The 207,286-nt window shown below is 43.8% G+C and overlaps 2 protein-coding genes and 1 pseudogene across 3 annotated transcripts in view; all 3 read right to left on the bottom strand.

The window, feature by feature from the left end:
- Positions 1-2,200, bottom strand: part of dmpk (DM1 protein kinase) — a gene marked incomplete at both ends in the record, with an annotated part of 52,843 nt that extends 50,643 nt beyond the window's left edge. Inside the window, one exon of the mRNA XM_084170218.1 lies at positions 2,032-2,200. Coding sequence (XP_084026344.1) covers positions 2,032-2,200 — 169 coding nt within the window. The remainder of the gene's footprint in view (positions 1-2,031) is intronic.
- Positions 2,201-34,373: 32,173 nt separating this feature from the next.
- LOC311136058 (dapper homolog 3-like) lies at positions 34,374-61,870 on the bottom strand (the record flags this gene model as incomplete). The annotated part of the gene is made up of 4 exons (XM_084170121.1): positions 34,374-36,127; positions 41,254-41,382; positions 46,400-46,529; positions 61,622-61,870. 4 exons carry the CDS (start codon positions 61,868-61,870, stop codon positions 34,374-34,376), a joined length of 2,262 nt encoding a protein of 753 aa, XP_084026247.1.
- Positions 61,871-81,491: 19,621 nt separating this feature from the next.
- LOC311136186 (protein Aster-B-like) lies at positions 81,492-205,566 on the bottom strand (annotated as a pseudogene). The gene is made up of 23 exons (XR_014615441.1): positions 205,084-205,566; positions 189,821-189,895; positions 184,390-184,416; positions 122,770-123,010; positions 121,848-121,868; positions 114,789-114,812; positions 113,751-113,771; positions 99,626-99,710; positions 97,648-97,751; positions 97,092-97,187; positions 93,739-93,819; positions 93,142-93,257; positions 92,859-93,018; positions 92,425-92,614; positions 92,058-92,204; positions 91,562-91,686; positions 86,380-86,522; positions 85,841-85,944; positions 85,065-85,274; positions 84,566-84,659; positions 83,185-83,292; positions 82,513-82,633; positions 81,492-82,161 (listed from the first exon to the last, which is right to left on the bottom strand). The product of XR_014615441.1 is annotated as a protein Aster-B-like (transcript).
- Positions 205,567-207,286: the final 1,720 nt, after the last annotated feature.

Raw genomic sequence — 207,286 nt, 5'->3', positions numbered from 1 at the left:
CAGTACCTCACCTTGCAAGGATAACGGCACTGAGCCTTTTTCCTAAAATGTTTTATGAGATTGGAGAACACATTGGGAGGGATCTTAGACCTTCCTCCATACAGAATCTTTCCAGATCCTTGATATCCTTTGTCTGCACTTGGACTGCACTCTTCAATTCAAACCACAGGTTTTCAATGGGGTTCAAGTCAGGAGACTGAGATGGCCATCGCAAAATGTTGATTTTGTGGTCAATTAATCATTTCTTTGTGGATTTTGATGTGTGCTTGAGGTTATTGTCTTGCTGAAAGATTCACTTGGAGCCAAGTTTCAGCCTCCTGGCAGAGGCAACCAGGTTTTTGGTTAAAATGTCCTGGTACTGGTATTTCTTCCATAGTATCTTTTGCTCAATATTATCAAGCGTGGCAATAATTTAGGACCTGACTGTATATACAGATACATGTATGACTTTGTTATTGTCTTGGGTGACAAAAGCCAGTAAGATAGAGAGAGAAGACAGAGACAGAATTGGAGGATTAAGGTTGAAGGGTTGAAAAGAGAAGTGTGAAGATGTGAGGAGTTCTTTTCACATAGTCTATGTCCAACAGTGAGGCCAATGTTCTCAATAAAACAGTTCTCAGTTTTAGTAGTCTAGGGGAGCAATGTGATTTCCTACTGTAAAGTGTGTGTGTTAGTGTGTGTGTGTGTGTGTGTGCGTGCGAGTGTGTGACTGCTGGTGGGCTTAACAGGCTGACACCAGCTGAGATATCATGGGGGGCTCACGAGGGCTGGCAGAGGGTTAACAGAGGGGTGTTGGCTTACATGACCTTGTGTCTGCACTGCAGTCTTATACTGTAAGGACACTTTATTCTCCCTCCCTTACTAGAACACAACATGACTCAGTATGCTACTCTGGGGAACACATCACATGCACTCACCACAACCAGGGGTTGACTGCCCTCTATAAACATAGAACTAGTCGTAATGGTGTCCATTTAAGGGACATTAAACTTTCTCATCAAAGTTTGTCCAATGTTTTCAGACCTCTAAAGTAGTCTAATGTCAAGATGAAACCACATCCCACAAAAAGTTACAGATACACAAATATCATGCCCCCAAAACATCCTAACCTCCCACCATTACCAACAACAGGGGAGGTTAGCATTTTTTGGGGGGTATAATCTTTGTGCCTCTGTACCTTCTCACTCATCATTATTCACGATTCATTCATGATTATCCGTAATCATGGTAGCATTATCCGTAATCATGGTAGACATGTTCAGAAACATGTTATATTCTGATTTACAATAAAAGTGACTCCAAAATGACACAATACATTATTTACCATTCATTTCTATTGGGCACAACATAGTATAAAACACAACCTAAACAAACTGCAAGTGCATTCAACAAGTTTGTAGAGTCACAAGCTTGATGTAGTCATTGCGTGCTAGGAATATGGGACCAAACACGAAACTTTTGACTTAATTTAATACAATATAAGTGAATTTGTCCATGTACTTATAACACCTTCTAATGGGGGGACTAGATACATAAAGTGCTTTCCATTTTAACCGGTAAAATATATATGTATGTTACCCTCAAATAAAGGTGACATTCTGTACTGCCACCTCATATAAAACATTTGATCTCAAATCCAAAATGCTGGAGTCAAATTTAAAAGTTTTAGCTTCACTGTACAAATTAATACGTAGGGTTGTGTAATTGTTTTCTTTCAAATACTTTGTGCTTAATTTAGTTTACCCGGAGAAATAATCCCAAAAGTGCAAACTCAGCCCACTCGGCATGCCATGTAAGCAAATTCAAACACAGGCAGGTTTTAAACCAGTAAGTAGCCATGCAAGGTTACATTTGCACAAACACATACAATTGCACACACGCACAATTGCACACACACACACACACACACACACACACACACACACACACACACACACACACACACACACACACACACACACACACACACACACACACACACACACACACACACACACACACACAGTAAGGCTTTGTAAGTAAGGGACTGACCCCATTGCAGGAAGCCCGCAACGTACTTCTCCCTGGCAAGGGGTGAGAAACGGAACTCTTGGTACACCCCCACTAGCAGGTCCAACAGTGTCTGCAGTCCCACCGGCCCTGGGGCCTGGAGTTCCAACAGCAGTAGGTCTGAGTCACGAGGCCCAGGGCCCGCCGACATGCTGTCCAGCAGAGCAGGGCCTGACTCCCTGAAGTCAATGGAGACTGGAGGCTGGTGGCTGGTTCTGGACTGGAGCTCTTCTAGTCCCTTGTTTGTTTGACACTGGGGCTTCCTGTAGTTTACAGTGCCCCGTCTTTTTCTCTCTTCCTCCCTGTCTGTCACTCTCTTTCTCCCTCCCTCCCTCTTTCTCTCTCTCTTTATCCCTCTCTCTTTGCTCTGTTCCACTCGCTACTCCACTCTCATTTGTTCGTTCTTCATGCTGTACAGTGTGTGTGTGTGTGTGTGTGTGTGTGTCTCTCTCTCTTACCCTTTGGCCCCCTCTCTTGGTTTCTGTTTTTGTCTCACTTCTACCACTTCTTTACTTTTCTCTTTCAGTCTATCTGTCTTTCTCTTTCTCTGTTTCTGTCTCTTTCTCTGTCTCTCTCTCTCCCCCCCACCTTACTTTTCTCTCCCTGTGGCTCTACGGCGTCCGTTAAGCATGCAGTTACTCCAACTCTGACTCCAGCCCTTTTTTGGTGTGTCTCTCAACCTCTCTCTCTCTCCCTCTCTCTCTCTCTCTCTCTCTCTCTCTCTCCCTCTCTCTCTCTCTCTCTCTCTCTCCTCTCTCTCTCTCTCTCTCTCTCTCTCTCTCTCTCTCTCTCTCTCTCTCTCTCTCTCTCTCTCTCTCTCTCTCTCTCTCTCGCTCTCCTTTCCTTCCGTCCAAACTCAGTGTGTGCAATATTATAGTAGATGGAAGACTGTATTACTGTGTGAAAAAAGTGTCTCTGCTTTTTTATTCCAAGTGACTTGTAATCTCTTCTGTCTCTCATCCACCTCATTCGCCTCCTAAAACTTCAAAGTTCAAAATCGTTCACCCCTTTCACAGAATTGTTGCTCCATGTTGGTCGAACCAAAACATACACTACTCTGTACTGCAGGTACATGCTTTATGGTCTCCACAATTCTCACGACAGTTACAAAACCGTCCACTGTCAATTAGCAATTTTGGTCCCTCAACCTTTTGCAGATCCCTCCATCTCACCTCTATCTCCCCTTCTGTGTCCACAGCCCTCCTCCCTCCATTTTTCTCTCCCTCCTTCACTCACTCTTTTCAGGGGCACAGTGGTTGTCCACTTTTCTTGTCCAACTCACTGGCTCTGAAAATCCTCCACTCTCTCTGTCCATACGTTTATTCTCTTTGTCTGTCTGTCCTTCTCTTCTTCCCCGGTGTCTGTCGCTCATTGTGTGTATGTAAGCTTTGCTCCCTCTATCCTCTTAATCTCTCTCTTTCTCTCTCCTCACTTCTTTACTGTTTTGACTTCTCCAGTGAACTGCCCCCTTCCTCTCTTCTTCTGTTTATACACCAGCCTCCCTTGCTTCAAATCAGCCTCTCGCTTTCTTTTCTTTTTTCTCAATTTTATTTCAATATTTCATTGTTTTCATAGCAAATTCTACTGAATGCATGATTTATATTGATGTGTGCCTCATTTTAACACCATATTGATATGTGTGTTTGAATTGTGTTTGTGCTTGTGTGGGTGCAAGCCGGCATGTTGTGCACATATGACAGTGTGTTTCTTGTCTATGTGTGTTTGTCCTGATGCACATCCGCATTTGAGCTCATGCGATTAGGTGTGTGTGCATGTAGAGCATACGTGTGCCTGCGTACGTTCCTATGTGCACGTACATTTGTGTATTTTGTTGGTGCACATCTAGCATATCAGTATGTGCACATCATGTGTTTGCATTATGTGTGTGTGCATAGCACTTAGCGAATGTGACTTAGACTTAGCGAATGTGTGTGTGGTGTGTGTCTGTGTTCGTGAATGGGAGCCCACAGCATAACAGCAAAGCAGTGTGGTGCAGACAGTGTCATTGGAATGTTTTCCTAAGGAAGTGGCGCTCTGGGAAACGCCAGGGCACAGCACACTGGGCAGCTAGCTCCACCCTGGTCTAAGGTCAGTTTTTGCATTTTCCTCTCCAATGGTTGTGCTTACTATTTGGGAGGGGGTAAGCTGATCTGCTTCTAGGATTAGCTCTGGCCAGAACCATCGCATGCTGGGAGAGTGGGGTGTGCACCACGGATGGGCTTAATTTCCATTTCAATTCAGTGATCTCATAAAGTAAACTAATATTCAAATTCCAATCCCAATGTTTTCAGTTGACAAAATGTCACTTTAATGTCACTTTACCTCCTGGAATAGTTGAATTAAAATGGAATTGACCGCAACCCTGGTTGGCGCTCACACAGACACCATAGAGTTAAGTGAAGTTGCCTCTAGATGCTGACCTATGATCTGTTTTTGCAGTTATGGTTAGGATTAGGGGAGGGTAATCTGACGACTTCTACCTAGGAAAAAAGGTACACCCAAACGTGCTTCAGCCAAGATTAAACGAAAAAGCGGGAATCAGGTGCTTGACTTCAAAATAAACTAAAAGCATTCCTTACCCCAGGATATCCGGGAGAATAAAAAAAAAAATCTGATATATAATAAGCTTATGTTTCGTCATGAATCGCCTTCATCAGAGCCTTCTATCTAGGCACAGAGTGGGTGCTCATGCACAGATACAGCCAGAATCCCCTTTTGAAAAGAGGAGATAGTGCCCTGTGAGAGGTTTGAGTGACACGTCTTAACACGTGAGCCACAATGTCACAGTACAGTATGTGACTGGGACAGTAGAGCCGATGAGTCATTGGATGTGTCCCAAATGGCACTCTATTCCCTACAAAGTTCACTACTTTTAACCAGGGCCCATAGTGCACTATACATGACTATATAAAGGGAATAGGGTGCCATTTCGGATGCATCCATTATCAAGCACACACTATGAGACACTGTGTCTGGGTCTAATGTATAACAGGAGAGAGCAGTGCTGTTCAGTCACTACAGAGCACCCCCACACACAGAATAGAAGAGAATAGAAGAAAATATAACATATATTTAGAACAGATAGAATAGAATAGAATAGAATATAATATATCTTTATGTCCATTACAACAGAAATGTGACATTCTGCTGACACAGCACCAATCACAAACATACTGTACACACACGGCAGGCTGGGAGCAGCACACAGTTAGCTGCAGTGCAATGACCCTGGGGTGGGTTTGGGGTTCAATGTCTTGCTCAAGGACACAACGGCAGTAATTGGCACCTGAAATATTCTCAGATTTACTCCTGTCAGTCCTGGGATTCAAACCTGCAACCCTCCTAACCTCTCTAACCTCTATAATCGTGTTACATACATTGCAACAAGTTTGACAATTCAGTCACATGTAACAGTGCCCCCATGTGGCCAAAAGTAAGAACGACCCATGAATTGAACTGTATTGGGCAGAGCAACTCTAAATGAAATCAAATCTAAATGAAATCAAAGTTTATTGGTTGCGTACATAGATTTGCAGATGTTATCGCAAGTGAGTGAAATGCTTATGTTTCTAGCTCCAACAGTGCAGTAATAATACCTAGCAATACAAAACAATATGCACATAATAAAAAAAGTAAAAAGAAAGAAATTAAGAAATGTATGTACACACTGAGTATATCAAACATTAGGAACACCTTCCTAGTATTGAGTTTCACCCCCCTTTGCCCTCAAAACAGCCTCAATTTGTCGGGGCATGGACTACAAGGTGTTGAAAGCGTTCCACAGGGATGCTGGCCCATGTTGACTCCAATGCTTCCCACAGTTGTGTCAAGTTGGATGTCCTTTGGGTGGTGGACCATTCTTGATACACACAGGAAACTGTTGAGCATGAAAAACCCAGTAGCATTGCCGTTCTTGACGCACTCAAACCGGTGCACCTGGCATCTACTACCATACCCCGTTCAAAGGCACTTAAATATTTTGTCTTGCCCATTCACTCTTTTGCCTCTGAATGGCACACATACACAATCCATGTCTCAATTGTCTCAAGGCTTAAAAATCTTTATTGAACTTGTCTCCCCCCTTCATCTACACTGATTGAAGTGAATTTAACAGGTGACATCATTAAGAGATCATAGCTTTCATCTGGATTCACCTGGTCAGTCCCCAGTATATCATAGAAAGAGCTGTTTTGTACACTCAGTGGATATTAGTGCACTACTTTGGACTCTGGTCCAAAGTAGAGTACTATAAAGGGAATAGAGTGCCATTTCAAACACAGTTATTTTGGGGAGACCCTCTGGCGATTGTATGATGTAAAATATAAGGAGAGAGTGCTTTATTAGCTGGGTTGTATTCACTAGTACCCAAACAGAAGCAAACAAGCTGAAACGGGGAGGGACTACCTGAACTTGTCCAATAAGAAACACGTTTTATTTTTCAGTTGCAAAAACGTTTTGCTATGTTGTGCACTAATAAATACTACCCTGGACTATCTGTCTGCGGTGGCCATTTGCCCCGTGGTTCCTATGTGTCCAACCCCGTGCAATGATACAGTCACCATGATGTAACCGGCTCTTTTTTAATTGAAGGTGACGTTAAGCCGGTCAGTCGGTAAAGCTGGCTTGGGATTGTGTGTGTGCATGAGGGTGTATGCACATACTGTATGTGTGTGTCAGTGTATGACAGACAGAGACAAGCGAGGGATAAAGGTCCAAAGAGAGACATATAAGTAAAAGAACAGAACAGGAGAAAGGCATAAATAAAAGAGCATCAGACTTGGGTTCAGTATTTGGGTGACATTCTGATTGATTTGGTCTCAGTACAGCAATTGCCAGGACTCTCCATTGGAAATGAGCTGCACTCCTGCCAGCCGGTTACCCCCTCCCCAAAGGTAAGAGCCGAAGTAGGGTGAAGTTGCCCCTAGACGTTGATTTTGGTTCAGTTTAGCATTTTCCCCACTAATGGTTAAGGTTAGGATAAGGTTAGGATTGAGGAGGGGAATTTCTGTACTAACAGCATTTTTATAAATTCATATCATGTTGTCAATAAAACTCATGAATGCAACTGTTTATGTGAAATTGTTTTGTATTCTACTTGTAGCCCTGGTTTTCCTGAAAAGAAAATGGTAAAACACTTAATTGTGATGCTAAATATAAGGGCTGGACATGCAGATATTTGCTGGGGTCCTCGGGCCTGATGAGATTAAATCAATTCATCTAAAATAAAAATGACCCTATTTCTGGTGTCCAGGATTGCCGTCGGTCGATGGTCAGTGTCAAAGAAACACCCCCTATTGAACCCATCCTCAGATTAGCACTGACAATGTAAACAGCATCTGTGCTGTTCGACTTCGTGCCCTTGTTTTCCTCCCCTCCCACCCTTCACTTCATCTATCCCACTGAGGGTTGAGCAGGTACTGGGCGTGGAAGCCCGTTACCTCGTTAAGGTCTTACTGTGGAGGATTAGCTAACGAGGATGAGGAGAGACTTCCTCCCTCTCCTCATTAAAGCTGTGATTTGAAAACAACACGTTTTTTGTATTTTTGTATAGCTGAGTGATGGGGCTGGGAAAAGTAACCAATCTCAAATTCATAGACAGTGCTCTAGATGCAAGGACTGACAGTTATATTCTTCAATAATCAATGGCTATATAACATCAATTTAAAAGTAAAAAAATGAATGTACCAATCCCAGATTGCCCCCCGCAATAGCAGAGCTGAGCTGCCATTGGAGCGTGTCTGTCCACACTACAACTTGACTCTCACCTGTTCGCTCTGACTTCTGGCTATAATCTGGTTTGCCATGGTTAACACGTTGCTTATCAGTGCAGTGGAGTGTCTGTATAAGAATAGACAGAGGTGCTGTGTCTTATTTTATTTTGCCTATGTAGTCTGCTCAATAGAGACAGTGAGCTGTCAGACACAAATGTCAATCCCAGTGACTTTCTGTCTGTAGTCCCTAGGCTATGTGGCCCCGTAGACACTCAATAATGTACAACACATTTGGCATAACGGTTGTGATACAATGGAGAGCCTTTCTGTACAAAAATAATTACAGGGTTGTGGAGACAGCACAAAATTATTGTGTATACGTTTTTGTGCTGACAAACTCTGTTGCATCACAAACATATCAGTTGTGTCAAATGTGTTGTACATCAGTTGTACAGTGTGTACAGTCGTGGTCAAAAGTTTTGAGAATGACACAAATATTAATTTTTACAAAGTCTGCTGCCTCAGTTTTTATGATGTCAATTTGCATATACTCCAGAATGTTATGAAGAGTGATCAGATGAATTGCAATGAATTGCAAAGTCCCTCTTTGCCATGAAAATGAACTTAATCCCAAAAAACATTTCCACTGCATTTCAGCCCTGCCACAAAAGGACCAGCTGACATCATGTCAGTGATTCTCTCGTTAACACAGGTGAGAATGTTGACGAGGACAAGGCTGGAGATCACTCTGTCATGCTGATTGAGTTAGAATAACAGACTGGAAGCTTTAAAAGGAGGGTGGTGCTTGAAATCATTGTTCTTCCTCTGTTAACCATGGTTACCTGCAAGGAAACACGTGCCGTCATCATTGCTTTGCACAACAAGGGCTTCACAGGTAAGGATATTGCTGCTAGTAAGATTGCACCTAAATCAACCATTTAACGGATCATCAAGAACTTCAAGGAGAGAGGTACAATTGTTGTGAAGAAGGCTTCAGGGCGCCCAAGAAAGTCCAGCAAGCGCCAGGACCATCTCCTAAAGTAGATTCAGCTGCGGGATCGGGGCACCACCAGTGCAGAGCTTACTCAGGAATGGCAGCAGGCAGGTGTGAGTGCATCTGCACGCACAGTGAGGCGAAGACTTTTGGAGGATGGCCTGGTGTCAAGAAGGGCAGCGAGGAAGCCACTTCTCTCCAGGAAAAACATCAGGGACAGACTGATATTCTGCTAAAGGTACAGGGATTGGACTGCTGAGGACTGGGGTAAAGTCATTTTCTCTGATGAATCCCCTTTCCGATTGTTTGGGGCATCCGGAAAAAGCTTGTCCGGAGAAGACAAGGTGAGCGCTACCATCAGTCCTGTGTCATGCCAACAGTAAAGCATCCTGAGACCATTCATGTGTGGGGTTGCTTCTCAGCCAAGGGAGTGGGCTCACTCACAATTTTGCCTAAGAACACAGCCATGAATAAAGAATGGTACCAACACATCCTCCGACAGCAACTTCTCCCAACCATCCAAGAACAGTTTGGTGATGAACAATCCATTTTCCAGCATGATGACCTTGCCATAAGGCAAAAGTGATAACTAATTGGCTCGGGGAACATAACATCGACATTTTGGGTCCATGGCCAGGAAACTCCCCGGACCTTAATCCCATTGAGAACTTGTGGTCAATCCTCAAGAGGCGGGTGGACAAACAAAAACCCACAAATTCTGACAAACTACAAGCATTGATTATGCAAGAATGGGCTGCCATCAGTCAGGATGTGGCCCAGAAGTTAATTGACAGCATGCCAGGGCGGATTGCAGAGGTCTTGAAAAAGAAGGGTCAACACTGCAAATATTGACTCTTTGCATAAACTTAATGTAATTGTCAATAAAAGCCTTTGACACTTATGGAATGCTTATAATTATACTTCAGTATACCATAGTAACATCTGACAAAAATATCTAAAAACACTGAAGCAGCAAACTTTGTGAAGACCAATACTTGTGTCATTCTCAAAACTTTTGACCACGACTGTATATACAGTATACTTGTTAGCGTGTTAAATTATATCTGTGCACTATATGGATGTATCTATATGGTCCTCTGTAGCTCAGCTGGTAGAGCACGGCGCTTGTAACGCCAAGGTAGTGGATTCGATCCCAGGGACCACCCATACACAAAAATGACTGTAAGTCGCTTTGGATAAAAGCGTCTGCTAAATGGCATATTATTATTATTATTATTATTATTATTATTATTATTATTATTATTATTATTATTATTATTATTATTATTATCTACTGTGTTTTAACAGTGTGAATGTGGTGACTGCCCCAGAGGATTCAGCAGATCCAAAGCAGAGGAGAGGGAGCAGAGTCTACCAGGTACTCACTCACACGCGCACACACGTAATAATCTGTCAATAGAAGTAAATGAAATATATGACATTGACATCTCTTCTGTAACACTTTCTATGCAATATTTTCTTACTCTGTTACACAAGCATGAACGCGCACATGCACATCCGCACTAGCGCACTCAGGCACGCACACACGCACACGCACATGCACACACACACACACACACACACACACACACACACACAGCTGTGCTGAGGAGTATTTCTGTCTGTAATAAAGCCCTTTTGTGGGGAAAAACTAATTCTGATTGACTTTGCCTGGCTCCCCAGCGGGTGGGCCTATGCCCTCCAAGGCCCACCCATGGCTGCACCCCTGCCTAGTGATGTGAAATCCATAGATTAGGGCCTAATGAATTTATTTCAATTGACTGATTTCCTTCTATGAATAGTAACTCAGTAAAATCTTTGAAATTGTTGCATCTTGCGTTTATATTTTTGTACAGTGTACATAGAACCCTTCTGAATCTGAATAAGCTTTTTTATTGTATTTGTTTCTTTCCTTTAAGTTGTTCTTGAGCATTAATGTTAACCTCAGTGTTTAAACTTTAACCCTCTTAAGGTTTAAAAATATAGGTATGAGAATGTTTTAAACTGTACTTATATGAGAATATTTGTACACAGCAAATTGGCCAGTGTTAACTTGTGTTGATTTTTCTTTTTAACATTTCTAGAGTTGATTCAGGAGTGGTGTAAAGTAATTACATATTTATTTTTGCTAATTACACATCACTTTGCAAGCCAGCATAATGTGACTTGCAGGCCTGATGTGGCTTGTAAACCAGGAGTTTCCTAACACTACTGTGTTAGGGTATAACTAAAAAAAAAGGCCTTATGATCCAGTATATGTAAAAAATAAAAAAATAAAGGCTGCTTGGGCCGTTCATAGAGGGCTCTAGGAAAAACCTTTCAAAGATAAAAGGGTTCTCGATAGAACCTCTTCATACAGGGTTCTAGGAAGAACATTTAGATGATAAAAAGGTTATTGGTAGAACCATTTATAGAAGGTTTTAGGAAGAACCCTTCATAGAGGGTTCTAGATAGAACCATTTACGGGGGTTCTATGAAGAACCCTATGGTTCTTGGTAGAACCCTCTGCAAATGGTTCTTCCTAGCACCAAAAAGGGTTCTCCTATGGGGACAAACCGAAGAACCCTATATGGTTCTATTTAGCACCTGTTTTTCTAAGAGTGTAACCCAAAATGACTTTTTGGAGTATCCTTTAGGGGTTCTTCAAATTGAAACTGTGGGGGAACCCCTATAGGTTCTTCAAAGAACCCACTTTAATGGATCCTCGAAGAACCTTTTGGGGTAAACAAATGTACTACCCCCCCCCCCCCCCCCCCCTCCCCTATTATTATTAATAACAATATGCATAACAATAACTACAATATTTTAGGTGTCAGTGTTTATTATGATTTTAGTGGCAAAGCAGAATACAAAAATCTAAATATGAGGTAAACTACCAGCAGAGCCCCAAGTCCAATGGGTATATCCTCTGGTGTGTTGATGTTAATGTGTTGATGTTCTCCAAATCCATAGCCAGAATGATTTTGCAGTGCATGGTGATCGAACATGTTACCTGTTATATTCATCAGAGGTGTATGGAGGGTGAAGTCTGTGAATCCATTTTCTTTTTATTATACAGATTTTTAACAAATCATGCACACGCCAGTATTCATACCTTGGTTTTTGTGGTAAATGTTAATGAAAAAAACTTCATACTGCTAAAGCAACACTCCAGTGGTTTAAGGGGAAACATTTAAATGTCTTGGAATGGCCTAGTCAAAGCCCAGACCTCAATCCAATTGCGAATCTGTGGTATGACTTAAAGATTGCTGTACACCAGCGGAACCCATCCAACTTGAAGGAGCTGGAGCACTTTTGCCTTGAAGAATGGGCAAAAATCCCAGTGGCTAGATGTGCCAAGGTTATAGAGACATACCCCAAGAGACTTGCAGCTGTAATTGCTGCAAAAGGTGGCTCTACAAAGTATTGACTTTGGGGGGTTGAATAGTTATGCACGCTCAAGATTTCTGTTTTTTTGTCTTATTTCTTGTTTTGCATCTTCAAAGTGGTAGGCATATTGTGTAAATCAAATGATACAAACCCCCAAAAAATATATTTTAATTCCAGGTTGTAAGGCAACAAAATAGGAAAAATGCCAAGGGGGGTGAATACTTTCAGTACAGTGGGGAAAAAAAGTATTTAGTCAGCCACCAATTGTGCAAGTTCTCCCACTTAAAAAGATTAGAGAGGCCTGTCAACTATGACAGACAAAATGAGAAGAAAAAAAATCCAGAAAATCACATTGTAGGATTTTTAATGAATTTATTTGCAAATTAGGGTGGAAAATAAGTATTTGGTCACCTACAAACAAGCAAGATTTCTGGCTCTCACAGACCTGTAACTTCTTCTTTAAGAGGCTCCTCTGTCCTCCACTCGTTACCTGTATTAATGGCACCTGTTTGAACTTGTTATCAGTATAAAATACACCTGTCCACAACCTCAAACAGTCACACTCCAAACTCCACTATGGCCAAGACCAAAGAGCTGTCAAAGGACACCAGAAACTAAATTGTAGACCTGCACCAGGCTGGGAAGACTGAATCTGCAATAGGTAAGCAGCTTGGTTTGAAGAAATCAACAGTGGGAGCAATTATTAGGAAATGGAAGACATACAAGACCACTGATAATCTCCCTCAATCTGGGGCTCCACGCAAGATCTCACCGCGTGGGGTCAAAATGATCACAAGAACGGTGAGCAAAAATCCCAGAACCACACGAGGGGACCTAGTGAATGACCTGTAGAGAGCTGGGACCAAAGTAACAAAGCCTACCATCAGTAACACACTACGCCGCCAGGGACTCAAATCCTGCAGTGCCAGACGTGTCCCCCTGCTTAAGCCAGTACATGTCCAGGCCCGTCTGAAGTTTGCTAGAGTGCATTTGGATGATCCAGAAGAGGATTGGGAGAATGTCATATGGTCAGATGAAACCAAAATAGAACTTTTTGGTAAAAACTCAACTCGTCGTGTTTGGAGGACAAAGAATGCTGAGTTGCATCCAAAGAACACCATACCTACTGTGAAGCATGGGGGTGGAAACATCATGCTTTGGGGCTGTTTTTCTGCAAAGGGACCAGGACGACTGATCCGTGTAAAGCAAAGAATTAATGGGGCCATGTATCGTGAGATTTTGAGTGAAAACCTCCTTCCATCAGCAAGGGCATTGAAGATGAAACGTGGCTGGGTCTTTCAGCATGACAATGATCCCAAACACACCGCCCGGGCAACGAAGGAGTGGCTTCATAAGAAGCATTTCAAGGTCCTGGAGTGGCCTAGCCAGTCTCCAGATCTCAACCCCATAGAAAATCTTTGGAGGGAGTTGAAAGTCCGTGTTGCCCAGCGACAGCCCCAAAACATCACTGCTCTAGAGGAGATCTGCATGGAGGAATGGGCCAAAATACCAGCAACAGTGTGTGAAAACCTTGTGAAGACTTACAGAAAACGTTTGACCTGTGTCATTGCCAACAAAGGGTATATAACAAAGTATTAAGAAACTTTAGTTATTGACCAAATACTTATTTTCCACCATAATTTGCAAATAAATTCATAAAAAATCCTACAATGTGATTTTCTGGAGAAAAAAAATCTCATTTTGTCTGTCATAGTTGACGTGTACCTATAATGAAAATTACAGGCCTCTCTCATCTATTTAAGTGGGAGAACTTGCACAATTGGTGGCTGACTAAATACTTTTTTTCCCCACTCTATATGTTCAAGGGACATTTTTGTGTTGTTCTATATCGCTGCTGTCTACGCCTCTGGACAGGTTGTCCTTGTAAATAAGATTTTGTTTTTTCATTGAATTACTGTACCTATATAAATAAAGGTTTAAAATCAAATACTCTGCTCTTTCTTTCCCCTCCCTTCCTGCCTGCCCTCTCCCTCCCCTTTCCCTCACCCCATCTCTCCCCCCTGCCTCTTCTCCCTGCCACCCCTCTCACCCCCTCTCCACCCCAGATCTTCCCATGCCCCCTTACTCCCATGGCCACAGAGTCAGAGTTGGAGTCTTTTGCAGAGGACCCTATTCACCGCAGGGGGCGACTGCCCTCCATCGTGGTGCAGACTGACGAGGCGAGCGAGATCAGGGAGCTGCGCTGCTCCCAGGGAATAGAGGAGGAGGACCCCTTCAACAAGCAGAGCCTCCCCCAGACTAAGAGCTGCATCAGTGGGGACAACCAAGAGGATATGGTGATGCTGCAGGGGTAAGAACCAGAGCTAAAACTGTGACAAAGGTCCACTGAGGGAAAGGCCCTAGGCATAGGCTAATGTGTAAATCTGAGAGGAGTAGATACTGTAGGTGTAAGTACAATGGCAGGTTGAGCCACCACCATATTGCTTGTACACTCTAAAAAGTAAAGGTTCCTGGAGGATCCTTTAGGGGTTCTTCAAATTGAAACTGTGGGGGAACCCCTATAAGTTCTTAGAATAACTCTTTAAAAGGGTTCTTCAAAGAACCCCTTTTAATGGATCCTCAAAGAACCTTTTGAAGAACCTTTTGGGGTTCATTTTTGAACTACTTCCCCCCTCCCCTATTATTATTATTAGTAGTAGTAGTAATACTCTTAACAAGAACAACAATTTCCTGTTATATTCATCAGAGTTGTAGGGAGGGTGAAGTCTGTGAATCCAAAACATAGGAATTATACAGATGATTAACAAAACATGCACACAACAGTATTCATACCTTGGCTTTTGTGGTAAATGTGGATGAATCAAACTATTTTGATAATGGCTTTCATTCACATACCTTGTCCATACTGTAGAGGCCTATGGGATATTCCTTGAAGAGGTAAGGGTGGAGGATTATACAGTCATGGTCAAAAGTTTTGAGAATGACATCACACAAGTATTGGTCTTCACAAAGTTTGCTGCTTCAGTGTTTTTAGATATTTTTGTCAGATGTTACTATGGTATACTGAAGTATAATTACAAGCATTCCATAAGTGTCAAAGGCTTTTATTGACAATTACATTAAGTTTATGCAAAGAGTCAATATTTGCAGTGTTGACCCTTCTTTTTCAAGACCTCTGCAATCCGCCCTGGCATGCTGTCAATTAATTTCTGGGCCACATCCTGACTGATGGCAGCCCATTCTTGCATAATCAATGCTTGGAGTTTGTCAGAATTTGTGGGTTTTTGTTTGTCCACCCGCCTCTTGAGGATTGACCACAAGTTCTCAATGGGATTAAGGTCCGGGGAGTTTCCTGGCCATGGACCCAAAATGTCGATGCTATGTTCCCCGAGCCACTTAGTTATCACTTTTGCCTTATGGCAAGGTGCTCCATCATGCTGGAAAATTGATTGTTCATCACCAAACTGTTCTTGGATGGTTGGGAGAAGTTGCTGTCGGAGGATGTGTTGGTACCATTCTTTATTCATGGCTGTGTTCTTAGGCAAAATTGTGAGTGAGCCCACTCCCTTGGCTGAGAAGCAACCCCACACATGAATGGTCTCAGGATGCTTTACTGTTGGCATGACACAGGACTGATGGTAGCGCTCACCTTGTCTTCTCCGGACAAGGTGTTTTCCGGATGCCCCAAACAATCGGAAAGGGGATTCATCAGAGAAAATGACTTTACCCCAGTCCTCAGCAGTCCAATCCCTGTACCTTTAGCAGAATATCAGTCTGTCCCTGATGTTTTTCCTGGAGAGAAGTGGCTTCCTCGCTGCCCTTCTTGACACCAGGCCATCCTCCAAAAGTCTTCGCCTCACTGTGCGTGCAGATGCACTCACACCTGCCTGCTGCCATTCCTGAGTAAGCTCTGCACTGGTGGTGCCCCGATCCCGCAGCTGAATCAACTTTAGGAGATGGTCCTGGCGCTTGCTGGACTTTCTTGGGCGCCCTGAAGCCTTCTTCACAACAATTGAACCTCCCTCCTTGAAGTTCTTAATGATCCGATAAATGGTTGATTTAGGTGCAATCTTACTAGCAGCAATATCCTTGCCGTTGAAGCCCTTTTTGTGCAAAGCAATGATGATGGCACGTGTTTCCTTTCAGGTAACCATGGTTAACAGAGGAAGAACAATGATTTCAAGCACCACCCTCCTTTTAAAGCTTCCAGTCTGTTATTCTAACTCAATCAGCTTGACAGAGTGATCTCCAGCCTTGTCCTCGTCAACATTCTCACCTGTGTTAACGAGAGAATCACTGACATGATGTCAGCTGGTCCTTTTGAGGCAGGGCTGAAATGCAGTGGAAAAGTTTTTTGGGATTAAGTTCATTTTCATGGCAAAGAGGGACTTTGCAATTCATTGCAATTCATCTGATCACTCTTCATAACATTCTGGAGTATATGCAAATTGCCATCATAAAAACGGAGGCAGCAGACTTTGTGAAAATTAATATTTGTGTCATTCTCTAAGCTTTTGACCACGACTGTACATGTGATCTGCATAACATACCAATTGACATACCTTTGTATGCCTCCTCGTCTGTAAACCTGCAGACACAGACACAAAAGTGAGCAGTTCAATCATCTGCACCCAATACATCAAGACTTCAACATATTCTTATAGCATACATATTCTTACCTCTTTGTTGATTGATATCCATTGAATTGTGTCCTTTTTCTGTTTTAGAAAGATTTGCACATATTTGAAAAGATAGATGGTATCATCATAAAACAATATCAATTTAGATCATACAAGGGACAAACCTTACCTTAAATTGTGGAGATCTTTACATTTTTCAGTTAAGTGCCTGCACCTGCTGTCCTTTCAAATTCTAATCCAAATGTTTCAGTTGGGCAGTTAGGTTCCTACAACTTATGAGGTTCCTCGATGAACCCCACCTCCTACGGGGTTCTTGGAAGGACCTTTTTTGCCAAGAACCCTAAGGTTCTTCGAAGAACTTTGAGGATCTTAGAAGAACCCTTGTTGAACCCCTAATTTTTTGAGTGTACCTATCCAATTCTTTCAGTTCAGCACAAGTGCTAGTGTGGATGCTTGCCCTCAACTCACCCACCTCACCATCCCTCTCTCGCTCCCTCTCTCTCTCTCTCTCTCTCTCTCTCTCTCTCTCTCTCTCTCTCTCTCTCTCTCTCTCTCGCTCTCTCTCTCTCTTTATCTCTCGCAGAAGAAGAAAGAGTTCTATTACAGCTCAATCCCTCAACGTCGCCCGTTTGACTCCTCCCCCTTCGCCCCTCCGCGAGACTGCCCCACCCAAGCCTGAGGAGAGCCAATAGGAGTGGAGCACAAACAGTGACATATCTACGGAACTCTTTCTGACATCACCATCGGAACTCTCTCTGGACACACAGTCTGTGGATTTTTACCTCTCGGATATGTACCCTAAGATGGCATGTTTCAAGATGGCTGGAATGTTTTTTTTTTATCATTTAATGGGGTTTTAGAATTGTTTACTGTTAAAATAAAGATTTAAAATGCCATATATTATTGAAACGGTAGTTCCTTCCCCTGTTGGGAAACTAGGAAAAATGTGTACATACAACAGAAATACAAAGATATTAGCTACCCGCAGTTTTCAGACTGTATTCAAGACACAGCTCTGTTTCTATGTGACAACATGGAAACAAGCAAGTTACTAGGGCTGCCTCTGTAATGGCATCCTATTCCCTATATAGTGCACTACTTTTGACCAGAGCCCTATGGGTCCTGGTCAAAAGGAATGCACTATATAGGGAATAGGGTGCCATTTGAGACACAACCTACTGTAGCTCTGAGAGATACTAACATATACAGTGCAATGGGCTGTTCAGGGTGAATATTATCCAATCTGACCCACACCTCTCCCCGCGCCAAATAATAGCATTCAATGAAAGACTATCGACATAGATTTACAAACCAGCAGCTTGCAACTCTGGCGTCTACCCAGCAAAGCTGTTGTTATGACTGTTACTGTAGCAGTGGTGTCCTCTATTGCAGTCATGGAACAAGCAGGTCACAGCATTATTCGCTACCTAAAACAAATAGGCCCCATACACACCAAAGTTGTACAAGTGATGTACAAAGTATTTTACACAATGGTTGTGATACAATTTATATTTTTGTGATCCAAAGGAGTTTGTCTGCACACAAATGTTCACACAACCATTGTGCTGTCTCCACAACAGTTGTGTAACACTTTTGTCAAATTGGTTGTACATCAGTTGTGCAAACTATTTTTGTCATAGTTGCCCCTGCATTTCCCTGGTGATAATCAGGTAGACGCAATAGGATTTTATTGAGATGCAACACACTGGACAGTAAAGGTCAAACGTAGAAACCACTTGTTTGGAGCGATTTTGTAGAGAGGCAGAACAATTATTGAATGATTTTACATAGTAATATTTTGACCTACTCTACTCTTTTGATAGCTTTTTTGTTACCATACTATAAGTACATTTTTGTGAGCACATGCCATTGTTTGGGACATTAAAATAAGGATGTTGCACTTCTCTCTGGCACAAAAAGGAAAACACCTGAATAAATTAACATACCTATGAATATTCACCACATCATTTTGATTAATCACAACATTTTTCCTTGTAATTGTGGCACCACAGATATGCTCCTATGTTTTCTCATTGGGTTGAAATTCCTTTAAGAATGTTTTAATATTTTGCAGGCCAGGCACCATCAAATGGTATGAGTGTGAGCAATCCAAAATGACTCTGCATTGATGTGTAATATTTCATCAACAATATGAATAAAGAACACCTCCTAATTTAATACTGGTCTGGCACAGTTTTTTCCTTTGTGAGACAACTCTGAAACTCAAGAAAACACAGCATTTCTATAGCTTTTTCCATTCAGATTGTCACCCTCTCCTGTGTTCGCTGTCATATGGAGAATGACTAAGGAAATAAAGCCATGTTACTTGGAAAAAATTGTAGGTTAGGGTTAGAAAGTCACACACAAAGTCCACTCCAATATCTTCCTTTTGTGATTTAAAAAAATATATATATATTCCCTGCAGCAGCCAGCAGAAGGGGGAAAAGCTTTTTGACGTTATGGTTGAAGCCTTCTTCAGTGTGTGCATGACTGTGACATGTTACCTCAAAGCCATTTTGCCTAATAGAGCTGGTTAGCTGGTACATGTTTATCCAGACCTCCCACCAGGGTTGTTGTCAATTCCCTGTCAATTCAGGGAGTAATCAGATTTTATCATTCCAATTGTCCTCAATTAAACAAAAAAAATCAGAATTTGAGTTTACTTCCTGAATTGACTGAATTGAAATGGAACTGACCCCAACCCTGCATCCCACTGACCTCAGTGAAAGTAAACTAGCTCAAGACTATCTGAGGAGAATGTTATTCCGGACACATGCTTTGCATCTCATTATTTCCATTAATTATTAATATGCAATAAGATGGGAAATAAGAAAATAACAATAGAAAGGGAAATGTAAAAACAGAAGTATAAGAACAATCTAATAACAATAATATGTATCTCTACAATAACTTTATAAGCATCCTCAAATTCCAGGTTATCAGGTGGTTGTCGCGCATGTTTCAAACGATCTGTGTTGATAGAAATCATAAGGAAAAGAGTAGGGCTTAAACCAAGACATAGGCTGGGATTCAGTCAAATACACATTGTCGACAAGCGCACTGCACATTACTTTTGAAGGACATTTATGCTTGAGATGACATCCACACCGTTTACCACGAATGCTTTCTCAGCTAAATTGAAGTCAAGTGCAGTGTGCTTGTCTACAACTAACTCATTGGTGTAAACAACATTATACTGTTATAATTGCCAATTGTCATAGGCTAATTTGCATGATCATTGCATTGGTTAACCCCAGCTTGTTATGGTGATTGATGCCTTGAGTACTGAAACATGGCCCTGGCTATTGGCTTTAGTGAGGCGTGAAATGTGTCAGTCATAAAAGACATGGAGACGGCAGATCAAGTTACAAGGCTGTGAGGGTGCAGTTACACCATCAATCTTCACGGGGGCAGCATAACTGCAGGTCAACTCCACTCCGCACCCCAACCCTTGCCCTATACCTCCAATGCAATCAAGCTACAGTTACACAGTCACTACTTGAGCAGAATGACTTTTAGAACAAAGAACATGGGAAATATGTTGGCCTCAATGGGATAGAGCTGTCTTTGAATGTGTGGTATTAAAATGGCACTGACGTTGCACGGGATAACTGCATCCTAGTCCATTATTTAGAAGGCAGGTGTTGTAGGCAGTGGGTTTACAGTTTAAACAACAAAAGCTACATCACAAAGGTTCAAGCATCTCCTAGATATTATCGAGTATAGACCTCCCAGATGTTTATATCTGAAACAAAACAACTCTGCTGAGGCACAAAAGGAGTAGAATTGCATTACTGACATTTGAAGAGGGCAAGAGTAGCAACGCAACTCTTTACTCTTATGCTTACTTAGAGTGGTCATCGACATGTAAAAAGAGTAGCAACGCAACTCTCATCTTGTATATTAAGCCTAATTAGTGGTTTTCATGTAAAAAACATGACATTTCATATTCATGATGCAAGTAAGTGTCAAATAAATTTGAAACTTGAAGGAACAACTACATGTACGGACAGTTGTCAGACCAATCTGTCAGTTGTCAGACAAAACCCCCTCAGTTGTCAGTTGTTGTCAGAACATGCTGTACTACTGACAGAGATCCAGATATCACATGACCTAGGGTTGTAACTGCTGTAACTCAGCAACATTTGTAGGTTTTGAACTGCATGAACTGCTGCTCGTTTCAAGTCCTGCGACAACATCTCAATTGGGATTAGGTCTGGACTTTGACTAGGCCATTCCAAAACGTAAAATGTGTTGCTTTTTAGCCATTTTCATGTAGACTTGATTGTGTGTTTTGGATCATTGTCTTGCTGCATGACCCAGCTGCGCTTCAGCTTCAAGTCACAGACGGATGGCCTGACGTTCTCCTGTAGAATTCTCTGATAAAGAGCAGAATTCATGGTTCCTTCTATTAAGGCAAGTTGTCTAGGTACTGGGGCAACAAAGCATCCCCAAACCATCACACTACCAACATCATGCTTAAACATTATTAAAGTGACTAGTGTTCCATTTCTTAAAGTGGCCAGTGATTTCAATAGGCAGCAGCAGCCTCTAATGTGCTAGTGATGGCTATTTAACAGTCTGATGGCCTTGAGATAGAAGCTGTTTTTCATTCTCTCGGTCCCAGCTTTGATGCACCTGTACTGACCTCGCCTTCTGGATGATAGCAGGGTGAACAGGCAGTGGCTCGGGTGGTTGATGTCCTTGATTATCTTTTTGGCCTTCCTGTGACATCGTGTGCTGTATGTGTCTTGGAGGGCGGGTAGTTTCCCCCGGTAATGCATTCGGCAGACCGCACCACCCTCTGGAGAGCCCTGCGGTTGTGGACGGTGCAGTTGCCGTACCAGTCGGTGATACAGCCCGACAGGATGCTCTCAATTGTGCATCTGTAAAAGTTTGTGAGGGTTTTAGGTGCTAAGCCAAAATTCTTCAGCCTCTTCAGGCTGTGTTGCGCCTTCTTCACCACACTGTCTGCGTGGGTGGACCATTTTAGTTTATCGGTGAGTTGTACGCCAAGGAACTTGAAGCTTTCTACCTTCTCCACTGCGGTCCCGTCGATGTGGATAGGGGGGTGCACCCTCTGCTGTTTTCTGAAGTCCACGATCATCTCCTTTGTTTTGTTGATGTTGAGTGAGAGGTTATTTTCCTGGCACCACACTCCCAGAGCCCTCACCTCCTCCCTGTAGGCTGTCTTGTCATTGTTGGTAATCAAGCCTACTACTGTTGTGTCGTCTGCAAACTTGATGATTGAGTTGGAGGCGTGCTTGGCCACGAAGTCATGGGTGAACAGGGAGTACAGGAGGGGGCTGAGCACGCGAAGTGGAGATGTTGTTTCCTACCTTCACCACCTGGGGGCGGCCCGTCAGGAAGTCCAGGACCCAGTTGCACAGGGCGGGGTTCAGACCCAGGGCCTCGAGCTTAATGATGAGCTTGGAGGGTACTATGGTGTTGAATGCTGAGCTATAGTCAATGAACAACATTCTTACATAGGTATTCCTCTTGTCCAGATGGGATAGGGCAGTGTGCAGTGTGATGGCAATTGCATCGTCTGTGGATCTATTGGGGCGGTAAGCAAATTGAAGTGGGTCTAGGGTGACAGGTAAGGTAGAGGTGATATGATCCTTGACTAGTCTCTCAAAGCACTTCATGATAACAGAGGTGAGTGCTACAGGGCGATAGTCATTTAGTTCAGTTACCTTTGCTTTCTTGGGTACAGGACAATGGTGGCCATCTTGAAGCATGTGGGAACAGCAGACTGGGAAAGGGAGAGATTGAAAATGTCCATGAACACACCAGCCAGCTGGTCTGCGCATGCTCTGAGGACGCGGGTAGGGATGCCGTCTGGGCCGGCAGCCTTGCGGGGGTTAACATGCTTAAATGTCTTAATCACGTCGGCCATGGAGAAGGAGAGGCCACAGTCCTTGGTAGTGGACCTCATCAGTGGCACTGTGTTATCCTCAAAGCGGGCAAAGAAGTTGTTTAGGAATCGAGACGTCGGTGCCGGCGACGTGGCTGGTTTTCATTTTGTAGTCTGTGATTGTCTGTAGACCCTGCCACATATGTCTCGTGTCTGAGCCGTTGAATTGCGACGCCACTTTGTCTCTATACTGATGTTTTGCCAGTTTAATTGCCTTGCGGAGTGAGTAGCTACACTGTTTGTATTCTGCCATATTCCCAGTCACCTTGCCATGGTTGAATGCGATGGTTCGCGCTTTCAGATTTGCGCGAATGCTGCCGTCTATCCACGGTTTCTGGTTAGGGTAGGTTTTAATAGTCACAGTGGGCACAACATCACCTATACACTTCCTGATAAACTCCGTCACCGTTTCAGTGTATATGTCTAAATTATTTTCGGAAGCTACCCGGAACATATCCCAGTCCACGTGATCAAAACAATCTTGAAGCGTGGATTCCGATTGGTCAGACCAGCGTTGAATAGTCCTTAGCACGGGTACTTCCTGTTTGAGTTTCTGCCTATAGGAAGGGAGAAGCAAAATGGAGTCGTGGTCAGATTTGCTGAAAGGAGGGCGGGGGAGGGCCTTATAACCATCCCGGAAGTTTGAATAGCAATGGTCGAGGATTGTAGCAGCGCGAGTACAACAGTCGATATGTTGATAGAACTTCGGCAGTCTAGTCCTCAAATTTGCTTTGTTAAAATCCCCGGCTACAATAAATGCAGCCTCAGGATATGTGGTTTCCAGTTTGCATAAGGTCCAGTGAAGTTCTTTGAGGGCCGTCATGGTATCGGCTTGAGGGGGGATAAACACGGCCATGACTATAACCAAAGAGAATTATCTTGGGAGATAAAACGGTCGACATTTGATTGTGAGAAATTCTAGGTCGGGTGAACAGAAGGACTCGAGTTCCTCTATGTTACTACAATTACACCATGAGTCGTTAATCATGAAACACACATCTCCGCCCTTCTGCGAGATATTTATTCCTGTCTGCGCGATGAACTGAGAACCCATCTGGCTGGACCGATTTCGACAGAATATCCCAAGAGAGCCATGTTTCCGTGAAACAGAGTATGTTACAGGCCTTGATGTCTCTCTGGAAAGAAATCCTTGCCCGTAGTTCGTCGACTTTGTCAACCAAACATTGAAGATTAGCGAGTAGAATACTTGGAAGCGGTGGGTGGTGTGCGCGCCTCCTAAGTCGGACCAGCAGGCCGCTCTGAGTGCCTCTCCTCCGCCGGTGATGTTTTGGGTCAGCCGCTGGAATCAGTTCAGTTGCCCTGGGGAGAGCAAACAAAGGATCTGCTTCGGGAAAGTCGTATTCCTGGTTGTAATGCTGTTGAGTTACCGCTGCTCTGATATCCAATAGTTTTTCCCGGCTGTATGTATTGATGCAAAACACTTTCTGAGCTAATAATGTAAAAACGTTTCCTAAGAGCTAGTTGCGAGGCCGCCATCTTCGTCAGCGCCAGGTACAATGTTCTTGTCTTTACTAATATGTAAAATTAGTTTTGATTTAGAATGGCCCATTAACAAATGGGCAGGAACAGGGCAGGGGGAAAAATACATGTCATTAGTATGTACTCCAATAGTGAATGGAGGCCAGTTAGTTTTTCACTCATGTCGGGTAGTAGGATACTCCGGTTATTTCACTCTATGCATCAACCACTGTTTGAGGAGCATGCAGCCTCTCCCGACACAACAGGTGATATTCCTCCCAAACTCTGTATGCCATGGGCTCTCCAACCCTTTTCCTGTAGCTACCCAGTGCTTAATTTGGGAAACCAAGAGAAATATGTTAGGGAACATCGATAGTAACTTGTTTTCACAACAAAACATATTTAATTAAACTGCTGACATCCCATCTCTCTGCGCGCTTGAGAAAGGAATGAAGGAGAGAGGGGAGGAGATGGAAACACAGGGTGGTGAGATATTCTGTATAGCTAAAGGTAATGTGTCAGCCTATTAATTATGAAAATATAAAAAATGCCCTATTACTAAGCTATTCAAACTCAAATACAAATTCACTATAATTGTAGGCTAACTTGGAATTTGTTTAATTTAGGCTACCAATTATGTACCAAAAATATTTCTGCCATGCGTAATATGCGTAGGCTAAGTATTGTATAATAGAACATTTATTATAATTCAGGTTTTCTTTCGGGATTGGGCTCCTATGCATAAGCTCTAATATGTATATAGTGTTTTGAATTAATCATCACCTTAGAAAGCGCTGTCCATTTCGTTGTGTTAGGCTTTGACACAACATCCAAAACGACCATGTTTTCCACTCAGTTTTAACCTGCTGTTGAACTTCTTTCTTCAAATTGATCAATCACAGTGAGGTGAGTTTTAAAAGCACATACTGTTTTGATGATAATTGTTTGATGTGATTTTCGATTTTTTATTTGCATTGATGTCAGAGTGGTTAGAGCGACAATAGAGCCCTGAGTACCAGGCCATTAGCGACTTGATGGTCGTTAGCGAGTTGGGTACTACCAACGCATGTCCAGAGTGCATAAGAGGAGATTACCATGACTCAAAGATCATCTAGAATTTGACTGTGGTCATGACTCATGACTGCCAGTGTGGCGGTAATACGGTCACCGCAACAACCCTAAAATGACCTCATACTGAAGTGCATTTCTGTGGCGTTTTCACAACAGTTCACAACGCTGCGTTCACAGTGGGCTCAGTGTGACATTGTGCTAATACTGATTATATTGACCGCACCGATCGACTGCGATGTCACAAGAGTCTAAACAGCGGGTGAGAGCTGCTGTCCGAGGCTGTGGAGAGAGGCACATCGCCTCTGAACGTTACATCCTCAAATCAAATCAAATTGTATTTGTCACATACTTAGTAAACAACAGCAGGTGTTCTTCGCAGACAAGAAAACCACAGGCCACTATACCAGAAACGGGCTAAATATAAAAGTACCCCATGGCAACGGAGATGAAAAATTCTCCTCAGGGAGAAAAAGAAAGAGAGAGTGAGAGAGAGAACAAGAAAGAGATTAAGAGAGAGTGAGAGAGAGAACAAGAGAGAAAAATAAAAGATGACAGAGAAAGAAAGAAAGAAAGAAAGAAAGAAAGAAAGAAAGAAAGAAAGAAAGAAAGAAAGAAAGAAAGAAAGAAAGAAAGAAAGAAAGAAAGAAAGAAAGAAAGAAAGAAAGAAAGAAAGAAAGAAAGAAAGAAAGAAAGAAAGAGAAGAGCAGGAAGAAGTGAAGCTCCATTGAAAACCAAGTGGAGAGATCGACCGTTCCAGACAGTGTATGTTAGAGCCGAAGTTCCTGCACTCTACATGCCAGGAAAAGTCTGTGTGAAATGTTAGATGTACATTGATTTGTGTCGATTCTCCATACATACTGGCACTGTGTTCATAGACACACATGCACACACACACACAAACCCTGTGCTGCACCGCTGGTATGGCGTCACGGCGGCTGTTTCGTGTCAGACGTACGTGCGTCTCTCTGTTTCTGTTTTCTGTGTCCTGTGTCTGCTGCTCTGCTCTCCTTTCTGTTTGTCTGTCCTACCGCCTGGACTGGAGGAAAGAGGGTTTGGGGGCCAGCTATAGGGCTGGACCCTATGGGGAGGCGTCTGTCATGGGAGAGGGGAGGTTTGAGTTATCCAAGTCTGTCCACAACCGATCCACCAAACAAGCCACTTTCACCCCCCTCCCTTCTTCATACCCTCACCTCTCTCTCCCTCTCCCCTTCTATTTGCCCCTGCAACATTGCTGGCTGGGCTACCAGACTGTTGTATGCAGAACTGCGGTCCGACAGCACACATACCTCCCGTGTGTGAGACCTCTCTATGTAGGGTATGATATGGAAAGGGCAGACATGATGTATGGGGTTTGAGTGTGTGTGTTTGAGCATGTGTTTGAATTTGTGGGTAGAGGTAGGTGTGTGTGTGTGTGTCTAAGTATGTGTAGAGGTAGGTGTGTGTGTGTGTGTGTGTGTGTGTCTAAGTATGTGTAGAGGTAGGTGTGTGTGTGTGTGTGTGTCTAAGTATATGTAGAGGTAGGTGTGTGTGTGTGTCTAAGTATGTGTAGAGGTAGGTGTGTGTGTGTGTGTCTAAGTATGTGTAGAGGTAGGTGTGTGTGTGTGTAAGCATGTGTAGAGTTAGGTGTGTGTGTGTGTGTCTAAGTATGTGTAGAGGTAGGTGTGTGTGTGTGTGTCTAAGTATGTATAGAGGTAGGTGTGTGTGTGTGTGTGTGTCTAAGTATGTATAGAGGTAGGTGTGTGCGCGTGCGCGCATGTACAGTATGTACATACCTACACAGTAAAGGGAGTAGGAGTGAGGAATGGGAGAGAGCAGAGATAGGAGAGACAGAGGAAGCACACAGACGGAGTGAAAATTAGAAAATGAGCAAAAGGCTGCTCAGACTGCTGCTTTGTCTCCTGAGAACTAGACCAACTCATTAAAGTCAGAGCGCGAGGAGATAAAGAAAGCAATAATAAAACGAGAGAGAAAGAGGAGAAAATAGGTAAATCATTCTGGAACCAAACAAGTGCCAGAAATAAAGCCCTTTTCCTCCCTCTCGCCTCTCCTCCTTCACTCTTCACATCACCCCTTCTTTCCGCCCCTTTCCTCTCTCTCTCTCTGCCTCTTTCTCTCCCTCGCAAATCAAAGCCAGATGCAGCATCGGCTGGGCCTCCATTCAGTTGAGTTTGACTCTCCTTTCTTTTTTCCCCTCTCTCCCTCCCACCCTCTGTTTCTCGTTCTGGGTTTTGGTTTGTGCTGGCTGACTGCCCCCCTCCTCTCCTGTCTCTCCCTGCTTGCTCTCAGGAAATACCCCAGGTTCGTGGCCCTGAAGGGAGCATGCTTCTCTAACGATATCCAGATGAAGGGATGGAGAGAGGGAGAGGGAGGGTGAGAAAGAGAGGGAGTGGTGGGTGGGGGAATGCCTGAGAGCGAACAAGTGAATGAGTGAAGAGAGAGAGTCTATATAGAGGGAGAACAAGCGACAGAGGCTTCTTTCTTTTGCCTGAGTTCCCTCTCTCTCCATCTCTCTCTCTCTCTCTCCATCTCTCCTCCTCTTTGTTTCCAGCAGGACTGCTTAGGGGCTCAGTAGTTTCAGCCAGTTTCTCTCAATTGCCCATCGTCTTTTCTTCAGTCTTTCATTCCTCTCCTTCCCTCTCTTTTCTCCTACTATTTTCGTCCTGCAGCAGGACAGAGAGGATCAACACAACTACAACAGTGTCATAATGTCAGAACCCAACCATATCCCAGAAATCCCCTTGTCCTCTTCTCTTCCCCCAGCCTCACACACTCCCTGCTGTTTATTCACTCAATAGTGCTCTGTTCTACAGCTGCACCAAGACGTGCGTGTGTGTGTGTGTGTGTGTGTGTGTGTGTGTGTGTGTGTGTGTGTGTGTGTGTGTGTGTGTGTGTGTGCGTGTGTGTATGTGACTTTCTGCATGTGAGGGGACATGAGTGTGTCAGAGCACGTGTGTGTTAGTGTATGTGTGTGTGTGTGTTTGTGCATGTGAGTGGGTGTGTATAATTTAGTGGAGGCACCTCAGAGGAGGAAGGGGAGGACCATCCTCCTCAGTAAATGTCATACAAGTTATCCTTTTTAGATAAAACTATACTAAATATATTCACGTCACCAAATAATTGATTAAAATACACTGTTTTGCAATGAAGGTCTACAGTAGCCTCAACAGCACTCTGTAGGGTAACACCATGGTGTAGCCGGAGGACAGCTAGCTTCTACCCTCCTCTGGGTACATTGACTTCAAAACAAAACCTAGGAGGCTCATGGTTCTCACCCCCTTCCATAGACTTACACAACAATTATGACAACATCCGGAGGATGTCCTCCAACCTAAATCAAATCAAATCAAATCGTATTTGTCACATATATGTGTTTATCAGATGTTATAGCGGATGAAGCGAAATGCTTGTGCTTCTAGCTCCGACAGTGCAGTAATATCTAACAAGTAATATCTAACAATTACACAACATATACCCAATACACACAAAACTAGTAAGGAATGGAATTTAAGAATATGTACATATATGGACAAGCAATGACAGAGCGGCATGGACTAAGATACAGTAGAATATTATAAAATAGAATACAGTATATACATATGAGATGAGTAGTGCAAGATATGTAAACATTATTAAAGTGACTAGTGTTCCATTTCTTAAAGTGGCCAGTGATTTCAATAGGCAGCAGCAGCCTCTAATGTGCGAATGATGGCTATTTAACAGTCTGATGGCCTTGAGATAGAAGCTGTTTTTCATTCTCTCGGTCCCAACTTTGATACACCTGTTCTGACCTCGCCTTCTGGATGATAACGGGGTGAACAAGCAGTGGCTCGAGTGGTTGATGTCCTTGATTATCTTTTTGGCCTTCCTGTGACATCGGGTGCTGTATGTGTCTTGGAGGGCGAGTAGTTTGCCCCCGGTAATGCGTTCGGCAGACCACACCACCCTCTGGAGAGCCCTGCGGTTGCGGGTGGTGCAGTTGCCAAACCAGGCAGTGATACAGCCCGACAGGATGCTCTCAATTGTGCATCTGTAAAAGTTTGTGAGGGTTTTAGGTGCCAAGCCGAATTTCTTCAGCCTCCTGAGGCTGTGTGGGTGGACCATTTCAGTTTGTCGGTGATTTTTACGCCAAGGAACTTGAAGCTATCAGAGCTTTGCAGCATGAATTGACATGTTGTCAAAGGATCAGAGAATGAATCTAGTACTGAAAGCATAAGCTACAGGTAGCTAGCACTGCAGTGCATAACATTTTGAGTAATTGACTCAAAGAGAGGGAAAGACAATAGTTGAACAGTTTATACTAAATTAATTTCTTCCTAAATGAGGGAGAAGCAAGAGAGATAGAGAGAGAGATTTCGTCTGTTTCTTTCTTCTCACTTTCAGTTTCACCTACTTAGCTAGCAAATGCAGCTAGCTAATTTAGCCTACTCAAACACCCTGCTGAAACAGAGGGATGCTATGTTAGCTAGCTGGCTATGACTATCCAACACAACACTGGAACTCTTCCATGTCAAGGTAAGCTTTTGGTTTTACTAATTTATTGCCACCGGGGCCCGCTGGTGTAAGTGCTAAACTGCTTACCGACTGTACACTATAACGTTACTGCATGATTGTAGCGGGTTTACTAACGTGTTAGTTCTATTAGCTACACTACATGACCAAAAGTATGTGGACACTGCTCGTCGAACATCACATTCCAAAATCATGGGCATTAATATGGAGTTTGCTGCTATAACAGCCTCCACTCTTCTGGGAAGGCTATCCACTAGATGTTGGACCATTGCTGTGGGGACTTGCTTCCATTCAGCCACAAGAGCATTAGTGAGGTCGGGCACTGATGTTGGGCGATTAGGCCTGGCTCGCAGTCGCCGTTCCAATTCATCCCAAAGGTGTATGTTGACTATGACGTTACTTTAGCTATTATGGTGACAACGATGTAGGCTATGAGTAGTGGTTATGATATGGGATGGCTTGGAAAGGTTTTTCGCCTGGTCACATAAAGCTGATGTGTTGTGCATTGAAGTCCACAAGCGAAGGGAAAACGTGAGAGGAGGAGAGCGCATAGATGCGAGAAGGAATACAACGTGTTTACGCGTGATCATTTTTGTATTCATTCCGGCGATTCTGTTGAATTTTTTTTTCTTAAACGGCGAAGCAAACGGAATGAAACGGGGATAAACGTACCTGAATTTGTCCAATAGACACTCTCGTTTGCAACTGTTGGACTAATGATTACACCCTAGATCAGCTAGATGCAGGCAAGAGTGTGCAAGGCAGTATTGAATGTGTCAGTCTTTCACCTCAGATTTCTATTTCGACCTGTGTGCACCTACGTTGTAAACTTTCATTCATAGGTTAGGTTGTAGCAACCTCATGATGGGTATAGGGAACATTTCAGTATCATGTAGTAGCCTAAACCTATCGCTGTTACATTGAACTGGGTGAATGGAATATGAATGACAGTCATCGAAGATGCTGTAATAGAAATAAGGCCATGCTCATGAAAAATAAAATTGTCCTCCTTCATCTTAAACGGCACTGACCACCACTGGTGTGTATGTGTGTGTGTGTGCACACCAGAATGTGGCACAGGAAAGAAAGGTCATAGGGCAAGGGCCTTTTGTATGTGTGTAACTGTGTGTGTAAGAATGGGTGTGTGTCAGAAGGTTTTGTGGGAGGAGTTCTCAACATTTTACCTGATGAAGCTTTTGTGTCTTTCTTTCCCACTGTAGATGTTGTGTGTGTGTGTGTGTGTGTGTGTGTGCATGCCTGTATGTGCCTATGGCAGTGCATGTTAGTGAGTGTAACATGTGCATACCTATGTGTGCCTATGGCAGTGCATGTTAGTGAGTGTAACGTGTATGCCAGTGCATGTGTGTGTATGCCAGTGTGTGTAGGAAGTTGCTCCACTACATATGGGGCAAATTATCTTGTTAGTTCTCCGGGGGGAGAAACTGATTAAGTTAATTCCGGTCCAGTGCCTTGCAGCCTGCAGCCACGTCGGTGACACAGCAGACGAGACCTGCATGACAACAACAAAAATAAGATACCATCTCTACCCAGAAACCAGCTCTTCCTCTCTCTGCTGCTCTCCCTCCGCCTTTCCAACTCCATCTACCGCGCTTTCCCTCCTTTCTCCCTCTGTCGCTCCCTTTGCCCATTCTCTTACCTCCTTTATACCCTCCACCTCCCCTTTTCTTTCATTTAACACTTACATCATCCTCTTTTTATTGCTATAAGTGTGTGTTTTTATGTGTGTGTTCCCTAACTGTGTGTGTTCTTCCACCTACGTCAGTGAAAGGTTATTAGTGTGGTTGGCTCCATTGGTACCACCCAGCACAGAAGATACTGTTTCCTTTCCAAATGGCAACCTATTGACGAGATTGACCTTATGCACTACCTTTGACAAGAGTCCATAGGGCTCTGGTCAAATGTAGAACACTATGTAAGGAATAGGGTGCCATTTGAGACTCAGCACCTGTAGTTTTTGTTTTATCTCAATAAGATAGAGAAACTGGACTGGCTACAATGTCAGATATGCCACATGTGGTTTCAATTGTCAGAAGTTAAATGTGTATCATGTATCTCTATTAACATTCATAATGTTATCCGTAGCCATTATGGCAAGGTTGTCTTTCATCCCGTCATAGCTTTATCCTTCCTCTGAAATGGATGTCCATCTTGGTTCTCTTTAATGGATGCTCATCTTGGTTCTCTTTCCTCCCCTCAAATCAGTCAGCTTGGCTCTTCCTCAAAAGTCTTTTGATTCCTTGCATCTGCTCTCCTCACTTCCCTCTCAAAGTGCATTGGAAGAGAAGGTCCAAGGTTCCTCACCTCAGATCTTTTCCTCCAATACATTTTGAGAAGGAGGCGAGGAACGAAGAAATTGAAGAAAGTATTTTTAGAAAGAGCCCATACATCCTTGTTTACACGATTAATCTCCTCCCTCTTCATCTCCTCCTTCAACTAGCTTTGAGAGGGAGGTGAGGAGTTGAGTAAACAAGGAGAGGAAGCAAAGTTTTGACGGCTAGTAACGTTTTCAGACAAAGCCCATGTCTTTTGTGTGGTAGACCTTGGGGCAAATCAGGATGGAACACAAACAACACTAATTATGCACCACAGCTTTAACGAGCTAGAGAGACAAACACACCCACACTGTCTCTCTTTCACGCTTTCTCTTCGCCCAATAAAATCTCTTCTCTGTGCTGGCACAAAACTATGAATAACCCCACAGATAGTAGCATTCAACATTGGTCAACATCATGGTGAAACATGCTTCCCCTTAATGTCAGAACAGTGGTGTCTCTGCCCATCTTCCGAAACATCTAAAACCGTGCCTCTTTAGAGTATCTTAAAGGGCGACTGCAGTTCCTGATTTGGCCTCTTTTTAGATTTGGTTAATCAAGAAATGCTAGCGGCAATGATTGAACTCAAAACGTGAGTTGGTTTAGGGGTGTTGTTTGATGTGGGTGTCTCGTGTGTGTGTTCGCAGGTGGGAAGAGTTAACCAAATTATATCGCCAATTAGCTTCAGGCGTGGCAAAATTGGTTTCACTTTGGATAGCCTGTCTCCGGGGCTAGTTAGGGACCGTCAATAAATTACACAATGTAAATGAGACAATATGTTCATGTTGTACACCTATTCGTTTTCTCATTAAATGCTTTCAATATGTGTATATACATTTCTACAATTTATAGTAGGTTTGAGATTTTTAAGTCATTGAAATTTGGAGCTATTGGAATTTTTACATATTGTCCCATATACATTGTGTAATTTACTAATGGTCCCTAACTATCCCCATAGGGATATCCAAAGTCAAACCACATTTACCACGGGCATTACAATCTGGTTGCATACAGCTTTACTCCGAATTGATGATTACTTGTGTGCTGCCAGCTGTTGGCATGTGGGCAAGATTTAAATAAACCCAACCTTCATTTACGTTGTGACATACTCAGGTACAAAACATACTCAGGAACAAAATTATCCTATTTACACTTTGTAGTCCATTTTTACAGTAGAATAAAAGTTTCTGACGTCAGTTCAACGTCTAGTTTTGATTAACATTTGGTAGAGTTTTCAACTAACGTGAATTCAACAAAACATTTCACCATGTCATTGGATTTAGGTTAAAAGTTGGGTGAAAAAAAAACGAAATGCCCTTAAGTTGATTACTTTTTGCAAATCCAATCAGTTTTCCATGTTGATTCAACGTCATCGCATAGATTTTTTGGGTTGAAATGACATGAAAACAACATTGATTCAACCAGTTTTTGCCCAGTTGGTTAAATTTAAATGTAATAAAACACACATTGACTGCGGATGGTCCCTAAAGGTTCCATGGTCCCAGCTCATTTTATTTAGACTACATTCATAAATACAGGAGTGTGTCCACCACACCACACAAGTGAGCATGTGTAGAGGACGGCCGCTATCCAGGCTACATTACAGACACGTGCCGGATCTCACAACACCTGGATAGGTGTATAACATATCAGCTAACCACATGATATGATTTAGCAATCTGATGCCTGACTGCGTTATGCAGTTGATGACATAACATGTATCCATTGGTTGATGAAATGCAATGTCTGCCATGTAGTCAGCCTGGAATGCAACCTAGGCTACAGACATATTGATGCTGAGTCACAGGTCACATCACAGGGCTCACATCATGCTCACAGTACTCTCTGTTAGTCGGGAGGGAAAGGGGAATGATATGGGGGGTAAGGCCTTTTTTGGAAGGGGTGCAAGGTCTTAATAGAAGGGGGATGGTGGGTGCTTAATCTCTGGGTCCCAGTTTTGTGTCTATTTCAGCCACCCAAAATTACCACTAGCACCAACTCATGCCATAAAGCATATTATCTAGTCTCAGACCTCAACTGGCTGGGCTCAGGCAACAGCAGAATGCTGCACTGATCAGGTATCAGAGTTTAGAGCTCAGGCTCAGCTCTGTGTTCTGGAGAGTTGATGGCAGATCTGAGGCCTGTGAAGGCTGCACTGAAAGCTAAAGTATCTTTGTATGTATGTACAGTTAGGCAGTACACTGAGTTAAGTTTGCTGTCTTATGTATCCGCTGCTCTCCAAAACAGACAGTGCTTCTCCTCAAAGGAAACCATGTATAGCGAGGAAACCATGTATATAATCCCCACTGCTGATTCTCCACACTGGTGCAGGGTAGCGCTCTAAACGGTGGTCATGATTTTGAGGGAGCCCGTGCGGAAGCGCAGGATCTTCTTTTTGAGCGCGTGCGAGGCCTTGATCTTGACGAAGGCTTTGGGCTGTAGGGGGACCCCGGCCGGGGCGGGGGGTAACGGGGGGGAGGAGAGCTGAGGGGGCAGCTGTTGGGGCCACACCAGACCCCCGCTCTCGTCTGAGTCGCTGGACAGTGAGCTGGAAGCTGGCGTGTCGGCTTCACTCAGGCTCGACTCAGACTCACCCTGCCCCGGGTGCGTGTAGCCCTCCTCGGGCCGACACAGGGGCACGCGATCCCTGTCCAGGTACTCCAGATGGGGGTGGTGGGGATGATGATGGGGGTGGGGGTTGACATAGGCGTAAGGCGGGGGCCGGGGTTTGCGGATGCGCCTTGGGCCACGGTCGGCCGGGGGCGGAGGGGGTGGCTGTGGAGGCTGCTCGGCTTCGTCCTGGCTGAGATCCAGGGTGGAGCGCCAGCGGCGGTAGCCTGCGCTGCCCGGCTGGGGCCTCTTCCCCTTGGACTGGCTCCCGCGGCCGCTCCCTGACCCTGACCCGTCTCTCTCCACTGTGTTGTACTTGTGTTCAGGGACCCCCCTCTGCCCATTGAGGCTGTTCTCCGACTGGGACCTGCAGGCCCGTCTTCCTGGCTTCTTGGAGCCTCCCGGCCGCTCCCTCTCTCTCTCCCTCTCCCTCTCTCTCTCCCTGGCCGTCTCCTTCTCTCTCTCCTTCTCTCTCTCCCTCTCCCTTTCCCTCTCCCTTTCCCTCTCCCTTTCCCTCTCCTCGCTGAAGCGACACTTCTTGGCGGCGGCTCTAGACTTGGCCTGCTGCAACTGCTGTGGGGCCGGCTGTTGTTGGGAGCCTCTCTCTGGATAATAGGTGCCCCGGCTGGGTTTGGGCCCCCTGTGGGAGTGGGAGTGTGCGGAGGCCCTGGCGGTGGGGGCCCGGAAGGGTTGGGCAGGGATGTACTGGGCATTGACCAACTGGTCATCGGGCGGGGGAGGCGAGTGTGGCAGGGGCGGGACCGGGTAGCCGTTGTGGAAGTGCTGGGGTGAGTCGGGCTCACTTCTGCTAGGGTCCTGGGATGGAGCTCCACCGCAGGGGTAATCCAGGGAGGCAGAGCAGGTGTTGGCCAGGGGGTGCTGCCTGGGCCTGGGTTGGGGGTAGTGAGGGTGGGGGTGCTGGTGGTGAGGGGAGTCCTCAGGGAGCAGGGCCATGACTGCGTAAGGCTCCTGGTCCAGGCTGCGGCAGGCCCAGGATGGAGGGGGACCCTCGTAACTGCTGGGGGAAACCACAGCAGCGGCGTGGTGATGGTTGGGGTGGGGGTGATGGTCAGGGATGGAGTCAGTGGCTGGCAGAGGCTCGGTCTCCTTGCGGCAGAGGCTGCTCTGGCGGGCCACGGTGATGGCTGTGCGGGCCTCGTGCAGACCCAGGCTGGTGCGGGGTTTGCAGGGCCGGAGGGGCAGGGTGCGGCGCTGGATCAAACCCAGGATGTAGGTCTCCACACGCTGGGCCTGGCGGTAGTCCTCCTCCGTGGGCTCCCCCTCCACCGTATCTCCCCCCAGCTCCAGCTCTCCTCCTGGCCCCTCGCTGGTGTCCCAGGGCCAGGCCTCCCCTTCCCCCTCCCCTTCGCAAGCCCCTTCGGCGATGCCCTCCAGGGAGGGGTAGGGGACCGAGAAGGAGCGGGGGACTGTGGGGCGGGACACGGATTCTAGCTGTCCATCCCGATTGGCCACAAAGAATTCCCCTGGAAAACAGAACCAGTAACATGGTTATAATCAGACACAAAACAAAGGACAACCCAATATTTTTTTATAGTGACACAGCAATAGAGAGACCCCACACACATAGGCTAAGGCTGCGTCTAAAGCAGGATTTTGTCATCTCTGTCAAAAACGCACAAATCAATAGTTGTTGGCGGACTATGGAGAGGAGCGAGAGCATCTGTAAAAAAAAAAAAATCTGCTTTGTCTGTGGTTTTCACCGACATTGTGTCCTGACCCACCTAAACGCTCTAAAATGTTATTGTAACCCTGCAGGTAAACAAATGTTTCTAACCACAACCCTTATCCCTTTGACTCAATTTGTCACCATTTGTAAAACACGGGTGCTGCCTAACCCATTGGACTAATACAATGACTCTAAGGAAGTAATGGTTTGTGCTTGTTTCACCAGCCATCAGTGCGCTGCCTATGTGTATCCAATGTACTGTATGCATGTGTATGTTGTTGCTGTATGTGTCTTGCTGGTGACAAATCCAATTTCCCCACGTGGGATTAATAAAGTTTATTCAATTCAATTCAATTTAAACTCTTAGGGAAAAAAGGTGCTATCTAGAATCTAAAAGGGTCCCCATAGGACAGTCGTCACCAACCGGTCGATCGCAATCTACCTAGAACCAAAAATGGTTCTACTTGGAACCAAAAAGGGTTCTCCTATGGGGACAGCTGAATAACCTTTTTGGAACCCTTTTTTCTTGAAAACGGGGTATGTCATGGGAAGTTGGTAAACAAACCCACTAATGTGAATGAGCAAACATACACCAGGGACCACGGATGTAGCACTAGCTGTGAGTACAATACACACAGCTGCAGAAACACCGGACACTGTTTATTGTGGCCAACGGTTACAGACACAACACAGGCTGTGTTCCAAAAGGTACCCTATAAATGCAGTAAAGAGGTCAATGGAACACAGATGGTGGGGGATAGAAGAAGGACGCCGGATTGGCGCACATTCAACAAATCTGGATATTCGTCAAATCAGTCATGATTGATGTATTGTAACAGGTCCACAATGTGGTTGCTAAAGTCCGATTTGGATATATTTGGCTGTTTTCGCTGCCTAACATTTAGAAGTTGTCCCTTTTCAGGTTTAGAAGAAGTGACTGCTATGCTAACTCCTGTTCATATAAACTGGTAGCATAGCTAGCATACAGAAATTGGTGGTGGTAGTCAAAGTTGTTTTTTAACTGTAATGCAGTTGATTGGTGAAATACACATATAAACAATAGCCTTAATGTAGGTTAATTTTGGTGGGGGGCAATGAGGAGATTCGGGAACTTTCCCCCACACATTTCCATTGTTTTGGTCGAGTTTGATTGAACTCTTTACTTGTAATCCTTATTTATTCAACGGTGGGTCTAATCCTGGATGCTGATTGGTTAAAACCGCGTTCCAGACGGCGTCTATTTCACGACTACCACCGGCTATGACGGTAAATGCCTATTTACTGTTCCATCTCACTGCGGAATCTACTGTCCCATCAGCCCATCCAGGCAACTTTGACCTCCACTGTAAAAAAAGCATCTAGACATTATTTCCCCTTGCTTCTAACCTATATAGATGTGTATAAACCTTGCTGTCTGCCTCTCCGACATCCGGAACATTGTTTCACTTTTGAAATGCTAGCACCACCTTCCCATAGAGAGCTGTCCCAGCCCAGCCAAGCAATTCAAAAACTTGATCTCCACTGTAAAAAAGCATCTAAACGTTATATCCCCTTTCTTTTAGCCTAGCATTTGGTTTTCAACAGCGGAAATGTGTATAAACTTCACTGTCTGCCTCTCTGACCTTTGCAACATTGTTTAAATTTCAAATTGCGATCTTCATCCCATCATAGGAAGTGTCCGGACGAGACAAACAGCAAGTTGGTCTGGTTGTCATAGTAACATACAACAACTAGCTAGCTAGCTCAGCTGCGGGGGATAACAAAGTGAAGGTATTGTTTCATTGATTAAAATCAGTTCAAATAAAAGTTATGTTTTCTCTTTTTTTTGTCTGGTATAGCCATTTAGCTTAGATAGTTATGGCCCATGCTAGCTTGGCATAGAACGCATAGAACTAATGACCAGTCGGCTTGGCTGGCAAAGATGCCAATCGAACAAATGACCAGCCGGCTTGGGTAGCAACCCTAGATTGTGTTGGTGACTATATTTCATGGAAGGAAGAAAATAGTATGAATAAATTCATAAAAATAATGTTTTTAATGAAAATATGTCAATCATTATTTGAATATGTTGGTATACCGTTGTATAAAAGTGATAATGCCCTCGAAGCCGTGGATTGGAGGATATATTGGCACGGTTTGCCGGCCCTCGACTTCATCCCAGGCCTAACAACACCTGTGCCAATATATCCTCCAAACCACGGCTTCTAGGGCATTATCACTTAATGAGTGCACTACTTTTCACCAGAGCCCATAGGGGCGCAGACACAGTGTTCTGTTGAATCCTTACACACACATAGAATAAACAGCTGAGGCAGGCCACCGGGGCTCTACTCAACTGTATGTCAAACTAAAGTATGTCTGTGCCCCAAAAGTAGTGCACTTTAAAGGAAATACAGTACCATTTCGGACACAACCTCTGTCTTTCCTAAGCTAGTCTGTCTGTATCCAACTGGGAAGCATTCCTTTAAGTAACTTCAGCTAGCCACAGCCAAGGCCAGACCAGCTAAGCTTTACTTTAACATATCACTGTCTCCTGTATCCTGCTTTATGTCTGGCCTTGTGTAAGGGTTAGTGTGTGTGTGTGTGTCTCTAACATGGTACAGTGGGTCTTTCTCTCTTTCCGTTTTCTCTCTCCAACTGAGTATGCACAGGGCAGCCTTGTCTAAATCCCATGACTATAATCAAGGCCCCTGCATAATCACGACAGGACAGTCCACTGATGCAATTACACATCAAAACCAGAACAACCAGTCTCTCCTTTCACCCCTCCACCAGCACACCCAGTCCCCTCATTTATCTGTCACTGGGCACAAGAAGTCCCCTTTTTTACAAGTCCCTTATACAACTCACTGTCTGTGTCCAAAATAGTACCTACCTGACAGGTCGCTCCTACCAAGTGGCGTGGCGAGAATCTGTCTCCGCACCACGTGCTCTCACCACTGGTGTCCCCCAGGGCTCAGTTCTAGGCCCTCTCCTATTCTCGCTATACACCAAGTCACTTGGCTCTGTCATATCCTCACATGGCCTCTCCTATCAATGCTATGCAGACGACACACAACTAATCTTCTCCTTTCCCCCTTCTGATAACCAGGTGGCGAATCGCATCTCTGCATGTCTGGCAGACATATCAGTGTGGATGACGGATCACCACCTCAAGCTGAACCTCGGTAAGACGGAGCTGCTCTTCCTCCCGGGGAAAGACTGCCCGTTCCATGATCTCGCCATCACGTTTGACAACTCTGTTGTGTCCTCCGCCCAGATTGCAAAGAGCCTTGGCGTGACCCTGGACAACACCCTGTCGTTCTCCGCTAACATCAAGGCGGTGACCCGATCCTGTAGGTTCATGCTCTACAACATTCGGAGAGTACGACCCTGCCTTACACAGGAAGCGGCACAGGTCCTAATCCAGGCACTTGTCATCTCCCGTCTGGATTACTGCAACTCGCTGTTGGCTGGGCTCCCTGCCTGTGCCATTAAACCCCTACAACTCATCCAGAATGCCGCAGCCCGTCTGGTGTTCAACCTTCCCAAGTTCTCTCACGTCACCCCGCTCCTCCACACACTCCACTGGCTTCCAGTTGAAGCTCGCATCTGCTACAAGACTAGCCTACGGAGCTGTGAGGGGAACGGCACCTCCGTACCTTCAGGCTCTGATCAGTCCCTACACCAAAACAAGGCCATTGCGTTCATCCACCTCTGGCCTGCTGGCCCCCCTACCTCTGCGGAAGCACAGTTCCCGCTCAGCCCAGTCAAAACTGTTCGCTGCTCTGGCACCCCAATGGTGGAACAAGCTCCCTCACGACGCCAGGACAGTGGAGTCACTCACCACCTTCCGGAGACACTTGAAACCCCACCTCTTTAAGGAATACCTGGGATAGGATAAAGTAATCCTTCTACCCCCCCCCCCCCCAAAAAAAAAAAACATATTGTAAAGCGGTTATCCCACTGGCTATAAGGTGAATGGACCAATTTGTAAGTCGCTCTGGATAAGAGCGTCTGCTAAATGACGTAAATGTAAATGTAAATGAAATTTAAATGGACATTGCACTCCAAAACCTAAGTTTGTTCAATGTTTTCAGACCTCAAAAGTAGTCTCATGCCAAGATACAGGTATGTCCACATCCCATGCCTGGTTTCTTGACAAAACATCTGACAAACTTTGTATTGTCCAGAAAATAAAAGTACAATACAATACTATACTATACAAATTAAACATTTGTATCTTTAAGAGCACATCTTCCTAATCTAATAACTAGAAGCCAATTACAGAAGGGAACTCAAGTAGAAGAGAATCCATTCGTATAAGGTCCTTCACTTTAATGCAATTGGAAAGAAATGGGTTTGTGTTTGTTTTGCCGCACGTCTAGAACTCGTTATAGTCTGGGCTATTTGGGAGCACTGATTGAGTCTGATGGCATCTCGCTCTAATGTGCTTCTGCTGGCCGCTGCTCTGTGGGGGACTTAGTGCCAGCTTGGCATCATTGTTGCCATCTTGCACTGTCTATGTGGACTAATATACATTTAGTAAGCATGTAGTCTGACCTGATCAAACAGATACCCAAGAGTTTAAATGGATATTGCTCTATATCTGGGTAAATGCCTTTGCTGAGCAACCATGGCGTTACTGAAATTGAATACAAAAAGCGAATAAAATCACTTGAATGGTTCGCTTAGGTATGTGCGTAGGCTATATTGACTGTACTGTATTTGCATGATGTGTGTGTCACAGGAGGTTGGTGGCACCTTAATTGGGGAGGATGGGCTCGTGGTAATGGATGGAGTGGAATAGTATGTTTGATGTCATTTTTCCATATGTTTGATGTCATTCCATTTGCTCCGTTTCAGCCATTATTCTGAGCCGTCCTCCCTTCAGCAGCATCCACTGGTGTGTGTGTGTATGTGTGTGTGTGTGTAGTCACTTACCGGCTGATTTGGGCCTGTCGTTGGCATAAACCATGCGGATGGCTTGGGCAGTGTTGGGGGAGAGCTCTCCAAACCCAGAGGAATCAGAGAGATCCATAGGAGACAGGCCCTCATTCAGCTCATAGAATCCTGCAAACCCATGTATACCATTTAGCAGATGTTTTTATCTGAAGTGACTTACAGTACAGTGAACGCATACATTTTTCGTATGTGTATGAGGTCCCTGCAGGTAATTAACCAACACAACCTTAACTTTGCTACCTCCATGCTCTTACCAACTGAGCCACACAGGACCAATACCACTCACGTCTCAGCCAAATGACGATTTGGGAGTACTGGTATGCAAGTGCAACAGTCTGTATTTCCTGTGGATGGTTGTTTCTAAAGTCATTGGGTATGCATACAGTGTATTGCTTACTTTTCTTATGAACCGGAACACTAACTGATTTGAAAAGAAAGAAACTGCCGTTCACTTCTGTAACTTTGTCAGCTGTAGGTGGGTGGGTCCCCCTTATATTGGCCTCTCTCTCTAGATTGAATTGTAATCTTTTTAGTGAGCTTTTCCTTTTTTCTTTATTATTGTCTTTCTCTACCTGCAACCAAGAGTAACTTTAGGTCTGTGCATTTTGTTGTTTTTCTGTTACTGTGAGATCATAAAATGTTGTGTTACTGTGAGATCTTAAAAAGTATCTGTAAGTGGTGTAAAAATGCACAAACTATAATTAAAATACTTAATAAAATGCAGGATATAATTCTTGTTTGTTTCATTATTTTGGGTGTAACACTGTAAAACGTGATTTTATTGTTGCCCTCAAATTAAAATGTGGGTCCCGAAAATAACGACAGGAAAGCGTTGAGCTGGTAGTCAGGTCTGGCTCAAAAGAGTAACCCCACTCAAAAGACGTACACAGCATTTACTGTATGTGACTACAGCTGATTAACGTTCAGTTGTGAAGAGAGGACTGCTAGCAGATATACTGTGGCCTTGTATCCCAATGTTGTTTTCCCATGTTGAAAGTGAATGGCATGTTAGTCATTTACTCATTCCTCAAGGCATTTGATGCCTCTCAAGGTTTCCTTTTTTAAACTCTCAAAGGCTTCTCAAAGCATTTTTCAACATGTCATCCTCAATCTCCAAATCGCCATCCGACTGTGCATACTTTGAGGTAATTGACCCAACATTAACCATGGATTTAATACTCCTGGCATCTTCGGGGAGCTGAAAGTACATTTTCGTTGGACGGCTCACAGCTCTTCAAGCCAAGTAATTTTCAACTCTCAGCAAAAACGCTCCCTCAGAAAACTGAATGCATTTATCAATTTAATGTGGGCTTTGGAACTGTTTCCTGCTTTAATTCACAAATAACACAAGCAAAGCAGCCCTAGAAAATCCCTCAATATCAGTGGAGGCTTCTCAGAGGAGGAAGGGGAGGACCACCCTACTCAGTGAATTTCATAAAAATATTGATTAAAACACTGTTTTGTCATGAAGGTCTACAGTAGCCTCAACAGCACTCTGTAGTGTAGCACAATGGTGTAGCCGGAGTACAGCTAGTTTCCGTCCTCCTCTTGGTACATTGACTTCAATACAAAACCATATGAGGCTCATGGTTCTCACCACCTTCCATAGACTTACACAGTAATTATGACAACTTCCGGAGGATGTCCTCCAACCTATCAGAGCTATTGCAGCATGAACTGATATGTTGTCCACCCAATCAAAGGATCAGAGAATTCATCTAGCACTGAAAGCATAAGCTACAGCTAGCTAGCACTGCAGTGCGAAAAATGTGGTAGTAGTTGACTCAAAGAGAGAGAAAGACAATAGTTGAACAGTTTTGAACAAATTAATTTCTTCAAAAATGAAGGCGAATCAAGAGAGAGAGAGCTAGCTATATTTTGTTGTATTTATTTTCCCACTTTCACTTAGCAATCGAATGCAGGTAGCTAGTTTAGCCTACTCAAACACCCTGCTCAAACAGAGAGGGATGCTATGTTAGCCAGCTGGCTATGGCTATCCAACACTGGAACTCTTCCAAGTCAGGGTAAGCTTTTGGTTTTATTAATTTATTGCCACTGGGGCCCACCAGTGTAACTGCTAAAATTGCTAACTGACTGTACTGCATGATTGTAGAGGGTTTACTAACGCGTTAGTTCTAGTAGCTATGCTGACTATGACGTTAGCTTATAATGGTGATAACGATGTAGGTTGTGTGTAGCGGTTAGCGGTTTTGATATGAAGGTTTGGCTTGGAAAGGTTTTTTTGCCTGGTCACAGACAGCTGATGTGTTTTGCACTGATGTCCAGGCCAGGGAAAAGGGAAACGGTAGGGGAAGAGAGTGCATAAATGCAAGAAGGATTATAACTACAACGATCAAAGTGATCATGATGTTTGTATGTGGCCGCTATGAAAGTGAACTGTTTTTAAGTTTGATCAGGGATGTATTCATACCACCGATTCTGTTGAAAAACGTTCTTAAACGGAAGCAAACAAAACGAAACGGGGATAAACATACCTGAATTTGTCCAATAGAAACTATTGTTTGCAACTTTTGGATGAATTATTACACCCTAGATCAGCAAGATGCAGGCAAGAGTGTGCAAGGCGGGATTGAATGTGTCAATCACTGTCTGTCACATTGATTACTCAAATTTCTCTCAACCCGTGCACCTACGTTGCAAACTTTCATTCATAGGCAGGTTGTAGTAACCTCATGATGGGTATAGGGAACATGTGAGTATCATGTAGTAACCTAAACCTATCCATGTTACATTGAGCTGGGTGAATGGAATATGAATGACAGTCATCCAATATGCTGTAATAGAAATAAGGCCATGCTCATTAAAATAATGATCGTCCTCCCTCATCTAAAACGGCACCAACCGCCACTGCTCTATATCACACATGACTTTGGCCCTCTCTCCAAAATGACTACTGTGAAATATACAGTGCTATACAGTAAAAGTGAGGTGAGTTAGGGGAGAGATAGGGGTGAGATAGCTATATGAAGCAGTAATAGGCCTACTGTGGGGTAATTTAAGTTACCATTCTAAAATAGAGCAGACGTGTCTACCTGCTTTTGTTGCTGCCAGGCTACCAAACCACCTCATATAATGATGTCAGCCTCTGAGCCGAGGACAGAAACTAGATGGGCCTTTGTAATCTCTCTCTGCCTCTCAGCATCAGATGGTGACGTGCTCTGATGGAACTAGAGCATGGAGGCATGGAACTAGAGCAGGCTCATGGTTAGGCCTATCCCCGCTATGTGTGAATAGTACATTGATTACGATGACTTCATAAAATACAATTTTCTTAATTTATTCACTACCATGCATATGTAACAGACTGGGTTGGAAGCTGGGTGTCCTGCCCACCACGAGAAGGTGTTAGCCCACTGAGCTAAAGCCTAGGCATTAGCTTATACAGTGAGGGAAAAAAGTATTTGATCCCCTGCTGATTTTGTACGTTTGCCCACTGACAAAGACATGATCAGTCTATAATTTTAATGGTAGGTTTATTTGAACAGTGAGAGACAGAATAACAACAAAAAAATCCATGTCAAAAAAGTTCTAAATTGATTTGCATTTCAATGAGGGAAATAAATATTTGACCCCTCTGCAAAACATGACTTAGTACTTGGAGGCAAAACCCTTTTTGGCAATCACAGAGGTCAGACATTTCTTGTAGTTGGCCACCAGGTTTGCACACATCTCAGGAGGGATTTTATACCACTCCTCTTTGCAGATCTTCTCCAAGTCATTAAGGTTTTGAGCCTGACGTTTGGCAACTCGAACCTTCAGCTCCCTTCACAGATTTTCTATGGGATTAAGGTCTGGAGACTGGCTAGGCCACTCCAGGACCTTAATGTGCTCTTCTTGAGCCACTCCTTTGTTGCCTTGGTCGTGGGTTTTGGGTCATTGTCATGCTGGAATACCCATCCACGACCCATTTTCAATGCCCTGGCTGAGGGAAGGAGGTTCTCACCCAAGATTTGACGGTACATGGCCCCGTCCATCGTCCCTTTGATGCGGTGAAGTTGTCCTGTCCCCTTAGCAGAAAAACACCCCCAAAGCATAATGTTTCCACCTCCATGTTTGATGGTGTGGATGGTGTTCTTGGGGTCATAGGCAGCATTCCTCCTCCTCCAAACACAGCGAGTTGATTTGATGCCAAAGAACTTGATTTTGGTCTCATCTGACCACAACACTTTCACCCAGTTCTCCTCTGAATCATTCAGATGTTCATTGGCAAACTTCAGACGGGCCTGTATATGTGCTTTCTTGAGCAGGGGGACCTTGCGGGCGCTGCAGGATTTCAGTCCTTCACGGCGTAGTGTGTTACCAATTGTTTTCTTGGTGACTATGGTCCCAGCTGCCTTGAGATCATTGACAAGATCCTCCCGTGTAGTTCTGGGCTGATTCCTCACCGTTCTCATGATCATTGCAACTCCACGAGGTGAGATCTTGCATGGAGCCCCAGGCCGAGGGAGATTGACAGTGTTTTGTGTTTCTTCCATTTGCGAATAATCGCACCAACTGTTGTCACCTTCTCACCAAGCTGCTTGGCGATGGTCTTGTAGCCCATTCCAGCCTTGTGTATGTCTACAATCTTGTCCCTGACATCCTTGGAGAGCTCTTTGGTCTTGGCCATGGTGGAGAGTTTGGAATCTGATTGATTGCTTCTGTGGACAGGTGTCTTTTATACAGGTAACAAACTGAGATTAGGAGCGCTCCCTTTAAGAGTGTGTTCCTAATCTCAGCTCGTTACCTGTATAAAAGACACCTGGGAGCCAGAAATCTTTCTGATTGCGAGGGGGTCAAATACTTATTTCCCTCATTAAAATGCAAATCAATTTATAACATTTTTGACATGCGTTTTTCTGGATGTTTTTGTTGTTATTCTGTCTCTCACTGTTCAAATAAACCTACCATAAAAATGATAGACTGATAATTTCTTTGTCAGTGGGCAAACGTACAAAATCAGCAGGGGATCAAATACTTTTTTCCCTCACTGTAGGAGCTAACACAAGTCTTCTGGTCTCGGGTAAGGATACTCATCACGCAACCACCTCTGTTACACATATCTAGAAAACCCGGGAATTTTGCAACCGTAGTCAAGGGTCCAATTTGTGTAGTGTTATGTTACCTGAGCTGGGCCGACTGTCCACCACGTCAGTAGGGGGCTCCACTCTGTTATCCTCTGTATCAACCCTCAGCTTCCCAACCTGCTGCTCCAGAGATGCCATCAGACCCCATGGAGTACACTGTAGACTGCTCTGGAACACAAAGAGAGAAATAGAATCAGGGTTACAGACTGTATTTGGATGTTCTACACACACACATGGTCTCATCTCCCAGGGTCATAGACAAAGCCAGAGACAATGACAGATCACAAACAACCTTTACATTCGCAGACAGCTATTACAACACGCACTTATACGGGCGGCAGGTAGCCTAGCGGTTAGAGCGTTGGGCCAGTAACTGAAAGGTTGCTGGTTTGAATACCCGAGTCGACAAGCTGAAAAGATCTGTCGATGTGCCCTTGAGTTAGGCACCTAACCCTAATTTGCTCCAGGGGCATTGTAATACTATGGCTGACCCTGTAAAACAACATATTTCACTGCACCTATCCGGTGTATGTGACAATATTTTTATTTATTAACAAAACAGTGGAATAGTAACATGCCATTCCCCCCACACGCAGATATACACTGAGATACAAGGATACACACACACGGTTGCGCATGCACACACACACACACACACACACACACACACACACACACACACACACACACACACACACACACACACACACACACACACACACACAAAGCCTCTGCCAAATCTCTCAAACAAATGGTTGGTGAAGGATGGGAACAGCATCGGCTTTGGAGGAGGTTAAAGCTGTCAAAACAACAGGCCTCAGCCTTCGCCCCATGAGCGGAACAGCAGAACCAAATATATTACAGACAGAAGGAGAAAGAGAAAGAGAGAGGGGGAAGAGGGAGAGAGGGGGGAGGAAAATACAAGACAGCCACACTCAAATCTCTTAGTGAAGCATTATAGGGGGCAAACCTTGAGCATCCCTTACTCAATAAATAAATCAACTGCACAATCAATCAACCAATCGAGCGTCCATTTACCAAAATGCCTGTAGCAGGGAAGCGAGAGAGATAGAGAAAGAGAGAGAGATGGGGTAGATAAAAGGGGGACAGAGAGTGAGAGAGGGCAAATGAGGGACACAATGCAACCCTATCTGTGTACAGAGTCAGCTGATTTCTCATGTGATTACCACAAATGCTTACCGTGTTAACCATGATCTGAGACAAGATCTAAAGCTTTCATATACACAGTGAACAGTAAACAGCTGATTTCTAACACTTGACTTTTTCTAATTAGTTAATATATAGCTTTTCAACCATTAGGATTGTTCTGAAAGACAGCTCATACACATCTTGTTGTTTCAGGTGCGGGATAAAAATAGAAATTCCGTTTTGGGAAGTTACTTTTTCTTCGACTGTCGTAGAGAGGGTAGTGGGAGCGAGGTTTTAATCACTGCTGAATCACACATACTCACACACACACACACTGCTGGCTCATAACATCGGCGTGGTTCCACCAGCTGAGAAGTCGGAAAATCCTGCTGGGTAATATGGCAGAGATAATGTTCCATATTTTATACAGAGGAGAAAGAGAGGGGGAATCTGGGAATTATGCTGATGTCGAGTGTGTGTGGACACACAAGCTGACACTGACAACGTACACCTGCACACATTGTCCACGTCAAATGAAAACCCACACTTGCACACACACACACATTCTACAATCCAAATGAACTCGCCAAACATCTGACAAAGGGGGGAAGGCTTCCACAGTGCAGCTGAGAACGAACTGGGCATCCCTCTTTGAATCAGATGTTTCTCACCCAGTAAAAAGTACCATATAAAAGCAGGGGAGCTGTGGGGTGAAAACACAGACATGCTGATCCGTCCAGCAAAACATGGTGAACTTACTGGAAATAAGGGCAAGAGGAAAGGGTGGAGGGAGAAATGGGGGAAGAGGGGAAGAGTTGGGGAGAGAGAGAGAAGAGAGAGATGTACACTACCGGTCAAATGTTTTAGAACACCTACTCATTAAAGGGGTTTTCTTTATTTTTACTATTTTCTACACTGTAGAATAATAGTGAAGACATCAAAACTATGAAATAACACATATGGAATCATGTAGTAACCAAAAAAGTGTTAAACATATTTGAGATTTGAGATTCTTCAAAAAGCCACCCTTTGCCTTGATGACAGCGTTGAACACTCTTGGCATTCTCACAACCAGCTTCACCTGGAATGCTTTTCCAACAATCTTGAAGGAGTTCCCACATATGCAGAGCACTTGTTGGCTGCTTTTCCTTCACTCTGTCGTCCGACTCATCCCAAACCATCTCAATTTGGTTGAGGTCGGGGGATTGTGGAGGCCAGGTCATCTGATGCAGCACTCCATCACTCTCCTTCTTGGTAAAATAGCCCTTAAACAGCCTGGAGGTGTGTTGGGTCATTGTCCTGTTGAAAAACAAATTATATTCCCACTAAGCCCAAACCAGATGGGATGGTGTATCGCTGCAGAATGCTGTGGTAGCAATGCTGGTTAAATGTGCCTTGAATTCTAAATAAATCACCCACACCATAACACCTCATCCTCCTTGCTTTACGGTGGGAACTACACATGCAGAGATCGTCCGTTCACCCACACCGCATCTCACAAAGACACGGCGGTTGGAACCAAGGTCAAATTTCCACCGGTCTAATGTCCATTGCTCGTGTTTCTTGGCCCAAGCAAGTCTCTTCTTATTATTGGTGTCCTTTAGTAGTGTTTTTTTATGCAGCAATTCGACCATGAAGACCTGATTCACACAGTCTCCTCTGAACAGTTGATGTTGTGATGTGTCTGTTACTTGAACTCTGTGAAGCATTTATTTGGGCTGCAATTTCTGAGGCTGGTAACTCTAATGAACTTATCCTCTGCAGCAGAGGTAACTCTGGGTCTTCCATTCCTGTGGTGGTCCTCATGAGAGCCAGTTTCATTATAGCGCTTGATGGTTTTTGCGACTGCACTTGAAGAAACTTTCAAAGTTCTTGAAATGTTCCGTATTGACTGACCTTCATGTCTTAAAGTAATGATGGACTGTCGTTTCGCTTTGCTTATTTGAGCTGTTCTTGCCATAATATGGACTTGGTCTTTTACCAAATAGGGCTACAGTGGGGAAAAAAAGTATTTAGTCAGCCACCAATTGTGCAAGTTCACCCACTTAAAAAGATGAGAGAGACCTGTAATTTTCATCATAGGTACACGTCAACTATGACAGACAAATTGAGAAAAAGACATTCAGAAAATCACATTGTAGGATTTTTAATGAATTTATTTGCAAATTATGGTGGAAAATAAGTATTTGGTCACCTACAAACAAGCAAGAGGTTTCTGGCTCTCACAGACTTCTTCTTTAAGAGGCTCCTCTGTCCTCCACTCGTTACCTGTATTAATGGCACCTGTTTGAACTTGTTATCAGTATAAAAGACACCTGTCCACAACCTCAAACAGTCACACTCCAAACTCCACTATGGCCAAGACCAAAGAGCTGTCAAAGCACACCAGAAACAAAATTGTAGACCTGCACCAGGCTGGGAAGACTGAATCTGCAATAGGTAAGCAGCTTGGTTTGAAGAAATCAACTGTGGGAGCAATTATTAGGAAATGGAAGACATACAAAACCACTGATAATCTCCCTCGATCTGGGGCTCCACGCAAGATCTCACCCTGTGGGGTCAAAATGATCACAAGAACAGTGAGCAAAAATCCCAGAACCACACTGGGGGACCTAGTGAATGACCTGCAGAGAGCTGGGACCAAAGTAACAAAGCCTACCATCAGTAACACACTACGCCGCCAGGGACTCAAATCCTACAGTGCAAAACATGTCCCCCTGCTTAAGCCAGTACATGTCCAGGCCTGTCTGAAGTTTGCTAGAGTGCATTTGGATGATCCAGAAGAGGATTGGGAGAATGTCATATGGTCAGATGAAACCAAAATAGAACTATTTGGTAAAAACTCAACTTGTCATGTTTGGAGGACAAAGAATGCTGAGTTGCATCCAAAGAACACCATACCTACTGTGAAGCATGGGGGTGGAAACATCATGCTTTGGGGCTGTTTTTCTGCAAAGGGACCAGGACGACTGATCCGTGTAAAGGAAAGAATGAATGGGGCCATGTATCATGAGATTTTGAGTGAAAACCTTCTTCCATCAGCAAGGGCATTGAAGATGAAACGTGGCTGGGTCTTTCAGCATGACAATGATCCCAAACACACCGCCCGGGCAACAAGGAGTGGCTTCGTAAGAAGCATTTCAAGGTCCTGGAGTGGCCTAGCCAGTCTCCAGATCTCAACCCCATAGAAAATCTTTGGAGGGAGTTGAAAGTCCGTGTTGCCCAGCGACAGCCCCAAAACATCACTGCTCTAGAGGAGATCTGCATGGAGGAATGGGCCAAAATACCAGCAACAGTGTGTGAAAACCTTGTGAAGACTTACAGAAAACGTTTGACCTGTGTCATTGCCAACAAAGGGTATATAACAAAGTATTGAGAAACTTTTGTTATTGTGTCACGATCGTTTACGAACGAGAAGGACCAAGGCGCAGCGTGATATGCATTCATATTTATTAACGACTAAACACATGACAAAACAACAAACGAAACGTGAAGTCCAAGGTAGCATTCAAACAACATACCTTACACGGAACAAGATCCCACAATTAACAGGTGTCAAAAGGCTGCCTAAGTATGGTCCCCAATCAGAGACAACGAGCCACAGCTGCCTCTGATTGGGAACCACCCCGGCCAACATAGATCTGCACATGCTAGATCCAAAACATAGAAATCAAACATAGCAACACACAACACGGAAAATACACACCCTGACTCAGCAAATACAAGTCCTCAGAGTCAGGGCGTGACATATTGACCAAATACTTATTTTCCACCATAATTTGCAAATACATTCATTAAAAATCCTACAATGTGATTTTTTGGATTTTTTTTCTCCAATTTGTCTGTCATAGTTGATGTGTACCTATGATGAAAATTACAGGCCTCTCTCATCTTTTTAAGTGGGAGAACTTGCACAATTGGTGGCTGACTAAATACTTTTTTTCCCCACTGTATCTTCTGTATACCCCCCCCTACCTTGTCACAACACAACTGATTGGCTCAATCGCATTAAGCAGGAAAGAAATTCCACAAATTAACTGTTAAGAAGGCACACCTGTTAATTGAAATGCTTTCCAGGTGACTACCTCATGAAGCTGGTTGAGATAATGCCAAGAGTGTGCAAAGCTGTCATCAAGGCAAAGGGTGGCTACTTTGAAGAATCTCAAATATAAAATATATTTGTATTTGTTTAGCACTTTTTGGGTTACTACATGATTCCATATGTGTTATTTCATAGTTTTGATGTCTTCACTATTATTCTACAATGTAGAAAATTGTAAAAAATAAAGAAAAACCCTTGAATGAGTAGGTGTTCTAAAACTTTTAACCGGTAGTGTATATAGAGAGAAGGAGAAAGAGAGATAAAATGGAGAGAAGAGGTAAATATATTCTTGTCTTACTCAACCATCCTTGTTTTATGTTTGCTTTGACAATGTAAGTGCTCTAACTTTCCATATCAATAAGGTTTTTTGAATGATATTGAAAGAGAGAGAGCGAGAGAAAGACAGCATGAAAGAGACAAATGCATCTTGTCATCACAAATAAGTATTTTTCCGTATAATCTATGTGTCAATCACCCTGACAAAATGTCAGCTCCAAAACGGTCACCCACTTCCTATAGCCCTAGTGGCCTCTCCCTTCCCCCTTCCTCTCTCCCCTCCAGGGTTCCACAGTGGAGCAACTCATTGGACAGGGAGCAGGCCCCATCACTCAGGTCAGGGGCAGGGGTGGTCCAACAACCTCAGGGAAGAGGGGGGGAACAAGGGATGTAAACATACCACCCTGGGATGTCAGTCTCTCACTACCCCTCCCCCATTTCTCTCTCCAGTAAGACTGAGTCAGGCTTTGTGCTCAGAGGTTAGAGAGGGGGATTGATGAACACAAGAGGTTAGAGAGGGTGATTGATGAACACTAACTCATTTGAGGGTTATCAGGGTAGTACTATGACAGGTAGTGCTGGGCTGGAACAAAAGCCTGCTAGAACACTTCCCTATTCTCCATGTGAACTAAATGGATTGGAATGGAAATGTAGTTGACTGGTGCACTTGGAGTGTTAATCCGATGATATATGTAGGACCAGAGCCTTTGAAGAAGTTTGACCTGTATAGGGTTTACAGAGGTTTGATTTTAGGGATTACAAACAGAGGCTGTGAGGTGTATGTGTGTCTGTCTGTCTGCGCGTGCGTAAAGGAAACAAGTGCCTATTGAACCGGTGTGGTCTCACATGAGTGGCTCCTAAACCCACACACGGGTCTTTTCAACTAGCACATTCATGACATTAACCCAGGTAATTCACACACACACACACACACACACACACACACACACACACACACACACACACACACACACACACACACACACACACACACACACACACACACACACACACACACACACACACACACACACACACACACACACACACACACACACACACACACACACACACACACACACACACACACACACACACACACACACACACACACACACACACACACACACACACACACACACACGGTGGCGGTAGTCTAGCGGTTAAGAACGTTGGTTCAATAACCGAAAAGTTACTGGTTCAAATCCCCAAGCCGACTGTGTGAAAAATCTGTCATTGTGCCCTTGAGCAAAGCACTTAACTCTAATTGCGCCTGTAAGTCGCTTTGGGCCTGGTTTCCCAAAATAATCTTAAGGCTAAATTCATCTTTAGAACTTTTGTAGGAGCAAAAAAAACTGAAACCTCTAAGCTGTTTCCCAAAACTGTCCCGCTCTTCCCTTTCTCTCCCCCTCCCTCCCACACATTTCATCTCCCTAGTCTAAATGATTCAAACCATCTTTAAAAAGTGATTAAACCTAGATACATTCTCCCTGCAAGTTCTGGGAGTCTAGCCTAAATCCAAGTACCTCTCCTGAGGGCCTCGAACCTTCCCATAGTCCTCTAGTCCCCCATCATATGATGTGTTTGGCATCATATGATGCATTTTGCATCATCATGATGATGTGGCAAGTGACACTTTGCTTCTTGAAAGTAAAATATCTTGAAAACTTGACTGATGACAAGGAAAACATTTTGGGACTGTATCAACAGTGTGTGGACTAATGAAAGAAATACCAAAATATAGTTTTGGAGTGAATTTATCCTTTAATAAAGTATTATACTGCTGGGTTACTATGGGCCCTGGTGAAAAGGAGTGGACTATATAGGGAATATGGTGCCATTTGGAGTGGTGCATCCTAATTACATTGTGCTTAACTGTATAGACTTTTTTTGCATTGTGAGTTGTGCAATAGTGTGTGCACACACCCACACTCACACACACTCACTCAATAACACGCACACACGCACGCACATACAAACCACACTGGAGGGCACAAAACCATCCAGTTCAAACAGAAGCCCCTACACTGTGCAGTGTGGAGTAGTGTAGTGTGTGTGTGTAAGCGGGAGCCCACGCTGCCTTTGTGCAGGGTCCTCTGACAGGTCAAATCACAGTGGTGTGTTTGTGTTTGCTGATGACAGGGGCCCCCAGAGGGCCCGCTGGAAGCTCCCAAAATAAAATCAACTCTAACTGTGTATCCCAAATGGCACCATATTCCCTATGGGCCCTGGTCAAAAGTAGTACACTATAAAGGGAATAGGATGCCATTTGGGACGCAGCCTTAAGCTTGTTAGATAAACCCAATGATGTAACCCCCGCTAGTGTCATCACGGCAACAAAGTGAGGTGCCTTCTCCAGAAGGGGGATAGAGAGGGAGAGAAAAAATAGAGAGAGAGAGAGAGAGAGAGAGAGAGAGAGAGAGAGAGAGAGAGAGAGAGAGAGAGAGAGAGAGAGAGAGAGAGAGAGAGAGAGAGAGAGAGAGAGAGAGAGAGAATGAGAGGGAAAGGACGGGGAGAGAAAAAAGGAGACAGAGAGAAAGAAGGAGAGAAAGAGAGAGTTCGGAAGAGCGACTGAGTGGGATTGAAGGCAAGACACACGGCAATCCCCATAGAGCAACACTCAATCAATCGCCACAAGCATCTCCATCTCCCTTAATCAATTATTCAGCCCTCTCATATCCCTTTTCTCCCTTTCACACTCCCAAAACAAACACTCACCCTAACAGACAGACACCAGCACTACAATAGATTACAACTTCCTATCCCTTTCTACCCAGCTACAATACACCCACAAGCATGATCCATTCGAGTCCACACACACTCCTCATCCCCTGCTTCCCACTCATGTCTCTCTTCAAGCAGGATTCCTGTGCAATTAAACCTTTTGTTCCCATCAATTATTAACAGCCCGTGTCGCAGCTAACCGCTAACAACCGCTAAAAGCTTCTCTCAGCACTGTGCACGGCTAATTATGCCCCTGCTGGATCCTCCAACTCCCAGCAGGGGAGAGAAGGCAGCCTGCTGCTCAGCGAAGCCTAGCAGGGAGCCCCGAAGCTGGGTACGGAGGTTGGTAGTCGACCTCCGTGGAGTTGGGGGGTGGTGGTGGTAGTGGAGATCCATAATTGTGCTGCGTGTGGGGGTTATTTTCAGGGGGTTGGAGATGGTGGGGGTACGAGGTCAAGGTTGTCATTAGCCACAGATCTAGGATCAGATTACTCCCCTATACAAACCTTTAGGGGAATGGAAAAATATCTGACCCTACGTCAGTGGTTTGGGGATTCTACCCACTCCCCTCATCCCTGGGACTGTGTGTAGAGTGGGTGAAGTTGTGTCTAAGGGTGAAGTTGCCCCTAGACACTAATGGTTATGTTCAGGATTGGGGTGGGGAATCTGATCCTAGATGTGTACCTAGGGGAAACTTCACCCCAGAGTGTGTCTAGAGACCCCACAACAAGAGAGAAGTGACAATAACCCCCCTTCTCTCTCTCTCTCTCTCTCTCTCTCTCACCTCCCGCTTTGACTCTGTGCACACACTCGCCTGACACTCCACAACGTTTACCCAACACAGCTAGGCATGAAACACACACAAACACACACATAGACACACACACACAGGCTACGCAAACACACCCACCCACCCACCCACCCACCCACATACACACGTGCACACATGCACACATTCACCATTAAAGTAGAGTGTGAGGATGGTGTGTGTCACAATGTGAGAAGCTCCGGTGACACATGGCCACACAGCTGCAAGGGGCTCCATGGGGGGGGGGGGGGCTTACAGTACAGACTGCTAATTGGAGGACACACAGATGCACATTCACGCACACACACAAACATATTATTTGAATAACATTCCCACACATACATTTATATCACATAGCAGCACTGATTAGATATCACAAATACAATACACAAAATCTGTCCTCCAATCCCCTCTCCATACACACACACACATTCATCCGTTTTCTCTTTTAAGCACAGACACACAAACACACACACACTTTTCCTCTGAAATGGGGACAGTATGTGATTTCCCAGCTGTTGTCTGTTGTCAGATGGCTGTCAGCACCACTGCCTCAGGAATAAAGCTGGAGGGTCTGCTCACGCACACACAAACACACACACAAATTCACACGCATGCACACACACAAACTCAAATGCACATGGCACGCACACACACACCTCCAACCTTAACCACATGGCAGCACCTTCCTCACACACACTCAACTTTCTCCTGTGACACATACAGACACATGCCCCCACACACACAGTCACACAAACAAACAAACACACACACATAGAGACACCAGTCCCTTACACCTGGCCCTGGGTATTGCCTTATCTTTATCCCGGACAGCAGGAGAATCAGTTTAGTTAAGAATCAGGCAGATGTGAGGTCTGGTCTTAGAGCAGGCTATCTGCAAAGCGTCAGCTTGGATGTGTCCCAAATAGCACCCTATGCCTTATATACTACTTTTGACCAGATCTCCCGAGTGGTGCAGTGGTTTAAGGCACTGCATCTCAGTGCATGAGGTGTCACTACAGACCCCCTGGTTTGATTCCAGGCTGTATCACAACCGGCCGTGATTGGGAGTCCCATAGGGCGGCGCACAATTGGCCCGTGTCGTCCGGGTTTGGCCGGTGTAGGCCGTCATTGTAAATAATAATTTGTTCTTAACTGACTTGCCTAGTTAAATAAAGATAAAACAAAATAAAAATAAAAGAGCCCCATATGTTCTGGTCATAATTAGTGCACTATATAGCAAATAAGGTGCCATTTGGGATGCAGCCCTTGTGTGGGGAGGAGGTCAGATGGAAAAATATGTATTCCCTATTGATTGGCCTATACGTAACTTAATAAATCCCTCCTCCATTGTCATATTGGGTATTCCACATAATGAACATTTTGAAGGATTTTGAACGTATTGTTCAAAACCCACGAAGACAATCCAAAACAAAAATTTCAAGCATTAATGCCTAACCAAATTGCCCACAAGGTGATCAATGAGTGAGTTCGTGTTGCATTACTCGCTGGGTGGAGATTTCACTTTAGGACAAATGTAATGGTCTACAATGCGCAAACCTCGACCACCCGGGGCACCGAGCGATGCAAAACGAACAACACAAGAGCAATGGCCCAACCGTAGGCCTATCAATATCCCACTTAATCCACGGCTATTTTTCACACAGTGGCCTGAAGCGACTGAGAGAGAGACAGAGAGATTTAACTTCTACGGGATCGGTGTCCCGTATACAGGACGGTTGAGCTAAAGTGCGCTAACGTGATTAGCAAGACTGTTGTAAGTAACAGCAAACTTTCCAGGACATAGACATGTTTTATATGGGCAGAAAGCTTAAATTATTGTTAATCTAACTGCACTGGCCAATTTACAGTATCTATTACAGGGAAAAAATACCATGCTATTGTTTGAGGAGAGTGCACAACAACAAAAACCTTTTCACGGCAACCTCTGAAGGTAAATAATGTACGGACGGATGGTCTGACATTCTCCTGTAGAATTCTCTGCTACAGAGCAGAATTCATGGTTCCTTCTATTAAGGCAAGTCATCCAGGTCCTGAGGCAGCAAAGCATCCCCAAACCATCACACCACCACCACCATGCTTGACCTTTGGTATGATGTTCTTACTGTGGAATGCAGTGTTTGGTTTTCGCCAGGCATAATGGGACCCATCTCGTCCAAAAAGTTGACTCAAGTTTGCCAAAAAGCACCTGGATGATCATCAAGACTCTTAGAATAATGTTCTATGGACAGATGATTCAAAAGTATAACTTTTAGGACGACATGGTTCCAGTAATGCCTGGCGAAAACCAAACTCTGCATTCCACAGTAAGAACATCATACCAAAGGTCAAGCATGGTGGTGGTGGTGTGATGGTTTGGGGATGCTTTGCTGCCTCAGGACCTGGACGACTTGCCTTAATAGAAGGAAACATAAATTCTGCTCTGTATCAGAGAATTCTACAGGAGAATGTCAGACCATCCATCTGTGAGCTGAAGCTGAAGCGCAGCTGGGTCATGCAGCAAGACAATGATCCAAAACACACGATCAAGTCTACATGAAAATTGCTAAAAAGCAACAAATTGGAAGTTTTGGAATGGCCTAGTCAAAGTCCAGACCTAATCCCAATTGAGATGTTGTGGCAGGAACGAGCAGTTCATGCTTGAAAACCCACACGTCACTGAGTTAAAGCAGTTCTGCATGGAAGAGTGGGCCAAATTTCCTCCACAGCGACGTGAGAGACTGATCAACAACTACAGGAAGCATTTGGTTGGAGTCATTGTAGCTAAAGGTGGCACAACCAGTTATTGAGTGTAAGGGGGCAATTACTTTTTTCACACCGGGGAATTGGATGTTGCATAACTTTGTTTATGAAATAAATATGTAAATGTTGTGTTATTTGTTCACTTATGTTCCCTTTATCTAATATTAGGTTTTGGTTGAAGATCTGATAACATTCAGTATCACAAATATGCAAAAGTAGAGAAAATTAGAAAGGGTTCAAATTTTGCTCTGATTTGTCACCCTAAGGGTCCCAGAGATAAAATGTAGCATAGTTTTGTTTGATAAAATCAATTTTTATATTCAAATGTAGGAACTGGGTTCTACAGTTTGAACCATTGCTGTCTCTTGCTCCACACCCGGCCATCTAGATGTGTGAAAGTTAGTGTATAAGCTAATGATCCATCATGTATGACATTCCTGGGAGTGTGTAAACTTACATTTTGTATTACCATATCATTTTTGTATGTTCTATATTCGGCACATTTGGGCAGACTTGATACAAAATAGTCCAGTATTGCAATGCTTCACTGGATCAATCTGAAACTTTGCAAACACAATGCCGCCATCTAGTGGCCAAAATATAAATTGCGCCTAAACTGCAAAATTATATTGTGGCCTTTCTCTTGCATTTCAAAGATGATAAAAAAAAAAAAAAAAAAAAAAGCATGTTTTTTTTTTTGTATTATCTTTTACCAGATCTAATGTGTTATATTCTCCTACATTAATTTCACCTTTCCACAAACTTCAAACTGTTTCCTTTCAAATGGTATCACGAATATGCATATCCTTGTTTCATGTCCTGAGCTACAGGCAGTTAGATTTGGGTATGTCATTTTAGGTGAAAATTGAAAAAAAGGGTCCGATCCTTAATTAAAGTGACCTCTTTATAGGGGTTGTGTGCAAGTCATGCGCGTCGTTTTTCAGTCTATATTAGATGGAAATCTACAAGGCAAGGCTACTGTTTAGATTACATTCACATGCAATTTCTCGCTTGATGCTCGAGGCAAAGATGTAGCAGGATGAATTTTTAAGATACTATTTATAGGCAGTGAGATAGTTCATTGCCGGGGCAAGTAAATGTATTTAACATAAAATATATGGTTCTTATTTTAGCAGCCCGTGGCAAATTTGCAAGGCCATGTCCAGGTTATTCCCATATCACCAATTTAATCCATGGAGAAAACAATACTTGATCCAAAATTGCAACATGTTTTCCTGTCTTGTTTGTTTGCCAATGCTATTGTAATCCATGCTTTATGGAGACCACCCAAGACCATGATGAGGCGATAGCAACACTTGCATCAAGTACAGCACTTGTAGCCTGATGACTCGCACCAAATTCTTCCGGTGCTCTGTCATTTGCTACATACTTTAGTCTGAGACTGAAGTCGTTTGTGATGTAGTGATATGCAGTTCATGAACGGTTAGTTATTTTTTAACTACTCTTTGTACTGACTCGAGAGTCATTATTTGTTTTTCTGAGTGACTCGTTTCATTTAAGTTGTTCATATGACCTGCATGATCGGAAAATAGATCATGCTGCAGGCAGCAGAGAGAAGAAAGAAAAAGACTGATAGTTGATTGCATGGTGCAAGAATGAATGCAATTCATTGATTATTGAATGTTATGATGGACACAGCTTTGTAGAACCAAAACATACACAGCCTCTGCTCAATAAACTGGAACTCGAGAACGAATCACAAACAATATTGTGCTTATCACCCTGATGGCAGTCAAGCAATGCACTCTGCCAAGAGTCGTTCTCAATCTAGTCAGGTTGCGGACACAACTAGACCTCGTTTCAAATGTTTAAAAAAAGTATATTTGTTGTATGCCCAACAATCAAATGTAAATAGTTTAAAGCACACGTTTACAAGTCTCAGTCCCAAATGACAGCTCCAATAAGCCCCCTATGGTGAAGGACGTGCACGAGAGGCTTGTAGAATCATGACTCTTTCAGTTTTCGAGTTTTCAGTTCATCGTTCGCCGGTAGGGGGTCCTGTGAGCTCTGGGCATTACTGACTCAAAATAACTAAATGAGTCGAAAGATTTGTTATTTTGACTGAGAGTCGAAAAGATCAGAGTCAGTAAAAATAGTTGATCTTCCCATCACTATTGTGGTGACAAAGGGCAAGAGGGGCTTGTACAAAGTCATCAGCGATTGGATCGTCTCTAACCAATCAGAGTATCAAAGCCAATTTCGAATTTTCACATGCTCAGTGCTATCTGGGATCCTTGGGACATCCCTACCCCAAACCCTAACCTTAACCCCTACCTTAATCACCCTGACCTTAACCCTTACAATATATACCATTTAGCTGACACTATTAGCCAAAACGACTTACAGACATGCATGTGTACATTTTCCATATTGGTGGCCTCAGTGGGTCGTGAAACCCACGATCCTGGAGTTGCATGTGCCATGCTCTACCAACTGAGCCACAGAGAACCATTTTAAATGTCAACTTCAATGGGGTAGGGATGTCCCAAGGATCCTTGATAGCAAGGATCATTTTCAAACTGCCACTTTACCTACATGTGTTCTGGCTCTGGCTCTGGCCCAACCTATCAGTTTCTGGACCAATCAGATGGCCCTGAATGTGTTCTCCTTTGGTGAAGTGTTGGGGAGGTAGTCAGATCCAGACTTATTGCTGAGAAGAAACTAACATCCATGGGCATGGTATAGTGTTTGGCCAGAGCTAGGAGTCTGGGTAGCCACACAACATCGCTTGGTCATTGAACAACTGTCTGTGCAATGACTGCACAAATATCTTAACTTCAGAATTTGTTTTAACATATATTTTAGGCATACCTAATTATGCCTAGGTAATTCATAGAATTCGGCCAATGCCTCTTTAAAAAAGCAGCCACGGGATAACATGCAATAGGCCTTGATAAATAATAAATCAGATAAATAAATACGATTTGTAAAACACACTAATAGATATGGAGATATTATAGTCAAATAATTGACAGATGTCCCAACCAATTGTGGACACTTAGATTATCCCTCAACTATAAAAAACCTCCAGGGTTCGACCTTTTCAAAACAAGAAGTATATCACTTCAACTTGATATAGAAAATATAGCCAGGTGAACATATTTTTTCGAAACAGCGTCAATAGACAATGGAATGAAAAAAAACACAAGCAACGAATTCACAAGTTTGCCTTAAATGGTCTTGCGCGCTCTGAGCACACTATATCCGGGTGTCGGGTCCACATTTCTTATGGTACCGTTATTCTGCACAGATACACTCTAGGCTATGACCCAATTTCATTCCAAGTGCACGAAAAGCATAACCATGAAGTAATACCAAATTAATAAAACATGTCCAACTATAGGCTATTAATTAGATCGATAAGAAAATGTTTTATCGATTTAATATGCAATTTTAAGTACAATACTAAAGTCTTACCGGCTGGCGCCTATAACTCAAGTCGTCCGGCGCACAGTTGGCTGTGTCGGGAGAAGGCCGGGCCGGCTGGAGGTCGCCCCATGCCCGGCGCCCTGGGACAGAGTCCCCGAAGGAGAGGGCGCTGAGCACCAGGCATTCCTGGCTCCGTTTCATCAGCTCCAACTCACATAGGCCGGCCAAAATCGCCTCAAGGCGCTCCTTATTCCGTCTGCGCTCCGCTGTCATTGGTAAAGAAAACGCTCCGTACATCGTTCTCCTCTCTCTTTGGCTCTTCTTCGATCGTTTCTCAGCCGTTCCTTCCTATTTAGTATTCAAGTAAGGCTAAATTGTCTGCATATTTTCTTTAATTTCAAAGTTACTTCAGTCTTTGATATCCATGTTTAAAGCGAAGTAGTGACAGCAAGCTATAGGTTACAGCTGCGCAACATTGTAGCCAGAACCGAACCCATTCCTCTTGCTGGCTCAATGCTGTTGCTGGATTCCAATTCCGCAGCTGTCAATTGGACATTAGCATGCCCGGCCTTTTCCGAGGGTCCATTGGTTACCCAGAACTCAAAATAATTAATATTCAAAAGGTATTCTACTCTTTAAGATGTCATTGGACACTGAGCTCTCCCTAGTATTCCATTGCTTTCAACATCGCATTCACTCTGTCAGTTCAGTGAATGAATCGTGCATTAATGCTAAAAGTGGACACCAAGGGAGAGGAACACGTTGATCAAGTAGTACCAGGCCAGCCTTTAATGAAAATCCATGCATCTTCTCTGGCTACCTCGCCTAAACCCATTGTAGCCACTAGCTAGGTTTCCATCCAATTGGTGACAGATTTTCATGCGAATATTCTAAAATTCGCATAAAAACAATATGCGCATTTCCTACCAGAGATGGGCACACCATGTCATTTCTACGTGGATATTTGGATTATATTTGGTTGAGATGTTGATCAATGAGATTTCAACCTTTATTCACCCATTCAAAAAGACAGACAGCAGTTTGTTGAATTCTCAATGTGTTATTACTATGCTTTCAACCATTTAAAAGCACAACAACATTCATGGAATACTTTGTATCAGAATATTTTGTATTTATACAACAACTTAATGTGTTATATCTGTGCTTCATCTATTAACACAACCAAATGTCCTGGATTGCAGTTGTGGTTACATTAAAAGTACATAGTGCAAGTGATCAATGCTGTTCTAGATTAGGCAGAGATTATTATAGCAATTGTGAAGATCTCCACAGACATTTGCATGCTATCTTGAGACAAATACTTGAAGACAAATACAGTATCCTCAAAATATGGCCATGGACGTGTTACTCATTTTAAGGTTAAATAAATACTGTTACATTTGTTTGTAAGACAGCCTTAACTTTAGGCTATTAACTGTATTACAAAAGTAATATTGAATTGTGTTTGGTTAACAACCCAACCAAATATCAACATTTAAAGGAGATCTAATGCTTGGATAGTTTCATCTAAGCCACTTGCTTAATCATATTCTATAACTTTTATTTTTTGTTTAGTTGGAGACGTGAATCCAACATATCATTAATTTGTTAACTTGTCGACAAGATAATAGTCTATGTACTGTATTTCAAAAGTGATATTGAATTGTATTTGGTTGTCAATACAACCAAATATCAACATTTGAAGGATATGCATCTTCTCTACCACTGACTTAGTCCGGCTTTAATTCCAGTTTGTCTACAAATTAATAATTGATATGTTGGATTCATTTCTCCATTGCAATCAAACATCTAAGTTAAACAATAGAACTAAATCAGATCAAACTTGATTTAAAGTACATTTAAAGTTTGATTTGATTTCGCCCTATTCTTTAACTTAGATTTTTGGTTGAGATGGAGACGTGAATCCAACATATCAATGATTAATTTGCAGACAAACTGGAATTAAAGCCAGACTAAGTCAGTGGCACAGATGGAACTATCCAAGCAGAAAATACATCTCCTTCAAATGTTGATATGTGGTTGCATTGACAACCAAACACAATTGAATATCCAGTTTGTCTACAAATTAATAGTTGATATGTTGGATTCACGTCTCCATCTCAACCAAATATCTAAGTTAAAGGATAGGACTAAATCAAATCAAACTTTAAATGCACTTTAAATAACGTTGTATTTGATTTAGTCCTATTCTTTAACATAGATATTTGGCTGAGAAGGAGATGTGAATCCAACATATTCATTATTAAGTGGTAGATTACATTTGAAATCAACCAAAGATTGATACCCTGGGCCTATATGTATTTTCTATTTTAGTTGAACCCTGGGTTGAATTGAACCAATAGCTGTTGAGGATTTTGCAAATGCTGTATAGGCCTAAATAGTATTGTTGATGATATATTGTACGACAAATTTCATTTGCTCTGTTAAACCTACCCATTGCAATGACTTCAATAGCAACAGTGAATATCATTTATTTAGTTATTAAGTAGAGATCTCTCAATAATCATTCTCAGGATAGCACATTGGTAGTATTCAATGACAAATATCAAAGCTAAGTGGCTGGCTTTGTTAAAACCCTCATGTTGTTTCAAACAAACAAATTCAACAAATTTTATACAAGGATTGTTTATGTAAAAATTGGTTACCATGATGACAATAATCCTGTGGTTGAACTTTCACTCTCAAAACAACAGTTTATGTTGATTACTTTTTTCAAATCCAATCTATTTTCCACATAGATTACACCTCATAATACGTTGACAAATTACTTTGAAACAAGTTGATTCAACCAGTTTGTACCCAGTGGGGTGTTTCCATCAAATGACTTGTTGCGGATAAAAGGCTGTGCGTGATGATGTAGGGCACATAAAAATAACTGTTGCGGTTAAATTCCCATGTACCGGAAATTTTGGGGGGAGTTAAAAGGGTTTACATCGCATTTTCAACTCTACTGATGGTTTGGCACTAAACATTTTGAGTTATATATAGCAAATATGTCCACTCTGGTCTTGGCACATGTGCTCTAGCCAACAGCTCGCATTCGCAGATACAGTGCGGGTATGGCCTACATGATTATGGGATAATAATGATGACAGAACCCCTTGAGTCTGTATTTTGAATTTCGGGGTCACACATTGAGATTCGTGGTTGCAAGTACAATTCGGAAATGTGTAATTTAATTTCGTAAGCTTGTTTCATGTTGTGTGAAACATTTAACAATGGTCCCAAACTTGTAACTTGACATTTGAATGCATTCAATCAAATTTGTAAGCATAATTTATTTTCAGAATTATTACAAATACATTTACGACTATGAATATTCTGCTGTGAATCAAAAATACACTTGCAGATTTGTTATCTGCGCACGCTCGGAGTTCTGTCACTGTTGTCACGTTACCAAGAGATTCGTAAACTTGTAGAAAGTTTTGTAAGTTTGCAGAAAGAGATTCGCAAATCTCAGGAAGTAGCTTGAAGAGGAGAAGAAAAGTCATTTCTACAAATTAACGATGTTACTTACTCCTCAGCCTGAAGAACTAGAATAAAACGATCTATTTGAAGGTAATTGTCTATTTTATATATGTATATCGATTGTTTTGTGAAAAGGCATGACAGTAGTTTGTTTAACATGGGAAATATAATGGTACATTTCAGACAAAATTTACAGCAGCTAATGTTAGCTAGCTAGCTAGCTGGCTGGCTTCCAACATTCATCCTAGCTTTACTATCAACTGGCTAGCTTCATCAGGCAGCTTTAGATGTGAAGGTAAAACTAATATTATATTTCCTAGTTAACCATCTGATTGATAGAGTTGATATAAATACCATTAGCAAGCTGGCTAGCTAGCTAAATTGAAACTTGTTCTTAGAGTTTATTCACAAGGTTAGGTAGAAATAGATCCACACGTTATTCTCTATCATGCAGAATTGTAAGCTTGTAACTTGGGAAGCTCATTCAATAATAACGACGTGGGTGTTTTCTGTTCCAGTGGACTGAACTGTGTGCAAGGGATTGTTCAATTTAGACCACAGTTAGTTGAATGAGGTGTTAGTGAAGTGCTGGAACAAAAACCTGTACACTCCTGTGTAAAACACCTATGGCTGTCATGACTTCAATTGACTAAATACAGTTACCATTTTATTTTGTTAATCTATGCAGGTTTGTTAGCTGATTTCCAGGAGCCTGGTGGAGATAGATACAACCGTCCTCCAAGGCAGGAGTCCTGCAAGACATTTCCCTGCATCAAGGTTGAGGCCTGCTACCAGCAGGAACATGGAGCACTCAATGTCAGTGTCAGTAAGTCATGCATATTTTTAAAATATATATATAATACTCCACTCATATGTGGAGAAGTCTGTCTACTCCTGGAGTAACTCCCTGTCAAAGAGACTCATTAGAGGGTTTGTCATGAGGCCCTGGGCCAATGGGACGATACAACTTGAACCACAGAGTAAGGCTGTTGTCACGCCCTGGCTCTGGGACTCTGTTATGTTGAGCCAGGGTGTGTTGTTTCTATGTGTTTTGTGTGCTAGGGTGATTTTCTAGTTAATTTGTTTCTATGTTGGCCGGTGTGGTTCTCAATCAGAGGCTACGTGTATCAGCTGTAGATTGTTGTCTCTGATTGGGGACCATACTTAGGCAGCCTGTTTTCCACAGTGTGTGGTGGGATCTTGTTCCGTTTGGTTTGTGTAACCGTAGGACTTCACGTTTCGTATCATTTGTTGTTTTGTTCGTGTGGTGACTCTAATAAAAGAAGTATGTTCACTTATCACGCTGCGCATTGGTCCACTTCTATCGACGATCGTGACAGCTGTTCTCAAACCAAAATGCATGAAACGCATGTCCAACATAGCTGTTTGGTCGGGAAATACACTGTTCTATGTTTTTAATTGGTTGAAGGATAGTCTTTGCAACTTTTCTGATGGACAGCACAACTCAAGCCTCTCCCCCAAGATTTCCTCCCTTTGAAAGCCATTGAGGTACTAAATGTTTTCGCATCCATTTGTCTAGTTGGAAGGCACCCTTATAGTCTTCAATAATCAACAATGTAAATGTTAACACTCTTGCCCTCTCTTTCAATTGCATTCAGTACCTGTATCCATCTCTCTACAGGTGCTACATAGAGAATTTAAGGACCTCCAGAGCCTTCAGACCAACTACCAGAGCACAGAGAAGTAAGCTCTGCTGGTGGTAATATACTGAATATACTTTATGCACTATGTAAATGTAACCAGTGTGAAATGCCTAGCTAGTTAGTGTTTCAATCAGTGACGTCACTCGCTCTGAGACCTTGAAGTAGTTGTTTCCCTTGCTCTGCAAGGGCTGTGGCTTTTGTGGAGCGATAGGTAACGATGCTTTATGGGAGGCAGTTGTCGACGTGTTCAGAAGGTCCCTGGTTCAAGCCCAGGTTGGGGTGAAGAGAGGTACGGAAGCAACACTGTTACACAAACTTCCATCACTATGGCTGTCTGTCTGTGTGATGACATATAGCATATTATCCAGGGCCACTGGTTGGATTGGAATTACTGTACTCACTCCAACTCATGCTATCTCCTCCAGACAAGTCTCCCAGACAAACTAACATGTGCCCATCCCCCTATCCCCAGGTGAGTCTGCTGGGCCATGGAACTCTATAGCTGCACATCAAAAAACCCTGCCACCCTGTTATCAGCTATCAGCAGACAGTTCCCTGAGGAACTGCAACTACAGTATGAAGGCTTTTCAATGGCCAAATTTGGAGGATGATCACCAAACGCAATAATGTTGACAGCTAGTGAATGGTATTCATATCAACTTTATCAATCAGATAGTTAACTAGCAAGTATATTTGTTTTCCCAAATAGCAACATTGTGTTTGGCCACTGACTTAGTCTGAATTTAATTCCAGTTTGTCTACAAATTAATAATTGATATGTTGGATTCACATCTCCATCTCAACCAAAAATCAAAATTTAAAGAATAGGACTAAATCAAATCAAACTTTAAATGCACCTTAAATAAAGTTTGGTTTGATTTAGTACTACTCTTTAACTTTTATTTTAGGTTAACTTGAAGATAAAATTTGACATCAACCAAAGCTTGAAACCCTAGGCCTATATGTACTATCTATGTTTTGTTTAACCCTGGATTGAACTGAAACAATAGCTGTTGACGACTTCGCAAATGCCAAAAATCCCTAAATAGTATCATTGATGATATATGACTTATAGAGTATGTTTACATTTCATTTGCTCTGTTAAACCTTTCCTTTGGAATGACTTCGATAGCAACAGTGAATCTATTTAGTTATTAAGAGATCTCTCAAAAATTATTCTCACGATAGCACATTGGTAGTAGTCAGTGACAAATATCAAAGCTAAGTAGGGCTTGGTTAAAACCCTGGATGGGAGACCAAATAGATAGATCAGCTCTCCAATAGGAATAGTAGTTTTTTTTCTGATAGTGGATATACCGTTGAAGATCTGACATTGTATCAAAGGTACAAATGCAACATAATTTATACAAGGTTCGTCTATGTTGAAAATTGGTTACCATGATGGCATAATTCTGTGGTTGAAATTTCACCCTCAAAACAACAGTTGATGACTTTTTGCAAATCCTGGGTATTTTCCACAGATTCCACGTAACAATACGTTGACAAATTACTTTGAAACAACATTGATGAAACCAGTTTGTGCTCAGTGGGTGGTTATTAGCTATGTTTCCATTAACTTGTCCAGTGATTTTTTGTCGACATTTTAGAAAGTTTGCATAGAAAATATCTTGTGTCGATAAAACAGCAGGACGTAATGACGTCACAACCCAAAAAATGAAAAACACTTTTTTGAAAAAACCTATATTGTTGAATAATAATTTTGTGGTTGAAGTGCTTCCATTACCCATATAGGCAAATTGCGCATTAATAAATTGATGAGTGTCACGGTTTCGGCCGAGACTGCTCCTCCTCCTGGTTCGGGCAGGCTTCGGCGTTCGCCGTCCCCGGAGTACTAGCTGCCACCGTTGAATGTTTCGTGGTGTGATTGCTTTGGTCTTCCAGGAGTCCGTCTCCTTTTTGGGTTATCGGTTGTCCGCGTCTGGTGTGGAGATAGAGGTAGACCGTGTGTCGGCCGTGCGTAATTGGCAAACTCCAACCACTGTAAAAGAGGTGCAGCAGTTCTTGGGTTTTGCTAATTACTACCGGAGGTTTATCCGGGGCTTTGGACAGGTTGCAGCTCCCATTACGTCCCTGCTAAAGGGGGGTCCGGTTCGTTTGCAGTGGTCAGCTGAGGCGGACAGGGCATTTGTCAAACTGAAGAACCTGTTCACCTCGGCCCCGGTGCTGGCGCATCCGGATCCCTCTTTACCATTCCAAGTAGAGGTAGACGCGTCCGAGACCGGTATCGGGGCAGTCCTGTCACAACGGTCCGGCACGCCACCTTAGCTCCGCCCCTGTGCGTTCTACTCCAAGAAGCTCAGCTCGGCGGAGCGCAATTATGACGTTGGGGACAGGGAGCTGTTAGCTGTAGTCCAGGCCCTAAAGGTGTGGAGGCATTGGCTTGAGGGGGCTCAACACCCTTTCCTCATTCTGACTGATCACCGTAACCTGGAGTACATCCGGGCAGCTAGGAGATTGAACCCTCGTCAGGCTAGGTGGAACATGTTCCTGACCCGGTTTGTTTTTAAGATCACATACATCCCAGGGTCCCAGAACGGTAAGGCAGACGCCCTGTCCCGGCGGTATGACACAGAGGAGAGGGCCATTGAGCCTACTTCCATACTGCCGGAGTCTTGTCTGGTGGCTCCGGTGGTATGGGAGGTCGATGCGGAAATCGAGCGGGCACTGCGTACCGACCCTACTCCCCCCGAGTGTCCTGTGGGGCGGACGTACGTTCCGCTCGAGGTTCGTGATCGTCTTATTTATTGGGCTCATACATCACCCTCCTCTGGACATCCAGGTATTGGCCGGACAGTGCACTGCCTTAGCGTGAAATACTGGTGGCCAACGTTAGCTAAGGATGTGAGGGTTTATGTCTCCTCCTGCTCGGTGTGCGCCCAGTGTAAGGCGCCTAGACATTTGCCCAGGGGTAAGTTACATCCCCTGCCCGTTCCACAACGACCATGGTCCCACCTCTCGGTGGATTTTGTAACCGACCTACCCCCTTCCCAGGGGAATACCACCATTTTGGTCGTTGTGGATCGGTTCTCCAAGGCCTGTCGTCTCCTCCCAATGCCGGGTCTCCCTACTGCCCTACAGACCGCCGAGGCCCTATTTACCCACGTGTTCCGGCACTATGGGGTCCCCGAGGATATTGTGTCTGACCGAGGTCCCCAGTTCACCTCCAGAGTCTGGGGGGCATTCATGGAACGCTTGGGGGTCTCTGTGAGCCTTACCTCGGGGTACCACCCAGAGAGCAATGGGCAGGTTGAACGAGTCAACCAGGATGTGGGTAGGTTTCTGAGGTCCTATTGCCGGGACCGGCCGGAGGAGTGGTCTAGGTATATCCCCTGGGCAGAGATGGCCCAGAACTCTGACCGCCACTCCTCAACCAATTTAACACCTTTCCAGTGTGTTTTAGGGTATCAGCCGGTCCTGGCACCGTGGCACGAGAGCCAGATCGAGGCCCCTGCGGTGGACGAGTGGATTCGGCGCTCGGAGGAGACGTGGGACGCTGCCCATGTCCATCTGCAGCGGGCCATCCGTCAACAAAAGGCGAGTGCCGATCGCCACCGCAGTGAGGGACCGGTGTACGCACCGGGAGATCGAGTCTGGCTCTCGACTCGAAACCTGCCCCTCCGCCTGCCCTGCCGGAAGCTGGGTCGGCGGTTTGTGGGGCCCTTTAAAGTCCTGAGAAGATTGAACGAGGTGTGTTACAGGTTACAACTGCCTATTGAGTACAAGAATATTAACCCCTCGTTCCATGTGTCTCTTCTCAGGCCGGTGGTAGCTGGCCCACTCCAAGAAGATGAGATAGGAGAGACCCCTCCGCCCCCTTTGGACATCGAGGGGGCCCCGGCGTACAGGGTCCGGACCATCTTGGACTCGAGGCGCCGGATGAGTGGTCTCCAGTATCTCGTGGAGTGGGAGGGGTACGGTCCGGAGGAACGGTGCTGGGTGCCTAGGAGGGACATCCTAGATCCATCCCTCCTGACTGAGTTCCACCGTGGGCATCCCACGTGCCCGGGTCCGCATCCTCCTGGCCGTCCCCGAGGCCGGGGTCGGCACACGGCTGGAGCCGCGCGTCAAGGGGGGTACTGTCACGGTTTCGGCCGAGACTGCTCCTCCTCCTGGTTCGGGCAGGCTTCTGCGTTCGCCGTCCCCGGAGTACTAGCTGCCACCGTTGAATGTTTCGTGGTGTGATTGCTTTGGTCTGTCTTGTACACCTGTGTCTGTTTGTGTTCTGATTACGTGTCCTATAAGTTCCCTGTTTTGTATTGGTTAGATTGTGTGTTGTTGTCTGCCTGTATTTCGGAGCTGCGTGTTGACGCTCTGTTTGTTTGTTTAGTGTTTACGCATGGTTTACGTATTCACTCGCCTCTGTTTTTTTCGAGGCCGTGTATTGGATTTTTTGCACTTTTGACTAGTAAAGTCTGTTGGACGAAGCCTCTGTGTCCTGCGCCTGACTCCTCCACCACATCCACATCGGTTCATCTGACAATGAGACTGTTTCATGTCTCAGGCCCACGAAAGCCAGCATGGATAGAATGCAATAAGTGACAAATATTAGCCATATTCTTTTTTTTTTACCCCCTTTTTCAATCTTGTCTCATCGCTGCAACTCCCCAACAGCCAAAGGTCGAGTCATGCATCCTCCGAAACATGACTAGCCAAACCGTGCTTCTTAACACCTATCCGCTTAACCCGGAAGCACCAATTTGTCGGAGGAAACACTGTTCACCTGATGACCGAGGTCAGCCTGTAGGCACCTGGCCTGCCACAAGGAGTTGCTAGAGCACGATGAGCAAAGTAAAGCCCCCCCAACTAAACCCTCCCCACGCTGGGCCAATTGCACACTGCCCTATGGGATCGAACCCGGGTCTGTAGTGACACCTCTAGCACTGCAATGCAGTGCCTTAGTTCGCTGCGCCACTCGGGAGGCCAATATTTGCCATATTCTAATAATTCTCTTGTGCCAACGTATCACCATGGTGAAACTTGCACTCCTGTAGATCTGAAATAATTGGATGGTGAAACTTGCCAGCCAACCAGAAAAGCAAGCGAAGCAATTCAGGCATTCTTCAAAGTCAGGACCATCCTTATCCTGCAAAAAAACTTATTTTTACAGTTGAAAAAAGTAATTTTGCAAGCAGGACGCATTTAGAATGAAATGTGGAGTGGAGTTTTATAGTTAAATGATGACATAACGTGCCCCGTGTACCTTCAGAATGATTTGTCAATCATCATTTATTTGAAAAACAGTTTCCATCATAATGTGTCGCAATTAAGAAAGTTAGACAAAAGAAAAATCCACCCGTCGAACGGATAAAAATGTTGTCGATCTTTAGAAAATGTCTCCTATATTTGCCGTTTCCATTACACGTTGCAATTATGATTTTTTGCAACATTGCTTTTGTCGAATAAACCTGGGTCAATGGAAACCTGCATATTGATGATATAATAACCATACTGTCTTTGAAATAACCATCATGTTGAGTTAAATTTGCAGTCACGTGATGCTATGTTGTGTGGTCCTCCCACTGCGATTTTGAAAAAGTATGCACAGTTTAGGCTACAGGTTGCCGAATGTGCACAGTGATGAGCTTGATGCTACATTACAATAAAATCTTAATCCTCATTTGTATGCTAGTGACATGGTAATCGGTGATTAGCTGCCAATTAACAAATACAAATGATCTTGCTCTTATCCATCTCATCATATTACATAACCTGTCCAGTGTCCACTTTATTAGTGAACTATTGTCTAGAGAGCATGCACGAAAACCAGATTGGGCAAGTTTGCCATCTATTGCAACAGTTTGTGTGACAAAACTATTGGTAGAGTGGAAAATGCAATGGGAATACATTAAACTCATGTTTTTTATTCAGTACATGAAAACTTAAAGGGGGGCTGAACTTCCTAACTTGGCCAATTTTTTTGGCTTGGTCATTAAAGTTCAACTACCCATAAAAAACTTTGACCATCGAAAACAGCCTAGACTCATCGATATGAGTCAGAAACATTTATTCTACTGTCAAAATAACGTCAGCCTCGTCCAAAACTGAGGCTTGTGGTCATGACTGCATCACAATGTAAATTGGGTTTGAAAGTTGGGTTTGTTTCAATCCTTCCCACAGCTGGCAGCACACTAGTAATCATCAATTCGGAGTGCAGCTGCACACAACCAGATCATAATGCCATGGTAAATTTGGGTTCACTTTGGATATCGTTATGGGGCTAGTTAGGGACCATCGGTAAATTACACAATGTATATGGGACAATATGTTAAAATTCCAATAGCTCCACATTTTTATGACTTAAAAACCTCAAACCAACTATAAATTGTAGAAATTCATATACAAATTGAAAGCATTTAATAAGAAAACCAAAAGGTGTATAACATGAAAATATTGTCTTATTTACATTGTGTAATTTATTGACGGTCCCTAACTAGCCCCACAGATAGGCTATCCAAAGTCAAACCAACTTTGCCATGGTTGCACACCAGCCTGCTGAAGCTAATTGGCTAAATCATTTGGCTAACTCTTCTCACCTGTGAACACACAGACTCCCAAATCAAACGCGAACATGCGAACACACAAAAGAGACACCCATTTTAAAACAACCCCCAAGACAACTCTAGTTTGGTGTCAGTCATGGTCAGTCCCATTAAATCTCCCAGTGAAAAGCTGAAATGCACTATTTTCATTCATCTGCTTGCTCTGCCCTCATATTTAGCCTCACATTTAAGTGATTTTCTATTTTCTTTTTCAGGACAACCAGGGCTACAAGTAGAACACAAAACAATTTCATGAGTTTCATTTGTTTTATTGACAAATGTCAATAAAATATGCCACGCCAAGCAAAAACCTGATAAAAAATGCATTTATAAGCATGCTGTACGTACATAAATTGTTTGCTCAGTGTGAAATGGATATCCAACTAGTCAGTGACATCTGTGTGGAGTTTTGAGGTCGTGACAGTACCCCACCCTTGACGCGCAGCTCCAGCAGCGCGCCGATACCGGCCTCGGGGACGGCCAGGAGGACACGGAGCAGGGCGAGCCGGATGGCGACGGTGGAAATCCCGCAACAGGAAGGGATCGAGGATATCCCTCACCGGGACCCAGCACCGCTCTCCGGACTGTACCCCTCCCACTCCACGAGGTACTGAAGTCCCCCCACCCGTTGCCTCGAATCCAGGATGGAACAGACGGAGTACGCCGGGGCCCCCTCGATGTCCAAAGGGGGCAGAGACTCCTGGAGCGGACCAACCACCACCTGCCCGAGGAGAGACACATGGAACGAGGGGTTAATGCGGTAATCTGTAGGGAGTAGTAACCTATAAGTAACCTCGTTCATTCTCCTCAGGACTTTGAACGGCCCCACAAACCGCGGGCTCAGCTTCCGGCAGGGCAGGCGGAGGGGCAGATTCCGGGTCGAGGCCCAGACCCGATCACCCGGTACAAAGACCGGGGCCTCACTGCGGTGGCGGTCAGCGTTGGCCTTCTGGCGACGCACGGTGCATTGGGGGGGGGGGGCTAAAAGGGTGGTTGGCGGAGCCTAGTGTTAGAGCAGAGCCAACTCCCCATACTCACGCGAGGAAGCGTGTGACTGGGCAGGCTCCGTGTTATGCGGAGCTACGTACTGTGTCGCCAGTGTGCCGGCACAGTCCTGTGCTAGCACCACGCACGTGCCGTGCGAAGATGGGCATCCAGCCAGGACGGGGTGTGCCGGCTCAACGCTCCTGGTCTCCAGTACGCCTCCTCGGTCCCGCATATCCTGCGCCGGTTCTACGTACTGTATCGCCAGTGCGCGTGCACAGCCCTGTGCGTCCTGTGCTAATGCCTCACACATACTGTGCGGAAGTAGGCATCCAGCCAGGACGGGTTGTGCCAGCTCTTCGCTTCAGACCTCCAGTCTGCCTCCACAGTCCGGTACGGCCTGTTCCTGCTCCTCGCACCAAGCCAGTTGTGCGCGTCGCCAGCCCGGTCCGGCTTGTTCCTGCTCCTCACACCAAACCAGTGGTGCGCGTCGCCAGCCCGGCCTGTTCCTGCTCCTCGCACCAAGCCAGTGGTGCGCGTCGCCAGTCCGGCCCGGCCTGTTCCCGCTCCTCGCACCAAGCCAGTGGTGCGGGTCGCCAGTCCGGCCCGGCCTGTTCCTGCTCCTCGCACTAAGCCAGTGGTGCATGTTCCTAGTCCGGTTCGGCCCGTGCCTGCTCCTCGCACCAGACCAGTGGTGAGTGTGTCCAGTCCGGCACGGCCCGTGCCCGTTCCACCGGTGCCTTGTCCGGCACCAGTCAGCAGCTCCAGTCCGGAGCCAGAGCAGTCCGCTCCACCGGTGCCTGATCCAGCTCCGGTCAGCTGCTCCAGTCCGGAGCCAGAGCAGTCCGCTCCACCGGTGCCTGATCCAGCTCCGGTCAGCTGCTCCACTCCGGAGCCAGAGCAGTCCACTCCACCGGGGTCTAGTCCAGCTCCGGTCAGCGGCTCCACTCCGGAGCCAGAGCAGTCCGCTCCACCGGTGCCTGATCCAGCTCCGGTCAGCGGCTCCACTCCGGAGCCAGAGCAGTTCGCTCCACCGTCGTCGGGTCCAGCTCCAGTCAGCGGTTCCAGTCCATACCCAGACGTCAGCCCCTCTCCAGGTTCGGGGTCTCCCACACCAGGGTCCAGACAGGGCTTGGTACTTCGTGGGAGGAAGGAGAGGGGAAGCAGCGCGCTGAGGTCCAGACCTGACCAGGGGCGCAACAGGGAGGCGGAGAATAGGTGGTGGTCACGCCCGGAGCCGGATCCGGCCCCTACCCTGTTATGTTTATGTGGCGCGGTCGGAGTCCGCACCTTGGGGGGGGGGGGGGGTACTGTCACGCCCTGACTCAAGGGACTCGTATATGTTGAGTCAGGGTGTGTATATTCTATGTTGTGTAGTTCTATGTTTTCTATCTAGTATGTCTAGATCTATGTTGGCCGGTGTGGTTCCCAATCAGAGGCAGCTGTCGCTCGTTGTCTCTGATTGGGGACCATACTTAGGCAGCCTATTGGCACTAGTGGGTTGTGGGATCTTGTTCCGTATAAGGTTTGTTGTGCCTTACCTTAGGACTTCACGTGTTGTTGATGTATTGTTTTGTTGTGTGTTTATTCGGTAAATAAACATGTATGCATATCACGCTGCGCCTTGGTCTGACCCGTCTATGAACGAACGTGACACGGGTTAAAATCTTCCTAGAAGTCACAGAGTGCACATAGGGACAACTTTTTTTTCTTCAGATTTATATAATTTTCCATGTCGTCTATATTAAAGAGCACTTCATTTACTATAACAGGCTTTTAAAATTCAATGTTGGTGTACAATTTCTGCTTAAAATATCAAAAGGACGCAAAAGAGACACATTTCTTGGAACGACCCAGCTAATTGCGTCCCAAATGGCACCCTATTTCCTATGTAGGGAATGCACACTGAGTTTACAAAACATTAGGAACATCTTCCTAATATTAAGTTGCACCCCTTTTGCCCTCTGAACAGCCTCAATTCGTCAGGGCATGGACTCTACAAGTTGTCGAAAATGTTCCACAAGGATGCTGGCCCATGTTGACTCCAAAGCTTCCCACAGTTGTGTCAAGTTGACTGGATGTCCTTTGGGTGGTGGACCATTCTTGATACACACGGGAAACTGTTGAGCGTTAAAAACCCTGCAATGTTGCAGTTCTTGACACACTCAAACCAGTGTGCCTGGCATCTACTACCATGCCCCGTTCAAAAGCACTTACATCTTCTGGCTTGCCCATTCACCCTCTGAATGGCACACATACACAATCCAAGTCTCTATTTTCTCAAGGCTTAACAATCCTTCTTTAACCTGTCTCCTCCCCTTCATCTACACTGATTGAAGTGGATTTAACAAGTGACATCAATTAGGGATCATATCTTTCACCTGGATCCACCTGGTCAGTCTATGTCATGGAAAGAGCAGGTGTTCGTAATGTTTTGTACACTCAGTATGTCTCTGAGTGTATATCTATGTAGGGCTCTGGACAAAAGTAGTGTACTATATAGGGAATAGAGTGCCATTTTCAACACAACCTCAGATAACATCGGAAGTCATGGGCAAGGACATGAATGAACAATGATGAACAGGTGACATTCTAAATGCATTCACTCCCTTATTCTATCCTTTCAATAAGGCTATAAAATGCATGTCTTATTTACAAATATCCTGGTAACATGGCAGCATTACTATCAGTTTAAAGACATGAATGAAAATATTGACTTTAAATGAATGAATGAATGAATGAATGAATGAATGAATGAATGAATGAATGACCAAATGTAGCACTGACACAAATGGAAGCCATGTGAAAATTGCTCAAGGGGGTACAGAAAAATACCTGACCCATATTGAAATAATATCACAAACTAACAGCTGCAGGGGTGAGTCAGACAGACATGAGTCAGCAACAAAACACATACTTTCCAATATTTTATTTCATTCCCTCCATCTCTACTCCTCCACAAACCAATAAAGCCTTTCAAATGTTTTTTTTCTTTCAAAGTTTTCCCCCCCAAGACCACGCCCAGCGCGGATTGGTTTCTCTAGTCTGTGTACACTGGAGCTATACACAACATATACATACAGTATTATCTGTATAAATATTTCAGTCATATATAGGAGATCAAAACACTTTAAAAAACATGAGGTATTGTATGCACACACAGAGGATATACAATGCCACAACAAGTGTTTCTGAGATGGAGAACTTGCACCTGTCTGAGGTGTGTGCGCACTTGTGTGAGCGAACATGTGTGTGTGTGCATGTGTGTGTGTGTGTGTACTGAAGTGAAGGGTTTGAAAGCATTGGAGGTCAGGCTTCTTGAGATTGCCATGGAAACTTAACCACAAACACAAGCTCTAAAATACATCCTTTAAATTGGCTATTTATGTCTCATGCTCAATATAAGACACTATTCTCTACCTATATTGTGCATATTGTTAATAAATTCCTTAGAATTTACTATCATTTGGCAAACATGAACAGGTCATTCAAATTAACAAAGAAAGCTCTTTCAGTTTCAGGTTTTTAAGAACACTACTTTTTGGGTGCAACATATTTTGTCTGTTTTCTCAGACACTCAAACATGCTTACTGACCATTCTATTAAAAAAACATAATTTAACCATTTCATTTTCAGTGGCCATTTGAGGCATTCCTGCAATATAAAGCACCTATGCATATCAAATGAGACAGGAATCTAGCACGCATTCTCTATAGAAGGGTCATCAAGGGCCTAACGAAGGCAGCTTACTATCGAAATTTTTGATAATTCATTAAATATATTTATTGCATCGGATTAATAGAGCGTTTTCTTTGAATCCTTAATGGTGAAACAGCCACATCCATTTGTGATATCATAACAACAAAGTTACTGCAAACAACGAACACATTTTTCTTTACCATACTGCGCGACGCTCCTCTGCAACAAAATCAATAACGAGTGATGGGGCGGCCAGTGGTTCTTTTTCCTCCTGATGTGGATTCCATCTTTAAGGGTCACCTTTTGGTTGCACATCGTCTCACGTTGGTTGACCGCTTTCAACTCCTCTCACCAAGTAAACAGAAATGATTGTCATGTCGACAGGTGAAAAATGTAAGGTACAGTACAAATCATTGTAATCTCATCATGATCCCTTTCTCTCAAGAATACAATTTAATCCGCCTTGAATAGTTCTCAGCTCAATTATCATTCTTAAAATTAGGCTTAACAACTTGACCTGAACTAGGTCAAATGGCCATTTCAGCAACATTGACCATGTCATAGCGCAAGGGAGTGGGAAAATAATTGAGCAATAATGTAAATGACTGACATTCATAATGTATGAAGTGCTACCCACTGTGTCAATCCATTGCATATATTGTTGTTTTTTCTTTCAGATGAAACCCTCCTCTTTTTGGAATGTACGATCCACTGTCTGTGCAAGGCTAATGAGTCCAGGGTCGTATTCATTAGCGCATTAGGTCATATTCATTATTGGAGAAATTCAGGTACGTCCCTAACTGTTTTGGCCCGTTTGCTTCCTAGTGATTATGACCCATGTCTAAAGCATTGTATCCCAATGCGTAACGTTGTTAAACTCAGACATAATTATTTTGGCCTAAATGTTATTTCTGCACACCGTGCACTGTATATGTCTTCATCCCAATCCCTCAAACATACCAGTTAGTGGCTGAATCAAAGGTTGCAGGCTTTGTTTGTTTCCAAAGTCATCACAAGAATCCTTGAGAGTCCTGCCAATTAAAAATACATGGGGGGCAGGCAAATATGGAAGTGTTTAGCTGTCGAAATTCAATTTGAAATGAAAATGTATTTTGATAGCTATATGCTTTCATAGACAGATGGGGAGATACTAAAATTGTAGTTTTGGCCACAGTAGATACCATTCTTGGGCATTTTAAATATTTAAATCAACAAACACAAACGAAGTGGGAATGGTTGACGGTGTCAACTTGACACATCCAATATGCCAGGACATAGCCCACGACAGACATCTTTAGGAAGACAGAGGAGTTCAGTAGGTCAGACCCGAGTTCAAATACTATTTGAAATCTTTCAAATACTTTGAGTTTGTTTTAGCCTGCCTAGAGTGCCAAATGGGCGGGGTCTGCAGTTTTAGGACTTTTCTATTGGTCCATAAAAGCCAGGAAAGCTCAATCAAGCGCAGTCAAAATATTAGAAATTATTTCAAATTATACTGTATTTGAATCCAGTTCTGCGGTGGGTGAACGTTTCCCCAAACGTTTCTTTTACATTTTTCGTATACACTGTACATAAATAAATCCCAAAATATCTGCCTCTGAATACTGTACAATTTACGTTATTCTTGTTTTTTTCCAGCTTCAAGCATATTTTTCAATGAGGAAGTTCACAGTTTTAATCATCAAATATTTCAGAGTAATCAATGTTTTTCGGTTCAGCTGCAGTATCCCTTCGTAAAATCACGTCCCTCTCTGAAGAAATACCCTCCCTAAAATACTGTCCACTCCCTCTGTGGTTAAAAAGCTGAACAACCAGGTGCCCTGTGAAGAAGGTTCATAGGGTGACATAGTATAACATCCACATTATCATAACACTGATCATTATGTTTTCACAGTATTTGGGCTGAATACTGGGTGAATAAACCTAAATGATTTTTGAAGAGCAGGTAGGGACACATTCAAGCTCCATTGCATGTGTAAAGTACACTCCCAAGTACATTATATTCTAGCCAATACAGGACAGTCACAAATGAATTGATACAACACAAAGTGGCCAAATAAAAGATGACAACAATACTGCCCAAAATGAAAAATGATACGTTAGCATAAAAGTTGACACGTAAATCTTGGCAACACTTAATAGATGTATCCATAACCTAAAACAAATCTTCCTGAAGGACAAGGTTGAAGACGTGTATGGATAAAACCTAAACACAACGTTGATATAACATTTGGGGTTGGCTAGGGCCAAGAATGCCCTGTTCCTGGAAGAGCGTTGCATCATTGGAAAATGCTGGGTGTTTCTCAAAATGCATACTATCATGCTCCGAGCACGCAAATTGGAGCACAGGAAGGTCGGAGTATGAGTCCAAATCAAAGTATGCGAAACAGAGCACGGAGGGCACTTCTCGAATGCGTACTCTGTTTGTACATATTTTGAAGCATGTATAGATGCAAGTTTCAACGGAAAGTATGCACAGAAATATGACGCAACCATGTAAAAAATTACGTACAATTTCTTGAAAGCAATGGCGGACATTATTTGAGCTGAAGCGTTGCCTGACTACAATATTTTATCTTGATACGTTAATAAATACATGCTGTGTTCATTTTGGAGTGTTTACCTGCCTACAAAACCCACTGTAGTATGTGTAGATCGCAAGCCCATAGTAAGTCAATAGGGCTAACTGGCTAGCTACTACTGTTAGCTAGCCAGATATCCATGGAAAATTGTTAGCTAGCTACCCATGAAGAATTGACATCAACTTTGCATAACATTAGTTTTAGGTCATTTTTGCCTGTTAAACTATCTGGTGAGCTAGATTATTACGATTCACATATAGCTAGCTGATAGTTATGAAGTAAAACGTTTGCTTTGTGTATATCTTGTTTAGTCTCTATTGCCATTGTCCTGGCAGGAAGTAGGTTCAGTGAATAGGGAAGTGCAGCATGAGGTAAGACAGTAGGGGGAGTGCTTCTCAAATGTGATGTTTTATGCGTTCTCCACACTCTCGTCCTCACAAGAACGTACTCAAGAGAACGTCTACAGAGAATGCACTCGGAGCATGACAGTGTGGAGCACGGTAGTATGCATATTGAGAAAAACCTATTGTGTACCTCTGCAAAAGCTGACTGCTTTCTCATCCGTATATGCTAACAAGCTAGCAAAGTAACCAGTTATCCATTACATTCTCACTGCCGCTAAAAGCTATAGCTAGCTCCCCTGTCCACAAATAAAAATCAAAGGGGTAGGGCTACTCTACACGCAGTAGAGAACATGCCTTAGAAAACATGAACACACAAACACAAACATAGAAACACAACGCCATGGCACAAGCTTTCAGGGAAACCTGCCCTGATACACCATGGAAGCCTGGTAAAAATTTGCCCTGACTGCAACTAACTTCTACAAAAAAATACATACGTCATTATAATATATTCATATATATATATATATATATATATATATATATATATATATATATATATATATATATATATACTTTGATTCCTGGTAGTTCTATCCTAGAAATGATGGGTTGTGTTGAAACACTGCACGTTGATTGTGGTTCCGTTATGATCGTAACCTGGTCCCAGAGTCCAAAGGTCTGTAAAAAAAGGGATACTGCAGCTCCAAAACTTTGTCCAAGAGTTCCTAAAAAGGCTACGGAGGAACACAAGGAACCCCTGATCCAGTATTTTTTTTTGCTCTTCTGAGACAAAGTATGCCGAGGTTTCCATACACATCTCCACCGAAAACGTCTTATTTTTTTCAGACGGAAACAAAAAATGCATGCTTCCCCCGATCCATCCCTTCTATCTTTGCTTTGTCCGTACGAAAAAATAAAAACTAACAAAACAAAACACTTTACAGTACAACTTTCTCAGAGAACGAGGTGGTGATGAGGTCACTTTCTGCCAGACGTTGGGCGGTGGGAGTGCAGTCAGTCGGACTGGGAGACCTGTCGTCGTCCCCCCGTGCCGCCTTGCAAGTGAACATATTTATCTTGTTTTCCTAAGACTTTTCCCAAGACTTTTCCCATGAATGGTTCGTTAGATATTGCACATAATGTCCTGGCTGGTGGCTAAGGATTGTCTGATTGTCAGTGATATCGACTTCTCTTCTCCTCCGATTCAGAGTTATATTCCCTTAAGCCCATGCCCTTCTGCAGGTTTAGTAATGAGTCCTTCATCTAGGAAAGGAAACATTTCAAGGAAAAGGAAAAGGAAACAAAGGAAACGTCCATTTCTCAAGCTCGACTTGACACACTTTTTGCAGATCATGCATTGAAGTCAATAGGAAGTGCAATTTGTTAAAAGTTTTTTAGCATGCGGAACAAGTTGATTCAGTCCTAAATTCACGTCAGGGTCAAATCAAATATTGATGGAGCACATTAAATACAGTACTGCATGTGTGTTTGAACAACCATCTATGACACACACACATTCTTGAATGTTCTTTAAAGTTTGTGAATGAACATTCTTTCTCTGACCAAATTAGTCAGTTATGAATCAGTATTCTAAGTTCTGATTGGCTGTCTCACCTCGTCCAGCAACATCACCGATGACTTGATGATCTCCTTCCACTTCTGCAGCTCGTCGTCATGGTACCGCTGCTGCGACTCCAGAAGCTGGGCCCACTCCAGCTGCGTCTGTGGAAGTTTACTGTGAGAGAAAGAAAGAAACACAAACACACACATACACACACACAGTCAAATATCGCCATCTAGAGGATGTAATGTATTATGGCTGATCTGTATGATATGTAATCAATAAGGTCCGAGGAGCGAAGCGGAGTGCCTGGATACAGCCCATAGTAGTGGTACATTGGCCATATACCACAAAACGCTGAAGTGCATTATTGCTATTATAAGTTACCAACATAAATATAACTGTAAACAAGTAGTAGTCATACCCGTGGTACTGTATTTTGTATGATATACACACGGCTGGAATGCTGTTTCAGCCAATCAGCACCCAAACTACCCAGTTTATAATATGTATTATGACTGTCTATGGTTATTTATAGTGTCTAAAAACACACTCAGAGTGGTCCGCAATGTTGTTTTGAATCTGCAATATGTCTTGTCAATTGCTGTAAATTGTGGAGTGACAAATTAAGAACCGTTCTATACTACAATTGACTACCTTACAATTCCAAAGTAATTCCACAGTGCTGGTATTGAATTGGGTTGTATTGTATTTGTGTGAAGTACCTTTCTTGTTGTCGTAGGCCATGCCACGAGGTCAGGCTCTGTGTGGTGTACTCCAGCATCCACAGCTTATAAAACAGTATCATGTTCAGAAACACCAGCAATACTAGGCTAGAGAGAGAGAGAGAGAGAGAGAGAGAGAGAGAGAGAGAGAGAGAGAGAGAGAGAGAGAGAGAGAGAGAGAGAGAGAGAGAGAGAGACCAGAGACAGAAACTGCGTAAGACTACTGACATAAGTCTATGTTAGACTAGAGATAGCAGGATTCCTCTGGAATTTGAATGCCTACAACTACTGCAAAGGAAGGAGGTTAATACTCTAGTCCAGTGTATGTATGAGGTGAACCAAGTCCATCAAACACAAATCTAATCATCAAAATCAATGTGGTGTTATGAAAAAAAGTTGAATACCTTATACAGATCCTAGAATGCATGAATGGAGACAGGGAAAGAAGAGAGAGAGAGAGAGAGAGAGAGAGAGAGAGAGAGAGAGAGAGAGAGAGAGAGAGGACAATTACACACACCACCAGACAAGAGAGAAAGAAGACAGTGTTTTATATGTCCCCTCTCATACATAGGGTTGCAAAATTCCGGGAACATTCAAATAATTCCCTGGTTTTCCCAAATTCCCGGTTGGAGGATTCCCGGGAATCAGGAGGGAATAAGCAGGAAACCCGGAATTTTCCAACCAGGATTTCTGGAAAACCAGGGAATTTATTGAAAGCTCACGGAATTTTGCAACCCTACTCATACATTCTACTTTAGAGTAGTAGGAGAGGGGAAAATGAAAAATATATCAGATTATCAATGAATGGTTGGTTTGAATACGCATAGAAAGTGGAAACAATGTTCACAATGTTACAATTTTCAAACTGGAGACACCTCAGTCAGTTTTGGAGACAGGTTTTTTCAAACAGTGTTATGGTAGCTAGCAAAAGAGTTTAGAAGCAGTTACAGTTAATAGGCAACCACACCACTCTTTGCAAGCAAATGCGACGATGTCTTCAAAACTGCAAGGTGTCTCCAGTAATGTTTACTTTTTTAGCATACTCCACTTTCCAAGTGTATTGGTACACAAGGAACAAGATGTGTTGAAGTGGCCAGATTTAATCAAATGAGTCACAACAGGCAACTTTGACACATAAATGACACACAAAACATGTAGAGACCAGAGATATCTATGGCTACTTCAATGGATCTATATGAGGGTGAGAGTCAGACTTCTCCACCCATAGAATTAAAATGACTAGAACGGCCACCTTAGGGGCTTTGTCCGTTCTAGTAATATATTTATATGGATTCACCTCCCAGTAACAGCATGGTGAATGAGAATTTTAAACAACCAGCAGTGGTGACAGCCCCCAGGGTGGCGGTGGAATGACACTCACACAAAGCTGATGATGAGGAGTAGCTTGGAGACACTGTAGAGCGCTAGCCCCCCTGGGACATTGTCCGGGATGTATCTGGTCTGAGTGGAACCTGCTGGAAGATAGGCGGCCATTTTGGATCAATACAAAAAAGCCATCCATTACCTAATATTCTATTCCTGTCCTAATCAAACATTACAGTTGCAGGTAATAAAACGTTTGTTTTTTAGAACCCTGTACCGCGGTACAGGTTTGTGTGATGAACTATCACTAGGAAAAGCTACAGCACCGTGTTACACAAACATTCTGGGAATTTTTCTGATAGTTGTTCCATTGAGCCAGGAAAACTCAATCAAAAGCAGCTAAAGAATTTGAATACTATTTGAACCCAGGTCTGATTGAAACCATATTGGCAATTGATCCCAGCGGCTTAAGGCTTGAGGGTGTCCTAAAATGTACATCATACTCTGAGTCAAACACAGCCATCAACGGTCAGTCAGTCCCCCTGTGCCCCTCTGACCTGCCACGTGTTTGTTGCGGTGGTGGTGGGTGACCTCCTCCTCGTCCTCGGGCGTGGTGACGGGGCTGAGGGCTTCGTCCATGTGTGGGGGCCGCAGGTGGACCAGGGGCCGTTTCCGTCGCCTCAATGCCCCTGCCCGTAGAGACCTGGCCTTGGGGGACTGTCTGTGGGGCTCGGCCAGGACCACCTCCACCTTACTCAGCTCCAGCTCTGGAAAGAGTTAAAGGAAGCTGTATTACACAGTGGCTGTGTCTCAAATGGCACCCTATCCCTACATAGGGCACTACCTAAATCATGCAGAGATTTAATAGCCAGGATGCCAGTATGTTTCTGCTATATACACCTCATTTGTTGTGAGTTGTTGCCTTGGGTTGTTAGGCAAGGCAACTATTAAAGGGTTAGCTTAAGATGAAACAGACTGGCATGCAAGCTAGAGGTTAAAGCAGTAGGCTTAAGCAGTGCTCACATTCTTTGAGTTAAATAAATATTTACTTCAATAATTTATCTTGGAGAAGCAGTATCTAAACAGTACTTATTCCAGTTTCTCAAGTGAGTGACTAATTCAGAGATACCAATCCTTAGCCTCGTACAACCATCCTGATCTCTTGAGCTTACATTCTGTTTCGCTTCACAGATCTTGATGAAGTGAAGTGAAACTAAACAGGAGCACAAAGGGAAGGATGGTGGATCAGGCTAACAAATATAGGCTCCAAGAATACTCCCAGGCTACATACTGTACCATTAGGAGTTGTAGTCATATTCTAGATACAACTGACCTAAGTGTCTGAAGTACTCGTCCAGGCCGCTCCAGAAGTTCCTCTCGATGAAGCCCTTGACCAGCCCCCACGGCTGTTTCCTGTAGCGCAGCTCTGTGGATACCCTGCAGGTCACAAACACATGCACATACACACCAACACACATAGACACACAGGCACATGCATATGCACACACACAGAGGCACGTACATTTAATTTGATTTGATTTGACACACATAAATAAACTCCAATTACACCTCCTTGGCCCACTGTATGCATCAACCTTAAATGTAACTTATTTTCCTGAAGGGTAGAATACATTTCACCCAAGGAGTCAAGTACTGCATTATCAAGATTGTGTTCAGTAGCGAGAAAACGTTTTTAAACAGAGTGAAATGTGGAGGTACTAACTAAACGTGTACAATCAGAACACCCTTTCTTGTCTTCCGTTGCGAAATGTTTTGCTAGTGTGCCTGGTTGGAATTTGAACAGCTAGGCGACAGAGGCACCCCATCTCCACTCACAGGAAGTATAGATGGAAAACAGAATATCTATCTCACCTGAGCCGACACTTATTCTTGGCCACCCTGGTGAGCACATAGCGGTTCAGGGTGTAGAAGTAGTCATGGTAGGGGACGTCGTGTGCTATCACCTCGGCATCTATGATGTAGCACTCGCTTTCCTGGCTGGCCTTGTACAGCGTCTAGACCACACAAATTTGACACAGTTGTGTTAACAGACAAAAAAGGCCTATTCTGGCTATTGGATGGCTGCAAATGACTTTCAGCTATTTGTCATCTCAAAATTAATGTGGTGCTTTTTCTAAACGTTTTAGTGCCTTCTATAAGTGATAAACCCATAATGCATAATAAGACTTGCTATAAGCGCTACACAAACGCCTCACACCGCGTGGCTGCTGCCTCTCTAACCTGGTGGTCCCTGCACGCACGACCCACGTGGAGTTCCAGGTCTCAGGCAGCCTCTGGAACTGCCGTTCTGCTGCCAACAAGGCAGACTTCATCCCAGCCTATGCTACCCTCCAGTCCCTCGACTTCTTGGCACTGACGGAAACATGGATTACCACTGAAAACACTGCTACTCCTGCTGCTCTCTCCTCGTCTGACCATGTGTTCTCGCATACCCCGAGAGCATCTGGTCAGCGGAGTGGTGGCACAGAAATCCTCATCTCTCCCAAGTGGACATTCTCAATTTTTCCCCTGACCCATCTGTCTATCTCCTCATTTGAATTCCATGCTGTCACAGTCACTTGCCCATTTAAGCTTAATATCCTTGTCATCTATCGCCCTCCAGGTTCCCTTGGAGAGTTCATCAATGAGCTTGACGCCTTGATAAGTTCCTTTCCTGAGGATGGCTCACCCCTCACAGTTCTGGGGGATTTCAACCTCCCTACGTCTACATTTGACTCATTTCTCTCTGCCTCCTTCTTTCCACTCCTCTCCTCTTTTGACCTCACCCTCTCACCGTCCCCCCCTACTCACAAGGCAGGCAACACGCTTGACCTCATCTTTACTAGATGCTGTTCTTCTACTAATCTCACTGCAACTCCCCTCCAAGTCTCCGACCACTACTTTGTATCCTTTTCTCTCTCCCTCTCCTCCAACACTACTCACTCTGCCCCTACACAGATGGTAATGCGCCGTCGCAACCTTCGCTCTCTCTCTCCCGCTACTCTCTCCTCTTCCATCCTATCATCTCTTCCCTCTGCTCAATCCTTCTCCCTCCAATCTCCTGATTCTGCCTCCTCAACCCTCCTCTCCTCCCTTTCTGCATCCTTTGACTCTCTATGTCCCCTATCCTCCCGGCCGGCTCGGTCCTCCACTCCAGCTCCGTGGCTTGATGACTCATTGCGAGCTCACAGAACAGAGCTCCGGGCAGCTGAGCGGAAATGGAAGAAAACTAGACTCCCTGCAGACCTGGCATCTTTTCACTCCCTCCTCTACATTTTCTTCATTTGTTTCTGCTGCTAAGGCCACTTTCTACCACTCTAAATTCCAAGCATCCGCCTCTAACCCTAGGAAGCTCTTTGCCACATTCTCCTCCCTGCTGAATCCCCCCCCCCCCCCCCTCCCTCTCTGTGGATGACTTCGTCAACCATTTTGAAAAGAAGGTTGACGACATCCGATCCTCGTTTGTTAAGTCAAATGACACTGCTGGTCCTGCTCACACTGCCCTACCCTATGCTTTGACTTCTTTCTCCCCTCTCTCTCCAGATAAAATCTTGCGACTTGTGACGGCAGGCCGCCCAACAACCTGCCCGCTTGACCCTATCCCCTCCACTCTTCTCCAGACCATCTCCGGTGACCTTCTCCCTTACCTCATCTCGCTGATCAACTCATCCTTGACCGCTGGCTATGTCCCTTCCGTCTTCAAGAGAGCGAGAGTTGCACCCCTTCTCAAAAAACCAACACTCGATCCCTCTGATGTCAACAACTACAGACCAGTATCCCTTCTTTCTTTTCTCTCCAAAACTATTGAGCGTGCCGTCTTTAGCCAATTCTCTTGCTATCTCTCTCAGAATGACCTTCTTGATCCAAACCAGTCAGGTTTCAAGACTGGTCATTCAACTGAGACTGCTCTTCTCTGTGTCACAGAGGCTCTCCGCACTGCTAAAGCTAACTCTCTCTCCTCTGCTCTTGTCCTTCTAGACCTGTCTGCTGCCTTTGATACTGTGAACCATCAGATCCTCCTCTCCACCCTCTCTGAGCTGGGCATCTCCGGCGCGGCTCACTCTTGGATTGCGTCCTACCTGACCGGTCGCTCCTACCAAGTGGCGTGGCGAGAAGCTGTCTCCGCACCACGTGCTCTCACCACTGGTGTCCCCCAGGGCTCAGTTCTAGGCCCTCTCCTATTCTCGCTATACACCAAGTCACTTGGCTCTGTCATATCCTCACATGGCCTCTCCTATCATTGCTACGCTGACGACACACAACTAATCTTCTCCTTTCCCCCTTCTGATAACCAGGTGGCGAATCGCATCTCTGCATGTCTGGCAGACATATCAGTATGGATGACGGATCACCACCTCAAGCTGAACCTCGGCAAGACGGAGCTGCTCTTCCTCCCGGGGAAGGACTGCCCGTTCCATGATCTCGCCATCACGGTTGACAACTCCGTTGTGTCCTCCTCCCAGAGTGCGAAGAGCCTTGGCGTGACCCTGGACAACACCCTGTCGTTCTCCGCTAACATCAAGGCGGTGACCCGATCCTGTAGGTTCATGCTCTACAACATTCGGAGAGTACGACCCTGCCTTACACAGGAAGCGGCACAGGTCCTAATCCAGGCACTTGTCATCTCCCGTCTGGATTACTGCAACTCGCTGTTGGCTGGGCTCCCTGCCTGTGCCATTAAACCCCTACAACTCATCCAGAATGCCACAGCCCGTCTGGTGTTCAACCTTCCCAAGTTCTCTCACGTCACCCCGCTCCTCCGCACACTCCACTGGCTTCCAGTTGAAGCTCGCATCTGCTACAAGACCATGGTGCTTGCCTACGGAGCTGTGAGGGGAACGGGACCTCCATACCTTCAGGCTCTGATCAGTCCCTACACCCAAACGAGGGCACTGCGTTCATCCACCTCTGGCCTGCTGGCTTCCCTACCTCTGCGGAAGCATAGTTCCCGCTCAGCCCAGTCAAAACTGTTCGCTGCTCTGGCACCCCAATGGTGGAACAAGCTCCCTCACGACGCCAGGACAGCGGAGACACTCACCACCTTCCGGAGACATTTGAAACCCCACCTCTTTAAGGAATACCTGGGATAGGATAAAGTAATCCTTCTACCCCCCCCCCCCTTTACTCCAACCCCCCCCCCCCCCCCCCCCCCCCCCCCCCCCAAAAAAAAAAAAAAAAAAAAAAGTGTCAAGTGGTTATCCCACTGGCTATAAGGTGAATGCACCTATTTGTAAGTCGCTCTGGATAAGAGCGTCTGCTAAATGACGTAAATGTAAATAACAACCCATGGCTCCCTAATGCTGCCTATGTCAAAGGTTTTGAGAATGACACAAGTATTGGTCTCCACAAAGTTTGCTGCTTCAGTGTTCTTAGATCTTTATGTCAGTAGTTACTATGGTACACTGAAGTATAAATACAAGTATTCCATAAGTGTCAAAGGCTTTCATTGACAATGACATTCAGTTTATGCAAAGAGTCAATATTTGCAGTGTTGACCCTTCTTTTTCAAGACCTCTGCAATCCGCCCTGGCATGCTTTCAATTCACTTCTGGGCCACATCCTGACTGATGGCAGCCCATTCTTGCATAATCAATGCTTGGAGTTTGTCAGAAGTTGTGGGTTTTTGTTTGTCCACCCGCCTCTTGAGGATCGACCACAAGTTCTCAATGGGATTAAGGTCTGGGGAGTTTCCTGGCCATGGACGCAAAATGTCGATATTTTGTTCCCAGAGCCACTTAGTTATCACTTTTGCTTTATGGCAAGGTGCTCCATCATGCTGGAAAAGGCATTGGTCGTCACCAAACTGTTCTTGGATGCTTGGGAGAAGTTGCTCTCGGAGGATGTGTTGGTACCATTCTTTATTCATGGCTGTGTTCTTAGGCAACATTGTGAGTGAGCCCACTCCCTTGGCTGAGAAGCAACCCCACACATGAATGGTCTCAGGATGCTTTACTGTTGGCATGACACAGGAATGATTGGATCGCTCACCTTGTCTTCTCCGGACAATATGTTTTCCGGATGGCCCAAACAATCGGAAAGGGGATTCATCAGAGAAAATGACTACCCCAGTCCTCAGCAGTCCAATCCCTGTACCTTTTGCAGAATAACAGTCTGTCCCTGATGTTTTTCCTGGAGATAAGTGGCTTCTTTGCTGCCCTTCTTGACACCAGGCCATCCTCCAAAAGTCTTCACCTCACTGTGCGTGCAGATGCACTCACACCTGCCTGCTGCCATTCCTGAGCAAGCTCTGCACTGGAGGTGCCCCAATCCTGCAGCTGAATCAACATTAGGAGACGCTGGCGCTTGCTGGACTTTCTTGGGCGCCCTGACGCCTTCTTCACAACAATTGAACCTCTCTCCTTGAAGTTCTTGATGATCCGATAAATGGTTGATTTAGGTGCAATCTTACTAGCAGCAATATCCTTAACTATGAAGCCCTTTTTGTGCAAAGCAATGATGACGGCACGTGTTTCCTTGCAGGTAACCATGGTTGACAGAGGAAGAACAATGATTTCAAGCACCACCCTCCTTTTAAAGCTTCCAGTCTGTTATTCTGACTCAATCAGCATGACAGAGTGATCTCCAGCCTTGTCCTCGTCAACACTCTCACCTGTGTTAACGAGACAATCACTGACATGATGGCAGCTGGTCCTTTGTGGCAGGGCTGAAATGCAGTGGAAATGTTTTTTGGGTATTAAGTTCATTTTCATGGCAAAGAGGGACTTTGCAATTAATTGCAATTCATCTGATCACTCTTCATTAAATTCTGGAGTATATGCAAATTGCCATCATCAACACTGAGGCAGCAAAGTTTGTGGAGACCAAAACTTTTGACCACGACTGTAAATACATAAAGTACATAACCATAATAGCATTCATAATGCATTACACACAGGTGATTTAAAAAAAAGAGTTACCATTGTGTTTACATTTAACAGTGACATTACAGTGACTGTAGTTACGGTATGTCAAGTGCAAACAAAACATGAAAACAAACTATGTACAACATTTAAAACTGCTATGACATGCAGTGCCACTGGGGGGCTCTACTCACCTGCGTCTCAGTAACGGTGGCTGTCTTGGGGGCCAGGGGGTTGGTGAGGGAGATGGTGTACATGATCTCTCTGGTCTGGTTGCCCGTCTCCTCTTTCTCTTTCTTCCAGGGGTGATAGACTATGTCTAGACAAACAGAAAGATCAGCCCTTACTTCTTTAACATTTAGTCTGACACACACTGAGGTTTTGTTAAATTCTTTCAAAATGCATCCTTCCTGCCTTCCTTCCATTACTGATCTGTGCATTATTGGATAAGTGAATGCGAGGTTTCCACCCTATCGCTTTCACCAATCCAGCCATGTCAGATCAGTAAAGGAAGGAAGGAGAAAAATAAGAAAGAAAGAGAGAAAGAGAGAAAGAAAGATACCTTTCTACAGTATCTGAACAGGGACTGTATTCACAAAGCGTCTCAGAGTAGGAGTACCGATCTAGGATCAGGTCCCCACCTGTCCATTTAATCTGACTCTAAAACTGGTCTGGGTACTGTGGTGTCACCTGAAAAGCGTCTCTGCTCCAGGAAGTCCCTCATGAAGGTGGACTCGGTGAAGAGGATGTCATACATCTTGTCAACGCTGAACTCGTACACCTCGTTGATGTACTGCTTCCCATTCAAGTCCTCATGGAAGGCCTGCACCTCCCCTGCTGCACACACACACACACACACACACACAAACACACATACAGAGGAAGAGGAAGGAGAGTAAGTGTGTGTGTGTGTGTGTGTGTGTGTGTGTGTGTGAAAGGATGAGACGGGTGTGTGTGTGTTATACATTAACAGTGACAGTGTGTGTGAGTGAAATAGTGAATGTGTGTGTGTGCGTGCGTGCATGAGTGGGTGTGCGATTGTGTAAGAGACCCAAACCTTCGTCGTGCGTCTCGGAGGAGTCGCTGAGCTCAGTAGGAAGGTCCTCGTTGTCGTTGAAGTCCAGCGAGGGCGAGGGGGCGGGACTGCTGTGACCACTGCTCCGGTTGTCCAACCCCGGCAACTGGAGGGTCAGGAGTTCGCCATCGGTTAGACACAGGGGGAACTCGTCCACGGCAGCCAAGTCAAACTATAGAGGAGGAGGGGTCATGAGTAAAGGGTCAAGTGAAACTCTAGACCGACTACCTACAGTACATACTTATGAAACTGTAAGCGCAAGCTCAGCCAGGTATAATATTTATCTTTGGTTGAAATGCCGCTACTGTGGCCTGGGGTGGTCTAGCGGACTAAGCCGCTGACTCCAGAACACTCAATGACATTTTGTCTGTAGGTGATACAAAGCAAGATTTTGTGTAATATCCAGTGGTACTCACAGGGAGGAGTGATTCGATGGTGCTCGGACAGGGTAGGGCGTTGTTGGGGAAGGCTCTGTGGGACAACAGGGGGCTGGTGTCGCCCTTGGCGTCAGGCATCTTGGCGAGGTTGGTGGCGTCATTGGCGTCATTCTCCTCCACGGGCAGCTCCTCGCAGTACCTACACCACGGGGACGCGCAACAGCTGTAGGTCAAGGTTATCAGCTCGGGGAACGGCGCCAGCGCTTTACGATGCATGGTGATGGGGGGGAGGTGTGTATGTGTATATGCGGTCAAAACTCACCCCATGGTATTGAAGTCATCGTCCGGCGGGACGTAGTCCTCGTCGTCACTGGTCAGACCCAGCTCGTTGCCATAACACTGATGGACAAAGTGCCACAACTCTTTGGGACACAAGGGCTGAGATAGATAGATAGATAGATAGATAGATAGATTAGATAGATAGATAGATAGATAGATAGATAGATAGATAGATAGATAGATAGATAGATAGATAGATAGATAGATAGATAGATAGATAGATAGATAGATAGATAGATAGATAGATAGATAGATAGATAGATAGATAGATAGATAGATAGATAGATAGATAGATAGATAGATAGATAGATAGATAGATAGATAGATAGATAGATAGATAGATAGATAGATAGATAGATAGATAGATAGATAGATAGATAGATAGATAGATAGATAGATAGATAGATAGATAGATAGATAGAGAGAGAGAGAGAGAGAGAGAGAGAGAGAGAGAGAGAGAGAGAGAGAGAGAGAGAGAGACAGACAGAGAGAGAAGGGGTTTTGACTAAATTGGCAACAATACACTCCACAGTCTTTTAGTTTAATTAAAAGTGAACTATCATAAATATAACAGTCTTACCTTTTCTAGCAGAGCATTCTGCCATAGTCTGAACATCATCATGTATGTCCGGTCCCTCGCTCCGAACGAGGTGAAAAAGTGCTGTGGGAAGCAAGAAAAATAAAGGATATGACATCACCAACCTGATAGAAAAGCCATGTGTAGAGTGGGGAGAACAAGTATTTGATACACTGCCGATTTTGCAGGTTTTCCTACTTACAAAGCATGTAGAGGTCTGTAATTTTTATCATAGGTACACTTCAACTGTGAGAGACGGAATCTAAAACAAAAATCCAGAACATCACATTGTATGATTTTTAAGTAATTCATTTGCATTTTATTGCATGACATAAGTATTTGATCACCTACCAACCAGTAAGAATTTCGTCTCTCACAGACCTGTTAGTTTTTCTTTAAGAAGCCCTCCTGTTCTCCACTCATTACCTGTATTAACTGCACCTGTTTGAACTCGTTACCTGTATAAAAGACACCTGTCCACACACTCAATCAAACAGACTCCAACCTCTCCACAATGGCCAAGACCAGAGAGCTGTGTAAGGACATCAGGGATAAAATTGTAGACCTGCACAAGGCTGGGATGGGCTACAGGACAATAGGCAAGCAATTATTGGCGCAATTATTAGAAAATGGAAGAAGTTCAAGATGACGGTCAATCACCCTCGGTCTGGGGCTCCATGCAAGATCTCACCTCGTGGGGCATCAATGATCATGAGGAAGGTGAGGGATCAGCCCAGAACTACACGGCAGGACCTGGTCAATGAACGGAAGAGAGCTGGGACCACAGTCTCAAAGAAAACCATTAGTAACACACTACGCCGTCATGGATTAAAATCCTGCAGCGCACGCAAGGTCCCCCTGCTCAAACCAGCGCATGTCCAGGCCCGTCTGAAGTTTGCCAATGACCATCTGGATGATCCAGAGGAGGAATGGGAGAAGGTCATGTGGTCTGATGAGACAAAAATTGAGCTTTTTGGTCTAAACTCCACTCGCCGTGTTTGGAGGAAGAAGAAGGATGAGTACAACCCCAAGAACACCATCCCAACAGTGAAGCATGGAGGTGGAAACATCATTCCTTGGGGATGCTTTTCTGCAAAGGGGACAGGACGACTGCACCGTATAGCAGGGAGGATGGATGGGGCCATGTATCGCGAGATCTTGGCCAACAACCTCCTTCCCTCAGTAAGAGCATTGAAGATGGGTCGTGCCTGGGTCTTCCAGCATGACAACGACCCGAAACACACAGCCAGGGCAACTAAGGAGTGGCTCCGTAAGAAGCATCTCAAGGTCCTGGAGTGGCCTAGCTAGTCTCCAGACCTGAACCCAATAGAAAATCTTTGGAAGGAGCTGAAAGTCTGTATTGCCCAGCGACAGCCCCGAAACCTGAAGGATCTGGAGAAGGTCTGTATGGAGAAGTAGGCCAAAATCCCTGCTGCAGTGTGTGCAAACCTGGTCAAGACCTACAGGAAACGTATGATCTCTGTAATTGCAAACAAAGGTTTCTGTACAAAATATTAAGTTCTGCTTTTCTGATGTATCAAATACTTATGTCATGCAATAAAATGCAAATGAATTACTTAAAAATCATACAATGTGATGTTCTGGATTTTTGTTTTAGATTCCGTCTCTCACAGTTGAAGTGTACCTATGATAAAAATTACAGATCTCTACATGCTTTGTAAGTAGGAAAACCTGCAAAATCGGCAGTGTATCAAATACTTGTTCTCCCCACTGTATATGTGCCTGTGTATGCAGTGCCTTCAGACAGTATTCATAACCCTTGACTTATTCCACATTGTGTTCCGTTACAGCCTGAATTCAACATGGATTAAATTGTTGTTGTTTTGTCACCCATCTACACACAATACCCCATAATGACAAGGTGGAAACATACAGAAATATCTCATTTACATAAGTATTCACACCCCTGAGTCAATACTTTGTAGAAGCACCTTTGGCAGCGATTACAGCTGTGAGTCTTTCTGGGTACGTCTCTAAGAGGTTTCCACACCTGAATTGTGCAACATTTGTCCATTATTCTTTTCAATATTCTTCAACCTCTGTCAAATGGCTGTTGATCACTGCTAGACAACTCTTTTCAGGTCTTGCCATAGATTCTCAAGTAGATTTAAGTCAAAACTGTAACTCGGCCACTCAGGAACATTCACTGTCTTGGTAAGCAACTCCAGTGTAGATTTGGACTTGTGTTTTATGTTTTGTCCTGCTGAAAGGTGAATTAATCTCCCAGTGTCTGGTGGAAAGCAGACAGAACCAGGTTTTCCTCTAGGATTTTGTCTGAGCTTAGCTCCATTCTGTTTACTTTTTATCCTGAAAGACTCCCCAGTCATTAACGATTACAAGCATACCCACAACATGATGCAGCCACCACTATGCTTGAAAATATGGAGAGTGGTACTCAGTAATGTGTTGTATTGGATTTGCCCCAAACATAACACTTTGTATTCAGGACAAAAAGTTAATTGCTTTGCTACATTTTCTGCAGTATTACTTTAGTGCCTTGTTGCAAACAGGAAGTTTTGGAATATTTTTTATTTTCACTCTGTCAATTAGGTTAATATTGTGGAGTAACTACACTGTTGTTGATCCATCCTCAGTTTTCTCCTATCACAGCCATTAAACTCTGTAAATTTTTTCAAGTCACCATTGGCCTCATGGTAAAATCCCTGAGTGGTTTCCTTCTTCTCTGGCAACTGAGTTAGGAAGGACGCCTGGATCTTTGCAGTGACTGGGTGTATTGATACACCATCCAAAGTATAATTAATAACTTCACCATGCTATAATATTCAATGTCTGTTTTATGTTATTTTACCGATCTACCAATAGGTGCCCTTCTTTGCAAGGCATTGGAAAACCTCCATGGTCTTTGTGGTTGAATCTGTGTTTGAAATTCACTGTTCGACTGAGGGACCTTACAGATAATTGTATGTGTGTGGTAGAGAGATGAGGTAGTCATTCAAAAATCATGTAAAAAACTTTAAAAAATCATTATTGCACACAGAGTGAGGCCATGCAAATTATTATGTGACTTGTTAAGAAAATCTTTACTCCTGAACTTATTTAGGCTTGCCATAACAAAGGGGTTGAATACTTATTGACTCAAGACATTTCCATTTTTTTTAAATTTTTTTTGTAAAAAATAAAATAAAATAAAACATACTTCCACTTTGACATTATGGGGTATTGTGTATAGGCCAGTGAGAAACAAATCTAAATGTAATCAATTTTAAATTCAGGCTGTAACATAACAAAATGTGGAAAAAGTCAAGGGGTGTGTATACTTTCTGAAGGCACTGTATGTGCATGCATGTGTGTGTGTGTGTGTGTCCAGTGCTGACCTTGTCATTGTCAGTGCACAGCTGGATAGCGTTGGGAATGAGTCGGGCCGTCTTCTCCTTGGTCATGCTGCAGATATCCTTTAGCCGCACTGTCAGCTAGAGAGAGAGAGAAACGATGTAAAACTACAGATAACAGGTTCAGCTACAGTCTGTTATTGGGAAGATAACAGAAAGGGGTCCTCAACAACACTTATTTTGGTATACAGCGGAGGGAAATGTAACACTACTCAAATTCAGATTGTATGGTTTTAACCACATTTTTAAACTATACATTGTTTGTTTGCATTATTGTTGCTTGTTAACAATGAAATAATAAAACCTTATCTTTTGGGTTACGATAAGACAGAAATTAAACAGATTCCCAAATCTTAGATGGTAGCTTTAATACTCAGTTTATGGAACAAACCAAGCAAATCAGTTTAATATTAAGTCGAATACCTTCTATTTATAGAAAATAGACAGCCTATACATAAGTATGAGGGTAATTTGGGACATTGTGCAGTAAGGGACAGAGGAGCCCAGTGTAGAGAATGGTAAAAGAAACTAAAGTCCGTACCAACGTTTCCCAGCGGAAGATGTTGCTATAGAAACAGATCCAGTTTTCCGAGACGTAGAGGCGCCCCTGCAGCAGGATATCTCTTTGCAGGGCACAGGAGTAGTCTGCCACACAGGGTCAAAGGTCATCGGGTTATTAAAGGTCATGGGGTTATTAGAGGCTCATATTAGAGGCTCAATGCTCTACCAATAAATATAAAAACATATGCAGATCAAACAAATATCCAGTCTATTTATGCTATTATGCCAACACCTTGTCACTCATTATCATGCCAAACAGTCTGGCTTCATTAATGATAGAATGTTCATATTTGAAGATTGCTGTGAAGCCAGGCTGTTTGGCTTGACAATGACAGAAATTGAGTTGGCAAGAGCACAAACAGATCTAGGACTAGGCTGCATCTATGCGCATTTGAGCTTCCAAATAGCTCCCATGGCCACCTGATCATATGAATCGGAATCTGGGGCCTGTTCAGAGTGGGTGAAACTTTACAGACTGTTCAGAAATGTGTTGTGTAGAACAGGTATGATTGTCTGCCGGGTAGAATAGGGACTTGCGTTGGCTCTACTGGTTACATTTCTATCTGCAATGTTCTTAACATTTCATATCAGTGAATACCCTTGTGGTGTGGTAACATTGTACATTATGTCACTCAAAACTCAGTTTGTCAGGCGTTTGTCACCAAAAGAAGTCGAGGGACATGGAGATTTTAAATCACTTAAAAATCTGTACTATTGAAGACACAAAGAAAAGAAAACCTGGGTCCTGTTCAGTCGGGAGAAAACATTTTGAAACGGGGAGTTACTATCTGAACTTGTCCAATAAGAACACAGGTTTCCTTGTTGCGTTGTAAAATGTTTTTGCTACGGTGTGCGCTACTTAACACCACCCTGGTGTTAAAGGAAAAATATGAATATACACTGAACAAAAATATAAACGCCACATGCAAAAATTTGAAAGATTTTACTGAGTTACAGTTCATACAAGGAAATCGTTCAATTGAAATAAATTCATAAGGCCCTAATCTATGGATTTCACATGACTGGGAATACAGATATACATCTGTTGGTCACAGATACCTTAATAAAAAAAAGGTAGGGCCGTGGATCAGAAAACCAGTCAGTATCTGGTGTGACCACCATTTGCCTCATGCAGCGCAACACATCTATTTCACATAGAGTTGATCAGGCTGTTGATTGAGGCCTGTGGAATGTTGTCCCAATCCTCTTCAATGGCTGTGCGAAGTTGCTGGATATCGGCGGGGAACTGGAACACGCTGATATACACGTCGATCCAGACCATCCCAAACATACTCAATGGGTGACATGTCCTGTGAGTATGCAGGCCATGGAAGAACTGGGACATTTTCAGCTTCCGGGAATTGTGTACAGATCCTTGTGTATTATCATGCTGAAACATGAGGTGATGGCGGAGGATGAATGGCACGACAATGGACCTCAGGATCTCGTCACGGTATCTCTGTGCATTCAAATTGCCATCGCTAAAATTAAATTGTGTTCATTGTCTGTAGCTTATACCTGCCCATACCATAACCCCACCACCACCATGGGGCACTCTTATCACAATGTTTACATCAGCAAACCGCTCGCCCACACGACGCCATACATGTGGTCTGCGGTTGTGGGGCCGGTTGGACAGACTACCAAATTCTCTAAGAGAGTGGCCTTTTATTGTCCCCAACACAAGGTGCACCTGTTTAATGTTCATGCTGTTTAATCATCTTCTTGATATGCCACACCTGTCAGGTGGATGGATTATCTTGGCAAAGGAGAAATGCTCACTTACCGGGATGTAAACAAATTTGCGCACAGAATTTGAGAGAAATATGCTTTTTGTGCGTATGGGAAATTTCAGGGATCTTTTATTTCAGCTCATGGAACATGGGACCAATACTTTACATGTTGCGTTTATATTTTTGTTCCATATAGTTTTTCACTGATCATTCCATCTTACTCACCCACAATGAGGCGTTCTGAGTCAGGTAGCTGCTTGAAGAGTTTTCTGAAGTCCTCATTGCGTTGCTTATAAGTGGGACTCAATACCTGCAGCGGGGAGAGAGAGATAACATAAAACACATTGAGAGAGAGAGACATTCATTTACACAAAAGCAGTCTACTCATTAATATAAATACACACATAAAACATTTTAAATACGCAAGCAAGTATAACCCCCCCCACCGATAGCAATAAACAAACAGTGAATGTATTTACTTATTTGAATATCATGGGTTGTAGGCACAAAACAGGGGAACATTTTTTGTTGTTGTTGAAAATGGTAGTAGACTTGTTACTGTAGAGTTTCACAGTTACCATTCAGTGATTTGACCATGGCTACTGCATGCATTGACTCGAACTCTGTGTGTCCTCTCTTTCCATAGAAATTGTCAGAGCCTGAAATCACCCAGAACCTCCTATCCCAAACTAAACAAGCACTCTAAAATATGCTAAATGGTCCATGCTAACGCTAATAATACCTCAGCTTCAGCTGGACTTCCCCCTCTCTTTCTTTCTGTCTCTCTTTCTCACTGATAGGAGAGATTCAGATAAAAACATTTTCTTCTAGAGGGGCAGAGAGAGACAGAGTGCTGCTGACCACTGCCCAGTCCGCCTCTCTCTCCACACACAAACACTGCATTCTTTAGCCTGAAAAGGGAGGGAATGCAGCCAACTAGCCCACAGAGTGGTGGTGATGGTGGTGGACTGGACTGGACTGGACACACATCACCTTGGGTCACTCTAACCACCCCAGTGCTCTGTAAGGTAAGAGCCATTGTCCTAGAACTAAAGCTAGTGTTACTTTGTTGGCCACACAGTTGGATAGAGGTTACAACTACTTTAATATGGAGATTGGCCCTGGCAATGCTGTCACAGAACAGGCCTTTACAAATATAGGAGATGAGCTCTCTAGTACATCTCTATGGGTGTACCCTATGAACCTAATGTAATTAGTTTGTAAGGATTGATAAGACCGTTTTCAGAGCAGATGATACCAGAGAAAGAATATGGATCTATAGATAGGGATAAATCAAATGAAAAAAAAAAAAAAAAAAAAAATATATATATATATATATATATATATATATATATATATATATATATATATATATATATATATATATATATATATAAAAGTATGTGGACACCCCTTCAAATTAGTGGATTCGGCTATTTCACCCACACCCGTTGCTGACAGGTGTATAAAATCGAGCACACAGCCATGCAAACACTGGCAGTAGAATTTCCTTACTGAAGAGCTCAGTGACTTTCAATGTGGGACTTTCATAGGATGCCACCTTTCCAACAAGTCAGTTCTTCAAAGTTCTGCCCTGCTAGAGCTGCTCCGGTCAACTGTAAGTGCTGTTATTGTGAAGTGGAAACGTCATTTTGCTCAGCCATACAAGCTCACAGAACGCGACTGCCGAGTGCTGAAGTGCGTAAAAATCATCTGTCCTCGGTTACAACACTCACTACCGAGTTCCAAACTGCCTCTGGAAGCAATGTCAGCACAATAACTGTTCGTCGGGAGCTTCATGAAATGGGTTTCCATGGCTGAGCAGCCGCACACAAGCCTAAGATCACCATGCGCAATGCCAAGCGTCGGCTGGAGTGGTGTAAAGCTCGCCACCATTGGACTCTGGAGCAGTGGGAACGCGTTCTCTGGAGTGATGAATCACACTTCACCATCTGGCAGTCCAACAGATTAATCTGGGTTTGGCGGATGCCAGGAGAACGCTACCTGCCCTTTGCTGTTTCAGCATGACCATGCCCCCGTGCACAATGTGAGGCCCATACAGAAATGGTTTGTCGAGATCAGTGTGGAAGAGCCTGCACAGAGCCCGGACGTCAACCCCTTTGAACTCCTTTGGGATGAATTGGAATGCCTGTGGTGAGTGATTTTGAAGGAGTCAGGAGCAGGAGGGTAAATCACAGAATAAATGTGTTTATTCCGAAGACACAGCGGTACGCAGCAATGTGTCAAATACTCCAGGAGCACTGGGAAACAACAAGGCACACTGGAAAATATCCCGGCGATACAAAATACAGAGCTAAACTAACCTCCACAATAAACAATCACACACAAAGACAAGGGGGCAGAGGGAACACTTATACAGGTACTGATGAGGGGATATGAACCAGGTGTGTAATAAACAAGACAAAACAAATGGAATGATGAGATGAGGAGCGGCAGTGGCTAGAAGGCAGGTGACGACGAACGCCGAAGCCTGCCCGAACAAGGAGAGGAGGCAGCTTCGGAGGAAGTCGTGACAACTCCGACTGCGAGCCAGGCCTAATCGCCCAACATCAGTGCCCGGCCTCACTAATGCTCGTGGCTGAATGGAAGCAAGTCCCCACAGCAATGTTCCAACAACAACTGTTATAGCAGCAAACGGGGGACCAACTCCATATTAATGCCCATGATTTTGGAATGAGATGTTCGCCGAGCAGGTGTCCACATACTTTTGGTAATGTAGTGTGTATATATATATATATATATATTAGCCTATATGTTCAAATATGTAGCTGATCATCGAGATATTCGCTGATCATCAATACGTAAATCCCACATCAAACAATACATTCAGTGCTATCAAACAAGCTCTTTCTCTTGCTCATCTCTGAGGTATTTTCTGAGGCAGACGGTTCAAGAAAAGACCAGCCTCACTTTGTAAAACATCGGACCTCCTGGAGTATTGAAAGCCCATCCTACATATGTTGATACATTCTCCACACAGGGCTTGTCTCAAATGCCTTCTGACAGAGCTATACCCTTTTTACACTATCATGCCGATAATACCATACCGCCCATTGTTTTTACAGTGTCCTCTGTAGCACGGTTCCAGCAACTATGGTGGATGCCAAACCAAGCCAGGGGCCGTATGTATTTTCTAACAAGCATCACAGAGTAGGAGTGCTGATCTAGGAACAGGTCCCCCCTCTCCAGGCAATTTTATTCATTGTGATCTAAAAGGCAAAACTGATCCTAAATCAGCATTTCTTCTCTGAGACGCTTGATACATTTGGCCCTAGTACAGTTCAGCTTGGCTTGGCTCGGCTCAGTGATGTGAAAAGTGTACAAGTCAAACATCTTGACTATCTGGCTCTGAACCACGGAGCCGTAGCCAACCTCAGTCCAGTTAGAGAGACCAAAACAACTCTAGTGATTCATAGTTATGTAACGCTCGGTCCAATTAAGGCACCATCCCAAAATGGGCCCTGGTCAAAAGTAGTACACTTGAATATAATGCACTGGTTTGGGAATTTAGATACTTTCGAAACAGGGAGATGAGAAGTTTTTGAGTTGGGGAGTTAAGAGTTTAGAGAAACTTTGAGGTTCACTGCACTCGCTGTTCACCACCAATCCTGTTTAACCCCAAAGCTGTGCAAAACAATGACCACAAGTCACTTTGCAGCACGGCACAGAGGTAGCACCGACTAGATTATCAACTTGGAATTCTTAAACTGTAACCCCCACCATCAACACCCTTTCGCCCCCACACCCGTCTCCACCCCAGCCCAAAGGAGGGTAACTTACGGCTGGGACCCTCTCTGACTCCCAGTCCCAGGTCTCCCACTGGGCCTGGGCCTCGGCCTGGGTCTCGTCGTCGTGTGGCTGAGGGATAGCCTCCCAGTCAGACAGAGACTCCCAGTCTGTCTCAGTCTCTGTCTCTGTGTCCATGCTGACTGAAATATCCATGGCCTGGGCCTCTCTGTTCTTTTGGCTCTCACCCCTCCCTCCTATTTTCTTTCTCTCTTTTCTCTGGTCTGAGGTGTGAGCAGTGTCTCTAAGCCTGGAGAGCGTTCGGGTGCTGGTCTGAGGTGTGAGCAGTGTCTCTAAGCCTGGAGAGCGGTCGGGTGCTGGTCTGAGGTGTAAGCAGTGTCTCTAAGCCTGGAGAGCGTTCGGGTGCTGGTCTGAGGTGTGAGCAGTGTCTCTAAGCCTGGAGAGCGGTCGGGTGCTGGTCTGAGGTGTGAGCAGTGTCTCTAAGCCTGGAGAGTGGTCGGGTGCTGGTCTGAGGTGTGAGCAGTGTCTCTAAGCCTGGAGAGCGGTCGGGTGCTGGTCTGGTATTCCCCCTTTGTCGTCAAAGGAGTGGAATTATTCGCTGTCTGAGAGCCAAGTGTTTTTTAGCCCTGGCTCATAACTCTGATTGCTCCCTTAGACACACACACGTGCGCACGCACACACACCCTTTCTCTCTCCTCTAGTATGGTCAGAACTAATACAGAACTTCTCTGAACCCTCCCAAAGAGCTTTGGGAGACAGAGATATCTGGAATGATATCTGTCACAACTACAGGTCAACCACTACAGGTAGCTAGCAGAGCTTTAGAGCTCAGTTTAATTTAAAAATACAGAATTCATAACAGCATATTTCACATGACTTAGTACTCAAGAATTAAGAATGTGAAAGTTTCCTAACTCTCTAAAAACTGTAGAACCCAGAAACTATAGGTGTACCTACTATCGCACACACCCACATTCATGATTGACATGTAACTAATGTAAACCCTGGTGACCGGTGGCAAGCGGAAGGACATTCCTTTCTCCAGCTAAAAGTCCAGGCACTGAGATAGCAAGAACTCCAGATGACAGCCAGGGTCAATAATTACTCTTATAAATCCATAGAGTACAGTTAGGCATGTGTCCACAATGTAAACTGAGAAACTGAAGGAGAAGGAGACCCCTTCTTCTGTAATGGGAATGTCCATTCCCCACCCTCCCTCTCTGTTCCTGTTTTTGGGAAAGAGTTGATCCCCCCTCGTAAGTCTTGAGAGGCCAGTTGAGCCAGGTGCACTGGTTGGTCCGGGTTAAGAACGGTTTAAGACCAAGTCAGGACCAAGTTTAAACCGGGTTAAGAAGAGGTTAAGACCTGGGACAGGCACAGGACAAGCCTCCAGTTAGTTAAAGATTTCAGAGGAAAATGCAACAATGCTTTGTAGTCTGGAATCAATGGATGGACCAGAGATGCTTTTAAGAAGTTGGTTTAAAACAGTTCTCTTCACATGGAGTTTAGAGCCCTCTTATACATCCAGGATAGAAAAGCCTTGGGAGCTAAGGCACTGCAGTCATCCCCAAAGTAATATCAGAGAGTGATACCTCCAAAGGTGCTGTAGAAGGGCATGGTCTCCTCAAATGATTTCCCAAAGCAATATATATCCCAACATATCAAAACACACACAATCCACATGGAGGAAAAAAGTATCTTTCCACATTGACACCGAGAAACAATACAAGCCCAGCTCAAGCAGTCTCAACATCTAAAAATCCAACTGAGCAAATAAAATTATAATCCCAAACAAAAAGAGCAGTAGCCTCTCGCTCTCTCTCTCTCTCTGTCGCTCGCTCTCAGTCGTATTCCCATGTGTGAAAACGGACACACACAAAGTCTTTGTCCTCAATGAGAGAGCAGAAAACAAAAAAATCCTCTTGGCCAGTCTGGGATGCTTTAGCTTGTCCAGTGAAGGGCTAGCTACTCATCAATGAAAGTGGTCAACAGTGCATCACAGGACAGAGTGGAAACCCTGTGACTGGACCACTGCACACTACTGACCATGCAAACCACAGCAGAGCTCATACCAGGACCCTACTGCTGAAATTGCTCTCTCTCTCTCTGCTTCTTAAAAAACAATTCTTGAGGAAAGCAGTGTGGGAGGAGCGAGTGTGAGTGTGTTTTTGTGTTAAGGGAGAGAGAGAAAAGAGAAGGAGAAAGAGAGAGAGAGAGAGAGAGAGAGGAAGGAGGGGAAATGGGAGGGCCCTAGCCCAGTGGGTGGGGTGGGTGTAGAGGGGTACTTGAGTGCAGCAGGAGTGAATTTGAGTGTGTGTGTGTGTTTCTGCAATGTGAGTGTGTATGTGCACGTTTGAGCAGTGTGCTTGTATGTCCCTGCCGTGCGTGCCTGTATGGTTTTATGGGTATAAATCCCATCCAAAAACCCTTCTCCCTCTCCTCCTCCTTGTCCACTCCCTCCCTCTCTCCCTCCTTCTCAGCCTGTCAGAAAGCCTGTTTCTACCCCACCCCATGGTGGCACATCACAACAACACTTCAGGAAGTTTAGAGAACCAATTGACTTCCTTGAAAAAGCCCTTTCTTTGCCTCCTCAATGAATTGAGTTTACCCCTATGGGTCTGTATGTGAAGACCCAGAGGATACACTGTATCCATGTACGTTTGTTTGTGTGTGTGTGTGTCCATCCTGAGGTCCCGACTTGAACCACAAAGGCTTTTCCTCTTATGATACACACTGTGAAATTCTCTTCCAGGAAAAGTGGGGGAGGCAAACATGAATTCAGAGGTTTTGTGTGCAGAGAGAGAGCAACACACAGAAGTACCCATTGTATGTATGTGTGTGTGTGTGTGTGTGTGTGTGTGTGTGTGTGTGTGTGTGTGTGTGTGTCTGTATGTGTGTTATCTATAGTGTAAACATTGTAGTATGGCCAAGGACAACTCCTCAGCCAGATCACTCTCTTTCTCTAAATCTTTTTCTCTCCTTCCCTCTCCCTCCCACTCCCTATCTCTCAGGACATGGGGTGAATGAACTCCAAACACCCTCTGATGGAGGGGGATTTTGGGTTAGGGGCGTCTACACTCATACCAGAAAGGTGATTCACACAGCTACACTGCCTTCCCCACCCACTCCCCCCAACCTGACTCTCCACCTTCACCCGCTCTCCCCTCCCCCTCGTTTCCCCCCACACAAACATCTGGCTGAGACCTAACAGTCTCTCTCTGACATTACCCAAAGGAACCAGGGAAGTGTTCAGGTCAGACACACCGTAGCAAAACGTTTTGAAACAGAAAATGAAAAGGAGTGTGTCTTAATGGAGTTTAAGTAGTACCTCCACATTTCACTCTGTTTTAAAATGTTTTCTTTCTACTGAACATGACTCAATGCATAGGATAATAGCCTACATATATAATTGTCACTGGGTGCATTAGGGGTGACTCTGGGTGCATTAGGGGTGACTCTGGGTGCATTATGGGTGACTCTGGGTGCATTAGGGGTGACTCTGGGTGCATTAGGGGTGACACTGGGTGCATTAGGGGTGACTGGGTGCATTAGGGGTGACTCTGGATGCATTAGGGGTGACTCTGGGTGCATTAGGGGTGACTCTGGGTTCATTAGGGGTGACTCTGGGTGCATTAGGGGTGACTCTGGATGCATTAGGGGTGACTCTGGGTGCATTAGGGGTGACTCTGGGTGCATACAGACACCCGACAAGGCCCAAATCCCCGTCATTCGCATGAGAAAGAGACAGAGATATCGTGGACGTAGGTCGGGGTGCCTTGTAAGGATCCGACGGCGAGCGAGTAAACTGCCTCTTCCATCAATCCTATTAGCCAATGTTCAATAATTTGAGAATAAATTAGATGACCTAAGATTACGGTTATCCTACCAACGGGACATTAAAAACTGTGATATCTTATGTTTCACCGAGTCGTGGCTGAACGACGACATGGACAACATACAGCTAGCGGGCTATACACTACATCGGCAGGATAGAATGGCCGACTCCGGTAAGACAAGGGGTGGCGGTCTGTGTATATTTGTAAACAACAGCTGGTGCACAAAAACAAATACTAAGGAAGTCTCAAGGTTTTGCTCGCCTGAGGTAGAGTATCTTATGATAAGCTGTAGACCACACTATTTACCAAGATAGTTTTCATCTATATTTTTCATAGCTGTCTATTTACCACCACAAACCAATGCTGGCATTAAGATTGCACTGAATGAGCTGTATAAGGCCATAAGTGAACAGGAAAACACTCATCCAGAGGCAGCGCTCCTAGTGGCTGGGGACTTTAATGCAGGGAAACTTAAATCCGTTCTACCTAATTTCTACCAGCATGTTAAATGTGCAACCAGAGGAAAAAAAACTCTAGACCACCTTTACTCCACACACAGAGACGCATACAAAGCTCTCCCTCGCCCTCCATTTGGCAAATCTGACCATAACTCTATCCTCCTGATTCCTGCTTATAAGCAAAAACTAAAGCAGGAAGCACCAGTGACTCAGTTAATAAAAAAGTGGTCAGATGACACAGATGCTAAGCTACAGGACTGTTTTGCTAGCACAGACTGGAACACGTTCCGGGATTCTTCAGATAGCATTGAGGAGTACACCACATCAGTCACTGGCTTCATCAATAAGTGCATCGATGACGTCGTCCCCACAGTGACCATACGTACATACCCCAACCAGAAGCCATGGATTACAGGCAACATCCACACTGAGCTAAAGGGTAGAGCTGACGCTTTCAAGGAGCGGGACTCTAACCCGGACGCTTATAAGAAATCCCGCTATGCCCTCCGACGAACCATCAAACAGGCAAAGAGTCAATACAGGACTAAGATTGAATCGTAATACACTGGCTCTGACGCTCGTCGGATGTGGCAGGGCTTGAAAACTATTACAGACTACAAAGGGAAGCACAGCCGCGAGCTGCCCAGTGACACAAGACTTCCAGATGAGCTAAACCACTTCTATGCTCGCTTCGAGGCAAGCAACACTGAAGCATGCATGAGAGCACCAGCTGTTCCGGATGACTATGTGATCACGCTCTCCGTAGCCAATGTGAGTAAGACTTTTAAGCAGGTCAACATTCACAAGGCCGCAGGGCCAGACGGATTACCAGGATGTGTACTCCGATCATGTGCTGACCAACTGGCAAGTGTCTTCACTGACATTTTCAACATGTCCCTGACTGACTCTGTAATACCAACATGTTTCAAGCAGACCACCATAGTACCCGTGCCCAAGGACACTAAGATAACCTGCCTAAATGACTACCGACCCGTAGCTGTCTGTAGCCATGAAGTGCTTTGAAAGGCTGGTCATGGCTCACATCAACACCATTATCCCAGAAACCTTAGACCCACTCCAATTTGCATACCACCCCAACAGATCCACAGATGATGCAATCTCTATTGCACTCCACACTGCCCTTTCCCACCTGGACAAGAGGAACACCTACGTGAGAATGCTATTCATTGACTACAGCTCAGCATTCAATACCATAGTGCCCTCAAAGCTCATCACTAAGCTAAGGATCCTGGGACTAAACACCTCCCTCTGCAACTGGATCCTGGACTTCCTGACGGGCCGCCCCCAGGTGGTAAGGGTAGGTAATAACACATCTGCCACACTGATCCCCTCCCTGTTCACCCATGACTGCATGGCCAGGCACGAAGGGGAAGAGGTGCTGTCGTTTGGGCTGTTATGCAGTGAAACTTTCATACCCTTTTTCTTTTACCGTTTATTTTTCCTTTCATTTCTCTGGAGTGTTTCCTAGACCTCGTGGTCATAATGTAGCCTACCCTCATAATGTAGCCTACCCTCATAATGTAGCCTACCCTCATAATGTAGCCTACCCTCATAATGTAGCCTACCCTCATAATGTAGCCTATCCTCATAATGTTGCCTATCCTCATAATGTAGCCTACCCTCATAATGTAGCCTACCCTCATAATGTAGCCTATCCTCATAATGTTGCCTATCCTCATAATGTAGCCTACCCTCATAATGTAGCCTATCCTCATAATGTTGCCTATCCTCATAATGTAGCCTACCCTCATAATGTAGCCTACCCTCATAATGTAGCCTATCCTCATAATGTTGCCTATCCTCATAATGTAGCCTACCCTCATAATGTAGCCTATCCTCATAATGTTGCCTATCCTCATAATGTAGCCTACCCTCATAATGTAGCCTACCCTCATAATGTAGCCTACCCTCATAATGTAGCCTACCCTCATAATGTAGCCTACCCTCATAATGTAGCCTATCCTCATAATGTTGCCTATCCTCATAATGTAGCCTACCCTCATAATGTAGCCTATCCTCATAATGTTGCCTATCCTCATAATGTAGCCTACCCTCATAATGTAGCCTACCCTCATAATGTAGCCTATCCTCATAATGTTGCCTATCCTCATAATGTAGCCTACCCTCATAATGTAGCCTACCCTCATAATGTAGCCTACCCTCATAATGTAGCCTACCCTCATAATGTAGCCTACCCTCATAATGTAGCCTACCCTCATAATGTTGCCTATCCTCATAATGTAGCCTACCCTCATAATGTAGCCTACCCTCATAATGTAGCCTATCCTCATAATGTTGCCTATCCTCATAATGTATCCTATCCTAATAATGTATCCTATCCTAATAACGTATCCTATCCTAATAATGTAGCCAATCCTCATAATGTAGCCTATAGTGTTGTGCCTTCCTGTATTATACTTATGCTAAAATGTTTATTCTATTCTATTGAGCCATTTACTTTATGTTTGTATTCTTATCTTTTATTATTGTTGTTGCATTGTCAAGAAGGAGCCTGCAAGTAAGCATTTCATTGGACGGTGTATACCACGTGTATCCCGTACATACAACTATTAAAACTTGAATTTGAACCACACAGACTGTAAACAGTAAATACAAGACGTTATGGACCCAGGGATATTGCTTCTGGAACAGCTAATGGGGATCCCAATAAATAAACAAATAAACAATACCTAAAATGGCTTCTCAGCTGCTCAGTCATACTGTGGTTTATGGCCCAAGAATGGGTTTGTTTTACAGCCACTACAGACCGTTAGGTTCAGACACACCTCATCTATATCCAATCAGGCATGACCTGGACACACTGACCTGGACACAAGTCATGCCGCCGTCAATCACTGGAGTCCAGTTAGGCTGGATTTACACACCACTATAGGCACACTCCAAAGAGGCTTAGCAAAGTTCTGCTTTGTGACTTCACTGCACACCACATGAAGGGCTCTGCACTGAGATTTCAGTGTATGCCAGAATTTGTAACTTTACTCAAGTGTCAGTGATGTTTTGCTGAGGAGAACAAACCCAGTCTTACTATACCACCAAAGGCCCAAAGGTGACTGACAGCACAAAATGTAAGGTACAGATGTAGGCTACCATGTTTGTTCAATAGACTAACAACTCAACTCTCCTCTGACACTGAAAAATAGTGTCCCTAATTCACATCTCCCTAATTCACACTTCCTGTTGATATTCAGGAGGTGCATCACACTACATACACTACCAGTCAAAAGTTTTGACACGCCTACTCATTCAAGACTTTTTCTTTATTTTTAATATTTTCTACATTGTAGAATAATAGTGAAGACATCAAAACTATGAAATAACACATATGGAATCAAATAGTATACAAAAGTGTTAAACAAATCAAAATATATTTTATATTTGAGATTCTTCAAATAGCCACCCTTTGCCTTGATGACAGCTTTGCACACTCTTGGCATTCTCTCAAACAGCTTCATGAGGTAGTTACCTGGAATGCATTTCAATAAACAGGTGTGCCTTCTTAAAAGTTAATTTGTGGAATGTCTTTCCTTCTTAATGCGTTTGAGCCAATCAGTTGTGTTGTGACAAGGTAGGGGGGTATACAGAAGATAGCCCTATTTGGTAAAAGACCAAGTCCATATTATGGCAAGAACAGCTCAAATAAGCAAAGAGAAACAACAGTCCATCATTACTTTAAGACATGAAGGTCAGTCAATACGGAAAATTTCAAGAACTTTGAAAGTTTCTTCAAGTGCAGTCGCAAAAACCATCAAGCGCTATGATGAAACTGGCTCTCATGAGGACCGCCACAGGAATGGAAGACCCAGAGTTACCTCTGCTGCAGAGGATATGTTCATTAGAGTTACCAGCCTCAGAAATTGCAGCCCAAATAAATGCTTCACAGAGTTTAAGTCACAGACACATCTCAACATCAACTGTTCAGAGGGGACTGTGTGAATCAGGCCTTCATGGTCGAATTGCTGCAAAGAAACCACTACTAAAGGACACCAATAAGAAGAAGATACCTGCTTGGGCCAAGAAACACAAGCAATGGACATTAGACCGGTGGAAATGTGTCCTTTGGTCTGGAGTCCAAATTGGAGATGTTTGGTTCCAACCGCTGTGTCTTTGTGAGACGCGGTGTGGGTGAATGGATGATCTCTGCATGTGTAGTTCCCACCATAAAACATGGAGGAGGAGGAGGAGGTGTGGGGGTGCTTTGCTGGTGACACTGTCTGTGATTTATTTAGAATTCAAGGCACACTTCACCAGCATGGCTACCACAGCATTCTGCAGCGATACGCCATCCCATCTGGTTCGCGCTTAGTGGAACTGTTTTTCAACAGGACAATGACCCAACACACCTCCAGGCTGTGTAAGGGTTATTTTACCAAGAAGGAGAGTGATGGAGTGCTGCATCAGATGACCTGGCCTCCACAATCCCCCGACCTCAACCCAATTGAGATGGTTTGGAATGAGTCGGACCAGGTGAAGCTGGTTGAGAGAATGCCAAGAGTGTACAAAGCTGTCATCAAGGCAAAGGGTGGGTATTTGAAGAATCTCAAATATAATTTATATATTTTGATTTGTTTAACACTTTTTTGGTTACTACATGATTCCATTTCTGTTATTTCATAATTTTGATGTTGTCACTATTATTCTACAATGTAAAAATAGTAAAAATAAAGAAAAACCCTTGAATGAGTAGGTGTGTCCAAACTTTTGACTGGTACTGTACGACTCACTATCTTCACCACCATTAACTAAATCCGGCACACTGTAACGCAACGGACAACAGAAACAAGCATTTCTTATTGGACAAATCCAGGTAGTCAGATCATTTTCTTTTCTTTACGTTTGGTGCCGAATGAACACGACCCATACAGTACATGATAATTCAAATACACAGTAATGTCATATAATATACTGCAGCCTTGTGACTTGGTAACTAAAAACAGCAAAAGGCAGGAGTGGGAATGACTGAGGCTGGTAACGCTGGTCATGGGGTTGGATCTGAATTGATCAGGCTCATTCAGTGGTGGTGTCCCAAATTGCACCCCATTCCCTATAGTGCACTACGTTTGGGATAAGGGGCTCTGGTCAAAAGTAGTGCACTGTGTAGGGAATAGGATGCCATTTGGGACACAGCCCTGATCCACAGAACAAAAGTCAGCTTGATTCATCAGAGGGTGGTGGGGCGATCGACTGATCGCTCCACAATGGAGCTTTTGTCAGCTACACTGCTTATCTGCAGTCCCAGGGCACACAGGCCATGGTTGCAGTCAGGTGCATACACAAACGTTTACAGCACACACACACACATACGCAGACATAAAGGCGTGCAAACGCACGCACGCACACACACACACTAAACATGACAGAACAACGTCGTCTCAGTCTGAATGTCATTTGTCTCCAATCTCTCTCCATTTCCCATGGGAAAAATATACCACGAGGCAACTCCATTGTTAAATGTGTAGTCACTATTCACCATAGAACGGTGAATCACAATTGAGGAATTGTTCATGTTTAATTTAATGGCATTTAGCCTCTGATTTTCATTTATTTATTTGGATTAAAAGTGAATTCATAATTTCATATGAATAATGAATGCCATCATTACCAGGTATGGGTTGATAGATAATTTGTAGGGGAAGTACTTCAAAGGCAGGACTTTTCAAATCTGCATAACAATTGTATTCTCTATTGGTATGGAGAAGAAGCAAAGTAGCCTAGGTGAGGTGTCCATACAGCACTTCATTCATTCACATCAAATTGCCTGCCTCAGAAATATGCTTTTAAAATGGGAAAATGTGTCACACCTTTTGCTTCATGTTGGTTTTGGTTGTTACTGGGTTGCAAGTCAACAGACTTCAAAGTCTTTCATCCTTTGTTAAAAATGATAACTCTTCTCATGCTCAGCCTATAGCAGCATTCGAAGACAGATGAGGTATAGCATGATACCCAACAATCTGCCACCAATCAACTGACAAAGTGCTACACAGTCAGACAACATGAAGACCTGTCCTACCCATAACACTTTGAAATACTGTATATATGGTCATAATGGTCATTTTAACAGATGCTTTTATCCCAAGCAACTTCACACACACGCACGCACGCACGCACGCACGCACACACCATGTGGGAATCAAACTCACAACTGCAAGCACCTTGCTCCAACCCACTGTGCCAATGAAACATGCAACACATCACACACAGTAACATACAGCTCATCCAGAAGAGGTAGGAGAAGTGGTAGGGACTTACGTTGTACCAGCTCTGGCTTTTCTGTGGTTACAAACATCAAGGTGAAGGAGACAAGAAATATAGAAACATGAGACATGGGTTAGTGCACACACAAACAAGCTTTCCCAACTTATACAGAATAACCCGCTAGTCTGTCCCACTGCTAACAAAACATTAGAAAAGTATGTAACAGTAAATATAAAATTCAATACTCATATACGCCACAGGAAGGCAGCAATGGGCTACATACAAATAACTGAGGAGAATTATGACACAATTATTGATAAGAAGAGATCTTGTCCATATATGATATTGTAGTAGACATGAAGACTAGGTGTGCATCCTAAATGGCACCATATTCCCTATGGTACACTACTTTCTACCAGGGTCCATAGGGCTCTACTCAAAAGCAGTGCACTATTTATGGAATCTAGTGCATCCTAGATCTGTATGGCCTTTTATAATAGCAGCTTACAACGAGCTGCCTTCAATTGTGTAATAAAGTTCATATTACAAATTAATCATCCATATTACACATAAAACAACAGAACATCAACATCCTTTTGATCATTTTCTGGTTGTTAACTTGTTTTCTAGTTGAGAAAACATCATATAACCAGATTAAAACCAACTGGTCTCTGTTACAACCATGACGAGGTCAAGAAAGAATAGAAAGTGCTGGGGTCTGGTCCAGTGGTAGTGCTGCTGACACCAGATGACATATAGCCTGTCTGGGCAAGGATCGAAACCTGCCCTGCAACTTTCAATTCTGTTTCTCCCTACATCTCATTTCGCTCTATACCTCTCCAATAAAGACAAAATATGAAAAGAGAGTGGATGTCCAACAAGAGTACACAACCTGACCATGACGTCATAATGACCTCATTGTAACCAGTTATGCCCGCTAGGAGATTCATGTTAGGAGCACACTGAACCAAGGACAAGTAGGTTGAGCCAGACGGTGAGGTGAAATATTGTCACAAGCAGGGGTCAGGGGTCAGGGGTCAAGTTTAAGAGGGCTATGGAGGTGGGAGGGTCAAAGAAAAGATGAGCGCTTACTTTAATCAGTCTTAGTCTGTCATACTGGAAAGAAAATAAACACACAGACAAAAGCGGTCATGCAAATGAGAGACGAGGGAGTTAAGATCAGTCATACAGTGCCTTCAGAAAGTAATTATCATTTTTTGTCAACAATCTAGACAAAATACTCTGTAATGGAAATAAATGGAAAATAAAACACTAATTTATCTTGATTAGATAAGTATTCAACCCCCTGAATAAATACATTTTAGAATCACCTTTGGCAGCGATTACAGCTGTGAGTCTTCCTGGGTAAGTCTCTAAGACCTTTGCACACCTGAATTGTACAATATTTGCCCATTATTCTTTTGCCTGTGCTTACAGTGAGGGAAAAAAGTATTTGATCCCCTGCTGATTTTGTACGTTTGCCCATTGACAAAAAAATGATCAGTCTTTAATTTTAATGGTAGGTTTATTTGAACAGTGAGAGACAGAATAACAACAGAAAAATCCAGAAAAACACATGTCAAAAATGTTATAAATTGATTTGCATTTTAATGAGGGAAATAAGTATTTGACCCCCTCTCAGTCAGAAAGATTTCTGGCTCCCAGGTGTCTTTTATACAGGTAACGAGCTGAGATTAGGAGCACACTCTTATAGGGAGTGCTCCTAATCTCAATTTGTTACCTTTATAAAAGACACCTGTCCACAAAAGCAATCAATCAATCAGATTCCTAACTCTCCACCATGGGCAAGACCAAAGAGCTCTCCAAGGATGTCAGAGACAAGATAATAGACCTACACAAGGCTGGAATGGGCTACAAGACCATCGCCAAGCAGCTTGGTCAGACAACAGTTGGTGCGATTATTCGCAAATGGAAGAAACACAAAAGACCTGTCAATCTCCCTCGGCCTGGGGCTCCATGCAATATCTCACCTCGTGGAGTTGCAATGATCATGAGAACGGTGAGGAATCAGCCCAGAACTACACGGGATGATCTTGTCAATGATCTCAAGGCAGCTGGGACCATAGTCACCAAGAAAACAATTGGTAACACACTACGCCGTGAAGGACTGAAATCCTGCAGCGCCCGCAAGGTCCCCCTGCTCAAGAAAGCACATATACATGCCCGTCTGAAGTTTGCCAATGAACATCTGAATGATTCAGAGGAGAACTGGGTGAAAGTGTTGTGGTCAGATGAGACCAAAATGGAGCTCTTTGGCATCAACTCAACTCGCCGTGTTTGGAGGAGGAGGAATGCTGCCTATGACCCCAAGAACACTATCCCCACCGTCAAACATGGAGGTGGAAACATTATGGTTTGGGGGTGTTTTTCTGCTAAGGGGACAGGACAACTTCACCGCATCAAAGGGACGATGTACGGGGCCATGTACCGTCAAATCTTGGGTGAGAACCTCCTTCCCTCAGCCAGGGCATTGAAAATGGGTCGTGGATGGGTATTCCAGCATGACAATGACCCAAAACACACAGCCAAGGCAACAAAGGAGTGGCTCAAGAAGAAGCACATTAAGGTCCTGGAGTGGCCTAGCCAGTCTCCAGACCTTAATCCCATAGAAAATCTGTGGAGGGAGCTGAAGGTTCGAGTTGCCAAACGTCAGCCTCGAAACCTTAATGACTTGGAGAATATCTGCAAAGTGGAGTGGGACAAAATCCCTCCTGAGATGTGTGCAAACCTGGTGGCCAACTACAATAAACGTCTGACCTCTGTGATTGCCAACAAGGGTTTTGCCATAAAGTACTAAGTCATGTTTTGCAGAGGGGTCAAATACTTATTTCCCTCATTAAAATGCAAATCAATTTATAACATTTTTGACATGTGTTTTTCTGGATTTTTTTGTTGGGATATTCAATGTCTGTTTCTTTTGTGTTTTTTTTTACCCATCTACCAATAGGTGCCCTTTTTTGTGAGGTATTGGAAAACCTCCATGGTCTTTATGGTTGAATCTGTGCTTGAAATTCACTGCTTGACTGAGGGACCTTACAGATAATTGTATGTGTGGGGTACAGATATGGGGTAGTCATTAAAAATCAAGTTAAACCCTACTATTTCAAATGCAACTTATGTGACTTGTTAAGCAAATATTTACTCCAGAACATATGTAGGCTTGCCATAACAAAGGGGTTGAATACTTATTGACTCAATTGTAAAAATGTGTACAAACATAATTCCACTTTGACATTATGGGGTATTGTGTGAAAATCAGACACAAAATCTCATTTAAAATTCAGGCTGTAACACAACAATAGGTGGAAAAAGTCAAGAGGTGTGAATACTTTCTAAATGCACTGTATATTACATATATTAACACATATACTGCAAGGAATGACAGAGTTGGAATGTGAATGGTTTGTCGTTAGGTGTTATGGTGTTCCAAAAGGGAGTGAAGGCCGTTTGAGGCTGTTGATTATATTCCTTGTGTCCCATTTATTCTAACTCAGAGGCTGGAGAGGCTGAAGATATGAGTGTGTGGTGAGTGTGTGCTCCTCCAACTAAGAGGAGACCAATGGTGAATCGTGACCAATGGTGAATTCCTGTTACTTTTCCCCTTCCATGTGCAGAGCCATAGTGTAGTGGTAACACTCCCTGGCACATGTCACATGTACAACTCTCAACCGGAGACCATGGTTCAATCCCAGTGTCCATCCTTTACACTGTTTCTCCCACTTGCCTGTCTCCCCACCTAATTTTCTCACTGTCTGAATAAAGTGTCAAAACACCCAAAAATATTTATTTAAATGTTTCCCCTTCCATATGTTAGCTTGTTCAGAAAGTATTACTAGCTATTGGTGGTTGGTGGGAGGCGGAGTTGTGTGCGTGCAATATCTACGTGTGTGTGTGCGTACATGCCTTCAAATATTCATGCTCGGAGTCTGTCCTGGTACCACAGCAATGCTACAAAACACCACAGAACAGACTTCACTCATACAGTGTGGTCCTCCATCAAAGTAAAGAAACAGTATGAATAGTAGCTCTGAGGTGAAGTTCCCCCTAGGTACAGATCTAGGATCAGCTTCCCCTCCCCCAACCTTAACCATTATCGGGGAAAATAAAAAACTGACCCAAGATCAGCGTCTAGGGGCAACTTCAGTACCAGTAACACAGAACATTTCAGACAGAGGGCCACATAGGGGATCATGATGCCGTCAGGAAAGAGTGTTAGAGTAGGGTAGGAAGGCTAGGTCGTGTTCATTAGGCACCAAACAGAAGAGAAACCACTGAGAACGGCAGGGACTATCTGGCATTGTTCAATAAGAAATATTCATTTTCGTTGCAAAACGTTTTAAAACATTTTATGTTGTGTGCCCTAATGAACACAACCCTGAGAAGGGTTTAGTCAAGGTCAAGAGAAGTTAAAGAAGATTAAGATAACAAAAGCCATATGGTCACAACCAAGTGTACCTTAGTATACTCTAAGTATAGCCTACTCTTCGTATAGACTCTTAGTAAACACCTTGAGCCAATTGCAACCACTGATGGCCACTAGGTTATCACCAGCTGATCTCTCGTTAAAGCATCAATACGCGCTAAAATCACCCGCACAGCTGATCTCAATTGCAACCATCATCCGCCACTGATTTACCGCTCCATAACGCAGATGTCGGGGTTATCTTCTAGTCCTGATTGATTGCAAACCACATTTTTCAATATGATTTCGCTCTCTGGTGGGTTTTATCATCGGAACATTTCAATCTTGCAATTTAAGCAGATGAAGGGCGATTTATCGATTTGACAATCATTCCAAACAACTGAAATAATATATTTAATTTCCTCGTTTACCACAGCAAATCTGCTATGGCAATGAGCCTACCCAAGCATTTTATGAATGGAAGAAATCATGGTGTAGGATACATTTTTCATTTCCAATTTATTTAATCCATTAATGATTTTACTTGTCCTAATAAAACATGGTCATTTCTTATCAAGAGGGGAAAAGGAAATATTTCTGAACTGTAGGCTACACATTTGACATTTGAAACTACAGTGCATTCGTTAAGTATTCAGTACTCATCAATCTACACACAATACCCCATAATGACAAAGCGAAAACAAGTTTTAAATTTTTGAAAATGTATTACAAATAAAAAAACTAAAATATCTTATTTACATAAGTATTCAGAACCTTTGCTATGATACTCGAAATTGAGCTCAGGTCCATCCTGTTTCCATTGATCATCCTTGAGATGTTTCTACATGTCACGGAATCAGCCGAGGCTGCCCCTCCTCCTTGCTCGGGCAGGCTTCGGCATTCGTCGTCCCCGGAGTACTAGCTGCCACCGATCTATGTTTCGGTGTTTGTCTAGTTTGTCCTGATTGTTTGTACCTGTTTCCCATTATGTTATATTGTATTCCCTTTATAAACCCCTGTCTCTCATTGGTTATTGTGTGTGATTGTTTTCCGTTAGGTCGGCAGTGCTGGTTGTATGCGTTATTTGTTCCTCCCTGTTTGGAGGTTTGTTTTGTACTTTCTTTACTGTGTTAAGTAAAGTACGTTCTGCCAGTAGTTCGGTGTCCTGCGCTTGACTTCGTTTCCGGCATACACGTCACCTTGACACTACAACTTGATTGGAGTACACCTGTGGTAAATTCAATTGATTGGACATGATTTGGAAAAGCACCCACCTGTCTATTTAAGGTCCCACAGTTGACAGTGCATGTCAGAGCAAAAACAAAGCCATGAGATCAAAGTAATTGTCAATAGAGCTGCAAGACAGGATTGTGTCGAGGCACAGATGTGGAAGGGTACCAAAACATTTCTGCAGCATTGAAGGTCCCCAAGAACACAGTGGCCTCCATCATTCTTAAAGGAAGAAGTTTGGAACCAACAAGACTCTTCCTAGAGCTGGCCGCCCGGCAAAACTGAGCACTCGGGGAGAAGGGCCTTGGTCTGGGAGGTGACCAAGAACCTGATGGTAACTCTGACAGAGCTCCAGAGTTCCTCTGTGGAGATGGGAGAACCTTCCATAAGGACAACCATCTCTAAAGCACTCCACCAATCAGGCCTTTATGGTAGACGGAAGCCACTCCTCAGTAAAAGGAACATGACAGCCTGCTTGGAGTCTGCCAAAAGGCACCTAAAGGACTCAGACCATTAGATATACGTTTCTCTGGTCTGATGAAACCAAGATTGACTTCTTTGGCCTGAATGCCAAGCGTCACGTCTGGAGGAAACCAGGCACCGCTCATCACCTGGCCAATACCATCCCTACAGTGAAGCATGGTGGTGGCAGCATCATGCTGTGGGGATGTTTTTCAGCGGCAGGGACTGGGAGACTAGTCAGGACCGAGAGAAAGATGAACGGAGCAAAGTACAGAGAGATCCTTGATGAAAACCTGCTCCAGAGCGCTCCGGACCTCAGACTGGGGTGAAGGTTCACCTTCCAACAGGACAACGACCTTAAGCACACAGCCAAGACAACATAGGAGTGGCTTCGGGACAAGTCCCTGAATGTCCTTGAGTGGCCCAGCCAGAGCACGGACTTGAACCCAATCGAACATCTCTGAAGAGACCTAAAAATAGCTGTGCAGCGACGCTCCCCATCCAATCTCCCCAAATACAGGTGTGCTAAGCTTGTAGCGTCATGCCCAAGAAGACTCTAGGCTGTAATCGCTGCCAAAGGTGCTTCAACAAAGTACTAAGTAAAGGGTCTGAATACTAATGTGAATGTGATATCAGTTTATTATTTTTAATACATTTGCAAATGGGGTATTATGGGGTATTGTGTGTAGATTGATGTGGGGAAAAAACAGTTGAATCATTTTTAGAATAAGGCTTTAACGTAACAAAATGTGGAAAAGGTGAAGGGGTTTGAATACTTTCCGAATGCACTGTAAATCATGATCGTAAATCGATATTGTATTTAAAGTTGCACAAATGATATTATAATAATGTTTTTTTTTATCGTGTTTGTGGTTAGGCTGGTAGTGAAGAGTAACATTTCCTATGTTGTGTGGACAGCAGACATTATTTCTTTATTTGTAGAACAACGTGCTAACACTCAATAGCGAACCTTTATAAGTTCTTCCAGGCCAGTATGGCTACTGTGGCATATTGTACTTTATTGAATAAACAATGTCTGAATTGGAAGGAAATGTGGTAAGGAAAGTAATTTCTTATTATTTGGAAGTTGTTATCTTAATCAAAGAATCAGATGCAAAGTGCTTTGTTTTATAATGATATTTAAATTGTCTATCACACATGTTGTTGCATTACCTATCACTTTCATTTACAATGTGGTACTTCATAAAAAGTTTGTCTTCAATAACTTTAGTTTTGCAGAAGAGTAGCCTCGATGTAGGCATAATTTGGCTAAGTAGGCTAATTGTCTGCAAATAAATGCGTTAACTACATCATTGTAATTGACATAGGCCACATTTCCAGTCAAATAATTTTACTTCAGTTGTAATATGTCATATTCTTCCATGTATCTTTTTCCTATTTCGATTTCGTTGTCCCTGATAGGATGTTATTTCATTGGGACGGGAGTAGTAAATGCAGACAATGAGCATTTGGGTGAGATGGGTGGATAAAAGGTACACTGCAATATGACAACGTCATACAAAGCGGGGTCAATTCCTGCTTAAATACTTAAGAAACCACTAGAGTTCAGTTATATTTGATGTCTGTAAGCAGGAAGTGACCCTGCTTTGTATGATGGGCATGCCTCAAGGGAGTTCATAAATTGAAAAGAGCCAATAGTGGCAGTCTTGGCAGATTTTAATTCTGTTGTTGATGTCTGTAAACAGGAAGTGGCCCCCACTAGTTAGCATGGCATGAGGGAGTCAAGATCAGGTCAGTGCAAGGGTAGGCTAATACAGTTGGTTAGCAAGGGGTAAGCTAAGTAAGGCTAACATAGCTTAGCATAGAAAGTGTTGGGTAGTCTCATCAGGTAGAGTAGGGCAGGATTGCATAGGGTAGGATAGGTAAAGACAGGATAGAGGCGCACGTTAGCTTAGCATAATGTAGGGTGGCATAGAGGAAAAACAATTCGCGTATCGCAGGGATAGTGGGCAAGTCACGAGTACAAGCTAGCGGGAAGGAGGGAGGAGAAAGACCAGAAAAAGACTGATGCTTACTTTGGAAAGTCGCTTGTGAGACTAGCATGCATGAGAAGAAGAACAAAGAAAATCAGAAAACAAAAACAAAAGAAAGAGCAAATATATGAGGAACAGAAAAGTTTCAAGTTACAGACTTGGCTTGTGGTTGGTTTTAAGATGGTGCAGATGGTGCAGAAATGTAACAACCATGTCTCAAAAGTAAAACAGAGGAGTAACATGGCAAACAAAAGCATGACAAGTGACGGACAAGTCAACCTGAGAGTGGAAGTGAGAGGCAAACATCAGCATGGAATGGGATATGAAAAAGGTTGAGAATAACCTTACTATGATATACTTGAGTATACTTGAGTACTTGACTAAGATGCAGGTTTTCAAAATCCACTACAGAATGGCAGAGAAACATTCTTCACAGAAGGACCATGTCAATTTCATTCTGACAGCCCGCATTGGAATATATTCTACAGTATATCAATTTCAATTGGGAGAAAGTAATCGATTATACCATTTGTACCAAGATCGCTGCTGTTTCTTTTGTTGTGAGAGTGTGGATTACTTTTAGCTACAGCGGATCAGAAGTCCCAAAAGGCAAACCACTTTATAGTGAAGATTTAATTAAAAGGCCGAGCAATTGTGTGATGATATGCAGTGGTGGGGCTAGAGAGGCTAGAGAGTGTTTGGGGCACGTCCATACTTGCACATGGGCACCTGGTCCAGACCAGGGCATGGTTATTTCTCTAATTACCAAAGAAGTTAAACTAAGTCAGGACAACAGGTCTGAGATAGGGGGAAACCCTTCTGGAATGGGTGTGTGTTGCCTTAACCTTTGAATTAATTGAGAGTGTGTTCCTACCTATATTTTCTCCACCAATACACAATTGTGTTTTGGCCCATGCGTATGTGTTTCATCCAGTGTGTGTTCAGTCCAGGCGCACAGGCTCACCTTGGAGTTCTTGCCCCCGTGGCTGCGTGTGGCGGAGTGTACCGACTGGCTGTAGGTGCGCTGCACCACCTGCTCGGGGGTGGAGGGGGACTTGTCCTTGTCAGAGGAGGGGTCCAAGTGGCCCTTCTCCACCATGTTCTCACCACTGTGCTCCAAGCTCTGCTGGGGCGTGGGTGAGCGAGAGCGATGGCGCAGGACGGGCGAGCAAGTGGGCGTGCTCCGGTTCGAATTGCTGGCAGTGCTGTTGGGGAGAGATAGAGGAAGTGTGAGAGAGAGAATGATTAATATTACTGCTTAAACTCTGTGATACTCACAGCACTTATGGGCTGAATTCTTGAGATGCGAATCTGTACTCAACATGAATAATGTGCACATTTTTTTATTTTATTCAATCTACAAAGACTATAAAAAACGTCCACTCCATTGGAAGTTGAGTTGTTTGACCATCAGACAATTTAAAGAAAGCAACAACCTCCCCAATTACAATAATCTGTTCACTTCCTCCAGTGGAAAAGATTGGTCTTTGATACTACAGAGCACATCGATGAGGCACCGTCTCTGCCCTTGACAAGAGAGGACCATTTTATGGACTAACTGATGTCATATCCAGACCACTAGAGAGTCTACTCTCCAGGGCACTTATTCATAAAGCATTTCAGAATAGGACTGATGATCGAGGATCAGTTTGCCTTTTAAATCATAATGAATATAGGGGAGACCTGATCCTAAATCAGCACTCTGAGATATTCTATGAACACGGGCCCAGACCTTCAGGTCTAGGGGCTGGCAGATTCAGTGTACTTCATTTGACGTCAGGCAACTAAGGCTCTTCTGGCCATGTTGTCTAGCTCAGTGGAGAGAACACTAACTTCACTAAACTCTCTTCATGGTTGATGAGAGAACAGCTGCTCTGCTGCAGGGGTTGGCGCCCCAGCTCACCCTCCCTCCTTCTCTGTCTCCATCCCTCTCTCTCTCTCTCTCTCTCTCTCTATACCAACAGTAAGCTCCCACGCAACGTGCCCCTGTGGAGTGTCCTGGCACCCCCTTTCACACACTCTTTTTTATCCCTCCCTCCCTCTCTCTCTTTCTACACAGTTTACAACCCTTTCTATATCACCCAGGGGCTTTGGGTGTAGACTGTATTATTGAGTGTGTGTGTGTGTGTGTGTGTGTGTGTGTGTGTCAGGCTGGCAGGCAGGAAAAGCGAACAGATTCCAACAAAAGAGAGAGGGAGGGCATAGGATACCCTGCTGGGTATATTGTCTGGTACAATATGGGAGATTATATTGAAATTGAACTATTGAGACACATTACTTTTACACTCTCTTTCAATTGCTGTGTCATTGCACACAACGCTTCAGTAATTCTCCCTAATTCACTTGATAAAATCTAACTTGTATTCAGTAGATTACAGCTTTAAAAATATTGCAGATAGAACTTGGGCCTGCTATGGGCAACATTACAGGCATAGACATGGGCACGCACACATGCACAGAGCTCAGCTGAGGTTGTTGGTATGTCTCGCCCAACTCCAGCAGGTGAGAGTAGCATTATGAAACCATACCCACCTGGTTGAAAGTGATCATAAAATGCTCTGTGTGTGTGTGTTGCCTTAAAGAAGGGATGGTGGGAGGATCAGTGTAGAGCAGGGCTGTTCAATTCCGGTCCTGGAGGGCCGAAACACTTCTAGTTTTTGTTTCTACCTGGTAGTAAATTAGGATTAAGAGAGAAAACCGGAAGTGTTTTGGCCGACATTGAACAGCCATGTTGTAGAGTAACTAACAGTCTCATCTATCATTTCATTACTCTATACATCCTCATCTGGTCTATTTCAGACTACACATAGGAAACTGGCTACACACACCATACTGGGATGCTTATTATACAGTGGGGAAAAAAGTATTTAGTCAGCCACCAATTGTGCAAGTTCTCCCACTTAAAAAGATGAGAGAGGCCTGTAATTTTCATCATAGGTACACGTCAACTATGACAGACAAATTGAGAAAATTTTTTCCTGAAAATCACATTGTAGGATTTTTTATGAATTTATTTGCAAATGATGGTGGAAAATAAGTATTTGGTCACCTACAAACAAGCAAGATTTCTGGCTCTCACAGACCTGTAACTTCTTCTTTAAGATGCTCCTCTGTCCTCCACTCGTTACCTGTATTAATGGCACCTGTTTGAACTTGTTATCAGTATAAAAGACACCTGTCCACAACCTCAAACAGTCACACTCCAAACTCCACTATGGCCAAGACCAAAGAGCTGTCAAAGGACACCAGAAACAAAATTGTAGACCTGCACCAGGCTGGGAAGACTGAATCTGCAATAGGTAAGCGGCTTGGTTTGAAAAAATCAACTGTGGGAGCAATTATTAGGAAATGGAAGACATACAAGACCACTGATAATCTCCCTCGATCTGGGGCTCCACGCAAGATCTCACCCCGTGGGGTCAAAATGATCACAAGAACGGTGAACAAAAATCCCAGAACCACACAGGGGGACCTAGTGAATGACCTGCAGAGAGCTGGGACCAAAGTAACAAAGCCTACCATCTGTAACACACTACGCCGCCAGGGACTCAAATCCTGCAGTGCCAGATGTGTCCCCCTGCTTAAGCCAGTACATGTCCAGGCCCTTCTGAAGTTTGCTAGAGTGCATTTGGATTATCCAGAAGAGGATTGGGAGAATGTCATATGGTCAGATGAAACCAAAATAGAACTTTTTGGTAAAAACTCAACTCATCGTGTTTGGAGGACAAAGAATGCTGAGTTGCATCCAAAGAACACCATACCTACTGTGAAGCATGTGGGTGGAAACATCATGATTTGGGGCTGTTTTTCTGCAAAGGGACCAGGACGACTGATCCTTGTAAAGGATAGAATGAATGGGGCCATGTATCGTGAGATTTTGAGTGAAAACCTCCTTCCATCAGCAAGGGTATTGAAGATGAAACGTGGCTGGGTCTTTCAGCATGACAATGATCCCAAACACACCGCCCGGGCAACGAAGGAGTGGCTTCGTAAGAAGCATTTCAAGGTCCTGGAGTGGCCTAGCCAGTCTCCAGATCTCAACCCCATAGAAAATCTTTGGAGGGAGTTGAAAGTCCGTGTTGCCCAGCGACAGCCCCAAAACATCACTGCTCTAGAGGAGATCTGCATGGAGGAATGGGCCAAAATACCAGCAACAGTGTGTGAAAACCTTGTGAAGACTTACAGAAAACGTTTGACCTGTGTCATTGCCAACAAAGGGTATATAACAAAGTATTGAGAAACTTTTGTTATTGACCAAATACTTATTTTCCACCATAATTTGCAAATAAATTCATAAAAAATCTTACAATGTGATTTTCTGGATTTTTTTTTCTCATTTTGTCTGTCATAGTTGACATGTACCTATGATGAAAATTACAGGCCTCTCTCATCTTTTTAAGTGGGAGAACTTGCACCATTGGTGGCTGACTAAATACTTTTTTCCCCCACTGTAGCTGGGTAGGAGGATGAGGACGTGTGTGTGAAGGGGGGGAATTACATTACATTCAAGGCATTACATTGAGCCCGTCCTCCTATATCTCGGCCCCCCACCCTTTTCTGATTTGCATTAGTTAAACTGTATAGCAGACACGCCTATTGAGAATAAATCACAACAAGTTGCATGAGCCAAAGCAACCCTCTCTGATATTTAGTGCACCAGTGCTCGTGTACCGATAGCAAGTAAAGACCATGAATATGTCTCAAATGGCTCCCTATTCCCTATATAAAGCACTACTTTTGACCAGTGCCCTATGAGTAGTGCACTATAAAGGCAATAGGGTTCCATTTGGCACGCAACCCATGGAAACCTGTGCTCATCTACCACTCTGTATCACACAGTAAAGCCATTACCACTGTGAACCACCGGGGGTCCTCATCAAAGCCCTACATTCACTAGTGTCAGCATGTTATATCATGTCTATTATACCGTTATATGATGTCTTTACTAATACCCCTGTCTTGTGCATCACCTTTGTATCAGGGTGTTGCATCTGTAAAAACAGACCTTAGAAACAACAACGTCCTGGCATTCATTCGTTTTCATTACACATTTGCTTTGTGGCTTGACAGCATTCAGAGACACTTATCCACCTGCTATACATGTGTAGACCCATTTGTAACAGTCATCTGGATTTGACCCTTAGCTTTAGGCTACAGCAAATACTGAAGCCTACATTCAGAAGAAATTTTGCAAAAATATAGAAACAATAAGGGTTCAATGGCTCGCTTCATATAACCCTCACAAAAGATTCTATATACGCCTTCATTGTGCTGCTTTATTTGTTACTGTTCAGTGCGAAGCTGTAGCTGATAGCTAAGTATGTGCTGTCGCCCAATAGCTAAGTATGTGCTGTAACTGATAGTTATGTGCTGTAGTCCAATACTTTAGTATGTCTGCTGTAATCTATAGCTAAGTATGTGGTCTAAGGCACTGCATCGCAGTGCTAGCTGTGCCACTAGAGATCCTGGTTCGAGTCCAGGCTCTGTCGCAGCCGGCCGCGACCAGGAGACCCATGGGCGGCGCACAATTGGTCCAGCGTCGTCCAAGGTAGGGGATGGTTTGGCCGGCAGGGATGTGGGTTCGTTTCCCACGGGGGGCCAGTATGAAAAAAACAAAAAAAACATGTATGCATTCACTAACTGTAAGTCGCTCTGGATAAGAGCGTCTGCTAAATGACCAAAATGTAAATGTAAATGTATGTGTTGTAGTTTATAGCTGAGTATGTGTTTTCGCCCAATAGCTGAGTACGTGTTGTCGCCCAATAGCTGAGTATGTGCTGTAGCCTAGCATACAAACATATTTTAGGTTTATGGTTATCTTAACTGTTATGCATACATGCATACCGTTCTCAGTGCTGAAGAGGAACAGTGACACAAAGCATGCAAAAAGGCATAGAACACCATCAGAATTACAGTCACAAGGGTTGATTTTCCAAAATCTCTGGTTGAGTTTACGTGCATCTGCATTTGACCCTTGTATGAGGACACTAGGCTTGGGCGGTATACCATAAGTGGCTAGCTTGCAAGATCAAGCTTCTTGGTTACAGCAGAGACAATCAATCCCCTCCTGGATCAAGATCCCTGCTGCCCAAATTGCAGGTGTAACATGGAAACCAAAATGTATTTGTCATGTTATTTCATTACCAGATCATATTGTGAATAAGCTCACTAGGCTATGTAATTTGTTGTCATTATATCTAGAAAAATTCATAGGAATAGAGTTGGGTGTTGCGCAATAGTCTATCCTACACAATTGCGCACAGTAGACTTGGTGTCCAATCCGAGGCACAAAAACATATGAAAACATTAACTCATGACCTTCATGCTTTCTCTGTTAAATCTAACGAGACCCTGCTGTAAATCAAGCAGACAACAACAGATGATCAACATCAATTCGCTAGGGATATTAGATGCAACGTGGATCCAGGCAGAACTGTCTTTACCGGCGTAATGAATGAGACACCAAAATATTCTTGACATTCCTGGCGAACACCTTTTTTCCAGCTCTTGGGCTGTTGTTGCATCACATCCACTATCACAACAGCTGTTTGTGACTTGACTGTGATTCAGAAAATTCCTCCCATGATCAGATGATGATGTGTGAAAATCTCACGACATAATTAAACAGCTCGAAACCAAATGCGTATCCAACAAGTATTATCCATAATTATTTAAGAACCTCGTTGACAATATCGATTTAGATTTTACGTATCAAGGTAAGGTGACTCTTTTGGTTAGAAGCATTCAATTTTGCAACCGCATACATTCGGGGATTTGTGTGCCCATGAAAACTATTTTCACCCTGTAACATAAGGAGACACTAAATGTTACATAGTTACACTGCATTTCTGAGATCTCTATGCAAAAAACTGTCTGACATCTAGATCCAGGATTCTTCAAGTTCAATGTCTAATTTAACTGATTAATAAATGCAAGGACCGAAAAGTAATGTTTTATGTCACACAATTTTTGACAAATCCATCAAGACACCATGAGAAAGGGTTAAACATAAGTTTTAATGTGAATTTGATTTAATATAGCTATGTTCCCCCACTTATATCTTAATGTAATCACATGAACCATTTTTGCAGATTATTATCAATGACTTATCAACAGCTGGAACAAGTTGTTCAGCGTAGGAAATCTTCAATGGTACCCTATTTAACAGAAAGACCCATATCCCCCACCCACATTGTTGCCTTGTGTCAAAGGTCAAATTACACTATCATTCACACAGGTCAAGCTACTCTGCATGAGGTCATACTCCTGGTCTTGAAAACAAGACCCCAGCAGCACAGGTTACATTTATAATAATGACACTGAAAGGGTGAAACGATGGTTTATGTTTCGGGTCAACAGAGTCATTATATAGCTAAGTGTGACGGATCAATTGAGGCATGCAAAGACAATGAGTTGACATTCTTAAAACATGCCAAAACGTAAAGGAAATGTGTCAAAACGTAAAGAAAATCATGGTGATTTTCCAATATGCACCAAAGAAATGCTACATACCGACAACCCTGGACACATATGCTCCTGGTGCTTTACCTTTAATATGCTTATAAATCGAGCTGATATCAATATGGGAGGAGATGGATGCATTACGCAGCCAGCCATCCTGAATCTCAATGTCTCATAGTCATTTTAAGGATCTCTCTCTCTCATAGTTATCAGCTGGTTATTCAAATTATTTGTTGTTTCCTGGTTCGAGTCCAGACTCTGTCGCAGCCGGCCACGACCGGGATACCCATGGGGCGGTGCACAATTGGCCCAGTGTCGTCCAGGGTAGGGGAGGGTTTGGCCGGCAGGGATGTTCTTGTCCCATCGCGCACTAGCGACTACTGTGGCGGGCCGGGCGCAGTGCACGCTGACTCAGGTCGCCAGGTGTACAGCGTTTCCTCCGGCACATTGGTGCGGCTGGCTTCCGGGTTAAGCGGGCACTGTGTCAAGGAGCAGCGTGGCTCGGTTGGGTTGTGTTTCGGAGGACGCACGACTCTCGACCTTCGCCTCTCCCGTGTCTGTATGGGAGTTGCAGCAATGGGACAAGACTGTAACTACCAATTGGTAGACAAGACTGTAACTACCCCCCCCCCCCCCCACACACACACACACACCACTTCCCATCCCCATTCAGAGAGAAGAATAAACAATAGAATGACTGATCCGTATTAGCTGTAGCCTTTTGGTGTGTTTGACGAGGTAACCAGTCTCCTCCATCATTGGACGCCGCAATTAGAATTAGCCTAGCGTAAGCTAAGTAGCCACTTTAGCCCTCCTATTTATTTATACTAGACAGTGCAAGGTGAGGATGCTAACATGAATTACCTCTCAAGCAATGATAATAACTAACCTGGTAGCCATGAAGGACTCAACCCGCCTGATCAACTTCCACCTGCTTCATTCATTAATTCACTCAGCGATCAGCACGAGGAGGAAGAGAGGAGCCGGAGGAGAGAGAGGAGATGGAGAGGGGGGAAACGCCTCCCATTGCATCCCAGACAGAGGGGTCCGTGTGCGGGGCTAGCCCTCCGATATCACTCGCAACCAGTGGAGCACGCCCTAACTCAACACCGTCATGGCCTCCCTCTGTCTGTCTGTCTGTCTGTCTGTCTCTCTCTCTCTCTCTCGTTCCCTCTCTCTGTAGAGTGATTCACAGGCGCGTTCTTCGGCTGCTGCAAAGCCTCTTCCCTCTTCTCTTCCTTTCTCTATATCCTTCATTGGCTTCCTGTTCGCTCTTCCGTTCTCCCTGCTTCATTTACATGCCTTTTCCCTGCCTCCCTCTCTCTCCCCCTCCCTTTCTCTATGGTGTGGATGATGCTGAGGGTGGAGAGAGATGGCTGCCGATGCTATCTGCTTTGCATAATGGCTTCTGTTTGGTGCAGCGTGGCTTCCGGGGCTGGCTCCTCAATTATTCATGCTGTTCATGAATGGAGCCGTGCTGGCTGACGTCACTTAACCCTCGCTGTCAGCCCATCCGCTCATCCCCATCTGCCCCTCCCTCAACAAACACACACCCACCACAACCCCTCCATCTTCTCCTCCTATTGCCCTCTCCTCCTTTCCTCCCCCATGGTCTGTTTTTCACACATGCATGCAAGAACGCACACACATGTGCAAACACAGATCCAAACATACACACCCAACCTTTCTCCTCTCCTTCTCCTCTCTCTCACACATAGACATAGTGTTGCAACATTAACACCATCAGTTTGCCAGTTAAGTCTATTACTGTTGTTATGAAACCATGAATGAAACCATGATCCTTTGTGGAGGGTGATATACTCTAGCTATGTATGGCATGTTCTTTTGTTCCGATACAGAAATGCTTATTTGTGGAAAAGATTATATCAGGCCTCCAGGTTACTAGGCTTTGGTTTGCACAAGGACAGTGGAGGAAAAACAAATATTATTTTCACTAAGTGCTCAGATATGCCTTAATTTTCCATGAGGCATGGGGTTAGGAAAGCCCCAACAGGTTGTGTATCCAAGCACAGAGTCAGTATACACTAGAGGTTGCATTGAAAATGGTACTAGTCAGTAATTAGGTATAGATAGAACCCATGATTTGGTATAGAACCATAATTATCTGCAGCATCACAAAGTTCAGGGTCATACTGTATTCACTAGATACCAAATGGAAGAAAACGGACCAAAACGTTTTGCTACGGTGTACACTAATAAATGGTTAATAGGGCACTGCTTAACTTGTAATATCTTGGCAACGGGAGAGAGTGTGGACCTAACCAATGCGAGAACTGAGAAAGGAAGAAGGAAGAAAGGAAGGACACCTTTTTATGTTCAGAGGGTCACATCAGGATAACTGAAGATTTGGAAAGCCACCCAGAGAGAGAGAGGGGAGATAGAGAGAGGGATGGAGGGAGGATAGAAAGAGAGAGAGAGGTAAAGAGATAGGGAGAGAGAAAGAGAGAGGGAGAGAGAAAGAGTTAGAGAGGGAGAGGGAGATAGCGGTGTAGGCAAAGAGAGAGAGATGAGGAGGAGAAGGTTCTAGCACCATGTGTCAGCCCTGGGGGGAATTGATGGGCGTTTTGACACGACTCCCAGGAAAGAAAGCACCAACAAGCACATAGCTGGGTCTCAAGAGTGCCTGGCATCAGAACACACATGACCCGTGTTTTCCCTTCCCTTCACCCCTCCATGACTCTATCCCCTCATCCTCCAATCCTTCCCAGCCCAGAAGACATGAAAGAAGAGAGGGGGAGCCAGTGCAAAGTAAGACATTTACATTTACATTTAAGTAATTTAGCAGACAAGGTGGTCAGTGAGACTCCGCTGTCCTGGCGTCGTGGGGGAGCTTGTTCCACCATTGGGGTGCCAGAGCAGCGAATAGCTTTGACAACAAAGACAACATACAAACAACCCAGATAATCAGAAATGAGACTGACAAGGTTTTCAGAAAGAGGAAGCTGTGACCTTTGGTTGATCCCCGTGGCTTGATGAGGAATTGAAAAATTGTATGGTTGAGAGGGATGAGGCAAAAGGAATGGAAAATAAGTCTGGCTGCACAACCGATTGGCAAACGTACTACAAATTGAGAAATCATGTGACTAAACTGAATAAAAATAAGAAGAAACTACACAATGAAACAAAGATAAATGACATAAAGAATGATTGATGAGGAATTGTATGGTAAAAAGCTTTGGAGCACCTTCAATTAAATTTTGGGTAAAAAGGCAAACTCAGCTCCATCATTCATTGAATCAGATCTCTCATTCATTACAAAACCAACTGATATTGCCTAGTACTTTTATGATTTTTTCATTGGCAAGATTAGCAAATTTAGGCATGACATGCCAGCGACAAACGCTAACACTACACATCCAAGTATATCTGACCAAATTATGAAAGACAAGAATTGTAATTTTGAATTCCGTAAAGTGAGTGTGGAAGAGGTGAAAAAAATATTGTTGTCTATCAACAATGACAAGCCACCAGGGTCTCACAACTTGGACAGAAATTTACTGAGGATAATTGCGGATGATATTGACACTCCTATTTGCCATATCTTCAATTTCAGCCTACTAGAAAGTGTGTACACTCAGGCCTGGAGGGAAGAAAAAGTAATTCCGCTACCTAAGAATAGTAAAGCCCCCTTTACTGGCTCAAATAGCTGACCAATCAGCCTGTTACCAACCCTTAGTAAATTTTTGCAAAAATTTGTGTTTGACCAGATACAATATTATTTTACAGTAAACAATTTGAGAACATACTTTATGCACGCTTATAGGGAACGACATTCAACAGGCACAGCACACAAATGACTGATGATTGGCTGAGAGAAATGGATGATAAAAAGATTGAATCGGTTGTTTTGTTAGACTTCAGAGCAGCTAATGACATTATCGATCATAGTCTGCTGCTGGAAAAACATATGTGTTATGGCTTTACACCCCCTGCTATATTGTGGATAAAGAGTTACCTGTCTGACAGAACACAGAGGGTGTTCTTTAATGGAAGCCTCTCCAACATAATCCAGGTAGAATCAGGAATTCCCCAGGGCAGCTGTCTAGGCCCCTTACTTTCGATCGGGTTCAATTCCGGGCTCTGACTGGGCCACTCAAGGACATTCAGAGACTTGTCCCGAAGCACTCGCGAAACCAAACACTGCATTCCACAGTAAGAACATCATACCAAAGGTCAAGCATGGTGGTGGTGGTGGTGTGATGGTTTGGGGATGCTTTGCTGCCTCAGGACCTGGACGACATGCCTTAATAGAAGGAACCATGAATTCTGCTCTGTATCAGAGAATTCTACAGGAGAATGTCAGACCATCCGTCTGTGAGCTGAAGCTGAAGTGTAGCTGGGTCATGCAGCAAGACAATGATCCAAAACACACAATCAAGTCTACATGGAAATTGCTAAAAAGCAACAAATTGGAAGTTTTGGAATGGCCTAGTCAAAGTCCAGACCTAATCCCAATTGAGATGTTGTGGCAGGACTTGAAACGAGCAGTTCATGCTTGAAAACCCACACGTCACTGAGTTAAAGCAGTTCTGCATGGAAGAGTGGGCCAAAATTCCTCCACAGCGACGTGAGAGACTGATCAACAACTACAGGAAGCATTTGGTTGGAGTCATTGCAGCTAAATGTGGCACAACCAGTTATTGAGTGTAAGGGGGCAATTACTTTTTCACACAGGGGAATTGGGTGTTGCATAACTTTGTTTATGAAATAAATGAAATAAATATGTAATTGTTGTGTTATTTGTTAACTTATGTTCCCTTTATCTAATATTAGGTTTTGGTTGAAGATCTGATAACATTCAGTATCACAAATATGCAAAAGTAGAGAAAATTAGAAAGGGGGCAAATACTTTTTCATAGCACTGTATGTTGGTAACCTGTTGGCCATATACCACTACCCCTCGGGCCTTATTGCTTTTGTAGAAACGTCAGGTTTGCCGAAACCAGGTCGGTACGCAGCAAGTACATATTTTGTTCTAGCAAGAGAAGGATTAGCCTCCTACTATGCTAAGTACCTATCGGCCGTTCTGGTTAGAGTTGCAAAGCTACCGGTAATTTACCAAAGTTACTGGAATCTTCAGTAGTTTTGGTAATTAACAGAAAATATATGGCAATCTATCGTAACTTTGGTAATTTATCCTTGAATAACTTTCAAAACATGTATTCACATACTGTATAGTATAATTTTTGTATATCTGTGTCCATATTGTCCATCAGTTTCTAGTAGCTAGACCTTAATATTCTACTGTATCTTAGTCCATGCCGCTCTGTCATTGCTTGTCCATATATATATATATATATATATATATATATATATATATATATATATTCTTAAATATATATATATAATTTGTGTGTATTGGGTATATGTTGTGAAATTGTTAGATATTACTTGTTAGATATTACTGCACTGTCAGAGCTAGAAGCACAAGCATTTCACTACACCTGCAATAACATCTGCTAAACACGTGTATGTGACAAATAAAATGTGATTTGATTTGATTTATGGTTCAAGAGAAAATAGCTTTATTAATGAAAAAAGCATCTAATCAACAATGGCATTATTTTCAATTAACTCTGCAACTCTTCCAACTATTGACTTTTTTCCAAAACTGCCACCAGTTTGATGCCAACAACAAATACATATTGACATAGTATAATAAATAAAAGTGTGTAAACGAAAAATATAAAGGATATTACAGGCTGAAACTCTCACATTAAACACCAATGGTCTTTACAAAACATTTTTTGTATAGACAATTTATTTAATAATTTTCATCTTTAACACAACAAAAACAATGAATTAAACAAAACAAAAAACACAAATACAAAACACAAATACATTGGAAGATTTCTTCCTGTTAAATGATATGCTATTTCATGGCCATGATATTATTTATGTGCCCTTAAGGTGATTTCATACAATGTTGTTTTTATCAACATATTCAACCACTCCATGAACACTGGCTCACTAAAGCGTTTCCAATGTTTCAGGACCAGCCTTAACACAATACCTAAACATAATATTTTACATTCTGTCAGGTTAATCCCTCTTATTTCAGACTTGTCACTCAACAGACAGTCTTGGTGACCTAGGTACATGGAATCCAAGGCCGTCTCCCATGCACTGTAAGGCTTTGTCCCATAGGGGGTGCACAACTCGGCATTCCCACAGTGCATGTAGGAGGGTTCCTTTTGCCCCTTCAACTCGCCAACACACATAATCCCGTGACAAACCCATCCTCTGTAACCTTAGGGGAGTGAAATAATATCAGTGAAATATTATCTATGAAAAACTTTAAATTGTATACCTTTTTTCCTTGGCTTCTCTGACATGTTGCCCAATATTTGAAATATTATACAACCATGTCTTCTTATCTATTTCACATTGTAAATCCCCTTGCCACACAATTCTCAAGTTTTCACAGGTGTCATTATTCACCTTTAACAGCATTTTGTAACATAAAGAAGCTGATTGTACAGAGCTTGGTAGTGAAAATAAATATTCTACAACATTGTTGCCTTTTGACATAATGGCACCACCTGGTGTTGACACACAGCTTTTAATTTGCATATATCTCCATATGTCATTATCACATTATCAAGTTTATACTTATTCCCAATTTCTTAAAATGACAAAAATACCTCATTCTTGTGCAGGTCTCCCAGAGTATGAACCCCTTCTCTTACCCATTTACCCAAATTATTGACTGTTTCCGAACACAAATAGTAGGATTATACCATACAGAAGCATATTTTTGTCTCTGTGGAGACTCTTTGATCCTTTTATGTATTGACAACACACTGCCCTATAATGGTCTGGAATTGGATTGATGCCCTGAATATCTGTATCATTGGCTCTTTTTTGGGATAGAATATGTAACGGTCCAAAAGGAGCTGTCAAACCACTTTCCAACGTAAGCCATCTCTCCTCAACCTCCTCTTTCCAGTGCTTAGCCATTCTGGATAGCTCGAAAGCCACATTGTATAGTATCACATCTGGAATCCTAACCCTCCTCTTTCTTTTGGGGCATGCCTTTTCTGCACACAGATGGGAGGTCTTTTCCCTCCCATTTAATAATACCGTCATACTGCTTAGAAATGTATGATGGAATGCATATTGGTAGCCTCATTGTAATATAATTAAACTTAGGAACAACCATCATTTTAATAGAATACATTTTTCCCCATAAACTAAGATTTAACAACTTCCACTATGTTTTGTTTAATTTTTTGGAGGACTGGAGGCACATTGATATCCACTATCTTATCTAACTCTGATGTCAATAGAATCCCCAGATACTTCATATCCGACTTCATCCACTTGTAATTAAAAGGGGTAACCATGGCTGATGGGCATATCGTATAGACTGGCATAGCCTCAGATTTTTGCCAATGAACCTCATATCCAGAAATAACAGAAAATATCTCCACAGTTTTGAGCAGTGGTGGGATTGATGACATGTGTTTTTTTAATCAGCAAAATAATGTCATCAGCATATAATAACAATTTATGTTCCTCTTCCCCATTATATACTCCCTGAATCTCTGGGTTAACCCTTATAGAGATGGCCAAAGGTTCTATCGCTATCAAAAACATTAAAGACGAAAGAGGGACTCCCTGTTTTGTAGATCTAGATAATTTTTTTAATTGAAAGATTAGACTCTACAGCTGCCCTCGGACCTGAAAACAGGACTTGGGCTGACTCCAATTATTTGATCGATTGTTTGGTCGATAGGCTGTTGGTCAACCAAGATTATTTTTTAGTCGAGCAGTAGCAAATATATACTATACAGTGAGGGAAAAAAGTATTTGATCCCCTGCTGATTTTGTACGTTTGCCCACTGACAAAGAAATGATCAGTCTTTAATTTTAATGGTAGGTTGATTTGAACAGTGAGAGACAGAATAACAACAAAAAAATCCAGAAAAACGCATGTCAAAAATGTTATAAATTGATTTGCATTTTAATGAGGGAAATAAGTATTTAACCCCCTCTCAATCAGAAAGATTTCTGGCTCCCAGGTGTCTTTTATACAGGTAACGAGCTGAGATTAGGAGCACACTCTTAAAGGGAGTGCTCCTAATCACAGCTTGTTACCTGTATAAAAGACACCTGTCCACAGAAGCAATCAATCAATTAGATTCCAAACTCTCCACCATGGCCAAGACCAAAGAGCTCTCCAAGGATGTCAGGGACAAAATTGTAGACCTACACAAGGCTGGAATGGGCTACAAGACCATCGCCACGCGGCTTGGTGAGAAGGTGATAACAGTTGGTGCGATTATTCGCAAATGGAAGAAACACAAAATAACTGTCAATCTCCCTTGGCCTGGGGCTCCATGCAAGATCTCACCTCGTGGAGTGACCAATATTTTTTTGTTGTTGTGGACAGCCCTACACAGGACATCAATCCAATTCATAAACCCAGGACCAAAACATTATCTACTGAGGACAAACTTGAGAAACGTCCATGCTACCCTGTCGAAAACTTTCTCCGCATCAAGAGGCAAAGCAGTGACAGGGCAGGATGCAGAGTTATTCAGCCACATGAGATGCAAACAAACATCTGAAGCTATCACTTGAATTCCTATTTTTGACAAAGCTAACCTGGTCAGAGTGGATGATATTGGGAATAGTTTTCTCCTGTCTAGAGGCAAGAATCTTTGATAACACCTTTCGATCTACATTACTAAGGCTAATGGGTCTATAACCTCCAGGGTCAGTCAAATCTTTACCCTTTTTGGGGATTAAAGTTATTAGTGCTTCTTTAATCAGGAAGAGTATTAAATTGCTGTGCTTCAGTGAATACTTCAGTCAGTATAGGGGCTAGTATATCTCCATAAGACTTGTACTATTCTATTGGTAGGCCATCTAAACCAGATGATTTTCACTTAGCTGGACGATAGCCTTTCTAACCTCCACTTCTGAAATGGGCTGTCCTTACATGATCCAGCTTGTTCTGAGGAAATTTCGAGCAACTTTAATGCACCAAAAAAGTTATTATCCACATCCACTGAGTTATCCTCTGACTGGGATAGACTCCTGCAAAACTCATAGAAAACCTAATTAATACCCTTTGAGACAGTAATTATTTTTTTATCTTGATTCATTATGACAGGAATAATATTACTGACATCTCTTTTCTTCAGTTGGCTTTCCTACTTTATCACCTCCTTCATAAAACTTGATTCTCACCCTAAAATGGACATATTCAGCCTTAGCATTGTACATCTCATGTAGCTGAAATTTCAATTCACATATGTTTCAACAAAATCGTAGAACCGTTTTTTAAAAGTTATTTCTCTAATAAATGTATCTAATGTTCTAGTGTATCAGCTTTACCTATACTTTATTTATTTGTTTTAGAAGAAAAGCTTCCCCCTTACAAAGGACTTTGTGGTTTCCCATTCCATACCCAATGTTTCAGTAGAGCCCATACTCTCTTTGAAGAATAATTCAAAGTCCTCTCCACGTAATCTCTCAAATTCATCATCCTGTTATAATAATGTGTTTAAACGCCACCTACTTTTTCTGACTGTTTCCCTCAGTAATTCAATTTGTAATTCCACTATGGCATAATCAGTTAGAGAAATGGCTCCTATCTTACAGCTCATCACCGTTTCTGTAATTCTGCTAGAAATAAGGAAATAATAAATTCCAGAATGTGATCAGTGGCAGTGAGAAAAAAAAGTATACTCCTTTTGGGTTCAGCAGATGCCATATATTCACCAAGCCCAAGTATTTTATCAACATGTGCACAGCCAGTTGATCCTTAGGGGTTATTTTAGCAAAAGTTGTCCTATCTAAACATCCATCCAGCACTTGATTAAAATTGCCCGCCAGGGATTACATTTCCTTCTGTCAGATTACGAATAATGTTATTTATTCTATGGAAAAACAATGGATCTTCAATGTTGTGTGCATATAAAGTGAAAAAGTTTTTGCACCCTTTCTGATTTTCTCTATTTTTGCATATTTTTTTTACTGAATGTTATCAGATCTTCAACCAAAACCTAATATTAGATGAAAGGAACCTGAGTGAATAAAATATATATACATATAGCCTTATTTTATGTATTTAATTAACAAAGTTATGGAACACCCAATTCCTCCACATTTAGCGGCATTTCACCTTTACTTAACCAGGTAAGCCAGTTGAGAACAAGTTCTCATTTACAACTGCGATCTGGCCAAGATAAAGCAAAGCAGTGCAATAAAAACAACAACACAGAGTTACATATGGGGTAAAACAAAACATAAAGTCAAAAATACAACAGAAAATATATGTTATGGAGGTAAGGCAATAAATAGGCTATAGTGCAAAATAATTACAATTAGTATTAACACTGGAATGATAGATGTGCAAGAGATGATGTGCAAATAGAGATACTGGGGTGCAAATGAGCAAAATAAATAACAATATGGGGATGAGGTAGTTGGGTGGGCTAATTTTCTTGTCAAGGAACTGTCATGGTTTATATTTATGATAATGTTTTACAGCTTTGTCATAAATTACTATTATTTTTATCTTATTTAATTATTTCATATATTTTACATGTGATAAGGCCACAGAAAGGGCCAGAGATAATTACAGACAACTGTGATAATCTGAAGTACCCAAAGGGCTACTAGATATCTTGTGATAGATTACATAAAATCCTTGAAAGATACCACAATTCTGGTAGTTTACTGGTAAACTTAAAACGTTTCCAGTAATATACCCTCCCTTTGCAACACTACTCCTGTGCCATGTTCATTAGGGCACACAATAGAAAACATTTCAAAATGTTTCGTAACAGAAAGATAAATAATAGATTCTTATTGGACAAGTCCACTTTCTTCCAGTTGATGCCTTATGATCACCACCCTGGTGGGGCTAATGTTGCTGTCTGCTGAGAGGAAGCAAGCAGTTGGAAGTCTGTGTTCCCTGGGGACAAACAAGTTCCCAACACATTCCAAATCGATATTCTCCAATTTGCGCTGTCATCGGTGAATATACTGTACATTTCCTCCGAATTCCGTTGCTTATCTCAGCTCATTAAATCAACCCTAAACGAGCTAATTGAATTACATGTGTGATCAAGTATCATTTCAAAGGGCCTCAACATTAAATGAGGTATAGACCTCCAGATAAATCGGTTTTCTTTTCATCACATTCACAATGCAAGTTCTTTTAATTTTTTTGTAAATGAAAAACACAAGGGCAAACATTATGAAAGCCTATAGAAGACCAAAGAGATATGATTTAAGAGATACAATATATATACAAAAGTATGTGGACACCCCTTCAAATTTGTGGATTCAGCTTTTTCAGCCAAACCCGTTGCTGACAGGTGTATAAAATCGAGCACACAGCCATGCACTCTCCATAGACAAACATTGGCAGTAGAATGGCCTTACTGAAGAGCTCAGTGACTTTCAACGTGGCACCGTCATAGGATGCCACCTTTCCAACAAGTCAGTTCGTAAAATGTCTGCCCTGCTAGAGCTGACCCGGTCAACTGTAAGTGCTGTTATTGTGAAGTGGAAACGTCTAGGAGCAACAACAGCTCAGCCGCGAAGTGGGAGGCCACACATGCTCAGAACGAGACCGCCGAGTGCTGAAGTGCGTAGCGCGTAAGAATCATCTGTCCTCGGTTACAACACTCACTACCGTTCCCAAACTGCATTGGAAGCAATGTCAGCACAATAACTATTAGTTGGGAGACGAGGAGAGGAAGCCACCGTAGACTACTGAGATATGCTCCTGGAGGACCAAGCAGATTTCTCATAATAGTATCATCATGTGGTGTCATGGAACCTAGTGTTTGTTGAACTCAACTCATTTCAGCGGGGTCAAGTTCAATAGGCACTAAATGGAAGAAAATGGTCTGAAATAGGAAGGGACTATGGTCCAACAATTAATACGTTTTGCTACAGTGTGCCATAATGAACCCTACCCATGTAGTAGGCCTGTGTCTGTGAATGACATTGTAAAAAACTGTGTACTAGTCTAAGATTGATTGCATCTCTGCATCTGAGGATAGTCTTAGTGGGCCATCCATCTAACTGAATCCTGTCAGCAACAGTCTGTGTGTGTCCTGAAGCGCTCGCTTTCTTTCTCGCTCTAACACGTTTACCGCTGGTTGTGTCTACACTTGACACTTACATGCGACTTCTGCTATCAGAATACGAAGATCGCATTGAAAAGACAGGTCTAGACGCACAAAAGTCGCTTTGAGGTCTGATTGTGTTCAGATCTGGCTGACCACTTCAGGAGGTGGCCAGGGATGCATTGTGTGCAGATTTCTCCACAGTCTGGACGTAATCACGCTCCCGAAAGTGCATATAGTGGGCGACGTCATCAGCACTCCTCCCACAAGTCTCCAGAAAATGCATGTTTGAGAGGCACCTTTTTATTATTGTTGGAGGAAATACACTATATATACAAAAGTATGTGAACACCCCTTCAAATTAGTGGATTGTACTATTTCAGCCACACCCGATGCTGACAGGTGTATAAAATCGAGCACACAGCCATGCAATCTCCATAGACAAACATTGGCAGTAGAATGGCCTTACTGAAGAGCTCAGTGACTTTCAACGTGGCACCGTCAAGTCAGTTCGTCAAATTTCTGCCCTGCTAGAGCTGCCCCGGTGGAGTGGAAACGTCTAGGAGCAACAACGGCTCAGCCGTGAAGTGGTAGGCCACACAAGCTCACAGAACGGGACTACCAAATGCTGAAGCGCATAGCGCGTTGCAACACTCACTACAGAGTTCCAAACTGCCTCTGGAAGCAACGTCAGCACAAGAACTGTTCGTCGGGAGCTTCATGAAATGGGTTTCCATTGCCGAGCAGCCGCACACAAGCCTAAGATCACCATGCGCAATGGTACTCTGGAGTAGTGGAAACGCATTCTCTGGAGTGATGAATCATGCTTCACAATCTGGCAATCCAATGGAAGAATATGGGTTTGGCGGATGCCAGGAGAGCGCTACCTGCCCCAATGCATAGAGCCAACTGTAAAGTTTGGTGGAGGAGGAATAATGGTCTGGGGCTGTTTTTCATGGTTCGGCCTAGGCCCCTTAGTTCCAGTGAAGGGAAATCTTAACACTACAGCATACAATTTAAATCTAAACGATTCTGTGCTTCCAACTTTGTGGCAAAAGTTTTGGGAAGGCTCTTTCCTGTTTCAGCATGACAATGCTCCCGTGCACAAAGTGAGGTCCATACAGAAATGGTTTGTCGAGTTCGGTGTGGAAGAACTTGACTGGCCTGCACAGAGCCCTGACCTCAACCCCATGAAACACCTTTGGGATTAATTGGAACGCCGACTGTGAGCCAGGCCTAATCGCCCAACATCCGTGCCCGACCTCACTAACGCTCTTGTGCCTGAACGGAAGCAAGTCCCCGCAGCAATGTTCCAACATCTAGTGGAAAGCCTTCCCAGAAGAGTGGAGGCTGTTATAGCAGGAAAAGGTGGACCAACTCCATATTGATGCCCATGATTTTCCACATACTTTTGGTCATGTAGTGTATGTTGTATTTAATAATGTGCTATAGCCTAAAAACGAAAATATGGCACACTACAGTATGTTATGCTTTATTCAGAGTGCATAGCTTCAACTTCGACATTACCAACCATTCTCTGTGCCTTATAGAAATTGTTTTCTGACGAGTAACACAGAATATGAATCCCCATGGGACTATTCTGCTGATTGCACATAGCGCCATGTGGCCTGAGCCAAAAACAACCAATCAGACCGCAGTGCACAGCACTGAGCCAAATCATCAAATCAGAGAGCACCTCAATGCTGAGTGAGACAAAATGCAGCCAATCGTGGGCCGTATCGGTATATATCATATAGATGGGAGGTCATTTTTCAAGGCTCTCTACTATAGCTGCCATAATATAGTAAACTGTGTGATGACTGGGGGGACACCAATTATTTTCCCAGTGGCATTTGGACTCATCTGCCATTTTGGAAAAGCCAGCATTTCTTTGACGTTTCCCTCTGTGGGAGAATCACTTTAATGAAGCTAGTTCATAGACAGAGTTTCTCCATTCTCATTACAGAGACAGTGCACGAACACACACACAGACAGTGCTGACACGCACACACACTGCATGCACACTGCGCTAGGGATGCAAAACTACCGGTAATTTACCCAAATGACTGGAATGTTAAGTAATTTTGTTAATTAACAGGTCATCTCTGGCAGTCTATGTTAACTTCGGTAATTTATACTTGAGTTAGGGCTGGGCGATATATCCAATTTATTTGATTAATTGACATTTATTTTTTTGCGCGATATTCCAAATGCCTGTATTGCAACCATTTTCGTTTTTATGAGCATTTATGTCCGCTTGTTCTCATGTTATAATTTAGGTCTCGTCTCCTTCGCTCCTCTGTGCTGTGTACGCGCCTTCCCATTTACACCAGAGATCTGTATATAATGACGATGTCACGTCTACTCCTGCTTGCCCCCGCCGGCATTCGACATCACCAGTCTACTAACCACCGGTCCTGGCAACCCATTATTATGCACACCTGCGCCCCATCATCAGTCACACCTGGACTTCATTACTACCTTGATTACTTACCATGTATCTAGCAATCTGTTCTTTCAGTCATCAGGTAGTATTGTTTGTGTTTTCCTTGTTTTGTATTCGTTCCATGTTCGTTTTCATAAAACTCACACTGCACTTGCTTCCAGACTCCCTGTGTCTACGTTACAGAATACTAACTCAAAAATATGGAAGCAGCAGAAGAGAGAAATATATATACAGTGGGGAAAAAAAGTATTTAGTCAGCCACCAATTGTGCAAGTTCTCCCACTTAAAAAGATGAGAGAGGCCTGTAATTTTCATCATAGGTACACGTCAACTATGACAGACAAATAGAGATTTTTTTTCTCCTAAAAATCACATTGTAGGATTTTTTATGAATTTATTTGCAAATGATGGTGGAAAATAAGTATTTGGTCACCTACAAACAAGCAAGATATCTGGCTCTCATAGACCTGTAACTTCTTCTTTAAGAGGCTCCTCTGTCCTCCACTCGTTACCTGTATTAATGGCACCTGTTTGAACTTGTTATCAGTATAAAAGACACCTGTCCACAACCTCAAACAGTCACACTCCAAACTCCACTATGGCCAAGACCAAAGAGCTGTCAAAGGACACCAGAAACAAATTGTAGACCTGCACCAGGCTGGGAAGACTGAATCTGCAATAGGTAAGCAGCTTGGTTTGAAGAAAGCAACTGTGGGAGCAATTATTAGGAAATGGAAGACATACAAGACCACTGATAATCTCCCTCGATCTGGGGCTCCACGCAAGATCTCACCCTGTGGGGTCAAAATTATCACAAGAACGGTGAGCAAAAATCCCAGAACCACACGGGGGGACCCAGTGAATGACCTGCAGAGAGCTGGGACCAAAGTAACAAAGCCTGCCATCAGTAACACACTACGCCGCCAGGGACTCAAATCCTGCAGTGCAAGACGTGTCCCCCTGCTTAAGCCAGTACATGTCCAGGCCCGTCTGAAGTTTGCTAGAGTGCATTTGGATGATCCAGAAGAGGATTGGGAGAATGTCATATGGTCAGATGAAACCAAAATATAACTTTTTGGTAAAAACTCAACTCGTCGTGTTTGGAGGACAAAGAATGCTGAGTTGCATCCAAAGAACACCATACCTACTGTGAAGCATGGGGGTGGAAACATCATGCTTTGGGGCTGTTTTTCTGCAAAGGGACCAGGACGACTGATCCGTGTAAAGGAAAGAATGAATGGGGCCATGTATCGTGAGATTTTGAGTGAAAACCTCCTTCCATCAGCAAGGGCATTGAAGATGAAACGTGGCTGGGTCTTTCAGCATGATAATGATCCCAAACACACCGCCCGGGCAACGAAGGAGTGGCTTCGTAAGAAGCATTTCAAGGTCCTGGAGTGGCCTAGCCAGTCTCCAGATCTCAACCCCATCGAAATTATTTGGAGGGAGTTGAAAGTCTGTGTTGCCCAGCGACAGCCCCAAAACATCACTGCTCTAGAGGAGATCTGCATGGAGGAATGGGCCAAAATACCAGCAACAGTGTGTGAAAACCTTGTGAAGACTTACAGAAAACGTTTGACCTGTGTCATTGCCAACAAAGGGTATATAACAAAGTATTGAGAAACTTTTGTTATTGACCAAATACTTATTTTCCACCATAATTTGCAAATAAATTCATTAAAAATCCTACAATGTGATTTTCTGGATTTTTTTCTTCTCATTTTGTCTGTCATAGTTGATGTGTACCTATGATGAAAATTACAGGCCTCTCTCATCTTTTTAAGTGGGAGAACTTGCACAATTGGTGGCTGACTAAATACTTTTTTTCCCCACTGTATCTATATACCAGACGGTCAGCGAACAAGGACACCTACTCCACCAACACCACGATCAGCTGGCGCAACTGCGTGCCACTGTGGATAAGGTCCTCCACGTTCTCCACCACCTCGACACCACCCGAGAGGATTCACTTTCAAATTGCGGAGGGCCTTCTACCACGAGTCGTCCCAGCGAGCCAGTCCCCCAGCTTACCCAGCAGTCCGCCCAGATCAGCGATGCCCAACTATCCCCCCCTGGGAAAATATGACGGGACTCCGTCCAAATGCTTTGGCTTCCTACTCCAGTGCTCCATCTATTTCGCTCATCAGATGGGAGCCCATAAGTACCCACAAGAATAGTAAACAAACAAAGTTGACCAACTGGGGACATTTTGTTGGTCCCCACAAGGTCAAATGCTATTTCTAGGGGGTTTATGGTTAAGGTTAGAATTAGTGTTAGTGTTAGGATTAGAATTAGGTTTAGGGTTAAGACCTAGAGTTAGGGTTAGGAGCTAGGGTTAGGTTTAGGGTTAAGGTTAGGTTTTGGGGTTAGGGGTTAGAGAAAATAGGATTTTGAATGGGATTGAATTGTGTGTCCCCACAAGGTTAGTTATACAAGACTATGTGTGTCTACTATATGCGTGTGTGCGCAAGCGTAGAGCTCCACGCCTGACCAAGCTGAAAACAGATTATCTACTTTTGGTAAGTCTCTAATAGGTCAGTATGATAGATACTTTAAAAAGAGAAGGAAAAGCCTTTTCACACTTTAGTAGCTCGTATGCAATCATTTATTCACCTAATTGGTATGATAGATAACCATGCCTGTCTTCTCTCTGCTGCTGTCCAGAAGGTTGATGAAATTAGTGAGAGACAAAGTGGACAACATGGCTAAGAGTGAAGTAACGTTTCAATCAAGGATTAGTATGGCAATGAAACAATTTGACAGAATACCTACTATTCCATACCTAGATAGAAAAGCAATCTAGATATGGAATATGTGCTATTGATGGTGATATCCTCAGTATTTTAATATAGACATCAAGGGACAGTTTCCCAGACTCCAATTCAGCCTATAGTCCTGGACTAAAAAGCAAGCTCTTTGGAGAATTGCTCGAAAATGTCAATATATGGTGTTTTATAGTCCAGGATTCGACTTAACATCGGTTTTAAGACCAATAGAATAATCAAGTTGTTACAATGTAGACAAAAAACAGGACTAACAAGATTGTGAAATATGGGCCCCCAGCCCTGTCAGTTGACAAAAACATACAAAAATCCATACAGCTGTTCAATGACCCGTCAGTCTTTCTGTCCAATCAATTCTATTAGATGACCACACAGCACAGCCAAACGCAGTGAGGTCAAACGGCTCTGAGCTCTGATTCGTGGACAAACAATACACTATACTAAAGCGGTCATATAGATGTATAGGCTGTATGGTATACTTCTCTCTTATACCATTGCCTTGCTGAATACTCGTTTCTGATTGGCTTGAAGCAATCATAACGCACAACAATATTCAATGGCTATGAAGTTCATTCTTACATGTTCTATATTTGAGCTGCTTTTGAAAGCAGAAGTGGAATTGAAATAATTATTGGCATTGTTGAATTCAATTTTCATAATAGCAAGCTAGCAGGACTGATGGTTTGGTTAGCTAAGCTAGCAAGTTTATTTGTTTGGTTACCAAGGCAACTTCTGTAGCTATAGTAAACTTGCTAGCTACTTCAGTGGATGTTGACCACATTTCTAGCAGCAAACGTGTTAAATTATAGCCGTGGTATAAGCGGGATAATCAGCTCGGGGCTCTATGCATTCTCTGGAAAATAATGCAACTCCGTGGAAGGTTTGTGGCACTCCGCTAGCGCGTCGTAGCACACCTTCCACGTCGTGGATTATTTTCCACAGAACGCATAGCCCCTCATTAATTATCCTTTACTTATACAACTATATTCTATGCATATTCTTTGCACTTTATAATCCCAAACTCAAATGTCAGGACCATTCATTGGTGCTACATTGCTGAGGCAAAGATTGATTGATTAAATTAATTTGATATAACACAGGAAGGCACAATTTATAGTCCAATATTTACACGTATCTGTGTGGGTGTGTGAGTGAGTGCATGTGTGCTAAATTGCGGAGAGTCAGTGCAGGTGGTCAGTCCAGTTCAAGTGTTCAGCAGTCTGATGGCTTGTAGATAGAAACTGTCTCTCAGCCTGTTGGTATCAGAACTCATGGTCCGATACCATCTGCCCGACGGTAAGGGAGTGAATAGCTCGTGGCTGGTGTGTGTGGGGTCCTTGATGACACAGCGGGCCTTCCTCACGCACCGTTTAGAGTAGATGTCCTGGATGGATGGGAGCACGGTCCCAGTAATGTACTGGGCCATCTTCACCAGCCGCTGGAGGGCCTTGCGGTCGTGCAATTTATGTACCAGGCCGTGATGGAACCGGTCAGGATGCTCTCAATGGTGCAGCGGTAATATTTGGAGAGGGTAATGTGCCAAATTTCTTCAGCCGCCTTAGGAAGTAACAAGAGTGGTGGTGTTGTTGGTCCATGTCAAGTCCTCAGTGATGTGGATGCCGAGGAACTTAAAACTGCTGACTATTTCTACTGTTGTCGTTGATTTAGATTGGGGCATGTTCCCTCTTCTGCTTCCTGAAGTCAACAATCAACTCCTTTGTTTTGCTGATGTTTAGAGAGAGGTTGTTGTCCTGCCACCACAATGCCAGATCACTATCCTCCTCGATATAGGCTGACTCATCGTTGTTGGTTATCAGGCCTACCACTGTGGTATCATCAGAAAACTTGATGATGGAGTTGGTGTCATGCAAAGCCACGCAATCGTGGGTGAACAGTGAGTACAACAAAGGGCTGAAGACACACCCCTGGGGGGCCCCTGTGTTAAGAGTCAGCATGGAGGAGGTGTTGTTGCCAATCCTCACAGCCTGTGGTCTGCCCGTCAGGAAGTCCAGGATCGAGCTGCAGAGGGTGGTGTTGAGACCCAGGGCTCTGAACTTAGAGGGAACAATTGTGTTGAATGCTGAACTGTAGTCAATCAACAGCATTCTCACATAGGTGTTCCCCTTGTCCAGATGTGTTAGGGCCGTGTGAATAGTGATGGAAATGGCATCTTCCGTGGATCTGTTGGAGCGGTTGGCAAATTAGTGTGGGTCCAGTGTGCCTGGCATGCTGGCCTTGATGTGGGCCATGACCAGCCTCTCCAAGCACTTCATGGGGGTGAGTGCGACGGAACTGCGACAGAGCGATAGTCATTTGGGCATGTCACCTTATTTTTCTTGGGCACTGAGATGATGGTGGTCTCCTTGAAGCAGGTGGGGACTACAGCCTGGGACAGGGACAGGTTGAAGATGCCCAAAAATATGTCCACCAGCTGATCAGCACACACTCAGAGGATGCGGCAAAGGATGCCATCTGGGCAGGAGGCTTTGTGAGTATTCACTATTTTGAGAGTTTTCCTCACATCAGCCTCGGAGAGCGAAAGCACCTGGTCTTCCAGAGCAGCGAGAGTCTTTCTGGATGGCTCGGTATTGTCTGCCTCGAAGCGAGCATAGAATGTGTTAAGCTCATCTGAGAGGGAGGTTTTGGTGGGCACTACACAGTTGGAATTGCCTTTGTAGTCTGTGATAGTCTGTAGTCCTTGCCACATGTGTCGCGAGTCTGAGTTGTTGAACATCAATTCAAGTTTGTCTGTATCGTCTTTTTACGTCCCTAATGGATTTCCGGAGCTCATACCTACTTGCCTTCTACACGTTGCGCGCCACCGAGTCATCAGGTTCCGTTCTGCTGAAATTGAATGCTGCAGTACGGGCTCTCAGCGTAGTACGGATATCTCCGTTCATCCAGGGTTTTTGGTTGGGGATGTCCAGATTGTTATTGTGGGTGCAACATCAACACATTTCCTAATGAAGCCTGTGACTGACAATGTATATTCCTCAATGTTGATGGATGAGTCCTGTGTGGATGAATCTTTGAACATATTCCAATCAGTATTCTCAAAACAGTCATGCAGCATTGAGTCTGCCTCCTCTGTCCAGCGCCTCTGTGTTGGTGAATCCTTTTTGAGTTGATGTTTGTAGGCGGGTAATAGGAACAGAGAGATGTGATCTGTTTGGCCTAAGTGGGGGCAGGGGATAGCTTTGTACGCATCACAGATGTTTGTATATACTGTACATGGTCCAGCACATTGTTTCCGCTCGTGCGGCAGGATACATGTTAGTGATATTTTGGAAGAATTTGTTTTCAAACGTGCTTGGTTAAAATCACCCATGACAATATAGACTGCTTCCGGGTAAGAGGATTCTTGCTGGCTACTGTTTTCTACATTTCGCTAAGTGCCTCCTTGATGTTTGCTTGTGGCGTTATGTACACAGCTGTGATAATAACATACGTTCTGCATTTTAGCATCAGAAACTCCAGGTCGGGTGAACAGGCACTCGAGATGTTTTCTCTTACCAGAAGCCGCTGTTCGATCCATACGGAAAATGGAAAAGCCGTCTGGTTTAATAGCAGAATTGAGTGTATTGTCCGCAAGCCATGTCTCTGTAAAAATAAAGACACAGCATTCCCTGATGTCCCTCTGCGATTGAAGCCTTGCTCGGAGTCCACAACGTTTCTTTTCCAGCAATTGGACATTAGCCATCAGGATACTAGGAAGAGGAGGCCGTATAGCCTGTCTTTTCAGCCTAGCTTGGAGTCCCCTTTTCCTTCCTCGCCGGCGTTGCCTTCGGTCATCTCTGTCAGCAGCAACAGGTAAGCCCGCTGTGCGGGGAATAAAGGAGTGAATGTAGTATTCCAGATCTGGGAGGCTGAGAGAGAAGTGTGTAGCTTCCGATTCATGATCCAGAAGTGTTTGTCGGTCGTAGGAAATTGCACAAACATTCTGAGCAAACATTAATAATTAACGCAAAAATTGCCATAAAAAGCAAACTCGAGCAGGAACCGGCAAGACGCGCGCCCTCCTCAGCGCCACCATCTTATGTAGTACATCTTATCTAGTATCATCTTATCTAGTACACTGGAGTTATTCTGCAATTACTGCGTCCAAAATACCACAGTTGACTGCAGTTACTGCACTTTTACTGCAGTTTCAAAACTGCAATATTTTTTTGTAAGTGTTGTTGTCAGTATTGTAGTGGGGTATAATGCATGCCCGCAGGAGGGCGTTGTCAATCATGGCGAGGCCCTTGGACGGGATGTTAAGGCAGCGTTGTCAGCATTATAAATATGGATGTGGCAGTGACAGCAGCGGTGGGAGAGGTGATGGAGATGGCATCCTTGTCCACCAAAATAGTTTGTGTGTATGTGGGTGTGTGTGTAACAATGTTAGAGAGGAGAGAAGGAGAATGTTTCACTTCTAGATGCTAGTCTGAAGAGAATGCTGAACAAAATCACCTGTAACATGAGGCTAGGGTTATTGGCTCTGTTTTCTAGTATTGGAAGGGATTTATAGTGATTGGGTAGCATTTATAGCATTTCAATAGCATTTCTATAGCATTGATATATTGCTAGGTCTCAAAGCGCTTTTGATTGTAATGCAGCTACTGGGTTGGGAGGCTGGTGCTAAATGACAGTGATGGAAGCATTGTACTTATCTAGCAAGTCATTATTTGTTGAGTTAACAAAAGCTAACCCATTTATATATCATACTTCTAAATCCAGTAAGTGCATGTACAGCACACAACTGTAATATTGTGTGAGTAGTGGGTGGACTATTGGGTATTGGGTGGAGTAAAACTATCGCAATGCCCATTTCCACCCATCAGATTTTCCACTAAGCTGTCTAGACACACTGTGTATGTGTGTGGTGGTGGGGGGGGGGTCAATAAAGTGTTTTCTCCCATCACAGTGACATGTCAGTGGTATGTAAAGTAGACACGTGTGGGGGGGTAGCTGAATGACCGTCCCACAGAACACGTCACAAATCTGGATTAACCAGAGTGGAGCCAGCTAGGCAGGCTAACATAGCAATGGAGGCTTACCCAGCATGGACATTGATTACCAGAGTGGAGCAGGCTAGGCTAACCAAGTGAGAGAGGCTAACCCATGGACATATGGATTAAAGAGATTCTCTGGTACTTTTGTATACTTATTAGCCAGTGGTTCTGAAAGTAGCGCTCACAAGCCAAAAGTGGCCCCCGAAATTGCGTACTACATTACATATGTGCAGATATGTGCACCACGTCATTGCTCTCTGTCTTGCTCTGCTGTGTGTGCACCTTGCTAGCTGTCACTCAAATGACGAGGGGCTAAAGCTCATTGATTGGAACTCAAATTGCTAGGGGGCTGGCCCACGTGGGGGAAAATGTACGGGGAAAATGGCGTAATACAGTATGGGCAAGCCCTGCTACAGCTAGTAGTTGTGCAAATTGAGGGAGGCAGAAACTGATCAGGCCGTATCCCACTTGCTGACTTGTTCAACACCAGGAGTGGGCGACTGCAGAGCGGTCATACAGTCAATACAGCCACTCTACAACATGGTGGCTGTTTTACACTTTCACCCATTCACTCCAACTGACTGCTGGTGTGGCTGCCCATAGCTTTCTGTTCATTTTAATGTCATAAATTTAGCCGGTTGTAACTTGTGGAATAGACTCCGGCTGGAATGCGGTTTTAACCAATCAGCATTCAGGATTAGACCCACCCATTGTATAATTAAGTGATAATGCCAGAGAAGCCGGTGTTTCGAGAATTTATTGGCACGGTTTGCCGGCCCTCGTGCCAATATATCCTCCAAACACTGGCTTCGAAGGCATTATCACTTTTATACAACGGGATACCAACATATTCAAATAATGATTTACATATTTTCATTAAAAATGTTATTTTGATTAATTTATTCATACTATTTCATCCTTCCACAAGATACAGTCCCGACACAAATCTATGGTTGCTACCCAAGCCGGTTGGTCGTTTGTTCTATTGGTTCGGTTGCTAGAGACAGTCTTTTTTTTCTGTAGCTATGGATGCAACCAAGCCGTTCGTTCTAAATGTTCCATCACCTTTTCCCTTCGCTCGTGGACTTCAGTGCACAACACATCAGCTGTCTGTGACCAGGCGAAAAAACCTTTCCAAGCCAAACTTTCATATCATGACCGTTAACCGCTACACACAGCCTCATGTCGTAGTCAACATAGCTACTAGAACTAACACGTTAGTAAACCCACTACAATCATGTTGTACAGTCAGAAAGCAGTTTAGTAGTTACACAGACGGGCCCCGGTAGCAATAAATTAATAAAACCCAAAGCTTAGCTTGACTTTGAAGAATTCCAGTGTTGAATAGCCATAGCCAGCTAGCTAACATCGTATCCCTCTCTGTTTGAGCCGGGTGTTTGAGTAGGCTAAACTAGCTAGCTGCATTCACTAGCTAAGTGAAAGTGAAAGAAAAACAAAAATACAACCAAATATAGCTCTCTCTCTCTCTCTCTCTTGCTTCTCCTTAATTTTGGAAGAAATTAATTTGTTAAACTGTTCTATTGTCTTTCTCTCTAGCTAGCTAGCTGTAGCTTATGTAGCTTATGCTTTCAGTACTAGATTCATTATCTGATCTTTTAATTGGGTGGACAACATCTCAGTTCATGCTGCAAGACCTCTGATAGGTTGGAGGACATCCTCCGGAAGTTGTCATAATTACTGTGTAAGTCTATGGAAGGGGGTAAAACCATGAGCCTCCTAGGTTTTGTTTTGAAGTTGTCACGATCGTCGTATGGAGTAGACCAATGCGCAGCGTTAGTTGCGAACATACTTCTTTATTAAGTGAAAGCACGAACAAAACAAGAAAACGATAACGTGACAGTCAACGGTCAAACACAAACCAACTCGAACAAGAACCCACAAAACACAAAGGGCAAACAGACAGTTTAAATATGGCTCCCAATCAGAGACAACCAGCCACAGCTGACACTCGTTGCCTCTGATTGGGAGTCACTCTGGCCAACATAGAAACAGCACAACTAGAACTCCCGACATAGAAATACGACACATAGAATGACCACACCCTGGCTCAACATATAGAGTCCCAGAGCCCGGATGTGACAGAAGTCAATGTACCCAGAGGAGGATAGAAGCTAGCTGTCTTCCGGCTACACCATGGTGCTACCCTACTAGCTGACAACGTTCTTATCCCTTGCTTGCTAGCTAGCCAACTACGGCTAACTTACAGTCAGGTCAAAAAGACAGAATAACAGCAAAGTAGCAGCATTTGCATTTGTTTAAGCTGTTTTCTAGTTGCATTTATTTGGATACATCCATAATGAGCTAATGAGGCGCGATTTCGCCTGGCATAGAAAATGTGCTCACTCATCAGGACACTGTTGTTCAGAGGAGCTAGCCAACAACACAGCTAACACAATCACTTCAAACTGAAGCTGGAAAGACTGCAAACTAGCTGCACTTCATTTTGTTTTACCTTTTTCAGTTGACATTTCTTTGTATATGTCCATAAAAATGATGCTAGCTGATCATGATTTCGACTGGCTGAGAAATGCTGCCTGCCTGTCTGGTCCCGAATCCCGACACGTTCATTACTATGTGACAGCTGGAGATCAAATTTGAATATTGAAACAATGTTGCAAATGTCGGAGACAGACAGCACGGTTTATACAAATCTCCGCTGTTGAAAACTAAATGTTAGTCTAAAAGAAATGTGAGATAATGTCTAGATGCTTTTTATATAGTGGAGATCAAGTTTATAAATTGCTTGGCTGGGCAGATAAGACAGTTGCGCAGTCAGATGGAACAGAGTAAATAGGCATTTTAACGTCATAGATTTAGCTGGTAGTAACTTATGGAATAGACACCGGCTGGAATGCGGTTTTAACCAATCAGCATTCAGGATTAGAGCCACCCGTTGTATAATTCACAATAACAGCACTTACAGTTGACCGGGGCAGCTCTAGCAGGGCAGAAATTTGACAAACTGACTTGTTGGAACGGTAGCATCCTACAAAGGTGCCACGTTGAAAGTCATGGAGCTCTTCAGTAAGGCCATTCTACTGCCAATGTTTGTCTATGGAGATTGCATGGCGGTGTCCTCGATTTTATACACCTGTCAGCAATGGGTCTGGCTGAAATACCCGAATCCACTAATTTGAAGGGGTGTCCTCATACTTTTGTATATATATTGAATATAGATACAGAGACAGAGATACAGTATCTTAAATCAGTATATTTTTTATGTTTTTCTGATGTGTGCAATATGTGGTAGGCTATGTATTGTATAATGGCACAATCATTATTTTAATTCAGGTATTGCTTGGGCTCATAATATGCATATGTGTATGCATAAGCTCTAATATGCATATGGTTGTTTCGATCGCATTTGCATTGATGTCAGAGTGATTAGATGGACAATAGAGACCTGAGTACCAGGCCATTATCGACCTGATAATCATTAGCGAGTTGGGTACTACTAGCACATGTCCAGAGTTCATAAAAGGAGATTACAGAGACTTCACGGTCACATATACTTTTACTGCGGTCATGACTCATGACTGCCAGTGTGGCGGTAATACGGTCACTGCAACAGCCCTACTCTTAACCAAGTGAGATTTTTGTTTTTTTATTACATAATTATTACGTTATTTCAACCACTTTTGCCTGTTGGGAAAGGTCCCACCTGGGTTATTCGCTTCATCATGCAAATCACTACTAAACCAAATGCCAAAACACACCCTCTTAAGCCATCAATATTGCATAACCCCACTCCTATAATGCCCAAAGCTTTCTGATCCAAAACCTGTTTACACCACATCCATCCCTGGCGACGGTCCATATCCACCATCCACCCAAACCATTGAGTCATCCTAATCTGCATCCACTATCACCAGTCCGAAAAAAAATAAGCCCTCCCCTACCAACCGAAGAATAATTGTTCTGCTAAATCTAAGGGAATAGAGCTAAAATGCTAACCGTGTCACAAGTTTTCCTCTGGAAACATCTGTAGCAGTGGGGGAGAAAGGACGTGTGGGGGGTGGGGAAGGGCGGGGTGACTTTTTAAAAGGACATTCTACTCCAAAATGAATGAAAATACAATTATGCTGACACCATTTAAAATATAATTTCCACCTCCAGAAATTAGCCCAACAACATATTGGTAAAATTATTTGTAAAATTATGTTAACATATTGGACCATGCATATACTGTAGCCTATGCATGGTCCAAATTATCAGGTATGCTATCACCAATAAGCATTAAATAAAATAAAATGTTATTTGCCACATGCGCCGAATAAAACAGGTGTAGACCTTACAGTGAAATGCTTACTTACAAGCCCTTAACAGCAGCGTAAAGGCTGAGGTGGGTGGGGGGTTGGGTGGGGGGGAAATGCAAATAGTCCGGGTAGCCATGATTAGCTGTTCAGGAGTCTTATGGCTTGGGGGTAGAAGCTGTTAAGATGCCTTTTGGACCTAGACTTGGTGCTCTGGTACCGCTTGCTGTGTGGTAGCAGAGAGAACAGTCTATGACTAGGTTGGCTGGAGTCTTTGACAATTTTTAGGGCCTTCCTCTGACACTGCCTGGTATAGAGGTCCTGGATGGCAGGAAACTGTAGAACTTTTTGAGGATCCGAGGACCCATGCCAAATCTTTTCAGTCTCCTGAGGGGGAATAGGCTTTGTCGTGCCCTCTTCACGACTGTCTTGGTGTGTTTGGACCATGATAGTTTGTTGGTGATGTGGACACCAAGGAACTTGAAGCTCTCAACCTGTTCCACTACAGCCCCATCGATGAGAACGGGGGAGTGCTCAGTCCTCCTTTTTTTCCCCTGTAGTTCACAATCATCTCCTTTTGTCTTGATCACGTTGAGGGAGAGGTTGTTATCCTGGCACCACACGGCTAGGTCTCTGACCTCCTCCCTATAGGCTGTCTCATCATTGTCGGTGATCAGGCCTACCACTGTTGTGTTATCTGCAAACTTAATGATGGTGTTGGAGTCGTGCCTGGCCATGCAGTCACACAAGTGGTAGGCCTGATCACCTGTAGCGCTACTGATGCAGCATAGTGGCTATAAATAAATAGGCTGAAGCATGGGGTTACATTTGGGATCTTAGCTGGATCCCAAATATGATCTTTTAACTAGATAGCATCCTATTGATGAATTTTATGTCCCAAAAAACTTGCATAAACACAGTGAACTTGGAATGGCGCCGGAGAAGATGGCTGCCGTTTTACAGCCCTCTAACCAATTGTACTATTATGTGTGTTTTTCAGCGTTATTTGTAATTTATTTTGTACATAATGTTTCTGCCATCGTCTCTTATAACCAAAAAGAGCTTCTGGATATCAGGACAGCGATTACTCACCTCGTATTGGCCGAATAATTTTTCTTCAACGAGGCGGCCGCGAAGGATATCCTACAGACACCCGACAAGGCCCAAATCCCCGTCATTCGCATGAGGAAGAGACGGAGATATCGTGGACGTAGGTCGGGGTGCCTTGTAAGGATCCGACGGCGAGCGAGTAAACTGCCGCTCCCATCAATCCTATTAGCCAATCTTCAATCATTGGAAAATAAATTGGATGAACTAAGATTACGGTTATCCTACCAACGGGACATAAAAAACTGTAATATCTTATGTTTCACCGAGTCGTGGCTGAACGACGACATGGATAACATACAGCTAGCGGGCTATACGCTACATCGGCAGGATAGAACGGCTGACTCCGGTAAGACAAGGGGTGGCGGTCTGTGTATATTTGTAAACAACAGCTGGTGCACAAAATCAAATACTAAGGAAGTCTCGAGGATTTGCTCGCCTGAGGTAGAGTATCTTATGATAAGCTGTAGACCACACTATCTACCAAGAGAGTTTTCATCTATATTTTTCATAGCTGTCTATTTACCACCATAAACCAATGCTGGCATTAAGATTGCACTGAATGAGCTGTATAAGGCCATAAGTCAACAGGAAAACACTCATCCAGAAGCAGCGCTCCTAGTGGCCGGGGACTTTAACGCAGGGCAACTTAATTTCTACCAGCATGTTAAATGTGCAACCAGAGGGAAAAAAACTCTAGACCACCTTTACTCCACACACAGAGATGCATACAAAGCTCTCCCTCACCCTCCATTTGGCAAATCTGACCATAACTCTATCCTCCTGATTCCTGCTTATAAGCAAAAACTAAAGCAGGAAGCACCAGTGACTCGGTTAATAAAAAAGTGGTCAGATGACGCAGATGCTTAACTACAGGACTGTTTTGCTAGCACAGACTGGAACATGTTCCGGGATTCTTCAGATAGCATTGAGGAGTACACCACATCAGTCACTGGCTCCATCAATAAGTGCATCGATGATGTCGTCCCCACAGTGACCGTACGTACATACCCCAACCAGAAGCCATGGATTACAGGAAACATCCGCACTGAGCTAAAGGGTAGAGCTGCCGCTTTCAAGGAGCGGGACTCTAACCCGGACGCTTATAAGAAATCCCGCTATGCCCTCCGACGAACCATCAAACAGGCAAAGAGTCAATACAGGACTAAGATTGAATCGTACTACACCGGCTCTGACGCTCGTCGGATGTGGCAGGGCTTGAAAACTATTACAGACTACAAAGGGAAGCACAGCCGCGAGCTTCCCAGTGACACAAGCCTACCAGACGAGCTAAACCACTTCTATGCTCGCTTCGAGGCAAGCAACACTGAAGCATGCATGAGAGCACCAGCTGTTCCGGATGACTATGTGATCACGCTCTCCGTAGCCAATGTGAGTAAGACTTTTAAGCAGGTCAACATTCACAAGGCCGCAGGGCCAGACGGATTACCAGGACGTGTACTCCGAGCATGTGCTGACCAACTGGCAAGTGTCTTCACTGACATTTTCAACATGTCCCTGACTGAGTCTGTAATACCAACATGTTTCAAGCAGACCACCATGGTCCCCGTGCCCAAGGACACTAAGATAACCTGCCTAAATGACTACCGACCCGTAGCACTGACGTCTGTAGCCATGAAGTGCTTTGAAAGGCTGGTCATGGCTCACATCAACACCATTATCCCAGAAACCCTAAACCCACTACAATTTGCATACCGCTCCAACAGATCCACAGATGATGCAATCTCTATTGCACTCCACACTGCCCTTTCCCACCTGGACAAGAGGAACAGCTACGTGAGAATGCTATTCATTGACTACAGGTCAGCATTCAACACCATAGTGCCCTCAAAGCTCATCACTAAGCTAAGGATCCTGGGACTAAACACCTCCCTCTGCAACTGGATCCTGGACTTCCTGACGGGCCGCCCCCAGGTGGTAAGGGTAGGTAACAACACATCTGCCACACTGATCCTCAACACGGGGGCTCCTCAGGGGTGCGTGCTCAGTCCCCTCCTGTACTCTCTGTTCACCCATGACTGCATGGCCAGGCACGACTCCAACACCATCATTAAGTTTGCCGACGACACAACAGTGGTAGGCCTGATCACCGACAACGATGAGACAGCCTATAGGGAGGAGGTCAGAGACCTGGCCGTGTGGTGCCAGGATAACAACCTCTCCCTCAACGTGACCAAGACAAAGGAGATGATTGTGGACTACAGGAAAAAAAATAGGACTGAGCACGCCCCCATTCTCATCGACGGGGCTGTAGTGGAACAGGTTGAGAGCTTCAAGTTCCTTGGTGTCCACATCACCAAAGAACTATCATGGTCCAAACACACCAAGACAGTCGTGAAGAGGGCACGACAAAGCCTATTCCCCCTCAGGAGACTGAAAAGATTCGGCATGGGTCCTCAGATCCTCAAAAAATTCTACAGCTGCACCATCGAGAGCATCCTGACTGGTTGCATCCCGCCTGGTATGGCAACTGCTTGGCCTCCGACCGCAAGGCACTACAGAGGGTAGTGCGTACGGCCCAGTACATCACTGGGGCCAAGCTTCCTGCCATCCAGGACCTCTATACCAGGCGGTGTCAGAGGAAGGCCCTCAAAATTGTCAAAGACTCCAGCCACCCTAGTCATAGACTGTTCTCTCTTCTACCGCACGGCAAGCGGTACCGGAGTGCCAAGTCTAGGTCCAAAAGACTTCTCAACAGCTTCTACCCCCAAGCCATAAGACTCCTGAACAGCTAATCATGGCTACCCGGACTATTTGCACTGCCCCCCCACCCCATCTTTTTACGCTGCTGCTACTCTGTTAATTATTTATGCATAGTCACTTTAACCCACATGTACATATTACTTCAACTACCTCAACTAGCCGCTGCCCCCACACATTGACTCTGCACCGGTACCCCCCTGTATATATAGCCTCCCTACTGTTATTTTATTTTACTTCTGCTCTTTTTTTCTCAACACTTTTTTGTTGTTGTTTTATTTTACTTTTTTATTACAAATAAATGCACTGTTGGTTAAGGGCTGTAAGTAAGCATTTCACTGTAATGTCTGCACCTGTTGTATTCGGCGCATGTGGCCAATAAAATTTGATTTGAATAAAAAGTAGGACTACCTGTTAGGGTAAATTGGGGTAACACGCCCCTTGCCTGTATTTCTCACAGAAACCACTTCATGCCACCATTTCCCCCCCCCCCAAAAAAAATGTTTTCCCTGGTTGCACATTCTATTGCTCAACAAAAAATGGCATCTGTCTCACAATATTTTATTTTGAGGTAGTGTGGTGTTTTACCCCAAGTTACCCTAGAATTGACCCGTGTTACATTTAGCCCCACTCTCATCTATGCACTCACAGAGCAGTAACGTGCTTAACCATGGCGCTGCTAAAAACTCAGGGTGTAAAATGGTGCAGTTCGCACTTATTTAGGAGTTGAGAAATAAATAAAGTAGGAAAGGAAAGCTGGGATCCCCCTCTTTTTAACAAAGGCCATTAAAACTGCTGTTTTCCCAGCGATTGCAAGAATCGTGTGCATTGACTGCTTATCAGAATGCATGTTTCCCTCCCTATGGCACTCGTAACTTGAATGCACCTCGAGATTAATAATTATCTCGCATAGAACACACAACAACAAGCTGACTAGGTAAATACATAAAACTATTCTACTATGGGGTTGTCAGATTTGTCTATTCATTACTCGTTTTGTTTGCAGAGGAAAAGTAAATGTGTACTGTTCTAGCATCTTCAAAGTCCATATATTTTTTGCCGTGACGGCAATGATTTTGCAGTGGCGCAGCGCCACAGCTAAATGACTGCAGCAGAAACACTGCCGTGTCGGTCACTGCCAGTAGTAGTGTTGTGTTGTTAGCCAGTCAGCGATTTGCAGTTAACCATCCCGTTAGCATGCTAGCCGTGGTGGCTGACTGTGGCTAACTGGCTACACTAGAGCTGCAGACAACTGGTCGGTTGCAGACACCAACAGGGAGGGAGAATATAGGGCTCTAATCTGCCCTCATTCCTATGTAGCAGGGCAGGTCATATCGCGGCAGCTGATGCCTGCAAGTGTATGCGCGCACACACACGCAAACACACACACGTATGTACATACACACACATACACATAGAGTACACATATGCAGATCTAACAGTATATACACACCAGCGCAAGGAAATGCAAACGCATTCATACACACACACTGACACACACACTTCTAAGACAGCAAAAAGCGGGGAGGGGAAGAGTGAGACGCGGAGATCTAAAATTAGGTGGAGAAACGTGAATTTGCCGAGTTTGGCTTCGGGACACTGCAGAGGAACGGCTGGGCATGAGTGGGAAAGAAAGATGGCTCAGTACGCCACTCTGTTGCTGTTGCATTCTCTCTCCCTACTATAACAATCTGTGAAGGACTGGCCAGCACTAAAAATATCAGAGAGGGCAGGAGGGAGACGCACACAGAAACACTGAAAACAGCATTGAGAGGATGAGGAGATTAGGATGGGAGGTTAATCAAGGAGAAAACCGAGGAGAGGAGAAGATAAAAAAGGAGAGGAGAACTGAGAAAAAACGTGGAGAAAAGAGGAGAGCACAACGAGAGGAGAGGTGAACCGAGGAGAGGAACACAATGCTCTCTTCAAGGATGCCATATTATAAAGGGCTCAGGCTGGGAAAAAGTCACCCCCCCCCCCCCAGCGGGTCAGGGAAGTACCCGGCTACTCCTCCTCCTGATCCTCCTCCTCCTTTCCCTCCTCCTCCTCTTCCCCCTATCATCAGTGTTTTCCCATAAAGACCAGTATTGGCCAGTAGTCTTACCAGGCGAGCTTGAAGCCCTTCATTAGTGCAGCGATAAGCAGCAGCGTTGCTGTCCAATGCCCATAGCGAGGTCTCCCCACTCGGCCAGCCAGTCATTCCTTGGCATGTTGAGTGGCAACAGGGGGGGTAGTCCCGGGGCCCCAGGCCTGTCCGCAATGCCCATGCGAGCTAGCTCAACTACCTCAAAATGCTACAATGTTAACGCTAGCCCTAGCATTAATAAAGCTGCCCTCTCCTGCTGCCTGTCTCGACCGCTTTCAGCCTCATCTATGTGTGTGTCTGGAGGAGAGTGTGTGAGTTTGTGTGTGTGTGTGTGTGTGTGTGTGTGTGTGTGTGTCTGTGTGAGTTTGTGTGTGAGTGAAAGTACGGTGGCGGCAGCTGCTCACATGCACTCTCCCATATGCAGCAGACTAACTCATTTTCTCTCTCTCTCTCTCTCTCTCTCTCTCTCTCTCTCTCTCTCTCTCTCTCTCTCTCTCTCTCTCTCTCTCTCTCTCTCTCTCTCTCTCTCTCTCTCTCTCTCTCTCTCTCTCTCTCTCTCTCTCTCTCTCTCTCTCTCTCTCTCTCTCTCTCTCTCTCTCTCTCTCTCTCTCTCTCTCTCTCTCTCTCTCTCTCTCTCTCTCTCTCTCTCTCTCTCTCTCTCTCTCTCTCTCTCTCTCTCTCTCTCTCTCAAACTCTGCAGATGAATGCAGAGCTGAGTCGCTCCGGGCTGAGGGACCTACTGGGCATGCTCTGTTCCTCTCACATCCAATCCAACCCCCTCTTGCTCTCTACGAGTTTAGCTCATCCCCCCGACAGAACTGTACTGTGGTGCCAAAAGAACAGTACGGTTTCCCGCTCTCTTACACACACATGCACGCACGCACACCCACCCTCACTCACTCATGTCTGTTAGAGTCTTGAATCTCTGAGGATTACAGTGTGTGTGTGTGTGTGGCTACAAACTTCAGGCTCAGTCAGTCCTAGCAGCTGGCTCTCTAATCTCTTAATGCAGGATAGATGAAGCACACTGTGTGTGTTTGTGTGTGTCTGAGTGTGTGTGTCTGAGTGAGTGAGTGAGTGAGTGAGTTCTCATACTGCTAAATGGCCATGTATGACATTCACTCCATGTAGCCTACTGTATGTATTCTCTGTTAATCCACAATACTGACCCAGGGCTCCAGACTGTGACCATTTAGTCGCATGTTGCGACCCTTTGACTTGGTTGTGAGTAAAATCTTTAACTGGTCGCATTGTTTTATTGTATTTTTATTTAACCTTTATTTAACTAGGCAAGTCAGTTAAGAACAAATTATTATTTACAATGACGGCCTAGCAAAAGGCAAAAGGCCTCCTGCGGGGACGGGGGCTGGGATTTAAAAAATATATATAGGACAAAACACACATCACAACAAGAGAGACACCACAACACTACATAAAGAGAGACATAAGACAACAACACAGCATGGTAGCAACACATGACAACACAACATGGTAGCAGCACAAAACAAGTTACAAACATTATCGGTCACAGACAACATCACAAAGGGCAAGAAGGTAGAGACAACAATACATCATGCAAAGCAGCCACAAGTGTCAGTAAGAGTGTTCATGATTGAGTCTTTGAATGTAGAGATGGAGATAAAACTGTCCAGTTTGAGTGTTTTTTTGGAGCTTGTTCAGTCGCTAGCTGCAGCGAACTGAAAAGAGGAGCGACCCAGGGATGTGTGTGCTTTGGGGACCTTCAACAGAATCTGACTGGCAGAACGGGTGTTGTACAGTATGTGGAGGATGAGGGCTACAGTAGGTATGTAAGATAGGGGGAAGTGAGGCCTAAGAGGGTTTTGTAAATAAGCATCAACCAGTGGGTCTTGCGATAGGTATACAGAGATGACCAGTTTACAGAGGAGTATAGAGTGCAGTGATTTGTCCTATAAGGTATATTGTTGGCAAATCTGATGGCCGAATGGTAAAGAACATCTAGCCGCTCGAGAGCACCCTTACCTGCCGATCTATAAATTACGTCTCCGTAATCTAGCATGGGTAGGATGGTCATCTGAATCAGGGTTAATTTGGCAGCTGGGGTGAAAGAGGAGCGATTACGATAGAGGAAACCAATTCTAGATTTAACCTTAGCCTGCAGCTTGGATATGTGCTGAGAGAAGGACAGTGTACCATCTAGCCATACTCCCAAGTACATGTATGAGGTGACTACCTCAACCTCTAAACCCTCAAAGGTAGTAATTACACCGGTGGGGAGAGGGGCATTCTTCTTACTGAACCACATGACCTTTGTTTTGGAGGTGTTCAGAACAAGTTTAAGGGCAGAGAAAGCTTGTTGGACACTAATAAAGCTTTGTTGTAGAGCGTTTAACACAAAATCCGGGTAGGGGTCAGCAGAGTATAAGACTGTATCATCTGCATATAAATGGATGAGAGAGCTTCCTACTGACTGAGCTATGTTGTTGATGTAAATTGAGAAGAGCGTGGGGCCTAGGATCAAGCCTTGGGGTGCTCCCTTGGTGACAGCAAGTGGCTGAGACAGCAGATGTTCTGACTTTACACATTGCACTCTTTGAGAGAGGTAGTTAGCAAACCAGGCCAAAGACCCCTCAGAGACACCAATACTCCTTAGCCGGCCCACAAGAATGGAATGGTCTACCGTATCAAACGCTTTGGCCAAGTCAATAAAGATAGCAGCACATCGTTGCTTAGAATCAAGGGCAATGGTGACATAATTTAGGAACTTTAAGGATGCAGTGACACATCCATAACCTGAACGAAACCAGATTGCATACCAGTGAGAATACAATAGACATCAAGAAAGCCAGTCAGTTGACAAGTTTTTCCAACACTTTTGATAAACAGGGCAAAATAGAAATTGGCCTATAACAGTTAGGATCAGCCATGGCTGCCTTCCTAGCAATGGGAACCTCGCCAGAGAGGAGAGACAGGTTAAAAAGGTCAGAGATAGGCTTGGCGATGATAGGGGCTGCAACCTTAAAGAAGAAAGGATCTAAACCATCTGACCCAGAGGTTTTTTGGGGGGTCAGGTTTAAGGAGCTCGTTTAGCACCTCAGACTCAGTGACCACCTGCAGGGAGAAACTTTGCAGCAGGGCAGGGGAAAAAGAGGGAGGAGCATCGGGGCTAGTCACATTAGAAGGGCTGGGAGATGAGGACATGTTGGACAGGCAAGGAGGCATGGCTGAGTCAAATAGGAGTCCTGACTTAATGAAGTGGTGATTAAAGAGCTCAGCCATTTGCTCCTTGACAGTAACAACCACATCATCAACATTAAGGGACATAGGCAGCTGTGAGGAGGAGGGTTTATTCTCCCGGTCTTTCACCGTTTTCCAGAACTTCTTGGGGTTAGACCCACAGAGCGAGAACTGCTCCTTAAAGTAACTAACTTTCACCTTCCAGATAGCCTAAGTGCTCTTATTTCTCATTTGCCTGAATGAGAGCCAGTCATTTACATTTTAGTCATTTAGCAGACACTCTTATCCAGAGCGACTTACAGTTAGTGAGTGCATACATTATTTTATTTTTTATGTTCTTTTTTAATTTTTTTTTTAATTTTATAATTTTTTTTCTCTTTTTTTTCATACTGGCCCCCCGTGGGAATCGAACCCACAACCATGGCGTTGCAAACGCCATGCTCTACCAACTGAGCTACATCCCTGCCGGCCATTCCCTCCCCTACCCAGGACGACGCTGTGCCAATTGTGTGCCGCCCCATGGGTCTCCCGGTCGCGGCCGGCTACGACAGAGCCTGGATTCGAACCAGGATCTCTAGTGGCACAGCTAGCACTGCGATGCAGTGCCTTAGACCACTGTGCAACTCGGGAGTAGTCAGCCTGAGTATGCGTGTGCCGAGCCTTTCGCCAAATGGAATTCTTGAGGTGGAGTAACACTGCCAGATCACGGTCGAATCAGGGGCTGAAACTGTTTTGAATTCTAATTTTCTTTATGAGGGCGTGTTTGTTAACAATACCACTGAAAATAAGCGTCTTCGACAGAGGGGTCTATACCAATTTACAGAGTCCAGGTCATGAAGGAAGTCTTGCTCATTCAAGTTTTTTAGCAAGCATCTATGACAAATCAGGACATGTCGTTTAACTGAGCAGCTATTACGAACACAGGCTGTAAAACAGTGATCACTAAGGTCATTACAGAAAACACCCGACTGATACCTATCAGGATTATTTGTGAGGATAACATCAAGGAGAGTAGCCTTTTCTGGGTGTTTGGAGTCATACCTTGTGGGACTGGTAATAATCTGAGAAAGATTTAGGGAATCCCATTGCTTTAGGACTTGGTCATGTGGTTTAAGCATGTCCCAGTTTAGGTCACCTAGCAGGACAAATTCAGACTAAGGGGCCAGGAGAGAGCTTAGGGCAGGTAGGGTACAGGCTGGTGCTGATGGTGGACAATAACACTCAGCAACAGTCAACAAAGACCTATTTGAAAGCTTAATGCTTAAAACCAGCAAATCAAATTGTTTGGGAACAGACTTGGTAGAGACAACAGAGCACTGAAGGTGTTCCTTGGTAAAGATTGCCACTCCACCACCTTTGGAAGATCTGTCTTGCCAAAAAAGGTTATAACCAGAAAGGTTAACATCAGTATTCAAAACACTCTTTATTAACCACTTCTCAGTAATGACCAACACATTGGTACGAGCAGCAAATATTCTATATGGTCACCTCATTCAAAACCTCCTATTTTTAAGGAAGCTAAAACCATGATAATGTACAGTAAAGTATATTATCCTAATGATTACTGTAATGAAAGTGTCTGCCTGCCTCTGTACCTGTTTCGCTGGGGCCTGCTACTGTGTCGAGCAAGCCACTCCCTCTCCACCTTCATGTACACTACCGGTCAAAAGTTTTAGAACACCTACTCATTCAAGGGTTTTTCTTTATTTTGACTATTTTCTACATTGTAGAATAATAGTGATGATATCAAACATTTGAAATAACACATATGGAATCATGTAGTAACCAAAAAAGTGTTAATATATTTTATATTTGAGATTCTTCAAATAGCCACCCTTTGCCTTGATGACAGCTTTGCACACTCTTGGTATTCTCTCAACCAGCTTCATGAGGTAGTCACCTGGAATGCATTTCAATTAACAGGTGTGCCTTCTTAAAAGTCAATTTGTGGAATTTCTTTCCTTCTTACTGCGTTTGAGCCAATCAGTTGTGTTGTGACAAGGTGGGGGGGTATACAGAAGATAGCCCTATTTGGTAAAATACCAAGTCCACATTACGGCAAGAACAGCTCAAATAAGCAAAGAGAAATGACAGTCCATCATTACTTTAAGAGATGAAGGTCAGTCAATATGGAAAATGTCAAGAACTTTGAAAGTTTCTTCAAGTGCAGTCGCAAAAACCATCAAGCTCTATGATGAAACTGGCTCTCATGAGGACTGCCACAGGAATGGAAGACCCATAGTTACCTCTGCTGCAGAGGATAAGTTCATTTGAGTTACCAGACTCAGAAATTGCAGCCCAAATATATGCTTCAAAGAGTTCACGTAACAGACACATCTCAACATCAACTGTTCAGAGGAGACTGTGTGAATCAGGCCTTCATGGTCGAATTGCTGCAAAGAAACCACTACTAAAAAACACCAATAAGAAGAAGAGACTTGCTTGGGCCAAGAAACACGAGCAATGGACATTAGACCAGTGGAAATATGTCCATTGGTCTGGAGTCCAAATTTGAGATTTTTGGTTACAACCGCCGTGTCTTTGTGAGACACTTAACCAGCACGGCTACCACAGCATTCTGCAGCGATACGCCATCCCATCTGGTTTGGGCTTAGTGGGACTATCATTTGTTTTTCAACAGGACAATGACCCAACACACCTCCAGGCTGAAAAAGGGTTATTTCACCAAGAAGGAGAGTGAGAAAGTGCTGCATCAGATGACCTGGCCTCCACAATCCCCCGACCTCAACCAAATTGAGATAGTTTGGGATGAGTCGGACCGCAGAGTGAAGGGAAAGCAGCCAACAAGTGCTCAGCATATGTGGGAACTCCTTCAAGACCGTTGGAAAAGCATTCCAGGTGAAGCTGGTTGAGAGACTGCCAAGAGTGTGCAAAGCTGTCATCAATGCAAAGGCTGGATATTTGAAGAATCTCAAATATAAAATATATTTTGATTTGTTTAACATTTCTTTGGTTACTACATGATTCCATATGTGTTATTTCATAGCTTTGATGTCTTCACTATTATTCTACAATGCAGAGAATAGTCAAAATAAAGAAAAACCCTTGAATGAGTAGGTGTTCTAAAACTTTTCACCGGTAGTGTACGTAATTATTCACACACAATACTGCATAATGAGAAAGTGAAAACATGTTTTTAGAAATTTAGCAAATGTATTGCAAATTAAATACAGAAATATCTCATTTACATAGTTATTCACACCCCTGAGTCAATAAATGTTAGAATCACCTTTGGCAGCGATTACAGCTGTGAGTCTTTCTGGGTAAGTCTCCAACAGCTTTGCAAACCTCGATTGTACAATATTTGCACATTATTCTTGAAAAAATTATTCAAGCTCTGTCAAGTTGGTGGTTGATCATTGCTAGAAGCCGTGTTCAAGTCTTGCTATAGATTCTGAAGCCGATTTAAGACAAAACTGTAACTAGGCCACTCAGGATCATTCAATGTCGTCTTTGTAAGCAACTCCAGTGGATATTTGGCCTTGTGTTTTAGGTTATTGTCCTGCTGAAAGGTGAATTTATCTCCCAGTGTCTGTTGGAAAGCAGACCGAACCAGGTTTTCCTCTAGGACTTTGCCAGTGCTAATCTCTATCCGTTTCTTTTTATCCTAACACCCTAGTCATTGCCGTTGACAAGCATACCCATAACATGATGCAGCTACCACCATGCTTGAAAATATGATGTGGTACTCAGTGATGTGTTGTGTTGGATTTGCCCCAAACATAACATGTTGTATTCAGGACATAAAGTTCATTTGTTTGCCACATTTTATTCAGTTTTACTTTAGTGCCTTATTGCAAACAGGATGCATGTTTTGGAATATTTGTATTCTGTACAGGCTTCCTTCTTTTCACTCTGTCATTTAGGTTAGTATTGTGGAGTAACTACAATGTTGTTGATCCATCCTCAGTTTTCTCCTATCACAGCCATTAAACTCTGTAACTGTTTTAAATTCACCATTGGCCTCATGGAGAAATCACTGAGCGGTTTTCTTCCTCTCCGGCAACTGAGTTAGGAAGGACACCTGTATCTTTGTAGTGACTGGGTGTATTGATACACCATCCAAGTGTAATTAATAACTTCACCATGCTCTTCTTTTGTTTACCCATCTACCAGTCAGTGCCCTTCTTTGTGAGGCATTGAAAAACCTCCCTGGTCTTTGTGGTTGAATCTGTTTGAAATTCACTGCTCGACTGAGGGACCTTAAAGATAATTGTATGTGTGAGGTACAGAGATGAGGTAGTAACACTATTATTGCACACAGAGTCCATGCAACTTATTATGTGAATTGTTGAGAACATTTTTACTCTTTGGCTTGCCATAACAAAGGGGTTGAATACTTATTGACTCAAGACATTTCAGCTTTTCATGTTCAATTAATTTGTAAACATTTAGAAAACATAATTCCACATTTGACATTATGGGGTATTGTGTGTAGGCCAGTGACACAAAATCTAAATTTAATCAATTTTAAATTCAGGCTGTAACACAACAAAATGTGGAAAAAGTCAGTGTGAATACTTTCTGAAGGCACTGTATTTAGTTTTATTTCTCCAAAAAATTTTTTTAGCTCAATAGCAACTATTTTACAACCAAGATATTTAAATATCTTTGAGATACGGAGTGTGCGGAATGAACATTGGCCTCATTTTTACAACTGCAACGTTTATTTGGACATTCAATTTACTGTCAGATTAATACATGGCTACTAGCAGTGGGTCTTGCAGTATATTTAGAGTTCGCGATCTAGCTAATGTGTTTTGAGTTTCCACTTACTCAGGTGGTGAATTAGCCCCAAATAAATTATCCTATGATATTACTGCACATAAAGATTATGGCAAATGCATCCCTATGGAAAAATATATATATCAGAAAATTCTGGAGCCCTATTTTAACAGTAAAATATAACAAAAATAGCCTAATTGTCAACCCAAAATGACTGTAGCTAGGTTTCTATCCAATTTGAGACAGATTTTCATGCAAATATGATACAATTCTGCATACAAAATATGCGCATTTCCCCACCAGAGGTGTGCTTCCATCAGACTTTGTTTCGGATAAAAGGCTGTGCGTGATGACGTAATGCACATTTAATTGTGCGATAGATTGCGGTGGAAACGATTTCTTGCGTAATTGTTTATAGAATAACCATCATGTTGAGGTAAATTTGCAGTCACTCGATGCTATGTTGTGTGGTCCTCCCACTGCGACTTGGAAAAGCATGCACAGTTTAGGCTACAGGGTAGTGAAAGTGCACCATGTCGAACAAACATATTGTCTGTCGACATTTATAAAATTGTACCGACACTGTACCGACACTGTTTCCATCACACTTGTCATGATTTTTGTACGTCATTACTTTTTTGTCTTTTTTTGGCATCACTTTACTCCCATAAAAACTGTGGAGGGAAATGTGGTAATCACTGGATTAGGTTGCTGTAAGGGTTGGGGTGTGACCCAGGTGTGGTGCAGGACATACAGTAGGCAGTAGGCAGAGATGGTGAAACAAGGATCTTTACTAGTGGTCCCGAAGCCAAAATACAAAATAACGGACTTATCACGATAAAAGAAAGGCGGAGCAAATAAGTCTCCAAAAACCGTCTGACAGCCAAAATACAAAATACTACCTAAGACTGAAACAAATAACGAAACAGGGAGAACACTACTCAAGTACCTGTACATAGATATCCGATCAGACACTGTGTAGTACTGCTGGACATAGAGAAACTAGCAGAGAAAACTGAGCAAGGGAACACAGGAAAGCGAGGGCATAAATACACAAGTGAACCGATAGACACAGGTGACACCAATAGCATGATGATTAGTCCTGACTGTGAGTGAGGAGGTGCCTAAGGTTGTCGGAGGATGACACCTAGTGGGTCGCTACGGAACTGCGACCCCCTCCTGTAACAGGTTGCACATTAAAATAAATGGAAACACAACATGAAAAGATGAAACAACGTATATCTTGAATACCATCTCAGTAGTCTATTACACTTTTTAATAAAGCACTGTGAATGACTTAAGATGACACACATTATTTATTTATTTTTCATTATATCGCGTGATGCCGCAAAAATAAATTGGTGTGAACAAATAATGGGCTGGTGCCACCAACTGAAATACTTAGTGGCACCAGTGCCACCAGGGAAAAATGTTAGTCTGGAGCCCTGTGACCTAAGGACCTGAGGGTGTGATGAAAACAGGCAACGTTACAGAACATTCAGGTAGAAATGTATTGTTTGGAGAAGATTTGATCTGTTTTGGGTAGAATAGGAAATTGTATAAGATCTATTGGTTATATTTCTATCTACAACATTCTGAAAGTTTCATCTTACTAAACACGCCACAGGTCATAGATAGGGTTGCAAAATTTCCCCAAAATTCCAAGCTGGATATATCCGAATACTATGATACGCTGTACTTCTGCATTCATGCAACATGCTGGTAGCAAATTTGGAAAAGCTTGTGTTTCTGTTCAAATAAACAGGAACCTTAAGTGCCAATTTTATATTTAAACTCCTTCCTCATTTGGGTTGAGCTCTGGGACAGAAATTAGCCTTGCTTTGCTCCCTGCACTATACTCCTTACTCCAGCACGCCAACGGGGAAAAACGAGAGAGAGAGAGAGAGAGAGAGAGCGAGCTGCCTCCCTTTCTCTCTCCCACTTGCTGTCTCTCTTTTCAGCTACAGTCAAGTTTTGCTGAGTCACCTTACCCAAAATACACTGGGGCCAAGGCTGGGTGTCACATGGCCACGGATGGGCCTGTTGTCATGGAAACCTCCCCAGACGCCACAGGCTCAGGAAGTGCCACGATGACACAGGAATTCAAACCACTCAAAACCAATGACACATGTCAAGTACATTCAGGGTTTATGAAGGCAAACCATCCTGATCTGGTAAAGGTTAGCATTATGAAGGTTGCTAGTCTGGTTGATTCCACTGTATACTAACAGAGAGGACTGCATCACTGATGTACATATAGTCTACCATGTATTTACTCTATTACAGTGGTTTTCCTAACTTTTTACAACCAATTACCCCTTTTGAACTTCAACGTTCCCAGAGTACCTTCAGCACCATGTACAGCACTAACAGGCAACACACATTTTACTGCGCTTTAAATATTTATTTGAAAAAGGCCTATGACAGAAAGTGGGTTTGGAAATGATTGTACATTTAAGTGCTTTATTATTGTTTTATACATTTACAATGGATTTGTATCCATTTAACATTCAAATGCCATTTGATTGTATTTGAAGCACTTCTCAACACATCTACAGTGCTTTCTCTGATTCAGAGGTTGGGTTAAATGTGGAAGACACATTTCAGTTGAATGCATTCAGTTGTACAACTGACTAGGTATCCCCCTTTCCTTCATTTCCTTTCAGAAAGTATTCATACCCCTTGACTTATTCTACATTTTGTTGTGTTACAGCCTAAATTCAAAATAGATTAAATATATTTTTTTTTCTCACCCGATAACCCATAATGACAAAGTGAAAACATGTTTTTATACATTGTAGCAAATATTGAAAATGAAATACAGAAATATCTAATTTACATAAGTATTCAAACCCCTCAGTCAATACATTCTAGAAGCACCTTTGGTGGTGATTACAGCTGTGAGTCTTTCACAAACCACAAAAAATAAAACAGGGAAAACAGAATTCTGGAAAATACTCCTTAGAGTTGTTTATTAACAATTATTATTATTTATTTTTTTTATTTTTTTTTTTTACCAGGTATATTGACAGAAAACTCACCTTTTGTACACCAAGGACCCGGGGAAGAGTTGCAGGGTAGAGGAGAAGAGAACAATGTGCCTATTTGAAAGCTATAAAAAAATGAGTAGCTTACAACATGTTACATTTTCTTAAAGTAGCTCTCATGCTAGAAAAGGTTGGAGACCCCTGCTCTAAGAGCTTTATGCCACTCAGAAACATTCAATATGGTCTTGGTTACGCACCAGCTCTGCCCTTATCACCCACTTAGTTTTAAACCTGGGGTCCAGGACGGCAGCTAGGACAAGATTTTATCATTATAGTACCGCCTGTTCCGAGTGGAGATGTTATCTGATAGTGTCTATGGGCTGAGACACGGTAGGGAGAATAATTTTCATCAGTTTCTTTATTTCAGACACGGCAGGGAGAATCATGCCCAGGTTTCCCAACTCTTTCTGCATATTATTGGTGAGGTCAGCTAGTGGTGTCAGTACCTCCACCAGGAACTGTAGCCGACGCACTTTGTTAAGGGTGAGTTTTGCATCATCGGAGGTAGACTGCAGTTTGTTTTGTCACAATGTGTCCCTTTCGAACATCTTCAACACAGACTCAATCATGCGTAATTAGCTGTTCCATCTTGTCATTCCTCTGTGTTCAATGTACTCTTCCTAACACTTTTCACAAGTTTCCCCACTTTCTGGATCAGTTCACTAACCCCATAATGCATGTTAATGGCATCCTTTATTGTGAGCTGAAGTATGTGAATTGGTCACAGTAAATGGAGATTTCACTCTGTGAAGTACTGGTTTACCATTATGTCCACGTTGTTGGCTAAATGTTCAGTTTGGAACTGTGAGAGCGCAGGTGATGCACCCTCCTCCTCTGTGTCGGATGTCTCATCTTCCTCCTGGCCATTGTCATTGGTCTCCTCAAAACCAGGTAGGTTGAAGGCCTTGACCATGTTGCTTGCGCTGTCAGTCACCACTCGTTTTACTTGCCGCTGCACGTTCCAGTTCCTCAGGACACTTTCATATTTGTGGTAAATGACCTCTGCTGTGTGGTGTCCTTGTATGTGCTCGGAGCTCAAAAACACTGTGTGGCCTTTATATTTTCCGTCAATGAAACTGGCGACAATCCCCAGGAAACTTCTGCTAATGCAAATGTCAGTTGACACAACGAAACCATCACCTAGTTGCAATAGGTCTCTCAGCTTGGCATCCATTTCTTGCAGGGCATAGAGCATGAGGGTGTCTCGGACCGTACTATAGCAAGGCATTGTGTAGCCTGGTTGAGCTGCACTTGCAAAGTACCACATCTCTTCCCGTTCTCCCTTAGTTAGGGGCTCATAGTCCAAGTAAACCATTTTCAAGAAAGCCTCATCCAATTGCCTCTTACTTTCCCGCGACACTGCTGGGGCTTTACGTGCAGCAAAGTCATCTTGGAATGTGTCTTTCTCCTGCAAAGTTCGTTGCTGCTGCGTCTCTTTTTCTATAAATACAAATTAAAGCTTAATTAGCCTAATGATAGCCTACCTTAAATTAGCACCAAAATAAGACAAAGTCATGGATATAGGCCTAACCAGACATGTAGCCTACGTTTAATATAGGCCTAAATCGGCGTGATAATACATTGAAATGTATTTGTCATATGATCTCCACAAAACATGAATTATGATGGCCTTTTCAATTATTCAAATATTAATAATAAACAGGGCTAGATCATGGAACCAAATGTTTTTTTTTACTTGTTTTTTATAGGTAGGCCCAAAGAACATCTAAAGAGATCTGATTCATAGTTTATAAATACTTTGCTTCAATGACACTTAGCTAGCTATCCACCTTGCTCCTTTATGTTAGCATGTGCACTTACTACACCATCATGCTTTCGGGATATGTGTCTCTTCAGATTCCACAATGATTTTTTAGTTGTGGACACTACATCACCCCACTCCCTCTCTTGCTCTTGGTCCTCCTCATCTTTGTGTTTTATCTGTTTCTTTATGAACATATTTAGCGAACTCCATGACAGTAGCTAAAGCAAGGACCTATAGCAGCACACAAGTAGCCTACAAATGCATGCTGGGCCAGGCATGCCCTGAATCCGTGAAGTGAGCACTACTGGAGCGGTACTGGAGTGAAATTGGAGCGGGCGAGAAGGCCGACGCTCCACCCTTTGGGAAACTCGCCCCACGTTCCAGGCAGATTGGGCACCCTCTGCTCCTCGCTCCACTCCCGCTCCGCTCACATTCTCTGACTCCAGTGTAGATTTGGCCTTGTGTTTTAGGTTATTGTCCTGCTGAAAGGTGAATTCGTCTCCCAGTGTCTGTTGGAAAGCAGACTGAACCAGGTTTTCCTCTAGGATTTTGCCTGTGCTCATAGCAGTATTCTGTTTATACCCATAACATGATGCAGCCACCAACATGCTTGAAAATATGAAGAGTGGTGCATAGTGATGTGTTGTGTTGGATTTGCCCCAAACATAACGCTTTGTATCCAGGACCAAAAGTTAATTTATTTGCCATATGTTTTGCAGTATTACATAAGTTATTTGTTGCAAACAGGATGCATGCTTTGCAATATTTTTTATTCTGTACTGGCTTCCTTCTCTTTACATTTAGGTTAGTATTTTGGAGTAACTACAATGTTGTTTTCTCATATCACAACCATTAAACTCTGTAACGGTTTTAAAATCACCAATGGCCTCATGATGAAATCCCTGAGCAGTTTCCTTCTTCTCCTTCCCCTCAAAGGATGCCTGTATTGAGTGTATTGATTTATACATTTTTGTACACCTACCAATCAGTGCACTTCTTTGCGAGGCATTGAAAAACCTCCCTGGTCTTTGTGGTTGAATCTATGCTTGAAATTCACGACTCGATTGAGGGAACTTACAGATAATTGTATGTGTGGGGTACAGAGATGGGGTAGTTATTCAAAAATCATGTTAACCACTATTATTGAACACAGAATGAGTTCATGCAATTTATTATGCGATTTGTTAAGCACATCTTTACTACTGAAATTATTTAGGCTTGCCATAACAAAGGGGTTGAAAACTTATTGACACAAGACATTATGGTGTATTGTGTATAGATCATTTTCATTTTTTTTTCTCTTCATTTTCAGTCATTTAGCAGACACTCTTATCCAGAGCGACTTACAGTTAGTGAGTGCATACAATGTTTTTTGTTGTTGTTTTTTTGACATTATTTTTTATACTGGCCCCCCGTGGGAATCGAACCCACAACCCTGGCGTTGCAAACGCCATGCTCTACCAACTGAGCTACATCCCTGCCGGCCATTCCCTCCCCTACCCTGGACGACGCTGGGCCAATTGTGCGCCGCCCCATGGGTCAGTGACAAAAAATCTCAATTTAATACATTTTAAATTCAGGATGTAATACAACAAAATGTGGAAAAAGTTAAGGGGTGTACTTTCTGAAGGCTCTGTAGTTAGCAACATATTGATGACATGAATGTCCCCAAAAAACAGGTACGACTACATTATATTCACAGGGAGTTTATACATCCTTGGTACCAGTGGAATATGCCTTGCAAGGTGACTGTGCTAGCCAGCCTACAGTGCTGCTGTATATTCAGTGTAATTGTAGTCCTGGATGCGGGCCTGTTTATTTCCTGTGCTTGGTCTCTGGAGATGTGGCTGAGCTCACTGTGAGCCAAGTGCTCTCCCCACACACGCACAGCTATTTCTGCGCACACACAGCTTCCTGTGCTTTGAGCAGCACAGCAGGGAAACACACACACACAGTTTAGTACAGGCACAGGGACACAAAAAGTACACATTTTTGCAAGGAAAGTCAAAACACAAAACTACAACACTTGTACAGATACACACACACACACACACACACACACACACACACACACACACACACACACACCAAGCCAGAGCTCACACGGCCAGGCCCCACAGCACCTCACATTGACCCTCCCTCCCCTCTATCACCTTATTTGGTATTTTTAGCCACATGCTGCTTGATACCGGCCGTCCAATGAGTGGGCGGCGTGAGGGGTCAGGTGACAGGCGTGCCTGTCAGGCTCGGTTAGCATCCAAAGCCGAGCCGCTAGGCTGTGGTGCTAATCCCTTAGCCTAGCATCTGCTCTTCTACAATCTGTACCGGGCCTCCCATAGAAAGGTTGTCACTTCTCCAGGATGAAGTTTCCATTAGGTACAGATCTAGGATCAGCCTCCGTCAATAAGCCTCTGCTAACCTAAACCATTAGTGACGGAAATGCAAAACTGACCCAAGGTCAGCATATAGGGGAAACTCCACCTTACTCCGGTTGTCACTATTCAGCACAGCACACAGTTTCTCTCACAACACCACCAACACATTAAAGTGAAGCTACCAAGACATTAGTCATTCTGGAAGACTATAATTAGTATCCTAATTATACGCTATCTAGCACCTTCATCTAAATGAGCACATCAAAGTCAGGGGAAGAGAGGCTGAAGGAGAGGCTGAGGGAATTAGTGTGAGATGGAGAGAGGAGTTAAGCGAAAGACAAGAAAAGAAAGTGATGGGCCAGCATGAGAAAGAGAGAAACGTGAACAGAGAAACGTGAACCGGAGCTTTAACTCTTTCTCCTCGTAAACCTCTTCATTTTGTCTGGCTCTAGTGAAGTGTGTGTGTGTGCCTATGTGAGTGCTATGAGCACACCTACAGTTGAAGTCAGAAGTTGACATACACTTAGGTTGGAGTCATTAAAACTTGTTTTTCATCCACTCTACAAATTTCTTGTTAACAAACTATACTTTTGGCAAGTCGGTTAGGACATCTACTTTGTGCATGACACAAGTAATTTTTCCAACAATTGTTTACAGACAGATTATTTCACTTATAATTCACTGTATCACAATTCCAGTGGGGTCAGAAGTTTACATACACTAAGTTGACTGTGCCTTTAAACAGTTTGGAAAATTCCAGAAAATTATGACATGGCTTTAGAAGCTTCTGATAGGCTAACTGACATCATTTGAGTCAATTGGAGGTGTACCTGTGGATGTATTTCAAGGCCTACCTTCAAACTCGGTGCCTCTTTGCTTGACATCATGGGAAAATCAAAAGAAAAATTGTAGACCTCCACAAGTCTGGTTCATCCTTGGGAGCAATTTCCAAACACCTGAAGGTACCACGTTCATCTGTACAAACAATAGTACGCAAGTATAAAAACAATGGGACCACGCAGCCGTCATACCGCTCAGGAAGGAGACACGTTCTGTCTCCTAGAGATGAACATACTTTGGTGCGAAAAGTGCAAAGCAATCCCATAACAACAGCAAAGGACCTTGCTGGAGGAAACAGGAACAAAAGTACAGTTGAAGTTGGACGTTTACATACACCTTAGCCAAATACATTTAAACTCAGTTTTTCACAATTCCTGACATTTAATCCTAGTAAAAATTCCCTGTCTTAGGTCAGTTAGGATCACCACTTTATTTTAAGAATGTGAAATGTCAGAATAATAGTAGAGAGAATTATTTATTTCAGCTTTTATTTCTTTCATCACATTCCCAGTGGGTCAGAAGTTTACATACACTCAATTAGTTTGGTAGCATTGCCTTTAAATTGTTTAACTTGGGTCAAACGTTTCGGGTAGCCTTCCACAAGCTTCCCACAATAAATTGGGTGAATTTTGGCCCATTCCTCCTGACAGAGCTGGTGTAACTGAGTCAGGTTTGTAGGCCTCCTTGCTCGCACACGCTTTTTCAGTTCTGCCCACACATTTTCTGCTTTTCTGCCACCCCCGTGCTTCACGGTTGGGATGGTGTTCTTCGGCTTGCAAGTCTTCCCCTTTTTCCTCCAAACATAACGATGGTCATTATGGCCAAACAGTTCTATTTTTGTTTCATCCGACCAGAGGACATTTCTCCAAAAAGTAAGATCTTTGTCCCCATGTGCAGTTGCAAGCCGTAGTCTGGCTTTTTTATGGCGGTTTTGGAGCAGTGGCTTCATGATGCTGTGGGGGTGCTTTGCTGAAGGAGGGACTGGTGCACTTCACAAAATAGATGGCATCATGAGGAAGGAAAATTATGTCGATATATTGAAGCAACATCTCAAGACATCAGTCAGGAAGTTAAAGATTGGTCGCAAATGGGTCTTCCAAATGGACAATGACCCCAAGCATACTTCCAAAGTTGTGGCAAAATGGCTTAAGGACAACAAAGTCAAGGTGTTGGAGTGGCCATCACAAAGCCCTGACCTCAATCCTATAGAAAATGTGTGGGCAGAACTGAAAAAGCGTGTGCGAGCAAGGAGGCCTACAAACCTGACTCAGTTACACCAGCTCTGTCAGGAGGAATGGGCCAAAATTCACCTAACTTATTGTGGGAGATTCTTAAAATAAAGTGGTGATCCTAACTGACCTAAGACAGGGAATTTTTACTAGGATTGAATGTCAGGAATTGTGAAAAACTGAGTTTAAATGTGTTTGGCTAAGGTATATGTAAACTCCGACTTCAACTGTATGTGTGTTGTGTAGGTATGTGCATGCGTATCTGTGTGTGTGAGTGTGTAGAGAGATTCAGATCACCCTGGTCTGCTGCATTCTGCAGTATGGTGGTGATGAATCATCAGACATGGTAATATGACACCCCACTGCTGCTGCATCCCTGCAGCACCCTCTACATCCTCAGAGCCCCCAAACAACACTCTGACCTCTGAACAGAGAGTCCTGAACAGACACACACACACAGACATGCACACATGTTTGTATACATGCTCTCGCTCACACAGAAACACACACGAGACACAGAGACACACACTTATGCACTAGCTCTCTCTCTCTCTCACACACACACACACACACACACACACGCACACCTAGTTCTTGTGGAATTTACCAGGAAATCTCTGTTTCCCTGGAGAGAGAGGGATCTGGCTGCCATATAAGTGTGTCAGGGCATTTTTCAAAGGTGCTTGGCCAATTAGATCAGCTGAGGAGAACAAACGAGCCAAAAGGCAGAAGGAGGCAGAAGGAGCCAGCCTGTGAGCCTGGTTCTGTTTTTCTGGCCGTCTCTCACTTTCCCTGTGACTCTCTTATTCGTTCTCATATACCCCTCTCTCTGGCCCTCGCAACCTTTCTTTCTCACTCACTATTTCTCCCTCTCTTGCTCGCTCACACACACTATCAAACGACAAAAAAAAATCTTGGTCGACCGAAAGTCATCTGTTCTTTCGACCAATCGATTGGTCTAAATAAATACAAAACATGTATTTTTCCATTTATAGACAAGTCCTATGTGTTTTAATAAAATCAACTATATATGCATTGCGCTTGTCTGATTCTTTAAGCTCACTGTTTGATGAAATAAGACACAAATTACTGAAGAGTGAGCCAGAGATCAAGATAACCAGAAGAAAATAAAATAATATATCCCAACCATCCTCCTCTCACTCCTACTGGCTTTCGCAGATTCTGCCTTTACTCTCCTGAAGATGCCGGTAATAGGCTACACCAGGGGCAAACCTTCTCATGTGGAATGCCAATTTATCTTACCATTTCTACCGATCTGCGTGCCAGTTCTGGTTTTCATATTGCAAATTTTCATGGAACAGTTTAAATTAATTTATAATTGTCATGTCTACTCCCGCTCCTCCTCTCCGGCGTTCGGCGTTGCCGGTTTACTAACCACCGGTCCTGGTAACCATCATAACTCGCACCTGGCATCAATCATTACGCATACCTGCGCTTCATCATGAGGCACACCTGGACTCCATTACCTCACTCATTACCTCCCCTTTATCTGGCACTCCCTTAGGTTCTTTCCACAGGCAGTATTGTTTCTGTGTTTCATGTCAAGACGCTACAAGACGTTCCATGTTCTTTGTTATATTAAACTTACCAACTGCACCTGCTTCTCGACTCCCAGCGTCTACGTTACAATAATAATGTCTTCGTATCTCAAAATAATTGTAATTTGGTTCATCAAAATTCTATCCAAATCTAAATGAAAATGATACAAATCTAAAAAGTAACTTCTATTGCCATTGCCAACTATGTAAAAATTGCCTATAAAGCCAACAAAAAAAAACATTGCAGCCTGCAGGTAGAAAATATCCTGATTAAAATAAATATCCTATAAATCACATTGGCTACGCATGGCCTGTTTGCAACAAATTTGCAACATTGTATCAACTATTAACTTGGGTCCGGCCTGAAGCTCGTGCTAACAAACTTGCAACATTGTATAAATTATTCTGGGCACTCAGTTTCCTGCGCCAGTGAGCTCTGACACAGCTGTAGGCTATTTGCGCAAGGGATAAGAAGTAATCAGGTATACCTATTTTATGACATTTCCACTGGATCAGAGCATTACATTTTTCCCTTTCACGCTGAGTGGTTATGGAAAGGGAGAGAGCTGGAAAGATTTTTCAAATACACTGAGGAACTATTGTCATTCTCAATGGATGTAAAATCAGACTTTGTTTGCTTGCTGTTTGAGGTGAAGAAAACATTACTTTGAGAAGCTCCACAGCTCATTAGTGGTGGTGCGTTAAGTCAATCAGAAATACTATCAAATCCCCAAATGGGCAAATTTATTTAATAACCAACATTACCTGGCCTACCGGCCAAACTGAGCAATCGGGGGTGAAGGGCCTTGGTCAGGTATGTGACCAAGAACACAATGGTCACTCTGACAGAGCTCCAGAGTTCCTCTGTGGAGATGGGAGAACCTTCCAGAAGGACAACCATCTCTGCAGCACTCCACCAATCAGGCCTTTATGGTAGAGTGGCCAGACGGAAGCCACTCCTCAGTAAAAGGCACATGACAGCCCGCTTGGAGTTTGCCAAAAGGCACCTAAAGGACTCTCATATCATGAGAAACAAGATTCTCTGGTCTGATGAAACCAAGATTGAAGTCTTTGGCCTAAATGCTAAGCGTCACGTCTGGAGGAAACCTGGCACCATCCCTACGGTGAAGCATGGTGGTGGCAGCATCATGCTGTGGGGATGTTTTTCAGCGGCAGGGACTGGGAGAGTACAGAGAGTATCCTTGATGAAAACCTGCTCCAGAGCGCTCAGGACCTCCGACTGGGGCAAAGGTTCACCTTCCAACAGGGCAATGACCCTAAGCACACATCCAAGACAACGCAGGAGTGGCTTCGGGACAAGTCTCTGAATGTCCTTGAGTGGCCCAGCCAGAGCCCGGACTTGAACCCGATCAAACATCTCTGGAAAGACCTGAACATAGCTGTGCAGCGACACTCCCCATCCAAACAGAATGGGAGAAACTACCCAAATACAGGTGTGTCAAGCTTGTAGCGTCATACCCAAGAAGACTCAAGGCTGTAATCGCTGCCAAAGGTGCTTCAACAAAGTACTAAGTAAAGGGTCTGAACACTTATGTAAATTTGATATTTCAGTATTTTTTTTTGTTGCAAAAATGTCATTATGGGGTATTGTGGGTAGCTTGATGAGATAAAAAAAAATAAAAAAAATTAGAATAAGGCTGTAACGTAACAAGATCTGGAAAAGGTCAAGGGGTTTGAATACTTTCTGAATGCACTGTATGTAATGAGGAATTGATAGACACTAACAATCAAACGCAAACAATTCACACAATGAAGTTATGAAACAATGAATGTGCACAAATTGGCAGGAGAGAGCGCATTCTGGAGAGTGACATGCATTGTGCAGCCACACTCCCCTTCTTCTTGGACTGTACCATCCCTGCGGCCTCCGCAATAGGATTAGTCTCAGCCTCCGCAATGGATTAGTTCACTGAGATGGGCGCGAATAAGACAGGTGTCTCGTGTGCCATAAAATAGAATAGATTTTTTTTGTCGAACAGTGTATATATATATTTGCTACTGCTCGATTAAAAAAGATCTTGGACGACCAACAGCCTATCGACCAAACAATCGACCAGTTGACTAATTGGGGTCAGCCCTAATGCACACTAATGGAAAAATTGCCTTTACTGTTCAACACAACTGAAAATGATTACACCATGTTCCATGTTTTCTCTGCTACCGTCTTAAACCAGAAACATTTGTTATAGGCCCTTATAGAGCTGAGACCTAGTCACAGTCATTAGTGCCTAATTAATTCAGGCAATGAGCGAGATGCCTTAGCACACGGCTAAAGATAAACGTAGGCACAAATGGTTTTAATGAAGACATGTCCAGACCAATGATGTATACAAACATAATTGGTACAGACTGAATCAGTGAAGTGAAACAATAGTGAATCAAAACAGTACATTTACCGTTTTATTCATTAGTGGTTGTGCGTTAAATTTCAGGAGGGACTGGGGATGGTAAAATGAAACCAGTGTTTAACAAGCCTTTCTGGTTTAAAAAGATACGACTTGTGAGTGGTCTCAATCTCAAGCGAGCGCAGCATCTAAGCGGTTCTCTGTTGAAGCACTTCTTCTTCTACGCCTTTAAATGTCAATGGTTTGACCATTTCTTTTTCCCCCTTTCCTTCCACTCTTCTCCCCTTTCTCTGCTATCTCCCTAAGCGACTTCCTTTCATTGGGTCTCACTCGTTTGTCCTATGTTGTTTACCTCTCAGGCTTTACTGCTCTTCCCTACAATGGACAATACAGTTCCATTCTATTCTATTCTGCACTGATCACCAAACCCAGGATAGGTGAAAGCATTAGGGAACGCCTTCTGCTCTCACCTGTTAAATTTTTTAACAATCAGGGCAGATGAAGGAAAGGAGAGGAGGTGAGGATGCTACTTTATAGACTATTGAGATGCACCTTGTGTAGTATGTGTACCGTGACCAGCTCCTATTCCTGTGATGACGTATTTATGTGTGAGACAGTCTGGCCCAGTAGAGGACGCCAGATGCCAGGGTGTCTCCTTTCATCTAGGGTTAGGGTTAAGTTGTCCCTAGACACTAATCTTGGGTCAATTTTGCTTTTTTCCTGCTAATGATTAAGGTTAGGATTGTGGGAGGGGAGGCTGATCTGTACCTACAGGAAACCTCACCCCGGAGCTCCCTCTCTCCTTCTGAGGCCCGATGACTGTGACAAATAAGGTCAAAGGGTCATAGGTCAGGGTTTGGTGACCCAGGTTGGCAGGGGCTGTATAGGGTTCAGTCAGATGTTCTGTTGTGTTGTGTTGGCGAGTCTCTTGAGCACTTCAGAGTCGATCCAGGGATGCATGATTATAAGACTGTTTGAGGAGACTGAATAATATAACTATAAAATGGTTGTAGTACTCAAGGCCACAGATAACCTTAATACAACAAACATGGACACACAGGAAGGTGGGCTCGCATGCTCTAGAATGGTAATAAAATATTGCTTAAACTTTGAATAACCATTCTGGTGCTTCCACAATGAACACTCTCTCTAACGAGCACGGCTCTGCCTATCAACAAGACTATGTTCAAACACACTCACAAACACACAAATGTACGTTCAGGTCGTCCAAGGTGAAACAGCACCTGGACCTTACAAAACACCAGAAACAGCCAGCTCGACAAAATTCAAAAGGCTGAATATTCTTCACACAATGACAGGTAGTTTGTCCGGCAGCTAAAACAATGGTGTTTTCACCACCTTGGAGCAGAAGTCATGATTCAACAACCATCTTTTAGCACATTCTCAGCACAAAAAATCAGGGATTAAAAAAAAATAAAGTGCCAATTCTTACCTCAGCTTGCCCGCCCCACTGTCTGACCTGTAAGAAAGTAAAATGACATGTTTTAGAGCTTATAGAAAAAACTATAATTTTTTGGGAGTGAATACTCATGGCACTATAAGATATCATGGCACTCAATTCATAATTCAAAGGACAACACCACTCAACACATTCATTCGTCCAGTTGTATTCAAGCTAATTTATGATAATATATAATCTGCCATTTAGCAGATGCTTTTATTTAAAGCGACTTACAGTCATGGGTGCATCATTTTTCTTCAACAAATGGGTGGTCCTGGGAATCAAACCCACTAACCTGCCGTTGCAAGAGCCATGCTCTAACAACTGAGTTACAGAGGATACCATGGCAATCGAATGTAAATAACTAGGGCTGTGACAATACCAGTATCGCAAAATATTTCTTCCAATGGAGAAAAAATGAAAACACAAAGCAGACCAAACTCTTTGGTCCTTTAAAAACCTGCTGTATGTCAAATATTGTGTGCTATAGCTAGGAAAATAAATACATGTGACTCTGGATAACATAATGATGTTTGTTTCCAACATTAGGGCTGTTTTCCTAAAGAAGTTAAATCTGCTTCGTGTTTTGTTTCCTTGCCACGATACTAATGAGTATCGCAATACTGGTATCTTCCCGGCCATATAAATAAACCGTGACTGACATATCCAAATGACCTGGTAAAGACCCTTACCAAGGTGCGTAATCATAAAGTACACACAACACATATTTAACAATAACACAACAACCATGAGCTAATATTCAGCATCATTTGAACAGCTTTCTCTGAACGAACACCATAACAGGTCTAAGCCTCAGAACAGTCCAGTAAAGTGAGTGAGTTGTTCAGTGCCGCAAATCAGTATTCATCAACATCAGTCCTGGGAACCCACCCGACTGCACATTTGTGTACCAGCCCAGCACTTAACCTGCTGGATTCAACTCATCCACTGACCATCAAGCCCTCGATTAGTTGAATCCACTGGGTTAGTGCTTGGCTGGGATACAAATGTGCAAGTCCTGTGGGTCCCATAGCAGAAAGAGAGAGAGACAGAGACAGAGAGAGAGAAATGGGGGGGGGGGGGGGGGGGTACTCACTTGACCCTGCGGAAGGCCAGTCTCCTCCTCAGTGAGCCCCCCCAGCCCTGCCTGACCCCAAGGCCACAGGACATCTGACCAGTTAGCGAGCCACTCTGGACCATGGTGACCGTCCTCCTACCCCCCGGAGGTCTGGTGGGTCCGAGACATGGGGGTCCGGAACATAAGCCAGGTTTTGATCTAATAAAGCTGCATCCCTCAGGCTAGCTTACGTCTTTTTGCTATCCAGACTAGAAAAAGTAGCCTAATCTCTTTCAAGCACTGACTCTCACTTTCTCTATCTCACACACACACTCCCTCAGTACCCCACTATCGCTATCCCTCTTTCATTCCCTCTCTCAATTTCTCTATCACACAAACACTCATTCTCTCCTATTTCAATTTCAATTCCTATTTCTCTCTCTCCCTCTCTCTCTCTGCCCTCTCCTAAGGTGACCCACTTCCCGAGCCTCTCCGTCTTCCTCCTCTCTCCACCTGCTCTGCTCAGCTCTGCTGGCGTACAGTACCCTGTACCTGTATACCTGGCTGTAGCTATAGCCCGCTGTGCAGTGTGGATGATTCTCGCCATGGGACCGGCCTGCCTGCCCAGAGAATCACCACATAATACATGAGCTGTCCACCAGGAAGGGGGGAGTGGAGGGAGAGGGGATAGGAACTGGGGAGTTAACCATAAGGGAGTGTGTGCAGTGCTCAATGTCCCCCCATAGGGCAGTTCCTGCAGGTGTTAAGTAATGCAGAGGGGTGTGTGTGTGTGTGTGTGTGTGTGTGTGTGTGTGTGTGTGTGTGTGTGTGTGTGTGTGTGTGCACCAGTGGAGGCTCCTCGGAGGAGGAAGGGGAGGACCATCCTACTCAGTGAATGTAATAAAAATAAAAATAGTGAAACATTAAAAAAGTTAGCCTTTTTAGATAAAACTATACTAAATATCTTTACATCACCAAATAATTGATTAAAACACAATGAACTACAGTAGCCTCAACAGCACCTTCTAGGGTAGCACCATGGTTTAGCCAGAGGACAGCTGCTTTCCATCATCCTCTTGGTACATTGACTTCGATACAAAACCTAGGAGGGTCATGGTTCACACCCCCTTCCATAGACTTACACAGTAATTAACTGCAAGGCACCAGACCGCAAGGCGCTACAGAGGGTGGTGAGTACGGCCCAGTACATCACTGGGGCCGAACTCCCTGCCATCCAGGACCTCTATAACAGGCGGTGTCAGAGGAAGACCCAAAACATTTTCAGACTCCAGCCACCCAAGCCATACTGTTCTCTCTGCTACCGCACGGCATGCGGTACCAGTGCACCAAGTCTGGAACCAACAGGACCCAGAACAGCTTCTACCCCTAAGCCATAAGACTGCTAAACAAGACTGCTAAATTGCTCATCAAATGGCTACACGCTGCTGCTATTGTCTATTATCTACCTCGTACCCCTTCACATCGACTCGGTACTGGTACTCCCTGTATATAGCTATGTTATTTTTACTCGTCATTGTTATTTGTTAATCACTGTGTATTTATTCCTTGTGTCACTATTTCAAATCTTTATTTACATTTTTATCTTTAACTCTGCATTGTTGAAAAAGGACCCGTAAGTAAGCATTTCACTGTTAGTCTACACCTGTTGTTTACGAAGCGTGACAATAAAATACAATTTTTTGATTTTGATTATGATTTGATTTGGTTGGGATTGGGGGAGGGGAAGCTCATCCTAGATCTGTATCTAGGGGCAACTTCACCCTGGAGTGAGAGTCAATGGGGGGAATGATGGGTGAAGCATCAAGCCAATGTGATAGATCCAACTATGAGAGTCTTTTTGAGACCTTAATAATATCTAGACCTGGGTTAAATACGCATTCATTAGCGAAATGTTCACCAACCAGTCAAATTCATGTCTTGAGCAGTATAAAAAAAATACTGAAATTAACAGAAAATATGTATCTAAAAAAAATTTACTGAAATACTCAATGTATTTCAACTGAGGTCTGAAGTTATCTGAGATGAGTATGTGAGTAGCAAGACTCAGTCCAAACACTCTAGCTAGTTACCGTTTTACAACATAACAGACAGGTGCACAGCCAGCACATAATTATGAGTCTTTTTTTTTTTCCTTAGCTCCGTTAGCATTAAATTAGGTCTGACGTCACACACACACAAACCATTAAAGTAGGACTGATTTCACATACACAAACACACACACACTCACTCACTTACTCACTCACTCTCGGGGGTGACTGTGCAGCAAGACCACATTTGCATCGTCATAAATCATTAACGTGTTAGGTAGCCGTACCACACCAGAGAAGGAGCCTCAAGGTTACGTGACCATAAATAAATGCATCAGTGTGCCAGGCAGTCTGTTAGTGAGCTGGCCATTGCTGATCAAAGATGGGTATCAAGCCTAGGTGAGTCACTGAGTGATACCAATGATGTATAAAAACCCTGGTTGGCTGATGCTATGTATTGGCCAATGAGAGGCTTTGAAGCCACTGGTCAGCCATATTGGCACTCCCCAGAATGTGCAGTCCTCCATAGGAATGAATGGAATTCTACAGTATTTCAATAAAATGTTTCAAGGACAAAATTACGGTATTAAGTATGTTTTTGTTGTAGTGGAGACAATAACATTAGTACTTTCAAAAAATTCTACTTTAAGGAAAATGTTTATATATTTGTTTAGTTTTTTATGTTTAGCTCACATAATATAATTGAAAAGTATGCATTAAGGTGTCTGTTACATGGCAAAAACAAATGTAGACATTAATAACTGCATTTCTATAACTTCCTAAATATTTTTTACAATGTTGGGGGAGTGCCAAGATGTAGGGACGGTGGCTTCAAAACATCTACTGTATATATAAATAATTGAGTGATACCTGTCTGGTTAGATATAGTGGAGACTGGTTGGGTTTAATGAGAAAAGGGATAAGAGGAGAAATAATTCAAGGAGTTTCATTGAAAATGTATCTGTGTTGGTGTTTCCAGGTAATTTGACGTCTATTGTCTACTGCACTGTTACACTGGCACACTGTGATGCTGATGGGGGCAGTGGCCAAAATGACCTGAGACGTAGATGTGTATTTACAGTGGGTGGGTTGGAACCTTTGATGTTCTTCCGACCTGAGTTCAATGGAATAGTCCCAAAAGTGGAAAAACTCTAAACAGCTTTATTTATTTTTCATTCTAAACAGATTAATTTTTATTTATTGGCATGTATATTGTCGCTAACTCTTTCAACACGTATTTTTTTAATACAAAATGTTTTTTAGGGTGTGAGGTGAGCCGAGGCCCCACGAGCTCGGAGGCACCCCCCTCAGGGGGCTGCTGGGGCGTGTGCTACGCCTTTTTGTGAGAAGGCATGCCAGTTCAAATGCAAGCTTGCAACACCTGCAAGCTTGAGGGGAGATGTTACACCATTATATGCCATCCATTGACAGAAATGAATAATAGTGTGCTCTTGCCACAGATGGTGCTAAGAGTAAAATGCAATTCTTGAGAAAATATCTGATAGATTTTTTTGGGGGGTGAAAGTTGCTTTGCCTTTTTAAAGTCCTGCATCAGCATCAGCTGGGTGGTATTCCCTACGCAGGAAACTGAAGTAAACAGTCTGAAATGGAGTGGTACTATTCTGAACATGTCAATAAGAAACTCTCAATTTAGTTTTTTGTTGGACAGCGTTTTGAAATGTTTTTCTGTGGTGTGCTGTAATGAATCTTTAGTGTATTCAACGTCACCTGTGCTCAGTGTGAGAAGATAAAACTAAAAGAAGAGCGATAGAGAAGTACCTGGAGACAAGGGGGATTCTCTGAGGCTGTGTTGTCATGTGTACAGCCTCCTTGTGCTTAGGCCCAGGAGACATTTGATGAAAAAACGGGCACGTTTCACAGCTACTTAACACCTCCCGTTTAACACTTGAGTATTTAACACCCCTCTTTAAAACAGTCCCCCTCTCCCTTTTTCTCTTTCATCACTTTAGCTTTCCTTCTCCATTTCTCTCACACACATCCCCTCTCTCTCTTCTTGACTAACCCTGCACTACTGTGTAGTAGTCCTCCTTTGAGGGCTTTGGTTAAGAACGGCCCTCTAGTGGAATTATCACCTCACAACATCTCTTTGCACGCTAGCAAGTTGTGTTAAATTGGCTGATAGGCGATACATAGTGTCTTCCAAAAGTCTTTATGAGCAATACATGGACATTGTATTTGCTTTCTCATTGTCTTTCAAGCACACATTCACCTAGCTGCCCACAAGTACGCATGTTTTAACCCACATATGCACGCACACAGTATGCAGTCACACACACACACACAGGGTGTTACCCACCTCTCCTCCCGACTGTGAGGGGTCAAGAAGCGAGCGGAGTCCTCCTCGTGGCTGCTCTGTAGGCTGTTCTCCCTGCTGGGAAAACACAGCACAGAGATACAGTGTTAGAGTGTAAATGTGTTTTTTAACACACACAAACATTTACAAGCATTCCGCTACACCCGCAATAACAACTGCTAAATATGTGTATGTGACCAATACATTTGATTTGACAAGCACAGATCTGTGTGTGTGTGTGTGTGTGTGTTAGTGCGTGTGCATGTGTGAGTGTGTGACACCTAGAAAAGTTCAGAGTTACATGAAATGTAACAACTCAACAGACAGAGTTATGGATGCAAGGACTGACCATCTATGACAGGGGTGTCAAACTCATTTTAGCTCAGGGGCCACATGGAGGAAAATCTATTCTCAAGTGGGCCGGACCGGAAAAATCATGGTATATATAACTTAAAAACAACAACTTCAGATTGTTTTCTTTGTTTTAATACGATCAACATACAACATAAAGCTGGAGCCTGAGGACAGTGTGTCCAAAATAGTACAAGCACAACATCACTATTAATAATAAAACACGTCAAGTTTATTTGAAAATTCTAAAGAAAAAGAACACACAAACACACAATGCCTCAGTGATTAACAGAACTGTTTCACAGATCACAGAACTATATCAGGGTGTCATTTCTCAGGCAGAAATGTAGATAAAAATAATGAAATCCTGTTCCCCAAACAAGTGCAAGAACCACAGCGTCAAGAATAGGTTAAATATACAAATAAAATAAAATCAATTAAAAACAATAGCACATCAACATAAAAACATATAAACATAAATCTGAAAGCGTTGCTCAAACTCCCGTAACAGTCCAGTTATTTTATCTTTGAACCGCTTCATGTCTGCCACATGTTGGGTCGCGCACACATTTTTCAGACAGGGGAAGTGAGCTGCATCACCACCGGCAAGTTGCGTCTCCCACAATGACAGCTTCAACTTGAAAGAACGTATGCTGTCATAATACTGCGTGACAACTTTGTTGCGCCCTTGCAGCTGTTTGTTCAAGTTATTCAGGTGCTCTGTAACATCCACCATAAATGCAAGGTCCGGCATCCATTCTGCGGAATGAAATTCTAACACTGGTTTGCCCTTTTCTTCCATGAACTGTTCAATTTCTTCTCGTAAATCAAAGAAACGCCTCAGCACAGCACCTCGGCTTAACCATCTTACCTCAGTGTGGTATGGCAGGCCATAGATGTGGTCTTTCTCTCTGAGAAGGCTGTCAAACTGACGGTGATTCAGGCTTCTGGATCGGATGAAATTAACAGTTTGGATGACCACCTTCATGACGTTATCCATCTTTAATGACTTGCAACACAAAGCCTCCTGGTGCAAAATACAGTGAAAAGTCGAAAAATCACGTCCTCCATTTGCAGATTGCACTTTCTCTCTGAACTTTGTCACAACGCCTGCTTTTTTCCCGATCATTGAGGGCGCACCATCTGTAGCCAGGCTGACAGCGCGGGACCAGTCCACTCCGACCCTGTCCAGCGCGCCGACGAGTGCGGTAAAAGTATCAGCTGCTGTCGTTGTATCTGTCATCGGCACCAACTCCACGAACTCCTCGATGACGGTCAATGTGTCATCAACTCCGCGGATGAAAAAATGGCCAGTTGTGCAACATCTGTAATGTCCGTGCTTTCATCAATTGCAACAGAAAACGCAATAAATGACTTTACTTTTTGCTTCAACTGGCTGTCCAAATCCACTGAAAGATCGGAAATCCTGTCTGCAACTGTGTTTCTTGTCAGGCTGATATTTGCAAAAGCCTGCCGCTTTTCAGGGCACACAATCTCCGCTGCCTTCATCATGCATGTTTTTACAAATTCACCCTCACTAAATGGTTTTGAAGCCACTGCGATTTCATTAGCAATGAGGTAGCTAGCTTTCACTGCAGCGTCACTGATGTCTCGGCTGTGAGTAAACACAGACTGCTGTTTCTTCAGACCCGCCAACAGTTCATTCACCTTCTCTCATCTCCGCTGTCCTTGAAAGTTGTCATATTTGTCAGCATGAAGACTCACATAGTGGCGACGAAGGATATATTCTTTCAGCACTGCAACATGCTCTGAACACACCAAACATACAGCTTTCCCATTCAATTCCGTGATTAAATAGGATGACCATTTTTCTTGGAACACTCTGCACTCTGCGTCCACTTTTCTCTTTTTTGACAGAGACATATTGGGGCAATGAGGGTGCCAAAGCACATAATGTTAAAAGTAGAAGCCGTAATAAATATTGCGGGCAAAACAAAGTAGCTCATTTGCTGCACGTGCTTGACCTACTTGCTCTGCCCCGGTATAAACAGTTTGCTTGCTTAACACAATTGCTATTGCGCCATCCAGTGGACGCAATTGGAACAGCAGTTTATTTTATTGAAAAATTGCAGCGCATTTTTATACTTAAAAATATATAAAAATTTTACTTTTTATTTATTTTTATTTTTTTTAAATCATCTCGCGGGCCGGATTAAACCCGTTTGCGGGCCTGATCCGGCCCGCGGGCCGTACGTTTGACACCCCTGATCTATGATGTCAAAATTATAGTTTTAACCATGTTTTAGAACACCTGCTCTTTCCATGACATAGACTGACCAGATGAATCCAGGTGAAAGCTATGATCCCTTATTGATGTCACTTGTTAAATCCACTTCAATCAGTGTAGATGAAGGGGAGGAAACAGGTTAAAGAAGGATTTTTAAGCCTTGAGCCAATTGAGACATGGATTATGTATGTGTGCCATTCAGAGGGTGAATGGGAAAGACAAAATATTCTGTGCCTTTGAACAGGGTATGGTAGTAGGTGCCAGGAGTACGGCTGTGGCGGTCATCACATTTAGTCAGCCGGTGATTATCAAGCAAATAACTGCCGGTCTCACATAATTTACAGTTTATTAACATGAACACATTTAGCATCTCCTGGCTTCCCCACATATCCTACAAGCCAATGAAGCAGATCTTAGGAACATCTACATTAAAAAAAGTCTAATAAATCCATGTAATATAGCCTACACCATCACAATAAATCCATTATTTATTTTAGACAGGTCTAAAGATACATGATATGAAGAAAATGTATTCTATTTCAGAAGAACAGATTAGCATACTCTGAGTTTTCTTGATGTTAGGCCATGGTCTGTGTCACGATCGTCGTATCGAGTAGACCAAGGCGCAGCGTGTTGAGCGAACATACTTTATTTAATTAAAGTGCACACACGAATAACAAAACAACAAACGATACCGTGACGTCCTAAGTCTAAACACAACCAACTGGAACAAACCAAAACGGAAACAAGATCCCACAAACACTAAGGGAAAACCGACAGTTTAAATATGGCTCCCAATCAGAGACAACCAGCCAAGCTGACACTCATTGCCTCTGATTGGGAGTCACTCAGGACAACATAGAAATAAACAAACTAGAACTCCCAACATAGAAACACAGAACACATAGAATGAACACACCCTGGCTCAACATATAGAGTCCCACAGCCAGGGTGTGACAGTACCCCCCCCTAAAGGCGCGGACTGCGACCGCGCCTCAACCAGAGCAAAACAGGGGAGGGCTGGGTGGGCATTCCTCCTCGGCGGCGGTTCTGGCTCCGGGCTTGCCCACCACCCTCCAATAATCCCCCCATAGCGCCCCTGGTCCGGTCTGGCCCCGCTGGCTGGAGCTGAACTGGACGTAGCAGGAGCGGTTAGCTTCAGCTTCGTTGTGGAGCAGTTGACCGGTACCTGATTAGGCACCGGTGACCCAGGCACGGGTTGTGCCGGACTGACAACGCGCACCCCTGGCTTGGTGCGTGAGGCAGGAACGGACCGGACCGGGCTGACGATGCGCACCCCTGGCTTGGTGCGTGGAGCAGCAACGGGCCGGACCGGGCTGACGATACGCACCCCTGGCTTGGTGCGTGGAGCAGGAACGGACCGGACCGGGCTGACGATACGCACCCCTGGCTTGGTGCGTAGAGCAGGAACGGGCCTTACCAGGCTGACGACTCGCACCCCTGGCTTGGTGCGTGGAGCAGCAACGGGCCGGACCGGGCTGACGATGCGCACCCCTGGCTTGGTGCGTGGAGCCGGAACGGGCCTCACCGGACTGACGACTCGCACCCCTGGCTTGGAGCGTGGAGCAGAAACGGGCTTTACCAGGCTGACGACTCGCACCCCTGGCTTGGTGCGAGTAGCAGGAACGGGCTGGACCAGGCTGACGACTCGCACCCCTGGCTTGGTGCGAGTAGCAGGAACGTTCTGGACCAGGCTGACGACTCGCACCCCTGGCTTGGTGCGAGTGGCAGGAACAGGCCGGGCCGGGCTGGCGACGCACACCGTAGGCTTGGTGTGAGTGGCAGAAACAGGCCGGGCCGGGCTGGCGACGTGCACCGTAGGCTTGGTGCGAGTGGCAGGAACAGGCCGGGCCGGGCTGGCGACGCACACCGTAGGCTTGGTGCGAGTGGCAGGAACAGGCCGGGCCGGGCTGGCGATGCGCACCGTAGGCTTGGTGCGAGGGGCAGGAACAGGCCGGGCCGGGCCGGGCTGGCGACGCACACCGTAGGCTTGGTGCGAGGGGCAGGAACAGGCCGGGCCGGGCTGGCGATGCACACCGTAGGCTTGGTGCGAGGGGCAGGAACAGGCCGGGCCGGGCCGGGCTGGCGACGCACACCGTAGGCTTGGTGCGAGGGGCAGGAACAGGCCGGGCCGGGCTGGCGATGCACACCGTAGGCTTGGTGCGAGGGGCAGGAACAGGCCGGGCCGGGCTGGCGATGCGCACCATAGGCTTGGTGCGAGGAGCAGGAACAGGCCGGACCGGGCTGTGGAGACGGACAGGAGACCTGGAGTGAAGAGCGGCCACAACCCGTCCTGGCTGAATGCCTACCTTCACACACTCGGTGTGAGGCATCCGCACAGGACGCACAGGGCTGTGTACCCGTACTGGCATAACAGCACGTGACACTGGCGCAGGATATCCGGGACCGCGGAGAGGCATTGGAGACCACGAGCGTTGAGCCGGCACACTCCGTCCTGGCTGCATACCCACCTTCGCACGACACGTGCGGGGTGCTCGCACAGGACGTACCGGACTATGCCGGACCACTCGTGGCACAGTACGCCGCTCCGCATACCGCGGAACCTGCCCCGTCCCATGCTGCCATGCCTGAGTACGGGAAGTTGGTTCCGCTCTCCATCCAGGCTCCGCCAACCTGCCTTCTGGCCCCCCAAACCCGGTGGCCTCCTCTCCAAATCGCCCTGTGGCAGCCTCCTGCTGCCCAGTCGCCCATGCCGTGTGCCCCCCCAAAAAATGTTTTTTGGGTTGCCTCTCGTCCGTCCGACGACGACACTGTTGACGCCGTTGCTCCTCTCTCGCCAGGGCCTTAATCCTAGCCCATGGCCCTTTGCCCCCGAGCATGTCCTCCCAGGACCACGATTTGCCCACCTGGGCCATCGCCAACCTCTCCATCTCCTTACTCGTTGCCTCTGATTGGGAGTAACTCAGGCCAACATAGAAATAAACAAACTAGAACTCCCAACATAGAAACACAGAACACATAGAATGAACACACCCTGGCTCAACATATAGAGTCCCAGAGCCAGGGTGTGACAGTCTGGCTATGCCATATGGCTGTGGGCTACACTAGTTCATTTAGCAGACAAGATTTGCTTAGAATTCTGTGGCATTATTTTATAGTATGAAGAATACAATTGAACAAAGCTGAATAAAATATAAAGGATATTTTCTCAAAACGATTTGAGGGAGTGCGCACATGCAGCTATTCTATGTTGAGCGGTTAACTAAGAAACAGGTACTCCTACAGTATATGCTTAACTTAAAGTTATTTATGTAACTTTAGTTGTGATACAAATGTTGGGCTATACAGTTGAAGTCGGAAGTTTACATACACCTTAGCCAAATACATTTAAACTCAGTTTTACACAATTCCTGACATTTAATCCTAGTAAAAATTCCCTGTCTTAGATCAGGTAGGATCACCACTTTATTTTAAGAATGTGAAATGTCAGAATAATAGTAGAGAGAATGATTTATTTCAGCTTTTATTTATTTCATCACATTCCCAGTGGGTCAGAAGTTTACATACACTCAATTAGTATTTGGTAGCGTTGCCTTTAAATTGTTTAACTTGGGTCAAACGTTTCGGGCAGCCTTCCACAAGCTTCCCACAATAAGTTGGGTGAATTTTGGCCCATTCCTCCTGACAGAGCTGGTGTAACTGAGTCAGATTTGTAGGCCTCCTTGCTCGCACACGCTTTTTCAGTTCTGCCCACACATTTTCTATAGGATTGAGGTCTGGGCTTTGTGATGGCCACTCCAACACCTTGACATTGTTGTCCTTAAGCCATTTTGCCACAACTTTGGAAGTATGCTTGGGGTCATTGTCCATTTGGAAGACCCATTTGCGACCAAGCTTTAACTTCCTGACCGATGTCTTGAGATGTTGCTTCAATATATCCACATAATTTTCCTTCCTCATGATGCCATCTATTTTGTGAAGTGCACCAGTCCCTCCTGCAGCAAAGCACCCCCACAGCATGATGCTGCCACCCCCATGCTTCACGGTTGGGATGGTGTTCTTCGGCTTGCAAGCCTACCCCTTTTTCCTCCAAACATAACGATGGTCATTATGGCCAAACAGTTCTATTTTTGTTTAATCAGACCAGAGGACATTTCTCCAAAAAGTACCATCTTTGCCCCCGTGTGCAGTTGCAAACCGTATTCTCTTTTTTTTATGGCGGTTTTGGAGCAGTGGCTTCTTCCTAGCTGAGCGGCCTTTCAGGTTATGTCGATATAGGACTCATTATACTGTGGATATAGATACTTTTGTACCTGGTACCTCTACTTTCCTCCAGCATCTTCACAAGGTCCTTTGCTGTTGTTCTGGGATTGATTTGCACTTTTCGCACCAAAGTACCTTCATCTCTAGGAGACGGAATGCGTCTCCTTCCTGAGCGGTATGACGGCTGCGTTGTCCCATGGTGTTTATACTTGCGTACTATTGTTTGTACAGATGAACGTGGAACCTTCAGGCGTTTGGAAATTGCTCCCAAGGATGAACCAGACTGGCTGATTTCTTTTGATTTTCCCATGATGTCAAGCAAAGAGGCACTGAAGGTAGGCCTTGAAATACATCCACAGGTACACCTCCAATTGACTCAAATTATGTCAATTAGCCTATCAGAAGCTTCTAAAGCCATGACATCATTTTCTGGAATTTTCCAAGCTGTTTAAAGGCACAGTCAACTTAGTGTACTTCTGACCCACTGGAATTGTGATACAGTGAATTATAAGTGAAATAATCTGTCTGTAAACAATTGTTGGACAAATTACTTGTGTCATGCACAAAGTAGATGTCCTAACCGACTTGCCATAACGATAGTTTGTTAACAATACATTTGTGGAGTGGTTGAAAAACTAGTTTTAATGACTCCATCCTAAGTGTATGTCAACTTCCGACTTCAACTGTACGTTTGGATGTTTTATACATCCTAAGGCTGCATGATGTGACTCTAATGATGATTTGAAAAAAGTTGCATGAAAGGCATGAGCTCTGCTTTGTATTTTGCGCAGTCTGTACACACTTCATCAGCCTCTCATTCACAATTTGACAAGCACTTGTTAATGCCTCGAATTTCCTATCCTGCATCCCCTTTGTGTGGCCGTAATGCCCCCTAAAACAATCCATGCGGCCAGTGGCCGTTGTGCCCTTGGGCTGAATATAATAATCTCCTGTAAGTCGCTCTGGATAAGAGCGTCTGCTAAATGACTAAAATGTAAATGTAAATGTAATAATTCCCTTCTCTGAACTGCGTGCCGAAGCAGCTCTCACTCACATGGGTCTCCATCATGTGATCAGCTTTCTCACAGGCTACAAGGGAAGACAGACACATCGGGGAAGCAACTGCGCGCATCCTTATCCAATTCTGAGGAGCATTTTGAAGATATTGGAAGAACTGAACACATTTAGGCTTTTCGTCAGCCAAAAAGATGAAAGTCTAACGAAAGTCAAAAGCACTAGCCTAAGTCAATCTATTTTTGTCCCCCATTGTACAAAAGTTGACCTATTCTATTCTGTGCGAGAAATAAATATTCCAAACATAGTCTGGGACAGTTGTGGGATGCGATAGGTCCCAAATTAATACAACCACTAGCATCAAAAAAACTGTTTTAAGCAATGAGCCTGACGCTCAAACATTTTTTTCACATTATAAGCACAGCAATGCTCACACGGCAGTAGGCTATAAGCGCAAATGTTCCATTAGCAGGAAAACACCATTCTCAAAAGTCACCAGAAATGCGATTCTGCATGTAATGCTTTTATTATAAAGATGCATTTTTATGGTGAAAATGTCCTTCCCCAAACTTGAAACTCACGGGATGCGTATGTATGCCAGTTAGGCTGTACACCCCTTGTAAAGCGGATTAATGTGCTTCATTTTAAGAAGTTATTTGGCCACTTTAGTTGCAATAAAAACCTTTTCAAAACATTTAGGCATACGGGCTACGCTACATGAGGTGTGTGACTATGATTTGAAAAACTCAACAAAAAAAAGCATGTGCTGTTTCTTGCCTTAAGCCGGGCATCATTCACAAGTGATAATATTTAATTCACAAGTGATAGGTTAATATTGTCACCCTTCACACTATTCTTGATTTAATCTTGTCTTTACATACAGTACAAGTCAAACGTTTGGACACACCTACTCATTCAAGGGTTTTTCTTATTTTTTCTTACTATTTTCTACATTGTAGAATAATAGTGAAGACATCAAAACTATGAAATAACACATATGGAATGATGTTGTAACCAAAAAAGTGTTAAAAAAATCTAAATATATTTGAGATTTGAGATTCTTCAAAGTAGCCATCCTTTGCCTTGATGACAGCTTTTCACACTCTTGGCATTCTCTCAACCAGCTTCACCTGGAATGCTTGAAGGAGTTCCCACATTTGCTGAGCCCTTGTTGGCTGCTTTTCCTTCACTCTGCTGTCCGACTCATCCCAAACCATCTCAATTGGGTTGAGGTCGGGGGATTGTGGAGGCCAGGTCATCTGATGCAGCACTCCATCACTCTCCTTCTTGGTTAAATAGTCCTTACATAGCCTGGAGGTGTGTTGGGTCATTGTCCTGTTGAAAAACAAATGATAGTCCCACTAAGCCCAAACCAGATGGGATGGCGTATCGCTGCAGAATGCTGTGTTAGCCATTCTGGTTAACTGTGCCTTGAATTCTAAATAAATCACAGACAGTGTCACCAGCAAAACACCACCACATCATCACACCTCCTCCTCCAAGCTTCATGTGGGAACCACACATGCAGAGATCATCCGTTCACCTAGTCTGCGTCTCACAAAGACATGGCGGTTGGAACCAAAAATCTCAGATTTGGACTCATTAGACCAAAGGACAGATTTCAACCGGTCTAATGTCCATTGCTTATGTTTCTTGGCCCAAGCAAGTCTCTTCTTCTTATTGGTGTCCTTTAGTAGTGGTTTCTTTGCAGCAATTCGACCATGAAGGCCTGATTCACGCAGTCGCCTCTGAACAGTTGATGTTGAGATGTGTCTGTTACTTGAACTCTGTTAAGCATTTATTTGGGCTGCAATTTCTGAGGCTGGTAACTCTAATGAACTTATCCTCTGCAGCAGAGGTAACTGTGGGTCTTCCTTTCCTGTGCCGGTCCTCATGAGAGCCAGTTTCATCATTGCGCTTGATGGTTTTTGCGACTGCACTTGAAGAAACTTTCAAAGTTCTTGAAATGTTCAGTATTGACTGACCTTCATGTCTTAAATTAATGATTATTTGAGCTGTTCTTGCCATAATATGGACTTGGTATTTTATCAAATAGGGCTAGCTTCTGTATACCACCCTACAACACAACTGACTTTTAACATGGCACACATGTTAATTGAAATGCATTCCAGGTGACTACCTCATGAAGCTGGTTGAGAGAATGCCAAGAGTGTGAAAAGCTGTCATCAAGGCAAAGGGTGGCTACTTTGAAGAATCTCAAATATAAAATATATTTTGATTTGTTTAACACTTTTTTGGTTGCTACATGATTCCATATGTGTTATTTCATAGTTTTGATGTCTTCACTATTATTCTACAATGTAGAAAATAGTAAAAATAAAGAAAAACCCTTGAATGAGTAGGTGTGTCCAAACTTTTGACTGGTACTGTATAATAATATATGTGTGAAATGTGTGAAATGTATTTTAATTTAGAATGGACCATTATCATGCACCTGCCTCGAAAAAGGGGTAGCGGAAAAAATTAAGTGTCATCTGTGCACCAAAAGTATGTGCACACCTGCTCGTCGAATATCTCATTCCAAAATCATGGGCATTAATATGGAGTTGGTCCCCCCTTTGCTGCTATAACAGCCTCCACTCTTCTGGGAAGGCTTTCCACTAGATGTTGGAACATTGCTGCGGGGACATTCAGCCACGAGCATTAGTGAGGTCGGGCACTGATGTTAATGCGATTAGGCCTGGATCGCAGTTGGCGTTCCAATTCAGTTCCAGTTTGATGGGGTTGAGGTCAGGGCTCTGTGCAGGCCAGTGAAGTTCTTCTACACCGATTTCGACAAACCATTTCTGCATGGACCTCTGTGCACGCGGGCATTGTCACGCTGAAACAGGAAAGGGCCTTCCCCAAACTGTTGCCACAAAGTTGGAAGCACAGAATCGTCTACAATGTCATTGTATGCTGTAGCGTTAAGATTTCCCTTCACTGGAACTAAGGGGCCTAGCTCGAACCATGAAAAACAGCCCCAGACCATTATTCCTCCTCCACCAAACTTTACAGTTGGCACTATGTATTGGGGCAGGTAGCGTTCTCCTGGCATCTGTCAAACCCAGATTCGTCCGTTGGGACTGTCAGATGGTGATGAGAGATTCATCATTCCAGAGAACGCGTTTCCACTGCTCCAGAGTCCAATGACGGTGAGCTTTACACCACTCCAGCCGAGTCTTGGCATTGCGCATGGTGATCTTATGCTTTTGTGCAGCTGCTCGGCCATGGAAACCCATTTCATGAAGCTCCAGACGAACAGTTCTTGTGCTGAAGTTGCTTCCAGAGGCAGTTTGGAACTCGGTAGTGAGTGTTGCAACCGAGGACAGCACTCAGCGGTCCCGTTCTGTGAGCTGGTGTGGCCTACCACTTCGCGGCTGAGCAGTTGTTGCTCCTAGACGTTTCCACTTCACAATAACAGCACTTACAGTTGACCAGGGCAGCCCTAGCAGGGCAGAAATTTTACAAACTGACTTGTTGGAAAGGTGGCATCCTATGACAGTGCCACTTTGAAAGTCACTGAGCTCTTCAGTAAGGCCATTCTACTACCAATGTTTGTCTATGGAGATTGCATAGCTGTGTGCTTGATTTTATACACCTGTCAGCAACGTGTGTGGCTGAAATAGCCGAACCCACTAATTTGAAGGGGTGTCTACATACGTCACATATATATTGTAGTGTATCTCTTTTGAAAAATGAAGGTTCAGATTCAAGATCCAAGCATTCCTTACAAATGCCACATCAGGATGACGGGTTTGTGCCAATATTAGCCAATGTGAATGCAATGTGAGGGTAAATATGTTATGGTTAGGCCAGGAGTTGTTCCTGAATGTGACCTGACTAGGAAAGACTCCAGTCCCTAGTCATAGTAGCCTATTGCTAGGGGTCGAGTGGCTAGTTGGTCAGGTCAAGTGGTCTGGAAAAACTGCTGGCCCTATGAAGCCTAGTCCTGGATTAAAAATAATCTCCATTGAGCGTTTTGTAGTCTAGAACTAGGATTAATCTGTGTCCGGGAAACCGGCCTGTAGAGACATAGAGTATCCTGTATCTCTGGTCGTCTAGTCACTTTAAGCTATAATTTGTCCTACTGAAAGAATTTCCATGCATTGGTGCCAGTGTTCAGGCAGCAACATTTATGTAAAAACATATTTTCTGTCAAAGAGGCATCCAGACAACAACAACAACGGCAACTACAACAACAAAAGACAAGCCTCCATTGGTCGCATAGGACTCTTCACATAACCAAGAGTGCCACAACTGCAATGTGGCTTACATGTACCACATGAAAGAGTGGGACAGAAAAGTGGCACATCTCATAGCAAATAATATACCTTCAGAGCAGCCTGTCTGTTTCTGCGAAAGCCAACTAGGCAAGACTTGCCATGACAACAATGAGACGTGGGAGCATAAATCTGCCATCCAGGCTATGTGTCAGAGCACTGGAAACTAAAGGCTGACTGGGCTACATACTGTAAGCAGCAGTACTGTTTTATATTAGGCAAATCAGGGCTGTGTTTCAAATGGCACCCTATTCCCTATATAGTGCACTACTTTTGACCAGTGCCCATATGGGGGCTACAAAAGTAGTGTACTATACAGGGAATAGGGTGCCATTTGGGACGTAGGCCAGTTCTTCAGAAAGCAGTGTTGGTTATGAATATTTCATATAGCCCTGTAGACTCAAATGACACCCTTTTGCTGATATAGTGCACTATATTTTACCAAAGCCCTATGGACCCTGGTCAAAAGTAGTGCACTACATAGGTGCCATTTGGGACACAGATATTACCTTTAGCTCTCAGTTGTAAGGCTGTACATGTTACATGTCAATGGGACTACGACACTGTTCAACTACAGAACTATCCACAGTAATGAGCATGGATTGTAGTTCTCATTTTGTCTCCTGGAATGGCTGTAGTATGCAGTCAGAGATCAGATTCACCTAATATCTTGTGACAACCTTAACAAAATTAAGTAGCTGATTTGGTTCCGAGTCACCAGGACAAGTGGTCCAAATCTCACATCCTTTAAAGTAGTGAACAGCCAGGGACAATACTGTAGTAGTCAATAGTCCTCATAAAACTAAAATACACACTTTCAACCTAGACGCCGCTAGTAACAGACACCAGGCAACTTAACATTATATTATGCTAATGAAATACGAGGCCAAAACTTCAACTTCCAATATTGAACATAAAACCCCATTTAAAAACGATACACATAATTTATTTACCAAACTATGTATTATAGAAGTCCAGTACATACATACCATCCACATTCACTGAAGACCAAATTCTGGCAGCAAGGGCATTTGTATGTATTAAACATTTGTATCCATTGTTCTTAAGCGCACTCCTCCATTTCCTGTTGTTTGATGATACATAGCAATTCATACTCAGCACTGTGGCTTATGTAACATTTATAGGAGCCTATTTAGAACATGTACAGTTCATTTGGAATGTATTCAGACCCCTTACCTTTTTCCACCGTTTTTTACATTACAGCCTTATTCTAAAATGGGTTAAATAGTTTTTTCCACCTCATCAATCTACACACAATACCCCATAATGACAAAGCAAAAACAGGTTTTTAAAAACTTTTGCAACATACTGAAATATCACATTTACATAAGTATTCAGACCCTTTACTCAGTACTTTGTTGAAGCACCTTTGGCAGCGATTACAGCCTCGAGTCTTCTTGGGTATGACACTACAAGCTTGGCACACCTGTATTTGGGGAGTTTCTCCCATTCTTCTCTGTAGATCCTCTCAAGCTCTTTCAGGTTGGATGGGGAGTGTTGCTGCACAGCTATTTTCAGATCTCTCCAGAGATGTTCGATCGGGTTCAAGTCCGGGCTCTGGCTGGGCCACTCAAGGACATTCAGAGACTTGTCCCGAAGCCACTCCTGCGTTGTCTTGGTTGTGTGCTTAGGGTCGTTGCCCTGTTGGAAGGTGAACCTTCGTCCCCAGTCGGAGGTCCTGTGCGCTCTGGAGCAGGTTTTCATCAAGGATCTCTCTGTACTTTGCTCCGTTCATCTTTCCCTCGATCCTGACTAGTCTCCCAGTCCCTGCCGCTGAAAAACATCCCCACAGCATGATGCTGCCACCACCATGCTTTACCGTAGGGATGGTGCCAGATTTCCTCCAGACGTGACGCTTGGCATCCAGGCCAAAGAGTTCAATCTTGGTTTCATCAGACCAGACAATCTTGTTTGGTCTGAGAGTCCTTCAGGTGCCTTTTGGCAAACTCCAAGCGGGCTGTCATGTGCCTTTTACTGAGGAGTGGCTTCCGTCTGGCCACTCTACCATAAAGGCCTGATTGGTGGAGTGCTGCAGAGATGGTTCTCCTTCTGGAAGATTCTCCCATCTCCACAGAGGAACTCTGGAGCTCTGTCAGAGTGACCGTCGGGTTCTTGATCACCTCTCTGACCAAGGCCCTTCTCCCCCGATTGCTCAGTTTGGCTTGGCGGCCAGCTCTAGGAAGAGTCTTGGTGGTTCCAAACATCTTGCATTTAAGAATGATGGAGGCCACTGTGTTCTTGGGGACCTTCAATGCCGCATTGATTTTTGGTACACTTCCCCAGATCTGCGCCTCGACACAATCCTGTCTCGGAGCTCTACGGACAATTCCTTCGACCTCATGGCTTGGTTTTTGCTCTGACATGCACTGTCAACTGTGGGACCTTATATAGACAGGTGTGTGCCTTTCCAAATCATGTCCAATCAATTGAATATACCATAGGCGGACTCCAATCATGTTGTAGAAACATCTCAAGGATGATCAATGGAAACAGGATGCACCTGAGCTCAATTTCGAGTCTCCTACTTATGTAAATAAGGTATTTCTGCTTTTTATTTTTAATACATTTGCTAACATTTCTAAAAACCTGTTTTCGCTTTGTCATTATGTGGTATTGTGTGTAGATTGATGAGGAAAAAAGTAATTTGATCAATTGTAACGTAACAAAAAGTCAAGGGGTCTAAATACTTTCCGAATGCACTGTATAGTATCACACTCGGACGTCAACAGCTGGTATCTATGAGAAAGCGTCTAGATCAGTAGGAGTGCTGATCTACATTTTAGATCACAATCAATACAATTAAATGGACAGAGGCACCTGATCCTAGATCAGCACTCCAACTCTAATCATACCTTTCACTTACAGTTCTGTTTAATGGTTCTGATATGGTTCCACTTCTACATGGTTCCAACTACACTTTGATGCATGAGGGTGCCTTAAGCTGGCCCAACTTCATATCTAACACTTAATGGGTAACCCACTGTGTATTTTACATTATACACAGTTTTGCATTTTCCCCACTAACGGTTAAGATTAGGATTGGGGGAGGGGAAGCAGATCATAGATCTGTACCTAGGGGAAACTTCAAGCCGGAGCTTCTATACAGACCTGCTCTCACTGTCGTGCTCCTTCTTCTCGCGCATGTTCAGCCAGCGGTGCAGCAAGAAGCTCTTGCGTCGCGGTGAAGTGCTGGGTGTGGAGCAGCTGGACCAGGTGGCTGCCGCGTCCTTGTCGCTGGATGGCGTTATCTCGATGGACGGCAGCTGTAAGTACTCCATGGCCCCCGAGAAGGAGTGCGACCCCTGGCTCTTACTCATGACCTCTGACCTCATAGTGGCAGCCGCTGCAGACACAGCCGGGGTCACGCTGCTCTCGCTCTGCACATTCTTCATGCGCCGCATCTTGAAGCGCTTGCGGTGGAGGGACGGACTGGCAGAGCTGGAGAGGATGGAAGGGTCACAACCTGTGACGAGTACCTCGACTTCATTTCCCCCGGCGGAGGCTTCCGATCCTGGGTCTCCATCCTGGGTCTCCCAGTCCCCCGGGGCCTGCACCTGGAAGGAGGGGAGCCGGAGGGTCTCGGTCATGATCTTCTGTCCCACTGATAACTGGCTCATATAGACATGACAGCAGCCGAGAGGGACACCTCTATCCAGGGAGGATGATAGAGAGGGAGGGAATGGGTGCCTGGCAGGATGCTTCCTGGAGTGCACTAGTGTAGGTGGAGAGTGATGTCCAGAGTGATAGTGAGTATACAGTATCAGTATAGCATCTTCTTGTGTCATTACCCTTCCCGGTAACTTGCTCTATGGAACGAGGTCTTGTGCATTTCTGATCCAGCTGCCACAGCGTATTCTTAGCCCACTTAGACGAGTTCTCTTCAGCACCCCCTGGCTCTAGTCCCTGGTATCACAGCCATGACCTAGAGTAAAGTGAAAGGGTACTGTATGCTAAGTATGGTTTAGCCGCATGCATGCAAGTATTCACAGCTCCCATTCACAATTATACACTCAGATAAGCTAAATGATGCAGATACGCACACGCACGCACAGACACACACAGGGAGCACGGCACATTGTTATTCTGATTGGTTTCCTCCCGTTCCCAGCAGGTAGATGATTCAGAACAAAAGACTGTTGATTCCCCTGTGATGGGAGGCTAACCTCTGTCTGCTTCCTAAATGTCTCCTTATTCCCTACATAGGGCCCTGGACAATTGTAGCGCACAATGTAGGGAATAGGGTGCCATTTGGAACACAGTTCTGGGTTGAGTGAGTCTATCATCAGTGGTCCTGAGTGGGAGAACCTGCAATTTCTCTGCAGATTAAGGCAAAAACGTCAACATAACAGAGGAGCTGATCGTGGACTATAGGAGACAGCAGAGAAAGCGACATCGACAGGGCCGCAGTGGAGAGGGTCAAAACCTTTAAGTTCCTCGGAGTGCACATCACAAATCTGGCAACCCTGTTTAGCTTTCGCGCTACGATTAGGCTAGGCAGTAAGCTTGTATTTGGGGTGATGATCTGTGAGGTGATAACATTTTATTTGCTTTGTGATTTGTCAAAAACTGTAAATGACTTGTCAGGTCATGTTACAGTGTATACAAAACCAGAGTACAAGTACATTGAAGACTTGTAATATGCTGAAAAGTGGCCAAACTAAGTTAATATGTTTCGGGCAATGGGCGCAGCCACCTTTGACTTTGACTATTTGCGTCTTATAGTGAATGTCATTCTGGGATTAGGGAGTTTTTGCTTGTCAAACATAAACAAACATGGCTGCCATCATAAAGAATTTAGCTGCTGTTAGATTAGCTGACACGCATCTTTTTTCTAAACATTTACATTTTACATTTTCGTCATTTAGCAGACGCTCTTATCCAGAGCGATTTACAAATTGGTGCATTCACCTTATGATAGCCAGTGGGACAACCACTATTTTTTTGGGGGGTGGGGTAAGGGGGGGGGTAGAAGGATTACTTTATCCTATCCCAGGTATTCTTTAAAGAGGTGGGGTTTCAAGTGTGGAAGGTGGTGAGTGACTCCGCTGTCCTGGCGTCGTGAGGGAGCTTGTTCCACCATTGGGGTGCCAGAGCAGCGAACAGTTTTGACTGGGCTGAGCGGGAACTCAGCCCAGTCAGGCCAGAGGTGGATGAACGCAATGCCCTCGTTTGGGTGTAGGGACCGATCAGAGCCTGAAGGTACGGAGGTGCCGTTCCCCTCACAGCTCCGTAGCCAAGCACCATGGTCTTGTAGCAGATGCGAGCTTCAACTGGAAGCCAGTGGAGTGTGCGGAGGAGCGGGGTGAC

The sequence above is a fragment of the Coregonus lavaretus genome, assembly GCF_964263955.1.
Source record: "Coregonus lavaretus genome assembly, chromosome: 10".
NCBI classification, from domain to species: domain Eukaryota; kingdom Metazoa; phylum Chordata; class Actinopteri; order Salmoniformes; family Salmonidae; genus Coregonus; species Coregonus lavaretus.
This window is presented reverse-complemented; position numbering and strand designations above follow the sequence as displayed.